Source organism: Lynx canadensis, chromosome D4 (genome assembly GCF_007474595.2).
Source record: "Lynx canadensis isolate LIC74 chromosome D4, mLynCan4.pri.v2, whole genome shotgun sequence".
Lineage (NCBI taxonomy): Eukaryota > Metazoa > Chordata > Mammalia > Carnivora > Felidae > Lynx > Lynx canadensis.
The window spans coordinates 12,430,701-12,719,058 of NC_044315.2; the positions used below are offsets into that span (position 1 = coordinate 12,430,701).

At 41.5% G+C, this 288,358-nt stretch overlaps 2 protein-coding genes and 4 pseudogenes across 2 annotated transcripts; all 6 read left to right on the top strand.

The window, feature by feature from the left end:
* Window positions 1-2,080: 2,080 nt before the first annotated feature.
* MAMDC2 (MAM domain containing 2) lies at window positions 2,081-152,917 on the top strand. Its single transcript, XM_030293837.2, has 14 exons — window positions 2,081-2,466; window positions 2,804-2,917; window positions 65,954-66,225; window positions 68,379-68,463; window positions 71,468-71,605; window positions 84,694-84,950; window positions 88,724-88,817; window positions 95,674-95,817; window positions 99,830-100,095; window positions 121,536-121,629; window positions 124,511-124,663; window positions 144,850-145,109; window positions 151,637-151,721; window positions 151,869-152,917. Exons 1-14 carry the CDS (start codon window positions 2,433-2,435, stop codon window positions 151,931-151,933), a joined length of 2,061 nt encoding a protein of 686 aa, XP_030149697.1. The 5' UTR covers window positions 2,081-2,432; the 3' UTR covers window positions 151,934-152,917.
* On the top strand, window positions 98,377-98,703 carry LOC115499327 (annotated as a pseudogene).
* Window positions 152,918-168,888: 15,971 nt separating the features above from the next.
* SMC5 (structural maintenance of chromosomes 5) lies at window positions 168,889-264,835 on the top strand. The gene is given in 29 exon segments (XM_030293004.1): window positions 168,889-169,142; window positions 171,493-171,634; window positions 185,875-185,927; window positions 193,156-193,318; window positions 194,308-194,349; window positions 194,351-194,443; window positions 196,167-196,305; window positions 196,536-196,537; window positions 197,698-197,806; window positions 197,809-197,858; window positions 198,860-198,869; window positions 198,872-198,930; window positions 218,762-219,017; window positions 221,402-221,556; window positions 225,100-225,213; window positions 227,685-227,779; window positions 228,408-228,540; window positions 230,934-231,107; window positions 231,202-231,371; window positions 242,884-243,007; window positions 243,371-243,493; window positions 255,887-256,012; window positions 258,734-258,778; window positions 259,197-259,292; window positions 259,733-259,837; window positions 260,040-260,159; window positions 260,986-261,165; window positions 261,245-261,340; window positions 262,489-264,835. Coding segments are annotated over 29 exon segments (3,309 nt in total). The 5' UTR covers window positions 168,889-168,948; the 3' UTR covers window positions 262,630-264,835.
* On the top strand, window positions 174,766-176,161 carry LOC115499236 (annotated as a pseudogene).
* LOC115499235 lies at window positions 234,881-236,301 on the top strand (annotated as a pseudogene).
* Window positions 236,865-238,214, top strand: LOC115499238 (annotated as a pseudogene).
* Window positions 264,836-288,358: the final 23,523 nt, after the last annotated feature.

The following is a 288,358-nucleotide window of genomic DNA, read 5'->3' on the forward strand; positions in this document are numbered from 1 at the left end:
TTTCTCATATCGAAGGTGACAGCAGAATAGAGACCTTTTTCAGGCAGTGTGGGTGTGAGTCATGTGGATTTCCAGGGAAAGGCATTTCAAGCTGAAGGAACAGCCAGTGCAAAGCTCTGGGAGGACAGCTAGCTTGGAGCTGAGGACCAGCTGAGAGGTCCATGTGGCTGCAGGGTAGATGAGGTCAGAGATGTGAGGGGAGGGGCAGGTCTTGTAGGACCTAGTAGGTCTTGGCGAAGACTGGGTTTTGATTTGCTGATTTGGGAAGCTGTCACAAGTCTGGAGCCAAGGAATGACACGGCAGATGGCCCGATTTCTGTGTTGAAAGGATGCCCCTGACCACTGGGTCAGGAATGGAGTGGAGGCCTGCAAGGCAGAGAGACAGGGACCCCACCGTTAGGAGGCTCCTGCAGTCTCCCTAGCCAACGATGGCCACTCAGATCAGGGTGGTCACTGTAGGCACGGAACATACTTAGCATCTGCTGTATCTTGAATCCTGAATGGGGCGTTTGATAATGTCCTGAGAGGAAGAGACGAGTCAAGGAAAACTCTATGTGTTTTGTCCTGAGCAACTGGAGGAAAAAGATTCTTTTTAAAGTTCAAGTTAGTTAACATACAGTGTAGTTAGTGTTGGTTTAATCGAGGAAAATGCAAGGGGAGGGGCACCTGGGTGGCTCAGTCGGTTAAGCCTCAGACTCTTGGTTTCAGCTCAGCTCATGATCTCACGGTTGGGGGGAGGGGTTCCAGCCCCTCACATGGAGCCTACTTGGGATTCTCTCTCTCCCTCTCTCTGCCCCTCCCCCACTCACTCATATGCTCCATCTCTCTCTCAAAAAAAAAAATAATAAGTAAATGAACTTAAAAAAAATGCAAGGGGAGGCAGACTGGGGAAGGACTATGAGGTATTCGTGTTGGGACCTGTTAAGTATGAGATAGCTGTTAAACATCCAAATGAAAATGTTGAGGTGGCCGTGAGATAGAAGCATCTGGAGTCAGTGAGCAGTCTGGGCTAGACATATAAATTTGGGAGTCATCAGGCTATACGGCTGGTGCTCCAAACTACGGGACTGGAGGAAATTACTGAGGGAGAGGGGAGCTAAGAGGACACAGCTTGAGGCACTCCAGTGTTCAGGGCTCAGACAGACCAAAAGCAGCAGCAGCACAGGATATAGGTCAGGAGCTGCCAGTGAAGGACAAGGAAAACCAGGAGAATTTGGAAACCAGGTGAAAAAGCACGTGAACAGGGCTTTGATGGTTGAACAGGAGTTCGTTAGGCCAGGGCTCCCCAAAGCGAGGTCCCAGACTAGCAGCATCACCATCGACATCTGGAAACCTGATAAGAATGTGCAGAATCTGAAGCCCCAACCCAGGTCTACCAGATCAGAAACTCTGACAGGTGGGGGCCCTCCAGGGGATTCTGAGGCACCCTCAAAAGTTTGAGAACCACCGACCTAGGCACAAAATTGCCTGCACAAAACCGTAAAGGCCACTAAGAAGAAAAAAAATGGTCCCCACCACGTTCTTTCCTGGAAGAGAATTTTTAAAAGACACGCTTGGTGCTCAAAGCGCTCACTGTAACCCCTCCCTGACATCACCAGCCCCAGCCCCCAGAGGCCAATTTAGAAACCTACTAATTTATCATGGCTCTTTGGAGAGGAGGAATGCCCCCATTTTACGGGACAGAGGGAATCCTGAGAACCAGGCATGCCAGACATTCCACTGCTTAAAAAAGGGGGGGGGGTGGTATTCCAGGCTTAGCATTTCTGGGCCCCGAACGCCCAGAGAATACTGAGAACGCGCTGAGATACAAAGCTTGTGTCACCAGTTTCCAAGCTTTCCTCTAGGTTTTCCTAGGAGAATTCCACCCTTTTCCATTCTGGGGAGAAGAAGTTAAAATTAGGGCCAGCCTGCAGCCCTGGTGTGCCAGATGCGGGGAAGCTGTCCCCAGAAATAAGCTGGTTCCCACCGCGGATGGGCGGGGCGGGGCCGGGCGCCTCCAGTCCCAGCCCAGCGGAGGGGCTGCTGGAAGGCCTGCCCCCCTCCAAGTGTCTGCAAGAGGTCTGGTCCCGAGCTTTAAAACCCTGAGCCAAAGCCCTGCATCCCGACCTCTCCTCTCCCGGCCAGTCCTAGCTGGCTTTTCAAAAGTGTGCAATTGTCTCCTTCCCGCCCAGCCCAATCCTCGCCCGGGACCAGCTGTGCGCCGCGCCGGCTTCACCCGGGACGCGATCGAGCGGCGCTCCCCAGTCAGGCACCCCCAGCTTTCCGCTCAGCAACCCGAGCCGCTCCGCAAACTTGGGCAGCTCCAAGTGCACGCTCTGCCTCTCGCCTGGTCCGTCCCCGGCGCGCCCGCTCCCCTCCACCGGGGCTGCCGGTCCCAGCGGGCCGGTAGCTTGCACCCCCTTCGGGTCGTCCTCCCTCCCCGAAGCGCGACCATGCTGCTAAGGGGCGTCCTCCTGGCAGTACAAGGTAAGTGCGAGGACCCAGGGGGACCCCCGGGGGGCGCCCTCGTGACCCGCTCCCGCAGCCCCGGTGGCCGGCTTGCCGTCCTGGGCTGGGCTAGCCGAGGGCGCCCCGGGATCCTCTCCGACGGCCGTACCCCTCTCCGAAGCCTGGAGTGGTGCTGCGGGTGCACGCAGGGCCCGCGGGACAAGCGCCGGGGGCGGGGAGGGTGTAGTGGTGCACCCCTCTCGCGCCCCTCCCGCGCGCATTCCCCTCACTTTCACCCCGTCCCCCCCGGGGCGCCCCGAGTTGGTGCAGACGCTCCCAGGCCGAGCCCCAACTGAAACTCGTTTTGTGCCCGCAGCCTTGCAGCTTGCGGGAGCCCTGGACCTGCCCGCGGGTTCCTGCGCCTTTGAAGAGAACACCTGCGGCTTTGACTCGGTGCTCCAGTTTCAGCCCTGGTTTTTAAACGAGGAAGGTAAGGGGGCTCCCGAGCCACCCGGGCCCCGAGGTGAACTTTCCTCCTTGCTGGTTGGCTCTTTCTCAAGGGCAATGCTATCTTGGAGTTAAATCCCCTCCGGAGGAAAAGTGTGAGTCATGGATCCTCCTTCCAACCTTCAGCTGTGCGAGGCCGAAGAAGACGTGGGGGCGGGGATGCCCTTTGTTTACCTGGCCCCTGGGTGGAAGCGCTGAGATTTTTCGCTCCCCCTCCCCCGCCCCCCAGCACTTCCTAATGGAAGGGAGAAAGGGACACAGCTACTGTCACCCTAGCTGTGTGCCCTCTGCAGGTTGTCAGCCTCTCTGGTCCTCAGTAGACACCTTTAGGAGCGGGGAGCGTTGGATGGGAGGTAGTTCTGTTCCCACACTGCAGAAATGGTTCCCCAATTCTGTGATGAGACCTCCGTGATAAGAGCTCGTGGTTACGCTGTGCCTCAGTGTGTTGCTGCTGACTTCATCCTCGTACTTCTGTTGTGTTTGCAACCCAGCACTTAGCAAAGGAGGAAACGAGTCCATGACTGTGTGCCTGAGGTCACTGGGCTGGAGGCGTTGGTCATCGCCTCACCACTACATACTGTTTGGGTTCTGGTGACAGTTTAAATGTGGGTCTTCGGATGTTTCTTCTTGCCCTTCATTATGTGGTAAAAACACAAGCAGCCCTCCAGCGCTCCACAGCAGGCCCTGGGCTCACCCTCTGCTTTTCTTTTCCCCCCCTCGGTGAGCCCATTTGTAGAAGCCTGGTGCCCCAGGACATTTGGACTGGGGATAGCCTCCTTTTAAAAACACAGCAGCTTAAAGGAGATCAGCTTCCCCTCTGAGCTGTCCTCTGTCCCCAAGGCGTCCCAGCTGGCTTCCCCGGAGCTGGGTGGAGGCCACACCCCTGCTTCGCACGCACAGCCTGTCACCACAGCTTGCCCTGGCCCACGCTTCTCTTGGGCTTCTGTTGGCCTCTCGGACCCTCACGGGTGGGCGATATTACCCCATTTTACAAAGGTGGCCATTTCAGTCTCAGAACGGTCAAACGGCTGGCCCACGACACATGGTGTCACTCCACAGCTGGCCCTGAGCTGTCTAGTTAAGGGGAAGAACCTGGAAGGAAGCAACTCAGTAGCAATCTTTATTTATTGCCAACAGTTGCCAGGTCTTGACCGCTACAGTTTACTTCGGGATGGCTGGGGAAAAAGCAACCCCTGACTTACTACCTGCGGGGTTCCGACCCTGCTGATGGCCTTGGGAAGGTCTCTGTCATCTCGCCACCCCACCCTTTCTTTCCCTGTTCCTGCTGTGGGCGACGCACCCTGAGAGACCACTGGATGTGGACCGTGGGACGGGCATTATTCCCTAGCACTACCAAGCTTCTCAGGCTTCAGCTGCACAGGAATTACCTGGTGTGCGTGTTACACAGATGCTGAGCCCCTCTCCCTCCGCCCGAGTACCAGATTCACTGGGCCTGAGAATTTGCATTTCGAACAAGTTCCCAGGTGTTGCAGCTGGTCTGAAGACGATGCTTTGAGAACCACTGACCACAGTGTGTTTTTACACAACACACACATGCGCCCACTCACACGCCTGTCCCCCGGTGCTGGTGGCCCTGGGCAGAGCGGGAATTGGTGAGAAAGGGCCACTGGCGTGACGCTGAGACTGAAAACCTGCTTAAATCTTGTGCCCTCAACACGCCTCCTGCCTCACCCTAGTCCTGGCCCCTGGTGAAGGACATCAACATCACCCCTTGATCCAGGAGGCCCAGTCTCGGAGCCCCCACCCCCAGCAGGGTGGCTCCTCACGGCCTGCTCGGGGGTCAGTGGATGCACCACAGCAGGCTGAGCTTAACCCGCCTTCCAGACCCACAGGAAATGCTGGCTTGGCCCGTTTGCACCCAAGTGGCAGTTAAACAGCGCCCCTTCGGGGAAAACAGGAAGATGCTTATAATAGAAGAAGGTGATTATGGTTTAATAGTATAATGGAAGCACTGTTGCTTTCCTTCTAGCTTTCTTTCTCGCTTCTAACGGCCACTGCTTTCTGGCTCAGGATCAGGACTACTGGCTTGGCTGGGGGGAAGTTAATTCATTCTCCTCTGAGCCTTCCCGGCAGAAGACGAGAGGCAGGGTAGGCCTCATTCGCTGGAGAGCAATGTTTTCCAAAGGCCAGAACTTGGACGCGACCAAGCGCCCTCCAGAGGGGCAGTGAGGTGTGCGCCTGCCGAGAGGCCATCACTAAGAATTTCCGTTGTAAACCCGTTCTTGGGTTGGTCAATTAAAGATGATAAAATCAGCAGAGGCGGCAGTTTGGCAAGCTGTGGCCAAGCCTCTCTGCAGATTTACTTCAACTTGCTGCAGGAATCCTTTGAGACTGGTTCCATCCACCGCCACGTGTTGAATACACCATAGAAAGTTGTAGGTTTCAGAGACCTTTGCCCACGAGTATTTGGCATACAAATGGCACTTTCTGTATGTCCTCGGTCAGTAGGTTAATTTGCGGGGAGGAGGCCCAGTGCAGGGAATTAAGTAGGGAAACAAATCTGCGAATTGGAATCTCATCACAGGAAAATCAAATCTGGGGGTAATTGTGGCAGGCCCTTGCTCAAAATATCCCTCCGCTGCCCCAAATTGTATGTAAGGTCCGCTTCTTTGGTGTATTTCCAGTATTAGGTCTCTAAGAGTCTGTCATTGCAATTCCAATGTCTCTAGTTCATAGCCATCTTGAAATATACTTGCTCTCCACTGGGCATGGGATGGCTGAGTTTTGACCAGTGTTGTTTGCTTGGATTGTGTACCACAATGGAGGGTGCCCCCAGAACAGGGCGGGGGCGCCAGTGCCGGTGATTAGATGCTGCAGTCCAGTCTTGTCTACTTTCTAGATTTGCTAACATTGCCCAATTTAGTTTAATTTCCCTCTACACTTTTTGGAGAATATTTTTATTTCCTCTAAGTTGTCAAGGGAAGTGAGATTATGTTAGACTCAAACTGGAATTCACGTCTAAATTTTAGGTTTGAATTAAATCCAGGAAAGAAGAGATCTATTTAATCCTATAAAAATCTTCTTTATTCCTTCATTCATCCTGTTTAAAAAAAAAAAAAAAACTTGTTTATTCACTCACAGTTCAGAGAATACTGGAAGCTCTTTGGACAGTGGTCCTCAGGTGAAATCGAGACTGTTGGTTCCATTTACCCAATGCCAGCTGTGGGGGCAGAAGCCCTTTGGCTGAGGATTCTTGGAACCCAGTAAGTTGGCCTCACACTGGAAGAGTCACAATCAAATGAATCATCGGGTGAATTTTGGCTCCACTCCAGGCTGTGGACACCTTGGCTTAGCACCTTTAACCTAACTCTATAAGGAAGCCATTGGAGGAACTAAGGAAGGGGGGGAGGTAAAAACCCAGTCCAGGTACTGCTCCTTAACTGGAAGCTGAGAACGCTAAGCCCCCCAGAGGAAGGCAAATAAAGAAATGTGTTAGGTGGACGGGAGATAAACAAGGAAATTCAAAGCACTTGTTTGTAGGGAATGCGTCTTTTGCACAACAGTGGGGGTCGGTGTTTGAGGAATGGCTTAATATGGAAGAGTGTGGATGGTATTTGTGCCTCGGAGCGAGTGATGCTATCTGAGGCAGGAAGACAGGCTACAAGGTTTGGCATTACCAGGGGGTAATGTGGGGGACGTGGTAGAGTGTGCTGAACTCACTTTGTAAGTACGCGCATATGTCTTTCTGACCCCCCCCACTCTTTATCCAAACCCATTTCTTCTCTCTTACAGACACTTTCAGCTACTTGGCCATCTGATTTTCGGTTCTGTGCTCTGTCATGTGCCAGTTATTATTTAAAATGATAAATCCCACCTGATATTCCACCTACAGCCAAAAGTCTGCCTGGGAGCCCAAGAGGCCTTCTTGGAAGAGGGAGACCAGTCCTCCCTTCCTGTGAATTACAGCTCTTTCCTGACTCTGGGAGAATCACCTTAGCATCCCCCCCCGACATCACCAGTTCATCAGGTAGTTCCCCCCCCCCGCCATGGGCCTGCTTAGACCCGCGTTGCCTCTGCCTGTTGGTCTCTCAGTACACTCTCAGTAGAAACACACTCCCATGTTGTGTGGAGACTGGAAAGCAGCACAAGTCTGGCGTATTCCTTTGATGTCCCTTGGAGAGACAGTCAATCCCAGGAAATGGCCAAGTTACTCCTGCAGTATCACATGCCTCTCCCTGGGGCTGCCCTGGCTAGTGCTGCTCTCAGGTTGACCATAGCTGCCATGTGCTGTGCCTGAGCCCAGCTTGACTCTGCCCTGGCCCTGCCTAGGATCCTAGATCTAGAACTGGGCTTTGGAATTCATCCAGTGCAACCTCCTCATTTTACAGGGGAGCATGCTGGGGCCCACACAGGCTGCCAGTCATGGTCATGGACCAAGCAGGGGACAAGGCCTCACTTCCTTGGCTCTCCACTTGTTCTATGCTCCAGCCTTAGTGCACTTCTCCTAGCATCCCTGTCACTATGGGTCCTGGGCCCTGGAGCTTTGGTGTATTAATTATAAAATGTTGGAAAGTCTTCATCAGGGAATTAATTGTATATTTCATACATATGGAAGAACATGGGTCCCAAAGGCACAGTGCTTTGGGCCTAGCAAACCCATAAAGCACTACATGTTATGCCATCTTGTGTATTGATTCACTCTTGCAGAGCTGTAGACATCCCACCTGCCTGTAATCTTCAGCATACAGAAAAAGACCTGGCATATTGGAGGTGCTCAATAAATATTTGTTGAATGGATAAATTTGCTCAATGAGTAATTCTAGTATTGGATGATTGAAAAGCCCTTATGCGTTTTCGTCTGTGCTCCCGGTTCATTCTGCTCCTTCAAAGGTAATTCTTCATCTGTCTGATTGATGGCATGGAGTCTTTTATGAGAGTCCTAGCCAAACTGATCTCTTATCCCCTAAGCTCTTGGGCAGGTCCCCACCCCTCGGCCTCCCTGTCCATCAGTCTGGGTTCTTGGTTTCTCTTACCTGGCCCCTCCACTTGGGATTTAACCTGCTTGGACTGGTTATATCTGCCTGCTCCTCCCTGTCTTGACTGACTTTTTTGGACATAGGCTCTGACAGGCCAACCCCCTTCCTATCAAGGCCAACACCTCATCTGGGTTTTTACCCTACTCAAATTAGAGTTGCCCAACAGGAAGTGGCTACCCAGCTCCTGTCCTCATCCCCCACGAAGCACCTTAGGAGTTTTAGGATGCTTCCCTTCTCATAACTGCACAAGTCAGCTGTGGTCACCATATGTTGGGAGGAAAAAAAGAATCCCTTGTCGTGGGACTTTCTGCTTTCATTAACACCTTCAAATCCCCTAGCATACGGTTAGCATGTTTTGTGACTTGCATCTTGGCATATAGTATTTATAAAAAATTCAGATTCTTAAAATAGCACAACCTCCTTGCTAGGTCACCCCAGCAGTGGACCTACTTCTATCTCTTGTTAAATAATATTTGATTTTTAAGAATTTAAGTGAAACCCCATTATGTCAATGTAAGTGATGGGTATCTTAATACATACGGCTGGTAGGTAGTTACACATGGTCTTGACATCTTGGTTGTTCTCTGTATATATCAAATGTGTTTATAAATATCATATCATGTATATGGGAACATATCAGTAATTACCAATGATATATATATGAAATACCTACAGGAAGAAGGTAGTGCTTAACACAGATGAACATATTGCTAATGATAAATGAGGAAGTTATTTAAAAGCAAGGAACTTTCACAGTATATCAGAAGTTTCTGTTGTATGTATTAGGCCATGCCTAGTTAAGCAAAGCAGAATGTCTTATGTAATTTTGGCAAAGCGTTCCCAACAAAAATTAAGAGTTTGTAGAGAATTCTCATACTATGCATTAAACCAGTGATTCTCAACACTGACTGGATGTTAAAATCACCTAAAAATTTCTTTAAAAATTGTCATGTCAAGGTCCCACCCCAAGAGATTCTGATTTATTTGGCCAGAAATAAGACCAGACTTGGCATAGTTAATCAATAAACAAACACTAACAAATGAACAAACTCCCTAGGTGATTTTCATATGTGCCCAGGGTTGAGGACAGTGCTTTGTAAGGACTGCCAACTGTCCACCCCCTCCAGATATAAGAAAGAAGAAATGCCCTCTTGTTAAGAATCCTTTGAATCTGGGGTGCTTGTGTGTCTCAGTTGAGTGTCTGACTCCTGATTTTGGCTCAGGTCATGATCTCACAGTTCATGGGTTCAAGCCCCATGTTGGGCTCTGCACTAACAGCTTGGAGCCTACTTGGGATTATCTCCTTTCTCTCTCTGCCCCTTTAGCTCATGCTTGCTCTCTCTCTGTCTCTCAAAATATACAAAGAAACCTAAAAAAAAAAAAAGTATCCTTTGATTCTCAGTTGCCAGGAGAACCTGCACAGTGCCTAGAGTAACACTCAAGGCCCCCCATGATTTGCCCAAAATCATAAATCTGCTCCCTTCCCTCCTGTTAATCTCTAATGTGCTGTTTGTCAACACACCCTTTAATTTCTTGCCTTTTTCTGTATTTGTATTGTTCTCCACATCTGTTTTCTGCTTTTTTATTCCCCTGATCCATCTTGGCCTATTGAAATCCTACTCTCCACCCCCACCCCGCCCCCCATGCCTTAAGGTTTGGCTCTTTTTTTTTTTAAGTGTATTTATTTATTTTGAGAGACAGTGGGGAGGGGAGGGGAGGGGAGGGGAGGGTGGGAGAGAGAAGGAGAGACAGAATCCCAAGTAGGCTCTGCATTGTCAGCACAGAGCCCAATATGGGGCTTGATCTCACAAACCGTGAGATCATGACCTGAGCTGAAATCAAGAGTTGGACGCTTAACTGGCTGAGCCACCGAGGTGCCCCAAGACCCAACTCTTTCTTGAAACATTCTCTGAGTTTCCCCGGTAGATGAACATCTCCCTCCCCTCCCTTCCCCTGGCCTTCTTCACTTCCCACTGTGTGTCTTCTCCTTAGCCCCTCCTTGTCAGGGTCCCCACCCCTTCACCTGGCCAGGACCTTACATCTTTGAGGACAGGGATCACATCCTCTCCACAATGACGGACAAACAGCATGTGGTATCAGCAAACACTTCAAATTTAATCAATCTCTAAAGCCCTTGTTGAGATTAATAGAAAAAAAAAAAAAAAAAACCAACCCTTGCCATGTTCCCCTGTGGTAAAAGAGGTTGTGTTTAATAATCCTTCCTACTGTAGGACTTCAAGGACTTTGGAGGCTAGTGTTTTAATTTCCAAGTATAACAGGGAAGCAGTGTTTCAGCTTGTCTCACCCGCAGGTGGTCTGTTCCATCTCTGACATACCAAGGGACAAATAGCCCTTGGATTATTGACTCATTACAGCTACCTAAGACCCTTGATCCTCTGTCATCACAAACAATCACAATGCAACCTTGAGAGTGACACTGCTTGGTCTGTAAAGTATTTTTAGCAAAAGATTATCAGACTTTAAGTTAGCTTTTGAGAGCTGTTTTTCCAAAGGAACTCAAGTGTAAGACACCAACAGTAGCGACCCTGATGGATAAAAGCGGGTAGAGATATTTACTCTTTGAAGAAGCCCTTGCATATGGATGTGGCAAATGAGAAAACCAAAGGATTGGGCTTGTGATTTAGTGAGATCTGTCAGAATATTTGCCTCCTCTAAGTTATAAGAAAGTGATTTGTGTTTTGGGTGATTCTGCGGCAAAGAATAAGATAATAAAACAGAACAAAATGTACCATAACTTCATAGTGTCATGAATGAATCATACATTTTACAGAAAAAACATCTAAGAATATCCATTCTACCGATGCACATTTGGAGTGCCTATAATCTATCAGGCATTATATTAGTAGTCGGAGTACACAGAGAACAGGAGTACGTACATGGCCACGGTCCCTGCCCTTGGGACCCATACACCAATAGGAGGAGACACGAATCCGTAATTATGGTAGAGAGCAAACAGAACTGTACATAGTCACGGATCTTCATTGTAAACAGCATAAGTTTGCTATTTAAATAAAGCAGAAAAGAAACTTATTGGAAAAGTAGCAGCTTTCAGAATCAACAGGAAGTCTAGAGAGCTATATTTGGGCAAGAATAAGGAGTGCAAAGTGTAGGCAAGACCCTTCTGGAGGAACCATTTGTGTGACTTTGTTATTGGTCTGCTGGACCTGCCTGTTCATTATTCCTGTGGACAGTGGGTAGTGATATGGCCTGCTAACCAGTCCAGTAGCTGTGAGGAAGGTTGATTTGAGGGAGATATGACTGGCAGTGGGGTGGCTCATCAGGGGGCAATCCAGTGGTCCAGCTGAGAGTGGATGAGGGCTTGAAATGGGACAGGGGTAGCAGGAATGAAAGGGAGAGAGTAAATAAAATACCAGAAAGGGGACTAAATTGGCAGGACTTGTTGATTGATGGGGTGGGATGAATCAGAGGGAGAGTGACTCCCTGGCTTCTAGGTGGGGCAGCTGTTTGGTGGTGACCATAGTTGGGGGATTTCAGGAGCGCCATCATGTTAGGGGAGAAGGTGTGTTCCATTCTGAGTTGCGTGGGAAACATCCAGGTGGAACCCTTTGATTCAAGAATCTGAAGGTCAGGTACAACCTGGGCAGGACAATGGCCTTGGGAATCTTCAGCATGAAGACAGCAGTTGAAATCTTTTTTTTTTTTTTTAATTTTTTTTTTCAACGTTTATTTATTTTTGGGACAGAGAGAGACAGAGCATGAACGGGGGAGGGGCAGAGAGAGAGGGAGACACAGAATCGGAAACAGGCTCCAGGCTCTGAGCCATCAGCCCAGAGCCTGACGCGGGGCTCGAACTCACGGACCGCGAGATCGTGACCTGGCTGAAGTCGGACGCTTAACCGACTGCGCCACCCAGGCAAGACAGCAGTTGAAATCTTGAGCAGGAACAAGATCATCCAAGGAGAACCATCTTGAGGTGGAGCCTTGACCTCACCGTGAAGATTAGGCATCCAAAAGGGGTGGTGGAATGAGAGATACAGGAGGAACCAGGTGTGTGTGAAGAGAATTAGGGAAGTAAAGGTCACCGGAAGCCAAAGCAATTCGAAGTTTCAAGAGGAGCATGTGACCGGCAGGGCCGAGGGCAGCACAGAGGTGTGCGTAGAGGACTTATCTGTTGGAACTGACATTGTGGTTTCCATGGAATGAGGAGGACAGACCAGGATACCCTGGTGGAAGCATGAGGGGCAAGTGCAGACAACAGAGAATTCTTGGCAAAGAAATTTGGGTGTTCTCCCTTTCTTAGAGATTCAACCAGACCTACCAAAAAACTTGAGATGACAGGTTTTTGTTTTTATTTTGTTTCACTTTTTTTTTCTTTCTTTTAGGGAGGGGAGACTTGAGTTTGTTTATGGACTAAGTGGAAAGGACCAACAAGAAAGTTTCTGGAGAGAGGGGGCCATCTTCATTAGCTCTGCATTAGACCCAATTTCCACTTGGATAATTCAGAAACGTCAAGAGTATATGAATCTCACAGACCCATGCAACCCAGGAGCCCTCCACCAAATGGCTCAGTAACACTTGAGTGTCAATTTTAAAATGCAGGAAATTTTATTTCTACTGTAAATGCAGAGGATGTAGGAGGTTAGGCTGAATCTGTGGTCCTTACGATGCATCCTGGAACCCACTTAATAAGAACCAAAAACAAACCTTTCATACGTGATAGGGGAATCTTTAGGTATAAGGAAACTTTAATGGCGATGTGGATTCTATTTCTTTAGAAGAATGGTTCCTAGTGAGAAGTGTGACGTGAAACCTGACGAAATAGTTATACGGTAGCTTCTTACATAGCCAGGTTCTGTGATCCACAGGTAGCATTTCATGGCATGTGCCAAGGACACTTGTTGTCCTTATCTCTGACCTGCATGACAGTTCTAGGGGTGGTTATTATCAGTTATTACCGTATTTTGCAGATGAGAAAGAATGAGATACGGATAGATTAAGATAACAGGCCCAGGGCAACACAGTTGGAGAGTCAGGATATGGACTGCAGCCCACCCGGCTACAAAGAGTTGAGCTTCTCTTGGCCCTGGGCTCCCTCCCATCAGTGAGTAGGATGATGCCTTTGTACTTACAGAGGTCAACCCCAAGGACGACTGACCTGCAAGATTTATGCTTCTCTAGAGATAGTGGAAAACCTCTGCAAAATATTGGCGATGTCCTGACGTTCCAGCTCTGGGGTTCTGGGCCCCAGCTACACCTGCCGTGCGGTGGTGAGCCTTTGGAATCAAGCAGGCATCGAGCAGAGATAGAAAAACATAATTTTACTTATTTTTGTCCACAACAGATGAAAGTTTACTTTTGGAACCATTTTAAGGATTCTCTTGTCAGTCCTCAGCGTAATCTTGGCAGAGAACTTGGGGAAAAATTTATAGCTTGACCTAAGACACTTTGGCAGTCCTAAGGAATACTCCTCAACTTGAATTCATCCATCCCTACAGTGAAAGAATCAGAAGAGTACACAGATAAGTGTATTTTTTGCAAGCCAGTGGCCCCCCTGGACGAGAAGTTTAGTATGTACTCATTCTTTTACTCTTAACAGGATGGCAGTGTTGCTCTACAGCAGTGTGACACAGAACTTAGGTCTATGCTTAGAAAAATTTCCATTCCTTATTTGACAAAATTTTGCTTCACTGCCAAGGAGAACTCAAGTGTTATTTGGGGCCATGCTTATAAAAATGAAGATGACTTTAATATGCTTTAACTTTACCGAGAAGCTACCTTCTCTGCTCACTAATATTGTATGCCTGAAACCATCTTGCCTGAAACTGTAACTTAACATTTCTTTTTTTAAGCTTCTGCAGATTTCTTCTGTGTTTGTGACTTTATTAAAAATGGATAATAGAGAATGTTTCTTTGAAGGGTGTTATGACCGTGCATTAGTGCATTTTAAAATATAAGCTTTATGGAAACGCTTTGGTTTTCCATTACAAATCCTGAATCTGAAATCACACCATTGTTCCTGAAGACTGTTTCCCTTTTCCACAAATTCTGATGAGGACAATGTGAGTGAAACATTAATATCTTTTTTTTTTTTTTTTAAGAATCAACACTGGAGAACAGACTGTTTTGAACTCACGTTTCATACTTAGGAGTAACTGGGGAAAGAAACCCAAATACATCCTAGGTTATATATTAGTTTTGCAGATTTTCATCTTTGTTGTCAACATAAAAGTCAACAAACTACCTACACATAGTTCTCTATTAAATACTGTATAATAAAAGAGAAACGATATTGAAGATTACATATTTAAAGATGTATAGTATAGGGACACCTGTGTGGCTCAGTTATGCGTCTGACTTCGGCTCAGGTCATGATCTCCATAGCTCGTGAGTTCGAGTCCCGCGTGGGCTTCTGTGCCGACAGCTCAGAGTCTGGAGGCCACTTTGGATTCCGTGTCTCCCTCTCTCTCTGCCCCTCCCGGCCATGCTCTGTCTCTCCCTCCTTCAAAAATAAATAAACATAAAAAATATTTAAAAAAATAAAATAAAGATGCATAGTATTGACATGAAGTTATGATTCATTTTTAGTCTCAGGCTTATGGAATAGAACCTCTTTGTTATCCATATACATATGCTTTAAAGGGTGCTAAATTTAAAAGGACACTGGCAGTTGTAGGGCGTAAACTCTGGGCTGGTAGACCACGCCCCCATTTAAAGAACGTATCAATAATTACCAACAATGTCATGTTCATGTTTGAGCCAAGTGGCCTCTTGTCTGTCAAGTATGCTATTAAGCATCTTTTGAGAGAGAATAAAGGTGACTTATTTGTCTAACAGCTCAAAGCGGACAGCTCAGTTGCTAAGAAAGTTTCTCTGTCCCTCCAAATATCTGTCAAGGCTCTGCCTCTCCACAAACTCAGCTACTTACAAATAAAAATTGCTGGAAGATGAACAGGGTGTAAAGTGGTTTATATTTTTAATTAGCTCCATTCATTTATCATTTTGGTTATAAGGAAGTCACTCATAATTGTGTGACTGTGTCCCTGTCATAAAATAAATTTGGACATATTTACGAGGGATCTCTTGCTGAGCATAATATTAGCCTAGTAGTCTAAGAATTCTTAGAAAATTAATACATCTTGGAAAAATAGAGACTGTTCACTATCATCCTGTTCAAATGTGCAATCAATCATGGTCACACACAAAAGACACTGCATTTTTTAGCCTCAAGTGATTGGAAAACTTTTTCTGGGACACATTTGACAAAGGTAGCAAAGAAGAGAGAACTGCAAGAATTCAGAGTTCCAATCTCCTTTAGTCTCCATCACCAACCCCTGGGTGCATTCCAGAATGATTTGCCATCACAGTGCTACCTTCAGCTGGGAGCTGAGGATGGGGTGTGGCACATTTTATTTAAATATTTTGAGAATGGACATATCAGTGATCATTTTTTATATTTATCCTTAAATCTCATTTCAGAGTTGCTAAAAAAAAAAAGACCCTCAAAGACCAAAGTTGTATTTGCAAGCATTTACTGAGCACTGGCTGATTGTGTCGGCACTGAGCCAGTAAACCTAGAAGAAAAATGAATAATAACAATTATTTTATATAACATTTATTGAGCAATTATTATGGATCTCTTGCATGTATAATCTCATTGACTGTTTACAAAGACCCCATGAGGAAGACACTCACTATAGATGAAGAAAGTGGGGTTTGTAGATTTTTTTTTTTTTTTTTAACATACCCAGAGTCATGGAACAAGCAATTGATGGGGCCTGGGTGTTAACCTGTGTTTGTCTCCACAGACTAAGAAAATAATCATTCTGCTATTTTCGTTTTCTTTTCCCACTCTCCCTTGTCACGATGTCTTAAAGGATCTTTGTAATAGAAATGATAATAGTAGTTACAATAATAGATAACTCTTATGGAGTAATTTCCCTCATTTATTGGCTGTTCCGTATGTTTGATGTTATTAACTGATTCAATTCTCCCAATATCTCACTAAGTTGAATCTTATTTTCATTTTCATTTGAGGGTTCCAGAAAGTGAGGCATACAGAAGTAATATAACTTGCAGGTCACAGACATCCTGGGTGGCAGGGCTGTATCTCATAAAAGATTTTCTTTTCTTTTATTAATTAATTTATTTATTTTAGCAGGGGGAGGAGCAGAGAGAGAGGGAGAGAAAATCCCAAGCATGCTTCTTGTTGACACAGTACAGAGCCTAAGGTGGGGCTTGAATTCACTAGCCCTGAGATCATGAACTGAGCCAAAATCAAGAGCTAGACACTTAACCGACTGAGCCACCCAGGTGCCCCTCTAAGAGATTTTCTGGTTCCAGCCTGTGTTCTGTGAAGGATATAGCAGTTATAATATTCATTTATTTTCACTACACTTTGAGGCGAGAAACATTTCTACTTGAGTTCTGATGTGAATAACTGAGAGAACCAAGTAAGGACATTACTTCTTCCAGATTCTTCCATACACAAGGGCCCTACCACCAAGTAAATTCTAATTCGAGGAAATGCAAAATTAATCTTTTCCTTTAGAAATGGCATGGGGCCCTGGGACAAGAGAAGAATTCCTGGCTGGTTCCAAGTTCTAAATGAATTACTTTGGGAGCTTCTATGAGAGTCTTTCAGGCACAGCATCCCCATGACTGCCCTTGCATTCTGTGGACAGATTCCAGCAGAACTTGTGTTTCTTGATAACCTTATTGGTCTTGTTTTGAAAATGAGTCAAGTATTCTCATGCAAAAAAAAAAAAAAGGATAGAGAAAAGGAAAATGTAATATTTGTCTGCTTGGGATACACAAAAAGACATTAGGGGCTCAAATTGGTAGAGATGTAAGCAGGAGTTACGATACAAGCTGAAGGACAATGAGACCCTTGGGATAAAGGCAGATGGTAAGCTCATCTCTTTCTCTCTCTCTCTCTCTCTCTCTCTCTCACTCACTCACTCTCTCTTTTCATTCTGTAGTGGGTGATGTCTGTTGACCCAAGGGATATGAACATGCATCTCTCATTTAATTCTAACAGTGACCCAATGAGGAAGGCACTCTTAACAGGCAAAGACCCTGTGGGGTAGAGAGTTTGTCTTGTAACTTTTCCCAAGTCTGTTCCATAGGATGTGAACATGTGTTTTAAAACACCACGAGATAATGAGTGTCTATGGCCTATTATTCAGAGTGAGTATTTGAGCTTAATTTTATTCATTTAACATCTGCCTACTGTGCTAGGCAAAGGACGAGTAAAGGTGCTTGCCCTCAGGACACTTGCTGATGTACTGGAAGAAATTAGATATATGAACAGTAACTATTTAATCTGTCATTGAGACTGGGGCCTAGCAAGGAAAATGTAAAGGGTCCTGGGAGTTCAGAGGTTAGCAAGAGCTGGCAAGAATGGGGCTGAGTGGGTAAGAGGAGGCTTCTTGATGGTCCTTGAAACACGGTGGGATGCGACCAAGGGGGCATGGCTCTTAGGTCACGTCAAGTGTCAGGAGCAGGAGAGGCCAAGGCAGGAAGTGGGCAAACAAGGGACCTGATATGGAAGAAGCATGCAGTCTCTTCCGACAGGTGTGTTGGATGCAGAAGGAAAAGGACATTAGTAAACCCGGTGTTTGTCACTTCTCAAGCCACACACATGCAAATAAAAACCAGAAAGCTCTACCTTGTTTGAATTTGTAGCCTTGGTTGCAAACGCTGAGGACAGTTGCCATCCAGAACCACTACACCACATAGTCCCTGCAGCACAGCTGCTCTTGCCCAGGCTCAGAGAGGGTGCAGAGATCACGGATGGTTTAACGTAGGCAGAGGACAGTGGTGGACAGTCCCTGTTACCACTCTTTGGACTCTGCATCCGGCCACTTTGGGCAATAACTGACCCCTTGATAAAATGTTCTGGCTCAACTAGAGAAAGGCATGCTTTTCAATCTTGAGTTTTGACTAAATAAAAAATAAAATCATGAGTATCCAGCAGTAAAAGCATAGCCCTAGACCAGTGGTTCTGTATCTGTCTACTAAAATGCCTAACAGACACTGCTGAGAGGGTCAGTATTCAACTCTTAGGTGACCAATCACTGACTTCTGCAGAGCCGTAATAATATAGTATGGAAAACTACTTATTCAGAACCTCAGCCGTGGTGTAGTAACAATGACCATTAATTACTGTGTTCTCGATACCGCCTCCATGTTATCTCTAAACATCATTACAGCTTTGTATGATTTCTATGGCTATCTCCATTTTAAAGATGCAGCACCTGATAACCAGCAAGGTTCCTCAGTGTGTCCCAGGTCACACAGCCATAAAAGGGATTGGTTGGATCCACATGTGTCTGCTCGCAAATCAGTGCCTGTTCCATTGGGTGCTCTCCAGGAGTGAATAGGATTCCAACGCCTCATATGTTGACCCTCTTGACAAACTTTTTGCCCAAACCAGCCTTTTTGCCTGTTTGTCTTTGCCATCATTCATCTGAACCATCTCTCCCAATCTCCCTTGAGGCTGGGGATTGCTTTGTGTCCCTAGCACCTGGCTTCATCATGGTAGGCATTTAATAAAGGTTTATTGAACTCTTCCTGTTTACCTCATCTTGCATGAGGCCACTTCCTCTTTCCTTCTGGTCCTCCATGACTTGTTCTCTGATGCCAAAAACTACTCCGTTCCTCATTCGTCCTGGGAACCAAGTGCCATTATCATAAACCGTTACCATGTCCTGCTTCCCAAACCAGCTTTGATAAAGTAGAAATTAAGAGAAAGCTTCTACCACTATATTCCGTTCCTTAGGTCTTCAAAACTTGAAGGATAGATTTCCTCATCCTTTTTCCAGGAACCTTGTGGTGGCTCACAGCTCTGTGAGCTCAAAGAGAGGCTAACGGGGCTAAGATCAAAGGCCATGTCCCCATGAAGCCTACACGGCAGTGCCTGGTACCCAGCTCACAAGTACATCTTGATTCACTGGTCAATGAAGTAGGTGAGGTGTGTGGTTCCTGTGCCTGGGACCCTCTTCCCTAGACCTTCACCTAGCTGTCTATCTCTCATCATCCCAGCCTCAGCTCAAATTTGCCTCCTTCCCTCAGCACCCTATCTCAAGTCTGACCCCCTCACGGTCACTACCACATCGCCTGATTTTAATTGTCTCTAGGGCACCGTGGCTCTCTGATAGTTTTCTTGTTTATTTAATTGTGTGTCTATTGTCTGTCAACTCTGTTAAACTGCAAGCTTTGTGGACAGCAAGGAACCTGTCTGTCATGTGTCACTTTGGACTCTCCTGTGCTCTGCACAATGTCTGCCACCTGAACGACACTCAGTAACTATTTGATGAATGGATGAACAAATCTTAGTCACTGTGAAGATGCTGTCTTCGAAACGTATGAAGGCCAAATGCATCAAGGATTGTTGAGTGAAAAGAAATACCAGATGAGCCCAAGCATCACAGAGACGTCCTCCAAAAGTGATGTGTTTTCCTCAAGGAGGTGTTTAGGCAAACACATCAGATAGAGAAGGTGAATTTTTCAGTTACCCTTTGGCTCTGCTGTGATGGTGTCACCAACTGTCACTTTGTCTGCTGGCTTGAGTGAGTGTCTACTGGGAGAGCAGGGATGTATTACCAGACACGGGATTTTCTTCTTTTGACAAATGTAGAAAGCAATTTCCTGCAACAAAGAGAAGACATATAACATTTAGAAACAAAATTCTAAGATGCTGCCCCAACACGAGTAAGAAGATGTGAGTGTGTGCATGTGAAGTGTAAATCCGCAGCTCGTCTGTGGTCTAGAGGGATTTTTCAGAAAATTGGCTAGTTCCTCCTCTTCCTGATTGTGTGTGAATTATTCAAACACTTGTCTCAATTTTCTTCTCTTCTCCTAAGATAAGCCAAGCTGGTAACTGACATCCATTATGGTAATCACCCCAGATCACGTGGAAAACATTCTCCCTTATCACAGATTTTTCTTTTACAATGCCAGTGACATCGTAGCCAGCATTGGGCTCTTGAAGCAGTTTGAAAAGAAATTGCCAAATTATGGGTGTGAGTATCTGGCCATAATTCTCACGCATTCTCATGAAAATGCACATAGCATGTTGCATTTCTGTACCCTTCTCTCTCTGGAGGTATGCGATGGCCAGTGTCATTACCAACACTTAACATCTGTGTTCCCCAAGTCCTGCTTAGACCCACAGCTGTCGTTTATTGTGAGTCCCTGTGGGCATTACACACGTTACTTAGTCTCATCACACAATCACCCTCTGAGGTGGGTGGCGATCTCTCCAGTTCCCAGATGAGACAGAAGTCTCCCATGGTTAAATGGCCTGCCTAATGAGAAAGAACGAAATATGGCCCTTCGTAGCAACGTGGATGGAACTGGAGAGTGTGATGCTAAGTGAAATAAGCCATACAGAGAAAGACAGATACCATATGTTTTCACTCTTAGGTGGATCCTGAGAAACTTAACAGAAACCCATGGGGGAGGGGAAGGAAAAAAAAAAAAAAGAGGTTAGAGTGGGAGAGAGCCAAAGCATAAGAGACTCTTAAAAACTGAGAACAAACTGAGGGTTGATAGGGGGTGGGAGGGAGGGGAGGGTGGGTGATGGGTATTGAGGAGGGCACCTTTTGGGATGAGCACTGGGTGTTGTATGGAAACCAATTTGACAATAAATTTCATATATTGAAAAATAAATAAATAAATAAATAAATAAATAAATAAATGGCCTGCCTGGTGTCACCCAGTTAGAAATGGCAGAGCTGGGGCAAGAAGGCTTATCATGGTGTCTGTCCTGCCTCTCAGCACTCTTGAAGCACTGTCATTAGGGGCACCGGGGTAGCTCAGTTGGTTGGGCATCCAACTTCAGCTCAGGTCACAATCTCACGGCTTGTGAGTTCGAGCCCTGCATCAGGCTGTGTGCTGACAGCTCGGAGCCTAGAGCCTGCTTTTCATTATGTCTCTCCCCCTCTCTACCCCTCCTCCCCTCACGCTCTGTCTCTCTCTCTCTCCTTCAAAAATTAATAAACATAAAAAAATAGAAGCACCGTCAGTAGTTTTTGAACCCCTCTTAAAGTGCTTACCACTCTTTCATTTTATTGGCCTTATTTAAGGACATACCTTTTCCCTCCTATCATGCTGTGGTTCTAGAAGGTAGCATGCAAGTCTGTTCCTTCTCTTAATCCCCTATATGCCTTTGCAAAGTGCTCTGCACATAATGAACCAGGGACTGGGACTAGGCTAAGGCAAGTGAGGCACTCACATTGTGTGCACATGTTAAGAAAACACCATAAAAAGCCACTCATCAATATATATAATATTTGTTGTTGGTGGTTTATTTATTATTTTATTAATTTTTTTTTTTTTTACCTTTTGATCTCCTTCCCCTCACCCTCTGCCTCTGGTAACCACTGATCTGTTCTCTGTATTTGTGAGCTTGTTTTTTTTTAAGATTTCACATATAAATGAGATCATATGGTATTTGTCTCTCTCTGTCTGACTTGTTTCACTTAATGCTCTCACATTTCATCCGTGTTGTTGCAAATGGCAAGATTTCATTCTCTTTTATGGATAAATAATATTCCATTGTATAAATACATACCATAATCTGAGTACCTATATATATTCACACATATAGACATATATAATGTTTCATTATGTATATACCTCATAATTTCTTTATCCATTCATCTATTGATGGACGCTTGGGTTGCTTCTGTAGTTTGGCTACTGTAAATAATGCTGCAATAAATGTCGGGGTGCATGTGTCTTTTTGAGTTAGTACTTTTCCTTGTTTTGGGTAAATGCCCAGAAGTGGAAATACTGGATCATATGGTATTTCTATTTTTATTTTATTTTTTTATTATTATTTGTTTTATTTGAAAAAGGTAGAGTGTGTGTGTGTGTGTGCCCATGAGTAGGGGAGGGACCAAAAGGTGGGGGGGGGGGGGAGAGAGAGAGAGAGAGAGAGAGAGAGAGAGAGAGAGAGAGAGAGAGAGAGAGAATCCCAAACAGGCTTCACAATCATCACAGAGCCCAACACGGCGCTTGATCCCACAACCCTGGGATCATGACCTGAGCCAAAATCAAGAGTCGGACACTCAACCGACTGAGCCATCCAGGCGCCCCTGGTATTTCAATTTTTAATTTTTTGAGGAACCTCCACACTGTTTTCCACAGCAGCTGCACCAATGTACATTCCCACCAGCAGTGCACAAGAGTTCCCTTTTCTCCACATCCTCACCAACACTTGGTTCTTTTCTCTTTAGAGAGTAGTCATTCTAATAGGTGTGAGGTGATACCTCATTGTGGTTTATGATTTGCATTTCCCTGATGATCACTGCCACTGAGCATCTTTTTAATGTAGCTATTGGCTATCTGCACATCGTCTTTAGGGAAATGTCTATTTTAAAAAATAGAAAAGTAATACATAAGTTCCATGGTGAACAAAATACCAAAATTTTCAATACAGATAGTCTCTGCCCCTGCACTTGGCCTTTCTTGCCTGATCCCAGCCCTTCAGGAGCCCTTAAAACACGCTGAACAAATGGATTGTAGAGCTGGTGTCTGGCTTTGTGAGCTAAATCTGCCACTGATGATCCCGTGAAATATTACCCCTCAGAGCTCATTGATGAATCAGATGGACTAAAGTTCTTGTCCTTTCTTGCTGTCAGTCTGTCCATGAAGATGTTGATTCAGCTGTGCTGCTCACGCCCTCCTAAGCCTGGAACAGCCCCTAGAGTCCAGCTTCCCTACCAGCCTTAGCAGTGGTCTGCCCAACAGGGAGAGTTTTCTTAGAAGCTCAGCTCTAAATTAAAAACTGCCCTTGGTTGTCTAAGAGTCTAAAGTTCCTGGAATTGCTGTTTCATTTTGTTATTTTCTCCCCTTCCTTATTCTTGTTATTTCAAGAAATCAGAATCGTTGTTTTGAAAGAGCAGATCATGAGATATATAAATATGTGCCTATGTGTATATATAGAGATGTCTTCCGCACTGTCCCCACCCCTCAACAGGGGCCAACCAGATACCAAGAAGCAAAGTAAATATTTGTGAGTTTATTAGTTGGATTACAGGTGATGGATTGTAGGGGAGAGTTTGATTTTGAGCATACTACATTTATATCTGAAGTCACCATTCTGTTTCACAGCCAATAAAAAGCTTTATGCCCACCAAAAAGATCAGCAGGTCTAACTTGCCTTCACCCAAGTTAAGCCTGTTTTTCCATGCTGTTTTCATTGTTTGTGGTTGGGACACTGAAGACTCAGCCAAATGAGGAATTCATAAGCCGAGTACAGTTGCACTGTTGTGCACAGCAATAATGAGACAGAAGTCCGGGGTCTAAGCGTCCATTGGGCAGCTTCTACCAGCAAATAGGCTCAATTATGGAACAGTCACCACTTCCAGGGAAACTTTAGTCTCTCTCCAAAGACATTTCTCTCGCAAATCAGCAGAATCAAAATGTTGAAAATGAGTTTCAGGTCCACAAGTGGTCAGACTAGAAACTGGACCTTCGGGGGACAGAGGTGCCCTTGGTGCCGTGCCAATGAGGGGCTTGGCAGAGGGGCCTCTTCTCTTTCCTACAGGTGTGGCTTTCTTTTTTTTTTTTTTTTAAGTTTTTGTTAAATGTTTATTTCTTATTAAGAGACAGAGAGAGACAGAGCATAAGCATGGGAGGGGCAGAGAGAGAGAGGGAGACACAGAATCCAAAGCAGGCTCCAGGCTCTGAGCCATCAGCACAGAGCCTGACGTGGGGCTTGAACTCACAAACCTTGAGATCATGACCTGAGCCAGAGTCGGACGCCTATCCTACTGAGCCACCCAGGCACCCCTCCAGGTGTGGCTTTCTTAACTGAAGTACAATTGTTGCTGCTCTGGACGTAGACTGTTGAAAAGGAGTAATTTCCATCAGAACAAACCTTCCCACTGCTTGGGTATAATCCACCCAGACAGGCATGACTCAGAAAGACTTAGGAGTTTTCAGCAAGCCCAGATCATTCCTTCATTCGGCAAGTATCTACTGAGAACCTATGCATGCCAGGTGCTAGGGATTCAGCAGTGGGCAGAATCATACTGTGCCTCACTCGGAGCCTGTGTTCTGGTGGGGAGAGCTGGAGACAGAGGGCGCAACACACACCGGATGATGTGGCAGATGATCTAGGTTCTAAGGCAAGAAATGGACAGGGGAAGGGTAGCTGCTTTGGCTCAGGTGGGCAGGAAGGGAATCTTTGGAAAGGAAACGTTGGACCTGATGCTGGAGTGAGAGGGAGTGACTGCTGCACATGGTGTGTTTGGGGAACAGCAGGGAGGTCCGTCTGGCTGCAGCCAAGTGAGGGGGAGGCTAGGGAGAGGCGGTGAGGTCTCATAGGAGCCTGGGGGCCAGACCACATCAGCCTCGTGCAGGCCGTGGGAAGGGCTTCGGACTTCACTCTGAGAGCGATGGGAAGCCTCTGGAGGCTTTGAGCAAGTAATGACCTGATAGGAGTTTTGTTATCCTGACTTCTGAGTGAAGAAGGACTAGTGCTTTGGCTTGGGGAGTCTAGAAGTGAGGCATAACCCTGCTCTTGTGGAGCTTATAATTTGGTGGGGAATTTTGGTGATGGGCACATAAACAAAGAAATGAAGTCGATTCAGGTACGTTATGAATAAAATGAAAGAGGGTGGTTGGAAAGCAGGAGGGATGGGACTGTGTGCTGCAGTGAATGGTCAGGAGAGATTCCCTGGTGACATGACATTGCACTGAGAATAGAGTGAGGAGGAAGAGTAGCCATGCACTAGCGAGGGAGGCCCTGAGAGTATACCAGGTGGATGGTCAGCAGTGCAAAGGCCCTGAGGTAGGGGGAAACTGCATGAGATGGGAGAACACCAAGAAGGCCAGTGTGGCCAGAGCACAGTGAGCTAAGGAGAGAGGTCAAGAGGTAGTCAGGGCCAGATCTTTGAGAGGTGTTCAGGCCATGGTGAAGAATTTGGATTTTAATCATGTTGAAATGGGCAGCCATTGAAGGGATTTCAGTATGAATTCTATTTCATAAGGATCACTCTACTGCTTTGTGGGGAATAAATAAGTAGTGAAAACAGATGTTAGGAAACCAGCCTTTGTAGTAATGTAGGTGAGAGATAACTGTGGTTTCAATTCTGTAGACATTGTGAAGAGAATGGATTTGAGCTGTATTTTGGAGGTAAGCCAACAGGATTCATTAACACAATGTATGTGGGAAGAAAGGGAATCAAGAATGATTTCTAGGTAATTGGCTTAAGCAATTGGATGGATGGCATGTCATTTATAGAAAGGAAGAAGAGTGGGAGAGGAACATAAGGGAGGATCATAGTGGGGGTAGGGGAAAATAAGATTTCTGATATGGACATGTTACATTTGAGGCCTTTTATAGAGTTTTAAATGCAAATGTCCAGTAGACTATTTGATGTGGGTGTCTGGAGTTCAGAGTAGAGGTCTGGGGGTGAGCTATAAATTTGAGAATTATCAGTATGGAACTAGTATTTAATGTCCCAGACTGGAGGATCAGCTAGGGGGATAATATAAAAAGAAGAAGGGGGAGGAGGAGGAAGAGAAGGAGAAGAAAAAGGAGAAGGAGGAGGAGGAAGAGGAGGAGGAGGAAGAGGAGGAGGAGGAGAAAGGAGGGTAGATGACCAAGCCCTAGGAGTATTCCAAGATTTAGAGTGGAGACATAGAGAAGATGCCAACCAGGGGGAGCTGAGAAGAGGTGGCCAGGTAGGTAGAAGGCAAGTCAAGACAAAGGGATGCTTAGAAGCCAAAGGAAGACAGTGTTTCCAGGCAGGAGTGTCCAACTGTGTTGAATGCGGCTGAGAAGAAAGATGAAGACAAAGAGAAACCACTGGATTTGCCAACCTGAAGGTGTTTGGTGACTTTAGCAAGGGCAGGTTGAGTAGAATAGAGAATAGCATTTTTGAACAGTTTCCCTTTGGCTGAGGGAGCAAAGTTCCATGACTTCTCAATTTGTGAATTTTTATCTCTGGGAGCACAGAGAAGTATACTGATCTCCTTCCACTGCTGAGCAGACTGACAATGGTTGCATTCTCTGGCATAGAATTAACCAAAGTCTTCCGTATCCTCTGTTTCACCGAAGAACATGCTGGAGTCCAATTTCTTCACTTGTATTTATTGCCTTTTTTTTTTTTTTTTTTTGGCCTGTTACTTTTGAGATGTTTGGAAACATAGAATGGCCTAGATGAAGGACGCTGGTAATCCCTTTATTTTATGGGTGAGGAAACAGAAGCCTGCAAAAGTAGAATAATAGAGGCAGGCTAGAATCCAGGAATCTTTTAACTGCATCATATTCAGGTTTTATGATCCACATATAATTCATCCACTCATCCCCAAATGCTCCCAACTGAAGATGATTAGAAGTATGGTCCCAAACAGCTTGAAATAAAGGAATTCTGCCTCCAAGACTGCTTCTGATCCTAGACTATACTTGTAAAGTAGAATTAGCTTCATCAGTTAGGTCATTTCTTAGGGTATTACAGAAGACGCTATTGATGAAGGTCTAGAAAATACTCCATGTCCTGTGTTTGTGGCATCCACACTGCTGTGGTTCTCTCCTATGTGCTCAGATACAGCCCCCAGCAGGTTTCCAGGCCACCACCAACACTCCCTGCCATGACTATGCAATGAAACCTACTTGCCTTACACTCGTTAGAAGTTGCCTATACCCCTAGCCTTAGCGCGCTTAGCGTGCACAAGGACAAAAACTGTACGCAGAGCAGAAAGACTAACGGATTCAGTTGTCTTTGATTTGACAAGGTGCTCAGGTGACCCTAAGGGCCAGTCATTGGCTCGTGTGGTCTTTGCATGAGTTTACTATCTAAAGATAGGATATCTTCACATCATTAGACAAATGGATATGGAAAATATCACACACACACACGAATATGACACAGCCACAAAAAAGGATGAGATCATGCCATTTGAGACAACATGGATGGATCTGTTCAGTGAAATAAGTCAGACCGAGAAAGACAAATACCATATGATTCCACTTATAAATGGAATCTGAAAAAAAAGGAATAAACAAAAAGCAGAATCAGAACCATAAATACAGAGAACAACCTGATGGCTGCCAGTATGGAGAGGGGTGGATGGTTGGGTAAAATGGGTGAAGGGGAGAAGGAGATACAAGGCCTCCAGTTAGGGGAATGAAAATAAAAAACAGAACATAAGAAATACGGTCAACGATATCGTAATGGTGGTGTAATGGGACAGATGGGTAGCTACACTTGGGGTGAACATAGCATAATGTATGAGCTTGTCAAATCACTAAGTTGTACACCTGGAAAAAAAAATGACTTACCATTAAAAAAAAGGATCTTTCAGTTTGTTAATAAAAGTGGGAAAGTCAAGTGGGAGATTTAGCTCTTTCGGAAACTTAAGAAAATCACTTTATGGGGAAGACTCCTCCTTAGACTCTATATGGCTATAAAACCTGCCTGGCTGTGTGGCTCACCAGTGTGGTGTCCATAGCAACAGCTCCTGGCCAAGAAGCTGGATCAGAGAACCAGATCTCAACTTATCACAGCCCCATCCAGGGTCTGAATGTGCTGAGCCGTGTGCTCTTATACAAGACCTTCATTCCTAAGTCTTATTTTAAACATCTTTAAAATGAGGAGAATTCCCATAAAGAACACTGTGAGGTTCACATGAGCTGGTGTGAGTGGATGTACCTTCTAAACTGTAAAGCACTGTACAATTGTGAGCTCCTGTAAGACTTACAAAGGGAATCAAGAGCCAAGTTCAGCCTGGCAGTTTGATATCTTAGAAGTATGAGAGACCATAAAAGTAAGGAAAATATTTATTTTAGTCAACTTGTGAATTAGGCAAAGGGCTATTTTATGAATAGTCAAGGCACACATCCTACTTCTTAAAAGGCACAATAGTGACTCTGCATCTAGGGCAGCCTGTATTCTAAGGCATTGCATTGAGGGTCAAGAAAAACAGGATTTATTGTGCGTCTCTGCTGTGGGGGTGTGGGACATGGGCCAGATAGGATTCAGCCATGATGAAGACAGGATCCCTTCTCTCCAAAGAAGGGGGGGGGAAACATCCGAATCCCAGGACGGAATGTGATGCTTGTAATAGGAGAGATACAAAGGTCTCACAAGGTCCAAAGAATAGGGGGTTTTGTTTGGGAACAGACAGTAGTAGAAGAGATTTCTTAAAGAAGCCAAATTTACAATTTGCTGCAATCAATGGGTAGGAATCTGAAAGTTGGGTAGGGCCAGCCAGATGCAAGGCAAAGGCACAAAAGTAGGTTTGTTCCAGTTTGTTCCTGTAAGAGTGGTCCTGTGTTATTGGAGCAAAGGTCAACGTGGCAGAATGATCATAACTAATACTTATTGAGTGCTTACTCCATGTCAAGCCCTGTCCTAAAGGCATGAAGGGTATTTTCTTCAGGTAATTATCGTAGTGACCATGTGGGAGAGATGTTACTGCTGTCATTGTATGAATGAGCAAAGCAGGACACAGACAGGTTGAGTCAACTGCCCAAAGTCACCCAGCTAGGAAGTGGCTGAGGCAAGAGTTGAACTCAAACCGTGTCATTCAAGAGTCCACACTTTAAACCATTGCGCTAGGCAGCATTCCCATGGATCTAAGATGTGAAAAGCTGAGGCTGAAAATCTCCTTTGGGGTTCCACAACCACAGAGGTGTTAAGGAGCAGACACGAGTGCTCTTGATTCAATAGGCCAGTGTTCCCCAGAACTGGTACACAGACTACTTGTGGGACGACAGATATTTTAGATAATACATTGATCACTAATTTTTTAAGTTATATATTTAATTTCATATGAGTTGGAAATTCTATATATAGCACATCAAAACCTTGATCATAGATGTTCTTACTTAGAATGCTGCTGTACTTTTAAAAGTGTGTCAAAGAAAAACTTTAAAAGTATGTCAAATTAAATACATTTATGGAAGAAAAAATGAGTAATAGTACTATTGTTATAAGGATTTGTCAAAAACCATGAAGGTAGCCCTGAATACCTAAAGTTTGAGAATGCCCTGACTGGGCAGTGGAAAGCAAGGAAGGTTGCTAGAAAAGAGGGGGCATGTTAGATACACTTTTTAGGAAAATTAATCCTTTCTCAACATTTAGGATCGATTCGAGGGGCCAGCAGTGATAACGTAGAGTCTAGTTTTAGTGGGCTTTATCTGTCAGTATTCAACCAAGAAAACAGAAATTCAAGTCTTTACACCTGGGGGATTTTGTGGAGAAAATGCATAGGTTACATAGATGATGGAAGAACTGAGGAACAAAAGTAGATACATCAAGGCAGCCCAGGAATCTGCTTCTACCCTAGGCTGGAGAGACAAAGAGAGAAGGTCATGTTGGAGCCTACCTGTTAAGCTAACTGGCAAAAGCTGAAATTGCACTGGAGCTGAGGAGCCATGCTGGAGCTTTATAGGTAACATCAGGTGAGGCAGTGAAGGACCCCTCTCCAGACTCCTCTTTCCAGCCCCTCCCACTGGCTCAGTCCCACTTAGGAAATGCAGCTGCCTGCAATACAGAATAGTGAAGCAGTCGGGCAAAGTTTGAGATCTTTACAGGGCGGGACAGGGCACCTGGGTGGCTCAGTCAGTTAAGCGTCCAACTTCGGCTCAGGTCATGATCTCACAACTCGTGAATTCGAGCCTCACATCAGGCTCTGTGCTGACAGCTCAGAGCCTGGAGCCTGCTTTGGGTTCTGTGTCTCCCTCCCTTTGCCTCTTCCCCAGTGTTCTCTCTCTTGAAAATAAATAAACATTAAAAAAATTAAGATCTGTGCCAAAGATGCCCAGGACCAGTGCTGGGGCTCTAGCCCTAATCTGCTTGCGAAGTAATTTTGGATAAGCCAGTAGAACCAGGATGCAGAGGGGGTCTTCTAGAGGCATCTAGAGACAGAATGGGTAGGATTTGGTAATTGCTTGGAAGAACAGGGCATGATGGAAAGATTGTGTGTGAGAGAGAAAGAGACATAAGCTGAAGTTAACCCTAGATTCAGCCTTTGGTTATGAGTCTCCTGGATATCGCTTTCTGTTGTTTTCATAGATGTTCCATCTCCTGCCTGGCATTTCATTTCCATACTGGAAGAGTCTTTATTCTTGGTGTTTCTCTGTGCATGTGTTTTTTTGCTCTTTCCTGTTACTGTAGTTGTTATTTTATTGGTCAAGTTAAAGACCTATATAATTACTGAAAGTAATTATATTTTACTACACCCACAGGCATTTGTAATCTGTTTTTACAACCGTAGCACAAATTTCTTGTGCAGCTTTTATCCTGGCCTGTCTTCTTGGCTATCGTATGCTAACATGAACCTCGGGGGCCTCAGTACTCTTGTGGGTCAGATAGCCAGGGCTGGCCTTTGTAAACATTTCATAGATGATGGGGTCAAGCAAATCATGAATTTACACAGTCTTGTGATCATTTGTTTAGAATAGGATGCCTGACAAGTTTTAAAATTGAAAGCTACTTTGTTCCTCAGTGGCTAGAAGAGGCTAAAAATACATCTCAGGGAGAAAATTGTGAAGGTTTCCAACTCCAGAGATGGGGAACTTTTGAAGATGATCGTGGGCATTTAGCATGAACTCTGATCCACAAGTGGCACCTGAAAGGGAACTGCTTTGCTTTCTGGAACTTCATGTTCCCGCAGGATTACAGGAAGGGTTGGAGGGGGATTTCAGCCAGAAACATTTGTTCTTTTGGTTGTTCTCCCCTTGTTTCCTAGGTCATCATTTTCATGTCAGCATGATCTTGGCTGAAGGAAAATGTATCCCTCTTAACGTTTTCTTCAACTAAGAACAACATTTTAATGTGCTTTTTGGAAGCCTTGTCCGATGGCTCTGGTACCCCTCCCAGGGAAAAGTGGATTCAAAGGGGGGAGCTGAACTTTGGAAAGAGTGTAGAGTGAGGGCTGCTGGCAGGTTGTGTTTTCATTAAGCATTGCTAAAGGCAGGCATTCTATTTGGGAGATCCACCAATACCCAAGTCCTTTCTTGACCAGTGGCCCCTCAATTTCTTGAGGTTCCCGAGAAACATACATATGCTCAAAATGGGCATGGGCCCAGCTGCCTCTTGGTACAAGAGAAAACAAAATCTAGTCTTATCTTATGGAAGAGTGGGCCTGGACTTTACCACCTTTACCACTACAGGCACATGGGAGAAAGAGAAGAAAGACTAAAGCCATTATGAGCTTATGGGCTGCTAAAAAAATGTGGCCCAGTCATTGTCATCAATTTGAGGAGCTGCCTGCTTTTTTGAAGAGTGGAGTTTGTCTCTCTTACTTTTAATCAACCCTTTGGAATAAGTAAGGTAAGAGTAGGGAGTCTGAGCCTTCAGCTCTAAAACTCCCCACACATTGTATAGTACGTACAATATATAGTATATAATGTGTGATAGTATAAATAGCTGTAAGTGTTGAGTAATATCCAGGACTTGAGTCACTGAAAGTACAGGGCTGATCATGTCATAGATGCTCAGTTACTTCCTACTGATTGAACATATGAGTGATTTGAGAAATAATAAGATCTCATAACAACATATTTCACATTCGATGTGGTCTTCTGTCTCAGAACTTGAGTAGTAAGTTATATTCAAACTCCAGACCATTGATTGACTCCCCGTTGTCCCCTCCCCCCTTTTTATGGTAAATATTTCGAGATTTAAGATATAATGTCAATGGAAAAAAAATTTCAGTAAACAGAGTTGCTATTTGCAAGGCGTTCAAAAACTCATGACTAATGAAATATGTGAATCTCAATGGCCGTTCCTATTAACCTTTTAATGCCAAATATCCAAAATCTAGACTCCATAAAAGCTGCAGGAAATGAAACAGAACCTACTGGAACTCCTCAATAAACAGTGATTTTCAGATGGTCAAAAGATGACTGATCGACCAGGGTAGTGCTAGTTTTGACAGTGTTAACTTGGATTACGTAGGGTTAAGAGCATGTGTTTTACCAAACACTTTGACCCATTTTTTCCTTGTAAAGGAGACCAACTGTGAGATGAAAGAAAACTTGAAAGCAGTGCTTGATTTACCCGAGATGTCATTGTTTCTCTTCACGAACCAGAAAATTCCCTGATGGGGAGCATGCCACATCCCAGGGGTTCCAGAATTAAGAGGCTACTCTAATTTTCTTCTCATTCAGGTAGAAACAATTAACTGAGGGGCACGAGTCACACGTCTGGAGTTTTTGATGAAAATGGTCTTTCTTTCATGTAATCAAAATGTCTGCTCTTTAATTTCTCTGAACTGCATTGTCATATACCCGAGGTCAGTAGAGACAGCAGGAGTATAAAATGTTTTGTGAACCTTAAAATTCTACATGCACTTAAGGTATTTTTATTTTTATTCTTATCGAATGAGATAAAGCCAAAGAAAGAATAGGCACCATGCGGTTGTTGGATAATTTTTTTTTTTTTTTTTTTTGCTTCGACGCTGGTTGAGAGCATTTCTATCTGGGGAGGTGCTGATGGGGGTAGAGAACCAAGAGTCAGAAGGAGGAGAGCTGGGAGAAGCTGGGTTTGGGGAAGTTTGGTTACGAATAGATGAAGGAAGAGACTGAATGGAGATCTCTGTTTTTCTTTAATTTACCGAAAAGTTCCCGGGAATGCATTCCAAAGAGAGCTTATGCAATATGCAAGAAATACACTGAGAGGCTGAGTGTAACAAAACAAATTTAAAAGAGCCCTCATTTCGACTATTTTCAGAACTGTTTAGGATTTAAACCTCATGGTGTTTATGAAAGACTCCTGCCTGTTAGGTAGATGCCACCAATGTTGTGACTGATCATATAATTTAATAATTATTTATTTTAAGGAAGTGTTTAGTGATGCTATGGCAGGTTGGGGAGGCTGGAAAATCCTGACCTCATCTAGCTGATTTTATTTTGTTCCAATTCTTTTTAAAGGGACGAGGTATCAGGTTTTTCTGCCCTGCAGCACCGTCCTCATATAAAACCAGTCTCAAAGAAAATTTGGGTTCACAATTATACTGGTTCCATCACCGTGTGGCTAGTCTGCCTGGAGCCCGAGTTCCCAAGGAGTCTGGTTCTAGCTGAGGCCCCCCCCGCTTTGCTCAGGATGAGTACTCAATCCCTGACCCTGAATTCCAGTCCCTTCCAGAGTAGACTACAAATTCTCCTGATTTTAGAATTATGATGCTGTGTATGCTAGAATAATGGTGGTGGGCCTCACACTTAATTGAACATTTTCTACATACCAGCCATAACCCATTTGCTTCTCACAACAAATCTGTAATCTGGATGCTGGTACCGTTATTATCCCCACTTTACAGGTGAGGAAATTGAGTGAAGTGAATTAACTTCCCCAGATTATACTGAACTGGATTTGAATCTAGGCAATCTGGGCTCTGAACCAATAGGCTGTAGTGTCTCCCTAAATGCTTGCATTCCCAAACTTTTGAAACATTGGGAGATCAATAGATATTTGTCTCTATACCTGCCATATTAAAAAAGAAAATGCTGGGGCCTCTGGGTGGCTCAGTCGGTTAAGTGTCCAGCTTTGGCTCAGGTTATGATCTCCCGGTTGGTGAGCATGAGCCCTGCGTTGGGCTCTCTGCTGTCAGCGATGAGCCTGCTTCAGATCCTCTGTCACCCTCTCTCTGCCCCTCCCTCATGCCCTCCCTCTCTCTCAAAAGAAATAAACATTTAAAAAGAAAAGAAAGGCTGAGATAAGAGAATCCACCAAAAATTCAAGGTGAGAGAGGTACATTTGAAGAGAAAAGAGAAAATACATTTGTATTTTTATTACTTCTATTAAAAAAAATTTTTTTAACGTTTATGCATTTTTGAGAGAGAGAGAGAGAGACGGAGCATGAGCAGGGGAGAGGCAGAGAGAGGGAGACCCAAAATCCACAGCAGGCTCCAGGCTCCAAGCCATCAGCACAGAGCCCAATGCAGGGCTCGAACTCACAAACCGTGAAATCACGATCTGAGCCGAAGTCGGATGCTTACCGACTGAACCACCCAGGCGCCCCATGTCTATTTAAGATGCAATAGAGGTTTGTGTAAGAAAATGAAACAAACGGGGTGCCTGGGTGGCTCAGTCCGTTAAGCGGCCGACTTCGGCTCAGGTCATGATGTCTCAGTGTGTGAGTTCGAGCTCTGCGTGGGGCTCTGTGCTGACAGCTCAGAGCCTGGAGCCTGTTTCAGATTCTGTGTCTCCCTCTCCCTGTCCCTCCCTGTTCATGCTCTGTCTCTCCCTGTCTCAAAAATAAATAAAACGTTAAAAAAAAATTAAAAAAAAAAAAGAAAATGAAACAATCATCTGCAAAAAAGTAAATAAAGTTCTCATTTCCAAGCTTAAGTAACTGCAAAAATGTGGTTCAGAAGGAGAAGGCTCTCACTTCTGACAAGCCAAGTTTGTTTCAGTTTATAGTACTTGTACATCCTGTACCTGAAGAGTGCTGCATATTTGTAAGCAAGTGTTCCAGTTGGTTTAAACCCAAAATAAAACCAAGAGCAGTGTAAGGGTGCTGATTCCTCTCAAAGGGAAGACTTCTATCCAGGCACCAGAATGTTCTTGTGGGCATGGCTGACTCTGTCTTGTCCAGATGCTGGATGTCCACTCCAAATGTCAGTATGCACAGGCCTCCCTTGAAGATACTGAAGATATTCTTTGACGCTGGCCTTTGGCCAAGGGCACTGAAAAGACTGGCTGGGAGGAACCACTACTCTAGTGATTTATAGACACTACGGAGCAGCTTCCAAATAATGAATTATATACAGGGTCCGAGCAGCTTTCAAATCGTGACCGACGTCCGACTTCAGCCAGGTCACGATCTTGCGGTCCGTGGGTTCGAGCCCCGCGTCAGGCTCTGGGCTGATGGCTCGGAGCCTGGAGCCTGTTTCCGATTCTGTGTCTCCCTCTCTCTCTGCCCCTCCCCCGTTCATGCTCTGTCTCTCTCTGTCCCAAAAATAAATAAACGTTGAAAAAAAAATTAAAAAAAAAAATCGTGACCGGGTTTAAGTCTTTTATATTTCTTATAAATATATTTCTTATATTTATATAAACCATGAATTTCATATCGTGGGTCAGTGCTGGAAGTGAAGGGGTTAGAATCTCTGTCCTGGCCTGGCCACAATCCCCTCCATTCATAGTTCCTGTTCTGTCAGCGTCTTACCCATGTTGCCTGCGCATGTAAACATGTAAACCGCTAAAGAGGACTCTGCTGTTGTTCAAAGCTCAGTCCTTAAACTTTTAGGGTGGCAGGCCCCTCTAAAAATCAGGGGAAGGCATGGATGCTCTCCCAGCAAGGTATTCAAACGTATCCTGGTTTGCCTGTAGTCATGAACTTCTGAAGCCTGCCTGTGCCCCAGGGCCAGAACCCTGGCCCCAACAGCTTTACAGGGAAGGCGGTTGTTTGGGCTCCAGTGTCCTTCCCTACATGTGTCCTTTATCCTCATGGTCTCAGGCAGTGGCACACGTTCCAGCCATTATAGATGCATCTGAAGCAGGACAGTGTAAGGAAAAGATCATTTTTAAGGGTGCTTCTGAGAAGTTGCACGAAAAACTTATGCTTATGTGCAGGACTGGCTCCTTGGGCATGCAGCCACTATAGACACACAGGACCTTTTGCGTTGGGTTTAGAGCTCTGTAGTCACCATCTTGAAATTATTTTTTGCTAAGTTTATTTATTTTGAGAGAGAGTGTGCATGTGAGCAGGGATGGGGTAGAGAGAGAGGGAGGGAGAGAATCCCACACAGGCTCTGCCCTCTCAGTGCAGAGCCCAATGTGGCGCTCGATTCCACAAACTGTGAGATCGTGACCTGAACCGAGATCAAGAGCCGACTCAACCAACTGAGCCACGCAGGCGTCCGCCATCTTGAAATTCTCAATGAGTTCCTGTTTGAATTTGTGCTTTTTGTGGAGTGCAGTTTAATGGAATGATGGAGAATGTGCTGGGGGCTTGAAGCCTCAGCTCCTGCAGGGTCCCCCCACCTGTGTCCTGTTACCTCCCCAGGACTAGGTCTCCACTGCTGGTCCCTCTCCCCAGGGAGAGTTGATGTCGGGGGAAGTGTCCCAAGGCAGCTTGGGACAGGGCCTGGCACCAGTGTCCTCGCCCTGAGCTGCCAGTGTCACAGTGCACAAAGCAGGCAACTCACTTGGGGCAAATAACTCACTTACCTTCAGTATAGACAACCTACACCCCCCCAACTTGTTGGGGCTGCTGTGCTGGTCCACCCGTCTGCAGTGGATGGGAACAGTGGGACTGTGGAAAGAGGGGATGCCTGAGCTTGACTTCCCAGCCCCCAGGAGAGCACTGCACACAGGCCTAAGGTTTGGCAGGAGGGGGGACTCAGCGGCCCCATGGGCCGCCCTCCTGGTGCCTGTGTTTCCACTTCTTCATGAGTGTCTACGTGCCCAAGGGAGCAAAGAAACATCAAACAGCAAATAAAAATCATTATGAAAGGTCAAGAGAGAAATCCTGGAAGAGATGAAAAGCTATATTTAATACCTTTAATAGTATCTTTTTCATGCTTTTCAACAAGAGGGCCCTGCATTTTCATTTTGCACCAAACCCTAGAACTTATGTGGTCAGTCCTGCCGTGTCTCCCTGGCCAGCCACAACAGCTGCAAAAGAGACAGACAAATACAGTCTTTGTTCTGGGTGACTGTGCCCAGCCCCACGTGGGGAGTTCTATTAGCACGGAAGATGGGGACAGTGGGTATTGGGGTAGGTAACTCGCAGTTTCTACCATAACACTTTAAAAATAACCAAATGTTATTGAAGGCATTCACAATGTTTAGCTCATTTGACCCTAAACCTGATACCACAATTAACCCCAGTTTACAGATTAGACAGCAGCACAACAATGCCCAGTCCCTTGGCCCGGAACACACAGCAGGCAAGTGAAGCCAGGCCTCAAACCCAGGCAGTCTGGACTCCTGCCCGGGGCTCAGCACCTTTGCAGCTCAGCCTGCAGAAACCTGCATCTGTGCCCCAGCAGGGGTGGGCTGGTTCTCCGAGGCAGTGTCTTCTAGAAAGTTCGGCCAGGGGTTCACGGGTTCACGGAGAGGAATTGTTTCAGGCTTTAAAACACCTGGGGGTGCCTGGGTGGCTCAGTCACTTAAGCTTCCAACTCTTAAGTTCGGCTCAGGTCATGATCTCAGCACAGAGCCTGCATGGGATTCTCTCTTCTCTGGCCCTAACCCATCTCAGGAGCTCTCTCTTTCAAGATAAGAGAAGAGAAGAGAAGACAAGATAAGATAAGGTAATAAATGAATGGTAGCTTCCTAAACTCTAAGCTAGCCAACTGAATCAGAATATCTGAGGGTGGGTCACAAGAATCTTCATTTTAAACAAATTCCTTCAGGTGATTCTTAGGAGCTTTAAGAAATGTTGCTCAGAAGTTTTAGGGTACAATTCACTTCCTGAGATGAGCACTGTGTGGGAATTAGAAGGAAATAGCTACTCATAATAACACAGTGGTGGCAGGAAGGCAAAAGGTTACAGCCCACTGAAAGGGAATGTGACAGTGTCCATCAGGATTACAGACACATTGGCCCTGTGATGCAGCGGTCCAGCTTCCGGAAGTGTATCCTACCTATAGACCTACACGTGCAAGGAATGGCACACCTTCCAGATTATTGGGGGTTGGGGGGCATTGCTGATAATAGCAGAACATTGGAAGCAGTCCAGGCGTCCAGCAGCAGAGGGCGGGCCAGGCCCCTCCACTCAGCGGCCCCCGTCATGCGCCCAGAACAAGGAAGATCACCAAGTACTGATGTGGAGAGGTCTCCAGGACATGTTGGAAGGTGAACAGGGCAGGATGCCAACAGTGTGCATGGGACAGGTGGGCGTGAGAACCGCCTCTCCCGGGAGCAGCGCGGTCCCCCTCGTGCCTCTGTTCACAGACTTGGAGTCTCAGCGGTGGCCTGGCAGTGGGGACAGCAGAGTCACTTCCGGTCCTTCCTGGTGCCCCCACCCCAGGCTGTTGCAAACTCCCTGCCAGCTCTCTTCAGAATTACTAGAAGGGACACCTGGGGGGGCTCAGTCGGTTAAGTGTGTGACTTCGGCTCAGGTCATGATCTCACGGTTTGTGAATTCGAGCCCTGTGTCAGGCTCTGTGCTGGGCTCTGTGCTGACAGCTCAGAGCCTGGAGCCTGATTTGGATTCTGTGTCTCCCGCTGTCTCTGCCCCTCCCCCACTCACACTCTCTCTCTCTCTCTCTCTCTCTCTCTCTCTCTCTCTCTCTCCCTCCCTCAAAAATAAAAATAAACATTATAAAAACTTAAAAAAAAAAAAAAAGAACGAGGTACTTAGGGCCCCCCTGCCCTAGGCTCTGCTTCCTGTTCACCAATTCTCTGGCAAACAAAAATCCTTATCACATCTCTTTGGAAACAGTAAACCTAGCTCTCGAATGTGGCATGACTGCAAGCTGCATTAACTTTCTCACCATTTCTGGGTGCAAAGCCTGCCACCTCAGTCGTGGGCTGGCTTTGGGGGGTGAGCTTCATGTATTTAGCTTTTAAATTTTTTAAAAATGTTTTATTATTTATCTTTGAGAGAGAGAGAGAGACAGAGCATGAGGAGAGGAGGGGTAGAGAGAGAGGGAGACACAGAGTCCGAAGCAGGCTCCAGGCTTGGAGCTGTCAGCAGAGAGCCTGACGCAGGGCTCGAACTCACAAACTGTGAGATCATGACCTGAGCCAAAGTTGGACGCTTAACCGACTGAGCCACCCAGGCGCCCCTCATATGTTTGGTTTTCAAAGTGCATTTGGATGATGGGCGCCCTTCTTCCAGCTCCGTACGATGCCTCTCTCCTCTTGAACTTGGATGGCCCCCTCCTGGTGGCATGCTTTCTTTCATACCTAAGGGAATGCTTACACTCTTGAGTGGAAACATACGGGAGTTTCAGAAACAGATTGTTCTCTAAAAATAGCCCCTTCTGCCTTTCCCATTAAACTAGGTGTCAAGGCTCAGAGTTAGCAGGGCAGTTTGTTAGAGCAAAAGCAGCACAGACTTTCCCTTGGAGATTGTCATATATGGCTGTGAAACCCTAGGAAAGCAGACCTTAGAATTCTTCGTGAGTTAGAAGAGAGAAGCCCAAATGCCAGGTCAGTTTTTTTTTTTCTTTACTTAAAAAATAAGGATTCAAAAATTCTGTAGCTTCAGGAAGAAGATTAAATAGTAGGTGATCCATTGGCACAATAAAAATTCTGTCGCTTCCTGTGGTTTGGGCCTCGATGAATTTATTCTGGGTCCTGTCTTGGTCAGTAGTGGTTCCAGAATGTGGGGTGAGGAGGGCTTGAAGCTGTGTTTCCATGGCCCTTTATCTAGAAATGGATCGTGCTGAGGATTGAAGAGGTAGCTGTAATAGAGGGAAAACCCTTCTTCTCCACTCCCTTGGGCCCCATCTTGGCACTTTAATTGCTCTCACTTGGTAGATGATTCTCATCACAAAGGCCCAAGGCTAGGTCCAAGGTTAATCTGGACCAGCGATGTCTAACAGAACTTTCCGTGATGATGGAAATGTGGGTACCTGTGCTGTCCAACAGCCTCTGATCAAATGTGTCTATTAAGTAGTTGAAATGTAGCTGGTGTGACCAAGGAACTAAATTCTTAATGTATTTTGTTTCAAGCAATTTAAATTTAAGTAGTCACATGTAAATGGCAGTCGGCTACCATTTGAACAGCACAGCTCCACACTTGGAATGGAAGTTAGGAATTATAATTTCTGAGCTCTGTCTTTACGTCACCTTGATATGATGGTCATGTCACGTTAGTACCGTAGGCATTAAATGCCCATCTTATACAATAGATATAATTGACCCCAGCCAATTGGATATTCTGAGTGATGTGGATGATCCAGACTTCCTTACCAGGTTGCATGAGCCAGAGATGTCAACGCCAAGGTGTTCTTTGACTCCATGGGTCCATTTGCAAGAACCAAAGCAGGGATTCAGTACCTGGAGAGGCAGGATAGTATGAAAATACTGCCCAAACAGCAAAACTTGTGGAATCACAACACTGCACCTGAGATTCACAGGTGAACGATTTTCATTTGCCTGTGTCTCTTTAAACTCAGAATCCATTCATTAATTTTGGGGACTTGACTTTGCTCACATTAGATGCAACACCACCACATTCCCGCTTATAATATTTGCCAGAAAATAGAAAAGAGTTAGTTGCTGTAGTGCATACTTTGTGGAATTTTGACAATTAGGGGATAATTTAATGTTACAAAACAGACTTGCATGCAGTAGAAATATCCAAGGTGGCTTTGTAAGAGCAAACGCCATTCAACCTGTGAATCTTGCTAACCCTAAATCAGTCGGATAACCCTCTACTAATACCTGTTTCTCCCTTCAGAGTGTTCATGTTTTAGTCCTTTTAGTGCTATTTTTCAAATCACCCGCTGCTTAATATTTTTCATGCTGTCGATTAAGAAACAACGTATGGTTGAACCTTCCCTCATGCAACCCACCAGGTCCCACCAACAAAAATCCTCATCTCCAAACATTACACAGTCATATCTCTAGCCTAGAATAGCTCCAGAGTTTGTAAGCAATGGTCTAGTCCTCCTTCCTTTAGGCATCCTGACTCCTTAGGAAGTGGGATTTGGGACGGCACAGAGCAAACCGAGCCTGGATCAGGTCCTCAGCTCCAGCTGATCTTTACCCCTAAGACTGTCCATCTTGGAATCCCAAGACCTCCAGGGTAGCACAGAGGGAGCCACCTTCCAGAACTAGTCTTCACTCCAGCCTCCACTTAGCTGATGTGCTTTGTGGTCAAGGCCAAAGGCTGGGTCACCATTCTTGGCTTCTGAGGCATGCCCATTGGTAAGAAACCATGCTTTCCCTGACCCCCCTAAGAAGAAACCCTGAAATGCTGTAGACTGGTGATTATTGGCCCACTCATCCCCCACTGTTAGCAGAACTCCTGAAAGAGTGAACCCCCTTGGCATGGACTGTGGTGTCCAATTCATGTTTCTAAGATGAGTTTGTGACATTGGGACACAGAAGCTCTCTGAAGGGCTTATTCAAGGAACGGGTTTATAACCTATCACAAGCTGCTGTGAGAATGACATTAACTACTCTCCTCTCATACTGAGCAAGCCACCCAGCAGAGTGCCATGAATATAAACAGCCCTAGACGTTCAAATCTTACTGTTTTGTTGATGAGCGCACATGGTCCTTAAGCATGCAGTGTGGGTGGTCTGCTGGGAGGTGGTGAATCAAAGCCAAGGGGTTTTGTTCTCTGGTCAGCCTCTGCACATGATTTGTGAGCACTTGACTGATTGCTCCTACACTGCACATTGAATGGCCACCTTTGCATTTTTGAAGGGAAGACGGCCACTTGTTTGCTCTCAGATGTCACAGTACATCTACCCTTTATCACCCAGGGCCCCAGCATGGTCATGTGAATGGGTTGTGGGGTGAGATTCAGAGGACCCCTCTCTGTTCCACAGCCTATTGCAAGACTTTGAGGAAGTCTTGGACAGGTGTACCTTCGGCCTTCCCCCAACACAAGCAAAACACACCTGCCCTTTATCTGGCTGAGTGGGAGCGTGTGCAGCTGCAGTAGATTAAAACAGTGAACACTTGTCTGCAAACAGAACTACTTGGTGGTTGGATGTTATGCAATTCCAAGTGTTATTGCTAAATATTATTCTTACTTTGTATATGTGGAAACATTTAAAATTTATTGTGCATTTTTTTAGGACAGAGAATATTTTCCTAGTCTTTTGTTTTGGCTTTAATACACTATTGATTATGTTAAATGATCAAAACATTCATGCTGTTATGGCATTTCATGTCATACAGAAATACGGAAATTACTGATTAAGTCTTCCTCATCTTCTCATCCCATCTCCTGGCAGGAACCAATATCAGTGCACCACATGTACTTTTCCACAGTTCCTTTACGTGTGTAGAAACATACATGTTTATGTTGGTAATTGATAATAGCACAGATATACTTTTCATATGCATATATATGCATACATAAGATATATTTCCAAGTCAATATAGAGATACATCATTCTTTTTTTTAAATTTTTTAAATTTATTTTTGAGAGAGACGGCACAAGTGAGAGAGAGGCAGAGAAAGAGAGAGAACGACAGAGGATCCGAAGCAGGCTGTGTTGAGAACTCAGAGCCCGATGCGGGACTCAGACTCATGAACTGTGAGATCATGACCTGAGCCGAAGTCAGATGTTTAACTGAGTCACCCAAGTGCCCCAAGATACATCATTCTTTTTATTTATTTTTAGTTTTTATTATTTAAAAAAAATTAATGTTTTATTTATTTTTGAGAGAGAGATGAGTGTGAGTGGGAGAGGAGCAGAGAGAGAGGGAGACACAGAATCTGAAGCAGGCTCAACTTGGGGGCTCAAATCAGCAGGCCGTGAGATCATGACCTGAGCCGAAGTTGGACGCTTAACCGACTGAGCCACCAAGGCACCCCACATCATTATTTTTAATCATTGCCTTACAGCACATAATGTGGACTATAATCTATTTAATCATTTTCTCATTTCTGGCCATTGTCAAGAGTGGCCTCTGTTCTTAAGAGATAAGGATAAAAACCAAGGTTGTGGCTTTGGCTTTTTTTACTCATATGCTTAATCTTGACCTTCACTTTAAGTTCCTCCTAATTGGGTTTTGTGTGTGTGTGTGTGTGCTTTACATAACAGATGATTTTTTAAAATATAAGCATTCTTTATTTTCAAGCCCTCTATTAAGAAAAAAAAGGAAGAGAAAAGTGCCTTGCTCTATAAGGGTAGATCTCGCAAGGGTGGTCAGTCTGGTTGCATGAGTATCTGGGAGTCTTGTTTGTTTACATGGTCAGTTCCCTAGGTTTCCCTGTGTCATTGCCAATCTGTGTGACTTGGCAGCCAACGGCTCTTCCTACACTGCGTCTTGTGGCCAAACACAAACTGAGCACGTCGAGGAATGGAAAATATTGCAGAGTTTCTAAGTGGTCAGGAAGGTTTTAATTCCAAGACAGGTCTAGTTCCTATTTTGTGATAGATAGTGTGGATACACCTAATTTTACCGAATTCTCTTGAGTACTTACACTGCCCACAAGAAACGAGAGTCTGTTTCACTCGACGTTGAAGGAGGAGAGATTGGCGATTACTGGGTTGATTAGGTCCCCTGGCCCTACGCCTTCCTTTGTCTTAGTACTTCAGCACCACACTGCTAGCTCACTGAGGGAGGCCTCTTTGTGTACTTTTGTATTGTGCCTAGCACAATTATTGTGTTTGGTAAATGTTGAGCCACACGGATTTACATAGGGCTGAAAAGTACCACTTTTTTACAAGAGTCTTGCTGAACAGGGGCTCTCATGTTTGTTTGATACAAAGCGGTGACACAGAGTAGGGGAAGCAGTGGCCAGGCCTAAGATTCGGTTCAGGAGTAGGAGGAGATCAGGAAAATGAGGTAATGCAGTTTGCTCTAGTGATAGATGCTAAATCAGATCTTGAGGGTGTTTATCTTGGGCTTGAAAGCAAGGGAAAACCACAAGATCCTTTCTGTGGGGGAGGGAGTGACCAAACTGGTGAATGGAGGCGGTGACTCTTGCTTTTTATGTGTCATTGTGATTGATGACCTGGGAGGAACTGTCCTTTCCTGCCCTGTGCATGGGATGAGCTTATAATACCTTATATTTTGTGGGCATCCTGCCATGTTTCTGTGTACAAAAGACTATGCAGAATAGAAATAAAACTCTAATTTTTCATCTTGTGAGTTAGTCTATAGTATGATTTTTTTTTAAGTTTTTGTTTAAATTCCTGCTAGTTAACGTACAGTGTAATAATAGTTTCAGGAGTAGAATGTAGTGGTTCATCACTTAACATATGCACCTAGCGCGCATCACAGCAAGTACCCTCCTTAACGCTTATCACATATTTACCCCATGCCTCCCCTCCAGGAACCCTCAGTTTGTTCTCTATAGTTAAGAGTCTGTTTCCTGGTTTGCCTCTCTCTTTTTTTCTCTCCCTAGGTTCATCTGTTTTTTCTTAAATTCCACATATGAGTAAAATCATATGGTATTTGTCTTTCTCTGAATGACTTATTTCACTTAACGTAATAGTCTCTAGTTCCATCCGTGTTGTGACAAATGGCAAGATTTCGTCCTTTTTGATGGCTGAGTAATATTCCATTGTGTATGTGTGTGTGTGTGTGTGTGTGTGTGTGTGTGTGTGTGTGTGTGTGTGTATATATATACACACACACACACACCATATCTTCTTTATGCATTCATCAGTTGATAGTGTAGTATGATTCTTGTGTATGTATCCACACAACCCATATTTCCACAGATAAATCAGTAGCAATACAGTTTGGAAACAATTTAAAAATCTTTAAGAACAACGCCACTTCCTTATCATTTCTCAGTCCTCCTGAGTCTCCTGGTGGCCATCAAGACTTCAGCTGGTCTCCTGAAGGCTGTAGAAGCTCCTGGAGAGATTTGGCAAATGTCATCACATGACCTGGCCCCAGGCCCAATCCACTGAGAGAAACAACCTTCAAACGGTCATCTTTTCCTGGAGGATCTTGGAAACTTGACACCTTCTCCCAGGAATACTTAAGTAGGCTGAGCCACTGAAATTGATTCACCTCATACTTGCCTATTGCCCTCTCTGCCTGTGCTCCCTGCTCTTACTTGTGATCTCATTTCCAGGCAAAATAAAAGGGATCCTGCCTGAACATACCAGACTGTCCCAGCTCCACAGAGGTCCATGAGCTGGGTGCGGCTTAGCCTAATGGGTGGGCCAAATGCAAAGATATGGATAAATGGTTATAGCACTTTCCATCTGGCTTCTTGATACAGAGTATGAAGTGGTAAGCTGTAGAGAACATGCAATGGTCATGGCCACCTCAAATAAGACAGTATTGGTAGCAGTCCCCTATAAACTATAGAAAGCGCTATGAATTAGAATGGTTGCTTATTCCGGGTTGCAAATTCATTCGGTAAAAAACTGGGGGGATAGCTTTCTTCAAAAGCCTGGCTTTAGTCTCCTGTAATCTTCTCATGGAAGTTAAGTCTAATTCACACAGTAGAGAAGTTGGTGAAAGTATGTTCTCTCATCTGATGTCACTGGGCTTCTTTTTATGCTTTTGCTTCAGTAGTTTCTGATTGGAGTAGTATTATCTTTTACCCTCAAAAAGCATTAGGGTATTTTTTTTTTTACATATATTTTTTGTCTTTTAATCCAAGAATTTGGATGGTGGCTGGGCTTCTCTTTATCTGAAAGGCAAGTCAAGAGCTCTTGCAGCCTTGTATCTAAAGAGACTGCTCTGTGACTTAGCACAGGTTTGGGGCTGTCTCTAGCATGATTACGCTTGGAGGGCTCATTGGAGAATAGTGCCAATCGTAGAAGATATTTTTCATGGAAGAGAAGCAGTTCCCTTTCTTTCAAACCTGGAAGCTTAAGAAGCAATTTCCTCTACCTGGTTCATTCTTGGCACTTAATACAACGCCACCAGCAAATCGGAACTTTTTAATGAATGCCAACCTCCCTCCACCAGATGAATGTTGGAAATGGCAAAGAATATATTTTTTAAAAGGCTACAATAGGAATATTCCAAGAGACACTAATTATTATCAGTAAAATTTCAAAGCGTGTTTATCTTAGTTCTTCGTATCCCCCACCAAGGAGTAAGTGAACAAAAAGGAAACTTTATTGGTAAAGTCAGAACCCAAAATAGCCAGTGTGACCAAGTTTTGAAAACCATGGAAGTGAGTAGTGGCTGTGATTGTCTTTCCCCAAGAATGAGAACAATTTTAAGATGTGAATGGTTGGTTTGCCCATTATTACCCTCCTCTGTCTCTATGTATTCATACCATACCATTGATGGTTTAGCAGTAAAGAATATAATTCAGGAGTGTCTGGGTGGCTCAGTTGGTTGACTGTCCCACTCTATTTTGGTTCAGGTCATGATCCCAGGGTCGTGGGATCAAGCTCCACATTGGGCTCTGTGCTGAGCATGGAGCCTGCTTAAGATTCTCTCTCTCTCTCTCTCTCTCTCTCTCTCTCTCTCTCTCTCTCTTTTTCTCTTTCTCTCTCTTCCTCTCCCCCCTGCCCCTCTCCCCTGCTTATGCTCTCTCTCTCTCTCTAAAAAAAAAAAAAGAATACAATTCAATATTTTCATTTTAAAGTATGTATCTAAGGGATTCTATAATTCTAGTTTTACAAAATTATACTTGTTTTGTGCTGAATTTTTGGAAATTGTGCACATTTGAAAGCTTTTAAAAAATATTGTTTGTTTTTGTTGTATAACCAAAACAATAAAGGGCTCCATCATTCAGTGAAATTTGTCCTGCATGGATATGTCTCCTGAACCAGAGCAAGTCCTGTCTGTCGTATTATGCCAGTCTTTCGTATTAAAGAGCAGTAACAATCAGCAGGCAGATGGGAGTTGCAGCTGAAGACAAGGATGGTATTTCTCAATGAAAGAGGCTGGCAAGATCCAGGTCAGGCCTTGCATTCCAGCCTCTTGGCTTCATTTCTCTTTCCTCCTTACCCACGATTTCCTTTGTCTTCTCCCCTCATCACCAGCCAAAGCCCAGCCTGTCGGGGACCTGAGGAAACCACTGGGACGACTGCCCTGTAGTCCCTCCAGTTTATATTTGCTGATGTGAAACCAGCTATGTGTTGTTATTAGGGAGATTCTTTAGCCAGACACAATTCAAACGTGGAAGTCACACAGAGGAACATCTTGCTTCCATTCCAGTACAGATGAGCGTGTTCTGGCTCTCCTGCTAGTTAGCTGAGAGACTTAGGAAGAGTTGAAGGAGGGGGTTGTGGGGTGCCTGGGTGGCTCAATTGGTTGAGCATCCAACTTTGGCTCAGGCCATGATCTCACAGTTGGTAAGTTCGAGCCCCGCATCGGGCTCTGCACTGACAGCTCAGAGCCTGGAGTCTGCTTCAGATTCAGTGTCTCCCGCCCTCTCTGCCCCTTCCTCGCTCATGTTTCTCTCTCTCTCTCTCTCTCTCTTTCTCAAAAATAAATAAATATTTTAAAAATATTTTTTAATAAAAGAAAAGAAAGAGGAGTTTGCATTTAGTGATTTCTCAGGTTTTTTCTAAAGCGAATATTTTGTGATATATATTAAAAAAAAACACATACAAAGAAACCAACCCATGTCTCCTCTAATATATTAAGTTCTCCCCTGACTTCAAAATACCCACTGGAACCCTGTTGTCTTCTCCTGGCACAATCTCAATATATATAATGAGAGGCTGGTTTTGTGAAGTGGGGGACTTACAACCCCTAATTCTCTTACCCAGGTCTTTCATGCTCCCTGCCCCACCGCCAGATCTGAGCTTCCCACCTCCTATTTGGCCACCACCTTGTGTTGTATCTTGGCCACAGTCTTTGAAGAGTTATCACGCAGACAGCTCTCAGACTGGCAGACCTGACTTAAGATCACCAGAAAGGAGTAAATAATGCCATGAACACCTTTTTTGCTTGTAGCTCTATCTCCAGGATATTTAGAACACTGCCTGGTATAGAGTAGATGCTCTATAAATATTGTAATAGTAAATATTGTGGATCTCAGACCTGGGACCACATCACCGTGTCTTGGGCTCCCCATGGTCACAATCACACATTGGATAGGTGACTAGTCTCCGTTACTACCCCTCTCCATGCCCAACCATTACTCACAACCTGTTTTTTTTTCTTCCTTATACCTGATTCTTTTCCTAGATTAATCTATAAAAATGTCCTATTCACTAGGTTAATAATCTTTCTTAATTTTTATTATTTATTTTTGAGAATAGAGAGAAGGGAAAAACAAGCAGGGGAGGGACAGAGAGACAGAGAGAGACACAGAATCTGAAGCAGGCTCCAGGCTCTGAGCTGTCAGCATGGAGCCTGACATGGGGCTCAAACTCACAAACCATGAGATCATGGCCTGAGCTGAAGTCAGATGCTTAACGGACTGAGCCACCCAGGTGCCCCACTAGATTACCAATCTTAATGTCATGTTTTCATTTAGTGAATAAGCCATTTGAAATTAGTTTGGTTTTCCAATTATTGTTATGATCTACTGATACCATAAGACAAATACAGCCAAAGAACTTTGAGATAAATGATAATGTTATCTTTAAATCCAAGAGACTTTGGATTTAAAGAGTCAACTGAAGAGTCAACTGAAGCAAACTTTCCTCTGCTATTAATAGTACTTGGTCAGAGGGGAATAAAGTCTGGCAACAGATGACTGCATGAAAGTCACACCCAGGGATTTTGTTACTGTCATGAACTCTGAAGTTGTAATAATTGGAAAATTAAAGTTGTTTTAATATAAGCCTTCATTATAGCTAACAAATACATAATTCCCTATATCTCACTTCCTCTAATCTTCAAGTATAGGCATTCAAAAGGGACAACATGAAATCAAAGGTGAACATTAACACATTAAAACTGTACCACAGGACCTTTATTGTTCATAGCACTGTTGGTCCCATGATGAACTTATGGTCCCAAATTAAGTGGGATAGGCTTTTGGAAAGCAAATGATCTGAAGATTGGGAGGATGATACTTTTCATACACCCTGCTCCATCACCAAGAAGCCTATTACTGAGGGCCATAGATATCATCCCTAGGGCTTTAAGTCAGACCTTCAAGTGGAATATTGCATCTGGCTCCCCAAGGCTCCAGGGATCAAGTTCATTCCATCAGGGGTGGTACCACCTGGGAATTCTGGGGTGTAGAAGATAAGATCCATCATTTGTTAGGGTCTTAGCTTTGTCAGAGCACCTCTTGTCCAGGGAGCTATCCAAGGTGCTGTCTGAAACTCCCCATCATCCGGTAGATGTATGACTATTTTGTCCCAAGTGTTGACATATATTTCTGGCTATCTTGAGCCTCAGCCTTTTGCATTTGTCTAATCCTAAAACCATCTGTCCTTCCCAATTTGGATTCTTCCTGACCGCTACTTGCTTCCAAATCCTGAGATGTGTTGTGACGCATTCATAGCTTGCCCTCAACTGACCTTTTGCCTGTATCTTATCTTGACTCTGCCTAGTCTTAGTTCTTATCTTTTCTCACCCTGTCCCCTTATGGGTTTTGTGTCTCTATAGTGTATGTCAGCAAAGTGATAGAAATCAGGGGTTAATCGGGGGCGCCTGGGTGGCGCAGTCGGTTGAGCGTCCGACTTCAGCCAGGTCACGATCTCGCGGTCCGTGAGTTTGAGCCCCGCGTCAGGCTCTGGGCTGATGGCTCAGAGCCTGGAGCCTGTTTCCGATTCTGTGTCTCCCTCTCTCTCTGCCCCTCCCCCGTTCATGCTCTGTCTCTCTCTGTCCCAAAAATAAATAAACGTTGGAAAAAAAATTAAAAAAAAAATAGAAATCAGGGGTTAATCAACAAGAGAAATTAAACCTCAAAATATGTATGATTTTATTTTTGTATTAATATAAATTGCCTGAGTAAAATACTATTGAAAAAAAAACAGTATTCTAATAAGAAAGACATTAGTTATACAGAGACTAGAAGGACAAATAGAGAAATAATTTTCACTTTTCACTTATTATCATTCAGCATATTTGTTAAAATAAATATTCAGCTTCTGTTGGCAAGATCAATATTATTCTTGAAACACATATTTGTTATACAGATTTTAGTCAGGTAACTTGCAATTGTTACCTGAAATGAAGAAAAGAAAATAATTTTGACTATAGCAGTGGATGACCCATTCTAGCAATTGGTGTTAAAATGTATTTTTAAAGATATATTCTTTTTTTTTTTTTAAATTTTTTTTTCAACGTTTTTTTTTTATTTCTTTTTGGGACAGAGAGAGACAGAGCATGAACGGGCGAGGGGCAGAGAGAGAGGGAGACACAGAATCGGAAACAGGCTCCAGGCTCTGAGCCATCAGCCCAGAGCCCGATGCGGGGCTCGAACTCACGGACCGAGAGATCGTGACCTGGCTGAAGTCGGACGCTTAACCGACTGCGCCACCCAGGCGCCCCAAGATATATTCTTTAAAGATTTGGAGCACTCCAAAATCTCATGATTGAGCCTCATTTACCTGAGTTGGTCCATGTGCTCATACAATGTCAAAAATTGCCTGCAAGCTAATATATTTTTAATGTAATCATCATAACTTAACGCTTCCATAGAAATGCTTTCATGGGCTTTTGTATGGATCTTTGTTTCATCCCATTTCCACTACAATGTGTATGTTGTCTCTATAAGAAAAAGCAAATCCACATGAACTTGAGCACTGTGGACACACATCAGGTGTTGTGCAAGTGACTGTATAACAAGTTCTCTGTTTTTTTCAGCTTCTTCTACAATGATCACACTGTCTTAAGAAAGAAACAAACCTCCAAGTGCACCACCCTCTGTTCTCTAGCAATGCAGAGATTGCCTGCCTTGCGTGTTACCAATGGTGTTTATGTTGGCATTAAAGCAGAGCTAATGACTATTTGGAACCATCCCTGTTCCTTTTCCCAGTACCTTGTATGACCACTGACCCCCATCTCAAAAACCGTTCTTAGGGTTAGGGATGCAGATCATTGCCATTAACAATGTTTTATGTCTGTGTAAAGCTAACAACCCCTCCTGGGATTGAACTCTTGACCATGGCTTCTGACCAACTCTTAGGATAGAGGCACCACATGTTTACTGGCCCCAGATGAGCTTTGACTCAATTTAGACCTTAGTATAAACAGAACCAGAACAGTCAACGAATCTGGTTTACCAGTAGAACCCATTCTTCTAATAAAATCTTGTAAGAGAGCCTGTCACATAATATAGATAAAAGGAAGTGAGTTTCACAGAATGAAAGTCTGGGAACCTGGTCCCCATTGCCTGAGGTACTTTGGGGCTCCACAGAGATCTGTTTGAGAACTACTGATTGTCTACTTTCTTTACTTCACAGATGAGGAAACTGAAGCTTGGGGAGGTTAACTCACTGTTCATGACCACACAACTATGTAGGGGCGATGTTGAGACAAGAAAATGTTCTCTGACTACCTTCTACTGTCCAATTCATGCCCTCTGCCTCCTCTCTTCCCCTTTCCCTGTTTCCTCATGATTGAAAGGAGCATATCATGTACTCACTCTGACTTCTGATTGACGGGGCTCTTTTGTCCCCAACTGAATAAAACATACTCTAATTCAAACTGGCTTCAACTAAAGGACCTTATCACCCAATGCAAATTAAAAGTTCAGGGATATCTGGCTTCGGGTGCCACTAGGGGCTTTAAAAAAAAATGCCATCCAGTTCAATCTCCTTCTCTTCATTTCTCTTGGTTCTGTCTTCTATTGTACTGGCTGCATTCTGGTGGGTCTTCCTCCTGGACCCTGACGGGTGAGGCATCCAACATTCTTACAGTTAATGGTTCCTAGAGAAAAAGAGCTTCGGGGCACCTGGGTGGCTCAGTCAGTTAAGCATCTGACTTAAGCTCGGGTCATGATCTCATGGTTTGTGGGTTCAAGCCCCGCATTGGGCTCTGCACTGACAGTGTGGAGCTTGCCTGGGATTCTCTCTCTCTCTTTCTCTCTGCCCCCCCCAATAAATAAATAAACTTAAAAAATTCTTCTAATTGAGCCTCATTTACCTGAGTTGGTCCAAGTGCTCACTCCTAAGCAACCTCTGTGGCCAAAGGACTGGAAGGACCTGATGGGTCAGGCCTGGGCCATGTGAGACTCCTGGAGGATGGGTTGGGGTCAGTCCTGCTCAAACCATTTGGGCTGAAACTAAGGAAGGGCAGATTCCCCAAGGAAAAAACAAAGGATACTCTTAACCAGAGCTGTGAGGGAATGGATGCTCGAAGGTAAAAGCCACATGCATCTACCTCAACATCTTCAACTCTTGGTTAGCCTTTGAGGCTGATTCTTAGAACCAGAGGCAAGACTACTCACCACAGAGCTGTCTGCCTTGCTGCTGCTTCTGTAGGACCCCGGACTCCCCTCTATTAGGGACTCTTTCACTTTGTCATTGCTCAATTAGATAAAGTATAGGTGTTTTTTAATTCTTTTTTAAAAAACTCAGAATTTAAACATATCCCATATTTTTGGAGGCAATTGGTAGAAATATCCAGACATCCCATTAGAGGGTTTGATTCAGCTTGATACACTTGAGAGTGTTTAGTTGGGGGTGGATGAAACAAGGTCAGAAAACTTCCAGAAAAGTCTCTAAACAGTACATAGTGTTGGCACCCCCAGATTGGCCTTCTCTCCTGCATTCCATTCCCCCTGGGGAAGCACGTCTATACATGCCAAGCAAGGAACGAACTGAGCAAGGTGCATAGCGAGGCTCGCTCAGGTTTACACTGTCAGGTATGTTCTGGGAGGGAAACACTGCACTTCGTTTCCTAGGTGAAGAAATAATATGAGTGGTGGTGGAAAAGCAAGACTGGTTTAGGGTATCACAGAGTTAATCCTATAGTTTTGCAGCAGGATTTAGTTTAGGCTTCAACTAGAGGTATTTTAGGCTAATGGAAATGTGGACCTGGAAGTCCAGAAACTTGTGTTCTTGTCTCACCTCTTCATTAGATTGTCTAGTTGACTTTGATCCAAATTGTCACCCTCTCTGGACCTTAGTTTCCAAGTCTTGAAAATAATTAGTTATGACAATCTAATAACTAATTCTCACATAAATCAACATTTCCCAAAGTGAACTATGCATACCGTGGTGGTTCCTAAGACTCTTTTTGGGGGCATATGCCATATTTTTAAAAATAATGATGTATATTCTCCCAGTTTTGATGAAGTATAATATATAACATGTTGTATGTATTTTTTAATGTACTAGATGAACCAGCACAGCAACTCCCAAATTTCATGGACAGTATTACTAAGGAATCCGATAAAATAAATATTATATTTTTAGACATGAGTATGGTTAAGAAAAACATTAAATAATTAGTACACAGAGAAAGCAAAACCCCAAGGTGGTACATAAATTATAGAATTTGAGAAAACTATGATATATGTGGCCTCAATATAAGAAAATGTTTTGATGGAGTTAGTAAAATGATTTGACAGGGAATCTGAGACCATGCTTCATTGAGAACTCATACTATGCCCATTGTTACATGCTTCCCATGTGTGAGATTATTCAGTTTTTAAAGTAAGAACTACCTGACTTTGAAACCATGTTCTTGGGACACCTGGGTGGCTCAGTCAGTTGAGCATCCAACTCTTGATTTTGGCTCAAGTCATGGTCCCAGGATTGTGGGACAGAGCCCCGTGTTGGACTCTGTAACTGAGCTTGGAGTCTGCTTGGGATTCTCTCTCTCTCCTTCTGCCCCTCTTCCCTGCTCATGTGCATGCTCTCTCTCTCTCTAAAATAAAACAAAACCCAAAAAACCCCATGTTCTTTCCACCAGCCACACTATCCCTCCAAGCCTCATGGCTAACAGAGAGGTAAAAACATAATGGTTCGATATTTGTATATAACGTGGAATGACCACCACAGTAAGTCTGGTTAACGTGGGTTACCATATATGGTTATACGATATTTTTTCCTGTGATGAGAACTTTTATGATCTACTCTCTTAGCAACTTTCAGATATGCAGCACAGTATTATTAACTATAGTTATCATTCTGTACGTTACACTCCTGTGACTTATTCACTTTATAACTGGAAATTTGTACCGTTTGGCCTCCTTCACCCATTTCGCGCTGCCCCCACCCCTGGCCTCTTCCACCTCTGTCAACCCCCAATCCGTTCTCTGTTGCTATGAGCTTGGGTGTTTTTTAGATTCCACATATAAGTGAGATCATATGGTTTTTGTCTTTCTCTGTCTGACTTGTTTCACTTGGTGCAATGCCCTGTTTTTCTATAGTGGCTGCACTAATTTACATTCCCGCATTCAGTGCACAAGGGCTCCCTTTTCTCCACATCCTTGCCAACACTTGTTATTTCTTGTCTTTTTGATATTTGCCATTCTAACAGGTATGAGGTGAGACCTCATTGTGGTTTTTGATTTGCATTTCCCTGATGATGAGTGATATTGAGCATTTTTTTTTTTATATGTCTGTTGGCCACCTTAATGTTTGGGAAAATGTCTATTCAGATCCTCTGCCCATTTTTAAATTGGATTATTTATTTGCTATTGGGTTGTAGGAGTTCTTCTGTGTTTTAGATATTAACCTCTATCCAATATATATGATTTGCAAATATTTTTTTCCCATTCGGTAGTTTGCCTTTTCATTTTGTTGATGGTTTCCTTTGCTGTGCAGAAATTTTACTATCTTATATCTTTCAATTATGTACCATTATGTATTCAAAAAATAGTAATAATAATTGTTTTTAATTGAGTCCACATGGATGTGGCCCCGGAACCCTGAGAGATATCACTCATGACAACCTTTGCCACCCCTTTCCTGACTCAGCTTGACCCACTGCTGTCCTGGAGAAAGGCACACATCCATAGGCTAGGATGTGTAGAACCTTCTGGAAGGCCTAATCACAAAGGGTTGGAAAGGAGGAAGAACCACGTCTCCGCCCTTTATCTGGGAGGGTCCAGAGTGATCCTCAAATCAAATAGTCTCTTTTCATAGAGAATTGGCCTGGAGCCTAGCATTGCCAGGTAAAATAGAGGAAGCCTCCTTCAGTTTGAATTTCAGATAAATGACAAATAATTTTTTTTTTTTTTTTTTTAGTATAAGTATGTCCCATGCAATATTTGGGACATACTTCAGTACTCTGAATTGCTTAATCTGGCAATCCAAGTGGGACTTGGAACCAGTTGCTCATCAGGCTGTGTGTTTTCTCTGAGCGTGGCTTTCCTGATCTGTGAAATAAAGGATAACAAGTTTCCAGCTATACCGTGGGGTTGCTGTGAGGCTTAAATAGGCCCCTGTGCTTTGTGAATAGTTACATGCTCTGAAGTTATAAGGAATAAATGCAGTTACTCTCCATGTTATTATTCTCAAAACCTTACTCTCCAAAGCAAACAACTCACTGAAAGCCACTGCCTTGTTTTTCTGTCAACTTTGCTGTGATTTCTTATATGCCTTGGGCACAGAGCCCTACATTTATTTTCATATTTAAGGAGGACTTCTAAAATATATTAACAGGGACTTCTTTGTCAGTGTTTATTGTTATTGGCTTTAAATTTGTTGCCTTTATTTTAAGCCATCTTTTTTGTAAGATCATCACATGCATGTTCTAAATATTTAATTTTTTTAATGTTTATTTATTTTTGAGAGAAAGAGTGAGAGTGGGGGAGAGGTCGGGAGAGAGGGAGACAGAGAATCTGAAGCAGGCTCCACACTGTCAGTGCAAAGCCCAACATGGGGCTCAAACCCTGAGCTGTGAGATCATGACCTCAGCTGAATTCTGATGCTCAGCCGACTGAGCCACCCAGAGGCCCCTAAGCCGTCTTAACCTTAGGTGAATGTATGGCAGGATGTACTGCTTAATTCATTTAGCTGATATTTCTTGAACATCTAATATGTAGTAGGCACTGGAGATAAGGGGGGGGGGGGTAAAATAGACACAGACCCTGCCATCATTGCCTGCATGGTCTGACTGAGGTTCAGCAGTGGTAGAACCAAAAGAAAAGAGCAAACATAACAAGAGTGCTTCTCAAGTCTTGTTTGACTTTGGAGCCACGTGGGGGGTGGCTACAATTTCTGCTTTTAGCAGAGTTAACTAACCGTCCCAGTTTGCCCAGGATGGAGGAGTTTCCTGGGACGTAGACCCATGTCTAAGCCTCCCCAGGAGATTCCAAGACGCATCAACGACTGAGAACTGCTGGTTTAGGAGTGGAGAGCATGTTGGCTCTTGAACTTGATGAAGATTATCTGACAAATGAGGATTTCTCAGCCGGTGTGGGTGTGGTTACTTACATAGACACAGAGAAGGCGCATTCATGTACGGGGCCAGGCACACTGCTAACCTGGGAAAATAAGCATGGAGGCAGCAGGAATCTGGAGTGGACAGGACAGGGTGTGGCTCTGGTTAATGTGTCAAGAAACCCAAGACTGCCTAAGTCCGGGGTCTCTAAACCAATTCCAGGCCCACGGAACAAGTTGTGGGCCCCTGTGAAAGAGATTAACTGGGAGGGAACAGACCTCAGAGGCAAAATGCCCTGGACAACACATGATAGTATAAAACTTTTTAGCCCACCTGGCAATAGTGGCCACTCCTCTTTGCTCTGTTAACAGATGAAGTTCTGTGTTCAATTATGTTTGAAAAACAAACATTTTAAAGCCACACATCTAGATGAGATCACTTGTTTATCTTTTTTTTTTTTTTAGGTTGCAACCCTTTTTTTTTTTTTTAAGTTTATTTTCATTTTGAGAGAAAGATAGAGAGCAAGCGGGCTGGGGGTGGGGGGAGGAGAGGGAGGGTGACAGAATCCTGAGCAGGCTCCATGCTGTCAGCACAGAGCCTGATGCAGGGATCATGCTCACGAACCATGAGATCATGACCTGAGCCGAAGTCAAGAGTTGGATGCTTAAATGACTGAGTCACCCAGGCACCCCGATGAGATCATTCATTTAAAACATATTCTGGGGTTTTCTTTCATTAAAATTTTTTTTAATGTTCATTTTTGAGAGAGAAAGAGGGAGAGAGAGACAGAAGCAAAGGGGAGGGGCAGAGAGAAAGAGGGAGATACAGAATCTGAAGCAGGCTCCAGGCTCTGAGCTGTCAGTAGAAAGCCTGATGTGGGGCTCGAACCCACAAACTGTGAGATCACCACCTGAGCAGAAGTTGGATGCTTACTGACTGAGTCACCCAGGCGCCCTGGGGATTTCTTTTCATGTAAACCCTTCTTCCTATTATTATGTATACCATTGTAACCATTGTAAGTTGCTTCTTCTCCATAATACAACAAAAAGAAATGTGTTCATCTGTATAGCTGTATTTCCTTTTACGTTGAATATTCTTGTTCCTACTTGCCTTTATACTTTATAATAGGCATAAAATGCCAAAACTGAAATGAGAAAGTGCAAATAAAAGTATGTTGTCTATTTTTATGTAAAAAATATATATTTAAAGTGTATTTAAATTCAGATGTATTTATTTACCTGTACTGAAGTGAAATTTTCACAGGCACTCCTATCTTGTTCGGGTTCCGAGGAAGCTGAAATGTGTATAACTCTTTTGTTTGCCAAAATTGCCTTGCATATGCATGAGCAAAAACATCCAGTTCTTTTCTCAGCAGCGTTAGCAGCAAAACTGGTAAGATAGAGGGTTGGAGTCTCTTCTAAGTCAAAATAAGACAATTTCCTTGTAAGTGAACACATATTCCATGGAAGAAGGAGCCTTTTCTCCTTCCAGGTGCACTCAGGAGACCTGCCGAGTGAATTCGGTTATCTGGGGTCTCCCTGACATATTTCCTTTATCTTAAATAGAAGGACCTTTCTTTTTTTTTTTTTTTAATTTTTATTTCTGAGACAGAGAGAGACAGAGCATGAGTGGGGGAGGGGCAGAGAGAGAGAGGGAGACACAGAATCTGAACTAGGCTCCAGGCACTGAGCTGTCAGCACAGAGCCCGAAGCGGGGCTTGAACCCACGGACCATGAGATCATGACCTGAGCCAAAGTCGGTCGCTCGATTGACTGAGCCACCCAGGCACCCCTAGAAGGACCTTTCTAACTTTCCAGGGAATATCTTCCCCGCCCGACCAAGTCATGTCGCGGAAAACATGCTCTGAGAAACTGATTTTTGGTAGAACACACTATCAGATAATGCAGCCTTTTCTTATATTTTCATAGTTATTTGTTAAATATTGTATCAAGTGGCGCTCCCTTTCCAGATATCCCATGACCTTTTACTTCATGGTTTGGTTTTCTGTTGACGGTTGCTAAGGTAAACTTCTCTTCTTAAACTGCCACTGGGGCCAGCGGGGTTTAAATCTGTGCCCTTCCCAGACCCTACGCAGGAGGGTGGAGCCAACATCTGTGGTAGTGGTTTCCAATGTTGGTAGATTGTTTACACTGGAGATTGCCTGCTGGCGTTTGTTTTTACTTTTGCCAGGGTTAATGCTTTGTAATCTTTTAAGGCTCCTTTTGCAGTGTTAGCCAGGATATGAGAATAATTTCCCCGTTGTCAGGGGGAACGAAAATGGCATTTAAGGCGTCTAAGCAATGCTGACCTCATCACTTCCCCATGTAGCGCTGATCTCTGCACTTTGGCACTCCTCAAAATTGGAAGCTGATAAAACTCCAGGTCTCTTGAATCTAGAAATGTCACATACTGAAACATTTTCTGAATGCCTCCCCTAAACCCTGCATTCCGGAAGGACAAAGAATTGTGTGTTTTAACAATTCTTTGTGTATCTTGACATAATGAGAATTTCTGTTTCAGGAAGTTAACGGTGGGAGCATACATGAAGACATTAAGTGTCGTGTGAGTTGCCATTGAACTTACAGCTCACATTAAATACCATATTTCCTAAAATAATGGTAAATTGAGTAATTGTTACGAAATTCATGCCTAATGAGACATCTCCATAATAAAAAAGACTTTCAATGTATCCTTTATATGTAAACATAACGAAAGAAATCTATCATCAGGAAGGAGTTTATTCATTTATTTAAAAATATAGAGAACACCTAGGCAGATAGGTAGGATATGCTTAAAACCTAGGGAGCAATACGGACAAGTATGCTGCCTGGAAAAAGCTGTATCTAAATAGGATCACCATGGACAGTTGTCCAGGTTGTGCATTGCACAACTGTACCGAGTGGCTCTCTGAAGCAGAGACCTTAATGAAGTGTAGGTGTAAGTTAGGAAAGGAGGCAAGGGGTAGTAGAGTGGAATGTATGAAGGAAGGGAGATGAAAGAGTATCGTAGGTGAAGAAAACACCACGTAAGAAGGCCTGGAAGAAAGAGAGAGTGTGGCACCTTAGCTTAGAGGAGCTAGAAGAAATCCTGTGCTGCTGTGTAGACTGTGATAGGGATGCGGTGGTTAACTATGACAGCCAGAACAGCAGGGCCTTATATCAAGGACAGTGTGGGGTTCCCTTGGGTATTTTAGGGCAGAAAGTGATACAATCAGTTCGGCATCGTAGAATAACACCTTGGCTACTGCTTGGAGATCAGATTTGCATGGGGCAAGACTGAAGCAGGGAGATGTACTGGGAGGCTATTCCAATAATCCAGACGGAAGAGGGTGTTCTAAACTTGTGCCAGAGAGGGGACCTGGAGGAATGGATGGCTTTGAGACACATTTAGGAAATTAAGTCCTCAAGACTGGTAGAATTTTGGAAAAGGGGGACGAAGGAATCAGTGAAGGTGCTGAGATTTCTTGGTTGGTCACTGGGTAGCTGGGGGCTCCAGTCACTGTGATTTGGAACTCAGAGGAAGAGCAGGATTGGGGGGTACAGAGAATGGGTTTGTGTCCAAGCAGAGATGCCCACCAGGAAGTTGGACACACGAGTCTGGAAGGTAATGTGGGATCCGGCTGGTGACATAGATTCGGGAGTCACCTGTAGAGAAATGAAGCTGGAAGTCACGGGTGTACATCCGACAGGTGCTTGAAAGGGCCTGTAGCAGAAACAGCTGAATAACAGGGGTTTAAACTTGCATTTGCTTCTCTCCTTCCTAATGAGAAGTACAGAGGCAGAAAGTCCAGACTGGTCCGCAGACTCCACAGTGTGGGCGGGAATCGAGGTCCTCCCGTGATTCTGCCAGGACCACAGCACCGACTCCCATCCTCAGGCCGCCTGCTAAAGGGACCGACTGTGTCAGCTTGCCTGGGACTCAGGGGGTTCCCAGGATACGAGACCTTCTGTTTCAAAACCAGGAAAGTCCCAAGCTAACTAGGATGAGTTGGTCACCCCAGTGATCTCCTGGGTTTATATGGCCACCGCATGGGCCACCTGGGTGGCAGTTAGGCGTCCGGCTCTTGATTTCAGCTCAGGTCATGATCTCACTGTTGGTGGGATCGAGCCCCACATCAGGCTCTGCCCTGACGGCATGGAGCCTGCTTGGGATTCTCTATCTCCTTTCTCTGCCTGCCCCTCCCCCCCCCTCAAAATTAAAAAAATATAAATAAACAAATGGGTCCTGCAGCTGCAGCCCATGGCACCCACACCTTAGATGGGAAGGAGGAGGAAAGGAGGGACGAAAGGAGAAGCCAACTGCGTCGGGCCTGTCTTCGGAGGAACGTTCCTGGAAACCCCATCCAGCGAAGTGCTCTTACATCTCCGTCTGGAACTTTGTCATGGGCCACCTCTACATGCAAGGGTGGCATGGCAGTGGCAACGTCCTGGTTGGGGACAGCACCAGCCCCGATCAAACCAGGGCTCTTCAGAGAGGAAGCAGGAGAGAACGGATGGGGGGTAGGCAGTTAGCAGCTCCTGCTACAGGGAAAAAGACTCATCAGAGTAGAGACACCAGACGCAGACCCAGGAGAATGCATGCACTTAAGAGACGAGGGTAGGCCGGTCCCAAGGAGATGCGTGGGAAGGGCAGGTGGGAGGTAGGAGCAAAAACCTACAGAGAGAGGGTATCGAGGAGTCCCGAGGAAGAAAGCATTTTGCGACCCAGGGGAGTCGGAGACGTTAATGCCGCTCCCGTCTGATTTATAAGCAAAGCCACCTCGAAAGTGAAAGGTGCCACAGCCTTCCTGTGGAAATTGCCCTCAGGCCAGACACCCCAGAAGCGGGAGAAGATGCTGAGTCAGTTAGAGGAAGAAGCGAGACCCCACCTGTCCCCATGGCCTTCTCCCAGGACCAGGACTCGTGTTGCCAGTTGATGGTCACACTCTACATTCCGTGAGTCCAACCTGGGCCTCACAGTTGTCTTCCATTTTAATGCTAAGTGGCAGTGGAGGGAATAAAACCTTCCCCGGGGCACTATTGCACAGCAAGCTCGCTTCCAACCCCACACATGAAGTTTCTAGTTTCCTGCACTCAGAGGCATAGCTGTGGCTCCCCTGGTACCAAGGGGAAATTCTTACTTATAAATGGATACCGGGAAAAGTCAACTTGCATGGCAGGAAAAAGGGTCCACCCTGCCCACAGCCCTGGGTGCTGGGATGGCCCTGAAGCGTCTATGTGACAATTTGCTGCTGCTGTTGAAATGCAGGCTTCCTTTCTTCGTAAGCAAAGCAGAATTTGAGACGTTCCCCAGCACGAGAGCCTCTGCTATACCAGAGGATTCATTCTGGGAGGGCTTTCTTACCAGTTGGGACCAAAATGGGACTGTGAATGCCAGTCACTTGTTCTCAATTATAGACCATTTTCTCCATTACATTTCAGAAGCAGGTCCTGCCTTTTAAGTCACACTAAAAATCAGTCCACCTCAGTGCTTTGCTGTCTGGGGGGATTTAGGCTTAAGTGCATACCTCTTAGAGCTCATTCATGTCTATGCATGGCAGATAACTAAAAGCCAGGGATTTGGAGCAGTTTTGCTGAATGGGAATGAGGAGTTTCCTGAAACTGTGTCATTATTAGAGACCTGGCAAAGAAAGGGAAGGAAAGAAGCCATTCCCATCTAAAACATTTCCTGGAGATCTGCTTCGCAAAACTCTGTAGAGAGACCCTTTCTAATGCAGCAGGGAGACTGGAAGTCTGGCAGACTTGCTTACATTGGGCAGTACAGAGCACCTGTTGTCTGACACGTAGGGGTCCAACCCAGCCCGCAAACGGATGCGCACATAGTGCCTTCTCCTCAATGCAAGCGAATAAATACTTACCAGGACGCTGAGCTGAAACTCTGGGCTGTGCCTTGTACTTATGAGCCGGTGCTGCCCTCATGCTGAGTGGCTCCTTGTTGCCCCAGACCCCACACCCCAGCAGTAACTGTAGGAGATATTGGCTGGGGTCCTCTGAGCCCAAGATTGTGGGGTCTCTGTCCTCTGTCACTAATCCAAGTGCAGGTGCAAATATCTTATTCTGCATGCATTGATTCTAACCTCTGGTTTGCTAACATCCTTTGCAAAGGTATACTACTATAGATCAACTATAAGGCATACCCTAATTTTATAAAACTATGCAAAAAGCCTTTTACAGTCGAGGCGATATGACAGAAAAGTTAATCTGGTTATTGTGTTATCAGTATGAAGAGTATTTGTAGAAAAGCCCATATGGGCTTGCACGTTAGAAACGTTGGTCCATCTAGGATTCCGCAATAAAGAAAAGGAAGAAAACTTTGCCCTCCTGCTATAAGAAGATGAATACAATTATGAAAAGATAAATTAATAAAGAGATAGACTAGGAAATGTTTGGAGGCAGCATGGAGCGGTGGGAGGCGGCAGTTGGGGGGGGGGGGCGGAAAGCAGGGACTTGGAGCCCAACCTTGGTTCACTCGCCGTGACCGTGGACTGCTGCACTGACCTTTGTGAATCTCTTTCCTCCCTTGTCAAGTGGCATTTCCTGCCTGATAGAGATCATCCGTCAGGATTAAGAGGGAAGAACACACATCAAGAATCTCATGCCTACAACACAACAAATGTCAGTTCCTTTTGAATCTTTGTTTCTTATCCATCTATATTCATATAGTGATTTACTAAACCACAGAGGATACTAGTAAAGCGAGACACAGAAGGTGAGCATACTTTAGGCAAAGCATAGAAATCTGTGATTTTTCTTAGATATTCTCAGAACAGAACTTTCTTCTGCTAGAGGTAATCAGTAGATTTATTAATAATTGTGAGTCTGATAGAAAAAAAAACAAATACTAACAATCCTGAATATTTAATACAGTTTTTACATTTGAGAAATGCTATACAATTTATTTTCTAGTAACACAGTCAACAGTTTTTGAGAACCCCTATGCCCATTGCGTTTTGTATACATTTGACTTTTTAATTTTTTGGAAGTCTTTGATGTGTGAAGAAAGCAAGACTCCTTCAAAATGTAAGCTGATGGCTTTATACATAATTGAAGATGTGCTACGTGAGGCATCCTCTCTCCTACATAGGCAAAAAAAAAAAAAAAAAAAAACAACCTTCTGAACATCTGCCGGGTGCTTTGCATGCTTTCTTATCTGGGCTGCTTTGGTCAGCTGGTAGATCCCAGAGATGGTTGTCATGGCAGAAAACACAGTCGGGCAATGGGATGGCTGTGGCTGAGACCTAGAAAGAGGTGTGCCCACAGCTTTGGAGCAGGAACCAAGGAGAACGGATACAGCTGCAGGTGGGTATTCCATGCAGTGGGCAGGAATTGGTGTCGGAAGGGCAGGATGATGGGTAGCAGGTAAGGCAAGTGGCAGCTGGCATCAGGGAGGTCCCACGTGAGATGACGAGGTGAGCGAGCCACCAGGAAGAGTAGACTGATCGGGCAGCTGGAAAGATAAGAGCTAACATCTATTAAGAGTTTGCCCCATGCAAACCCTTGGGCACAGTGCTGAGATCTTTACTTACGTTACCTTATTTAATCTTTAAAACTCTGCCAAGTCAGTGTTTTAGCATTCTCATTCCACCAATGAAGAAAGGGAGTCTCAGATAGTATAAGTGGCTCAAAATGACACGATTTGTAAGTGATGTGATTGGAATTTGAACCAACATCAGTCTGGAGTGATAACTGTGACCCTCCCCCTCTCTCCACCATGCGCTTCCACAGGCGGGACCCCATCCCAGGAGACAGGCAGCAAGGCCTTCAGGAAATCTGGTGAGAAGGTCATTGCCTGAGTTCAGGGGGCTGGACTTCAGCCCGGGGAAGGAAGCTGCCAGAAAGAAGGCCATGTCCTTGTGTTTGACGTGCGTGGTACTAAGGGCTAACAAAATAGAGACATAGGCGTCATTATCAGATTTAGGTCACGAGTTTTCACCCAGGATCATACATGTGCCAAGGCCCAGTTTGGATGGGATGGTGAGTAGTCCCGGATGACAGCCAGGGGAGCTTAGCTGTGAGGACAGACGGCCAGGAGGGGCCCGGCGCTAAAGAGTGTAGAGGCCTAGACGTCAGTGTGGAGGGGTCAACTGAGGTGAACTGGGTGAAGACTGTTGTCGTCTTAGCATTGAAAAGGTGCTACCGGTCTGCTACCTCAACAAATGTTGGTTGGCTCCGAACCGTAGTGGACAAAAAGGAGGCGACATCAATTTCTCACTATCTCTGGAACAACTAAAGGACCCCTCCCCCTGACGATAAGAGAAATAACTAACAATTGGCGTTACAGTTTACAAAGCATTTTTAGATACATCATTTTCATCAGGTCCTTACAATGACCCCGTAGATTGCAAGTCCTAGCTCGCTGGGGCCTTATGTTCTCAAGTCGGCACAAAAGGTGAAAATCTGACACCATCAAAATTGCCCTTGAAACTTCCTTAAGTTGCAGACTGCAGTGGACGTGGTTCCCTATATATTATACTATTTGCATGTGCAACACAGCCAGTTTTCCTTTTAGTGCTGAAATATAGAAGCAGATTTTATTTAGTGGCTATTTGTATGAAATCATTCCGTGTGGGTCTGTATATATTGCAGTGGTTGGGTCATTTTCAGTTGTTTTTTTTCTGAGTACGTTGAGTGCCTTCCCAAAGTATTCATGGATAGGTAACCGGACTCCACTGTTTTGTTATCCCCATTTTGCAGATACAGAAACTGATGACACAGCCTATGCATGGTAGAGTTTTAAGCCAACGGTTGTGCTTTACAGATCCTGGGTGGGGTCCGCTGCACCGCACGGTCACCCCAGCATAACCATTACACCTGAAAGACAGTACATTCATCAGCAAATAGAATGCAGGGCTACCAAGAAGGCCCCTGTGATTCATGTGCTGGCCAGATTGCCAGAGTGATGGTCCCAGCACACTGTGCCCTGGCTATCAGAAGTTGAAAGACTGCCCGCTGGAAGTAGATATTGATCTCAAAACGCTTCACAGGCCAGGGAAGCTCCCTGAAGATAGCACCCTAACTGCGAGGCTGGCCATCATCTGAGCGTCTGCTGGCCCATCAGTGCTCACCACGAAAGCCCAAGGGGCCCGGCTGGGGTGGGCATTTGGGGCAATGAGTGTGCGGGGTGGGGATGGGGGCCGAAGGATATCAAGCAAAGCAAAGAGGAATTTCAGGGCCTTTCTAGTAAGAGTTTGGTGTTGGGGAGCCTAAAATGCAAGGGGTGGGGGAGATGATTCCAGGATGGAAGGCCTCAGGTTAGATGCTGGCCACGAATATGGGAAACTCTGAGCAAGAATGAGAGTGCAGTGGGTCCCCGAGATGCACAGGCACATCAGGTCACTGCTGTAGGAAGCCGAACAGAGTCAGATTCAGAAGGCTCAGGTTACAGTTCTTACTTCCGATATGTTTTGTTTCGTTGTTTTTTGTTTTTTTCGTAGAAACTCTGCTCCACATCCTGGTATAGCCCGCAGATCTCCACCTATCAGTGTCAAGAATGGGGAAGGGAGGCAGGAGGAGGGGAGGGGACTATAAAGAGGGCAAGGAAAGGAGGAGGCTGAGGAGGAGGTTGGGGGGAAAGGGGAAGGAGAAGAGAGAAGAGGAGAGAAGGAAAAGCGGAGGAAGGAGGAGGGGGTGGAGGAGAAGGAAGTGATGAGTGGCCTGTTTTCCGTGATTGACGTTTGCGTTCCCATTTAGTTATCAGAACTGTGACGTTTAGCTGACACTGAACTTTTTGTGCCTAGGCCCCAGGATCTGTGGCAACCAAATACATTCAACGTGCAATAATGATGCCAGTTAAATGCAGGTCAAATCACTGGGTATGTGGGGAGTTGTTGAAGGAGAAGGAAGGTTGAGTCCACCAAGGTACTGTGACTCCAGCAGAGGCATGCCGCTTTTCTGGCTTCTGCAGCCCCTCCGCCTGACTTCTCCAACTCGCATTCATGTGGGGACAAGGAAGCTGAAAGCTGCATGCTGAGTGGGCCTGGTGTAAGATCATAAAAGGCCACGGACTCTTGGCTTCAGTGTCAGGAGGTAATAGGGAGTAGTGGGGATTATGGTAAAATGGAGCCCCCATGTCACCCTCTGAAGAGGCAGCACTCCTTAGCTCCAGCCTGTGGTGGTCACGTGTCACGTGATAGTGGTCTCTGTGTTGTGGGGCCTTCTGATTTGTCACAAGAAGGCAGAGATCCCATGTGCAAGCAACATTCAATGGGCCGTTGAAACGCATCTGCAGGCTCTCCCTTCACTGGACCCCAGCTGTGTATTTCCCTGAATTGCAAACAGCAGACTGATCCTTTCCGGGGCTCCCTTCTCTTTCCAGGCCATTACATTTACGTGGACACCTCCTTTGCCAAACAGGGCGAAAAGGCCGTGCTGCTAAGCTCTGACCTACAGGCTGAGGAATGGAGCTGCCTCCGCCTGGTCTACCAGATAACTGCGTCTTCAAGGTTTCTGTCAGATACCAGCCGGCTGAACCTCTATGTGAGATTTGAAGACGAAAGCTTTGATCGCTTGCTTTGGTCAGCTAAGGAGCCTTCTGACAGCTGGCTCATAGCCAGCTTGGACTTACAGAACAGTTCCAAGAAATTCAAGGTCGGTGGAATTTAGGCACATGGCTTATCACGTAGCATTGTGCTATTCTGAGATCGTACGCAACCTTCTGCCACTGAAGGTAGTTATCTCCTATGTTAGGATGCACTGCCTCATGAGACACGCATCCCAGGGACACCGGGGTGGCTCAGTTGGTTAAGCGTCCTACTCTTGGTTTCAGCTCAGGTCACGATCTCATGGTTTGTAAAATTGAGCCCCACATCGGGCTCTGCGCTGACAGCACAGAGCCTGCTTGGGGTTCTCTCTCTCTCTCCCCCTCCTCCACATGCGCGCGCACTCTCTCTCTCTCTCTCTCTCTCTCTCTCTCAAAAATAAATAAATAAATAAACATTTTAAAGATATGCATCCCAGAAGAAAAATAATAATTAATATATAGCAAATTGATACTTTGCTTATTCTTTAAAAGAACTTCTTCCCAGATGTTTTTCTTGTCTATTTAAGTGGTACTTCTGTGAGAATCCAAATGGACCTAAACCAACCTCTTCAATGGAAATTTGCTTTCTAATGGGCTTTCGGGAGCCTTCTCACTTCTTTTTTTTTTTTTTAATGTTTATTTATTTTTGAGAGAGAGAGAGAGAGAAAGAGAGAGAGGGGGACAGAGGATCCGAAGCAGGCTCTGTGCTGACAGTAGGGAACCTGATGTGGGCCTCGAACTCACAAACAGTGAGATCATGACCTGAGCCAAAGTCAGATGCTTAACCGACTGAGCCACCCAGGCACCCCTGCATTCTCATTTCTAATAATTTTGTTTCGTCCTTCTAAGCTGTGTGTATTATCTTCCTAATGGCTTGTTTGCTACAAATCTTGAAGAAAACATTCACTAAGATAAAAGGAAAAGTGAAGATACCTTGAAAGGGGAAAACCACTTAAAGGATATGTTCTAATTCCTTTCCCAAGATGGAGGCTGTTCCCTCAGAAGTGTTGGAAAAGGAAGGTAGATGATGTAACATGAAGCTGGGTGTTATGTGGGACAGGAAAGGAGGATGGGATCTGAACTCACTTGTCCAAACACAAAGTATGATATTTTGTGAGACAGGGCCTTCACGAAAACTCTCTCCATTCTTTAAATCCTTTTTTTTTTTTTAATATTTTTTTATTTTTGAGCTAGAGAGAGCACGCACTCACGTGCGTGCACGAGTGGGGGAGGGGCAGAGAGAGTAGGGGACAGGGGATCTGAAGTGGGCTGTCAACACAAGGCCGGATGAGGGACTCCAACTCACAAATAGTGAGATCATGACCTGAGCTGAAGCTGGACACTCAACCGACGGAGCCACCCGGGCTCCCTCTCTCCATTTCTATTTCCCTTTTCAATTCCCTTTCTCATCTCTCCCCTCAAAAAGGGTTGCAATGTTGTATTCTCTCCCCCCACCTCCCCTGCTACATGCAGCCTCCCCGCCAGGCAGGAGGGAGAGTTGAGGGAAGGTTGAGGTCTGAGTTCCCTAGTTCATACTGTCTTCCTGTCTATCGGCCAGCATAGATCCTAAATCTACCAGCATAGTTGACAGAGATTGGTCTAAAATCACATAAGGAAAAGCAAATACGTCCAGAAACTGGACCAAATGTGAGCCACAACAGTGCTTGAAATCAGCCACAGAAACTGTCGAGCTGCCTTCTGTTCTTTATGTAAAATTTTCAGGTTTTTTTCAGCAATACAGAAAGTACAAGTTGATTCATGAGGCTCCTCTGTCTCCCGTGGAGTCTCCCACGGCTGGTCAGATTGTGCCTCCCTCCTCCTCTTCCCCCTCCTCCGAAGGGTTTCCCCCTGAAGCCTCTGCCCTCAGTTCCTGACCGTTCGCAGAACGGATTTCTCCAGGGGTGTGGGCACTCCTCTCCATCCACGGCCACTCGGTGCCCCCAGAGGCTCTAGAGAAGGGGGTGGTTGGGATGACAATTAAAGACACTTGACTCCAAGCGTATACTGGACACCTTGCTCACCTGTACACACACACACCACACGCACACATATTCTTTTAACAAAGCCCACCATGAGATTGGTATACAATAGCGGTTAGCAGAGATAAGCAATCTCGCTTTGCCATGAATTGCTGAGCATTTCCTGACAAGTAACTGAAATACTGAACCAAGGAAACACAGTGTGGGTAGCCTAACTCCTTGCTTCCTCATGTGTCGTGCAGATTTTAATAGAAGGTGTGCTGGGCCAGGGAAACACAGCCAGCATTGCACTCTTTGAAATCAAGATGACAACCGGCTACTGTATCGGTAAGTGGGCTTCATTTTCAGTGCATCAGGGCGTGAATCTCTTTCTAAAATCTGTTGCCAGAGGGAACTGAATCAATCCTGAAGGCAAAGTATTTTATAGAAGTCAGCGCATCATGCATAGTAGTTCAGATGCTTTGCGAGGTTCACTTGAATGGTATACGTTGTGTCTGTCTATGGCGGAGGAAGGCTCCTTGGGGTTTGCCCGGATCGGGTGGATATATAAAGGAAAAGTAGATGCCACTACTCTAACTTGACTAACTTCCTGAACCTCAACATGTTCTATTAAAAATAATTTCCAGTTTGCTAGGAACTCAGGTTTTGCCAGAAAAGCGGGCATCCTATTCCCTTCTTTCCTCAGCTTACTCCTTTTCTCTCATGCACACCTCCGCCCCTGTCTTAATGTCACCACTGTTGCTTAGATGCCCCTGGAGCAGGGCTGGTTGGGTGCCTTTTATGTGCCGGCTTCTGAGAGGGTGCAAAGAGAAGACACAGTCTTTGCTCTGTGGCCGCTGGCTCACCTTCTGTCCGTCTGCCCCTGGCACTATTTCTGTCTATGATGGGCGCTCCTGGAGAAGGCCAGGCCAGGCTGTGGGGGTGCACGGAGGAGGAGGACAGGAATCTGACAGGACTGAACACCAGCGATGCATTTGAGCTGGGGTTTCATGAAGCTGGGGCGGCATTTGGTCAAGTGCAAGTGCAAAGCAGGAAGGGAATAGCTCTCTGTGGGTAGACCCCAGAAGGGAGGAAGCAGAGGGCATTCTCAGGCTCAGGTCAGAAGCTGAGTAGGGTGTCTGGAGTTAAATCAGGACTGTCAAGGGAGTCTTAAGGAAGAGTCTGGATCTCAGCCAGCCAGCCAGGGAGTATGGATGATTCCATGGTTGGCAGGGGCTCGAAGTGGGCAGAGGAGGGGCCTGAGGCTGCCTCTGGCTGTCCCGTGGAAAATGACGTGGAAACAAGGAGAATATATAGGAGAGGAAAACCCCCAGGAAGAGGTTGTAACATTACAAACGGGGCACCATGAAGGTCTAACACTGGGCTTGAATAGGGAAAAGGCGGTAGATTTGAGAGATTTTTTGGCACTGACAGTCTTTGGAGGTCGAATGGCTATGGAGAGGAAGAGGAAGGAGAGTCAGAGACAGTTCTGAATAAAAAGGAGGCTTTGTTGATTTCCTGAATCTCACCTGTCTGTTCTGACCTTCCAAGTGTAATACTAAGGCAAGTGAAAGAAAGCGGAGGGGGAATGTGACCATGTTCTGAAGTATGGGGGGGGGGGGGTTAGACCCATGCGCCTCCTAGTAGCTCCCACCTCCACTCCCTGTGCCCCACAGCCTCTGTTTCTCCACCTGTAAAATGGAGATAAAATGCTTCCCTCACAAGAATAAGGTGGAAACTGATGTGGTCAAAGGTATCAAGGTGACTGACACAGTGCTGGGCACTTTAAAAATGTTAATTTCCTCTCTTCAATTTCCTCTCTTTCCTTGCTCAAATGCTTCCTGTGTGTTAAAAAAACCAAAGGAGTCTCAATACCTTTACCCTGTTGAGATGCAGGAGCCCACCGTCCCCTCCCTCAGCTTTCTTTCTGTGCATTCCCTTTGCTGATTTCCTCTACAATAAGGTTAATAATAGTACCTACTGTTGAGGATTCAATCAGTTAATTCAGATAAAGTGCTCAGAACAGTACCTGGCACATGAAGGACTATTTTGCTTTTTATTTTATTGTTCAGCAGAGCCTTTGGTACTGAATGTGTGGCATCACTTGACAGAACTGCAGTGGTAAAGTTGCAGCTAAAAATCTTAAATTCTTTAAGGGATGGCTAATGTAAAAACACATCGATAACGGTATCAGTCAGGGTCCCAGCGGGAAAGTGGAATCAGAAGGTCCATTCAACCTGAGTAATTTGAAGAAGCCTCTTTAGGGGCTGCAAGGGTGTGGGTGGGTAAAGGAAACCGGCAAAAGCTTATGTGGTAATCCAGGACTAGTAAGAGCAACGATTTATCAGTCATTAGGGCAAGAGAGGAGGGGCCACCAGAGCCTGGAGCCAGTGGCTGTGTGGTGAGGGCTCTTGACAAGACCTATGCCCTCAGGAGAGGGACACAGCCAACCCACGGTGACCTGGCAGGGCTGGAGCTGGAGGAATGAACACCACCAACCTTGTTCTCCTCCAACTTTCCATCGGTCCAACCCAACTGGAAGCCAGAAGGCAGGGGAGGCCATTGATACAGTCCATACAAGTCCACCTCTGGAGGACAAAGCAGAGTGAGAAAAGGTAGGGGCGGGGTCTGCAAGGACAATGAGAGATGGCCAGGACAATCATACTTCATATTTTTAGTTGATGATTATGGGAGTCAGTGGAGGCACTGGTTTGTGAACTTCTTATTCCTTCTAAAGGAGTCTGTTGACTGGGAACAGTTTATCTGCACAAACATGTCAGTGCTACTAAATGTAGGGGGTGGGTGAAGTCTCTTCATTTTCCCTCTTGTCCTTTCAGTAGCTGCAGAAGGACCCCGAGCCTAGGATATGCCTTCCTTGTCTATTCTATTTTTTATTAATAAGAAAAGCAGAGGGTGTTAGCATCTAGGAAACATGTCCTTTAGCCCCGGGTATCTTGTCTACCCTCTGGAGCTAGGAGAGTAGTCCTAAATAGGGCTTTGGAGCCGAGGTGACTGACCCACCAAGCACTAACCATTGTGCTGGGAGCTGTCCACATTTACGACAGCCCTGTGTGGTGGGAGTGATCCTCTCGTTTCACAGATGAAGAAACAGAGGCTAAGAAAAGTCATGCTGTAAGCCACGTGGCTAGCAAGTGGACAGGCCATAATCCAAAGACGCAATGATGAATCACAACTTCCAGTATTGTCCAGGGATCCTGGTGCAGAACTTCCCACGGTCAAAGGGAAGGAGAAACCTTCCCTAAGAGCAAACCCTGCAGTGAGCATGGAGATACAAACCTCGCTGTGACTGTGCCTCCACAAAGTGTGTCTTTCTTTCTTTCTCTTCTGCCAGAATGTGACTTCGAAGAAAACCACCTGTGTGGCTTTGTGAACCGCTGGAACCCCAATGTGAACTGGTTTGTCGGAGGAGGAAACATTCGGAACTCCCCTTCCATTCTCCCGCAGGATCACACCTTCAAGAACGAACTAGGTGAGCTGGGGACAGATGGGGTCCTTTTCCCGGAATAAGTGTTTCTGCCTCTTCCCCCCTCCTGTCTACATTGACCCAACTGTGGCCTCGTCAACAGAGAAGGAAGGGGAAGGGAGGGTGAGTATGCGCCTGGAGGCCTCTTGAAAGAGAGGAAAGAAGGGGCCATGAGATCGAGACAGACAGCAGACAGAAGCTCTCTAGCCAAGGAGAAGGCCACCCAGTTCAAGGCTTTCCTGCACCTGGGATCTGGTCTTGCTATTTTCACATTTCCATTTAATGTTTTACTTTCTTATGTTTGTTGTTCGATATTTCTTATTTCTAAAGACCAGGCTGGAATGATCCTAGGTCACTTTTCACTAAAGATAGATGGAGTGGTGGGAACAAGTCCTTAAGAATTTCCCAAGTGGCCCTGAGGTGAGCCTAAATGACCAAGGAGGGATCCCGAAAGCGGGTTGCACCAGGGCCACCTAGTGGCCACGTGGACTGTGGCCTCTGCAGGAAGATGGAGAGCAGAGGCTATTGGTGACAGGTTGCCTTTGAGGAGAAAGCTTCCACAGAAAGGGAGACACGGGCCAAGGGCTTATCCCTAAGGATTACGACAGCCCTCACCTGGACCCTGGTAGGCTTCATGAAAGCCGCAGTCTCCCCACAGTTGTAAGCCATTCCAGCCCTCAACCCCAAGGTCTTGCCAACGAGCGAGATTCTGGTAACTGACTCTCCATCGACGGCAAGAATAGGAATTTTGGTTCTGTGGCAAACAGCGCTTTTGTCTACTTTGATCTGTTGCCGTGTGGATACTGAGGTCATCTGCTCAGTCCCGATAAATTGCTGACGATGACACTGTGTCCCCATACCTGAAGGCATGCCGACTTGTAAAGAACATGTTCTTCCCTTTGCTGCTCATCTGTGGTAATTTATTTTTATATGTATATTTGTAACTTTGTCTCTAACCGTTTTTCAAGCGGCCATGCTGCAGCTTATCTTGGCTCTAGACGGTCTCTATCCTGACCTTATTGCTCCCTTTGCTCCGGTTCTGTCTCCTTTATATTCAAACTCACACTCAGTTTCCTAAAGGAGCCAGGCGGATGTTATAAAGTGGGCGACATGTGGGCTGGGGGAGGACTGTGGCAAACTAGAGAGTGCATACCCTGTACGAAGGGTCCTCAGCTCCGATTAATTGCTGCCAATGTGAGAATGCAGGTCCGGGGGGGCACAGATCTTTTGATTTCTTAAGATAATCAGGAAGGCAAGGGTTTTATATAAAATTTCCCCAATTTTTTAAAGTTGGTAAATATTTTCTTTAAAAATACTGCATGAGCCATTAAAACACGTCCTCCGGCCAGGCCCAGTTAGCCAACTTCTATCTCGCAACCTTTATTTTATATATTCCTTTTCTTTTTCAACATGTCCAGTACAAAATGTTTAGAAGTAACTGCATATTAAGAGGTTGGAGCCTCCTGGGCTCACCTGTTTAAGACAAATCCAACTTTGGATCTAGCATTTTCATTCATTTGACCCTGTACGGGGGCTGACTGGAAAAATGGCAATAAAATGGCACTTCTCCTAAGGTCCCTGTCCAGTTTCAAAGAACATACATCCGAGAGAGGGAAAAGGATTTCTATCACACCTGGATGTAAGACAAGGTAGCCTGTGTCCAGTGCTCTAAGCGTGGTCCCCCACTTTGGTCAAAAAAAGAAAAGTCTGGGTATTCAGAAACAGGAGGGATCACTTGTTCCTTGGATGTCCTAGAAGACATGATAAAAGTCAACTGCTTTTGAGGGATGGGTATGATCTTGACAGGCAGAGACAAGGCCTCACATACCAGGAAAGAGATTTTAACTTTATTCTGTTGACAATGGGAGGCCATCGGAGAGGCCTCTGAGCTGGGAGAGAAGCGATCACAGCAAAAGGTATTAGGTTGGTTAACCAGACACTGATTACTCAGTAGATAGAAGGCCAAATGGTAGAACAAGAGAACAAAAAACACCCAGAAATGATTTCTTTAGATACATCTAAGGTCACTTACATAAATAATTGAGATTACAAAAGACAAAACATTTTCACTTCCTTCTTTTAAAAGGAAGGGTTAGCACTTTTGGAAATGACGAAAGATTGGGATATATATATATATATCCATATTATGGCCCTCCAGAAATATAGCCCGTTTCCACTTGTAGGAACGACACTGTAATTGAGTATCATGTGTTGAGTGGGTGATAACCTAGCATGTGACAGATTAATCCATGAATCTGCATGAGTATTTTATTTTTTTTAAGTTTATTTATTTATTTTGAGAAAGACAGAGACGGCATGAGTGGGGGAGGTGCAGAGAGAGGAGGAGGCAGAGAATCCCGAGCAGGCTCTGTGCTGTCAGTGCAGAGCCTGACATGTGGCTCGAACTCAGGAAACTGTGAGATCATGACCTGAGCTGAAACCAAGAATCAAACGCTTAACCAGCTGAGGCCCCCAGGATCTGCTCTGCATAAGTATTTTAAATAACAGCTGGGCTTCAGGGCACCTGGGTGGCTCAGTCGGTTAAGCGTCCAACTTCAGCTGTGGTCATGATCTCATGGTTCATGAGTTCAAGCCCCATGTCAGGCTCTATGCTGACAGCTGAGAACCTGGAGCCTGCTTCAAATTCTGTGTCTCCCTCTTTCTCTGTCCCTCCCCTGTTCACCCTTTCTCTCCCTCCCTCTCTCTCTCTCTCAAAAATAAATAAATATTTTTTAAATGTTTAAATAAATAAACAAATAAATAACAACTGGGTTCATTCGAAGAACAAAACGTTAAGACAACCAACATAACATTCCACCATATCTCAAGAATACAGTACAGGGAGTAGAGAGAATCTTGAAAGACTAATACATTAAAGTTGCTATAATCCCTGGTGTCATTATCATAGATGTCCAAACTTAAATATGGGGAAATATTGGAGAATCTTTCCCAAATCACTTAAAAATTAGTTCCCGAGGCAGATATTGAGTAATCAATATCACGATCTAATGATTACTTGTTCAGTACATCATCTGTCTTTTTTCTAAAAAGATTTTCTTTTTTTAAATAATCTCTACACCCAGTGTGGGACTCACAAGACCAGGATAAGAGTCACGTGCTTCACCAACTGAGCCAGCCAGGTGCCCCGCATTATTTTTCATCCTCAGCGATGGTGGGGACCAGTTGGCTCAGAACACATATATCTTGGGACAGGCAACAGATCTGTGCCCTATTGTTGGGTCATGCATTTGACTGTGTCACTTGAGTGTCATCCATCCTCTGAGGAGTACATCACCCTTAGAACTTCCTCACTCTCATCTGTGACCCTGAAACATGCTGACCATATCTGTGTCAACAAGGGCCAGAGAAAGAGGACCAGGCAAGGAGCGGAACACTTGTTCTCCAAACCTAGTTATCCGCTTTGGGTGATCCCTCAACTTCTCGGGCTTGGAGTTCTAGTGTTTTATTCCTAAATGCTATCCATCAAAATCTCCAAATTCACCACTCATTGTAACTGGAGGAAAATAAACAGGGGAAACCCTGAGCTAAAGAAAGCTCAACAGATTTCTTTCTTTCAGGACTTCTCAGTGCCTTTCTTTAATACAGTTCTTTGTTAATGTATACTATGGCATTTCTAAAATTATTCAAATGTAAATTTGCACAGTGATGCATGACTAGCAGAGATGTGAAACAAATGATACGGGACCACAGAAAAGTGAAAAATCACCTTGGTTTTGGGATTCAGGGAAAGCTTTCCAGAAGAAGAAATCTCAGAACTGTTATTTGGCTAGATCAATAAGAAGCATAGCATATGCAAAGGTGGAGAGGCATAAGAGTGGGTACTTATTCAGTAGTTGGAGAGTGTTTGAGAATGCTGGGACGTAAGATGATAGCAGAGTAGCTCCTAGACCTACGTTATGTTCCTGCTTGTGATGAACTGGAAGCCTGGGTGCCTAATCCTACTTGCTCCTCCTGGATCTCTGCTATTTCATTTCCATTTCTCTTGAGCTTTGACACTGATTATTTTATTGTATTGTATTGTATTGTATTGTATTGTATTGTGTTGTATTGTATTGTATTGTATTGTATTTGAGAGAGAGTGCGAGTCGGGGAGAGGGGCAGAGGGAGAGAGAGAATCCTGAGCAGGCTCTATGCTCAGTACAGAGCCCAACACAGGGCTCGATCCCACGACCCTGGAATCAAGACCTGAGCTGAAATCAAGAGTCAGACGCTTAACTGACTGAACCACCCAGGCACTCCCTACACTTATGTTTTTGACCAATAGTTGCCAGACAGCCGTCTCATCTTCACCCAATGCACATACACACATGCATGCACACGCGCGTGCACACACACACTCACACTCCCCACACCTGGACTCCTATATAAGGCTTCCTCCTACCTGGAACGGAGCTAAAACAGACGAGTTCTAAAGATTCTCAGATATTTTACTTGAAATATATAGACAGCTCTCTGCCCATAGGACTCAAAGTTTTGACCTGAATTGCTCTTGGGGTGGGAACAAAACCCCTCCGGTGCTCTAAATAAGAGAACGGTTGTCTTGCTTATTACATTTGCCTTCTACTGGGTATATTGATTTTTCCTGAGCTCTATCAATTTGGGCAGCAAAGTAAAGATTAAATGGTTCAGATGTCTACCCAGAGCAGCAGGTTTTGCTCAACAAACAAACAAACAAACAACTCATCTCATGTTCCTTCATCTACTAGAAGCAGCTTAGGCCTTTGCTTCTTGGGTGAAAACCACAGAACTGAACAGCAGGGGTGAAGGAAGCTGTGCACCTGCTCGGAAACTTCAAGAGGTTGAGGACATCTTCCCGGGAGGGCTCCAGCCTTTGTGTTGTAGAAAAGGGAAGCATGAGGGGCGCCTGGGTGACTCAGTGGGTTAAGTGTCTGACTCCAGCTCAGGTCACGATCTCACGGTTGGTGGGTTCGAGTCCCAAGTCGGGCTCTGTGCTGACAGCTCAGAGCCTGGAGCCTGTTTCAGGTTCTGTGTCTCCCTCTCTCTCTGCCCCTCCCCTGCTCATGCTCACACTGTCTCTGTCTCTCAAAAATAAATAAATGTTAAAAAAAATTGAAAGAAAAGAAAAGGGAAGAGTGAATATAATATCTGACAAATATGATGTGTCTATGAATTTTCCTTCGCTGGGCCATGGGTTTTAACAGTTATCCCCAAACCCTGAGTCAGATTTTTCAAATGAGCACTCTGTCTCATGGTGGTCAATGGCTAAAACAACGCAATAAGAACTCTAGTGGGACATCGTGGGAATATTGGAGAGGATGGGATATTATCCTGCTTTTTCTTACACCATTCTGATTCATCACGTATGGATTCTTTCCTTTGATAATATTTTGTGAAACAAAACAAAATCTTTCGGGAGGTAACCTACTGACAGCTCAGATCATTACTGTTTCCTATCTGCCTTGGCAAAAAAGAAGATAATTGCTTGGAAAATCATGAGGGAAATCTGTTTATTTGCTGAGTTGTTTTTTTTTTTTTTTTACATCCAAATTAGTTAGCATATAGTGCAACAATGATTTCAGGAGTAGATTCCTTATTGCCCCTTACCCATTTAGCCCATCCCCCCTCCCACAACCCCTCCAGTAACCCTCTGTTTGTTCTCCATATTTAAGAGTCTCTTATGCTTTGTCCCCGTCCCTGTTTTTATATTATTTCTGTTTCCCTTCCCTTATGTTCATCTGTTTTGTCTCTTAAAGTCCTCATATGAGTGAAGTCATATGATTTTTGTCTTTCTCTGACTAATTTCACTTAGCATAATACCCTCCAGTTCCATCCACATGGTTGCAAATGGCAAGATTTCATTCTTTTTGATTGCCAAATAATCCTCCACTGCATATATATACCATCTCTTCTTTCTCCATTCATCCATCGATGGACATTTGGGCTCTTTCCATACTTTGGCTATTGTTGATAGTGCTGCTATAAACATGGGGGTGCATGTGTCCCTTCGAAACAGCACACCTGTATCCCATGGGTAAATGCCTAGTAGTGCAATTGCTGGGTCGTAGGGTAGTTCTATTTTTAGTTTTTTTGAGGAAACTCCATGCTGTTTTCCATTTGCTGAGATTTAAAAAAAAAATTTTTAATGTTTATTTTTTGAGAGGGGGTGAGGGGCAGAGAGTGAGGGAGACACAGAATCTGAAGCAGGCTCTAGGCTCTGAGCTGTCAGCACAGAGCCTGATGTGGGGCTCAAACCCACGAACCATGAGATCATGACCTGATCGAAGTCAATCACTGACTGAGCCACCCAGGCGACCTTTGCTAACATTTTAAAAATCATATGCAGTGCTACTCTAGGAGCTGAGCAAGGTTTTAAAACCTAAATTAAGGTCAGAATGACCTTCAAGACCTTGAGATGGATGGATCATCTTTTTACAATTCATGGCCCCCTTTTCTCCTTTCAGTTCAGACTGAGCTGAAGCATCATCTTAATGGTGTGACCCATTTACTCTCTGCATTGATCCATTGGTTCCCTGCCTAATCTCTCAGTAGGGAAGCAGCTTTGTTAATTTTCTCACCCCTGCCTTTGTGTGAGCTCTGCTAATTCGCCTTTCCCTGCCCTTGGATGACTTCCCTTAGCTTCCTGGTCGCTTTCAAGTATTCACTAACAGCCTCCTCTTCAAGAGTTAAGTTCAGTCCAGTCAAAACTCCAGCATCTCACCCAACTCAAATCTCCCCCCAGACCAAAGCGCGGTAGCACCATAGAGAGAAGGGTTTGTGCTTCATTTCCTCATACTTCCGTTGCTCTTCCCTCCTCTTCTCCCTCTCACTGTGCTGCCTTGGCCCCTCCGGGTTTAGAGGAGGTGTGACAGGGCAACAGAAAAGGAAAGGCAGGGGACAGAGGATTTTCGGTGACCGATGCTGCCCATTCCTTTCACTGCCCGTGGGGAATCCCACTTCACTATTCCCAGACAGAGGTGATGCACTCGCTGGCTGCCATCTAGAAATCCCCTTTAGCACCTGTAGGCCATGGTACACACCCTCCTCCCCCCAACCCCCGTCTGTTGGAGTTACCACCCTGCGTACAATCCTTTTGAGACGAGTTCCTTTCAGGACATTCTAACCCAGCGCCTTCTGAGTCACCCAGTTAGGCTAAGGCAAGACTCACATCTTTGCCCCACCAAACTCCGGAAGTTAGAGCTCGCTGGCAACCAAGTCCTTTCTCTCCACTCTGTCCGCAGACATCTCGCCCTTAGGTGTATCTGTCAAGAGTCAGGTGCCAGCCTCTGTACCCCACAAACCCCAGTTATCACTGATCGAGTTCTCCCAAGAACTCTGAGCACCTTCTTGCTGAGGTGTGGGGCAATACAAGAACCAGGAGCAAGCACGGGTCAGGGGTGAGGCTGGACGGTAGTTCCCCTCCTCTGCTCTCTCTCCGAGATCTCCATCTCTTGGACCAAGACAAGAAAGGGGAAGCAATCCCTTGCCCTTCCCTTCAGAAGTCAAAATAAAACACATGACAGGCTAGCTCCGGGACACCTGTCTTCAAAGAGACTCTGTCTGTGACCCCTCCCATCCTCCTCTGGCCTCATATATTCAGGCTGCAGGGTAGAGACGGAATAAATCTGGTGGTGCCTCCTTAGATGCCAGGGATACCAAAAAGGAGCCTATTCTGACACCATAGAATCAAGGTACTTGTCACCCATTGTTCTTGGCACTGAGGTCTTAGCAGAGACTGGGCGACATCCCACTTCATACTCATTTATTACACTTGCGTCATCTCTGGAAGCTGTATCGAAAGACTAGCGTCTGACTCTAGTATAGTAAAACTTACCCAAACCTTTGCAACCAAGGACCCGTGAAGATCAATGTTGGATTTGTAGACGGGGAGAGCAGGCGTGATAACTTCCTGTCTCTGGGTGCTCTCTCCTCACAGTGGAAGCAGACCAGTGGGTGTTTCCAGCTGGCTTGGGTTTCTTCAGACCACGCTCTCCCCCTTACCCAGGAGACAGCCTGTCCAGACAACATGACATGGCTACAGACGCCGCGACTGGGGCACAAATGTGGCCAACAAGGCAGAATCACAGCTGAGTCAGAGGCCTTGGCATTGGAGCCAAGCCAAGGGCAATTTCTATGGCATGCTGGTTAGCCAGACTGTTTGAAAATAAAAGTTCAGGAACTGCCCTCAAGGTTTTTTTTTTTTTTTTTTCCCTAATTCAAGGGAAAATGGCTACCTCTCAGGGGCCACTGGTTCCACATGGGCTGCTGAGCTAATATACAGAGGGATACTGCATAAAAGGAAGAAAGTACACTTAAAGCAAGGATATGTGTGCCTTCACTAAGAGCGTGATCTCAGAAGGGGACTTGGGCTGGCATCACCAAGATTGTGATCTTTCGACAGAATTAGAAATTGTTTTTTTTCCCTAGAAGCTGCAGCCTCTTTGTGTATGAACGAGAATTAGGGAAGGATAGACTGGCTTGCAGTCTGAGTATGGCAAAGCAACAATGACTTTCGGGGGTAGCGGTGACCTTCTCAAGTTTCAATTGTATGGAGAACTCATGGCCCCTTTGTGGACTCTTTCATACCCAGTAAAAGTTTGAATACTTAATAATCTGCCTGGCCTGCAGGATCCCCAGTGATTTGGTTAGTTACAGGGTCTGTACATCTAGGGTCTCTCGGTACCTAGTTACAACCTACTCGCCCTTAAAGGATCTGATAAAATTGCCTCTCCTAGGTATTCTCTGGAGGCCCTAGAACCCTGGGCCAGATAGAAGGGCTGGCCTCATTGAACTGGGCAGGAAAATTCTCATAATACCAGCCACCAGAGACATAATTTTCCAAGAATACCTTCTTCATTCCATTCCTCAGAAGGGTACACAAAATGGTGCCTGCATTCACCCAAACATTTGCTCTTCCTCAGGGTAGGAAGGATGATACACCCTGAGCCTGGCCCCCTGGGGCAAACACCTGGTGACTTCTGGACTATCCCCACCCTGGGACTGAGATGATAAACTTATGATGAGCCAGGTACCTTTTGTTTCCCAGTGAGAAACAGTCTTTCTCAGATTGTCAGTAAATAGTACCCAACTTTGGCAACAACTGAATGACGGAGGGGAGGGCGGGGAGGGCAGCAGAATGTGGTCTAGTCTAGCGGCTCCGTAGGAGACTCCGTGTCAGCAGTCCTGGTCTTAGTACCAGCAGCCTCTCTGACTCACTGTGGGCACATCACATTGTGTTTACCGGATGGTATTTGGATCCGAAATGTGACTGTGGCTCACTCAGCTGAGTGTCTTGTACATGAGTTGTTAATGAAGCACTTTAACAGCAAACCCAGGGCTTAAAATATTGTGCACACAGCAGGTGAGTAACTAGCCTTTAAAAGAAGATTATCAGGGACGCCCTCAGTGGCTCAGTCGACTGAGCGTCAGACTTCGGCTCAGGTCATGAACTCACAGTCTGTGAGCCCCGCGTGCGTGTGTGTGCGCGCGCTCTCTCTCTCTCTCTCTCTCTCTCAAAAATAATAACTAAACATTAAAAAGAAGAAGAAGAAAGCTATCAGAGACCTGTCAACTGTGAGGAAAATGGATTCACAGTGGGACCCGTTGGGAGACATTCCTCTAAATCAGCTACCGTGAGCTCCACAAGTAGAAAAAACACTTGGAAGTGGATTGTGAGGTCTCCTGGATTCACTGAGAGTCTCCTGGAGGCCTTGGAGACGCTCCTCACCCTCGAGGGGAATGATTTCCCTCTTCAGGGCTGTGTCGGTTTGGGTCCTCCAAGAAGAAGACGCTAACCGTGGATTAGCTGGGGAGGAGTTGTGATGGCTGTGAAGGATAAGGGGGAGAGAGCTGGAGTAGCTGGGGCCCTGGTCACCATACCCGTTAGGCACAGTAGTCACTGTGCTTAGGAGCCGGGACATTTTTAGGGACCCATGAGAATGTTTTCACTCTATTTATTCTAAAATCAGAAGAGAAAAAATGAATGTGATAGCAACAAATATAATAATAAATCTGCCTAAATTATGTTCATCTTTATACCAGTGCAGTCATAAAATATAATGTGTAATATTTTTTAAGTTTATTTTTTTTATTTGGGGGGGAGGCAGAGAGAGAGAGAAAGAGAGGCCCCTACAATGAAGTCCCAGGGAAACAAAGTGTTAGGTCTCTCCTCCCGCCAGGCCCGCACCCCTACACTGGCCTATATCATGGAAGGGGATTCTGTTTCATTAGAAGACCTGTTTCAAAGAGCATGAAATATTTCCTCTCTGCCTTTGACACAAGAGTCATCAGTGAGCAAAGGTGTGTTACAGAGACTAGCTGGTCACATGTGCTCTCTATGAGTAAAGTATTCTAGCTGAGGCTGGCTGGCCCCCACAGCGCTGCAGGGGGCACTGGGGCTTAGGATGGGGGGCCATGGCCTTCCTTCCGGTTCAGACATTTCTCTGATTCTGTTTAGTCTGACATTCTGATTCTTCCTTTAAAATCCCTTCCCAGGGGTGCCTAGGTGGCTCAGTCAGTTAAGCGTCCGACTCTTGATTTCGGCTCAGGTGATGATCTTGGTTCATGGGTTCGAGCCCCAAGTTGGGCTCTGTGCTGACGACGCAGAGCCTGATTGGGATTCTCTCTCTCCCTCTCTCTGTGCCCCCCCAACTCGCACTAGCTCATTCACTCTCTCTCTCAAAATAAACTCTAAAATTAAATTAAATTAAATTAAATTAAATTAAATTAAATTAAAATAAAATACAATAAAATAAAATAAAATCACATCCCAGAGTCAGCAAAGTGGGAGCCCATCAGCTGTTTCCAGCCCGCAGATATGTTTATTTGGCATGTACAAAGTTTAAAAAATTGTGGCAGTGGATGTTATGGGTTGAATTGTATTTCCTCAAAACCATATGGTGAAGTCCTAACTCCCAGCACTTCAGAGTGTGACCTTATTTGGCAGCGGGGTTGCTGCAGATATAATTAGTTAAGATGAGGTCATACTGAAGTAGGTCCCTAATCCAGCATGACTGGTGTCTTCATAAAAGTGAGGGGGAGGCAGACAGAGAGAGAGACCTGGACAAAGGGAGAACACCACATGACTATGAAGGCAGAGATCTATCAGCCAAGGAAGGCCAAAGATTGCCAGTCAACCACCCAACGCTGGGGCAGAGGCGTGGAACAGATTCTCCACGGCCCTGGGAAGGAGCCAGTCCTGCCCACACCTCCGTCTGAGACTTCTCACCTCCAGAGCTGGGAAAAACATATATATTTCCATTGTTTAAGCCACCCGATTTGTGCCACTATATTATAGCAACACTAGCAAACTAATACTGGGGTATCATTTTCAGATGGATAGATTTTCTATGAACATTTAGACTTTGAGCTTCAGTGGGAAAAGCCTGAGGCCCCAGCCTGGATGTCGGGGCATCAGCTGGTAGCAAAGGGAAGGATGCAGTCAGTCTTGGGACCAGAGAACACAGGCCCTTGTGAGGGCCGCCACTCCTTACACCAGGGGCTCGCTTGCAGCGTGAGAATATGGGCTCAGCGCTATCAGATTTTCTGATGTATTTCTAGAGGAGCTTGATTTCTGTTTCTCATTGCTGATGAAACAGGATTTCAAATGTTGGCAACTAATTGATCACTCTGTTTTCTCCCTGACCCGCTCCACTTCAGTTTGCATACTTCATCTGGCTGGTCCCTCCGGTCATCTGAGTTTGTGATCACCATTTGTTCAGAGTTGCACGGCCTGGCAAGATGCTGAGAGAAATTCTAGTTCAACAAGGGAGATGATTCAGGGGGTTGAGCAATTTGCTGCCGGGAGAAAGCAAGCCCTGATGTATCCACCTGTCCCCTCTGCCCTGTTGAGTGAGAAGCTTTCTGAGGCTGGATCTGTGCTTTGAATAATCATTTGTTGGGGCCTGTTGCACACCGGGTGGTGGTCTAGAAGCAAAGCAAGTATCCGGTGTATGATGGCATATATTCTTCCTAATCCCCTTACTGCTGAGGATGAAAGGGAGTATTGTTAATAGTCACCATGTACTAAAAGAAAGATATTAAGCTGTAATTGTTCTGAACTCATAAATACAAAAGGTCATTCTGTTGAAGCTACGTTGCATTGCCCTCCTCCATCACTGCAGCTTAAATCGCTAATAATAACAACCACCCTTTACACAAAACAGACAATGGGGAAGGCATGGTACCAGAATCATTAATGACATTCCTTTCGTTATAATTGTGTTAGGCAATTACAACGTGCCAGCCCATGGTAAGCACTTCACGAACATAATCTCGTTTAATGCTCATATCAGCCCTGGGAGGGGAGTATGTGGTTCTCACTGTAGAGATCAGGACACTGAAGCCCAGAGATGTTTAGTAACTTGCATGAGGTCCCAGCAGGACTCAACCTCAGGTCTCTTCAGGGCCAGATCCAGGCCCCCCCCCCCCCCCGCCCCCCACCGCCTTCTGCTTCCCGGTTTCTCTGTTTCACAAAATGCCTCTGAGGGAGGTCACCCTCCGGGCCCAGAGTCCCCCAAGGCCTCGCCAAGAGTGGTGTCCCAAGCCCCACCACCCGAATCCCATCCCTGTCTACATGTTCTGTTAGGCACAATTTGTAATCTCGTCTGAAGTCAAAATCTTAGTTTCTCTCCAAAAAGACTCCATGACATTTTGTGTATATTGTAAAAATGTACAGGAGGGGCCCCCTGTGCCCCTGAAGGAACAGATGGTATGCCTGGCATGTTCTTAGAAATCTGGGAACTCAACAGAAAGCCTGGGAGAGGGGGTGGCCTCCCGGGGTAATGTTCTGTTTCCTTCCACAGCTGTGTTCAGCTCCTGAACATTCCAGCACTTTGCAGCTGACGCTTCTACCTTTTATGTGTGTATTTCACTTCAACCGAAAGTGAGGCAAAGAGACAGGGTGGGTGTTGTCCCGTCCTTGGCAGAGCACGTGGAGCTCCTCGCGCTCCCCCTGCCCCCACCCCCTCCCCAGCCGCCACACCCACCCGCTCGCGACCACACTTCTCCCGGCCAGAATCGTCTCGCGTCCTCTGAAACCCCCCCCCCCCCCGCTTCCCCCCACCCCCACCCGCCAGGCCTGTCTTAACGCAGTGTGTCGTCTGTGCGCTTTTCAGGCCACTACATGTACGTGGACTCGGTTTACGTCAAGCACTTCCAGGAGGTGGCGCAACTCATCTCCCCGATGACCACGGCCCCCATGTCCGGCTGCCTGTCGTTTTATTACCAACTCCAGCAGGGGAATGACAATATCTTCTCCCTCTACACTCGGGATGGGGCTGGCCTTTACGAGGAAATCTGGAAAATGGACAAGCCAGGGAATGGTGTGTGGAATCTTGCTGAGGTGGAGTTCAGCGCGCCGTACCCCATGGAGGTAGGTCCGCCAGGTGTGTCCACGTGGGCCCTGGCCGCACTGCTCTGCGCAGGCGCACAGGCCTGGCGATCGGGCGACACCAGCGGCCACGTTCGTCCGTTCTTCTCCGTGCATGTCCGTCTACCTTTTCTCTTCTTTGGCCCCCCTCTGCTTTCCCCTTACTTTTCCCTCTTCCTCTCTCTCCTCTCTTCCCTCTTCCTCCGTCTTCCTGCTTGGTCATCTTCACTTTCTACCAAGACTCTTCTTAAGGACAGATAGAGAAAAAGCCAGTCAATCAACTCCATTTCTTGAGCCCACTTCCCCTCGGAACCTCGCTCTGTGGTCTTGGTGAGTTCCAAAGAGATGAACGTCCTCTGAGTGAAACCCACTCTTGACTTTCCATTCCTGTGAGCAGGGAGGAAACTTCCCCTTACTTGAGTGAAGAGTCTTGAGAGAGAGGGAGAGAGAGAGAGAAGCCAACTTATTTTCTTCCTTCCTCCTTGACGGTATAAGTAATGTCATCAAAATTAGAAATAGATTTATGATCGTGGCCCCAATTTGAAACAAGCCTTGGTACTTAAGTTTTAAAACTTTTGTAGCTGCACGAGTGATAAATATCCAATGCAGAAGAATTAGAAACTTCAGGAAAGCAAAACCAAACCCCCCCAGGCTAACCCTACAAGGATGAGAACACTAACATTCTGGTGTTCGTCCTTGCAGACCTTCTTTTGAAGCACATACATTATTTATATTTATGTATGTGTTTCGGTACTTGAAACACTCCAGAGGAGATAGGATTATCCCCAAATTATAGATAAGGAAGGAGAAAAGAGAGAGTCCGAACAGTTTGATATTTTGTATCTGGGTCACACAGCTGGTGAGTGCCAGGCACTTAGGAAACTTCTGGACTGAAATCTGACCTAGAGCTGAAGGCAGAGGCCCAGCCCTGTCTGAGGACCACTACCACCCCCCCCACCCCCACCCCCGCTGCCCCAGGGCTTCTAGAATCAGTGGGTGCAACATTGTGGTTCCAGATTTGGAGCTGTACCTAGAGTCTTAGTTACCGCAGGTTTGTTAATATCCCCTTCCTAGCTTTGTGCTTTTTGTAGTATCTTCCCTAGTCCCCTTTAAAGTACAGAACAGTAGATTATTCCCTGCATGCTTTTTAGTGGTGCCATCTGCTCACCTGATGTGGAGCTTCAGAGACTGGAGCTTGGGACTGGACTGGTTTGTGACATGTTCTAGCTACCGAAGACATGCCTGCCACGCCCCTTACCCCCTTCAGATCCTCTCCTGTCCCCCCACACAGCTCCAGAGAGAACACACTGCCTTTTGCAGGACGTGTGCTATTTCCTCTCCCAAAGTCGGGTGAAGCCTTGATCCGCTCTTGCAGCCCAGTGGAAAATTTTCTGAGTTTGAGTTACAAAGAGGAAAAGAAATGCACATACTGTTTCAGAAATTTTTCCTTCTGTTGAAGTCAAATGAGTCACACGCGCAGTGACGACCGTTTCTTTGCAAACTCCTTCCATCCAACCATAAACTCCCTGGGCGGCATTTGTGTGAGTGAGACTGCTGGATTTTCTTTTCCGTCAGTGCTTGAAAAGTCACAATTCTGGACACTACTGCACTTTAGTTTGTACCCTTTTGGTTCACAGGTGCGTGATTTTGCTCCAGCAGGTCTGACTCATGCTGCTACTGTTTGCTCTTGGTAATTGCCAGCAAAAGAGACTCACTCTGCAGAAATCAGTGAATTTAATGTCGCTGTCTTCTCAAATGGATCTTAGAAAGGAAAACAAGCACCCGAGACCCCCTTTCTGAACAAGAGAGAATGCATCGGCACATGGGCTATGATTCGCAAATTCTGATCAGAAATATTCTCCCTCCACCAGTAAGATCAAGCTCTGTCGTTCACTTTATCAGCGAGCACCCTGAAAATGAAATGTCATGGACCTGGGCTGTGTGTGTGGACTCCATTGCCCCTTCCCACTGATCCACGTCTGTCCCCTTCATGTTCTCGGCCTTCCCTCGACCTTTGCCAACGACAGGCTTCCAAGGCCCCTCTTACATTGTGCAGAATCCAGGTGTCTGTAGGACCATTGTCGTTAAGCTGAACACGACCATCGTGTCCACATTCTTTCTTTCAAAACTGGAGAAACTCACACCTGGTGGAGGGAAGGAACCTGTTTGAGCTAATTAGTGGCTAATGAGGCTCAAACCTGAATATGAGTTCAAGAGGGGGTTGGTCAACCTGGAGAAATAGACATGAATTAAGTACAGAGCTCTATATGCACCTGACTGCATACGAGGGGCCTTATACACCTTATCTCATTTAATCTCAGTAGTGCTATAAGGTAGCAGGTATTATGTCTATTTTATAAATGACAGAAGAAAGCCCTTGAAAGAGTTAGCAACATATTCAAGGTCACCCAGCTAATAAGTGACAGAAATGGGATTTGAACTCTGGTCTGTCTGCCTCCGAGACACTCTTCTCTTTAGAACAGGTTGAGAACTAAGAAGCCTAGGGGTCAAATCTAGCCCACAACGATTTGCTTGGCCACTAGAGTGGTGTCTGTTTGCCTGTTTGAATTCATTGCCAACATTGAAAAAATCCAAAGATTTCAAATAAAAATCTGGAGATCCAGATCTCCTTGACAGTTTGGTAGGTCCGGACACTTCAGGCGGGACTCCCACACGTCAGCAGTGAGTAGCAGCTCCCCACCCCCGCTCAGACCCGGCTTGCATTCTCCCGGATGCGTTCTGCACCCTTTCCTCCTGCGTCTCACTAAGCTCACATCATGTATTTCTGTTACCTGCCTGGTCCTGAAGGCATTGGAATTTCAAGCCCTGCAAACCCTGCATCTTCTCATGTTAATTCACCGGAGTGGACCACACCCTGGGGCAGTTTCCCCCGCAGTGCTCGCCACACCTGATCCCCATGGTCACAGGCAGAAGGTAGTCGACTGACCTCAGAGTGGAAGTCAGCGGCAGAAAAGGGAGGAAAATGGAAGGGTTCGACCCATTAACAACCTCATGTTCTCTCTAACCACTTGGGGAACGTGCCTGGACATGCTGAAATGCTAACGTCCATACATAGAATTTGGGGCCTGGGCCACCTGGGTGGCTCAGTCGGTTGAGCATCTGACTCTTGGTCTCTGCTCAGGTTCATGATGCCAGGGTCATGGGACTGAGCCCCACATTGGGCTCTGCACTGAGCATGAAGCCTGCTTCAGATTCTGCCTCTCCCTCTGCCCCTCCCGCACTCATGTGCGTGCATGCGCGCACGCTCTCTCTCTCAAAATTTTAAAAAATAAAATAGAATTTGGGGCCTGATTTTGCCTTAGCTGACAGGTAATCATCTCTGATTCTGCATCTTTGTCCAGAACCCTCACACAGACTTGCATGTGTGAAAAGGGAAAGGGCCCTGGAGGGGCTTAGTTCTGTGGGAAGGGCATTGGGAGAACCGAGCCAGCCTTCTGCGAGTAGCCTGTTGTTTCTTTAACTGAAGGTCATAATACAAATCGTCAATTCAGTGGTTCTATCAGAGACTGATATACACTCAAGGGAGGGGGACAAGTCCACCAATAAAATACAACTTAGGGTTTAGGATTCCCTCTCCCTAAGAGAAACTAGAGATCAAGACAGCAGCTGCCTCAGATTTAGGAACATGATTCCTCAGTACTTATAACTTGCCATCACCTGGCTTGATTGACACATCATTTTAAATCACAGTTAAGAGCTCTGAAGCCTACCAGAAAATATGTAAACCTGTAATAATACATCCTTTTTCTCTGCAGGTTATTTTTGAAGTTGCTTTCAATGGTCCTAAAGGAGGGTATGTTGCCCTGGATGATATTTCTTTCTCTCCTGTTCACTGCCAAAATCAGACAGGTAAGCATTCTCTTTTTCTTCCTCTTTACATACGGAATTTTCCTGATAGACACCTGTGGTCAGGACTTGAATTAATTCTAATTTCCTCACCTCTCCTGTGATCGCCTCCTTTAAAAAATTACTTAACTGAATAGTCATTTTTCTGCTACATTACTCTTTTCTCCCCCACCTCGCAGTGTGAATTTAATTTTTCTGAACCCACAGGGCAGTTGTCAGGTGTTAAGGAACTTTCATCGTCCCTACTTACTAGGTAATTAAAATCAAAGAATACAAACACATTTCCTCCCCATCTTTCTCTTTAAAGGATAGCTTAGATCCATATACAGGTGGCCAAGTAGGTGGAAAAAACTCTCAAACTCTACGGAGTAGAATCATAAAAATCCTTCCCAATTTTATGTATCCAAAACCTATAAATGTCTTCACATTTAAAGATGTTGGTGTTGGATACAGTTAGCTTTGGGCTAAATGTTACCTACTTAATTTAACTTCTCTTTCTAAGTAAGTCTGCACATTCTTTTACAGTGGCCAGTTTTATAATTTCCATAAACTTGGTGTTTGGAAAAGAGAGGGAATTCTTACTTTCTGGGGAACGAGGTAAACAAATCGATTCAAAGTAAGTTAGAAAATGCCCTAGAGTGAGGACGACACTGTATTCATGCTGGCCCAGATAAATGCAGGGGACCTTACCTTTTAGGGAATTTTTTTTTTTTTTGAGAGACCCCAGGGAGATAGCGGTTGTCCCATGTTATTAATGAGCCTTCCTTCTGAGTTTAGAAGCATGAGAAGTACATTTTTGAACATGGCCTTTGTAGTCTGACTTTCACTAAAGATAAAAGTTGGTGTCTGATTGCATATGGTCTCAGATGTATTCTACCAGCAAGGCGACTGAGAAAGATAATATTTTCTACTTGAGCTGAAGTGTTATTCCAGAATTAGAGAGAAACACTCTAATGTGCTAAAACCAAATGCTATTTTTTTTTTTTACTAATTCTAATTTTTAAAAAGTGGGGGGAAGCTAGTGAAACAGATTGAACTAGACAGGGTTTACATATTTACATATTTTCATTAAAATGATTGAATACAAACTGTAATCAAAGATTTTTAAGAGTCTTTAAAATTGGACAGAACAGACACCAACATTATTTTACTTCTCCAAATCTGACTGTTCCCTAATCTCATCAGCTAATATTTCAGTGATGTTAATAGTAGTTTCATAACCTCTTGTCATTACTTTTAGAAAGTTTCCTTTTTGTCACCAGGCATTTACATTGAACTTTTATATTTCCAAGTTATACATATGGAAAAGAGGTTTTTATTCAATACCTGCATGGAGTAGAGGTTGGGATGAAGAGGCGGCAGTGGGGGGGGGGGACGTAACAGTATCTATTGAGCCATCTTAGAAGTAATATTTGGAAACACTCTCCCTTTTAAAAAAAATACAGAATTGGGGTGCCTGGGTGGCTCAGTTGGTTAAACATTCAACCTTGGCTCAGGTCACGGTCTCACTGTTGGTGAGTTCGAGCCCTGTGTCGGGCTCTGTGCTGACAGCTCGGAGCCTGGAGCCTGCTTGGGATTCTGGGTCTCCCTCTGTCTCTGCCCCTCCCCAGCTCACGCTCTGCCTCTCTCAAAAATAAACATTTAAAAAAAAATTTTTTTTAAACATACAGAATCTATGTGAACCCTTTCCCACTGACTGGTGAAAAGAAAGATTTCAGCAAAATAAGGACCATTTGTTAAAAGCACCCGTGGCCCCTCAGTCTCTAAGATTCAGCCCGCATAAAGACTCCTCCTCCATAGGGACCACAGGCGACTCACATTTTCATGTAATTAGGTTAGCCAAGGCTCCGTTAGGTCTTGAGAACTTCCCAACGTAGCGACTTTCTTTAAAATGGTTTAACTGCATGATTGCAGTGTTATGCTACAGAGCCAGGACTTTGGATTCGCGTCCCTACTCTGCCGCTTACAAACCGTGTGACCTTGGGCATGTTGATTCACCTCTCTGTCTGATTAACCTCCGTTTCCACATGTATAGGGCAAGGGTAGAAGAATCTGTTTCACACCATTGGGAAGATGAGAGGTTAATGTCCGTGAAGGCCTGAGCAGAGTATGGCATACAGAAAATGCTTGGCCTTGAGGCTTCATGTTATTTATTGAATTTTCAAAATACTCCCATCCACTCCCTGGGGAACAAAGGAGTCAGATTGAAACTAGAGAACCAGCAAAGGGCACCAGCTTGGTGAATGGGTGAGCTGGAGCCTGCTTTATGCCTTTCATTCAGCAGCTGTGGGCCAGATTCTGAGTCTTACAAGCTGAGCCCTCCAGTTTCCATACTTCATCTTACATTTCACAAATAGTTTATGCCCTTCTGTTTTATAACAGGTGCCAACATTTTTTTCCTTATCTCGGTTAGCTCCAGACTTGCTTTTCCCAGCTGGATCTAGCATTTTCTTCCCCCGTTCTCCCTGAGTAGGCTGAGACAGGAATTATTTCAACATATGAAGCATCTCATTCCCACCATCTGGTTGGGCTTAGAGTTAATCCAGTCTCCCAGACCCAGGACCCATCACAGTGTCCTAGGTGTTAAACACCAGAGTCATGTAGCTTCGCAAATATTCCCCCAGGATGCTGCCAGAGGGCAGTGACAACTCTCCATGCCCCCTAGTTGAGTTAGGGCACTTCCCTTCTAAGCCTTTTCCACCCACAACCTCCCCATCCACCACCATGTTTGGCCTAGCATCTAGAAGGTAGGAATCAGCTCTCCTTTTAGGCTGTAAATCCTTGAATGGCCAACAGGTGATTCCATCCACTCCTAGGGATCCCGGCTCAGTGCCCAACCCCAAACTAAGAGCTCCCTCTCCTCTGCCTTACACACGCCCAATCTCCTCCCTGGGCTAGGGTCCACCCATCTGGCTCCGGGACTGGAAAGGTCCTGACACTCATGGATGTACCCTTCAAAGGATTTCTGCTTGGCCCATTCTCCAACAGCACACTGCTCACTTGATGTCTGATTGGAAACCTGGCTCCGGTGGTTGCCTTGGTTACAGCTGCAGTTGCCTTAGCTCAGCCCTCAAGCATCTCCACAGCCTGGTCAGTGGCCCAGCCCCTACTCCCTCAAGACTCCTCAGCCTGGCGCCAGGTCTCGCTCACTCTGTCTCCAAGCCAGCTCTGAGCTGTCTCCGCCTACTTTCGGGCTGGCTCCTGCTAAAATAAAGCTGCTGTGCAAGTGTAGCAGCCTACAGACCACGCTGCACCCCAGATCTCTCTAGCACTGCAGGGGCTGATGATTAAAAGGCTGCTGATGAGCTTTTAGAGGTCTGGGGCTGATACTGAGTCTATCTCCATGAACTTCATGGGGCAGGGGAAAGGATGAGACATGCTACCAATGACTTCTCCTTCCACCTGATTAGAGCATCTTCAAAGCCTTTCATTTCTAAAAAGTGCAAATGTTATAAAGCAAGTAATAAACTAAATCTTACATCATGATGCTTTTTGGTACCTTGTTCAAGGGACTTCCTTCCTTCCTTCCCTTCTTCCTTCCTTCCCTTCCTCCTTCCTTCCTTCCTTCCTTCCTTCCTTCCTTCCTTCCTTCCTTCCTTCCCTTCTTCTTTCCTTCCCTTCCTCCTTCCTTCCTTCCTCCTTCCTTCCTTCCTTCCCTCCCTCCTTCCTTCTTCTTTCTTTCTTTCTTTCTCTCTCTCTCTCTCTCTCTCTCTCTCTCTCTGGTCAACTGATGTTCAAGGGCTTCCAACTGCCTGTGATTCCTCCCTATACTTCAAATAGGTCATTAATGTTCAACTGTGATGGCCACTCAGCCCATATGCTCTGAAACAAGCCTTAAGCAAAGGCTTTCCATCCACCCCAGATTCTGGTGAGCTCATTTGGGGTCACAAACAGGCCCTCTGGCCCTGTCTTCAGGAATTAGATACTGTCTCATAGCAGAAGCAACATTCTGGGTGAAAAAGATTTAGGCTTTCAGTTATGCTTTTGAGATTTTCTTTTTATCAGACCTTCTCAGGACCCCAAACAAATCCATTTCTAGGACTAGGTATTTAACAAGGGAATATAATCGCATTCTCAGAAAAATCTTTTCTGCGTGACTCAGTGTCACCATGGAGTGTACTGATCCGTGCTTACTTTTAAGTTTTAATACCACCTCTTGCCTCTCATGCCCACCTAATAAATGGGTTATGATTCTCTTGTGGTTGCCCAGGGGGATATTCCTTGGGATATATTCCTGATGAGTGATTTCACTGACCTGCTGTTCTCTTTGTGTGTGGCTTTTGGGAGCACTACACCATTTTCTGAACTAGACGGGCATCTGTAGATTGTGCCTTTTCATCTACTTTTTCATTACCAGGTGGTAGAGGGGTAACTAACCAATATGGGGTCTCCCCTTGTCTCAAATGTGCATGGGGGGGGGGGGCTGGTGTCAGAGGATCCTTGTCTGTGCGAACATCACACTCATTTTTCAAAGACTTTATTTTCATGGCTGAAAAATACTCCTGGATGCTCACAGAGCCAGGCCTAGCAATGTGTGGGCAGGCCCACCTGTCACAGAGCATTGAGAATGCCCTTTGTTTCCTGATCTCCTCTCTGGCTCATCGGGATGCCTTCCTTGCACACTTGGCAGGGTGTGTCTCCTGAGATACCATTGGGATCCAATTATACAGGAATGTTTTATTCCTAATCTTTTTTTCTTTGTTTGTTTGTAATGTGGTTTTGGTCACTTATTTTTTTAATTTAGAGTTTTTAGAACTTTGTTTTAGTATCATTTTAAACTCAGATAAAATTTGTAAGAATTGGGGTGCCTGGGTGGCTCAGTTACATGTCCGACTTTGGCTCAGGCCATGATCTCACGGTTTGTGCGTTCGAGCCCCACGTGGGGATCTGTGCTGACAGCTCGGAGCCTGGAGCCTGCTTCAGATTCTGTGTCTCCCTCTCTCTCTGCCCCTCCCCACTCACACTCTGTCTCTCTCAAAAATAAACATTAAAAAAATTTTTTTTTTAATTTTCAAGAATACTATAAAGAACTCTCATGTACTCTTCACCCAGATCTACAAATTAACATTTTGCCACATTTGCTTTATTGACCATGTAAAAGTGACTTGTAAACATTATGCCCCTGACCCTAAATACTTCAGTGTGTAGTTTCTAAAACCCAGCACATTTTCCAGCATGCTATCAGATAATTATAAAGTTGAGGACATTTGGGGTCACCTGGGTGGTTCAGTCAGTTAAGCCTCTGGCTCTTGACTTAAGCTCAGGTCATGGTCTCATGGTTCATGGGTTTAAGCCCCAAGTGTAAAGCCTGCTTGGAATTCTGTCTCCATCTCTCTCTGCCCCTCCCCTGCTTGTTCTCTCTCTCTCTCTCTCTCTCAAAAATAAATAAATATTAATAACAAGTTCAGGAAATTTGGCACTGATACAGTATTATCAACTAACCTATGATCCACATACTAATTTCACCACTTGTCCCAATGCTGTCTTTTTTTTTTTTCTTGATGTTTGTTTATTTTTGAGGGGAGGGAGGGAGGGAGAGACAGAGAGACAGAGAGAGAGAGAGAGAGAGAGAGAGAGAGAGAGAATGAGTGGGGGAGGGGCAGGGAGGGAGGGGGACAGAGGATCCAAAGCGGGCTCTGTGCTGACAGCAGCAAGCCCAATGCAAGGCTCAAACCCACGAACCACGAGATCATGACCTGAGCCGAAGTTGGACACTTAACCAACTGAGCCACCCAGGCACCTCCCATTTATATTTACATGCTATGTATTTTCCTGGACCAAGATTGAATCTCGGCACCCTTGTAGTATTTGGTTGTCATACGTCTTTCATCCCCTTTAATCTGGGCTAAACTCTCTTGCTTTGGGAATTCAGGAATTGAGAGTATAGTGAGTTTTTGTCCATAAACAGCTCCCTGTTTCATTAGGTCACTGCTCCCAGAATTCCAATATTTCTCTAGAGGTAATTTCCCACTTATTCAAAACAGTGCCCTCTTTCTCTGGCCCTAAAAGTTTAAACCAGTATTATGTCAGCCTGCAGAACAGGATCACAGTTGGCTCTGTTGAATGTGTCCCAAACTGTGGCAGTCACATCCCTTCTGGACTCGGATGATCCGAACAGTGAAATTTACAATCACTTGTTGCTGTACCAAGTTATTCACAAAAAAGCAGAAATCTTTTATGTTTCATTCCCTGCAGGCAATCTGAAATGAGGTGGTATTTATAGACCAGGGTAAATGATACCAGAATTCAGCAAAAGGCAAAATAATAGCAGTATGGGTGATGAAATTGGTGTGACTTTTTGAACCTCGTGATTTATACTGAGCGATGATTTTCTTCAAGCAGATCAGCTCCTGTGACTAATATCAATTATCAACAGACAGCAGCTGTGCTGGTGACACAGATTGATCAACAAAGGAAAATCATTTCTGGAAAATATAATTCCTAAAATACCTGTCTTAGAGAAAAATTAAGAATTCCTTAAAATCTTTATCTTTTTCTTTCTCTTTAATTTTCTATGAATGAATTTTGAATTGTGAAGAACTATGTGAATAATTGTTCCCAGTCTTTACATTATGGAAGGAAATGTCTTTTGAAGTGTGGTACTTCTTTATTTTTTATAGAGAGTGTGAACAGAGCTCCTTCTCTCCATCCCTTTAGGGAGGAAAAGAACAATTTTCTGCCATGCTGAGATGTTAGCTTGATGCTAACCTGCCAGCATGCCATTAGGGTAAAAATCTTTTGGCGTGTTTTATGTATTCCGTCTCCCCTGGCACGAATATGTATGTATTTGTCAACCCGTTGATGTAGTCCCTTGAGACCCTTGAGTCTGGCTCTTTAACTTTGGTTCTCCTTTGTTCAGAACTTCCTTTCAGTGCCATGGAAGCCAGCTGCGATTTCGAGGAAGATCTCTGCAACTTTTATCAAGACAAAGAAGGTCCAGGCTGGACCCGGGTGAAAGTAAAACCAAACATGTATCGGGCCGGAGACCACACATCAGGCATCGGTAAATTGGGGGTCTGTGCCCACCGGGCGCCGGGGGTGGGAGTGCTCCAGCTGCCAATCTTACTCCACACCCATCAAGATGGCAACTTAAACAAAAAAGGGCAGCTGTGAAAAAACAAATGCGATGGGCAATCTCGTGTTTGGCCTCTTTTTAAAACTTAGAATTCGATTTGCCAGTTGCTTAAATAGTCAAACCTTTGGACATTATCTTGCTCTTCCCCTCAGGTGGAGAAGTACTTTTGTCTTTTTTTTTAAGTGTATTTATTTATTTTGAGTAAAAGAAAGAGAGAGAGTGGGAGCAGGAGCAGGGTAAAGGCAGAGACAAGTAGAGACAGAGAATCTGAAGCAGACTCCTTGCTGTCGGCGCAGAGCCTGATGGAGGGCTCCGTCCCACAAACCGAGAAATCATGACCTGAGCTGAAATCAAAAGTTAGAGGCTTAACTGAACTGAGTCACTCAGGCGCCCCTATGGAGAAGTACCTTTAAAAAGCTATTTAAAAAAAAAAAAGCTATTAGATTACAACTGTATGAAACATCCAGAATAGGCAGATTCATAGAGACAGAAAGCAGATTAGTGGTGTCCAGGGGCTGGGGACGGGGGATGGGAAGTTCCTGTTTAATGGGTATAGAGTTTCCTTCTGGGTGATGAAAATGTACTGGAATGAAGCAGTGGTGGTGGTTGCCCAGCATTGGTGAATGTACTAAATGCCGCTGAACTGTAGGTTTTAAAATGGTTAAAATGGTAAATTTCCTGTTATGTGTAATTTACTCAACAAACAGATATTGTAGGGCAAGAGAAGCTAAAAAAGCTGTTGGGAAAATGTCAGGGGTGGGGCACTTGATGGCTCGGTCTACAAGGAACTATTGGAAACCAGTTTGAGCTCCCCTGTGTAAGGATTACCTACCTAATCACTTTGATGGCATCCCCTGTGAAGCCCACTCCCGTAGAGATGGGTGCAAAGAGCTTGTTTTCAAGGGTTGGTGTCTAATTCATTTATTCAATGCCTGTTTATATACTAGGCACTGGGGCATGTTAATACACTGATGAAACTTAACATTTCAGGGGCGCCTGGGTGGCTCAGTCGGTTAAGTGTCCGACTTCAGCTCAGGTCACGATCTCGCCGTCCATGAGTTCGAACCCCATGTCAGGCTCTGGGCTGATAGCTCAGAGCCTGGACCCTGCTTCAGATTCTGTGTCTCCCTCTCTCTCTGCCCCTCCCCCGCTCATGCTCTGTCTCTCTCTGTCTCAAAAATAAATAAACGTTAAAAAATAAAAATAAAAAAAAAAAAACATTTCAGAGCACCTTACTTGCACAGGGCCCGGGAAGGGCTTTGAAACGGGGACCTCACAATTTTATACTTGTCATCGTGTATTTTCTAACAGTCATTTCAACGGGCAAGAGAAATGTTAGACAAATATATACACAAATAAACGTATAAGGTACATGCTATGGAAGAAATGAAAAGTGGGCTCTGAGAGAGATTAGGGGAGAGAGAGCCTAATTTTGGTAGGAGATCCTGGGAAGGCTTTTCTGAGGAGAGAGGGTATTAGCCAGGAGAGGGGGAGGAATCCAGGCAGAGGGAACAGCATCTGTGAAGTCCTGATCATGGGAAGAACGGGACACCCCGAGTAGTTGGAAGGTTAGTGTGGCTGCACTGAGGGCAGGAGAGTGGAAGAAAATGAAGTTAGGAGGTAGACCATGGCATGGCAGGCCAGAGTAAGCATTTGGGGATTTTTTTTTATAAACTAAATGAGAAACCAGTCAAAGATTTTAGGGAAGAGAAGAGTAGAATTAAATTCATGTTTCAAGAATGTTGCTGTGGCTGTGCATGGCCACCCCTACTAATCTGCCCCGGTGGCCCAGTGAAGTACCACAGACTGTGTGACCTGAACAGCAGAACCGTGTTTCCTCACAGTTCTGGAGGTGGAAGGTCCTAGACACAGATGTTGTCAGGGTTGGTTTCTGGCGAGACCTTACTTCCTGCCTTGTAGATAGATGGCGCCTTCTCATTGTGTCCTCACATGGCCTTTGCTCCACATGTATACGTGAAGAGAGAAACAGAGGTCTCCGGGCACCTGGGTGGCTCAGTCGGTTAAGCCTCCAATTTCAGCTCAGGTCGTGATCTCGCAGTCTGGGGGTTCGAGCCCCACATCTGTGCTGACAGCTCAGAGCCTGGAGCCTACTTCCAATTCTGTGTCTCCCTCTCTCTCTGCCCCTCCCCCATTTGCACTTTGTCTCTCTCTGTTTCTCAAAAATAAATAAACATTAAAAAAAAAGAGAGAGACAGGTCTCTGGTGTCTCTTCCTCTCAGGAGGACACCATTTCTATATGATTAAGACTTCACCCTCATAACCTCATTTAATTACCTCCTTAAGGGCCCAATCTTCAAATAAAGTTGCATTGGGAATTAGGTTTTCAGTCAGTGGATTTTAGGGGGACACGACTCAGTCCATACCACCACGCACAGGAAATAACCCAAGAACCTTTTGCCACATGAATTAAATAATTGGGTGAAACTAAACTAAATGAACACTGAGGTGATCAAAAGAGCTGATGCGTTATTCCAGTGGCAGAGCTGTGGCTTACCCTGTGCCTGGCAAAATGGAGCTCGAGGCCATGAGCAGATACACCAGCCCAGTGAACCCGCCTGTCTTCCCGCATCTGATGTGGTGCCGTTGGCCATTGGCATGTTCTTCATGGCCTGGTTCTTTAGTAGGAGGTTACTCCTCCACGTACACTCAGGATACCTACAAAGAGCTCCTCATCTCCGTGGTGGCTTGGCCTTCATGGGCTTTGGAGTCCTCTTCCTGCTGCCCTGGGTTGGTGTCTGTGTGCGTTCCCAAGGGTTCCAACCAGGAGGCTTCACTGAATCCCTGGTTTTGTAAATTAATTTTTTTTTTTACTTTTTCTGGGGGTGTCCCACCTGCTGCTCCCAATAAAGGCAGATGTGTGACTATCAAAAAAAGGGGGGAAAATTGATGGGGGAGGAACAGAAGAAGGAAAGAAAGAAAAGTAGAGTATTATTTTTTTCATTTCTACCCAGGTTTTCTAGAATGCATGGATCTGTTTTAAGTTTACCCTGGGGGTCTGGAGCTAGGTGAGAGGGGAGGTTCTTGACCTTATGTTTCTTTTTGTTATTTAGAAGAAAGAATTATTCTTCTTTGGACCCTTTTATTGCACAGATTAGGTACTTGAGAGATATTTTCTGGTTGAATGGCAGGCTGCAACAACATAGATTTGGGGGACAACAGAATTCAGTCCATAACACTACTCATGTGAAAGCATCCAAATTCCAAGGACTGCCAGGCCAGCCTGTAATCTCTGTATCTCCACTGGTCGCTGCAGAGATAAGAAGGAAAAATCTGCTCTGGGCCTCACATTCACTAGGACCTGGTGCTAGGTATGCCCTCTGTATCACCTGGTTGCCCCAGGAAGCTGGAGTCCCAAGATGATTATATCCCTTTTGCTTCATGAAAAGCACAAATCCTCACCGATGCCTGGAACCTGAGCATATCCAGGTGGACATCTACACTGGTTTATGAAGTTTACTTAGAACCGGAGAAGCGTTATTTGTAATAGAGTCACGTGGATATATTCTGTCACTTTTAAGCCACAGATTTAACAAAACATATTCTATCATTTAAAGCCTATGGAGGGGCGCCTGGGAGGCTCAGTTGGTTAAGCAGCCGATTTTGGCTCCAGTCATGATCTCACGGCTTATGGGTTCGAGCCCTGCATCAGGCTCTGTGCTGACGGGTACTGGAGTCCGGAGCCTGGAGTCTGCTTCAGATTCCGTGTCTCCCTCTCTCTCTGCCCCTCGCCCACTCACACTCTCTGTTTCTCTCTCTCAAAAAAAAAATAAACATTGAAAAAAAAAATTTTTAAGCTTATGGAAATAGTCTCTGTTGGCAAATTCCACTACTTTCAGCCAGATTTTTCCATTTGATAATCTGGGCTAGATTATGTAAGTTTTTCATTGCTGATTTCCTGAATGTTCTGTCCGGTTCGCAGGGTATTACTTGCTGGCCAACACAAAGTTTACATCTCAGCCTGGCTACATTGGAAGGCTCTACGGTCCGTCCCTGCCGGGAAATTTGCAGTATTGTCTACGTTTTTATTATGCCATCTATGGGTTTTTAAAAATGAGTGACACCCTAGCAGTTTACATCTTTGAAGAGAACCACGTAGTTCAAGAGAAAATTTGGTCTGTGCTGGAGTCTCCAAGGGGTGTCTGGATGCAAGCTGAAATCACCTTCAAGAAGCCTATGCCAACCAAGGTACAGTAGAGCCAGCAAAACCCTTTGCTCCCCTTCCGTGTCTGGGCTGGGTTAGTGAATTTCTGTTCATTTTCACCTGGCCGACGTGTTATTTTTCTTCTGTTCAAAGTGAAAGCCCCACCACTACACTGTATCCGAGCCAAGCACGAATGATATTACATACAAGTTCTTTTCGTTTTCTGTCTCAGAATCATGGCCACCTAGAGGATTCACTTGTTTATTTCTTAGATTCCCTGAGACTAGACCGAAGGCGGGGAATATATAAACAGTCCAGGTTCAACAGCTAAACTTTAATTTGAAACCAGAATTCTCTCTCTTTCTCTTTTACACACACACACACAGACACACACACACACACACACACAATACACATGTGTGCCTGTGGGAATACTAATTGCTTTATTTTTTTTTAACTTTTTGTTAATGTTTATTCATTTTTTGAGAGACAGAGTGTGAGTTGGGGAGGGGCAGAGAGAGAGGGAGACACAGAATCTGAAGCAGGCTTCAGACTCTGAGCCATCAGCACAGAGCCAAACGCAGGGCTCAAACTCACAAACCATGAGATCATGACCTGAGCCGAAGTCAGACTTTCAATCGACTGAGGCACCCAGGTGCCCCTCTAAAGCTTTATCTTAACACAGAGTAGGGAAGCTCAGTAAAAAAATGAGAGCCAACCCAGACAGAGAGGATTCACTTGTAAGGGTATCATCAGCGGCTGATTTTGATAGTGATGAGAATACAAAGAGAGCTTTACTGCAAGAGGAATATAAAAGAAAACTATAGTCTCCCAAGCTGAACAACTCCTAAACTTAAGGAAGCTTTACAGAAGCAATAAATTCTGTCAGCTACAACCCAGACATGAAAGCGGTATGGGCAAATCCGGTTTTTTTTTCAGCCCCTCATTCAACCAGAAAATATCTCACGAATCCACACTCTGAGAAAGATGGGCTAAAGATGGGTCAGAAAGGTCCCTTCCTTCAAACAAATGACTCACACAAGGGGAGCTCAGAAAAAATTGTTCAGTGAACGGATCAACCAGTTGATCACATTTACTAACTAGGAATTAATCCAAAGTCCAGCTTCCCTCAGGAAAGATCCAAACCTGGAAGAACAGTGAAACCTTCTTCACAAACATTAATGGCTCAAGATCGTCTTAGTTGTAACCATCCAGACGGAATCATGACTTGATCCATCCGTAACTTTCTGCTACGGAAATTTGGTATGCCATCCCCATTATAATGATTCCTGATTACTTTTAGTCCATTGGAATACCCACCAGGGCATGATTAAATTTTCCCAATGATTAATCCAAGATCTTTGAAAATCTTTACAAAGTTCTTTTCCATTGCTAGGCAAGACGAAATTGTGCTTATAATGACAGGGCCGCCTCCATGACTTACTTCTAGAAGGGGTTGAGCCAATTTATGATACCTCTAGAAGAATGTAAGCATAAAGGTTTACCACAGCCTCCTGAGTGCAGCTTCTCGTATTTTTATGCTGATTAAATAGGTAGTGTCGTTATAGGTATCCCCTTCTTAACTCCATCAGACTTTGTTCCCCTGACAAAACAGATATTTGGTTCACCTCCTGGGTAATAGGGAAAGCTAGTTGATGATTCTGGTGCCACATTCCTACTCTGTCCTAGTCTAGACTCATACTCTAAGCTGACTGGCTAGCCAATTCCTAACATTTCCTGAGGGAGCCTATCTTTCCATACATGTCATCTGACATTTCCAATGGCATTGACTTTGCTCTTTGATCTGTTTCTCCAGGAGGTATCCAAGCCTGTCTGCCTCTTAGGGATCCCAAAGGCTTAAACTGTTTCCCATGATCAATTATGTAACTCTGGCAAGTAGTTTTGGTAACATACACACATGAGCAGACATGTACCAGATTCACATAATCAAGGATGCGCCAGAAAGTAACGAAATTTTTGTTATACTCCATACTCTGTTTTGCTAATGTTTTTTAAAAAGGGGGGGGGATATAATAAGCGTTTTATTCATTAGTTCGGCTTTCATTCATTTATTCATTTATTTGTTCCTTTATTCAACCAACATTTATTAGGTATGTGCTCAGTGCAGGGGATATAAAGATGAACGAGGCTTACATCCTGCCTTTGAGGAGGTGGTGACAAATGAAAAAAGATTAAGATACAGATATGTAACCAACTAATAACAGTACAATCTCACTGTCTCATGCAAGGGAGAAAAATAGTCATTTTACCGATTGGACATAGAAAAGATAATGACAGGAGAGGCCCAGCTGAGCTGGTGTGTGGGGGGGGGGGGGGGCTAGGTTCAGGCCATCTGGACGCTAATTCCTACTCATGCCCCCACCCACCCCACTTCACCCTGTCCCCCTGTATCCTCTACTCACACACACATGGGGTGTTTAGGAACCTGCCTGCTCCTTCAGGGTGAGTCCCTGCTGGTCCCTGACACCCATGGAACAGGAGCAGGCCCCCCAGCCAATAAGGATGCGCTGGGCAACTCGCCCTTTTCCTCTTTGGCTGACTTCCAGCCCCTCCCAGCAGCCTCCCTGTCCCTTCCTGACCACAGAAGGAAAACTGAATGTGGATCCGGTGGGGGCAGGGAAGTTCTTACCGTCGTAGAAGACGAGTCATGGATCTGGCCTCAAAACCCATGAGGAGATGATACAACTCAACACTAGAAAACTCTGGACACGTGTCTGAAGGTGGCCGCAAGTTTTTAGCAGGTCGCAGCTCCTCAGAGAGTGAGAGAGAGCCATCTGACGGCCACCACAGGGGCATGCATTAAGTAAGGCAGGAAACTACAGTTGACTTATGTAACATCCACAGGTGGAAGTAAGATACAGACTGTTTCAGAGAAGGGATCACATGAAAAGTCAGTTGCCCTCACTCCTCCCTCCCCCTGAATTCAAACTCCAATTCAGCATCTTTTTTCTGGTGGTTTTCTTCCTGATTCGGGGACATTTTCCTCTTTAGTTTTAAATATTGTATTTCCACCTCTGTTTCTCGATTCACGAACTTGAATAGCATTCCCTGCTACGAAAGATAAGGACTTTAGTTCTTCTTTTCTCTCTCTTACGGTTTTTAGTTCTATTTTTTTAAATGTTTATCTTTGAGAGAGACAGAGACAGAGAGAACGAGTGGGGGAGGGGTAGAGAGACAGGGAGACAGAGGGTCTGAAGCAGGCCCCACACTGCCAGCAGAGCCCGATGCAGGGCTCAAACTCGAGAACCTCGAGATCATGACCTGCGCCGAAGTCAGATGCTCAACTGGAACACAGCACTGCCTCCCGCCCTGGGCGGCTGCACACCTGGTGTCCTCTGCCTAGACTCTTCTTAAGTCGCTCATGGCTTGAAACCTCACTTCCACAGAGAACGCTTCTCTGGCCCCACTCCCCAGAATCGGCATCTTAAGCCTCTTGTTCATCCTCTTGGAGACAGTGTAACACAGCGATGAGGAGCACAGACACGGGAGTCTCTCTGGTTTCGGATCCTCATGCTACCCTTTATGGGCTTTGCGATCTTAGGACTTTTTAAAATAGAGATGTAATTGACATGTGGCTTTATATTAGTTTCAGGTGTACAGGCTAATGATTCAATATTGGCTTATATTGTGAAATGATCACCACAATGAGTCTAACCTGTGGCAACCACACAGGTACAGATTTGTTCTTGTGATGAGAGCTTTTAAGATCTAGTCGCGGGGCGCCTGGGTGGCGCAGTCGGTTAAGCGTCCGACTTCAGCCAGGTCACGATCTCACGGTCTGTGAGTTCGAGCCCCGCGTCGGGCTCTGGGCTGATGGCTCGGAACCTGGAGCCTGTTTCCGATTCTGTGTCTCCCTCTCTCTCTGCCCCTCCCCCGTTCATGCTCTGTCTCTGTCTGTCCCAAAAGTAAATAAAAACGTTGAAAAAAAAAATTAAGAAAAAAAAAGATCTAGTCGCTCAGCAACTTTTAAATATGCAACACAGTATTGTTGACTGTAGTCACCATGCTGCACATTACATCCCCGTGACTTGTTTTTCTTACAACTAGAAGTTTGTACCTTTTGACCCCCTTCATTATTTCACCCACCCTCTATCCCTGACCTCTGGCAACCACTGATTTGTTCTTCATGTCTATAAGCTTGGATTTCTTTTCTTTTCTTATTTAGATTCCGCATATAGGTGAGATCACATAACATTTGCTTGTCTCTTATTTCTCTGAGCATAATGCCCTCAAGGTCTGTGTTGTTACCTATGGCAAGGTTTCGTTCTTTTTCATGGATGAATGGCAGTCTCTGACTCTTTCTTTTTTTAATTAAAAAAATTTTTTTAATGTTTATTCATTTTTAAGAAACAGAGAGACAGAGTGTGAGCAGGGACAGAGAGAGACAGAGAGAGAGGGAGATACAGAATCCAAAGAAGGCTCCAGGCTCTGAGCTGTCAGCACAGAGCCAGACATGGGGCCCAAACTCACAAACCACGAGATCGTGACCGAAACCGAAGCCGGACGCTTAACCAACTGAGCCACTCAGGCGACCCTTTTTTAAATTTTTTAAATGTTTATTTATTTTTGAGAGAGAGTGTGAGTGAGTTGGGGAGGGGCAGAGAGAGAGGAAGACAGAGGATCTGAAGTAGGCTTTGTGCTGAGAGCTGAGAGCCCAATGGGGGGCTCGAACTCAGAAACCGTGAGATCATGACCTGAGCAGAAATCAAGAGTCGGATGCTTAACCAACAGACCCACCAGGGTCCCCGACATTCTCTTACTTTTTTCAGTCTGTTTCTTCCTTACTTTTGTCAGGTTGAACCCAAAACCTAGCAGCTATTTGGATCACAATTGTTCTCTAATTGTCTGTGGGATGACTTCTGGGTTCTGACTTTTGAACAGTGCTTGTTGACCCTCTGGGAAGCTTTTAAAATGCCCACTGTCCATCTCCCCATAAAAACATAACCTTCCCGAGGGCAGGGACTTTCTCAGTCTTGTTCATTTCTGTATCTGCACCCTCTAACACTGTGCCAGATGCAAAGTAGGTCATCGGGAGCATTTCGTTCAATGGATTTAGTTTGCTATCTATGTGGTCAGTGGCTACATGGGTAAATAATGAAAATAACAATGAAAAATGAAAAATAAAAGAATGAATGAGTGGACTCTCCAAGGCCGGTAAGTGGCAGAGCAGGGTTTCACGCGTGTCTGTCTAGCTCTGAAGCCTGAGCTTTGGCACAGGTAGATGGCTCGGCGTTTCTATCCAGTGTCGGGGAAGGCTTGTTCTCGGGCAGCTGCAGAAAGTGAGGCTCCCCAATGTGCCTTGGGGCATAGGTACCTCCTGTTACTTTATTTCGTTCTTACCACACTCCTGCAAGGGAAGTCAGCTGTTTGCTTTCAGTGTCCTTGCCGTCCTAGAGTGCAGAGTGCACCCGACCCAAGGTCACGTTCTGCTAGAAGTGAATGCCTAAGCTCAGGGCTTATTGTACCATTGTTGGCAAGAACTTTCTCTGCCTCTGCTTCATGTCCTCATGGAGTGTGAGGTCAAGTGTGAGAAGTCGGGCCCAACTCAAAGAGAGTGAATGGCTGTGATTTCCTACTTGTTCCCGAGCTTGAAGCCTTATATTTGCGTTTTGACTACACCTGGCTTCCTCCTGGTCCCAGTTCTCCTGGGTGGAAATGTTTGGTAGGTATGTTTGAGTATCTATGCTGCATATTCAAAATAATAACAACAATAACCCCTTACATTTGCACCGATAGTATAACCTGCTTTCATGAATGAGTCGTGGGAGCCCAGAGCTGAGCTGAATGAGAGGCAGCGTGGGCTCAGAGAAGTCAACACTTTTAGCCTCTCCCTGCATGTTTCTTTTCTTACTCCTAATACCTATACGTTACCTCATCTGCGCCTTCCCGGATGCTTTCCGCTCTGGATGCTTCCATACCTTTCTTTCCCCTAGTAGTTCTTACCCAGCCTATTTTAAGGACAGTGAGCTTGTTTGGTTAATAACCCCCTGCTCCTTCTGTAGATAGCCTAATGTGTGAGGGAAACTGTAACGTAGAGCTCTGTTGAAGGAATGGTAGCTATGGCAACAATTTCCCTGAGGCCATTCTAGCAAAGTAGCTGTATGGACAGGTTCTGAGCAATGTTGTCACGGCTGCCCGCAGGAACAGGAACTTTCGTAGAACACTTTCCTTGCGCCGGACACCATGCGAAGCACGCGATGTGCATTGATACTATGGCGCCCTAGGAAGAAAGGAATGTAGCCCCACTTAACAGATGAGGAAAACTCAGGCAGAAAACTAAGGACGTTGTTCAGTAGCACACAGGGCTGGCAGAGCTGAGAGGTAAATCCAGGTCTTTCTGAATTCAGAATCCATGATTTTTACACCAGGCCTTTATGCCCCCCAGCCCTTTCCTGGCTGAATGTCTAGGATCGGGTAAGAAAGAGAGCTCAGCTCTAACTCAAGATTTCTAAAAATTTCTAGAGTTTTATTATTAATGCTCAGTGGTTCGATTATAGAAATAACTTTGGCTCCTACAAGGGATGAGAGTTCACGGTGGATCACTGGAGACAAAGGAGAGAGGTGTAGGGTAGAGGGAGATACAGTGCAATGCTTAAGAGTTCTCGTGAGTGGGTTCTCTACCATTTACACCTTCGTAATTTGGGCTTGTCATGTGATCTTGCTGAGCCTCACTTTTCTCCATCTGTAACATGGGTGTATTATTAGTATCTGTCTCAAGGGATTATGGTGGAGAACAAATGAAATGCCTCAAGTAAAGCCCTTAGCATAGCACCTGGCATATAGTTGGCATTTATTAAATTAACTGAATCCAGACAGAGGGAGAGCAAGAGAATGAGACTAAAGAATATTTTTTTCTACGGGCACGTGGGTGGCTCAGTCGGTTGGGCATCCAACTTCTGCTCAGGTCATGATCTCAGGGTTCGTGAGTTTGAGCTCTGCATCCGGCTCTGTGCTGACATCTCAGGGCCTGGAGCCTGCTTCAGATTCTGTGTCTCCCTCTCTGCTCCTCCCCTGCTCACACTCTCTCTCTCTCAAAAATAAATAAAGGTTAAAAAAAAATTTTTTTTTAAAGAATATTTTTTCTAGGTCCTGAATTTCATAAGATTTTGTGGGTGACGTCTCTTTAGTATGTGGATAATTTTGCACTTTGATTTTTGCTGCAAAATATTCTTTAAAAATCGGGTCAGAGTTAAGTATTTTAATAGTAGTAGGCTTTCTTAATGAAATGGCTGCTTTTACAATCATGAGCGCCTGCAATAAGTTTCTTAGCATTTTAGAAACATTTTGAAAGGGCATGAATCGTGAAATGGTTTTCTTGATCTGTTTTTCCCCAGCACATTACTAAATGGAGGGCAGGTAATCAAGAGTTATCTTGAGACTTTTGTCCACTAGGGACGATAATGAGGAGAGGGAGCAATTCACTCCAAAATGCTTTTCCTAAAAACCAAATGTCAGGAGAGACCAGAAAGTCGTTGTCAGGAATCCCATAAAGACAGAGTGCAAACATTAGCCTTTATGTATTTAAATCCTTAGTTTAAAATTATGCTTGGCCGCTGTAGAATGTATACTAGGTCCTACAGTATCTCCTGGCCTGAAGCGACTTTTCTCTTTAACAAAGATCTTCAAGTGGTCTGTTAATTAGAAGCTCGGGGAGCAACTCAATATTGTGTTCATTAAATATTTCTTTTGGGAAAGAACGTTAAATGGTCCGTTAATGAGAGAAGGACCAGACCTTCTGTTCCATCCAGGCCTGGCTTAATGATCAGCTCATTAATGGTAAAGCCTTCTAAGTCCATATCTTTGCTCTGTTACAGGATTAAAAAGCAAATAAACTTTAAAAGTCATTTATGGATTTGGAGAAAACCCTCAGCTGGCCAGTCTGAGAAAATATAAATCTTTTTTTTTTTTTTTTACTAGTGCAAGAACCTTATATCAGCACTTCTTAAGATATGTCCCCTGGAGTACAAATCTTTTGCATTCCATTGAAAAAATTTTTCTGTGGTCAGATGAGTTTGGGGGAATTTTTGCACACTAGATCTCTTCCATACACACATGGAAGATTCACAACGCACGGTAACATGTTAGAAACTCCGGTAAGTTCTACACTGTAGAATCCTGCTGAACCTCGTGTAAGGTGGTGTTTTAACATAGAACCCTTGTCTCATGCAGCCCCTGTTAGCATCAGATGACTATCGTGATGTTTAACGCATTATATTGAAGTTGTCCACTTACCTGCCTATCTGCATTAATCAGACCATAAGCTTCTGGAGAACAGAGAGCCTTGTCTTATTTAGTTTTAAATTTCTAATGTGAACACAAATTCTGTAAGACCGTGAGCACTCAACAAATAGTTGGAAAGGGGAACTGAGCTGTCAGTGAATGCGGGTTGACAGCAAGGAAGAACACAGGAGCCCAAGGAAGAAGAAAGATGAAGTGCTTCTGCCTTTGGATCACAGAAACCATAATCACTAGTAGCCGGGCACCTGAACAAGTTGTCCTGTGAGGAATAGGAGTTGGAGCACTTACAGGCAAGAGTATGCTCCTGGAGCAGATATAAGGCCACACGGAGGCACGTATACGCAACGTCTGCCTTGGGGCTTTTTGTGATGATATTTGTTAAAACCAAAAGCTGTAACTCTCCTCTTGGAAACAACTTCCCACCCTTACATCGGATCATTTCCCTATTCCCAATGACTGATAGGAGGTTTTAACCAGGCGTCTCGATTTTCTAGATGCCTTCCCTGCCCCCCCGGTGCAGCTTCTCCAGTTTCCGTTCTGTGTTCCTGGTCAGTGATGCTCACTTCCACCCCCAGTCCTGGCTTCTCCCACCTCTGTCCTCTCAATTTCTGGGAATGCTCGGCATCTACTTTCATCTTCTGCTCCCTATATAATCTTCCCCCTATATATTCCCCCTTCCCCCTATGTGCTGGGGTTCTCAGCACAGCTGGAGAAAATAAGACTCATCTCCAATGTCCCCTCCATGCTTCTGGGAAAGCCTTCCATTCCTCTCCTCTCTCATTGACTTCCTTGCTCTTTCCTCGCCCCCAGATGTTTGGATTTGTCTTCACTTGCAGCTTCCCAACTGGATTCTTCCCACCTCAGTCTTAGATCATGACCTCACAGATTCATGTCCCAAAAGGACGAAGGCTTTCAACACCAACCCCTTCAATTCTGTTTCTCTCTGAATCCTCACCTGCTTCTCTTGGTCACCTGGTGCATATGACAGAGGAAGTGTTGTCCTTGCTCTTAGTCAAAACCAGCCCGTCCATCTATCCATCCTGCCTCCTCTGGGACTTTATTTCCTAAATTATTCCTCTCTCAAAAATCTTCAATATCCACGAGTCCTTTATACACTGCCAACGTATGTCGGCCACACAGACGAACAACAAACCTTCCTTTTACCTTTTACCCATTAAAAAATTCTTCTAATGTTTATTTATTATTGAGAGACAGAGAGAGACAGAGCATGAGCATGAGAAGGGCAGAGAGGGCGAGACACAAAATCTGAAGCAGGCTCCAGGCTCTGAGCCATCAGCACAGAGCGCGACGTGGGGCTGGAACTCACAAACCACAAGATCGTGACCTGAGCCAAAGTTGGACGCTCAACCGACTGAGCCACCCAGCCACCCCTTACCTTTTACCCATTTAGATTGCCACCCAATCCCATGTTTTGTCTTCAGACTTCTTGGAAAATGCATCTTCGATTACTATCTATGCTCTGGTGCAGTTTCTTGTTCCTTAAATGCTCACCTCCTGACCCCTGCCTCCCTCCCACAAAGGGTTCATCAACAACAAGTGTCTCCCACTGATCATGCTGCAAGAATCATCATTGCTGAGATCACTCTTTTCTCAAAGTCCATCTCAAGTACTCCTTCCTCTCTGAATCTTTAATAAATCATAACTGTGTCTTACTTGTTACAATGAGATTTGTGGCCTAGGAAGACTTGGCTTCAAGTTTTGACTCTGGAGTTAATGATGTAAATCAGAATAGCATATCACTCTGTAAGTAATAAGGGCATGTTTTAGGGTGACCACTATGTGTCTTCTACCACATGCTATATATCTTTTGCCATCTTAGTGTCAGCAACTGTCTTTTCATGTTGTGTAGCACAGTTCTTGTGGATAGCTCTCTCTAGCTCCTTATTTCCTCTTACAATAATCTTCTTTTAGCAAAAAAAGAAAAAAAATTGAAATTTAAGTCTGTGATTTGGATTCCTGCTCTTAAAGTCTTTCTTTTAACTTTGCCTTTTAATGATGAAAATGCCATTAGATGTAGAATATCTAGGATTCTGGGGTACCTGGGTGGCTAAGTCAGTTAAGTATCTGACTCTTGATTTCAGCTCAGGTCATGATCTCATGGTTCGTGGGTTCAGACCCCGCATCAGGCTCTGCATCAACAGCGCAGAGCCTGCTTGGGATACTCAGTCTCTCTCCTTCTCTCTGCCCATCCCCTACTCTCTCTCTTTCTCAAAATAAATAAGCTTTAAAAATATATATCTAGGGCTCTGAAAGGTTTTGTTGTTGTTGTTGTTCTTTTGGGTTTTTTTACTGTTTATTTTTTATTTTTGAGACAGAGACAGAGCATGAACAGGGGAGGGGCAGAGAGAGAGGGAGACACAGAATCTGAAACAGGCTCTAGCATGGAGCTGTCAGAATGGAGCCCGATGTGGGGCTCGAACCCATGAACTGTGAGATCATGACCTGAGCTGAAGTTGGACACTTAACCAATTGAGCCACCCAGGCTCCCCAAAGGGTTCTGAAAGTTTTAAGGTCACTACTTAGAAGTTCATCCAAATAGAAAAGCAAGTCTAGTAAGTAAGTTTCTGATTTACTAGAGAGATTTATAAATCGGTGGCCATTAAATAACAAGACACCCTGCTATAAAGGGATTCAGGAACCAGAAAACGAATGTGTAGACAAGATGCATGAGAGGAGATAGATTTCCTATCACATTTCATGATGTCCAGAAACATTGAGAAATGGCTGCACCAGAATGTTAATATCTTGGCATAATTAAAGCAGGGCTGCTGAGTGCAAAGTAGAAATAGCAAGATCGTTAACTCCTGACAAGATAATCAACACATTATAGAACAGATTAGGGTCGTTCTGTACACAGAGCAAGGAAATTTATACTGTCAAGTGGAACAAGTTTTAATGTGGAATTGAATAGGGGGGCTAAGTATGGAACAGGAGCCTCCTCTTGAGTCTTTCAAGCTAAGCTCAGTGTCAAGTGTCAGTCCAGGAATTCTAAATTACTTGAAATATGACCAACACAAGGTTGAGCTACTCTGGCTTTCCCTCTCTTTCCTTGTAGGTGTTTGTTGAAGGCTTCTGCATTTCATGTCAACTTATGGGGGAATGACTAGACAGACTGGCTTGCACAACTTCTGGTTGCTAACACCAGCTTGCAGGAGGGTATTTTTTGTGTCCGTGCATTCTTCTAGAACTTTCCCCAGGAATTAATCTTATGGCATATTGCTGGATTACCATATTTATCCTCCTGGCATTGTGGATAAATCCAAAAAGACATCACAGGCATCTTCCCCTGGGGTTTTATTGATAAGTTTATGAAGGAAACATTTATTCCAGGGATTGTTTATGAACCTGAAAACACTATCTCCCTCCACACTTTCAAACTCTGAATCTTGTGAATATTTCACAGCCTTGGCTACATTTTTAAGGAAACTTTTCCCAAGATTTTATGAGGCAACACTTTTTTTTTATATGTTTATTTATTTTGAGAGAGAGATGGGGAGGAAGAGAGGGAGAACCAGTGGGCGAGGGGCAGATAGAGAGGGAGAACCAGTGGGCGAGGGGCAGATAGAGAGGGAGACACAGAATCCCAAGCAGGCACCATGCTGTCAGTGCAGACCTGGACGCAGGGCCGGATCTCACGAACTGTGAGATCACGACCTGAGCCAAAACCAAGTGTTGGATGCCTAACCAATGAGCCACCCAGGTGTCCTGAGCCAACATTATTTTTTGATGTTCACGTTGAGATTCTCTGGGGACCCTCTGGTTTTCTGAGCTCTTAGACCAGGTAAATATTTTCTGGCCTCTGGAGCTATGAGCTCTATTCTCTTAATTGGAAATTGACAATTCACACATTAATAAAGACTCCCTACCCAGGGAAGAATACCTTCTTTTCTTTTGCATAGATACCCCCAGCTTTTTCTGCCTTTCTTGTGTGACTTTCTCTGGCTATTTTCTGCCGCATGTTTTCAGCACCCACCTCTAGGAGAAGTCTCTCCAGACAGTCCCCCAGCTGCTTCTCCATGGCATTCCCTACCACTCTGCTAATGACGGTGACTTCTATTTTATGTTTGATGTCAGGTTAGAGGTGTAACTATACAATGTTCAAGGACACACTTCCATTTGTGGCCTATTTCATCTTAGTCTTTAAGCCAAGATATTTAGTTCTCCCTTAGTTTCATTCCCCAAATAAGGATGGCCTTATTAACATATCTGAAAGGCAAATGTCAGGCCAGAAAAAAAAATTTACAACATATATGGCAAACTCTTAGCGCATTTGATATATGAATTTACTCTAATAAACCAATAAGCAGAGATGAGCTAAGCAGTAGCAAAGTGGGCAACAGGTATGTACAGGCAAATCAGAAAAAGTGGAATGCTACTGGGGTGCCTGGCTGGCTCAGTTGGTGGAACATGCAACTCTTGATCTTGGGGTTATAGGTTCGAGCCCCACGTTGAGTATAGAGTTAACTTAAAAATAACATCTTAAAGAAAGAAAGAATACTACTGGAAAACAAATATATCCAATCTCATTTGTCATCAAAGAAATTTTAAAAATAATAAAAGCACATTTGTCAAATAGATGAAAATATTTTAAAACTATAAAACTGTGGAGTATGCTATTTATATTAATAGTTATATTCATACTGTATACTGTTTGTGTTGTTCGGTTTATAAATTAAAAAATAAGTCCTTTGGGGGACACCTGAGTGGCTCTGTCAGTTAAGCATCCGACTTTGGCTCGGGTCATGATCTTACAGTTCTTGAGTTTGAGCCCTGCATCGGGCTCTGTGCTGACAGCTCAGAGCCTGGAGCCTACTTCAGATTCTGTTTCTACCTCTCTCTCTCTGCCACTCCCCTGCTCACGCGCTGTCTCTCTCTCTCTCTCTCTTTCAAAAATAAACATTAAAAATTTATAAACAAATAAGTCTTTCAATTAAAACTAAATATACATACATATATGCATATATGAGTTAGATCTATGAATGGTAAGGATGTAAGGAAATAAGGATTTTCATAAGCTCTAGTATGAGGATAAGTTGCTATAATATTTCTAGATGACAATTCAATTACATGTCTCAAAAAGAAAGCCCCCAAACATGAATACCTTTTTAAAAAAAATTTTTTTTAATGCTTATTTATTTTTTAGAGAGATAAAGTGTGAGTGGGGGAGGGGCAAAGAGAGAGGGAGACACAGAATCTGAAGCAGGCTCCAGGCTCTGAGCTGTCAGCACAGAGCCCGACGCGGGGCTCGAACCCACGAACTGCGAGGTTGTGACCAGAGCTGAAGTCAGACTTTCAACCGACTGAGCCACCCAGGTGCCCCTACCCATGAATACCTTTTAACATAACAATTCTACTTCTAGGGAGTTATCATTAGGGAATAGTCATGGTTATGCACAAAGATTTAGATATTGATCACAGCATTGTTTGTCATGTTGAGAAATTAGAAACTGCCCAGTTATCCATCAGTAGGGGTTGGTCAAATAAGTGTGGCCAGGCTACAAAGGGCTTAGTAAGTTTTTTTGTTTTTGTTTTTTTTTTTACATTTTATTTATTTTTGAGAGAGAGAGAGAGACTGACAGACAGACAGAGCACAAGTGGGGGAAAGGCAGAGAGAGAGGGAGACACAGAATCCGAAGCAGGCTCCAGGCTCTGAGCTGTCAGCACAGAGCCTGACGTGGGGCTCGAACTCACAAACCGTGAGATCATGACTTGAGCCAAAGTCAGACACTTAACTGACTGAGCCACCAAGGCACCCCAGGGCTTAGTAAGATTTAAGCCACAGCCCTTCACCAGGTCAAGGATCTACACTTTCCCTTGGGAACCCGTGAAAATAAGGCCAACAACTGTCTCTCTGTCTCAGACACAAATGAAGCAAAGTCAGTATTCCTATTCAGGTGTTAGCAGGGCACCGCTAAGGTATCTGCTGTCCTCTCCTGACCCCAGGAGAAGTTTATGAAGGTCAAGACAAAGACCTAGATTCTTCCTTGTTTGCTGTTTGTTGATTGCACTCTGCTTGTCTTCCGGTATAATTGGCATTTTTACATCTCCATCCAAGTGAGCTACGATAGCTCCATAGTGTAATGTCCATCCTTGAACATGACGATTAAATTGGCCATTACATTTCATTACATGGGTTAGGGAAGTGCCTAGCTGAGGGTCCTCTCTAAGGGAGGTGGGCCAGAGATAAACCAGAATTGCTTTTTTTCAGCCCACCTGCCTGCTGACAAGAGCATGCAAACAGCAGGAAGGCATTCACACTTATTTTCCTTCAGTGACAATGAGTGACTTAGGGGATAAGTGTATATAATAACACTGTCCTTTTTATTAGGCTGTAAATTAGACTCTGAAGCACTAAAACTCATTTTTGGGTGGGAGGTGTGGTTGTGGGGAGTTGAGAACATTCTTCCCTATGGGCCTAAGTAGACACAGGGTCATCAGCTAAGGGCAAGAAGAGTGTCACTGCAGTGAAAGTAGACAGGAGAGGTTACTGGCTGGTTCCACGTTCACTAGGGTTTTTTTGTTTTGTTTTGTTTTGTTTTGTTTTTTTAAGAGAGAGAGAGGAAACAAGGGAGGGACAGAGAGAGAGGGAGAGAGAGAATCCCAAGCAGGCTCCGCACTGTTCATGCAGAGCCTGATACGATGTGGGGCTTGAACCCACAGACCATGAGATCATGACCCCAGTGGAAATCAAGAGTTGGATGCTTAACCGATTGAGCCACCCATGCACCCCTACATTCACCAGTTTTTAAATGTAGCCAATGATCCCTGTAAGATTCAGGTTCTGGTGCCAGCTCACCAAAAACTCCTTATAAACAGACATAAGGCAACATGACAGGAAGCTGGTTGTAAACAGGGGTTCAAGATATGTTTGGTCCACTGCTATTAACTGAGGAGTTTAAAAATCATGCCTTTCATAATCCTGTTGTTTTTAATTGAGGTATAATAGACATAATAACTTTATATTCGTTTTAGGTATACAACATAATGATTCTAGAATCATACTTTTAAATACCTAAAGCAAAAAAAAAGGAGAAAATAGGCTGGTTGGTACAATGAAATATGCTCTGTTGGAGATTTGGCGTAAGATATTTCATGTCTGGGTCTGTAACTGGCTGTCGTGCGATCCTTAGTTTTTATCACAGGGTCTCTGGGCCTTCCCTGGTTCTAACACATGACTGATTCTGAGGTCTCTCCTGGAGTGTCTCTTCTCTTTACAGTGACCAAAAGATCCAAAACTAATGCAGATTTCTGAAATCAATGAGCTGAGAGGTCTGAATATTTACCACCAACATAGCAGTGAGAAAATTCCACAGTTTATCCGCAGGTCTAACACAGCGTGCCCTCCACCCCAGCATGGGAGCCTCCTAGGAGGAGAGGGACTCACGCAGGGAGAAGCTGGAAGCTGCTTAATCTTTGTTGCTTGTCGAAGCCAAAAGTTGAATTAAAACAGATGGGTCTTTTAAGAAAAAGAAGTGTTGGTCAGCTAAAGACTTATTTAAAAACACATGGTCATTCTGCCTTTTGTGGGATCTGAAGACCAAATATAGTATCTGCAGGAAGCATGCTGTTACAATTTAGCAACTATTTCCCAAAACATGGCTGGGATTCTAAAAACGCTAGTCCCAAACTCGTTCTTCTAGAGGAAGCTCCATTCAGCCTGTCTTTAGGGATTCGTGAAAATTCCACCCCTTTAGCCAAGTGTCTTAATACTAGAGTTTTTGTTTTCTTTTGCTTTATGTTTTTTTTTTAATTTTTATTTTTAGAATTCTATGGCAGCTTATTGTCAAACAGTTGAACGAATACAATTGCGTTATATAGAACATCCTGCAGTTGCGTCAATAGCATCTTAATGAAGGGCTCTGGAACTTCGTGGACTGGATTATAGTAATTTTATGAATAATTATTCTACCAACTCTGTAGTCACCATACCCAAATTTATCTGCACAAAGGATTTCAAAGGATTTTAACCTCATCAGAAGAAAAGTTAAATTTAACTCAGAGTCAAACCCTCTGGTAAATTGTCGAGGTCCACCACTTGGAACAGGAACCCAGCTAGGTTCATTTTGTGAACATGGGTAATTTATGGTATTGTTGGCATAGGATTGAAATATTTCTATGCGAAGATAGAAGGCTTTTTCTGGAAACTGTCATTCACATACTTATTATAGGCCCAACTGGGGCTCTTCAATGAGTAAAGTAGGTGGTGGGTTAAGCCAGAAACGTGGCCAACTATGCCTATTGAGCAGGCCATGGAGACAGGCTACTTTAAAAGACAGTGAAAAACCAGTTAATTCAGCCATTGTTTACCTGTTTCATACAAATGATCCTTCTTAACTGCACAAGAAAAGTGTGTTGTTATATATTCCCCAGCTCTCAGGGAAGCTTGGTTCCCCCCCCCCCCTGCAAGATCCTCTTTATTGTGTTGGGTAGCCTTTAAATTATGACACCTCATAAAGTGGAAAATCAGTAACCCTAATTCTTTTAAAAATTTAACCTGATTTGGTTTGAGAAAGTAAGTTCCCGACATACTAACTTATCTACTTTTTCTTTCCTGCGTGTTTTAACTAGGGACTTTTATGGACTTTTATAGGCCTGGGGATCGTCTAGCTCCAGCCTTGTGGCTGGATTCCCATACAGACCCTCTCTCCACCCTCCTCCCCCCAAAAATAACTTTAGAAGACAATTATAGTTCCATACTATGAGGAAAGTTTTCTCACTTACTTTTTATGATCTGCTGCCTGCCATTATGTTGTTATGAGGGAATAGACCATTCCTTTTGGAAAGGGAGAAAAATGTAAACAAAGAGAAGAATCAATGGCCCTTTGACAATTTCAAGTTTTCTGAAACAGGAAATTGGAACAGTAGAGCCCTGATCATCTCAGGGATGATTATTCAGCTTGAGTGTTTGTCCATGTCTCTTGTTTTTAGGCTCCTTTGCCTTTTGTTTTTCGGATTTGAGGATATTTCATTGCGTATTAGAACCACCACCTGGTGACATACAGAGGAAGAGAAAACTAACTCCATCTAGTCTGCTTTTAAAACGTCAACAACTGTCCTATTTTGATTGGGTAGAATAAAGTGAGGTTCTGTCATCCACACAGTAGTTTTCCATCACCCCCCAGTGGTTTGCAGCCAGAAGTAATTTTGCCCCCCAAGGGACATTTGTCAATGTCTCTATATATTTTTGATTGTCACGACTAGAGGGTGATATTGGAATCTAATGGATAGACATCAGGTTTGCTGCTTAACGTCCCCTGCAACAAACCATGATCCATAATAATATCAAAATATCAGGAGTGCCAAGACAGGAACACCTGCTATAGATAATTGACCACGTGCACTGTCCCTTTTTAGTATGATAAAAACTAAGTTAAGTAATACTGTTGATCATTACTTGACTATATTTAAAATTATCTGTTTGCAGTTACATTTATATAGCTCACCGGTCACTTCCTATTTGTGTTTCCAAAGTTCGTCTAGGTAGGGTTTCTCAATAATGAATATTCTCTATCAAAATAAAAACTGTGAAGTATCACCAGTACCTAAGGACACAACCTTTAACACAGTGAAAAATGGAATTTACACAAATCTCATTTGCCCCTGACTTTCAAGAGATTTGCATAAAATCAGGAGTACCTGCCTAAGGGATATGTTATTTTACTTTGTCCATCTCAAATAGATATTAGTATGTTCAAATTGCCTAGGAACTTGAACTTTTTTCTAGTCTATAGGAGTATTCCACTGGCTTTGAAATACTGCCTAAAATGAAATAAACACTCTTTTTAAAAAGATCTAAAAATAAATAAGAGATTAATCCCCTCAAGAATTTAGAGCAAGACCAGTTCCCTTCTTGTCACATTTTTAGCTGGACCTCGGGACAGAGTTCTGAAGAAAGATGTTTGGCTTTCCCTTTTCCCTGAGTCAACCACAGACCCCGTCACTAGGTTGCCTGGTCGACCAGCTACCCTAAAGTAACCTTTCCACTTCAAGTAGCCCTCAAAATGTAAGATGGTGGGACAAGAATAGGAGCTGACATTATCAGCATTATTCATAGCACAGTGGAAAAATCTTGTGTGTTCCACCAAACAAGCCGATCTTGTCAGGTTTCTTTTGTGTGTTGGAATGCTGATAGGCAAGTGCCAAACAGATCTGAGGTTGGAGGCCATAGTTTGAACCTAGTTCATAGCGGAGTGACCATGGATCTTTTATAAGACAGAACAACATGTGGTCTGGCTAGTATTCTAAGTGTGGAAAGAGTTCTTAGATAGGAACAACCTAGTGGCCTCCTCATGCCTGGAACATCTTTAGCATTTCACTCAACCCACTGTTGGCAGTTCACATATTTTTTGCAATCCTCAAAAAGAGCCAGGAAGTTCTACCCATTGGAATTTATGCAATGAGGAAATGTTATGTATCTGCTGCGTCCAATTCACTTGACCGCTAGCCATACGTAACTATTGAGCCCTTGAAATGTGGCCAGTGTGCCTGAAGAAATGAACTTTTGATTTTTACTTAATTTTAATTTAGATAGCCACATGTCCTCGTGACTGCTGTAATAAACATTGCCAATGTAGGAAATAATAACTCATTCCACATCTCAATTATAGATGCCCTGATTCCTTTTCTCTTTTTTTTGTCTCAATTATAAATATAACAAAATTAAAGAATGCTTAGAAAATAAGGGAAAATTTGGTTCAATACTCATAATTTTATGAGCCTAACATAAAAGTAAATTTTCAAGGTTTTTTTTTTCCGTGTACTTCCAGCTGTAATTTTTCTTATTTTAATTTTAATTTTATCTACAATAACCAGCTTTTTTTCACTTAACACTATGAGAGAAATAGACTTTCACACTACTAATATCCACAAGCTATCAGAGTTAATGTTTGCCTATTTCTTAGATTACAGTACCATAGTTTATTCATTTCCTGTATAATATTTTTAGAATTTGGGTTGTTTCATTGCTTTTGCTTGCTGGCTTACTTGCCTGCTGGTTTGGTTTTATGGTCATTATCAAATTTCGCTATAGCGAACACTTGAAAGCATGTTACTATTTCTCCTTTTTAGAATACAATTACCTGCTAAATGCTTGAGTCTTACTTAGGTAATGGTTCACAGGGCTAATCATTCCACCACCCCAGATTCATTGTGGAAAAAGTACTTTTCCGCTATTCTGGTGGAAAATAGACTTTAAAACTGCCAAAAAGAAGGAAAGCCAGGACTTTTCTCTCTGCAGCACAATTTATTCAGTAAATTAGGAGACAGATTACTATTCTTTCCCCCTATAACAATAAACATCACTGATAAAATGTAACTACATTCAGGGCAGATGACATAGACCTTTGCTTTGCAAATGAGGACTATGTTCCCCGGCAAAAATCCTGCAGGTAGAAAACCCTGCCAATAATCTCTAGAATCTATAAAGGTGAAAAAATGAACAGAGATAAAACAAAAACAAAAACACCGCCCTTCATCTTGTCCCTTGTAAACATATATATATATGTATATATATATATTTATATATATACACAAAATATATATATTATATGTATATAGCATATATATTGTGTATATATATTTTATATATAGTATATATATATTTTATATATAGTATATATCTTATACATATAATATATACAGTATATGTTTTATATATAATATATAGTATATATACTATGTATATACTATGTATATTACTATACATAAAATATATATGTGTGTGTACATATATATATATATATATACACATATATAGAGAGAGAGAGTTACACATTGTTGTAGCTCTAAACTATCCTTTTTATAATTTAAAGCTGTCTGAATACAGTCCGAGTAAACTTTTATACATATTATAATTAGTAATTATTCTGAAGATACTGGCTTTAAGACGTTTTGTATTTTGCATAGTTGTAAACTGTTACATCATTTTAAAATGTCTTTCTGGGGCACGTGGGTGGCTCAGTCTGTTAAGCATCTGACTTTGGCTCAGGTCATGATCTCACGGTCCGTGAGTTCGAGCCCCATGTCAGACTCTGTGCTGGCAGCTCAGAGCCTGGAGCCTGCTTCAAATTCTGTGTCTCCCTCTCTCTCTGACCCTCCCCCGTTCATGCTCTGTCTCTCTCTGTCTCAAAAATAAATAAACATTTAAAAAAATTTTTTTAAATGTCTTTCTGAATAGATTTTGTATTCTAATGGCTCTGATCACCAAAGAGCACAGAGAGCCTACTGATAGCACAGATAAGTTGAAGACATAACATAATATCAGGATCTAAAAAAAACATCAAGTGCTCTCATTATTCCTAATTTGAGATTTGGTTTCTGTTACATCTCTTTTTGTCTTTGTTTGAGTTAATATTTGTATTTGAGGGATTGCACATGCACTGAATGACTTTATGCTCAGTGTACATTAGGTTAGGCATGTGAAGCAGCTTTGTAAACCACAAAGTACAGTGAGAATCTAATATAAGTGAGAAGTACTCTTTGCTCATCCTGTGTATGAAAAGATTTTAAAATTGGTCTAATGAAAAAGAAATGCAAAACTTCTCTCCCGCTCTCTCTTTCTCTGACACAATGAATTCAATAATTGATGGTATGGACCTGTTTTTCTTTTACATAGAAGACTAAAAATGTTTGGCCTGATAAAATAACTGCATTTAGGGCTTTTATTAGTGATACCATCTAGGGACATTTATCTTTTCTTTGGAAATGGAACATAAGTCTCCAGATGGCAAATCACTGGGACTTTGTTCACAATATGAATGAAGCGCATTGCCGGAAATTCATTTCCAAAAAATCAATACTGTTTGCCCTGGAAATGTGTGTAAAAATGCTTGGAATACCATCAGCTCTGTATGCACTTTGTGGATTATCTGGGGGAAATATTTAAAACCTGACAGGTTTTCCTCTGCCATCAGTTAACCTCTTGCTTTCTTCTTTCAATTCTCTAAAGAATGTGAACTCATTTCGGCATTAATAGACACAACATATCATTATGAGCTTGACTCTACTTAAAAAAAGAATAGAAGTAATTTCAGGGTCACGTATAAATGCTTAGCTGTTACTCATGCCCCCGTGACCCGTAGTTCACGTGGACAATGAAGAGGGGTCTGTAGTTTGCTTGTGCATGCTTTGGGCTAAGTAAGTCCTAGGTTGTAAGAATTTCCAATGCAGTTAATGGAATTCATAGTTTTATTTTTCTGAATTGCAGGTGGTTTTCATGAGCCTATGCAAAAGTTTTTGGGACTGTGGACTGGTAGCCCTGGATGACGTTATGGTACAGTTGGGAAGCTGCTCGTCTCCAGGTAAGATGGTCACAATTGCAAGCTCCCTTTGTCTCCCAGGCCTATGCGTGGCACATCCCGTTTCTCTAAGTATATGCCAAATACATTTAATCTGTGCTAGAGATGCCTGGGTGGCTCAGTTGGTTAAGCGTCCAATTTCTGCTCAGGTCATGATCTCATGGTTCATGGGTTCAAGCCCCACATCGGGTTCTGTGCTGACAGCTTAGAGCCTGGAGCCTGCTTTAGATTCTGTCTCCCTTGCTCTTTGCCCCTCCCCCACTCACGCTCTGTCTCTCTCACTGTCTCTCAAAAATAAATAAACATTTAAAAAAATATTTTTTAATATGTGCTAGCCTATTTTTTTGCTTTTCTTGCCAGAAGTGTGCCCCTCTCCAGATGTGTGTGGTAAGTTTGGAACTTAAAAATGATGATTTGTTTGCAGTGTGTGACTTTGTACATGTGACTTGACGTCTGTATCCTCATCTATGAGAGAGGTGGTAATAGTAATACCTACCTGAATAGTGGGAATGATATACGTAGATTCCCTAGCAGAGGACCTGGCACAAAACAATGCATTAAAAATAATTGCCTTCTAGTCTAGTTATTATTATTATTTTTTTTAATTATGTCTTACACGAATGCAGATTTTCAAACAATATTGATGAAATTGTTATTATACAGATACTATACTAAACATGTAATTTTTAAATGATAATAAAATAAGTATTTTCTAAGTGAATTAGCTGACAGTGGAACAGTGGACCAGGCATTGAGGATAGGGACAAAATAAAGATGGCAGCTATGTGTTGGACTCGATGTCTAACAAGAAAATGGCGCATACCTCAACCCAGATCATTGGTCTGTATCTCCTAATTACCACTGCATCCTAAACCTTAGGGTATCTATTTCTTTAACAAAGAGGCAAACTGTGGTATCATTCTGGCCCTGAAGGATAATCTCCTCATTTATTTACTTTTTTATTCTGTCTTTTTTTTTTTTATGAAATTTATGGTCAAATTGGTTTCCATACAACACCCAGTGCTCATCCCAACAGGTGCCCTCCTCAATACCCATCACCCACCCACCCCTTCCTCCCACCCCCCATCAACCCTCAGTTTGTTCTCAGTTTTTAGGAGTCTCTTGTGTTTTGGCTCCCTCCCTCTCTAACCATTTTTTTTTTCCTTCCCCTCCCCCATGGTCTTCTGTTAAGTTTCTCAGGATCCGCATAGAAGTGAAAACATATGGAATCTGTCCTCTGCATGACTTATTTCACTTAGCATCACACTCTCCAGTTCCATCCACGTGGCTACAAAAGACCATATTTCATTCTTTCTCATTGCCACGTAGTATTCCATTGTGTATATAAACCACAATTTCTTTATCCATTCGTCTCTAAAGAAGACATCCAGATGGCCAACAGGCACGTGAAAAGATGCTCAACGTCGCTCCTCATCAGGGAAATACAAATCAAAACCACACTCAGATATCACCTCACGCCAGTCAGAGTGGCTAAAATGAACAAAACAGGAGACTATAGATGCTGGAGAGGATGTGGAGAAACGGGAACCCTCTTGCACTGTTGCTGGGAATGCAAACTGGTGCAGCCACTCTGGAAAACAGTGTGGAGGTTCCTCAAAAAATGAAAAATAGACTTTTTTAGTCTCTTGATTTGCAAGGCGCTGCAAGGACAACACAAAGAAAAACAAGATAAAAATCTCTACACTTGAGGCATAGAAAAGGGACTGAGGCTTCATCAGCTTGTACTGTATGTCAAGTAAAATGAAGTAAAATAATTATTATGCAAGAGATGTAAAAAACGGGCTGTTTATTAGAGAAATCTGCTAAGAATCTGGATGCGGGAAGGTACAGCCGAGTTCAGACAAAGAAGTCCCCAGTTAAGTGGGAGGTGACACCATTCTAATAATAAGAATAATCATGACACTTATTGAAGACAGTGTCCAAAGACATAAATATTTGTTTTTGGAAATGGAAAATAAGGCTCCAGGTGACAAAACACCAAGCCCTAATATTCATTTAGCTAACATTTCCTGAGAACTTCATGTTCTAAACACTTCACATACATCATCTCCTTTAAAACTCACAATCCCAGAAGGTAGACAAGAATATTGAAGACAGAAGAATTAAGTCACGTGCTCCACACAAGTTAAACTGTGCCTCCAGAAGCACACTTAGCTTTCGCACATTCTCCTCCTCGTCCAAAGCAACTACTGAGTTCTAAGGATTCCCTTCACTCAGCCAGGATTTCTGAAGAAAGCTCCAACACGAGACAATTTATTGTTTTCCATATTTCCATAAAGGCAGTTTGCCTCCAATTTTCAGTGCTTTGTAAGCTCATTCTGACAAGTAAATTCATCAGTCAGAGGAAGTTTCTATCTCAAAGTATCCCAATACTTTTGAATCTAGATTTTTAAAAAAAAAAATTGTTTTTATGCTTATTTAGTTTTGAGAGAGAGAGAGGGACAGAGCTCGAACGGAGGAGAGGGAGAGAGAGGAGACACAGAATCCAAAGCAGGCTCCAGGCTCTGAGCTGTCAGCACGGAGCCCGATGCAGGGCTCGAACCAATGAACCATGAGATCATGACCTGAGTTGAAGCTGGACACCCAACCGACAGCCACCCGGGCGCCCCTAAATCTAGATTCCTGATTGTTCTCTGTCCCTGTGGCAGGACCCATGGTAGAGTCCAGGCTCTAGCTAGAGGCAAGAGCTTGGCATAGGAGGGTTGCCAGTTAGAGGCCGGCGGCGGGGGTGGGGGGGGGTGCTGCCTCTCCATAAGCACAGGCATATGGCCAGGTGACATTCACACATGCAGAATGGGGAGCCGTGGAATGCATATTCATTGAAAGTGCCTCAGTAATAATAACACCTGCTGTTTCCTCACAGAGGGGCTTCCACCTCCACCTGGAGAGTGTACTTTCGAACAAGATGAATGTGCCTTTACCCAGGAGAGAAGAAACCGGAGCAGCTGGCACAGGAGGAGGGGAGAAACCCCCACCTCCTACACAGGACCAAAGGGAGATCACACTACTGGGGTAGGTGAGTTACGCCACATGGTGCTGTTTCCTAAGGAAACCTGAAATAGCATTGTGGGGGTCATTCACTGCATTTTGAAAGGTGCAAATTTATGTCTCGTGTCTAGAATGAACTACACACGTGATTCTCTGCCCATGGGATAGATCATTAAATATGTGCATTTAAAAATGTTCTTTCCGTGTATGCCTTGCTTATGTATCTTGCTGCAAAGAGGATGGAAATGGGCTTATTACAAAGATTTGCACATAAAAATAATTTAATGAGAAGTAGGTTTAAAAATAAAGGAGAGAGGGACAGTGTGAAGGAAGAAAAAATAGTGATCTAAACTGGAGCCAGGACTAAGGCCCTGTATGAGAAAGGTGCTGGCAGACGAGACTCTAGGAATCGGCCTCTATACTTTGCAGTGACTGAAACACAGATGGAAAACATGATTCACCGTGTCCTTGGGATAAAAAGAGGTGAAGCGATCCACCGGGGGGTGTGGGTGTTTTCTGTAGCAAATATATGAAGTCCGATAAAACAGACTGACGTTGACCTACTTGTCATCACCATGTGCAGCGATTGTAAACAATGTCAGTGATGAAATAGACCGTGCAGAATAGACCTTTCTCACTGACACTCTTGATGTCACTTGGTGTGTCCATTGGATGCAAGCACTCTCTCTGGTACAGAGAAGCAGAACTAGCCCAGACAGGAAGCTCGCGGAGATGTTTCCTCAAGGGTCCTAACAGAGAAGCCATTATGATAGTACATACAAGGGTGAGTGGCATAGTGCTATTTCTTACAGCCTACCTCAAGAGAAGTCTACGGATAACACCACAGAGCAACCTACACCATAACCTGTTTGTTGACTTGGCTAAACTTGGTAGGGTGCAATCAGGAACAGTTTTATTTTCTCTTTGGAGCGCTCTCTTCAAACAAATCCTAAAGCATTCTCCGTTCCCCATCCGTTGGCAGAGCCCATAGCTGCCCAGTCCTGTTAAGGTGTTAGACTGGTCACCTAGTTATGTATGTTTAAAAGTCAGTTGAATCATCTCTCTTTCCCTCAGCTTGGGCCTCACTAACTCATAGTTTGGAGATCAGAAAAGGGAAGAAGGTTCTTTTGTTTTCTCTGTTCTACTTCCTCATCCGCCCCTCACTTCATGATCCTTAATCAGGGTAAGTGGAAGAGAGATTGAAAGAAGAGCACTTGTTCAAATAGTTGGTGCTATTTCAGACTCTTTCTTGGCTATTGAATGTCCTCTGTTATGACACATATCAAATTACTGGCTTTGGGGGGAACTGCATCTTACCATTTCTGACAGTGTGCTCTCTGGCTTATCTCCTGTGGCCACCTCTTCTTCCCATAGCGCTTGCTCTCCACGGTGTAACCCACAGAGATTTTCTGCTTGGGTTCCACCTGGCAGTTGGGGCTTGGGTCTTTCCAGGAGCCCTCGGTTCCAGCCACCTTCCCAGTCAGTGTCCATGTAGCCTTAGGTACTGATGCACTCTTGCCTGACTAAGAAGATGTGCAGCTTGGGGCGCCTGGGTGGCGCAGTCGGTTAAGCGTCCGACTTCAGCCAGGTCACGATCTCGCGGTCCGTGAGTTCGAGCCCCGCGTCGGGCTCTGGGCTGATGGCTCAGAGCCTGGAGCCTGTTTCCGATTCTGTGTCTCCCTCTCTCTCTGCCCCTCCCCCGTTCATGCTCTGTCTCTCTCTGTCCCAAAAATAAATAAATGTTGAAAAAAAAAAAAAATTAAAAAAAAAAAAAAAGAAGATGTGCAGCTTGATCCTACCACTGACTTTTCTTTTGTTCCTACTGCGTTACCCTGTTCTGGGACAGCGTTGCTTCCAGAAGGCATAGCGTTGAAGAGATTCAGCATTGGTCCAAAGGTAGGACAGAATCCCACTTCCAGCACTGAGTAGAAGACTCTAAGGGGGCTCTAAGAGTACACACAGCTGTGTCTGGAAGACAGGAAAGTTAAGAAGATAATTGAGAGACTTGTATATGTGAATACTGTCTTGGTTGGGCATAATTTATTGCCCTTTGTAATAGACAAAATCCATTTAGGGCTAGCTTTAGGAACAACTTGATGCAGACTGTGTGATCAGGAGCCAGTTTCTCTCTCCAGCCACCTCCCTGATCTGGTTTTCCTCAATTGGCTGCAATCTTCGACTCTCATCTCATGGTAGCAGGACAGTGGTAGCAACTGCAGGTCTTTCAACACTAAATCGAATGGAAAGAGATAACTCAAACAAAAATACAAAAAGTCAGTCTCATTGGCTCTGATCAACAATGTCTTGAGGGCAAGTTACTGCCAGCCTTGTTTTTGAATCCCCAGAGGGCTTAATCTTGTACCTTGTATACTGTAGATGCTCAAAAAATGTTGTTGGAATGAATTAATCAATCTATAAGCCCTCACTGATGCATATAAACAACTAGCCATTTATTTAGTAAAATCCCTAGAAAACAGGATAGTGGGGATATATCTTTTTATTACAAGAGGAGTAGAGAAAGGTCAAGAACGAATCAGCTTGAGTTCAAGTCCATTGTAATCACAATGTATTTATGTGCATTTTTCTTGGGTGGGAGGAAGGTTGATAGCTTTTCTTCCATTTCTCGGAAACATCAAAAGGGTAGTGGTAACAGATCTGAGAAGAGATACTCTCAAAGAGACCTATGCTGTGGTGGACTGCCATAGGGGAATTTTCTGGGTAACAGGCCATGGCATGGAAGAGAGGACAAAGCAAAAATAGTAAGCAGTGGAGGGACAGCGTCTCTGAAAAGCAAGAGGAGGATCACCAGGCCCCAGGACGTACAACAGACCCATGAACAGAGTCAACCCACTCACTAGGTATGAAACTGTGAGAAAGTTATGGAAAATCTCTAAGTTTCATTTGTGTCATCTTAAAAATGAGAATAATTATAGCTACTTACCTATTTACCTGCTTCATTGGCTGGTTGAGTTTAAACCATTGAGAGTTTTGGGACCAGACTGCTGCTAGGGTTCAAATCTCAGTTCTACCCTTGAACTTCTCTAAATCTCAATTCCTTACCTGTATGTGGAATAATTAATACCTACCTCATAGGATTATGTATGTATCATTTATGTATGAGACAACATTTAAAATGTGCTTAGGATATGACCTGGTATATAATAAATGCTTAATTAATGCTGTTAATTCATTTGTTCCTTCACTCAACAAGTACTCATTGAGTGTCTGTTATGTGCCAAGTTCAGCTTAGGTACTTGGAAACACAGATGAACAAAACAGGTAAAGCAATCATTTGCCCTCATGGGCCTTCTTTTCTAGTAGGCAGGGGACAGACAACAAAGACTATACTTAGCCATAAATGATATAGTATGTTAAAAGGCAATAAATTGCTTGAGAAGGTAATCTGGAAAGAGTTGAGGTCGCTATCCTCATAGGTACTGGGAAGAAGTGTTCCAAGTAGAGGGAGCAACCAGTGCAAAGCCCCTTGAATGGAAGCAGGTTCAGTGTGTCCCAGGAATAGCAAGGAGACTGGTTTTGCTAACCAGGGTGAGCAGGGGAATGAGTACTAGGAAACGAGATCAGAAAAATAATGGTAGGCCAGGCCCTAGAGGACCTTGTCATTAATCAGAAGGACTTTGGGGGTGCCTGGCTGACTCATTCAGTAGAACATGCAACTGTTTTGTTGTTGTTGTTTTGTTTTGTTTGTTGTTTGTTTTTGTTTTTGTTTTGAGCCTGCAACTCTTGAACTCAGGGTCATGAGTTTCACCCCTGTGTTGGGCATAGAGATTTCTTTAAAAAAAAAATATATATATATATTGTTCCTATATATATATATGTATATATATAGTTGTTGTTGTTGTTGTTGTTGTTTTAAAGAATGACTTTGGATTTTACTTTACCTGAAGTGGGAGGACCCTGGAAGATGTTGAGCTTAGGAAGGAGATGATCTGACCTGGCTTTGTTAGGGCCACTGTGGCTGCTCTGTTGAGAAAAGACTACAAAGAGAAATGGGGCAAGAGTGAAATCAGAGAGCCCCATCAGGATAAGGCGAGGCATCCAGAAGACAGTATATGGTAAAGTGAGGGTGGATTTACCAATGACAGTGGATTGGACTAGGGTAGTAGCATGGAGGTGGTAAGAAGTGGCGAAATTCTGGATATATTTTGAAAGTAGAGCCAACAGAATCTCTTGATAGGTTAAATACGGGTGTCAGAGAAAGAGAGAAATCAAGAATGATTTCAACGATTTGACCTGAGCAGCTGGACAATGGACTTGTCAACAACTAAATAGAAAAGATAGAGTGGATAGGTTTGTCGGGAAGATAAGGGAGATCGGGAGCCCAGTTTTAAATATGTCAGAATTGAGATTCTTGATAGATATTCAAGGGGAGGTGTCGAGTGGGCAGTCGGAAGTTCAGGAAAGATGACTGCTCTGGAAGCTGTTGGTATGGACGATATTTAAAACCATGTGACTGGGAGAGAGCGCTAAGGGAGTAGGAGCAGAACCAAAAGTGGACCAAGGGATAAGCTTTTGGAGCATTCCAAAGTTCAATGGTCAGAGGAGGAAGAACCAGCAAAGGAGACTGAGAATAGCCAGTAACCCTGATGTCATTGTATGGAAGCCACTCTCACGGGGCTATGAGAAATAGGGGCTCAGCAAAGATGTCCCTGCCTTGCTTTCCTCTTCTCCATGAACTCTCCTTCCTTGGCTTTTTTATCACTCGTGGCAGTGGCTCTTAATGCTACCTCCATCACTCCCATGCCAGCCTAGTCATAGGCACCTAATCCTTTTATGTGTGTATCAATTTTATCTTCCCAACTGGACTATAAATAACTCGAGGGACGGGTATTTGGACTCAGTATGAGCTTGCTAGTGCTGCCTTCCTAAAAATACCACAAATACTGCCGGGCAGCTTCAACAACAGAAATTGATTTTCTCATAGTTCTGAGGGGCTAGACGTCCAAGCCAAGGTGCTAACAGGGTTGGTTTCACTCTGAGGCTCTCCTGCTTAGCTGGCAGAGGCCCTCCTTACCGCTATGTGCTCAAGTTGTCTGCCCTTGGCCTGTGGTGTCTTCTCCTTATCTCTTCTTATCAGGACACCAGTTATAGGATTAGGACACACCCTAACAGCCCCATTTAATTTAATTACTTCTTTAAAAGTATCTGCAAATACAGTCACATTCCAAGATACTGGGACACATACAATTCAGCCCATAACAGAGTCCCTCCCCAGCGTTAGTGCTAAACAGGGAAGGAGCTGGGTGAGCCCTTCCTACATAAAGTGGCCCTTGTCCTGCCCTTCACATCTTTCTGCTAAAATAACCTAAACTTGTTTGTACCACATTCTACCCCTTCCCCCTATACACAAAATCTGTGAAAACCTAGCAAAAGCACATTCAGTAGATACTCAATTACTCATAATTTGGCTCCTTTATCTACATTTTTCCTGGCTTATAGGGGCACATGTTAGTTAACTTGGTGTGGCTTTGTATAATGAAAATGTTATGGCGGTGTTTGCTTTGTCTCTCTGAAACTTTGACGGATGTTTCAGCTGGTTGGATGTTTCTGCAAAGACTGTAATGCAAAAACCTCTTAATGTGTTCAATATTCACTCCCAGCAAATGCTTTATGCATTAAATGAAATTCTCTGGTGCACAATCAAGAGAGTTCTGATTTTTTTCAGCAAATTGCTTCTAGGGTCTGCCTTCTTCTCCATTCTTTTTCTTGCTTGTTTCAAAACAAATTTTTAAAAGGGTCTCAAGGCATCTTTCCATTTTCTAACTAAAAGTCTTTTACAGGTTATATCTCTTTATGCCTCTCTACAATAATGCAGATGAGGCAGCAAATTTTGCTGTGGTCACCTACATATATAGCATCGGGTGGAAGGTATTTTGGTTCTGTTCTTAAAATTACTGTAACAATTGTCTCACTCAGGAAATAATGTTAGCTAGTGATCATTTATGGAACATTTGCCATGCGCAGGCACTTTACTGGGAGCTTTACATCTTGCCTTAGTCAGTATGAGCTGGTCTAACAAAAATACCACAGACTGGATGGCTTACACAACAAACATTTATTTCTCTCGGTCTGGAGTCTGGAAAGTCCAACATCAAGGTGCCAACAGATTCCGTGTCTGGTAAGAGACTGCTTCCTGGTTCATAGACAGCCATCTTCTTATTGTGTCCCCACATGGCTGACGGGGTAAAGGAGCTCTCTGGGTTTTTCATTTAAAAGGGTACTAATCCCATTGTTGAGGGTTCACCCGTCGTGATCTAATCAGCTCCTAAGGGCCCTACCTCCTAATACCATTCACATTGGGGGTTAGGATTTCAACACGTAAGTTTCGGGGGGACATGAACATTCATTCCATAAACACATCCTTACCACAACTGTAAAGTTAGAGGAAGTGCCTGTTTTTCACATGAGAAAACCAAGGCTCAGAAAAGTTAAGTGTTTTTCCAGAGTCACACAGCACTAACAAGTAGAGTGGGGACAGAGTCTCAGGAATGGCAGGCTCTAATGGCCATATTCTGTCTACTCTGTCTCACCAGAGTTTCCCCGCCTACATGATACTAAGAGACCACAAATGGCCAGGAACAGCTGTGACAGCTTATATGTGAAAGGCACAATACTTCATGTAGCAGCATAATCTCACCCCCAAAACCCTTCACCCAAAGAGGGGTATCTTCTTTTGGAAAGGGTATATTCAAGCTGATGGTATTTTTAGACATCTATAGAAATGCATCTAGCAGAAAGTAAATTCTTTTCTGAGCTATTTTAATGTCAGTGAACCAGTGTTGTAAATTTAACTCCCTGGCTGCAGCCTGCACACCTATTGTGTATCCTAAGCCCTGAAAGAGTGGCTTCTTTCTCTAGCCTCCAATGGCTTGAGCCATATGTGGGAGGATATGTTGGCTCTCAGATCACATTATGACAAGCATCACCCCTTCAAAAATGAAAGCATGAGCCAATAAAGGCCCCCTTAAAACATTTGTTTATTTGTTAAAGCCACCAGTATCACAGGCGACATGTATATAAGATGAAACATCTTAGAACTGGGAGTGGTCATAAATTTATACAGTGCGGCATCCAGATGATCTTCATTTATTCCACTTTTTCTGAGCATCTGCTGTGCCTTGTGCACCAAATAATTGCCCCCAGAATTGTAATAAGTAAAGTAATGAGAGTTAAGTTCTAGAGATGATGGAACCACATAGAGAGAAGCAGCTAGCTCTCCTTGGGAGCATCTTGATGGATGAGTGAGAGTTCACCAAGAAGAGTGGCAGGGTGAGGTAGCATCCACGTGCAAGGTATGGAACCACTAAGCAGTATGGCAGCTTCAGGGAATTCCTAAATGGTTCTACTTGGCGGGTCTAGAGGATACTGCCAGACAGGATTCCCAAGAAAGTGAAGTCCAAGATACAGGTTTGCATGCAGGTAGTATTTTTTGAGATGTGATCCCAAGAAGCAGAGATGTGGGGCAAAGGCAGCAAAGCAAGGAACCAGGGAAAGCTGATACAAGGATGCATCATGAACTTGGCCACTATTGTGTCCAACTGTTGCTTGATCCTATGGGAACTTCTGAGAAGCCATGGAGATTGCCAGAAATATTTTGGAGATTTTGGAGTTTTGCAAAGCAACCCCCTCTCCCACCAGATATCCCAGGACCTACTTTTTTATTCTTAACAATTTTGGGTCAGTCTTTTGTTAGCTTCAATTGTTAATATCACCTAAGGCAGTTGTAATGTTAAACAATCATTTAACTGATTGCTTTTGACAAAAGCCCCTGGAGATAAGGCTGTTCATACAAAGTAAGCTCTACCTCAGTCAAATTAAATCGAGAGAAGCCCTGAGAATGGAACTTTTCAGTGAGTTGCCAAATAGGTCAAATAATGATAATTTTCTGGGGACAGGGCTTTAGGGAGCTCCAAACCAGTTCTGCCCCTTGCAGAATGACTGTAGGCTGATGTTTTTTATGGATACTTTAGTTGTAAAGCTCTTGGTTTTCAAGTATGTCTCGGAGTAGGAGTAGGAATAGGAGAGATTAAGACGGGATTAGGGCAGGTTAAAAGCTCATCTTTCTTTGCAAGATTGTCATTTTTCTTGAACACTCTTAGATTGCTATATGCCTTTAGTTAATTTCCAGAGTTCTGAAGAAGTTGGTTTGACAGTTTTTTTCCAGTGTTCTCATTGCTTTTATAGGGAAACACATTTTCAAGAGGTCCTTACTCTGTATTGTATCCCACATGTATGTAGTCCACATCCCTCCTCCAGCCTGTTTCTCTTTAAGAGACTCAAGTTCTTTCATGAACTTCTTCATCTTAATCTATTTCCTGGACATAATATAAATGCTCAAATTATTAAGTTACTAAGCATAGTTATTTTACACCTCTTAAAAGTGATCGTGCTATAGCTGGGTCACCTGTGGCCCTGTTTCTCTTGTCTGTTTTTCCCCCCACTTTGGCCCAGTTTCTTGAAATCTCTGGTGTTTTCACTGAATACTGGACATTGGGAATGAAGAATGATAGAATCCTTGGTGATGAAGTTTTTTTCCTCCAGAGAAGATTCAGCCTGTTCTCAAATAGACAACTTGAGACGAGCGGGTCACCTCAGTCCCATCGGAACTGGGCTGACTTGAGCAGGTATTGCTTTGCGAGACCACCCTCTCCATTCTCCCCTCCCCCTATGGTATATTCTCTGAGAGCATGCCCTGGGGGTTTATTAAGGGCCCTCGTCTTCAGTGCGTCCTAAACTTTAATTTTTTATCTCTTCAGCTGGTGAGATTGCTGAAAACTTTGTTCTGCATTTGGCTTCTTGGCCAGAGGCCCTTCTTGCCCTCTACTGCTTAAGCGTTCAGCACAAGCCTCAAGGGAAGATTGCCAAGTGGTGGGCTCACTGTTCTGTGCCTCTCTCTTTGCACACAACTTGGCTCTGAAGGAAGCTCTTACTGCCTCGGCAACCCTGAACTCCAGTTAGTATCTTCCCAGTGCAGGGGGTTCCATTGGTTTCTCTGCCTCATTTTCGCTGCTCCCTGCTTGGATTCTAAACTGAACAGGCAAATGCCCCAATAGGAACAGCAGCGGGAAGAATGTTGAACTCGCTTCACTGACCTTCTCCTTTTCCTGGGACCTTGGCACCCTCAAGTGCTTGCTGTCTGGGAAACTCTCTCGTGGTTTCAAAACAGGGGTTTTCTAAAACAGATAGTTTTTATCCATTGTTTTTCCGCTTCTTCTCAGCAGGAGTGTAGGTCTGCTACAAATTGCTCAACCTATCCACAAGAGGATGTCTCTGGCATTTTATGTTTTGGCATCATTTATTTATGAATTATTATTATACTCGAAATTTGAAGGCATTTGCTCTTCTCTTGCACACCAACCAAGCATAGTGTTTTTGAATGAGATCTTTGTGTCTCTGGCCTGTTCTACCCAAGGTCTTGCTGTATCTGAGATTATGTTATCATACGGTGTTCTGTTCTTTGATGAGGGGTAGTAGGAGGAGAATATTAAAATTTACATTTATATTGCCTTTGGCTATAAACTGCTTGAGAGACTGTAATTTTCTACTTCTTTCCCTTTATAACTCTCAATCTCGTGTAGTAAATATTGGAGACAACCGACACAGTACTAAAGTAGTCCGAAAATCTTTTATTTAATTATCATGGAAGCCACTTAACAATCACCTCATATTTTTTATTAAAAAGTTATTTTTATAGTAAATGTAATATTGCTTAGATGAATGTCTCTGGAATTTCTCTCCAGAAGAGAATATGGTCTGAAAGAATAAGAAAATTTTAGTTGACTCAACAAATTAATAACAGTTCACAGATTTATAGGATGCTGAAGGTAGATAGGATCCTCTAGATCCTAAGGCAACATAGTCATTTTAAATATTAAAACACTGAAACCCACTCAAGGGAGTTTTAGTTATTATCTGCTTGGATCCTAGGATAGCAACAGCAAACCTGTGTGTGAGTAGATGTATGATTTAAACAATAATGGAATTACATCCAGAAAGATCTCTTATTGCCTGCTTTGTTGATTTACTGCTATTTTTGCATTTAGTCCTAACGATATTTGCCATGTGTCTTTTGATAATACAGGCAGTAAAATAATGGAAGTATGTAAAAATGGCAGAGCTTTCTGTCCTAGACATTAGTGAAATAATATGTTGAGACTCTGGACCAGCAGCACAGTGTCTTTCTCCTTGATGACTGGAGGGTATTGGTTTGGTGTAGGTGATAACAGAATCCTTTTTGAATGCAGTGCATTCTGGGACTTTCAGAGGATATACCTGTACTTGTAGACTGCCTTCTACCTTTTCGCTTCCCATCCTTCCTTAAAGGCTATCAATTTACAGTTGGAAGAACACACACAAGAAGAAAATGGGAAGAGGAAAGGCATACAAAACTGTTTATAGACAAATGGATTAGACGGACAGAAAATATGGGTCCGTTAAGTGAGAAGAGAAGCTGACAAAAGGCACAATGTGGACATGCCAGTTTATTGTGTTTATTAGACTTAACACTTCATCGTACATAGCAAGGGAGCTGTAGTTCCTGACTCACTAACTTGCCATGCAAGTTTTCCACAATCCAGGGTGTAGCGTGGTGTAGTCTAGTGGAAAGTGTTATGCCCAGAATTCGTGATCCCCAAAGACCACCAGGGAGCCGAGTCCGATGCAAAAGCAAAAGAGCCTTTATTCGAGCTAGCTCGAGCTCAATCCCCTACCCGACCGACGCAGCGGTGAGGTACCGGGGAGAGAGAGCCAGTTTCAAGAGGACAAAGGTTTTATTGGGGCCTAGGGGCAGTTGGTGAGGTAATGGCTGTGGCCTCAGCCGATTGGCTGGGGAAGGGTCCGAGTCCTGTTAGGCAGGAGGGCGGGAGGTTACTCAAGGGGAGGAGGCGTGGTCAAGGTGAAGGACACAGAACAAGACGGAGTTGGCCGGCGTAGGCCCGCCCTTTCAGAAAGACCAATGGATGCACAATGAGCTAGCTCTGCCACTTGCTCCCTGCATAGCCTGGGGCGTGATCACAGGCGTTCTCTGAGCCTCATTTTACCCATATGTGAAATAAAGATAACAAAGGATGTCCCGCTACTCTCTTAGGGTTGCTGTGATGATTAATTGAGATTATATTTGTGAAAAGCCTTGATACTGTATCAGCTCCACTGACGTGAATGGTGTTGTTATTTCTTACAATTAGTGAAACTTTTATAAAATGTGCTGTTCTTCTCTGGGAATACTTTCTTGGATTCATTGTTCTGCCTCATCTGTGCTTTTATGAATAGAAAATCATGGCCTGTGGTTACAGATAAAATGACTTAGTAGAAACCGGAACGTTTGGTAGACCTTGAACCAATGTTTTCCAAACTACCACTGGGTAACTTAAGTGGTATGTGGATGAATAGTTTTTAATTTGATACTAATATCCATGTATAACAAAAATATATAACCAGTCCATCAAAACCATTATTTCACAGATTGATAGTATTTTTTGTTTGTTTGTTTTCATCCTAATGTGGCTTCCTATTTGAATAAGTCGATTTATGTAGTAAAAGTGGCATTTGAAGAAGAACGTTAAGTGCTGTAGGTATGTGGGCAGACAAAATAAAATCATGAAGTTGGTATTTGTATGACTAAAGTTTGGGGAAATGCCCAGTGTTTAAGTCAGTCACATAGTAGAACAAGTCATTATAGCAGAACAACAACAAAGACAAAAAAACAAAAAACAAAAATAAAAAAATCCACCAGCCCCACAACTTGACTCCTTAATTAATAAAATAACACAGGCATTTGTGAAAGATGAACCTAGACGTGCATGGAGAAGGGACAGACTCCTGGATTTGTCTTTTCGGACGGAAATGCTTCTTTTTTGCAAGACAATAAAGATAAGTTTTAAAGATCACAGGGTTTTATTGTTTATTGCAGTTTTATTAACATTTATATGATGCCATGCTGTCACAATGCTTCTAAACAATTGCTTTAGTTGCCCTAGGTTTAGAGGGATTTTGTGGCCCAAAGACAGAGGGATAAGTAAATCAGTAGATAACTATCTAGTTTAGTGAGAAAATGCCTTCACCTGTAACTCCTAGCTTCTGGAGTCTACCAGTGAGTAGATTAAAAGTCCTTCAGGCCCTCCTCCCCACACCTACATTGTAGAAAAGCAACTATTCATCATTTTCTTAACAAATTTCCAGAGGGAGAGACACCATCCATTTCTTTTGTGACATTGTTGAATGTTTCAGTAAGTCTTCCATGTTTCTGGTAATTAAGGCAGAAGTCTTCTTCATTTCTAAGAATACTCCCTCTTGTGTGATAGAAATATCAAGAGTGGGGGTGCCTAGGTGGCTCAGTCAGGTAAGCATCTGACTCTTGATTTCAGCTCAGGTCTTGATCTCAGGGTTATGAGTTTAACATATGCAGGGTATCAAGCCTATTAAAAAAAAAAAACTATCTATCTATATATATATCTTCACACACACAATAATACACACACACACACACACACACACACACACACACACATATCTCAAGAGTGCATTAAAATACCAAATGGTCTGTATTTATAAAGTTATGCTGTCAGACAAAAGAAAATCACAACTATATATTTAATGTGTTATTTATAGAGCTAAAATTTACTAGCAGTCGTATTCAAGTCCTTGTCTTTTAAGAATTATAGTAGCTGAGGGGCAGTCGGTTAAGCATCTAATTTCGCTCAGGTCATGATCTCGCAGTTCAAGACTTTGAGCCCTGTGTCGGGCTCTGTGCTGACAGCTCAGAGTCTGGAGCCTGCTTCCGATTCTGTGTCTCCCTCTCTCTGCCCCTCCCCTGCTCACACTCTGTCTCTCTCCCTCTCTCTCTTAAAAAAAAAAAAAAAAAAAAAGAATTGTAGTAGCTGATATCCAGACACGTGAGAATGATACCCAGCTAGTCTGTAACTATCTGAGAAATTAGCTCCAAAATATCAAAATCTCCAATGTCCTTCAATCTTTTTATAATTGATCTTATCACTCTAGTTTCTGATGTTGTCAGGTCCTACTTACACACAGAAAGCTTCTTGGCAAGCTTTTGTTAAAAATTGATAATATTTACATCACACAGAATTTACCACTTTAATCATTTGTAAGTTTATAGTTAAGTGGCAGTAAGTACATTCACACAGCTGTGCTGCCGTCTCCGCCCTCCGTCTCCAGAACTCCTTTCCCCAAACTGAAACTCTATACCCATTAAACAATAACTATCCATTTATGGCAAGCTTTAAAAATCATTTGGAAGGTATCGTAAAACAACAATTTTAGGGAGACACATTTAACTGTTGTTCTGCCCAAAGTACTGATGTCTTTTTTTTCCCCGATTGTTAAAAATCCTCGTCAGCTTAATGAATGCAGCTTAGCTGTTCATTCTACGTGGCTCGTACAGGCCACTCGAGCTCCTTCCCAGCCCTGGTGAAAGGGGGCAGACACCAGGAACGAAGGAACAGCTGCCTCACCGTTCCAGATTATGAATCCGGGGTGTATCTCAACACATCACAGTTGCCGCACAAAGAACAGATGGGACCCCGATCTCCCAGTAGACCCACTGGAACCCCGTCTTGAATGTTAAACAAGGACCCACGGAGAGAAAGTGATTTCACTTAATACTCCCTTCCACAGATTGAAATCCTTCATGTGTAGGAACACGTGAGCGGGTCTGAGGTTTCAGCACTGGGGCTTCCTGGCTCCCATCCAGAGCTTTTGTTCCCTGAAACAGACAGCATTTGGAGTTATAATGTGGCAAAGCTTGTCAACACGTGGGGCTTTTCTCTGCTTTCCAAACACATGTGAGACAGACTGGCTCTCAATGAAGCTCTGATCTTTTCTGGGGAAAGGAAATGTCTCATGCAAGTCAAAAAAGAAAAAACATATTTGGAATCAAGAGGAATAATTGTGCATCAGAGAGACAGATTCTGATCAGTTGGCAAATATGGTGACATTGTAGTATAGATGTTGATCTAGATTGGTTTACATGGGTATTACATTATGGAATATACGTATATGGGATATATGTACTTACAACAGAAACCGTATCAAGGATTTTTGGAAAGACCGACGTTGCTCAAGAAAAATAGACTGGCGGGGGCGCCTGGGTGGCTCAGTCGGTTAAGAGTCCGACTTCGGCTCAGGTCACGATCTCACGGTCCGTGAGTTCGAGCCCCGCGTCGGGCTCTGGGCTGATGGCTCAGAGCCTGGAGCCTGCTTCCGATTCTGTGTCTCCCTCTCTCTCTGCCCCTCCCCCGTTCATGCTCTGTCTCTCTCTGTCTCAAAAATAAATAAAAAACATTAAAAAGAAAAAAGAAAAAAGAAAAATAGACTGGTGTCAGCGTCCCAGAAAGACACAGGGCATTGTACCTACGTTCCCCTGGATGTTACGTCTCTCTTCCAAAAGTGAGATGATTACACAGCTCAAAAGCCTGGGAGATTTCCTTTCATACTTTATGGCCCGAAACACAAAGATCTCCGGAACCGGAGACCTGGGGTAATGGTTTCAGCCTAATATCTGAGACCCACCCAGAGGTGCATGAGCTGAAGGCATTTCCAGAGTAATGCTTCACCCACTGGAGGCTAAATGGCTAGTGCTTTGTATCCCAAGAAGAAAGAATTTAATTTAATCCTGGAGATGATTAGAGGTTTCCCTCCCTCCAGGACCTCAGACTAATTCTGCTCGGGACTCCTACTGCTATCAGTAGGACAGACACTGTCATCACTAGAGGGAAGGTGCTTCTTAGGTCATTTCACACTCATGACGGACCCGTCGCTTCCTTTCCATCCTGCAAAGATGTCATGTCTCAGAGCCCAGTCTCCACTTTCCATTTTCCCAGAGACAGTGTCCTTCAGAGTAGCCTCCCTCCCCTCCCTCACTGGGTGGCTCATCTTTCACCAAGGTCCTTCACTTCAGATTCAAATGGGCCTTCTGAGAGCCCAAAGCCAGATACAAAAGTTCTTTTTCTTTGATTTTCTTTTTTTTTTTTTTTTTGGAGGAAATGTTGTTTAGGTTAAACATGTATTAAGGTAGGATTTCAGGGCACTATGCCATTAATTTATGTATAGGATAGCATGGGATGCCTTTGTGCATAGCTAGGTGACAGACCATGGTCATTTTCATGTTTTGGCCTCATTCTTTTTTTTTTTTTTTTTTTTTTTTAATTTTTTTTTCAACGTTTATTTATTTTTGGGACAGAGAGAGACAGAGCATGAACGCGGGAGGGGCAGAGAGAGAGGGAGACACAGAATCGGAAGCAGGCTCCAGGCTCTGAGCCATCAGCCCAGAGCCTGACGCGGGGCTCGAACTCCCGGACTGCGAGATCGTGACCTGGCTGAAGTCGGACGCTTAACCGACTGCGCCACCCAGGCGCCCCTTGGCCTCATTCTTAATGGAATTCAATGAAATACATCTTTCTATTAGGGTGATGTAGATCTGTATTTTGGTTCATCCAGCCTCGCTTAAGTTAGAAATGCGAAAGAAAAGAATTATAGAAGTTCCTTTCGTTGCTGAAAATGCAAAAACCCCAGTATTCTTACATAGCAATTTTCTTGCCAGTGAAAAAAATGAAGGTAACAATGTACAAAAATGATCTGTGTGTGTGTGTGTGTGTGTGTGTGTGTGTGTGTGTTTGGTTTAAAAAAATACATTGGATGACATGGAACTAGTTTGAGAATATTCGCTTTGATATCACTTTAATTTTATCAAAACTTGTATTTGTTTTACTTTTGCCTTGGAGCGTCCTGGTCAAGTGCATGTCTCATTGCCAAGCCCCTCACAAAACTGGACATATAGTTTGGCCTTGGCCCAACTGGTTTGTGGGTTAGAGCTGCTGAAGAAAATGCATTCATTTGTTCATTCATCAAATACTTACTGAGTATATACTACGTTCCATGCACTGCTCTAGGAGCTGGAGGCATAGCAGTGAAGTAAACAGGAAAATGTCTCTGCCTTTGTATGTTCTAGGGAAGGGAAAGGGAAAAAAAAAAAAAAAAAAAAAAGTACAGTATGTTAAGAGGCAATTAAATGCTATGGAAATAATAGAGTGTAGGAAATGAGTACCAGAGGCAGGTTGAAGTTTGAAATAGTGTAGTCAGAATGGGACCAGTGGAAAAGGAAATATCTGAGCAAAGACTTAGAAATGATAAAGTGAGACCTGAGATTAAATGGAGGGAAAGCCATTCCAGGCAGAGGCATTAGCACATGCAAAGGCCCTGAGGCAGTAGCATACCGACTATATTCCAGGAACGGTAAACAGACCAGTGTGGCCACACAACACAGAATGAGTAAGGAGAGAGGCAGTAGGAGAGGAAGGTGGTAGAAATAAGAGGTAAGAGAATGGATAGGAGATTATAGGGCCCTAAAAGCCATTCCCAGGCCCTCGGCATCTACTCTGAGGGAAATGGTGAACCAATGGAACGTTTTGAGCAAAGGAGTGGTAAGATTTAGCTTTGTTCATTATGGGTACTATGTTGAGATTAGATTGTAGAGAACAAGGGTAGACACAGGCGGACTCACAGGTAAAGTGTTGGATTAATCCAAGTGAGAACTAACAGCAGCTCGGACCAGGAGGTAGCAACGGAGGTCATGAGAAGAGAAATGACTAGAGTCCGTCCTATTTTGAAGGTAGAGCTGACAGGAGCTCCTGATAGCCTGGATGTGAGATGTGAGGAGAATAGGGGTGGGTGCAGGACTTCCAGGTTTGGAACCTGGCCAACCAGAAAGGATGCAGTAGGTTTTAGGGTAAAGCTGTTAGGAGCTGAGTTCTGAAGGTGTTCCGCTGGAGACGTCCACTTGACAATAAAGGGAGGTGTCCGTTAGGCAGTTTGAATAAACACATCTGGGTTTCAGCAAAGGGGTTGGAAATTTAAATTTGTGATACAACGTATGTAGCATTAAAAGCCACAAGACGAGGGGCGCCTGGGCGGCTCAGTCGGTTGAGCCTCCAACTTCGGCTCAGGTCATGATCTCACAGCTTGTGGGTTCGAGCCCCACATCCAGCTCTGGGCTGGCAGCTCAGAGCCTGGAGCCTGCTTCGGATTCTGTGTCTCCCTCTCTCCCTGCCCCTCCCCCGCTCATGCTCTGTCTCTCTCTGTCTCAAAAATAAATAAACATTAAAAAAATTTTTTAAAGCCATGAGACAAGCTGAGATCACCCAACGAGTCAGTAACCGGTAAGAATAGTGCAGTTCCAGACCTGGGGCTTGGAGCACTCCCAGGGCAAGAGGTCAGAGTAGAAACGGTGGACCAGCAACAGGGTGGCCAGTGAAGTGGGAGAAAAACCAGAAGAGCCCAGTGTCCTGGAAACCAAGTTCAGAAAGTACTTCTGGGAGGCAGCAGTGATGTATTATGTTCAGTGCCGTGGAGGAGACAAGAATGACAAGGACTGAATACTGATGGTCGGTTTCGGGATGAGGACGTCATTGGTCGACACTCCAGAAACACTGGATGTATCATTTCTAATACTTAAAAATATTTTTAAGTCTTTATTTATTTTTGAGAGAGAGACAGAGTGTGAGCAAGGGAGGAGCAGAGAGAGAGGGAGGCACAGAATCCAAAGCAGGCTCCAGGCCCTGAGCTGTCAGCACAGAGCCCGAACCCACTAACCATGAGATCATGACCTGAGCCGAAGTCAGACGCTCAACCGACTGAGCCTCCCAGGTGCCCCTCTAATATTTTAAAGGAGATCATGGGGATGACCGGTTGATGAAGGCCGCATCCTGTGACTCTGATGGCACAGTTTTGCAGGGCGACACCTTTAGTGAGTGGAACCCTGGGGAAAAGGGTTGCACGGGGCATACAATCTGATCGGACGCACCTAAGCGGAACTCTTTCTACCCACCGGTTTCCTAGCCTGTGGGACTTCTTGGCTCTGTGTCTGTGGAAGTGGCAGAGAGGGAAAGGAGGAATGCCCTGAAGACGCACAGATGGAGATATTTCTGATCAATTCTGGCTGGAATATTTCAAGCCCTTCATTTTGGGAAGTGACTAGAGCTAATTGATTGAATGTCAAATTGTAAAGAAAGATGCCTAGAAACCATTTCGTTTGCATGTGTTATTTGCATTCTCTTTCTTTTTACCCTCAATGTGGCCATTAATTTCTGCATGAAATAATAACAGACATAACACCATGTAAAGATTATGTTTTACATCACGTACATAAGAAAATCGATATTGGCCAAGAAGACAATAAAAATGCATGCCAGGGTGCCTGGGTGCCTCAGTCGGTTGAGTGTCCGACTCTTCATTTTGGCTCAGGTTATGATCTCATGGTTCGTGAGTTCGAGCCCCGCACCTGGCTCTGTGCTGACAGTGCAGAGCCTGCTTGGGATTCTCTCCCTCTTTCTCTGTCTCTCCCCTGCTTGCTGTCTCTCTCTCTTTCTCTCTCTCTGTCAAAATAAATAAATAAACTTAAAAAAAAATAAAATGAGTCTCAGGGATACAGAATTATATCACTAGTGCATTTATCTACGAGTTACTCTTCATATATTGCTTTATTTCAGTAGCTGGATGGTAATTATCTGACATTAACTAGCTCTGTTGGGGGCTGTGGCTGATTTGTAGCTATGTCCAGTTTCTGTGGGATAAGTGGGACATCCATCATCCCATTTCAGACCACCAACATGAAGTCATTTGGACCCACCCGCAAAAGTCACACAGTGGACTTGGGAGCCAGTGGAAGCTGGTTCGAGCACACCCTTGTTTTATTAATGTGCAGACAAATCTTGTTTCTGTCTGAAACCAGCAAATTAAAAAGAAATTAAAATTAAGAAAGGAAAAATGGAAATGTTATATAATTAACATTATAGTTATATTATATATATATAATTATAATATATGTAAATATTTATAAAGGTAGTTTTAATCCTTATTTCAAAATGATGAATGTAGGTTCAGAGACGATAATCCCTTGGTCCAGGATCAAATCTTAGAATCAAGACTTGAACCCAGACCTACCGGACTACAAAATCCATGCTCTCTCCCCTAAACCAATGTCTGGAAGCTCCAGAACGTTATCCATGAATCAGTAGGATAAATTCTCTATGGTAATCACCATTTCAGTGGCATAATACTAGTATTATAGTAATAACATTAACTATATCCTCTATACAAAACTGAATTTTAAATTACTAAATGAAAAAAAAATATTTTGACGGGTCACATTTTGTAGCATAGGTATTCCTCTTGGATTACACATACTCCCCCAAATTATAAAACCCTTCATCAGTATGGTGGTCAGGCCATGCGTTTATTCCATTTTGTTTCCAGGAACGCTACTCAAAAGAGAAAGCAGGAAAGATACCTTGTGGTGGTGGTTGTTCTTTCTTAAAAAACAACATCTTTTTAATGTTTATTTATTTTTGAGAGAGGGAGAGAGACAAAGAGTGAGCAGGGAGGGGCAGAGAGAGAAGGAGACACAGGATCTGAAGCAGGCTCCGGGACTCTGAGCTGTCAGCACAGAGCCCGATGCAGGGCTCTAACTTGTGAACTGCGAGGTCTTGATCTGAGCTGAAGTCTGACGCTTAACCGACTGAGCCACCCAGGCACCCCATGGTTTTTATAACAATACCTGGTTTTACAGTGTGGAGGTTCCTCAAAAAATTAAAAATAGACCTACCCTATGACCCAGGAGTAGCACTGCTAGGAATTTACCCAAGGGATACAGGAGTGCTGATGCATAGGGGCACTTGTACCCTAATGTTTACAGCAGCACTTTCAACAATAGCCAAATTATGGAAAGAGCCTAAATGTCCATCAACTGATGAATGGAAAAAGAAATTGTGGTTTATATACACAATGGAATACTACGTGGCAACGAGAAAGAATGAAATAACGGCCTTTTGTAGCAACGTGGATGCAACTGGAGAGTGTTATGCTAAGTGAAATAAGTCATACAGAGAAGGACAGATACCATATGTTTTCACTCCTATGCAGATCCTGAGAAACTTAACAGAAGATTGTGGGGGAGGGGAAGGAAGAAAAAAAAGTGGTTAGAGAGGGAGGGAGCCAAACCATAAGACTCTTAAAAACTGAGAACAAACTGAGGGTTTATGGGGGGTGGGAGGGAGGGGTGGGTGGGTGATGGGTATTGAGGAGGGCACCTGTTGGGATGAGCACTGGGTGTTGTATGGAAACCAATCTGACAATAAATTTCATATTAAAATAATAATAATACCTGGTTTTATATTTGCTCTCCAGGGTACTACATGTACATCGAGGCCTCCCACATGGTGTATGGACAAAAAGCACATCTCTTGTCCTGGCCTCTGAGAGGAGTCACCGGAAAACACTGCTTGACCTTTTTCTACCACATGTATGGAGCAGGGACTGGCCTGCTGAGTGTTTATTTGAAAAGGGCAGGCGATAGTGAAGAGTCCCTCTTATGGCGAAGAAGAGGCGAACAGAGCATTTCCTGGCTACGGGCGCTGATCGAATACAGTTGTGAGTCCCAGCACCAGGTAAGCCAAAGGGGAGAAGAACGAAGTGAGAGCAAATGTTCCTGTGAGCTTCTGATGTTCTGTCTTTTTCTTGCTACCAAAGAGAATGTTCTGTTCTGTTTTCAGGGTCATAGATAAAGACAGTACATGTTTAAAAGTAAACATAATTAGTCTCTATTGATTAAATCTAAGCAGTGAATGGGAGATTAGGCGGCGAGAAAAAGCTTTGGGTATTTACGCATAAAGTGATTTTTGCAACTCAATGATGAAAGGGTAGCTATTTTTGTCTTGGCACATTCTGAATGTCAAGTGTATTCTCTGCGTCCCGCACGTCTCCCAAACAGTCTCCTTTTCTTCTAAACATGGTATTACCTAATTAGTATTTTCCAGCTGCGTCTTTCCCTCGTCATTACCCACACACGAGGGCTTTGGTTGCAAGCCTCTATTTAAGAGTGCATGGTCCGCAGTCAATTATTAAGCCTCTGTCTGCATGGGTTTAGAAGAAACTGAGTCCCGGTCCCAATTCCTGAGTCTTGCCCTGGGTTTTCTCGTGTGCTGTAGGAGACCTCCATCCCACAGCATCTAGACTATGAGAGACTGTAGGCAGTGACAGGAAAGAGCCTTTCAAATGCCAGTGGGTGAGGCTGAGCAGCCCATCTGGTCTAGAGGTGAGCAGGCCCTCCTGACAGCTACTGACTTCCCCTGCCTACCAAGAGCCAAAGCTCCAGAAGGCTCTGGGAAGATAACCTTCGGACCCTGACATTCCTGAAATTGCTCTGTAGAATTCTCACCTGTGACCTTCTACTAAAAGCCCTGCTTCCTCTTCATCCTTGCTTCTGACTGATCAACCTCTTGGACCAGCACCCCTCCGCTTTAACCACTGGCTTGTTTGGTCTAAGCCCAAATCTTCCTGGAAGAGGTGTTCAGAATAAGGGCTTTATTTTATACCATCGCACAAACACCCTGAATTTCCTGTGGATCTAAACGGGAAGGAATTGCAGAAGTTCAGGGGGCCATGTTGCAGGGCCATCGAGGGTGCTGTGTTGCTAAAGAACAAGTGACTGAGGGCAAATGAGCCATTATCTGGGGGTGGCCCATTATCCTGGCATGGATAAACCTGTCTAGAGATTTAGGAAAGAATAACAGATAGCTCCAGAAATGATTTGGATGGTGCTTTAATGTCCGCTACGGAAGAAAAGCAGATCATTCAGGAGCTTAATAATATAACTGATCATCATTCTGAGATGGTGGATTAATTTCGTTCAGCTATCCGGGCACCCCTACTTCTACCCTGTTCGGATGTTCTCCAAGTGTGGTCCTGAGACCAGCAGCAATGCTTGAAGTGCAAACCCACCTCAAATGACATTGACCGAAAATGCACACTCTGGGGCCACACTTCAGAACTACTGAACCAGATACTCTGGGGGAGGGGTCCAGAAATCTGTGTTTTAACAAGCCCTCCTGATGATTCAGATGCACACTAAAGACAAAGCATCTCTATCCCAGAGCAAGTGGTTCTGAGTCAAGTGCAGCCCGAGCGTTGATGTTTTTGTGATTCCCGAAGGGTGCTAATGCACTAGACCTCTGGGGAACAGGTGACTTCTCAGCGTCTAATCCCAGGGAGTGGAGTACAAGGCCTTGAATATGCTAGACTTGCTGGGTAGCTGGTTGTTTGAAATGGTTTTTGATCCCAGAAGTAATTAGGCATCTATTGGTATCTACCCTCTACCCTCGTGGGGTATTCAAATTAAAAGGGTGCAGAATGGCCTGAGAGGTTTTTTAAAGTTTATTTTCATTTATTTTGTGAGGAGGGAGGGGCAGAGAGAGGGGGAGGCAGACTGTCCCAAGCAGGCTCCACATTATCAACACAGAGCCCAACTCAGGGTTCAGACTCACAAACTGTGAGATCATGACCTGAGCTGAAGTCAAGAGTCCAACGCTTAACCAATTGAGCCACCCAGGCACTCCTGGCCTGGGAGAGTTTTAGCTCACAACTTTGTAAGAACCAAGACTCCAGACCATTCCCTTTGTCTTAGAATGGAACAGATATGAATCTGCCCTGAGGAATTTCCTTCTGGATTTAGTGATTCCCTCAGGAATCCCAAATGACTATCTGGAGACCAGGCTGAAGCTAGTTTCTCCAAAACATCTTAGTGTCTAATAAAACACAGACACATCCACATGAATAAATTGGCCATCTTTTACGTGCCAGGCACTTACAGCACTAGGAGCTATACGTAAGTTCTTCCTGTTGATCTTGTAGCTCCTCTTGACAGAAGGAGAAACTCAATGTCCAGCTGGTAACTGACAGTGTGAGAATTCAGGCCCAGATCTGACTGGTCCCCAAGTGTGTATCCCTAAGCCACGGTTCCACACTCTCTCTCTTCATCAGTATGTTGATCAAGTCATGAATTTATTACAATTTGTTTCCAGGAACACCACTCAAAAGAGAAAGAAGAAAATCAGTTCCAAAATAAACTCATTCCCCTGGGTGTCATAAGCCCTGGGTGATCTTGGGGAAATCTCATCCTCCCTGAGAGTGTTCGTACATTTTCAAAATGGGGTAATAATTCCCGCCATGCTGACATCACCAGAGTTAGAGGGTCAGTGAGGTTATGTATGTGAAAGGGTTTTATAAATTTTAAAATCCCAAAGTATAAAAATATATTATTGTTTCTAAAAATATATTCCCTCCCAAATATCTCTGGTCTCTAATTTATATCACCATGGCAACCCTGGTATTCTCAATAGTTACATTGGCATCCAGACTGAGTTCCTAGAGTATGAGGCCAAAATATCTCATTTTAGTAAATATTTGTTGACTGCTGGCTATTCTCAGTGCTGAGGATGCAGCAATGAACATAACACATAAAGCTCCTCTTCTTTTAGAGTTGACATTCTAGTCGGGGAGAGGTAGAAAAAGTAAATCAGGGGCGCCTGGGTGGCTCAGTCGGTTGAGCGTCCGGCTTCGGCTCAGGTCATGATCTCACAGTTTGTGGGTTCAGGCCCCACGTCGGGCTCTGTGCTGACAGCTCGGAGCCTGGAACCTGCTTCGAATTCTGTGTCTCCCTCTCTCTCTGCTCCTCCCCTGCTCATGCTCTGTCTCTCTCTCCTTCAAAAATAAATAAAAATATTCAAAAAAATTTTTTTAAAAAAAGGAAAAGTAAACCAAAGATATATAATGTACTATTAAGTACATTATAATAAATGCTATGGTGGGGGGCACCTGGGAGGTTCAGTCGGTTAAGTGTCCGACTTCAGCTCAGGTCATGATCTCTCAGTTCACAAGTTTGAGCCCTGCATCTGGCTCTGTGCTGACAGCTTAGAGCCTGGAACCTGTTTCAGATTCTGTGTCTCCCTCTCCTTCTGCTCCTCCCCTGCTCGTGCTCTGTCTCTCAAAAAAAAAAATTTTTTTTTAAATTAATAATAGTAAGTGCTATGGAAAAGAATAGGTCAAGCCAAACAGGTACTGAGATCAAAGAAGTATCAGGGCATAATTGTGAAAGGCTTTGGACATCATGGTTGAGTTTGAAATTTATTCCAGAAGCAATGAGGAACCATCAGATGGCTTTAAGGTAATGTGATCTGGGTTTATGTTTTTAAATGATCACTCCAGCCACTATGTGGAGAATAGACTGTAGGGGACAAGGAGACTTTGGGGGCTACTGCAGTGGTGCTGGCAGAAAGAGTGAGTGGAAGGGGTGAGATGCATCAGAAGCCCACGGGACTTCTTACATGTGGAATGTGGGGCTTGAGAGAAAGAGGCATCAAGATGCCGCCTTGAGTTTTGGCCTGAGTAACCAGTAGAATGGAGTTACCATTTCCTGAGTTGAGGAAGGCTTTCGGTGGAGCACATCTGGAGGTGCGAAGGCAGTGCGCATGGGAGGGAAATCAACAAGTGAGTTTTTCAGACACGCTTAGTTTTCTGTGTCAGACATCCACGTGGGCATGTCAGGTGAGCATAGGTGATGAGACTGAAGTTCAGAAAAAAGAACAAGGCTGGAGGAGTAGATGTGTGCATCACTGGTGGCGGTGAGCAGGTGTGGATGGCTTTCAGAGTGGTGTCGTACTGCCACTGTTTGTTTCAGACTCATCCTCTAGGGGAGGTGAGTGGGTGGCCTCCAGATGACATTCCAATCATCCTACCATCCTTGTAGGCGAAATGCACCAAGTGGCAACCTTTTAATCATGCTCCTTCCTAAGTGCTAAGCTGTACCTGACTTGCTATTGATCGAAAACACAACGTGATTTTATTTCCTTTGGATTCCTTGCTTAACATTTCCTCCTGTGCTCTCTCTTCTTTCCTCCCTGGGTTCTTTTATTTTGATGCCATTGAAAGAAAGAATGTGTTAGACAAATTCTTAGCTCATCGAAATATTTATATCATTCATATTGTTCGTTATATGCCTAACATTTAGTAAGGATTATTATGTGCTAGGTACTCATTTAGGACCACGTTTCCAAATTTTCTTGTTCATGGTATGCTTAGTCTCATTAATGTTTTTCCTGGTGTTCCTAGACCAAAAGTAATACCTAAGAGTTTCATTTATTAAGTAGTTGCAGCCAAACAACTTAGTATTTATGTCCTAACGACTTAGTATACATTTGGAAAAATAGTACACTTAAATTGAAGGAAAAAAATAAATTTTTATCTAATTCTTTTTTTTTTTAAATTTTTTTTTCCAACGTTTATTTATTTTTGGGACAGAGAGAGACACAGCATGAATGGGGGAGGGGCAGAGAGAGAGGGAGACACAGAATTGGAAACAGGCTCCAGGCTCTGAGCCATCAGCCCAGAGCCCGACGCGGGGCTCGAACCCACGGACCGCGAGATCGTGACCTGGCTGAAGTCGGACGCTTAACCGACTGCGCCACCCAGGCGCCCCAATTTTTATCTAATTCTTAAATAACCACAATTATTTACTAATAGAATGTGTATATATAGGACAAGGGAAAAATCATAATGGTATAAAATAGTTACCACTCAGGTAGTAAGGAAATTCAGAGGAAAAGGTTGTATGAAATCAAGTATTTGGCCCAACCACAGACTCTTCAGGATATAATTCCATCAGGTAATTTGTTTATTATACTTTCGTTGTAGACTTGGTGGTCAAAAACCAGATTTTATTGATGTCCAGAAAACCAAAATGGTTATTAACTGCACTCATATATCCTCCTATCTACATGTATTAGAGGACATTTTTTCCTCTTCTAACCATTTATTTGTATTCTTGTTTGGGATTGTGTCCTTAGAATTTTTATTTATTTATTTTTTATTTTTTTTATTTTTTTTTCGTTTCAACGTTTATTTATTTTTGGGACAGAGAGAGACAGAGCATGAACGGGGGAGGGGCAGAGAGAGAGGGAGACACAGAATCGGAAACAGGCTCCAGGCTCTGAGCCATCAGCCCAGAGCCTGACGCGGGGCTCGAACTCACGGGCCGCGAGATCGTGACCTGGCTGAAGTCGGACGTTTAACCGACTGCGCCACCCAGGCGCCCCTAGAATTTTTAATAATATTATTTTGCCCATATCTGTCATTAAAGCTTCTTTGAGTCATTAATTTTAAGATAGTTTCATATGCTTATTAATTATCCACTTTATATTCTTTGATTTAATTTAAATCATAAACTAGTCCAAGGGGGAGTCATTTGCTCATAAAGTGAGTAGACCAAATGTGTCTTCTGGATAATTTTCATTACCCACAAGCCTCCCTGGAGTATTCAGTGGTTTATTAACCATTGTTGGGGCAGCGTTCGAGCTGGTAATGTAAGCTATTTTCCCTAGAACCTGAATATTTGATCAGTTATTTCCTTCTCAGGATCTGAAGTTATGAAACTGGTTCTCTCCTCCTGGGCTATTCTTGGATGTTATGGTATTTAACACAATAAGCGAACCGTTGCCTTTTTGGTAAACTTAGTGATTATATATCACCATAGATTTATAGAGAGCCTAAGAAAACTTAAACCTCTGGGCCTATGACTTTCATAGGCCCTGTGAGTGCTGGGTCTAGAATATTCGAGGTGGGAAAGAGAAACTAGGTCACCACCAGGAAGCATTTCTAGGTAAGCATTTCTGGTTAATGGCCTAAAGAGATCTCAGAAGCAACCTAAATCTCCAAGACTCTAGTAATTTATTGTGCATTTCTTTAAAATTCCAAATGAGTACTCTCTTTTGTACCTAAATTTGAATTTGTGATTTTGTAGTCTTTTCCTTAAAGGAAAAGACCCACCCAACATGGATCTTCCCCTGACGAGTATTGTTTTATCAAGATGACTTCATTTCTAAAATGTTTTTTAATGTTTATTTATTTTTGAGAGAGAGACAGAGTATGAGTGGGAGAGAGGCAGGGGGGCGGGGGTGGTGGGGAGACACAGAATCTGAAACAGGCTCCAGGCTCTGAGCTGTCAGCACAGAGCCTGACGCGGGGCTCAAACTCACGAACCGCAAGAACATGACCTGAACCGAAGTAGGACGCTTAACCGACCGAGCCACCCAGGTACCCCAAGATGACTCCATTTCTAAATTCAGACCTCATTACTTTTCAGGTAATTTTTGAAGCCATTCGGGGAGTGTCAATAAGAAGTGATATTGCCATTGATGATGTTAAATTTCAAGCAGGACCCTGTTCAGGTAACAATATTTTCCCCAATTATATCCTCTTGATTGAAAAGGGATTTTGCAATCGTCTCAAATCATAAGAATGCAAATTAAGAATTTTCCTATAACAAAAACAGAGAAAACTATTTTTGTCTATTTTCTATTTGTCTTTCCTGACAGAAATGGAAGATATGACCCAGCAGTCATCAGGATATTCTGAGGATTTAAATGAAATTGAGTTTTAAGAAATGATCTGAATTGGATGAGCTAAACAAGAGCCATACCTCTCTTCAATCAAAATGAACACAAAACAAATAAATACCGGACAGTCTTAACCATTTTGTGAATTATAAAACAACTTCACAGCACAGTATTCTTTTTCATTACTTTTGCAAAAAATACTGACTCAGGGCTTTTTGGTGTTTTTGTTTTTGGTTTTTGGGTTTTTTTTTTTCCTTTTTGCGTATGACAACTGTTACGGAAATACAGGCTATTGATTTTGCGTAGATCATTCATCTTAATTTTGGTTCCAGTTAGAAATACAAATATACTATATTGCAGTCACTTTAAAGTATGCAAATGGAAGGGCACAATCAAAATGAGATGTGTCATTTAAATCTGCATTCAGTGAATGTATTGGGAGGAGAAGATGTCTCGTGGGTTTCTTTTTGAATTTCAAGTATCGCAGCTGTTTTTAAAGTAATAATGTGAGGTGTCAGTATCTGCAGAATGAATGCAGTTTTTCATGGTAACAAGTTAGTCTAAGAAAATAAAATCTTATTTTCTACGTTTTATTCATAGAAGTGGAGTGTTAATTGTTAAATATTTTTACCATATGTGATAACTAAGGATCTTTCCTGAATGTCCCAGGGTAAGTCAGTATTAATTAATGCTGTATTACAAGGCAATGCTACTTTCTTTCTTCCCCCCTTTGAACTACTTTGGAAAGTCACTATGAACACATGGATTAGAAATTGCACTCTTTTTTTGTAAAGCAAGCTTGAAAATGTTTATGTACACACACCTGAAAATTTTTAGGACGTGTTAAGCAATCTTACTGATTTTTATAATAAATGTTTTGGTAAGGTTTTGAGGAGTATGAATTCAAGCAGACATACTAAACTGCTGCTTTTTATTTACGTGCTTAGAAAATTGTACATACGTATTTTATACCCAAACAGCTGTTTTAAGATTACCTAATAAAAGGTAATTTGAAAATCTTTTCCCTAGCAATGAACTCATTTCTATGTTATTTTCCTTGTTCAGAATATCTTCGGTACATAACTGCAGATTCTAGTTTGAATTTCTGCTCTGCCACTGTTGAATTCTTCTTATGCCTTCTATTAGTGACATGAGCATTGCTTACATTGATACAAGAATTGATTTTTATTTATTTATTTTTAAAAATTTTTGTTTATTTTTGAGAGAGAGTGGGGGAGGAGCAGGGAGTGAGGGAGACACAGAATCTGAAACAGGCTCCAGACTCTGAGCTGTCAGCACAGAGCCCAACGCGGGGCTCGAACTCACGGACCGTGAGATCATGACCTGAGCCGAAGTCGGCCGCTTAACCGACTGAGCCACCCAGGCGCCCCTGATTTTTATTTATTTATTTTTAAAAATTTTTGTTTATTTTTGAGAGAGAGTGGGGGAGGAGCAGGGAGCGAGGGAGACAGAGAGAATCCCAAGCAGGCTCCCCACTGTCAGTGCAGAGCCCTGACGTGGGGCTCAAACTCATGGAGAGATCATGACCTGAGCCATAATCAAGTAGGACATTTAACTGACTGAGCCACCCAGGTGCTCCAAGAATTAATTTTTGAAGTGTTTTATTTTATATAAGCTAACTTACTTTTTCACCACATTTTATCCTATTACAACGTAAACACTATGAGGATGAGGATTCTTGCATGTTTTGTGTTACTTTTGTAGTCTCTGTACCCAGAAGAATGTCTGGTGTGTAGTACGTGTTCAATAAAGAAATAGTTGTTGAATGAATGAATGAATTTTAAGCCTTCCAACATCCTCCAAAATGGAGATATTATTAGTTTTTTTTACAGAGAAGGAAACCGAGGTTCAGAAGAGTGAACACATTATTTAAGTGGAAGAGTAGAGTCAGGTGTCTCTGACCCCAAAGTCCATACCTCTTCCTGCTTTGTACGGCCAAAAATCCATGGTCCTCACAGACTTGGGTGGTATTCTCACTCAAGAATGTCAAAACTCTTCAGGTGCCTGGCTGTGTGGCTCAGTCGGCAGAGCATGTGACCCTTGACCTCGAGGTTATGAGTTTGAGCCCCACATTGGACATAGGGATTACTTTTTAAAAAAATGTCAAAACTCTTAAGTTAATCCATAAAGAGTAGTATACTTCCCTGAAGACCACAGTGCTTGGAAAACAAAAATTCTCAACTGTACAAAATTAACATCCTGAGGTTTATGGAGAAAATAAACTTCTGTAGTAAAGCAAAATTTTGCAAATCACATCCTTTCTATTCATGATGATTTTAATTAAGTAAGTAATTAATTATCTATTAATCCCTAAATAAAGCTGAAACATTGAGGAAGGAAGATTTCAAGGTGTGAAGCAACTCAACAGTATGCTAGATGGTATAGTCTCCTCAACCTATTATTCCTGTCCAGAGCTTAGTTATATTTGCTGAATAAAGAAATGAAAATTGTGTCTCTGGGACTTAACACAGTACCTTCACACATAGCAAGTCACTTATAGATAGTGACTGAAGTCATTCACCAACCTCCTTGCTTATAGATTACGTAAATCCATAGTAATAATCAGAGCTAACATTTATTGGATTTTTCTTTCTTCAGACATTTTTCAAAGGGCTTTATGTGAATTCACTCATTTAATCCTGATAACGACTCATGAAGTCGATCTAGTGATATTTCCATTTTATAAATAGGGAAACTGAATCTGTCCAAGTTCAGCAGCTAGTGTAGGGCTTGGGTTTGAACCTGGGCGTGTTTCACTGCCAAACCTATGTTCTGATCTTTGACTGCCTCCTGAACCTGCCAGCCCTCCGGTTGACTTCACCCCCAATACCAATTTAAACCTCAGGCAAAAGTTCCAGGTTTCTCTCACTCCAGAGGATTTATTGGCTACCAAAATTGCCCCAAAGGTTGCCAAACTAGAAATACTACTTGGGCCTCCGGCTTTGGTAATTGGGGAGAAAAAAAATGAGGGTTGGCAAGTAGTTATTAGGGAAGAAAGGAAAGGAGTAATTGTTACCAGTTGTTGCTAAGAAACAACCTGAAGTTCATACAGAAGAGAGGAGGTAGAAGGTGAGTGGATTAATTTACCTTCCTCACTTCTGTTCCTTTTGGAGGATTCAGATTTTGGATGCTTCTCTTCCTGTCCAGGTTACCCATGGCATTCATTTTAACTATACTTCGCCTGGATGAAAATACGAAAGGCTACTTAGCACAGTATAGTTTCCTCAGGTTTAGAAATGCCTTGTGGGAAAGCGTACTAATAGGTACCACGCGGTATTTGCGTTGATTTTAAATCTTCTCTAAACACACAAGTGCTTCGAAAACAAGCTACTTTCTCCACACAGATTGCCTTCTCCCCTACAATTTGCTGTGTGGGTTGGAGATTATTTGTGTGTAGAAGGGAGTGGAGGAGAAAACAGTAGCTCTGATAGAGGGTCTGGTTTAATGTGGAAGAAGAAAGGGTTCAGCAAAGATTCAGTGAGAAATCTACACTCCAGGCATTTTGCCAAGCATGGAGGTTATGAAGATACTCACAGATTAGTGAGGAAGACACGGGTCCAAACCGATCAGCACAACTTGGAGTGCTAAATCCAATGAGGTCATATGCCCAGGTGCTATGGAAGGGTCTCGGAGGGGCATCTGACCAGGAAGGGCAGGGCCAGCCTCCCGCTGCAGCCCAGGCTGAGGTGAGAACCAAAGGAGACCTCCTAAGGCAGCGTTCCAGGTGCCCGGATGTCTTCTGTGACTCTCGGGGTGGAGACTGGCCTCTCTTCCTTCTTATTCCCCTATAGGAGACGTGTTTTCCAGGGTGATTTAACCAGAACTTGGGGCAGTAGGTGGGGAGAGTTTTCATAAGTAATCAATCATTCTAATGTCACATTCTCTATGTGCTGATTGCTTTACAGATTGATACGGCATAGTGATTAAACACAGGGTTTCTGGATTCAGGGTGTCTCTGTTAAAATCCCGGCCTTGCCTTTTTCTGACTTCGGGACTGGGGGCAAGTCACTGACACCCTCTCTGATTCCTATTCTTAGAAGAGAGAGAAGTAGAGACTCCTTGTCTACTTCTTAGTAGGTTGCTGTAAAGATGAAATGAAAATATTACCTATCAACGCTTAGTGTCTAACACATGCCATTCTAGTTTATACTGAAAGGTCTGAGTGGGTGTTTGGTTTTGGGTTTGGGTTTTTTTTTTTTTTTTTTTTTTATAAATTGCAGTTATTTTTAATGTATTCTTTCTCTACAAAGAACTGTGAGTTTATAGTGCCATCTTAAGGATAAAACAACCATATAATCTTGTTATTTTATCACGTTTTTCTTTTTTACTAGCGATCCTAGGCTCATTTTAACCAGCAGCTGGGTAAATGCCTTCTCCTTTGCTCTCCCTGTTCCACCCACTGTTCCTGGTTCTGGGCTGCCCACTCTGTATATATACCCTAGGAAGATTTATTATGCTAAACCTAAAGTCGTGTTTTCATGCCTATCTCCTCAAGAATGGTTGCTTTTCCAATTTTGTATCCCCACTGCCTACCATGCTCAACAAATATATCTGCATTAAATAAGAAAATGCTCAATAAAAGTAGTTTTATACAAATCTGTATGTGTGTTCCAAGCATCATAAGGGATATAAATATTCTCTTTCTGTCCATGAACATTTCATAGCCTGGAAATCCACACTCTAAAAAAAATTTTTAATGTTTATTTATTTTGAGAGAGAGAGAGAGAGAGAGAGAGAGAGCGAGAGCATGCGCACACAAGCAGGGAAGGGAAAGTAGAGACAGAGGATCTGCAGCAGTCTCCATGCTGACAGCAGCAAGCCCGATGTGGGGCTCCAACTCACGATCAGCAAGATCATGACCCGAACCGAAGTCAGACACTTAACTGACTGAGTCACCCAGGCGCCCCTCCACGCTCTAAATATTTAACATGAAATTGTGTCCCTGGCCAGTGAGGATAGTTGGGGCGACTGGTGAAAACAAATTTAAGCCTTCTTTAGGGGGTCATGTGCTCTCCAACCAGGCAGCACACGTTTCCCATATATAAAACTGCACAGGAGGACTCACAATCCAACATTGCAACACATTTGGTCGGTGGTCAACACACAGCAGAATTAGATACCCAAGACTTCATAGGATAAGAGTTTTTGATAGACACTTTAAAATAACTATTTTGAAAATGGAGACCACCCCTGCCCCCAAAAAAGTATTGAGCACTTAACAAAAGGCAATAAATACTCTATGAAAAAACAAGCAGGCAGATTAAAGGGAACCAAATGGAAATTCTGCACATGAAAAATATAGTCACTAAAATTAAAAATTCAACAGAAAGGCATAACTAGACATATTAACTAGACATATTTAATGGAAGAGAACCCGGTGAACTAGAATATAAGGTAATACCGTGAATGCAATACAGAGAGATAAAGAAATGAAAAATATGAAGGTGGCAGAGATTGACAGTATCCAGTGTATACAATGAGGTTTCCAAGAGAGAGAGAATGGGGGAAAAGAATATTCAAAGGGAATATTAGACGGTTTCAGAATTGGTGATAGATAAAAATGTTCAAAATCAGGAAGTCTAACAAATCTGAGCAATTAGTGAAACTAAATCCACACCTCGATCCATCATTATGTAATTATGAAACAGATTCAAATGAAAAAGACAGATGAATTACAAAGGAATAAAAATGAAACAAAATCAAACTTCTCAACAACGAGGAAAGTTGGAATAATACTTTTAACATGTTGAGAGAAAATCATGTCACCTGGGAATTTTAGCATTCAGAAGGACAAAAGCATTACATTTTCAGATAAACAAGGAAGAAATCTTGTATTTTTCATATGCCTGTACATATATGTGTATATATATTATATATATATATAACATATATATATAATTATATATATATAATATATATTTTAGCATTCAGAAGGACAAAATATATATTATATATATATATATAATATAATTTTAGCATTCAGAAGGACAAAAGCATTACATTTTCAGATAAACAAGGAAGAAATCTTGTATTTTTCATATGCCTGTACATATATGTGTATATATATTATATATATATAACATATATATATAATTATATACATATAATATAATATATATATGCAGGAATATATACAAATACAGGTATTCCTCAACTTACAATGGGGTTATGTCTGACAAACCCATTGTAAGTTGAAAATATCAGGGGCGCCTGGGTGGCTCAGTCGGTTGAGCGTCTGACTTCAGCTCAGGTCACGATCTCGCGGTCTGTGAGTTCAAGCCCCATGTCGGGCTCTGAGCTGATGGGTCAGAGCCTGGAGCCTGCTTCCGATTCTGTGTGTCTCTCTCTCTCTGCCCCTCCCCCGTTCATGCTTTGTCTCTCTCTGTCTCGAAAATAAATAAACGTTAAAAAAAAATTAAAAAAAAAAAAGAAAATATCATAAGTCAAAAATGCATTTAATACACCTAAACTACTGATCATCAGAGCTTAGCCTAGCCTACCTTAAGCATGCTCAGAACACGGGGCACCTGGGTGGCTTAGTAGGTTAAACATCCAACTCTTGACTTCAGCTCAGGTCATGATCTCACAGTTCATGCGTTCGAGCCCCGCATCAGGCTCTGCTCTGGCAGTGCTGAGCCTGCTTAGGATTCTCTCTCCCTCTCTCTCTCTCTCTTTCTTTTGCTCCATCCCTCCCCCTCCCCAGATAAATAAACTTAAAAAAAAATAACATGCTCTGAAGACTTACATTAGCCTACAGTGGGACAAAGCCATTTAACACAAAGCCTATTTTATAACAAAGTGTTGAATGTTGTATGTCGTTTCTTGAAACTGTGAAAAGGAGAATGCTTGCCTGGGTACAGAATGGTGGCCAGTTCTTTACCCTTGTGACGCTGGGACTGACTGGGAGCTATAGGCACTGCCCCCCGCGCAGCACCGGAAAGGAATTTTGTATGTCGCCAACCCAGGAAAAGATCCACGGTCCAAATCTGAAGTACTCTTTCTGCTATGTGTTGCTTTCTCACCATTGTCAAGCAGAAAAATTGTAAATCAAACCATATCTATATCAGTGATAGTAAAAGTACCACATATCGACATTGATGGGATGTAGCTAAATCGATACATGAAAAGAATCCTGTCACCTTAAACAGTTCGTTTAAAAGCTGAAAAAAGAGAAAATTATTGAGCCAAGCAACACACTCAAGAAGTTGGAAAAGGAACAGAAGATCTAAAGAACGTAAGAAGGAAAACAGAAAGAGCATACATTAATCCAATAGAAACAAACAACAAGTAGGAAAGAATTAATAATCTGTGCAAGTATCTCAAGAATTAGACTAGCAAATTAAACCTAAAAGTACTGCCCTAGACCCAGGCAACCCACCCTGGGGCCTGTTGTAGGCTTTAAACATTCCATGAATGTTCTCAGATTGTGGTGTGAGTTGAGAATACTGGGCTATCAATGTGTCTCATTGTTTACATTTGATACCGCCAATGGAAGCAGCCAACAGGTGGGCCTGAAGGACCAAAGGGACTGTTAGCAAGCCCAGGAAGAGCTATGGTCTTGGGGAAAGGTTGTATGAGAGGGACTGTGGCCAGAGGTGGAAGAACACAGCTATTCTCCAATCCCCCCGGTAAACCCAATCAAAAGTCAGAGGGCAAATGAGCCTAGATGATGCAGGTCATAGAAATGAATCTCTCAAGCCACAGAGCAGGTGGAGGAGTGGATGAAGGATATAGTGAAACAAGCAGAAAAAAACACAGCCCCGAATCTTTAAATCTCTTAAAGTGTTTTCTCATCTTAGGGCATTATCTAGAATCTTTAATAGTGGGTATTATGGCATCTTTCTTTTGATCTTAATGAGAACAAACAGACAGTTTCTCCATTAATTATCATGTGTGCTTTAGGTTTTTGATCAGCGGCACTTATCAAGTTAAGAAACTTCAGTGCCATGCATAAGAATGTAATAAGTTCCTAAGAACTTATTACAAATAGACATTGGGCTTTATCAGATGCTTCTTTGCATATGATGAGATAGTATGATTTTTCCCCTTTAATCTTTTAGCATGTAAATTACATGGATACAGTGTAGATTCTTTTTTTCTCAGTTAGAAATGTCTTGAGGCCCCTGGGTGGCCCAGTGGGTTAAGCGTCCAACGTCAGCTCAGGTCATGATCTCACGGTTCGTGAGTTTGAGTCCCGTATCAGGCTCTGTGCTGACAGCTCAGAGCCTGGAGCCTACTTTGTATTCTGTGTCTCCCTCTCTCTCTCTCTGTCTCTCCCTGCCTCAGGCTGTCTCTCTCTGTCTCTCAAAAAGGAATAAATATTAAAAAAATTTTTTTAAGGAAAAAAGAAGGAAATGACTTGATTTTTACGTGAAACATAATTTCACTGTAAAACAGCATACAGCATGTTTGTAAATGTTAAAGGATAATAATAAAATGACCACTCATTAGCACTGATACAGCATGAGAAATGGAACACTGTCAATAACCTGGAGGCACTGTGTGGACTGCGGCCCAGTCACATATCCTTCCACTGCCCAGAAAGATAGCCATTATCCTCAAATTCATGTTAATCATTCCTTTCCTTTGTATTCTGTAGTCCTCATTCATGTGTATGCATCCTAATATATATGGCTTAGTTTTACTGCCATTTAAAAATTATGCAGAGGAAATCAGTGCATATTAATTTGTCGTCATTTGTCTTTTTTGTTCAAAATTATGTTTCTGAGAGTCAGCAATGCTGAATTTCTAGCTGTAGTTCATTCATTTTCATTACGGTATGGTATTCCATTAAGTGACTATACTGCAATTTATTAATTAGTTCTGCCATTGATGAATATTTGAGTTGGTGATGACAATGCTGCTAAAATATTTTTTGTATAAGGGCCCAGGGACCCATGGGAAAGAATATCTTTGGGCTGCATGTCTAACATGTGAATTGCTGTTTTGTACGATAGGTACACTCTACTAAATCAGGAGAAACTGCTTCCCAGCTGGCTGCACTAATCTACATAACTCCTACCAGTGTAGACTGCACGACTCCTACCGGTGTAGATGAGTGCCCCCAACATGCTAATGTCAGATTTTAATTGTTGCCAATCTGATAATTCTGAAATGGCATTTAATTGAGGTTTTAATTTGCATTTCTCTAGTGACAAGTTAAATTGAGCCTCTTATCACATGTTCTATGACCACTTGCATTTCACCTTATGCAAAATGCCTGTTTATTTTGCCCATTTTTCTAGTGAGCTGTGTATCATTTTCTTACAGATTTGTAGGAATTCTCTTAATATTCCAGATAGTAAGCTTCTGTTTATTTTTTTTTTAAGTTTATTTATTTACTTTGAAAGAGAGAGAGAGCTGGGGAGGGGCAGAGGGAGAGAGAGAATCCCAAGCAGGCTCCACACTGCTAGCATGGAGCCTGATGTGGGGCTTGAACTCACAAACCGTGAGATCATGACCTGAGATCATGACCAAAATCTAGAGTTGGGTGCTTAACTGATGGAACCACCCAGGCACCCCTAAGCTTCTGTTTATTGCAAGTGTTGCAAATACCATTTTTTTCTTTTTCTTTTTCTTTTTCTTTTTCTTTTCTTTTCTTTTCTTTTCTTTCTTTCTTTTTTTTTTTTTTTAACCTTGTGGTTTCTCTCCCCACCCTATTGTGGTGAATTTGTTTAATGAAAGGTCTTAGTTTTTAATATGTATGAATTCATAATCTTTTTACATTCTTTATGATTTATGTATTTTTTTGTCTTAAGAAACTCTTCCCTACCCTGTGTTTTTAAAGATATTCCCATATGGTTTCTTCTAAAAAAGTAAACTTTGGCCTATTCCCTTTAAGTGTGTGATTTATCTGGAATTATATCCAGCCAACCTGCTAAGCTATCTATTATCTCTCAGAACAGACTCTATATTTACATTCATTTCCTACTGCTGCTATAACACATTACCACGCTCTCTGAGGCACAAAACAACACATTCATTATCGCACAGTTCTGGAAGTCAGAGTCCCTAAAATGAATCTCATGGAGCTAAAATTAAGCTTTCGGCAGGGCTTTGTTTCTAATGGAGACTCTAGCAGAAAATCCATTTCTTGTCTTTCCCAGCTTTTAGAGGCTTCCCGCATTCCTTGGCTCATGGCCCATCTCCAGCTATGCCCTCGCTCTGACATCTGCTTTCATTGTCTGACTCTGACCCCCTGCCTCTCTCTTCGAAGGACACTTCTGATTATACATGTCCACTGGATGATCTGGGATAATCACCCCATCTCAACACTCTTCACTTACTCAAATCTACAAATTCCCTTTTGCCCTGTAAGCTGCCCTATTCACAAGTCTCAGGGATTACAATGTGGGCATTTTCGAGGAGCCATTATGCTGCCTACAGCAATTTTGTTTCGCTGTAGATTTCTTAATAAGGCCCGTTTTGGTTTTCCTTTTTTAACTCCTCCAGCTGCTCTATTTTCTTAAGTGATTTGGCAGGCTAAGATCTCCATAAAGTGCTCAATAGATGGAGTAATAGAATTGTCCTGAACTTGTTCCAGAACTTAAGACAATATTGCTAAACATTCCATCATTGAACATGAGTTTGCTGAAGGGTTCTGAAGTTGCCTTTTCCTGGTCAAAGGGAGTTTTCTTCTACTTGTATTTTCCTAGAAATTTTGACCATGAATGTGTGTTGAAAACAATTGAATGCTTTTCTTTTTCTGCCTTTATCTTTCTCCTATAAGTTTCTAATCTGGAGAATCATAGTGATTTATTTGATTTGCTAGTATTTAATCAACCTTGAATTCCTATCACAAACCCAATTAGGTCATGATATATTTACTTTTACGAGCATTGCTATATATTTGCACATATGTCCATGAGTAAGATAGATAGATAGGAAATTTTCATTTCCATTAATTTACCAAGAAATTAGGAGATTTAGACATGGTAAGATTCATAAGAGGAGTTGGAAAGGCTTCCTTCTTCTTCTGTACTCAGAAAGTATGGGTAGGATTAGAGTGCTGCTTCTCAGCCTGGGGGACGGGGGCAATTTTACCTCTTCAGCGACATTTACCAGTGTCTGGTGACATTTTTTTTGTTATCAAATCTGTGGAGACACTGCTGGCTTCTAGTGCACAGAGGCCAAGGATGCTGCTATCTTACAATGCACAGGACAGCTGCCTCCTCTTTCCCCCAGAAAAGAATTTTATCTTACCCCAAATGTCAACAGTGCTGAGGCTGGGGGTTTCTTCTCACTCTGAAATAAATCATCACCATCCTAATTTGTAATTTTGTATTTTTTGAGAGGGGCTTCAAAACTTTTATAAGCTTCTAGGACCTAGATCTTGTGGGAAAAAGAGAGAGCACTGTGTAGAGGACAGGTGTGTGTGTGTGTGTGTGTGTGCGCGCGCGCGTGTGTGTAAGCAAGAGAGACAGACAGGGAACAGCCAGCTATTGGGCCAAAGCCAATATGAGAAACAGCTGGAAAAAGAGAGAGATTTTTGTCTTCATATAATTCTCAATCACAGTTAGTAAGAAATTGGCCACATGCAACAATGTCAAGAAACTGAAGGAAAGTCATCAGTATGGTATATAGTCTAGCAATTTTAATTCTTGGTATCTATCCTAGAGAAATGCTAGCACATATACATAAAGTTGTGTCTGAGGATATTCCCTGAAGCAATGTTTGTAAAAATGAAAAATTGGAAGCAATCTGTATGTCAAATCAGAGCAATAAAGTGAGATACAGTCATACAAAAACCCTACAGCAGTTATAAAGGAACTAGTTTTATATGTGTCAACATGGATATATCTCAAAAATACATTTTTGCATGAAAAACAAAATTGCATAACTATTCTTACCATATTTTGAATGTTAATACATTTATATATGTATGCATGTAATATCTTATATCTTCATACATTTATGTAATGCATTCACACTCAAAATAATACTACATATTTTCAGTAGGTAAAATGCATGTAAATATAAAAATGGCCTTAAAGGACCTCATGTTACACCCTGAACAAGTGTATAGAGGTATCTAACTCTGGAGAATAAGGAGTACAGCAACAAGATTGAGAAAAAAAATGTCAAGTGCACACTAATTTGATCTGTGTTGTTCTAATTTTTAAGAAGAGAATGTATACATGTGTTTCGTGGGTTATTGTTTAAAAAGTAGACAATGGAAAGACAATGAAATCATGCCCCATTGTTAACAGTGTTCATTCTCAATTGCAGGAATAATGCATGGTTGTTGGTTTCTGGTTTGAGTTCTTTTGGGTTTTCCAACTTCCTAAAATCATAACAAAAACACAAGTACAATTTTAATTGTGAAAGGAACATGATGGCTATTAGTCAAAGCGTTGGAGGTGAGAACTTAAAACCAACAAGTTCCTGGGAGAGTTTATTTTATCATTTGTGTGGCTGATTTCAACAGATTTAGCATGGTTCTGACAGTCACCAACTTTCTTTCCTTTGGGAAGTAACACGGTGCGGGGGGAGACACTCGCCCTTCCCCTGGAGACCCCTGACCTAGTCTGAACGAGGACCATCAAATCATTTTGCAAGGACTGGTGGAGGGGATTGCTCCTAGCACCTTGTTCCTCATCTTTCCGAAATTGAAGGCAAATTCCTCTCAGAGCAAGTTAATACCGTTCTTCCCATTTCATATCCTTAAAAGAAATGAAGGCCCATTTATCTGTATAGACTCTCTGTCATGCCACATTACAAAGCACATGTGAAACCTGATATTAATCCCTAATGATCTTTCGATCTTTCAATTGGTTTCTGTATCCAAGAGATGGAAAATTGAGAAAGACGCAAATCTGTTGAGATACTGATCCAGAATAGAAAAATGAGTTATGAAAAGGTACTTAGAACAGTAGCTGGTAAATATGGTATATGCTGTTAGTATTAGCTATTACTACTAATGGCATAGCTATTACCACAACCAATTCCAAAGCTAATAACACCACGGGAAGAAGAAGCAGATATTTTGATTGTTTAGAGCTTTTCTATGACGTTAGAAACAAATTTTTTAGAAGTTAAAATCTAGAGAGAAAGTGTCCTTATCTCTAGCAGAAGCTTGCTGTATGTGGTGTAAGTTCCCCCCCAGGAAGGGCGTTCACTCTCCTCAGGACCCCTCATCCCTGCCTACATCCTCCCCAGCTGTACTTTAACAGGGTTAATCAGAAAGTGTGGATGAGGGGGAGCTGGGGAAGAGGGGTTGTTTCTGGGTCCCAAGGACTTCCATTTCAGCACCCTTTTCCCTCCTTTTCAAGCCTTGAGGGCTCACTTTCCACTATACGAATTTGCCGGAAGCAAAGGTAGCATTTCCTTTCACTTGGTATATAAACCAGGAGATCATCTCTGTCATTCTGTGAAGGTTCTTATCAGAACTGGAAGAGTAAACCATCTTAGTCCGTGTAGCCTCTGCAGAGTCTCAGTTTGTGTATCTTGCCCCACCTTCTTGCTATTCTAGCACCATTATCAAGGGCTTGGAGTAAAGCCAAGAAAGACAACACAGAAGGTGGCATTTTGAGGGGGAGGTGAAATATATTCATGGTCCTTGACCCTGCCCCTTTCTTAGCTTTTTAAAGTTTGTTTATTTATTTATTTAGAGAGAGGGACAGAGAGAGCTCATGAGCAGGGGAGGGACAGAGGGCGGGGGGGGGGGTGGTGGTGGGTAGAGAGAGAATATCACAAGCAGGCTCTGCACTGTCAGCACAGAGCCCCATGCAGGACTCAAACTCATGAACAGTGAGATCATGACCTGAGCCAAAACCAAGAGTGGGACAGTTAACCTACTGATCTATCCAGGCATTCTGAGCCTGCCCCTTTCTGCCAGCTTTTTGCCAGTAAATAGTTTATTTATTTTGAGAGGGAGAGAACGTTTGAGCAGGAAAAGGACAGAGAGAGAGAGAGAGAGGGAGAGATAGAAAATCCCAAGAAGGATCCCTACTATCAGTGCAGAGCCCGACATGGGGCTTGAACCCATAGACCATGAGATCATGACCTGAGCCATGATCTATTTAGTAGATCTATTAGTAAATAGCTATTTACTATTTATTTATTTTCAGAGGGAGAGAGAGCAAGTGGGGGAGGGGCAGAGAAAGGGAGAGAGAGAATTCCAGGCAGACTCTGCACTGTCAGTGAGGAGCCCGATGTGGGGCTCGAACCCATGAACCATGAGATCATGACCTGAGCCAAAGTCAGACGCTTAACTGAATGAGCCACCCAGGTGCCCCTATAAATAAATAGACTTAAAAAAAAAACCTATATCACAGAAAAATATTTAATTTCATGGAAATACAATCATAATATATTATGTGACAAGGCGCCTGGGTGGCTCAGTTGGTTAAGCATAATATATTATGTGAGAAAAAGAGGGTGTAATAAGAGTATTATAAAATAATTCATGCAGCATCATCCTGAGGTTTTTTTGGCAGAGGGGAACAAAAGGAGTATATATATCATACATACACAAGGAAAAAGATAAAAAAAAATGCACTAAAACCTTAGCAGTGATTAGTCTGGGTAGAGTAATTAGGAGAAAATTTTCCTTTTGTGTATGTTTTCCTGCGTGCTCCCAAAGTTCCTACAGGAACTTAACCAGTTCCTATACTGGTTTTGTAATCAGAAGCAAAAGCAATAATATTTTCCTTTTTAAAAGGTGGTCGTAGAGCATGACTGGCTGGCTCTTTAGATAAGAACTCATAGCCTGTGTGCATTTGTGGGTCATCATACGCTCAGGGACCCCTTCTCAACTTTCAAGGTCATAAGCACAATTTGATTCCTCCACTAAAGAATAATGGCACAGAGATGAGTTCCTGCCCTCAACCACCATTACTCTGCCTATGTTATATTTCCATTAGGATAGAGTCCCCCAAATGTAGTAATTTCTTCAAAGAATTTGACTCTTCGAAGGCTCTTGAAGTGCGGTAACAAATTACTTTTTAAAAACTTCGTAGTAGCGTGGTTAGGAAGCCACAGTCTAGCGCTCTCCTACACTGAGCATTTGGGCAGTTTTAAAATTCTTTTCTGTATTATAATTTGTATTTATTTCTAGTAACCCTGACAAGTTCATATGCTTTCTTTCTCATTATATGTTCTTTGGTAAAAACTTTTAGAGAGCACTGATTCCACTCGTGTGAGAGGAAGAAGCAGGCGCCTAGGAAAGGAACACTGTTCCTCGGAGTCAGGAATCAGGGTTCCTGATTTCTTTTCTTTTTTTTTTTTTTTTTAATGTTTATTTTTGAGAGAGTGAGCCAGAGCACAAGCCGGGGAGGGCAGAGAGAGAGGGAGACCAGAGGATCCCAAGCTGGTTCCATGACAACAGAGACCCGCATGTGGGCCCGAAACACACAAACCCTAGATCATGACTTGAGCCCAAGTCAGCAGCTCAACCGGATGAGTCACCCAGGCGCCTCTACCGCAATAGTTTTCTACATGGCCTCCCCACCTCCATGCTCAAGCCCCTCCAAACACCAACCAGAGGGATTCTTTAAAATTTTTAATCAGGGCCTCCTGGGTGGCTGAGTTAGTTAAGGGTCCAACTTCAGCTCAAGTCATGACCTCCCAATACCTGAAACCCGTCATGCCCTGCCACTGGGCTCTGTGCTGACAGCTCGCAGCTTGGAGCCTGGAGCCTGCTTCAGATTCTGGGTCTACCTCTCTCTCTGCCCCTCCCCTGCGCCTGCTCTATCTCCCTCTCTCAAAAATAAATAAACATTAAGAAAAAAACCCACAAAATCTTTAATCAGATCATGTCCTTCTCCTGCTTAAAACCATCCAATGGCTTCCCAGTGCTTCAAAAATAAAATTCAGCTCTTTCCTGGTGGGCAAGGCTCTGCTTTGCGACGCTGTTCACTTCACTGCAGCCACACCAGCCTTTCCTTTGTTCCTCAAACATCCCACTTATTCCCATTCCAGAGCTTTTGTCCTTGCCCGGAATACCCTTTTGTCATTTACCTTGGTTCCCCCTCATTCTGGGTTTAACTCAAGCATCACCTCTGCGCCTCCCCCCATCACATTTGTTCTGGTTATTATTTTTCATAGCACCTAGCATAGCCTGGAAATGTCCTAATCCTTTCTTGCTTCACTGGTTCTTTTTCTGCCTCCCGCATCAGAAAGCGCTCAGACACCCAAGCTTGACTGGCTCCTTCAGTACCGCGGCCCCAGCCTCTTGTAGGTTGCCCATTAATAGCCGAGTAAATGAGGAGCTGCGTAAGCCTCCGTGCACCTCTTCTTCAGTGAGGTTAACCACCTGTGTGCGAGTAGGTTTCAGTGAAAGCACGCGCTCATTGAAGCCAGTGAAGCCTAGCTCGTGGATTTCTAGAAACTTCGGGAGAGGAAGCCTTAAAAGGCAAGGAGGGAGCCAGGGGGGCAGAGAGTCTCTGCCGAGTCTGTTCACAAGTGGGAGCGCGCAGGGGACCTAGCCCGACGCTTTTAGGGGAGACACGGGCATAGGGTCATTGCAAGAGTTTTCTTTTTGGGACGCGGGGACCTGATTGAAGGCAAACAGGGAGCCAAGTGAGAAGACGGACAGCCAAGGACCGGCGAGTCCGGGTGCGCTCGGTCGGTGTCCCGACACAGCTGGTCGGAGGTCGCCCGCCCTCGCTCTCAGGTGTCGCCGCGAACGCCTCCCTCTGTCCCCTCGCGGATCGGCTTCCTCAGAGGGCTGAAAGGACTTTCAAAGTACTAAATGCCATTGACATCTCTGAGTTAAAAAACAAACAAACACCCAACTCTGAAAAATGCACAAACGCTCGTAGAGAAAGATGGGGTAGCCGTCTCCCGGGAGGACGCCGCCCCCACCCGCTCGCGACCCTCATCCTCGCCCGCGTTCTCTTTGCCTCCCGCCTCCTAGGCCGCGCGCCGAGGGGCGGGGCGGCCCGCAGAAGCCGCCGGGCCGGGACTGCGCAGGCGCGGGGGCGGGCTCGCGGGCGGTGTCGCGCGCCGGGCAGTTCGCGCGGGAGCCGGGCGCAGGGGCGCCGGGGCTGCAGGTCAGTGGGAACGGAAGCGCCTGCGGGGCGGAGGGGAAGCTAGGATGGCGACTCCGAGTAGGAAGACGTCGACCCCAAGCTCCCTGGCCTCCAAGAGAGCTCTCCCGAGAGACCCCTCGTCGGAGGTCCCGAGCAAAAGAAAGAGCTCGGCCCCGCCGGCGCCGCCGCCACTGCCGCTGCAGTCGTCCAGGCCTTTCGTGGAAGGCTCGATCGTCCGTATCGTGATGGAGAACTTCTTGTGAGTGGCCGGAGGCCGCGCCGCGGCGGAGGGGGCAAGCTGCGTGGGTGGGTGAGGGTGGGTGGATGTGTGGCCGGCTGTGGGTCTGGTCGTGAATTCAAGCCGGCGTTACCGTGAGGATTTTTACTGAGAGGCCGTGGGGATTGACGTAGGTGTTGGTGTGGTAGGTGTGCGTCTGATGTGATGCGGATATTTTATTCATTCAGCCAGCGTTTTCTGAAGGCGTCATATGGCTGGCAGTGGACGTGGTAGGGAATAGATTTCTGGCGGCAGGGAGTCACGGCCTACAGACGGAGGACATAATCTGTAATTGACCAAAGTATGGGCGCTGGGAACTCACAGGAAGCAACAGTTAAATCAGAGGGGCAGTGACGCTGTGGCAGAATCGTGAAGAGTAAGCAGTTGCCAGGGGGACAAAATGGTGAAGGTTGTCGCGGATGGAGGTTGAAATGTACCAGAAAATTAAGCCTTACTCTCAATTGTTGGACCTCCCAGCAGTCCCTCGACCCCTCCAAATCCAGCTATCTTTTCTGGTTCCTTTTCTTTCTCTCCAGACAACTAATAATCATAATAATCGTCTTAGAATTTAGTATGTTTTAGCACAAATACTGTGTATCTCTCTAGCATCTTACATTTCTTTTGGTCGAAGTCTTTTTTTTTTCTTTAAAGCTTGCACATAGTGGCTTAGGGTAACAGAATTGTGGTAGCAATACCAGTGTGTTTTTCTTACCCCCAAGTATCTATCCTGTGCCAAGTATAGAAGTAGATGCTTTATTTACACAGTGCTCTCATTCTTGTAACATCTCTTCATCTCCATTGATGAGATGAGCTTGGAAAGGTTAATTTACCCATGTTTACACTGCTAGTAAGTAGCTGAATTGCTGTTTGAGTGCAGGTCAGGAAAGATAAATATAATCAAATGAGTTATCTACCATAATAATATAGATGAGTGTGTGTGTGTGTGTGTGTATGTATTTGTGCCATGGGGCACAAAGGATGAAGTGGTTAATTTCATCCACAACTGTGAGAAAGAGCTTTGTACGGGAGGTTATAAAAGTCTTGAAGGAAGAGTGTTGTAGACAGAAGGAACCACCTGCAACAGTTTGTATATTTAGGAAGTGTCTAGTATTTTAGTATGGCTGGAACGTAGGATGTGAGCGAATATGTGAACAGAGCTGATACTGAAGAGGGAGGCAGCTATTGAGAATCTGCGTTTTCTATACTAAGGAATTCCAATTTCATCCTGTTGGCAACCAGGATGCATTTTAAGCAGGAAATGACATGTGATTTATATTACTCTGGAAGCAGTGTGAAGGATGATTTAGAAAGGGTGCAAGATTGGAGGCAAGAAGACTTACAACAGTAAGGGATGATCAGAGTTTGAACCTTGGAGTAGCAGTGGGAAGTAGGAGCAGAAAGAAGAGATTTGTCAGGATTTGGCTTTAGACTGGGAGGCTGAGGGTAAGAGAGTTATGCAGTATTTTTCTCAAGTCTCTGCCTTGGTTCTTGGTCAGATGTGATGCTATTCAGCAGAAGGAACAATTTGGGGGGAAGAATGGTAAATGCTTTTTGGATCCTGTGATTTGAAGTTTCCTGTGGGACATCTGAAAAAGATCTCACATAGGCAGTGTTTTTAAGGGTCAGGAAAAGTGAACAGGTGAGAGATTTGAAAATCATGCATGTAAGTTGCAGAAATGCTTGAGATTGCCCAAGGGGAAATATTAGTAGGAGGAATAGAAGGCCAAGTATAGAGCCCTGGAGGAATGCCAACATTTAAGGATGAGCAGAAGAGGACCTCGGACTGAGAAGGAAGTGTTCAGAGAGGCAAGAGGAGAACCATGGGAGAGTATTCTCTCAGAAGCCTAGTGGAAAAAGTGTTTCAAAAATATCTGCTGCACCGGAGTTGGATAATAAGACTGAAAAGAGCCCATTGCGTTTAGCAAGTAGAAAATCTTTTACCCTTTGAAGCCATGGAAGCAGAAAATTTTGCAAGTCCTAGAAGAATGAATGAATGTGAGGAAATAAAGCTTGGGTGTGAAGAGAAAGAAAAAGGTGGCCGCAAAGTGTAGAGCTAGCCTGTTTTATTTTCAGGATGAGTGGACTTTGAGTTTTAGGAATGAGGTAGGAGATAGGAGAGGTAGGTTTAGAGAACCGAAGTGGCCTGGAAGACAGTGGTTACTGGAAGAATTCCTATGAGTGAACCAAGTCCAGTTGGATTAGACTGTAAGGTCAGCTGGCCTTTAAAGGAATTCAAGAAAAGCCTGTAGGTAATGTAAAGCAAGAATAAATGTTTTGGCAAAGAAAATATTCACTTCTTATGTCTTAGTAATTTCGCCTTTTTATAATTCAGGACGTATGATGTCTGTGAAGTATCTCCCGGACCTCACTTGAATATGATTATTGGAGCTAATGGGACAGGAAAGTCGAGCATCGTGTGTGCCATTTGTCTTGGGTTGGCAGGCAAACCCGCTTTCATGGGACGGGCAGACAAGGTGAGTTAACAGCAGTATTTTTAAAAAATTTGGAGTTGTGACTTGCTTTTAGTATCGAATCACTTCCTGTATCTCAATTCCTCGGGTGTAACAAACATATAGAGCTTGAATATAAAGAATGAAGTTGGCAGGTAGCGATGGCTGGAGGAGATTGCCACTGTAAAGGTATTTTGGACTATATATGAATCTAGAGAATTCTCCAAGTATGTGACACTTAAAATTCTTAGGAGTAGGGTAAAATGTCTTCTTAAATGTGTATTGTTGGGCTTGTGGAAAGGTGAAGTAAATTTACCAAGGGTGGAAACAAAATTGTGTGGATCTGAAGACTTAAGCTCTGGAGTTGTTTCCCCAGGGGCATTTGCTTACTTTGCACCCTAAAGCCTAGTTTTTGATTGGTTGCTCTGGATTGGGGGTCCTGAAGGTAGAGGAGGGCTAGAAGATGAAACTTGAAGTCAAGCACTGTATTTAGTAGGAAAAATAAACACTGCAGAATGAGATACAGAGTTACTTACTTACTTACCCTGATTGTTAGCTCTGAATTTGGTGGAGAAAAAAAAATCTTCAAAGAATTACTATTATTTTCTATTGAAAAATAATTGACGTACGATATTGTATTAGTTTCAGGTATACAATATAGTCAATATTTATATATGTATGAAATGGTCACAATAAGTCTAGTTGCTGTCTATCACTATACAAAGTTGTTAGAATATTATTGACAATATTCCTTATGCTGTAATTACGTCCCTATGTCTTACTTATTTTATAACTGGAAGATTGTACCTCTGAATCCACTTCATCTGTTTTGTCCACTCCCCTGTCTCCCCTCTGGCAATCATCAGTTCTCTGTGTTTATGAGTTTGTTTCTGTTTTGTCTTCCAAAGAATTCTTAACCACAAGCCTTAACACATGTTTAGAGCCACGATTCATCTTACCTCTGTGGCCTGATATCATAAATGATAATTTTAAAGTGGTCCCAGTTAGAAATACCTCCAGGCACCTGGCAGAAGCAGGTGCAAATCCTATGAAGAAAAATAGATGAAATTCAGTCCTAAAAATTCTAACATAAAAGTCCCGAGGAGTTCATGAATCCATACTTAACAATCAAAACATAGGAGGAAATGCCAACACAAACAGATTGCATCATCAGACATGCAAAGCTTGTAGATGGAGAAAATAAACTAGGGATATTTAATTTGTTTAAGGAAATAAAAGAAGTTTGGAAGAATAACAGGAGTAAGTAACAGATGAAGTAAATTCGACACAGAATCAAATAGAACTTAATAAAAATATGTTCCTTGAAGATAGAAATTTGGTGGACAGGTGAAACAAAGCAGACATATTTGAGAAAAGAATTTGTAACTAAAATACTTGAACATATTTGTTAAAATATTATAGAAGTAAAAAGAGAAAAGTCAAGGTTAAGACATGATAGGTAAAGGAAGATGATCCACTGTATGTCTGAGTATTTCCAAAGAGAGACAATAGACGAGGAAAAAACAATATTTCAAGAAACCATGACTGAGAATTTTCTAGAAACCTTAAAGTTTAAATCCTCAGATTCAAGAAGCCTGATCTAGGCAGGATAAATAAAAGAAATACACAAGCAGACATGTTGTAGTGAATTACAGAAGAGCAGGCACAAAAGTATTGTTCTCAGAATGAAAGAAGTGGAAAAAAAAAAAGCCTGAAATTCTCTCACTGAAATATTTTTGAAAGTATATAATTTAGGAAGAAGGAAAAATAATCCTGGAAGAAAACTCTTAAGAAGTGAGAAGAAATGTTGAGCAAAAAAAAGGCAAATGTATAGGGAAATTATATGGAAACTGCATAAAATAATGTCTAATTTGTGAAGTTTAGATCAAACCAGATAGAACTGTTGTCTTTTCTGGTAGTAACCAGAGTTAAAACACTCCATGGATTTGTATTGTCAGGGAGAAATTAAGATAATTGGTTAACTTCCAGTTTATTAAATTAAATATGCATGTTAAAGTTACATAGGTAAACCACTAAAACAATTGAAATTTATAAATCCTCCAAACAAAGATAAAAACATAGAGAGAGGGGAAGGAAGAAACAATGACTGCCCAAACAAGACAGAAGAAGCCTTTAGAGAGGAGGAGAAAAGAAACAAATATAGAAAAGGAGATTATTACAAAACATAAAATGGTTGAATAGTTGCAATAATTATTAGTGGTCTAAGTTCATGTTTAATTTGGAAGTCTGCTGGAGTAGATAAAGAAGAAAGCTCAGTTCTCCTGTTTACAACAAGCCTATTAAAGTAAAAAGCAACAGAAAAGTTAAAATGAAAAGATGAAGAAATACATAGGCAAATATATGAAAGAAAGGGATAACTGACTTGATGCCAGGCAAAATAGACCTTAAGCAAAAAGTACTTATGGAAGTAGATACGGTCATTAAATATTGATGAAAGGTCCAGTTCAGCAAGAAGGTAATTCATTTCTCAACTTGAATTCACTTAATGTAGGTCTAAAACATATAAACAAAATCAGAATTCCTATTGACAAGTTAACAAATTCATAATTGTGGTTGGAGAGCTATCGGTAATCAGATCGGTCAGATAAAAATTAGAATACGGAAGATTTGAACAACAGTTAAGCTTGAGCTGGTGGTCAGGTTATAAACACTGCGCTAACACTCGGAGAGCTCACATTCTTTTTAGGCACAAACGGAACATTACTAAATCCACATACTGAGCCATATGCAAATATAAAAAAAGTCAAAAGAATTGCTACCACACATACCATATTCTCTGATCATAATGCTATTAAGAGAGAAACAAGATAAGTAAAGTTTTCCCATTTGTTTGGAATGAAAAATATGCTTCTATATTATATATAGGTCAAAGAAGAAATCTTAATGGAAAATGAAAATAAGAGCAGAAATTAATTAAAAAAAAACAAACCCAAATCAGTAACTTTTGAGAAGAAAGGTGTTGGGGGTAGATAAAGTAGAAAAAAGGGATGGGGGCGCCTGGGTGGCTCACTCAGTTAAGTGTCCAGCTCTTGATTCGGCTCTGGTCATGATCTCGTGGTTAGAGGGATCAAGCCCCACTTTGGGCTGTGCTCACAGCGTGGATCTTCCCCCTTCCCCCTCTCTCTGCTCACACTCTGTCTCTCTTAAAATAAATAAACATTTAAAAAGGAAAAGAAAAAAGGAATGTAAAAATGCAATAAAGATATGTTGTGTGGTGATTGAAACAACTCCAAAATTTAAGTGGTTTAAAAATAGAGAAGGTTAATTCTTGTTCTTGCTGCTTACCCAGTGTAGGCCCTTTTGTGGTCACTTGGGTACCTAGGCTCATGAGGTCTTCATTTCAATATATACTTCCATGATGGCCACCTTGGGAAAGGGAACTGGCTGTTCATATTTCCTCCAAAACTCATGTATATTCTACTCACATTTTCACTGGACAGAGCCAGGTAAAACACCACACCTTGCATCAGAGGGAACGAGCAAATGCAGTCCTCCTGTGGGCTTGGAGCAGAGCTGGAGTTTTCATGAACTGTTGTAATGCCTACCACCAGGGCATTATCAGAATGCAGTCAAGATTTAAATGATTATAAGAGAATATCATGGTGCCTGCATGTGTCTGCCACTGTGGTGCTGCTTCTGTTGGGCCGTGTGCCTTGTGCACTGGGCTTGGCGGCTGCTGCCCACCGGGCCTGCCCTGCTGGGGACAAAGCTTTTGTTGAATTCGTGAGTGATGAAATTGAGGAGGAAAAGAAGATCTGGAAGCATAAATTCCTCCCCAAGATGTCTCGTGGTTGAGAGCTGGAAATGTATGGGACAGAAGCCAAATTATTGCAGAAAGGTACTGGAGAGAAGGTCACTATCACTTCAACATTAACAATAGCATGCTGCTAACATTTGATGGGGGGGAGGAGCCCTCCAAAGGGCAGAAGGTTGAAGAACAGTCTGAACTGATGGCCACTCTCAATTTCTTGGAAGTTACAAAGAATGGCTTAGTGCTGGACTGTCACTATCCAGAAGATGAGATTGGGCACGAAGAGGAGGTTGGGAGTGATGTTTTCTCATCAGGGAAGCGAGCTGTGATCCATGGCAAGTCTGCGTGGAAGGATATGAATTACACACTCAACACTGGTCCCCTGGGCTGAACTTTATATGACCACCTGATGGATTTCCAGTGGACTGAGGATAACACTTGGCAGATGAGTTGGTAGACTCAGCACAGCCCCTGGAGCACCAGGAATACCTGGACTTTTTTTGAAGATCTCAAGGTTGTCAAGAGCCAGTAAAGCAGGCAAGAGTTGAACACCTTAATTTTATGGCCGGCTTTGGCCAGGGAACAAAGCTACTCCGAAGCCAGACACACACGTACTTTGAGATAATTTTCATGCTAATATCATGGAAAATCATTCAAATTTAAATTATTTCCCTTGCCCTCTTACTTACTCATTTATGTCCTCTCTAATAAATCTGTTGTTCCTGGGTTTTTGGATAATATAATGATGGACAATAAAATTGATTATCTCCTCCAAAAAACAAAAAAGACTATTATGAACAACTTCATGCTAGTAAAGCTTAAATTCTTAAGTTGTAAATGTATAGTAGGTTTCTACCACTGTATAAATGATTCGAACTGATTCTTAGTAGAAAAAAATCAGCTGTTAAATTTTTTCCTAGGACATCAAAGACCATTAGTTTTTAACAACGGTCATTTTGTATTTTACACAAAGAACATGACTTAGGTACCAGAATCCATCAAGGAAAGAATGGGAAAACTATAAGCTAGTCTTACTCATGAGTATAGGAGCAAAAATCTCAAGAAAAGAAACTATAGTCTGATGAATCTAATACAAAAAATGCATCATACATTGTGACCAAATAGAATTATTCAAGGAATGAGAGATTGAACATTAGAAAAAATGAACACATCACGTTTTATTTTTATTTTTTACATGTCACATTTTAAATGACAACTGCATGAGCATCTCAGTAGAGAAAAAAGCATTAGTTCCACAGTAATTTATGATTTAAAAAACTCTTAGCAAATTAGGAGTAGAGGATACCTTTCTTTCTTTTTTCTTTTTTATGAATATAATTCGTCAAATTGGCTTACATACAACACCCAGAGCTCATCCCAAAAGTGCTCTCCTCAATGCCTATCACCCATTTTCCCTCTCCCTCACCACCACCCCCCCCATCCACCCTTAGTTTGTTCTCTATATTTGAGTGTTCTTGTGGTTTGCCTCCCTCCCTCTCTGTTGTATCTATTTTTTCCCCCCTTCCCTTCCCCTGTGGTCTGTCTGTTCACTTTCTCAAGATCTACATATGAGTGAAAAATATGATACTGTCCCTTCTCTGACTGACTATTTCACTCCATGATACCTTCCAGTTCCATCCACATTGCTGCAAATGGCATGATTCATTCTTTCTCATTGCCAAGCAGTATTCCATTGAATATAAACTTCATCTTTATCCATCATCAATTGATGGACATTAGGCTCTTTCTATAATTTGTTGAAGCACTGCTTAAACATTGAGGTACATATGCCCCTGTGCATCACCACTCCTGTATCCCTTGGGTAAATACCTAGCATGCTATTGCTGGGTCATAGGGTAGCTTGATTTTTAATTATTTGAGGAACCTCCACACTGTTTCCTTCAGAACAGCTGCACCAGTTGCATTCCCACCAGCAGTGCAAGAGGTTTCCTGTTTCTCCGCATCCTTGCCAGCATCTGTGGTTTCCTGATTTGTTCATTTTAGCCACTCTGACCAGTGTGAGGTGGTATCTCAGTGTGGCTTTGATTTGTATTTACCCTGGCGATGAGTGACGTTGAGCATCTTTCATGTGTCTGTTGGCCATCTGGCTGTTTTCTTTGGATAAGTGCCTGTTCATGTCTTCTGCCATTTCTTTACTGGATTATTTGTTTTTCAGGGTTGAGTTTGGAAAGTTCACTATAGATTTTGGATACTAACCCTTTATCTGATATGTCATTTGCAAATATTGTTTCCCATTCTGTCAGTCACCTTTCAGTTTTGTTGATTGTTTCCTTTGCACTGCAGAAGCTTTTTATCTTGATGAGGTCCCAGTAGTTCATTTTTTGCTTTTAATCCCTTGCCTTTGGAGATGTGTCGAGTAAGAAATTGCTGCAGGCTGAGGTCAAGAGGTTGTTCCCTGCTTTTTCTCTAGGGTTTTGATGGTTTCCTGTCTCACATTTAGGCCTTTCATCCATTTTGAGTTTATTTTTTGTGTATGGTGTAAGAAGGTGGTGTAGTTTCATTCTTCTGCATGTTGCTGTCCAGTTCTCCAGCACCATTTGCTAAAAGACTGTCTTTTTTCCATTGGATGTTCTTTCCTGCTTTGTGAAAGATTAGTGGCCCTACATTTGTGGGTCAGTTCCTGGGTTCTCTATTCTATTCCATTGGTCTATGTGTCTGTTTTGCAGCAATACCATGCTGCCTTGATGATTACGCTTTGTAGTAGAAGCTCAAGTCTGGGATGTGATGCCTCCCACTTTGGTTTTCTTCTTCAATATTACTTGGCTATTCGGGGTCTTTTGTGGTTCCATACAAGTTTTAGGATTGTTTGTTCTAGCTTTGAGAAGGATGCCAGTGCAAGTTTGATTGGGATTGCATTGAATTGGTAGATTGCTTTGGGTAGTATGACATTTTAAACAAGATTTATTCTTCCAATCCATGGGCACGGAATGTTTCCCATTACTTTGTATCTTCAATATTTTCTTCATAAGCTTCTGTAGTTTTCAGCCATATAGGTCTTTTAATCATTGGTTAAGTTTATTCCTAGGTATTTTATGGCTTCTTTGGTACAATTGCTAACTGGGATCGATTGCTTTCTTTCTTCCTGTTCTGTTGATTCATTATTGTGTATAAAATGCAGCTGATTTCTGTGCATTGATTTTGTACCCTGCAACTTTAACTGAATTCATGTATCAAGTTCTGGAGGTCTTTTGGTGGAGTATTCGTGGCGGTTTTCCATGTAGAGTATCATGTGTTCTGTGAAAAGTGAAGTTGGACATTCTTGCCAATTTTGCTGACTTTATTTCATTTTGTTGTATGATTGCTGAGGCTGGGACTTCCAACACTATGTTAAACAACAGTGGAGAGAGTGGACATCCCTGTCGTGTTCCTGATCTCAGGGGGAAAGCTCTCAGTTTTTCCCCTTTGAGGATAATATTAGCTGCGGGCTTTTCATATATGGCTTTTATGATGTTTAAATATGTTCCTTCTATCCCTACTTTCTTGAGGGTTTTTATTAAGAAAGGATGATGTATTTTGTCAAATGCTTTTTCTGCATTTATTGACAGGATTATATGGTTCTTATCTTTTGTTTTGTTAATGTGATGTATCACACTGATTGATTTGCAAATATTGAACCAGCCCTGCAGCCCAGGTATGAATCCCACTTGATCATGGTGAATAATTCCTATGTGATGTTGAATTCGATTTGCTAGTATCTTGTTAAGAATTTTTACATCTATGTTCATCAGGGATATTGGCTTGTAGTTCTCCTTTTTTGTGGGGTCTCTGTCTGGTTTAAGAATCAAGATAATGCTGGCTTCATAGAATGAGTCTGGAAGTTTTCCTTCCATATCTGATTTTTGGGAATGGCTTGAGAAGGATAGGTATTAATTCTGCTTTAAATGTCTGGTAGAATTCCCCACGGAACCCATCTGTTCCAGGACTGTCAATTTGCTGGGAGATTTTTGATAACTGATTCAGTTTCTTCACTTGTTACAGACGGGTCTGTTGAAATTTTCTATTTCTTCCTGTTTGAGTTTGGGTAGTGTGTGGGTGTCTAGGAATTTCTGAGGGATTGGTTCTGATAAATCCATTTTCATTCATGATTTTATCTATTTTGGTCTTCCTTTTGAGAAGTCTGGCTAGGGGTTCATCACTTTTGTTTGTTTTTTTCAAACAACCAACTTTTGGTTTCATTGGTCTGTTCTTTTGTTTTTTGTTTCTATATTGTTTATTTCTGCTCAGATCTTATTATTTCTCTTCCTCTGCTGGGTTTAGGGTTTCTTTGCTGTTCTGCTTCTAGTTCCTTTAGGTGTGCTGTTAGATTTTGTATTTGGGATTTTTCTTGTTTCTTGAGATAGGCCTGGATTGCAATGAATTTTCCTCTTAGGTTTGCCTTTGCTGCATCCCAAAGGGTTTGGATTGTAGTGTTTTCATTTTCATTTGTTTCCATATATTTTTAATCCTTCTTTAATTGCCTGGTTGATCCACTCATTCTTTAGTAGGATGTTTTTTTTTTTTTTTTTTTTTTTTTTAATGTTTTTTTTTTTTGGGACAGAGAGAGACAGAGCATGAACGGGGGAGGGGCAGAGTGAGAGGGAGACACAGAATCGGAAGCAGGCTCCAGGCTCCGAGCCATCAGCCCGGAGCCTGACGCGGGGCTCGAACTCACGGACCGCGAGATCGTGACCTGGCTGAAGTCGGACGCTTAACCGACTGCGCCACCCAGGCGCCCCTAGTAGGATGTTTTTTAACCTCCATGAATTTGGAGGTTTTCCAAACTTTTTCCTGTGGTTGATTTCAAGTTTCATAGCATTATGATCTGAATGTGTGCATGGTATGATCTCAGTTCTTTTGTATTTATTGAGGGCTATTTTGTGAGCCAGTATGTGATCTATCTTAGAGAATGTTCCACGTGCACTTGAGAAGAATGTGTATTCTGTTGCTTTGGGGTGAAAAGTTCTAAATATATCTGTCAAGTCCATCTGGTCCAGTGTATCATTCTTTATGGGTTTTCTGTCTAGATGATCTGTCCATTGTTGTAAGTGGAGTATTAAAGTTCCCTGCAATGACCACATTCTTACCAATGAAAGTGCTTAGGTTTGTGATTAATTCCTTTATATATTTGGATTCTTCCAAATTTGGTGCATAAACATTTGTAATCGTTATCTCTTCTTGATGAATAGACACTGTAATTATTATAGAATGCCCTTCCTCATCTCTTGTTACAGTCTTTAGTTTAAAATCTAGTTTGTCTGATATAAGTATAGCTACTCCAGCTTTCTTATGACTTCCACTAGCATGATAGATGGTTCTCTATCCCCTCACTTTCAATCTGAAGGTGTTCTCAGGTCTAAAATGTGTCTCTTGTAGACAGCAAATAGATGGGTCTTATTTTTTTTATCCATTCTGATACCCTGTGTCTTTGATTGGAGCATTTAGTCCATTTACATTCAGTGTTGTTATTGAAAGATATGGGTTTAGAGTCATTGTGTTATCTGTAGGTTTCATGCTTGTAGTGGTGTCTCTGGTCCTTTGTGGTCTTTGCAATACTCACACAGTCCCCCTTAGGATCTCTTGTAGGGCTGGTTTAGTGGTGATGAATTCCTTCAGTTTTTGTTTGTTTGGGAAAACCTTTATCTCTCCTCCTATTCTGAATGACAGACTTGCTGGATAAAGGATTCTTGGATGCATATTTTTCCTATTCATCACGATGAAAATTTCCTGCCACTCCTTTTGGGCCTGCCAAGTTTCAGTAGACAAGTCTGCCACTACCCTTTTGTGTCTGCCTTATATGTTCACCCTGTAGGTGAGGGCTGTTTATTCCTGGCCGCTTTCAGAATTCTCTCTTTATCTTTATATTTTGCCAGTTTCACTATGATATGTCATATAGAAGATTGATTCAAGTTACATCTGAAAGGAGTTCTCTGTACCTCCTGGATTTCCATGTCTGGTTCCTTCCCCAGATTGGGGAAGTTCTCAGCTATGATTTGTTAAGCACACCTTTGGCCCCTTTCTCTCTCTCTTCTTCTGGAACTCCTGTGATACGGAATTTGCTGCATTTCATTGAGTCACTTAGCTCTCTAATTCTCTCCTTGTGATCCAGAATGTTTTTATTTCTCTTTTTCTCAGCTTCATCTTTTTCCATAATTTTATCTTCTATATCAACTATTCTCCCCTCTGCCTCTTCAATTCTGGCTGTCCCCACCTCTAGTTTATTTTGCACCTTGTTTACAACATTTTTTAATTCATCATGACTATTTTTTGGTTCCTTGATCTCTGCAGTGGTAGATTCTCTGGTGTCTTCTGTGCTTTTTTCAAGTCCAGCAATTAATCTTATGACTATTCTAAATTCTTGTTCAGTTATATTGTTTATATCTGTTTTGAGCAATTCGTTAGCTGTCATTTCTTCCTGGACTTTCTTTTGAGGGGCATTCTTCCATTTCATCATTTTGGGTAGTTTTTTGTCCCTTATGTGTTTTAAAAGCTTGTTATGTGCCCTACACCTGCGAGCACTACTATATTAAAGTGGGGTCATACACTGTCTAGGGCCTGGCCCTTCAGGAGGTGTTTTTTGGAGAGTGTCACTTGCCCTCTGTTGTTGTAGTGTAGTTACTTTATCTCCCTACTTGTAGTGATGTTTTGAACCCTCCACTAGGTGTGCTTTGATTTGTTCCTTGAAGTGTCCTAGAAAGGAAAACAAAGAAACAAAAAACAAAAACAAAAACACCCAAACACACAAACAAACCCCAAAACAAAAATCCAGAAACATCAGCCACAAGTAAACAATAGGGTGGAGGAGGTGTTGGTAGAAGAGGCCTTGTCCCGAACAAAGAGAGAAATGACAGGAGCGGGGAAAAAGAACGAATAAAAATTGACCAGAAAAACTATAGGGCTTAATCCAGAGAGTGAGAAGGGGGAATAAAGAAGGAGGTGTGGAACATGTATCAAGAGAATGGATTAAATATGTCTGCTTAAACGAACTGACAACCAGAGTAACCAGACTAGAGGAGGGAAGAGATAAGAAGGAGAAAAGGAAGGAAGAATATGTCTATACAGTAAGAACTGTCTGAGAATTAAATCAGGCAATTAAATCAGTGCAACAGCACTGGTCTGGAGGAAGGGCCGTCTGGTTCATCAGCTTCAATCCCACTCCAGTAGATACGCAGTTACCAGTCACGGAGGGGCGTGGTTTGGTGTAAGCAGGTCCTGCCTCCACTGTGGGCCCCGCTGTCCCTTTGCTGAAGTCTCCCCTTGTTGGTGATGGGAAGAAAAATGACGACACCGAAGTCTCTCCTCCATGGACCAGGTGTCCCAAACCACTCTTCTGGAGCAGTCTCACTGTGCCATGGGCACAAGTGAGGCGGTTTGTCCTGCTCCGCCAGCTCCTGTGCCTTGGCGTTTGGCAAACTCCTGCTCCGTTCACCCAGGTACTGGGGAAGTTCCTCTCAGCGCCGCCGCATGAGTCGTCTGGCTGGCAGATGCAGGCAGGCTTTGGCCTGTCCCACTGCACTCCAGGGTGGGGATTGCTTTCTCCTACTGTGGACAGTGCCCTTGGCCTAGGCAGCTAGCCTGGGGCTGGGTCCCCTCTTACCCAGGTGTGCGGTCCGGGCAGCCCGCCCCAGTCTGGAGAAAGCCCTTCAGAGATTGGCTCCTTCTATGTCCTGGTCCCTGTTTTTTTTCTTGTCCACATATAGTCCTGTGCTTCCCCAGCTGCTCTTTCTCTCCCCTTTGTCTCTCCACAGAAGGGGAACCCTCCCCTCTGTTCATTTTCTCTCTCCCAGTTCGCAATCACCCACCTATGGCTGGTCAGGTTGTCCCTGTGGGTCCCTGTAAGCAACTGTCTCTTTTCCTCCCGGACTTTGGAGTTCAGCATCCTTTAGCTTCAACACTGCTTTGTTTGTGAGATGAGGGAACTTAGGATCCCCCTACTTGTCCTCTATGTTGGCCCGTCCTTCAAGGATACCTTTCTTAATTGCATAAAAGACAGCTAAAATATACAGCAAGTTAAAGAACAAGTCAAGGTTGCCTACTCTCTATCACTCCTATTCAGCATTGTACTCGAAGTTCTAGACAGAACAGGAAGGGTAAAACAAAAGATACAAGTTGGAAAGAAAGAAAAGTCATTTATAGGTTATATGAATGTTTGCAACGAAAAGCACAAAAGAGTCCTCAGATAAGCCTTCTGATGAATTAATATGAAAATTTATTAAGATTGCTAAATACAAGATTATATAACAAATCTGTTGCATTTCTATACACTAACAATGAACAGAAAAATACAATTAAAACTTGATATCATTTACAGTAGCAACAAAAATGCAGCTTACATAGCAATAAGTTAACAAAGGATATGTAAGACTTACACACAATGTAGAAATTATACAACTTTTTTGAAAATATTAGGAGTTTATAATAGATGGAGAGATGTACAGTATGAACAGGCTGGAAGACCTAATATAAAAATTTCATTCTTCACATTTATGTACATATCAGCATCGTTCCAGTCATAGTTACAAGCAGGTTCTGAAATTCAGATGGAAGAGCAAAGGGCCAAGAATAGCTAAGATACTCATAAAGAAATTCAGCACAATGGGAAAACTTGCCCTCTCAGGTATCAAGACTTAACATGAAGTTAAGACATCGTGTAGAATGTTATTCAGCCATGAAAAAGAATGAAATCTTGACATTTGCAACAGCCTGAATGGACCTAGAGGGTGTTATACTAAGTGAAATACGTTAGGGAAAGACAAATACCATATGATTTCACTTGTATGTGGAATCTAAAACAAAATAAAACAAAAAACCCACAAACAGACTAACAGACTCCAATATAGAACCAAGTGGTGGTTGCCAGAAGGGAAGAAGACAGATCTTACCCTGAGTGGTAGGGTTTTTGGTTTTTTTTTAAATTTTTTTTAATGTTTTTATTTATTTTTGAGACAGAGAGAGACAGAGCATGAGCAGGGGAGGGGCAGAGAGAGAGGGAGACACAGAATCTGAAGCAGGGTCCAGGCTCTGAGCTGTCAGCACAGAGCCCGACGCAGGGCTCGAACTCACAGACTGTGAGATCATGACCTGAGCTGAAGTCGGATGCTCAACCAACTGAGCCACCCAGATGCCCCTTGAGTGGTAGGGTTTTTGAAGAAGACTGTGGAGTGCAGGGTTTCTTAGGTGGCACATTGCAGACCTTTGTGTATCCCTAGATATATTTAGGGGCTGCACAAGTTCTCACTAAAAACATGTTTAATGTTGTATTTACAGTTAAATCCTGGTATGAAAATTTAACACTAGCATCTTCTATATCATCCATATGTACACTTGATAATAAGAACTGCCTCATGATTTTTTTCCTTCTTAGTGGTACCAAGTATTTTAACTGATGCAAGGCAGTGAGCAGATAGCACTCTTACAAAGATGCCATTGTTTTTTCATGTTTATGAAGAAACTAAAACAGTTTAAGTAGCCTCATCAGAATCAAACAACTTATATGTTTGTGGAAGAGTTGAGATTGGAACCTGAGTGGTGTATATTAATGCCTGTACTCTTAATCATTAAGCTGTACTTACTAGTTACAAGGCAAGTCCTCCTTTTTCATCCTTCTGGGCATCAGTTTCATCATCCGTAAAAGGGGTGTAATATATACCTCATGAAATTGGTTATGAGTATTAAAAAAGGAAATTATAAATTGCTTAGCAGAGTAGCATATGGTAATGCATATTAATAAATGCTCACTGTTGTGGTTTCAGTTGACATCATTGCCGTTACCACCATTAAAAAGATAATTATTTGCAAGGTATATTTTCACTTTTTTTTTTTTTTAAGAATTATTTATAGCCTGATTCAAGATCCAGTCTGATTTATTGTTTTAGGCCCAGGGTCCGTCTCAGGTTTTTGGTCATACATGTATACAAACTAGCTTAAATATGAAATATGTCTGTTTTATCCCATAGATTGTACTTAAATTGTATTTCCTATGTGTATTGCTCTTTTTAAGAGAATGACAATTGTATCTTCATTAATGACAGGATGGGTAATATTAGAGTGATTGTTGATATTTTATCGGTGCCACTCCAAAGAAGCCTCCAATGGTAATAAGGAGATTTGGTATGGCTCTATAGTTAAACTGTAGAACCTATTTTCCCACTGGCTTTTTTGCCTATAAGGAGAGTTTTAGTAGAGAGGCTAAGCACACAGACTCTGGAGCCAGATTATGGGGGTTCAGTTCTTTGCTCTGTATCACTTACTGGCTTTGTCACGAGTTTTTTAAGAGGCTGTCTGGCACATAGACTGTTCGGTAAATGGTAACTAATTTTTGTCACTGGTGGGTGGAAACAATGGAGGGACTCAAATCTGGGAAAGTGATAGGAGTGGACAGAGAAAATACTTAATGAAAGAATTTTAATTTGATAAATAATAATGACTTCACTAAATCTGGGATAACCTGGGAATGTCATCGCTCAGTGCATATTGTTTTTTTTTTTTACTCTAGGTTGGCTTTTTTGTGAAGAGAGGATGTTCCAAAGGAATGGTTGAAATTGAATTGTAAGTGTTAAAAGTACTGAAACCACCGTTTTCTGTACAATTTCTTGATGTTCATGCATTCCTCATGACTTGAGAAAACAGTAATAACATAACGTTATGATGTAAATGTTGGAACTACTATTTCAAGGATGTTTTATCCAGAGAAGTTATTTTTTTAAGGTGTCTTTTAAAAACTAAATTGTAAGAATTTTTTTCAATAGAATTCTTAAAGAAATTACCTCTTGGCAGCCATTTCTGATGGATCAGAGTTAGTATTCAAGATGACACCAGTTAACCCTCCTTCGTGTATATACTTTCAGTCTTTTTTACACAGGTTTGTTTACTGCTTAGTTGATTTTTAGTGTTGTTTTTTGGAGTGTTCTACAAAGTCCTGGAATTTCTAGCTTTAGGTTTTAAAAATTATCTGATAGCCTTATCGTTTTATAGGATATGGGGATATGATCTTTTTACTCAAAAACTGTGGGGGAGATGTTATATTTATATAGCAATGAGAAATAGGCATACACAAAAGATTATACCCAGTTCATTAAAATGTAATGATAGTGTTTTACTGAAAGATATAAAACCAAGACTTGAATAAATGGAGAAGCTTACTATGTTCCTAGAAGCATATAGTTAATATCATTATTAACATATCAGTCCTTTCCAAATTAATATATAAATTTGACACAATTCCAATCAGAGTATCAACAGGTAAGTTTGATTCTAAAGTTTATCTGGGAGAATAAATGTGCTGGAAAACCCAAGAAGATTTTGGAAAAGTAGAGTCATGAATAAGGTATTTGTGTACTAGATGTTAGAGTGGACTATAATGCTGTTGATAGTGTGGTGTATTAGTACAGAAAATTGGAGGAGCAGAATGGAAAAAGTAGGGACAGACCTGAATATATAACAGGATTTATTGTAAAGATGGCAGTTTAAGCTTAGGCTATAAATTACTCAAATTGAAGTAAGTTAATTGGCTATTAATTTTGTTAACATAAATTTCGAGGTTTATCAAATATTCATGAATAAAACCTAGATGTGTTAAAGGCTGAGTGAAAAAATATGTAACTTTGAAAATAATAGGGAAAAAAATGTAGATTTTTTTAAGTCTTAGGAGAAGGAGGCTCTTCCAAGCACAATAGGACCCAGTAACCATAAAAAGGAAGATAGGAAATTTAGATTGCATCCACATGCAGCTGAAAATAATGATACTCTAATTAAAAATGAGTGATAGACGGGAGAAAACATTTTCAGCACAAATAACCTATACATGTCTTAAATTTACTAAAATACCAAGTCTCATGCAAGTCAGTAAAATTACTAACTGGTAAAAGAAACAAACAAAAAAATTTAACACCAAGTAAAATAAGTGGCCAAAATTATAAAAAGGATATAACTCATTAGTTATCAAGGAAATCAAAATGAGGACTTTTTTCCTTTTAGCTTAGAAAAATTTTTAAATAAAATTTAGTAATATGAAGGTATAGAGAAGTGAATCCTGTCATGTACTGTGGGAATGTAAGCACTTTATCTTACTTGGGAGTATATTATCAGGTTTTAAATAAATCTTTGATCCGGTTACTGTCGTAGACATTGTTTACTCATTTGCACAAAATTAGCCTTTTCCTAATTTTAATAGTGAAAAATTGTAAACACCCCAAATGTCTATCGTCTGGTAAATGACTAAACAAAATGTGGTACATTCACACAATATCTTATTCAGCTACAGAAAGGCAGGAAGTGCTGATGGATCCTGCGACATGGGTGAACCCGGAGAACGTGCTTGGTGGAAGAAGCCAGACACAAATGCTACAGACTGTATCACTGCATTTATATGAAATGTCCAGAATAGGCAAATCTGCAGAGACAGAAAATAGATTTGTGGCTGCTTAGGAAGGAGGAGTGGAGAGAATAGGGAGTGACGACTTAACAGGTTTGGGCTCCTTTTTGGGGGTGGTGAAGAGATTTCGGAAATAGATGGTGGTGATGGTGACACAACCTTGTGAATATGTTAAAGACCATTGTTGAAGCACATATTCCTTCACCTCTACACCTAAAAATGGTTAAAGTGGTAAATTTTATGTTATGCACATTTTACCACAATGAAAAAAGCATTGATTCGTATATTTAAAATGGTATGTGAATTACATCTCCATTAGCCAAAGATAACTCCTGTGTTAACCTTGGTACCATTGATGGGTCACAGTGGTTTCTTCGATATTGCAACTGACATAAATATATGAAGCCAGGTATATTTCTGACATACAGAGGAAGTGTTAATACTTAAGTTTCAGTGTCTTTTACGGATGGCAGCAGGTGTTAAGCACTCCTGATTTTCTACTCCATCACCATGGCCCAATTGTTTTCTTCTCTGAAGAGGCACACATGCTGGCATGCAATAGCCACTAGCTGTAATAATCTAACCAAGTGACCATGAACCAGAGTTCTGTTACCACATCTGACATGGGGGAGGTTTCCGTTTCCCCAAAGTCATTATAGTTACATTGTGGTCACTTGTTGGGAATACCAAACACAAAATGGCTCATCATTAGTTGAAATTACTGCTGTTGAACAAATCTCTTAACTGGTCACATACTCGTCGAGTGGAACAGTGGATAGAATAATCTCTGGCACACACTGATGCAGTCATTTTCAAGTAATTCTGGAGTACCTATACATTGAGGGGGAGGGGCGTACAGCATTCTGGAATTTATGGTTAGGGGCATGAGGAGAGGGACGGATACATAAATAGGTAAAATATTATTTTAGGTGATGATAGGTGCTAACGTAGAAAATCGAGCAGGAAAGGACAGGGAAGGAGTGCCAGAGTAGAGTTTATGGTATTAAATAGGGTGATCAGGAAAGTTCTCACTCAGAAGATGGTACTTGAGCAAAGACTTAAAGGAGATAAGGTGATGAGCATGGAAATGCTTGGGGAAATAGCATTTTGGTGTCTGCAAATGCTAAGACTCAAGTGGTATCTTGTGTGACCGCATTGCATTGAACAAGAGAATAGTAAGAGGTAAGGTCTGAAAAGATCAAGGAGCCGGCTCCTAGGGACTTGTAGGCTGCTGTGAGGACTTTGCATTTATTTATTTTCAGTAAGCTGTGAACCCACCAGGATTTGGGCAGAGACGTGGCATGATCTAAATGTCTTCTGTAGTAGTATTAACCTCCTTTGTTTTTTTACCCCTTAATTTGAAGGATTTGGTTTGTCAGTTTTGTTAGTCTTTTCAGTGAATTGACTTCTGCATTGTTGTTTCTCTGTTATATCATTGTTTTCTACTTCATTAATTTCTACACATATCTTTACTAATTTTTCTTTAAACTTTTGGGTTTTTTTTTTTTTGCTTTTTCTAATTTCTTGAAGTTGATATTTATTGTACAAATGTGTAGTCTTTTATTTTCCTTAATATAAACAGGTTAAAAATTTCCCTGTCAATACTGCTTAGCTCTTTCTCCTAAGTTTTGGTATATAAAGCATTTTCCTATTTTTCAGTTCTGAATATTTCTTCTTTTTTCTTTATGAGTTCATAATTAGAAGTTCTTTAAAATTCTCATGTAGTGGTTTTGTTATATTTTAGTATTGATTTCCGCTTTGATGATAGTACTGTAGTAGAAAAATATATATTATAAATATATGTTAAATTATATATGTGCTATTGTAATATATAACATTACTATATTATATAGAGTTACATATATATGGTCATGTTACCAACCCTTTGACATTTGTCAAGGTATACTTATCATAGTGAGCTTTCATAAATGTTACCCGCTGGATTGAAAGAATGAGTATTCTGCTCTTGTTATGTGCAGTATTGTCTATTTGTCCATTAGTTCAACTGATTAATTATATTTTTAAATCTTGTATATTTATGATTTTAGTCATCAGATCGATTCTTTACTGAGAAAGGTGTTTTACATTATCTTCTGTGTAGATTTGTCAGTTAGCCTCATCCTGTCAGTTTTTGCTTTATGTATTTTCAGGACGTTATTAGTTGCAGCTAAGATTCACATTGCTTGATCTTCCGAGTGAATTGAACTTTCTGTTGTTACATACTGACTTCTTTGTCTTTTGATGCATCACCCTTAGAATGTGTTTAACTTGCCACTAATGTAGTTGGCAGCTTTCTTTTTTAAGTATTTTTCAGGTTTTATTCATTTATTTCAAGTTTTTTTAGACCTTTAATATCTCATTTGAACAAGGATAGCTGGTGTTGTTTATATTGCTTTTTACATAATGCATATGATCCATTACATGTATTGAATGACTTACATTTTTGGATTTACTTTTACTGCCTTATTCCATGCTTTTTATTTGTTCTACTTTTCAGTATATCTTTTCTCTCATGCCTTTGTTTGGATTTTTGTTTGCCTTAATATTTTCTTTACTGTTTTGAAAATTAAGTCATTCTTGTTTTAGTGGTTAGAATTTTTAACATATATATTTGAATTTGAGTCTAGACTTAGATGTCTTTATTTTCCTATTGAATAAAGACCTTAGATTACTTTTATTTGAATAATTTCCCTGAACTATTTTATCTTATCAAGTCTTTAAGACATAATAACTATAAATAACTCTCATTGTTTGTTTAGAATTATTCTATGTATTTTTGGTTTGCCTTGCTTTTTATTCTTTCTTGCATTTTTGTGATTTCCTCTGGGATTACTTTCTTTCTGCCAGAGGACATTTTTTAAAGTTTTCTTTAATGAGGATCTTCTAGTGGAACACTAAGTTTTTGTCTGAAAATGATGATCTTTTGCTATCAATCTGAAAGGTGTATATGCTGGATATAAAAGTCTACATCGATAGGTCTTTTTTCTTTTTCTTTTCTTTCTTTCTTCTTTTTAAGGTTTATTTATTTTGGGAGAGTGCATTCAGGGGAGGGGCAGAGAGAAGGGGACAGAGGATCTGAAGCGGACTCTGCACTGACAGCAGCGAGCCCAACGTGGGGCTTGAACTAACAAACTTCAAGATCACGACCTGAGCCAAAGTTGGGCTCTCAACAGACTGAGCCCTCCAGGTGCCCCAATAGGTCTTTTCTCAACATATGTGAAGTATTATTCCATTGTCTTCAGATGTGAATCTGATCTTAGTTTCTTTCATAGTAATTCTCCTTTTCTGAAGTGATTTTTTAAAATCCTATCTCAGTTTTTGGTGTTTTATAGTTTTACACCATGTATTTAGATGTGGATTTATTGTTTGTTTATTTTGCTTGGGATTTAGTGAGCTTCTTAAATTTATGGTTTGGAAAATTCTTATGTATTATCTTCATCTATTGCCTCTGATCCATTCTTTGTCTCTCTTCCTTCTGGAACTGTATTTTTTTTTTTAACGCTTATTTTGAGAAAGAGATAGAGGGAGGATGAGTGGGGGAGGGGCAGAGAGAAGTGGAAACACAGAATCCGAAGTAGGCTCTAGGCTCTGAGCTGTCAGCACAGAGCCCAGTGTGGGGCTCGAACTCAGAAACTGTGAGATCATGACCTGAACCAAAGTCAGACACTTAACAGACTGAGCCACCCAGGCTCCCCTGGCACTCTTATTAGATATTGGGCTCTAAGTCATCTGTGTCTCTTTACATCCTTCATATTTTTCATTTTTTTATGTCTTTGTGCTCCATTCTAGTCCATTTCCCTGTGGTTCTTTTTCAGATCCTAGATATAAGTCAATATTTTCCATCTTCTATTTCTTGAAATACAGTGAATATACTTATTCTGTACTTGCCCATTGTTTCCAGTATGATTCTTTGTTGTTTCTGCTAGTTCGTACTCTTGATGCTTTGTTTTTGTGTGTGTTTCCAGTAAGCCGCTCCTTTCTCTTTGAACTTCGTGTTAATTCTTTGAGGGTAAAGGTAGATTCCTGCTGAGGACATTTTCACTGACTTCTGCAGCAGATCATTGGATACTTTCAAACCAGGATCAAAATACACACAATTCTCAGTTGGTGCATTTTGAATCTTAGGTATGTCATGTAACTAAATTCAAGATACTAATCTGTTTGAGACTGACTTGTGGTTAATAAGCGTGTCAGGAGAGACTTTTTCCGTCCAAGCCATAGTTTGCGACAGGCACTTCGCTGGGTCTGGTGATGGTGGTGGTGTACTTCTAGTTTACCCTTCCATGAGGGTGTAGTCTTCTGGGGCTGGTCTTTATTAGACCCTCTACTTTGGGTAGCTGTAGGCCTCCTCTGCAGCCCCTCTGCTGGGTGATTATGAAAATGTGTAAGGCTGTTTGGTGGAATACATGCTCCCAGGGTAAAAGCCATTTTCATTTTTCCACTTCTGGATCTCCACCTGCACTGGGATTTTGGCCAGAATTACTTACTTTCAAGCTAACTCATAAATGCATTTGTGAACATATTCTAATATTTCATTATTTGTAGTTTACAGCAAGAAGCTCAGGAAGGGTACTTCATTAGTCATTCTGCTGGAAATGAAAATTTAAAACGACTTTTTTTAAGTTGTGAAATCTTAATGTTTGGAGTGTTCTGATTACAATATAGTCTATATACACAACATTTACAAATTATCATTGTCATTTATTTAGCCATTGAATACCAATAATTTATCTTTCTACCACATGCTGCTGATTCCCAGTGAAGAAGATGGATGGGAGGTGTGGAGCAGTAGTACTTCTAAAAGCAAGAAATAAGTAAATACCCTTCTTTCAGATTCTGTATTGCTTAATGTTCCTTTATAAGGCTGTATGTTGTGGTCTCCTCTGAATTCAGAGTAGAGTACGTGATGAGGAAGGCATGGGCTACCTGTATGACTGGGCTAGTTCTGATGTCTGGAAGTGCTTATGCAAGAATTGGTTTCTATTCATATATTTTCCAAGTAGTGGAAGTTTCAGCGTTTAGTTTTTATATGCTTTAATATGCCAACCTGTTTTGAATTGCACTCAACGCATGTGATTGGAGAATAACATAATTTAAAGGATAAATAACTTCAGATATATAAATTCTCTGTCAGTGTTTGGAAATTAGTATTGGCATTTGCTGTAACAGTTTAAATAATTGTGATGTTGAATCTGTGGTAACTTACGTGTGGTCAATTAAGTATCATTACCAATAAAATATCAAGATTTCCTTCTTTGGAGGGGCCAAAATATCAGAAGGAATAAAAATTGTAGTAACAATCCTGTCTGGCAACCTTTGTTGCAAGAGAATTTTGGAAATTTTATTTCTAAAGTGATACATATAATTTTGGATGTAAGGATTTTTAAATTATTTTTTAAATAGGTTCAGAAATTCTGGAAATCTTACCATCACCCGTGAAATTGACGTGGCAAAAAATCAGTCATCTTGGTTCATCAACAAAAAATCTACAACCCAGAAAGTGGTGGAAGAGCAAGTTGCAGCCTTAAATATTCAAGTGGGCAATCTTTGCCAATTTCTACCTCAGGTATGAGAGAAATCAATGTACAGATGGGAAAATTGCATGTTTCTTCTTCTTCATGCCATATGAGAATAGAAATACTTTTCACGAGATGTTGTCATGGGTGCTATTTAAACTAACAGCCTGGTAATGTTAATACTCACTGTTCTTTGTAAAAGATAGCATCTCATCTCCTATTATGATCTTAATTGTAGTGATTTGAAGTGATAAGTTGAAAGTCTCAATTGCAGAATATTGTAAAGGGTATCAAGTTGTATTGTTTTGAAGTAGAGTAACTTGGATGGCCATGTGCTTACACTTTGTAGTCTCTTAAAATTTTGTTAATAAATAACTTCTTAATCGTGTTTTTGTATAAATACATCAAGTATACTTGATACACTAAAACTCTTAAATCGGTACGTGTGCCTTCTAAAACTTTGTCATATTTTAAATTTTAGTAAATATCCTGAAATGCACATTAGATGTTAAATGTGAAGTGAATGTTATTACACTATTGAGTGCTGGTCTAGTGTCCTGATCATAGTTCATTATTTTCCATTCGGAAACAATGATTGATTACATATGTCCAAATTAAATACAGATTTAAAATTTGAAAAAAAGCATTGTTAGCTGGTGTCTGATATGAAGTAAGATGTTGAAATGTCTTTTTCTTAACTTCTAAATTCCCAACTGATGAGTGGTAGATCATGATCATTTCAATCCAGGGGACTGTTTTTTCTTTATTCTCAGCTATTTATTATGTGTATATAAACGCTTTGCCTTAGAAATATTGGCATAGAAATTTTAAAGGTTCTCCGACGAACGATGAGACGTTCATACCCTAAGTTTATATTTATCATTTTAAAGATAGTGTATGAGGGACATTTATATTGGCACATCTTATAAATTTTTCTTTCAAAGTTTCATCTTGAACAGGCGCGATCATTGAATGATAACATTTTTTGAAGATATTTATAAGTGATAATAGTTGTTGATATTTAAATTTTGTGCTCTAGGATAAAGTTGGAGAATTTGCTAAACTGAGTAAAATTGAACTACCTTGAAGCTACTGAGAAGTCCATTGGACCTCCAGAAATGCACAGATACCACTGTGAACTCAAAAACTTCAGGGAGAAAGAAAAACAACTAGAGGTATTTATAATAGAAAAACTCAGTTCTATTGTTCCTCACTGATTTTGGTCTTTCTAATGTGGGAGAGTGAATAGGAGCCTCTGATTCATTGAGTGACTTCGTTTATTTGTTGATTTTTTTCTCACGTAGGATTTTATTGCTAACATGAACTAGGTGACAAACGTGAGAAATGGATTTGATCATGGAAAGTTTGAAAAATCTGACTTACCATTTCATCAACACATGTTACGAATTAAATTTCTAAAGAACCAATCATATTATTTTAAAGTATGTTTTTACCTCTCAGGAAGTTTCAATATTATTCTTTTACTCTTTAGCATTTCTTAAACACCTGCCATGAGTCAGGACCCAAAAGGCTTTGGGGGAGTACAGCAGATACCCCACTGTAGCTTTTGACACAGTGTCTCTTTTGAACCATTCTATATTTTCAGTTGCAGGAGGTAGGTTAGACTTTATGAGTCCTTTTATAGAATATCCATTTTAAAAGGTGTTTGTGTAATGAAATATTCTCCATGTCCCAGCCACTAAAATAAATCCAGTATATTTTGTAATCAGACGCCTTATAAAACAAATGCTTTCTCTTCACCGTAACTGCCCATACTTAATAATATGCATATTGTTGTAATTTAATAGTTATTATACTTAATCAGCTGAATGACCCAAGGAGTAGTAATTATTTTTATATTGCTCTAGATAACTATTAGTCTTTTTACCTTTGCCCCCATGGACCAGTCTCATACATTAGTTTCCCCACCCGCCCCCCTTCATGCTTTTAGTTACTGCCATTTCATTTACCTGCGGTCACTCGCAGTCTAGAAGCAGATGATCCTCCTGACATATTGTCACAAGTACAGCAATAATTGACATTACATCACAGTGCCTCTGTCGTCACCTCACTTCACGTGCCATTTATCACTCATGTCAGTCAATCACAAGCAAAGGGTGACACAGTACAGTATTTTGAGAGGAGACCACATCCACATGCTTTATTACAGCTATTGTTACAATTATTCTGTCATGTTATTGTCAGTCTCTGTTGTCTCATTTATAAATTAAGCTTTATCATAGGTATGCATGTATAGGGAAAACAGGTATGTAGGGTTTGGTAATATTGTGGTTTCGGGCATCATCTAGTGGTTTGGAGCTGGATTCCCCACAGATAGGGGAGGGACTACTGTACTCCATCTGAAACACTCACCGAGACTGCTGCCATCCTCTGAAGAACGCAAGCATGGTATTGTACTAGGTTCTGAGTACATCTTCGCGCTGTGAACTCGCAGGTCTGAAAGCCAGATCTTACCTTCCTTCGTCTCATTTCTTAGTCCTTAACTCATGAGTTACAAATCTTAATACTCATAACATACAATCTTAATAACTCATAACATACAAATCTTAATAACACTACTTTTCACGTTCCAGCTTTTGTTGAACTTGCACTTATAGTAAGTACATCACTTGTGCCCTTGAGGCGAGTGGGGCAGATACCTGTCTTCTCTTTAGGCAGAAGACTCTAGGCTCAGGTGTGGCAGGGCTTCCTCACAGTTGCCGCGACTAATAAATTGTAGAGCCTAGACCAGAACTCAGGCATGCATGTTAGTTTTACACAGTTCTTAAGAACTCCTGTGAATTCTTTATTGTGAAATTTGCTAGCATTGTCTTTCATTATTAAAGATTTGACCTGTTTGTCTTCTCAGTTAAGCGACTTGTTACATATTTGTTTTAGACCTCGTGCAAAGAGAAAAACTGAATATCTAGAGAAATGATTCAGAGGAATGAAAGATATAAACAAGATGTGGAGAGATTCTATGAACGTAGCGACATTTAGATTTTGATCGAGATGCTTGAAGCGAAAAGACCATTGGGTGGTAAGTCTTAATTATCAGAGGCAAAAATAGTGATTCTTTTTACTGGCAGAAAAGCTATGAAGAAGGCACTAATTGCTCTGTATTCAGATTAGGTGTTTTTGTTCATTTTTTGCCTTAAAAATCATCATAAAGTTTGTCTCTGTGGTATGATGTAGCTGTATACTGGTATAGCGGGTAACAGTTGATTGTGCTCTTTATTTTTCTGGATATGAGTCCTCAACAGGTAGTTGTTGTTTTATAAAATGTAATGATCTAAAAATGTTTACACATATAAAAAGAAACTCTTGGAGTGTCCTTAGGTCGCTGAGAATTCACTTGGCGTGTACTACTGATACTGATTTTTGGTCTGGAAGGAGCTGCACACTATGTGCTGTAATCTCTACTCCTGCTTCATAAGTTTAATTGATGACTGCGGTTTTCTTCCTAATCACCCTATGATGAATAGTGTCCCAGACCATAGTTTGGACTCAAGAGTCAGTTCCCTCAGTGCATTTCTTTTTGATGGGCGGAACAGATTGAGGAAGTTTCATAATGTTTGTTTCAGGCTTAGGATGGAAATAGTTGTTAATAGAATGGAAAAATGAGTGGCTGTATTTGTGGCCTTTCTCCCCCACCTCATCACCCTCTCCTGTCCCACGATCCCATTATTCTTAAACTTTTTCCTTTCTTTAGCTTGTTTTGATTACATTTTCCTATGTCCATTATTAGTCTTAAACCTACTTTATGTTTCTCCTTTAAAGTCTTTTGGTTAATCCTTTTCTTTCTAAGATTGATTTCAATCTTTTTTCGTTTTTTAAAAATTTACTCACATGTTTATAATCTTTGCTTCCTCCCGTTCATTCTTACTGTATGCTCTCTTAGTACTCCACTTACTTTTGTTATTTTTTAGCAAATATTTATTAATTCCTGTGACATGACAAGCCTCATTTTTACCTGCATGCTGCTTTTTGTTCTCCTTTTGACCCATTTTCCTCGTTTTTTTTTCATTTTTACTTTTACATTTTACTGTTTTCATTTTACTTTTACCATAATTGAATTTCTTTTGTTTATTTGTAAGTTCTGATATCCTTCCTCTATTGAGAGACTAGAGGAAACCCTTATTTTAGTAGCAATTAGTGTGTAAGTTTCAGACCCGGAGGGATGGAAGTCGGAGTCTGACCTCGTAATAGAGACAAGTACTAAGAGAGTGTCAAGCTTCTTTATACGTCATTGTTGGAATTCACTATATCTGACGTTGTTTCTTATGGCAAACTTTATACTCGTGGACCTGCCGAAAGGATATCAAAAGGGTTTTTTCATAGATTGGTTTTTCCTGCACCTTGATTTTAGTATATGACTTAGTTTAAGCTAGTAGTGCATTAACTTCTGTTTTTTTGAATTAATTGCAAGGAATATGAAAATGTCCGTCAGGAGTATGAAGAAGTTAAGCTAGCTCGAGACCGAGTGAAGGAAGAGGTCAGAAAACTTAAAGAAGGGCAGATCCCTATGACACGTCGAATTGAGAAATTGAGAGGCAGCGTTACAGTTTGGAGGCTCGAATCAAAGAGAAGGTACTCTCTGGCTCATTTTGAATTTCTGTGTTTATTTTAGCAAATACAAGAGCTCTTTTGCCATCTTTTAAGATATTTTGTAGATGGACTTGTAGCTTTCATCGTTTACATTCTCTGACTGAATTTGGCCACCACAGGGTTCTTAGGGTCTAATCGTCACATTTGGACAGTTGCTACTTTATAGAAATTCCAAGATACAAAAGGGAAAACTGAAATGTGATTGTTTTAATTTTAAGAGGATTCAGAGTAGTGTTCCTAGAAACATTGAACTCCTTTTGTGAGCGTATTGTAGAAAACCTTGTGTGTCTTAGAATACATAGTATTCTATGTATTCTATGCCATATTCTGTGGCATATGGAATATACTATTTTTTTAAAAATGTATTTAAAACATTTAAACCTAAGGGTGCTTGAGTGGCTCAGTGGTTAAGCAACTGACTCTGGTTTGCCTGAGGTCATGATCTTGGGGTTTCTAAGCTGGTGCAGACCTGCTTGGATTCTCTCTTCCTTTCTTTCTGCCCCTCCCACGCACACACACGCATTCTCTCTCTTTCGCACGCTGTCTCTCTCTCCTCTCTCTCTCTCTCTCTCTCTCTCTCTCAAAACAAATAAACTAAACATTTTAAACCTAAATTAAAAATTTTATGGTCATGGCTGTTAACTTTAGGGAGATTTTGGAATCAGATGTTAAGAATGGTTTAAACTATGGGGTTCCTGCTATCCTAATAGGATATTTTTAGGATCAGATGAATAACATGAGATAATAATGTGAAGAAATAAAACATATGTATGCATATTGCTACAGCTGTTGTTAATATCAATAGGAATAACCTTTTATAGATTTGTAGGTAACTTAGTATTTTTGGTGATGATTATGAATTTGGTTTGAAAGAAATCATGAAAAAGCGTTGTGGGTTAATTTAATATTTTGATGGCTGGGGCCACATAATTGCTTGCTTGAGATTTTAACTAAATTCCCCTCCTTCTGGTTCAATCTTACAGGCAACAGATATTAAGAGACATCTCAAAAATGCAAACAAAAGCAAGATATTATAGAAAGGAAAGATAAACAGGTAAGATTTTGTATTGACATTTTTATTATGCTAATTTACCCTAACTTTTTTGTGTTCGGGTCTGGATTATGGGACGACTTTTTGTTTGGGAGTTGTTTTAAAGTTTTCTTCATTCTCTGCCTCTTAATCTGTGAGGGATACTAAGATCTGGAAGTAGAGAAGTTGCACAGAGGGTAATTAGGAAAAAATTCTCAAAACTACTTATCAATGAGCATTATGATCTTTGTAACTGGGTGGCTATAGTTTTTTAATGGTAAAATTGGATTTAGTTATCTCAGTAGCAGAAATTAAATTTTAAGAGATTCTGTTTATGTTAAGATAGGACATTACAAAGCTAATGCAGATTCTTTGTGCACAGGTGTGGGGCTTGATGGCAAAATTATTTTAGGATGACTATGCAAGAAGACGGGCTTTTTAGCTAAGAGATCCCAGCTATATGTGGGGTTTTGTTCTTTAGAACCATTCAGAAACTAAAATTTGAATTACCTCTCTTAGGGAAAGGTGTATAACCTGAAGCATTCCTGGCAGTTGAAGCATTATGTTAATCTTCCAGTTTTCAGCCTCACCCTTTTTTCTGTGCCTTCATTTTCAAAGCCCAGGCAGGCACCTCTCTAATTTCTCCCGAGAATAAACCTCACATTTCCATGGCAGAAGCTAGGCTGTCCGTGTCAGGTGCTCAGGTTGTCTGTACGGATGGGGTGCAGGAGGTAGGGCAGGGCAGTCCTTTTGTACTTGCCATCTCTAGTTGTTGAGAGTCTCTGGGATTTGTATTTTGGTTTTTGTTTGGAAGAGTCTTTTCCGTGTCCTTTCATGCCTTTTACCCTGTAGCTCTTAGACTAACTAGGCTGCTAAATTAGTTGTCCCTGTGCTGTCTCTCCTTTTATGAATGTTATTGAAATCTCCCAATTGCTGGTGTCTCCTCCCTTGTTCCCTCTATCCTTGTGGGAGTGAACCCTTTTTTTAGAGTTTAGAAGGGAAAAGGCATAAAGATTCATCTTTAAAACCCTGAACAGGAATACAGGTTGATAAGTTGTGTAATCAAACCATCCTTATGTTTCTGTCACACATCTTACTTGGTATTTTAATATATTGCTGGATTCAACTAGAAAATCTTGTATTTAGGATTTTTCGCACCATGTGAGATTGGCCTAAAATTTTCTTTTGTTTCATCCTTAACTGGTTTTTCAGTGTTCTGCTGACTTCTTAAATAGTTTAATGCTCCTTGAACCAATATTGTCTTTTTTTTTTCCCTAATGTATTTGTTAGGGCTTGTCATTTTTATAAGTTATTTCATTTTTAACTTTTAATAAATAACATTTTAGGGTATAAATACTTTTCTCGTTATCACTTGGTTGTATCTCCTATGTGTTGATAAGTGCATTTCTTTTTTTTCCCTTTAAGATTTTATATTTTCAGTTTAATATTTTTATTCATTAAGATTATATAGGAATTCATACTGTTTTAGTGTCTATGAATATGTAATTTCAAAACCTTAATGTAGAGTTCTAATCTGTTCCTTGATGGTTAATAAATGTCGACTTTATTGTAGATATTTTGAGATCTCTTTGGACTTTTATATTTGGTTTTATACATGTTCTTTATATATATTCAAAAAGAATGTGTATTCAGTCTTTAGGTGTGGAGTTTTATATGTGTGTGTGTATATATATTTGTATGTATGTATGAATATACTTACATATGTGTTAGAACAGGTTTACCATGCTTATATTATGCAGATGTTCTACATACTTTCTTACCTACCTGATTTATCCATTTTTAAAGTGAAATACTTTCTGTGAGTGTAGATATGTCTATTTTGCCTCAAAATTATATTAGTTTTGCTTCCTAGATTTTTAAAACTATGGTGTTTTGTTACTTCTGCATCATGTTTTGATTTATTTGATCTGGTATGAGTAGTATATACTGGGTTTTGTTTTGTAGTTTTTGTTAATTTCGTGTGTTGACACTTTTTCATACAGTAAGGGAGTTGAACCAGTTCCATTACTGTTGTTTTCTACTTACTATGCTTTTGTTTGATTTCTCCTGCTTCCCTTCCTACTTTCTGTTGCTGTTGATAAAGGTTTTCTTACTCCATTTTCCCCCTAAAATTATATATTCTAAGCCTATTCTACTGATTACTCTTAAAGTTTAAATAACATGTTTTCATAGTTATCAGCATTTGTATTCTTCCATTTAATTAAGATACTTTCTCTTCCTCCGCTCCATGTCTGTACTCAGAAATTTTACTTGTCAGTTATTTAAAATGTTATTTTTTACCATCTGTGGTTATTTAGACTTAATATGTTTTATTGGCTTTTTCGATCTTAGTACTTCTTATATCATCCTTCTGCCTCTTAGGAGGTGGGTTTTTGTTGTTTTTTTTTCTTGCTGGGTATTTTCTGTGGGTGTTTTAAGAGATACGCTTTGGGTGATGAACTTTCTGAGGCCTTATATGTTGGAAAATACATCTTTTGCACTCATTCTAGAATATTAATATTGATGAATCAAATTCTAAATTCTAAATTGTTTTTTCTTAACACTTTGACAATCTTTCCTGTGTGTCCCATGAGGTCCAGTATTGTTCCTGAGAAATAGCAGATATGAGAGATAGGCCCTTGAAGAAAAAAGAAGGGAAATTAAATTGATTCTAAATGCTGTGAGAAACTCAGAGGGTGTTGGAGGTTTTTAAGCCAGAGAGAAACAGTATTTCATATATTTTTAATAACACCCAGGATTGCCTTATGGAGAATGGACCATGTGGGACGAAAAAGTAGAGGGTTCAGTTATGAGGCTGCCGAGGTCGGCTAGGCACATGAGAGAACGGTGGCTTCCCCTCACGTGGTAGCAGTTGACAAGCTAATTTAGAAACTGAACCACAAAATTGCTGAGGGAGTAGATAGAAGGATTGAAGTGTGGAGGAATCAAGGATCACATCTAACATTTTCACTTCACAACTGGATGGATAATTGTTCCTTGTACTGAAATGAGGATTGCGAAGAGGGGGGAAATGAAGAGTTCTGTTTGACTATAGAAAGTTTCATCCTTTTACTTTAAACCTATTTGTGTCTTCAAATCTAAAATGTGTTTCCTAGGGCACCCGGGTGGCTTAGTCGGTTAAGCATCCAACTTCGGCTCAGGTCATGATATTACTGTTCGTGGGTTTGAGCCCCACGTTGGGCTCTGTGCTAAACAGCTGGGAGCCTGGAGCCTGCTTTGGATTCTGTGTCTCCCTTTCTCTCTGCCCCCTCCCCTGCTCACACTCTGTCTCTCTCTCTCTGTCTCTCTTTCTCTCTCCCTCAAAAATAAATGTTGAAAAAAAAATTAAAATGTTTTTCTGGTGGATCACGGCTTTTCCTTTGTCTAATTGAAATAAATATTAACGTACAGTGTTAACGCTGGTTTCAGGTGTACCACATACTGATCAACAGTTCTGTATATTACTCCTTGCTTATCATAAGTGTAGTCATCACCTATCATCATACGATGTTATTCCAATATTATTGACTGTTTCCTTATGTTCTTTTCATCTCTGTGGTTTATTTTATAACTGGAGGTTTTTATCTCCTTAATCCCCTTTACTTCACCCATCACCCCACTCACTCCCTTCTGGCAACCACCAGTTTGTTTTTTGTACTTAAGAGTCTTTGTTCATTTGTGTGTTTTTTAGATTCCATATATAAGTGAAATCATATGGCATTTGTCTTTGACTTATTTCACTTAGCATAATTCCTCTAAGTCCATTTATGTTGTTGCAAATGGAAAGATCTCATTCTTTTTTATGGCTAAGTAATATTCTGGTTGTGTGTGTGTGTGTGTGTGTGTGTGTGTGTGTGTGTGTGTTCTTATCCATTCATTTACGGATGGACACTTAGGTTGCTTCCATATTTTGCCTGTTGTAAATAATGCTACGGTAAACGTAGGGGTGCATATATATTTTCAAACTGGTGTTTTTGTTTTCTTTGGGTAGTGGAATTACTGGATCTTACAGCATTTCTGTTTTTATTTTTAAGTTTTCAGGGAACCTGTATACTGTTGTCCACAGTGACAAATGGTCAGTACCATTTTATATTCCTTCCAGCAGAACACAATGGTTACATCCTTGCCAACGCTTGTTAATTGCCTTTTTGATACTAACCTTTCTGACTGGTGTTAAGTGTTCACTCAATTGTGGTTTTGATTTGCATTTCCCCAATGATGAGAGATGTTGGGCACCTTTTTATTTATCTTTTGGCCATCTGTATGTCTGCTTTGAGAGAATGTCTGTTCAGGTTCTCTGCCCATGTGTTAATCAGGTTGGTTGTTTTTTGTAGTTTTTTTTGGTATTGAGTTGCATAAGATCTTTATATATTGGATATTAACTTCTTACCAGATTGGATATTAACCTTGTATTGCATGCAAACATCTTTTGTTCACTGGATTGCCTTTTTGTTTTGTTGATAGTTTCCTTCACTGTGCAAAAAGCTTTTCATTTTGGTATACTAGTAGTTGTATTTGGTATACCAGTAGGCCCAATATTTATTTTGCTTTTGTTTTCCCTTGCCTGAGGAGACATAGCCATAAATACCTTGCTGAGGACAGTGTCAAAAAAATTACTGCCTATGCTGTCTTCTAGGAGTTTTATGGTTTCAGGTCTTACATTTAGGGAATTTAATCCATTTTAGTTAATTTTTGTGTATGGTGTTAAGGAAGCAGCCCAGTTTCATTCTTTGACACGTAGCTATTGAGTTTTATCAACAGCATTTATTGAAAAGACTGTCTTGTCTTTATTGTGTATTCTTTCCTCCTTTGTTGTAGATTGACTATATGGGTGTGGGTTTATTTCCAGGCTCTGTGTTCTGTTCCACTGATCAGTGTGCCTGTTTTTTTGGACTGGTACCATACCGTTTTGATCACTGTAGCTTTGTAGTATATCCTAAAATTTGGTATTGAGATACTTCCAGCTTTGCTTTCTTTCAAATTTTCTTTGGCTATTCAAGATCTTTTCTGTTTCCATCCAAAGTTTAGGATTATTCTAATTCTGTGAAAAAATGCTCTTGGTATTTTCATAGGGATTGCATTGAATCTGTAGATTGTTTTGGACAACAGAACAATTTAATGATACTAATTCTTCCATTCCATGAGCATGGTCTGTCTTTCATTTGTGTCACCTTTGGTTTCTTTTATCAGTGTGTTATAGTTTTCAGAGTGTATGTCTTTCACCTCCTTGGTTAAATTTATTCCTCGGTATTTTATATTTTGGGGGTGCAGTTATAAATAGGATCATTTTCTTAATTTCTCTTTTTGCCCTTATATTAATAGTGTATGGAAATGCAACAGATTTCTTTATATTAATTTTGTATTCTGCGTCTTTACTGAATTCACTTATCAGTTCTAACAGTTTTTTGGTGGAGGCGTTAGAGTTTTCTGTATGTTAGTGTCACGCCATCTGCAGATAGTGACAATTTTTACTTCTTTTACCAGTTTGGATGTCTTTTATTTTTCTTGTTTGGTTGTTGCAGCTACAGCTTCCAGTATTATGTTGAATAAAAGTGGTGATAGTGGATGTTCTTTTCTTGTTCTTGATCTTAAAGGAAAAGCTTTCAGTTCTTCATCGCGTGTGATGTTAGATATGGGTTTTTCATAGATAGTCTTTATTATGTTATGTTTATCTCTAAACATGAATGGATGTTGTATTTTGTCACATGTGTTTTTTCTGCATATATTGAGATGGTGATAGGATTTTTATACCAGAGTATCACATTGATTGATTTGTGAATATTGAACCACCTTGCGTCCATGGAATAACTTCTACTTGGTCATGGTGAATGATCCTTTTAATGTGCTGTCGAATTTGGATTGCTAATACTGTACTTTGTTGAGGATTTTGCATCTGTATTCATCAGATACTGACTGGCCTGTAGTTTTTTGGTTGGTTGGTTGGTTGGTTGGTAGTATCTTTGGTTTTGGTATTAGCGAAATGCTGGCCTCATAGAATGAATTTGGAAGTTTTATTTCCTGTTCCAATTTTTGGAATAGTTTGAGAATAGGTATTAACTCTTTAAATGTGTAGTAGATTTCACCTGTAAAGCCCTCTGGTCCTGGCCTTGTTTGCTGAGAGATTTTTGAGTAGTGATTCAATTTCATTACTAGTATTTGGTCTGTTTGAATTTTCTGTTCTTCCTGATTTGGGGAAGTTGTAGGTTTCTAGGGATTTATCCATTCCTCCTAGGTTGTCCTATTTGTTGGCCTATAATTTTTCATGATATTTTCTTATTTATATTTCTGTGGTGTCCGTTATTTCTTTTCCTTCACTTGAGATTTTATTTGAGTCCTCCCTTTTTTTTTTCTTGATGCGTCCAGCTAAAGGTTTATCGATTTTGTTTAATCTTTTCAAAGAACCAGGTCTTGGTTTCTTTTATCTTTTTTTATCTTTCTATATTTCATTTGTTTCTACTTTCATCTTTATTATTTTCTTCCTTTTACTAGCTTTGGGTTTGCTTTGTTCTTTTTCTAGCTTCTTGCAGTGTAAGGTTAGGTTGTTTGAGATTTCCTTGTGGAGATAGGCCCTGTATCACTACGAAATTCCCTCTTAGAACTGCTTTTACTGCGTCCCAAAGATTTTGGCCCATTGTGTTTCATTTTCTTTTGCCTCTGTATTTTTTATTTCCTCATTAATTTCTTGGTTGACCCGTTCATTGTTAAGTAACATTTGTTTAGCTTCCATGTGCTTATGTTCTTTCCAGATTTTTCTTGTAATTGATTTCTAACTTTATACCATTGTAATCAGAAAAGGTGCTTGATATGATATGATTTCAGTCTTCTTAATTATTGAGACTTTGTGGCCCAATGTGATCTATTCTGGAGAATGTTCTGTGTGCACTTGAAAAGAATGTGTATTCTGTTTTTGGATGGAATGTATTGTATATATCTGTTAGATCCATCTAATCTAAGTGTTGATCAAAGCTACGGTTTCTTTGTTGATTTTTTTTTTTTTTTGGTCTGGATGATCTTATCCATTGATGAGGTGTTAAAGTCCTCTACTATTAATTCTCACTTTGTTAATATTTACTTTATGTATTTAGTTGCTCCTTTGTTGGTTACATAGTTATTTACAGTTGTTATATCTTCTTGCTGGACCGATCTCTTTATCAGTGTGTAGTGCTGTAGTTCTTTGTCTCTTGCTTTAGTATTTTGTTTTAATGTCTGTTTTGTCTGATATACACACTGCGACCCTTGCTTTTTGTTGTTCTGCTTTATTGCATGGAATATCTTTTTCCATCCCTTCACTTTGGTCTGTAGGTGTCTTGATGTCTGAGGTGAGTCTCTTAAAGGCAGCATATACATGGGTTTTTTTTTTTTAATCCATTTAGTCATCCTATGTCTTTTGACCGGAGTGCTTAATCCATTTACATTTGAAGTAATTATTGACAGGTATGTACTTATTGTTGTTCTGTTTATATTGTTTTCTGGTTCTTTTTGTAGTTCTGTTCATTTCTTCTCTTGCTCTTATATTATGGTTGAAATTTTTCTTTAGTGTTATGCTTGTATTCCTTTCTGTGTTTTTTTTGTGTATCTCTTTTAGGTTTTTGATTTGTGGATACCACTGAGTTCATATATAGCATCATATGTGTGTAGCAGTCTATTTTAAGTTAGTGGTTCCTTAAATTCAGACACATTCTAAAATCACTACATTTTTGCTCCCCCTTTCACATTTTATGTATATGATACTGTACTTTACATCTTTTTATTTGGGTATCCCTTGACTAATTTTTGTAGGTGTAATTGATTTTACTACTTTTGTATTTTAACTTCCATACTGACTTTATAAGTGATTAATCTACCTTTTATTTTTTTATTATTTTTTTTTTTAATTTTTTTTTTTTTTTCAACGTTTATTTATTTTTGGGACAGAGAGAGACAGAGCATGAACGGGGGAGGAGCAGAGAGAGAGGGAGACACAGAATCGGAAACAGGCTCCAGGCTCTGAGCCATCAGCCCAGAGCCCGATGCGGGGCTCGAACTCACGGACCGCGAGATCGTGACCTGGCTGAAGTCGGACGCTTAACCGACTGCGCCACCCAGGCGCCCCTAATCTACCTTTTAGTAGATGTTTGCTTTTACCTATGAGACTTTTTCGTTTCATCATTTTCTTCTAGTTGTGGCCTTTTCTTACAACTTAAAGAGCTCCTGTTAAGTTTAGTGAGAACTCTATTAACTTTTGTTTGTGTGAAAAACTCTTTCATCTCTCCTCCTATTCTAAATGATAACTTTGCTGGGTAGAGTATTCTTGGTTGTGAGTTTTTTTCTTATCGGCACTTTGAATATATCACTGACCCTCCCTTTTGGCAGGCAGAGTTTCTGCTGAAAAATCACCTGATAGCCTTAGGAGGTTTCTCTTGTGTTTAACTTTTCTCTTGCTTCTCTAAAAATTTTCTCTTTATCATTACTTTTTGGCATTTTAATTATTATGTATCTTGGTGTGGTCCTCCTGGGATTTATCTTGTTAGGGGCTGTCACTGGTTCCTAGACTTGGATGTTTTTCCTTCCCCAGATAAGGAAATTTTTAGCTAGTATTTTTTAAAATAAGTTTTCTGCCCCCTTTTTTCTCTCTTCTCTCTCTCTCTCTCTCTCTCTTTTAATGTTTACTTATTTTTGAGAGAGAGACAGAGACTGAGCATAAGTGAGGGAGGGGCAGAGAGAGAGGGAGACACAGAATCTGAAGCAGGCTTCAGGCTCCGAGCTGTCAGCACAGAGCCCACGTGGGTCTCAAACCCACAGAACACAAGATGATGACCTGAGCCAAAGTCAGACACCCAACTGACTGAGCCACCCAGCCGCCCCACCCTCTCTTCTCTTTGTGGGATCCCTATAATGTGAATGTTATTATGCCTAATGATGTTGCTGAATTCCCTTAACCTAGCCTCATTTATGTATTATTTTTTCTTTTTGATATTCAGCTTGATTGCTTTCATTACCCCACCAGATCATTGATACATCCTATAATCTGTTGATTCCTTTAGTATATTTTTTCAGTTATTAAATTCTTCTACTCTGTCATATTTCTTTGTTGAAGTTCTCATTGAGATCATCTGTTTTCTGAAGTCCCAATTTTGTTACCTTTGTTTTGAGGTTTTTTTTTTTTTTTTTTAAGTTATTTATTTTGAGAGAGAGAAAGACATGAGCAGGGGAGGGGCAGAGAGAGAGGGAGAGAGAGAATCCTAAGGAGACTCCATGCTGTTGGTGCAGAGCCCAGTGCCGGGCTCGATCTCATGAACCGTGAGACCTGAGCCAAAAAAACCTAAAATCTGACATTTAACCAGCTGAGTCACCCAGGTGCCCCTAAATTCTTTATTAGGCATGTTGTTTATCTCCTCTGCATTTAGCTTTGTGAATTTTGTCTTGTTCTTTCATTTGGGACATATCACTATCTCATTTTGTCTTTTGTTTCCATGTATTAAGTAGGTCAGCTACATCTCCTAGTCTTGAAAGTCATGGCCTTGTGTAGAAGGTGGTCCTGTGGTACCCTATAGCGTAGTCACCCACTGGTCTCCAGAATTTGGTGTTCCAGGAGTGCCCTCTGTGTGGGCTGTGTATGCCCTGCTCTTGCGACTGAGCCTCTCTCACCTCTGGCCTTGCTGGCTGCAGTGACCCCAGATATTTGGTGTGGGTGCACTAGGCGGGGTTTGGTCCCTGCGCTGAGGCCTGAGGTTGCCTCAGGCTTGCTGGTGGGCATGACTTGCCGGCAGCCTAGGTGTCTGCAGTTAGCCTCGATGCCATACTTGCAGGAGCGTCAAAGGCCATAACTGGCTCCCTGCACAGCCAGCTAAGAGTCTGGGCTACTGGAGCTTCGGATGTGCGGGTGTGTGGGGTTATGTCCCCCCAGGGCGGGAGTCACTTTGGAGTGCCGCCACTAACTGCTGGGGCTGTCTGCAGCATATGGTGGGTTAGGGGCAGTTGTTTGGGTGGGCTGGCCCCCAGGAGACTGCTTGGGCGGAGCATGTGATGCTAGCAAGGTAGATGGAGTGTTAATGCCGGCAGACAAGCTACCTAAACGGAGGGAATGGAAGGGCAGCGTCATCTGCCACATCGCCAGCACTTTTGTTCCTGGAGAGATCTCCTGAAGATCCCTGCCCCTTTGGTACACATCCTAAGATTGGTCAGTAAATTCACTTGTCTTACATCCCAGGTACTTCTCAAACTGCTGCTTCTGTACTGTCTTGAGCAGAGTTTTTTTGTTATGTTGGCTCTTTAAGGGCACAGGCTGAATTTCCTCTTGCCCTCTGGCTCTTTCAGAGTTAAATTCTGCTGTTTTTTTTTTTTTTTTTTTTTTAACACACACGCAAATTGGAGAGGGGCAGAAAGAGAGGGAGACAGAATCAGACGCAGGCTCCAGGCTCTGAGCTGTCAGCGCAGAGTCCAACATGGGGCTCGAACCCACAAACTGTTTGATCATGAGCCAAAGTCGGACGCTTAACCGACTGGGCCACCAGGTGCCCCAAAATCTTCCGATTTTTTTTTTTTTTTTTTTTTTTAGTTTTTTTTTTTTTTTTTTCAACTTTTTAATTTATTTTTGGGACAGAGAGAGACAGAGCACGAACGGGGGAGGGGCAGAGAGAGAGGGAGACACAGAATCGGAAACAGGCTCCAGGCTCTGAGCCATCAGCCCAGAGCCCGACGCGGGGCTCGAACCCACGGACCGCGAGATCGCGACCTGGCTGAAGTCGGACGCTCAACCGACTGCGCCACCCAGGCGCCCCAAAAATCTGCCGATTTTTAAAGCCACATGTTACGGTCTTCCCAGTGCCAGGATTGGCTGGTGTGGAGTCTGATCCTCTCACTTCTCTGTGCTTGTAGGGTCTTTGCCATTTGTGGTTACTCCCTCCAGGGCTTTACTTCCCAGAAGTGTCTCTGCCCTTCCTCTCTTTTTTTTTTTTTTTCCTTTAATGTTTGTTGATTTTTGAGAGAGAGAGTACTTGCAAATGCACACGAGTGGGGCAGGGGCAGAGAGCCAGGGAGACAGAGGATCTGAAGCGGGCTCCATGCTGACAGCAGAGAGCCCAACGAGGGAGCCCGAACTCCATGAACTGTGAGATCATGACCTGAGCCAAAGTTGGACACTTAGCCAACTAAGCCACCCACGTGTCCCCTTCCCATTATTTTCTCTGTGGCCTCCTCTTTTCAGTTGACTGTGGAAGATGTGTTTTGCTAGTCTTTCGGATTGCTTTCAGGGTTAGTTTCATAGATGTTACTGTTACCTTGATGTGTCTTTGGGACAAAATGAGCTCAAGATCCTCCTACCTAGACATCTTCTGTATCCATTTTGCCTCTTCCTGCCTTTAATTGGGAGTATTTAATCCATTTGATGTAATTACTGGCAAGGCAGCATTTTTGCTAATTTGTTTCCAGTGTATCTTAGGACTTTTTTGTTCCTCTAGTTCTCCATTACTAGTTTATGTTAATAAGCATTTTCTGTTGTACCATTTAAATTCCCTTCTTTACTATGTATTTTTTGAGCTATTTTCTTTGTGGCTGCCTTTAGGATAACAGTATCTTAAATTATAGTAATCTAATTTATATTAATACCAACTTAATTTCAGTAGTATGCAAAACTTTGCCCCTATATATAGCTCCATTCCATTCTCCCTCCTTTGTGCTGTTACTGTCCTACAAATTGTACTTTAATTAGTATAAGCCTGTTAGCACAGTTTATAATTCTTTCTTCATGCAGTTTTGTTTTTGTAATGATGTTTGATTCTCTGACACCAGCCGTGTCCTACATTCAATTCAGTTTGGATACTAACTACCTGGAATTAGAGCAGACTATAAGCTAAGGGCTTGGTCCCATAGGACAGCCTTTGCTTCATATATTAGTCTCAAGGACCCAGGACCCAGGGCAAGATAAAAGATAAATCAGTCCTGGTACTGATAAAAAAGATACAGTTGGTCTTACTCCCTAGTTCCTGGTTTGGAGTTCTTAACATCCTTGAAATTGCCTGAGTGACAGGAGTATCTTTTGTTATTGATACCTGCACTTTTGCCGGACTTGACTACAAGTGCAGGGATTCCCACGGTCCCCCTTTAGGTTCTACATTCATTACAGTGACTCACAGAGCCCAGGAAAATGTTACACCTAACAATTCCCATTTTTTTGTTTTTTGGGGTTTTTTTAAAAATTTTTATTTACTGATGAGAGAGGAAGAGAGACTGAGCAAGTGAGCCAGGGAGGGGCTGAGAGGGAGACAGAATCCGAAGCAGGTTCCAGGCTCCGAGCTGTCAGTACAGAGCCTGATGTGGGCTCAAACTCTTGAACCGTGAGATCGTGACCTGAGCTGAAGTCAGACACTTAACCGTTTGAGCCACCCTGGTGCCCCAAGAATTTTAAATTTTTAATTAATCTCTACACCCAGTGTGGGACTTGAACTCAAAACCCTGAGATCAGGAGTCTCATGCTCTATCAGTTGAACCAACCAAGGTGCCCTAACAACTGCTGGTTGATTATAAAGGATACAACTCAGTAACAGCCAGATGGAAGAGATGCGTAGGACAAGATATGGGGGTGGGGTGTTCAGAGCTTTCGTTCACCTCTACTAGGTGCTTTGTCTTCCCGGCATATTGACCTCTTCACCAACCCGGAAGCTCCAGAACTTTGTCGTTTTTATTGACATTTTATTATGAGTTTTTATTGACGTTTTATTATGTAGGCATAATTGAATAAATTATTGGCCATTGGTAAATGAACTCCATCTCCAGTTCTTTTCTCCTCCAGGAGGTCAGGGCATGGGGCTGAAAGTTCCAGCCCTCTGATCTTGTGGTTGTTTCTTCGGACAACCAGTCCCCATTCTGAAGCGATCTCGGGGCCCTTCCAAGAATCATCTTATTGGCATAAAATCAGGCATGTTCAAACGTGCTCAGTATCAATAACAAAAGATACTCCTGTCACTCAGGCAATTTCAAGGATGTTAAGAACTCCAAACCAGGAACTAGGGAGTAAGACCAACTGTATCTTTTTTATCAGTACCAGGACTGATTTATCTTTTAAATCAGAAAAGAGAAAAAAGTTACAAACAACAGATACATTTTAACTATTTTTATATTAATTATGTAGTTACCTTTACTGGTGCTCTTTGTTTCTTTGTATAGATTCAAGTTACTGTCTAGTGTCCTTTCATCTTGGCATGAAAGACTGACTTGAGGATTTCTTGTAGGGCAGGTGTGCTAGTGATGAATTATCCCGGTTCACATTTATCTAGCAATGTCTTAAATTCTCCTTTGTTTCTGAAGGATAGTTTTACTGGATACAGAATTCTTGTTCCCACCCCCCCCCCCCCCCCCAGCGCTTTGAATATGACATCCTGCTGCCCTCTAGCCTCCTTGGTTTCTGATGAGGAAGGAGTCAGCTGTTAATCTTCTTGGGGATCCCTTGTACTTGATGAGTTACTTTTATCTTGCTTTCAACGTTTTGTCTTTTAGCAGTTAACAATGATGTTTTTCACTTTATCCTACTGGGAAGTTATTTAGCTTTTTGGATATGCAGATTAATATTTTAGATCGAAGTTGGGAAGTTTGGGGTTTTTAATTTCCGCAGGTAGTCATTCTGCCTGTTTTTGTTCTCTCCTGAGATTCCTATTCTGCATATTTCGATCTACATGATGGTACACTTTGATACACATTTTATTCATTTGTTTTCTTTTCATCAAACTGGATAATCTCAAGTGACTGATGTTCAGTTTCCCTTTGTTTTGCTTATTCAGATCTGCTTTTAGCTCCACTAGTGATTTTTTTTTTAATTTCAGTTATTGTACTTTTCAACTCCACAGTTTCTAGTTGGCTCTTTTTTATACTTGATTCCTCTATTAATCCTCTATTCATTGAGACATTATTTCCTTGTCTTTAGTAATCTAGACATGGTTTTCTTTAGTTCATTGAAAACATTTTTAAAATAGTTGTTGTAAAGTCTTTACTTTGTAAGTCTATTTCTGGACTTCCTCGGGGATATTTTCTATTGACTGCTAATTTTCTGGTGTATGACCTATATTTTGTTTTTGTTGAAACTGGCAGTTTAAAAAGCATGATGTGGCAACTGAAATCATTTGTCCTTCCCTCCCCAGGCTTTTGTTGCTGTTTGTTGATGATGTTTTTGTTGCTGTTGGTTTAGTTACTTTCCTAACTGATGCTTTGAAATTTGTAGTTTTTGTTGTGCGGGACAACGGAAGTCTGTGCTGAGTTAGCATACTGGGCAGATATTTCCTTAAATGATTGCAACCACTCTGTCTCCCAGTCTTTGTTGAGTGTCTCTTCATGCATGTTGGGTCACACCTTCAACACATAGCAGGGCAGTGTTTTTACTTTCCACCAAGATTCAGTAAATGCTCCCTGGGTTGTTGCAAACTTGGGTTAATATCCAGTGCTAGTTTACAGCTCTGTTTTGGGTTTCACTTCCTACTTGCACATAGCCTCAAGGTGAAACATTCTTTGCACAGAGCCTCTGTGAGAGCTTAGGATCTCCTCCAGTCTTTCTGGAGAATGTGTACCATCCTAGGCCTGCGCACTGTCCTACTCATATAGCCTTCTAGATTCTCAGGAGCTTCCAGAGTCTCCTATGGGTGTCCTCTCCAGCTTTTTAAGTTTTTTTTGGTTAGCTTTGCCGCAACTGTTATTCAAAACAGCTGTGGTGTTAAAACACTGGCCACTGATTGTCTTTGACAAATGCCTTCAGGGGACAGACTTCCAGCTGTGGTGGAGTCACATCAAAAAAAGACAACCTTTGCAAGTAAGGTTTTCGAGTAAGTGCAGATGGATCAGATAATGGCACTTATCTGAGAATGAGAGCTTGAAAACTTTCTAACCTTGTTCTGACCTCTACAGTGGCCGTTAAGTAGCTGATTTGATTTCACTGTGATTGTGGGCAGTTGATTTTCAGGGCTGCCAGCGAACTGGAAGGGAATAGGACATGTTTAAAATCCCACACATCTTGGGGCACCTGGGTGGCTCAGTCGGGTAAGCGTCCTACTTCGGCTCAGGTCATGATCTCAGGGTTTGTGAGTTGGAGCCCCACATCGGGCTCTGCGCTGACAACTCGAGGCCTGGGGCCTGCTTCGGATTCTGTGTCTCTCTCTCTCTTTCTCTTTCTCGCTCTCTCAAAATAAACATTAAAAAAAAATTTTTTTTAATCCCATACATCTTGCTGTTTTTACCAAGATTCAGGCATTTTTCTTGAATAAACAGTCTCCAGGTTATTATAAGCCTTTGATTAAATTCCAGAATTTCAAAAAAGTTAATTTTGACAACTTTTGTCAGTGCTTTCATTGCTTTTTTGGAGGAGAGGATTTTCAGTTTGATTTTGCCATTCCTGATGATTTCGAAATCTTTTCTGTATCTATAAAAAATGTTGCTGGGATTTTAATAGGAATTGCATTAAACGTGTATATCAGTTTGGGGAGAATTGAAACCTTTACTTTATTGGGTCTTCCAGTCTTTCAACATGGTATGTCTCCATCTCTTTAGATCTTTTATTTCTTCAGTGACCACTGTGTAGTTTTCAGCATGCAAGTTCTCTGTGTTTTGTGAGATTACACCTAAGTATTTTTTTCTCTCCCTTTCTCTTTTTAAAAAATAGAGTCCCTGGGATTTTCTGCATAGGCAATCGTGTCATCTACACATGGAGACAGTTTTTTTTTTTTCTGATTTGTATGCCTTTTAATTCCTTTCTTGCCTTACTGCACTGGCTAGAACTTCCCGCACTGTGTTGAGTAAGAACGGCAAGAGTGGACATCCTTACCTCATTCGTGATCTTAAGAGGAAAGCAGTTTGTTTTTTATCATTAAGTGTATTGTTACTGTAGGTTTTTTTTATAGATTTTTTAATCAAGTTTGGTAATTTTCACTCTATTCCTATGTTTCTGGGAGTGTTTATCATTGTGTTGGATTTTGTTAAGTGCTTTTTTTTTTTGGCATTTGTTGATAGGATAGTGTTCATGTTCACCTTTAGCATTGCATTACCTTGACCTTGATTTTTTTTTTTTATCATCGAATCAACCTTACATCCATGAAAATCCTTCTTGGTTGTGGTATATAATTTTATAATTGTTGAATTCTGTTGACTAACAGTTAAAGGATTTTTGTGTCTGTGAGGGATATTGCTCTGTAGTTTTCTTTTTGTACCATCTATTTTTGGTGTCAGAATACTAACTAGCTTTATAAGATAAATTCGGAAGTGTTTCACCTCTTCTGTTTTGTTTTTTATAGAAGAGACTGTGAAGAATTGGTGTTAATTCTTTAAACATTCTGAATAATTCTCAAATGACACTATCTGGGTCTTAAGATTTTGGCGGAGGGAGGGGAGTTAAAATTATGAATTAAATTTAATTAAGAGCTACTCAAATAATCTATTTCATATTTAATGAGTTGTGGTAGTTAGTGTTTTTTGAGGGATTGATCTGTTGTGTCTAAGTTGTCAAATTTGTGCAGAGTTTTTTACTATCCTTTTGATGCCTGTAGTGATACAGTCATACTCCTATTTCATTTCTGATATTGGTAATTTGTGTCTTCTTTTTGGGGAGGAAAGGCAATCTTGCTAGAATATTAATTTTATTGGTTTTTGCAAAGAACCAGCTCTTTGCTTCATAGATTTTGTTGTTCTCTTTTTTATATTGACGTCTGTTCATATCCTAATTATTTCCTCTTTTCTGCTTGATGTGAGTTTATTTTGCTCTTTTTCCGGGTTCTTGAGGTGAAATCTCAAGATTACTGATTTGAGACTTTTGTGTATGGACTTAATGCTATAAACTTGCCTCTCGTCACTGCTTTAGATGTGTCCACAAATTTTGATACTTTGTATTATTATTTTTGTTTAGTTTGATGTACTTTTTCACTTTTCTTGAGACCACAATTTATTCATCTATTGATGGACATTAAGATTGTTTCTGGTTTGGGGCTATTACCAGTAAAGCTGCCATGAGTATTCTTGTGCAAGTTTTTGTATAAAATATATGCTTTAATTTTCTTTGGTAGTTTCCTAAGAGTAGAATATCATAGGTATATATTTTACTTTTGAAGGAATTAACAACCTGTTTTCCAAAGTGATTGTAATTTATTGTAGTTGTCATTGATAAAAGTTGACTTTTGATGGCTTGGAATTTTTAAAACATGGTCCTTCACCATAAGTAATTAGAGAGACACTGCTTGAAATGGCCTCCTTTAGATGTAGGTAGCTACAAGGACTGTCCTTGTACAAGATAAAATGGAGTGAGTATAGATGGAGATACGGTGATGGTGATGGGTTTTAAAGCAGGAATTTTAACTATGCTGTTAATGAAGTGTGAGACAAGGTCATCAGCTGAGTGAGCAGAGGGCCTGCAGCAATAAAGGATTGAGGAAGGTGGAAGACAAGATGTGAAGTCACTTGAGAATGAGCACACCTTGATTAGAGATATGTGATAGGTGTGTCTGGTAGTTTTGAGTTTGTATTTAAGTTTTGTGGCCGTCAATTCAAAGTGAGACGCCTTTTTGGAGAGTTTCTTCAATTAGTTCAGCCTCTTGGATAGAGATAGACGGAAGGTATGTAGTTAGGTTTGATAGAGACTATGCTTTTTTTTCCTGGCTGATGTGACATAGGAATGGTGGAGGAACAAGAGGTCTTTGCAGTGGGTCCTGTACTGGGTTGTGGAACCTCAGGAGGTTAAAAAAAGAAATGAAGGGGATGATGGATTGTGAAAAGATAGTAGGGTCACTGCATTACAGGACTCTGCGGGGTCAAAGAATAGTGTGAATAATCCCACAGTAAATAAAATGCAAGTAAAGGGGACTGGAAGAACAGGATTGTAGAAATGGTTTTCAGGTGGATGATTTTGGGTGATTTACATGATTTGAAGTATAACCATAGGAGAAGGTAGCTGCAGAGGGGTTTAGGAAAAGATGGTTGAAGTCCAGGAACACAAGAACCAAAAAGATTGATTTTCTATATATGTGATGGGCATAATGATAGGAAAGCAGTGAGTGGGGAGCTACAATCATCAACGAATGGAGTGATGAAGGTTTTTTGAGGGAGGTAGTTAACACAGCAACAGAGATAAGGGTGGTAAAGCCTGATACCATGGTCTTCAAGGGAATTCCAGTGGGGCTCAGTTAATGGAAGAAATAGTACAATGGGGATTCATGAGGATTAACACCCTCTCCCCACCTCTGAGTCCTGAAGCAGTCTGAAGGATTATGGCAGGAGAAGGTTTAGAGAGGGCTCTAGAAGTGTCTTTCAGGAATAGCCAAGTGTCAGTTGGAACAATAGAGAACATTCATGGAAATTGAAGATGATGAGTATGGGATTAGCATGGAAGTTTCTTGGATGAGAGTGACACATGAATTAGAGTTCAGAAAACTTAGCTGGAAGGGCAGGGATATTGGGCTGCTTCCCAGTTTTTCAAGTCAGACAAAGATCTCTCGGTACAGATTTCTTTAGTAGTCCAGTGATTTTTGGTAGCTTGGTGGGTCTGTTTTGCTGGGAGTGCAAAGGTTTTGTTAAATTTCTTGTCCCTTTTTCATGGAGCTGGACTGCCTCATGTATTTGGTGATTCTTAATTCTGTACCTGTTAATTCTCATTGCCTTGGACTTCATGGATTTCCAGCCCAACGGTGTGGCTTCTTGTCTCCTTCCTTCTTTTAATCCTATTGAACATTGTGAACTTTCAGGCACAGATCTGTCTCTTAATTTTTTCATATATTTCCATCTTCTCCATGTTTGGTATGGAGAGGTGATTTTGGCATATTTCAGTTTGTTATCGTGACACTGTCAAAGTTAAATTTTTAGAAAGGAAAAAGTTGATACCAACCCAGATGTCCAACAATAGGGAATAGGACAAAATATCCATAGATATTATATCCAATGAACATTACACAGAAACCAAAATTTTGTTTTGCCAAGGACATGGGAGAAATGAGAAACTGTTCTCAATACATATTTAGTGGTGTCATTTAATAAAACATATGTTCTATAGAAAGATGTAAATAAGTAGGTATTAAAATGGAAGTGTTTAAGGACATTGAGATTATAGATGATTTTTATTAAGTTTCTGTTTTCCATATTTTCTATAATGAATATGTTCCTACTTTTATAATGGGGAGGAGGGAAGGGAGTAAATATGACTTGGAAGGAAAGCAAGCTAACAAATTATGTGATATGTTAACCTTAATTACTATAATATGAAATTCTATTTCTGTAAAAAAACAATAGGTTGTATACATGTACACGTGTGTGTGTCTTAAAAATCTTAGCTCTAGGTAGGCTTTATATGGTTTTGATAAAAATCTACTAGCAGATATGATTTTTTGTTTTTGTTTTTTAATAATTTACCCTGAATATAAGTCAGCAAATCTAAACATGTAGATTGACAATTAAAATCTCAAAATATTAATTTCAAGTAATAGTAGTAAACAATTTTGTTAAAAGACAATAGTTAATTTCAGTTTAAAATTAAGGGTTACATAATCATAATCATCATTTGTATTCCTGCTTAATTGAAAGTCTGTCATATACCATACAAATGCTGTTTTAATTTCAGTCTTCTGGTGTGTAGTATGCATTGACTTTCTGTCTGTATTTAGAAATCTCTCATTGGCTTTATAAATATTTTGTTCATTGAGCACATATTTAATGAGTGCTGACTGTAAGCTAAGCTTTGCTCTAGGCAGGTAGGATGTATTAGTGAACAAATAAAGATAACCCAGGTGGTCTGGTAGGAATAACAGCCCACAACACAATACCTTTTAGTGAAGAAAACACCTATGTACTTAGTTTGCATTTTAAAGACTGTATTACTATAAAAGTCTTGTAAAGCAGTACTAACCTACTTTTGTTTTATTAGATTGAGGAACTGCAGCAGGCTTTAACAGTAAAACAGAATGAAGAACACGATCGCCAGAGGAGGATAAGTAACACTCGGAAGATGATCGAAGATTTGCAAAATGAACTGAAGACCGCAGAAAACTGTGAGAATCTTCAGCCCCAAATTGATGCCATCACAAATGATTTGAGACGAATTCAAGATGAAAAGGCATCATGTGAAGGCGAGGTGATCGATAAGCGAGGAGAGAAGGAAACCCTAGAGAAGGAGAAAAAGAGTAAGTTTTTTTTTTTTTAATTTTTTTTTTTTTTCAACGTTTATTTATTTTGGGACAGAGAGAGACAGAGCATGAACGGGGGAGGGGCAGAGAGAGAGGGAGACACAGAATCGGAAACAGGCTCCAGGCTCTGAGCCATCAGCCCAGAGCCTGACGCGGGGCTCGAACTCACGGACCGCGAGATCGTGACCTGGCTGAAGTCGGACGCTTAACCGACTGCGCCACCCAGGCTCCCCGAAAAAGAGTAAGTTTTATTAAACTTAGTGTGAAGAGATGTTTATAAAATGGAGATCTGTTTCTGTTGATGGACTTTCTTCTTCCCCTGGAACCAGGTCTTTACCTGCTCAAATCCCCTTGTTGAGGAATCTCCCCTTGGGTTTTCCAAATTGATGCCTTAATTACCTAGATGTATTATATACCGTGCTTTGCCACTGGCTAACCACTGTCTTATGTCAGATAATGGTGGTTGATTTAATTCTCCAAAAATGCTTTCCTTTATTTTCTTCACAAAGTCCTCCACCATTGTTTATCAGATCAGATTTAAGCTCTTCATTCTAGTCTTCATTACCTTCCATTAACTTTGCCCCTTCAAACCTGTCCCAAATCATCTTTGCTTTTCTTTCCTGTAGACCATGAAAATAGATTTATAACATGAGTCACATAAAACAGGTCTTAAATTCTATCTGCTCAGTGTATACAACTAAGATCAGTAAAAAAGAACAAAAACCCCTAACTTGGTCTGTTTATCAAAGTACGAGATGTGTGTGGTTAAAAAAAAAAAAAAAAAAAAAAAGAAAGAAAGAAAAACTAGAACAAAAGTGTGGCCCAACCTCTGTCAAACCTCCAGACCTGCTCTCAGGACAAAGCATGTTTAACTCCCTCGGCAGTGTTTTCTAATAGACCTTCATTTATATTTTTATCATGTTCTTGTTTTGCCCTGGCTAGATGAATCAACTTTAGACATTATCTTTTGATGTTTTGTACTTTGGATGTAGATTCCTGCTCATAACATCTCCTGTCCCTATTGTAATTCCTCAAGTGGCATTATTGTATTAATACTAATTACTAATCTTTAACATTTATTATCGGTTAACTGTAGTATCTTTAAATCTTTTGTCATTTAACAATTGTCAGTATTGCTTGAGCACGCACTTTGTCAGCTAAAAATACCGATACTTTCATCCTGTTTACTTTTCACCCTTCTGACACTCTAAGTTCTCTAATTTGGTCTCTTGAAATTTCTTTCAAGGCTGAAAACATTTTATTGAACACCATATCAAGTTTTATGGGCTCTGTTTATGGGTTAATTCTAAAAGCTAGAAATATCAAGTATTACTTGTTACTACAACAGTGAAACTTATTCACAGAAGAGCCAGGTAGTACATTTTGATCTGATTTCCTTTTATTGATATTTATTTTATTATTTTTTTAAATGTTTATTTTTGAGAGGGAGTGCAAGCAGGGGAGGATCAGAGAGAGAGGGAGACAGAGGATCTGAAGCAGGCTATGTGTGCACAGTTATGCGCTAACAGCAGAGAGACCAATATGGGGCTTGAATTCGTGATCCACAAGACCATGACCTGAGCTAAAGTCATATGTTTAACTGACTGAGGCACCCAGGCACCCTGATAGCTTTTTTAAAGGTTTTAGTTTTCCTTCAAAAAGAAAAACAGAAAAACATTTGCTGTAGCGTTTCCTTAAAAAACAATTGAGGTGCCTGGCTAGCTTAGTCAGTAGAGCATGTGACTCTTGATCTCAGGGTTGTGAGTTCAAGCTCCATGTTGGGTGTGCCGCCTACTTAAAAAACAAAAACAATTAGGCATTCTTGTGAGCTCTGGAGCCCCCCTATCCCCCTCCTTCCACCTAAATGGATTGTTTTCAAAGCCTCCCATGTGTCTGCCATCTGGGATTTGTCACAGATCCTTGTCTGTATTGGATAAAACTATTCCGTGTCTTTTTCTTGCATTGCTCCATTATACATCTTTGGGTAACCTTGTAAGAAGAGATATTTGGAATTTAATTACAGATATCTGGGATTTAATGACAACACCTTCATTTCATGGTCCCCTTTTAACCTGTTTTTGTTGTATATATGACTCTAGGTTGAAAATAATTTTTCTCTCCGAAGTTTGAAGGCCTATTGCAATCACCTTGTGTTAGGAAATATAGCGATTTCTTAATCTTCTTTATGTGGCCTATTTGTTTTTGATAGCTTAAAGGTCATTTTTTTATCCCAAGTGTTTGGAAATTTGATAATTTCTCCAGGGTTTTGCTTTATCACTGTGTTGGGTACTTGCTGAGTGGTGCTAACTTTGAGATCTAAGATACCCTTTTGTATTATTTAATGCAGGTTTTCAAAGATACACTTTGTTTTCCTTTTTTAGGCGTGGGTGATAATATTGTACGATTTGACAATCTTATGAATCAAAAGGAAGATAAGCTGAGACAGAGATACCGTGACACATATGATGCTGTTTTATGGCTAAGAAATAACCGGGACAAATTTAAGCAAAGGGTCTGTGAACCTATAATGCTCACGGTAAGAAATTTTGTTTGTCTTGGTAGCATCTGTTAGTTTTATTATTGCAATCGTTATAGATTTTTGTTGTTTTAAGAATTCTTAGTTTTATTAACAACATGCTTTTCCATTATCAGACTTGTGGCAGTTGGTAGGCTGCTGAATCCATACCTGAGTTTTCTAAAGGGCCCTTGACCAACAATAGGAAAAGTAGGAAACTTAGCTTATTGACCAGGAATCATGTATAAAATTAGTTTGGTTAGCTAGTTCCTTCTGGCTGTTGTTGTTCTTAGGTTAGATAGCAGGCAATAGATTAAATGCTGCCAAAGGGCTGGAAACTATTGTAAATAACTATGTTGATATGGGGGAACTGATAGACAGAAGAGAGAGAGAATTACCTACAAATATTAGCATTCTGAGAATGAAACCAGCATAAACCTTTGATAGCTCTTTTTGATGATCATGGGTCATTAAGAAGAAGGTAAGCTATATTTAGCAAATCATTTAATGAAGTGTGGCTTCATTGGAATTTAGATGGAATGGCTAGGACAATTTCCATCTAAAATATTTAAAATAATAATTTTGGCCGTGGAAAGGGAAAAGAAAGTAAACACCACAGTCTTTGGTAGCGATATATTAGGTATAATATGAATGTAAAACTTACACCAAAATGACTTAAAGAATGCACTATAGATCCTTGCAGGATTCATGAAAACTTCTATTTTCTGTAATTCGTGTTTGTGTTATCCTTTATTTAAAATCATTTCATGTAGTTTTCTTTTTTATATCTTAGATTATGTTAGCAAAATTAATATGCATAATACTGTATTCTCTTCTTGCTCAGGTATGTATTATTAGAGTATTTTTGCCAGATCAAGAAGGGAATATCTATTTTGGATGCAGACATTATTGTTTTGATTAATCTGGTAAGGACTGAAAGAAAATATAAGAAAATATTTTGATCCTTAATAAATTATAATGCAAATAATTGTCAACAGATTTTTGTTAAAATGTCAACCTCAAAATTATAATTCACAACGTTAGTAAATTTGCCATCCTTCTATCATTTCATCTCCTATCAGTAGCCTGTCACCAAGAGGGATTACTAGCAGGCATATATTTACATTACAAATTACATTCGAATCTTTGAGATGAAAAGATATACCCTTCTTTTTTTTTATCCTTTCTGAAATAACCCTTCACCTTTCCTACCACCTTCTTCCAACTGTGTTGCTCCCCTAGCCCCATCCCGATACACACACTTACCTAACCCTCCAATATCTAGTTGAAATGTCATCAGGTAGGCAAATTAACAATATATCAACTTAAAATTTTAGTCATAGAAGTTGTCAACTAGCAGTCCATTTCCAGGAGTTATTTCTGACCATTCCAATCTACAATGGGAGAAGTGTGCAAAGATTTGTTTATAGTTCTGTTCCTCACAGCAGTGTTTATAATACTGTAATGGTGGTGGGACAGAGAATGAAATTCCCAAAGCTGTTGCTTGGTCATGCAAATTACTGTACATCCATTGAATGGAATACTATGCAGCCATTAAAAATGTTCTAGGTCTCTTGATATAAGAGGACATTTATGACTTATTAATGAATTATAAAGCAGGTTATAAGATAGGATGTATAGAAAGATTTTATTTTTTTAACGTTTACTTGTTTTTGAGAGAGAGAGAAAGAGCTTGAACTGTGGAGGGGCAGAGAGAGAGGGAGGGAGACATAGAATCTGAAGCAAGCTCCAGCTTCTGAGCTGTCAGTATAGAGCCCAACGAGGGGCTCAAGCCCACCAGCCCCGAGATCATGACCTGAGCTTAAGTCAGATACTTAACTGACTGAGCCACGCAGGCACCCTGAAAAAGAGTGCATTTTAAAGAGCTGAAACACAAGTCTGACATCAGCCACCACATCACCTTGGAGTGCTGTGCCTTCTCTGTCTACCTCTCTGTGTCTTTACTACGTCGCAAAGACGTGGCCTTGAAGAACTTAGCCAGGTATCTTCTTTACCAAAGAAGCTAGTGACAACATGAAATCTTCCTTCAGGATGTCACGAGGCCAGAATGAGTGCAATGCAGTTTGCATTCTACCTGGGGAGAAACGTGTGACTTAGTCACTCCTGGAAGTGCACCAACTGGGTGGGGATAGAAATGACCCCCCACCTGTGTGACTTAATTTTGAGACTCACTGTCTAAATGAACAAGTGAAATTCTTCAAAGAAATGAATGACCACGTAACCAACTCACACAAGACGGAGGCCCAAAGATGTGACATCTGTTACAGGAGAGAGTGATAAGGAGAGCTGAGTCTTAGGCTGGCTTATCCACAACTATTTTAAAAAGGTGACTTCCAGCAGTCACATTGGGGTTACTTTAACCCTTTCTAAAAGTTATAGCTAACGCCCACTTAAATTTTCTTTCATTTATACCATTCCTTCTAATGAAGTAATTTGGTACCAAAAAATATTGTGAAACAGTAAACACTAACATGGTATAGTGTCTATGTCCTGGTGATGGTATTAATTTTTTTGTTCGTCTATCAGTTTTCCCATTCTTACGCTAATTGGTATTATAATTTAAAATACTAATATTTGCCAACATTTACATGATAAGCATTGCACTAAATTTTTTATTCTGTCTTAATCCTTTTATTCCTGAGATAGACTATTTTACTATACCCATTTTGGTAAAAAACTAAAATTTTAAGAAATTTAAGTTGTACTTGATTTGAAGCAACATCTGTCTGACCCCAGAGACTTAGCTCTTAACTAGTATGCTATATTTTATATATAGTACATATACTTTTTCTTTCATAAATATTTTTTCAAGAACACTGATTTCCATCTGCTGAAGGTAATCTATCCCAGCTCCCAAAATTCCATAGATAGCACTTTTTATGCACCTCTGTTATAGAGCTTTATCTTGTGTTCTGCTTTTCAACATACTTACCATCTGCAAAAAATAATAGCGTAGTCTTTTTGAAACAATTTGTTTTCTTGACCAATCTTAGTATTTTCCGTAGCATTGAGTGTCACATGCAGAAGTGCCTTATTTGTTAATATTTTAAAAATAAATCTTACAAGCCTAGGATTTCTCTTGCAAACACTGTTAAAATTCATTCAGAGCAAGTTTTTTTTTTTTCATTGTTTTTGAACTGATTGGTTATTGCCGTGTATAGTATGAATTCCTCTTGAAGATTAAGAAGAAAAATACTAAAAGTGTGGGGATAGAGGAGAAATGTTTATACTCTTAGATTACAATCTAAGCCTATTTCAGAGGTTTTTAATGAGTGGACTAGAAAGGAACTTCATTATTTCTTGAATAGTATCAAATTGATAAGCTTCAGGTACTCATTCGTGTGTTGGCTTTTGTTTTACTATGTATTGAATGTTTCCCGGTACTAACTTATAGAGGTGTTGAAATGTCTCAGTACAAAGTGTTTTTCATTTTTTTCCCTTAAGTATTTAATCTGATTAAATACATCTAAGTAAAACTAATGTTCTTGCAATCAGTTTGGATTTCATGAAAATCAGCTTATATTTTCTTTTCATTTTGTTTAGATCAATATGAAAGATAATAAAAATGCCAAATATATTGAAAATCATATTTCATCAAATGACTTAAGAGCTTTTGTATTTGAAAGTCAAGAAGATATGGAGGTTTTCCTCAAAGAGGCAAGTAACCATCATGATACTTTGATTCATCTGGTGCTTACCCTCTAGTGCTTAAGTTTTTAAATTCAAACTACAACAAAAATAGTGACTAATACCAGCAGTGACTCTTGTGTAAAATCATTCAATTTTGTTAATTTCTTTTTTAATCTGTGTCATTACTGGGGAATGAATTTGTTTTGCAAGAGAAAAAACAGCCCATAATTCCACCTGAAACGTGTTTTGAAGTTATTTGGAATTTGTAAAAATAATTCTGTCACACTCTTTTAAGAGAAAAAAATGTAATGAAGGGCCTTTGGTCTTAGAAATCCTTTTTGGAAATGTATTGGAATGAACTCGGTTTTTCTTTGGCTGGGAGCGTGGGAATCAATATGTTGTTGCTTTCAATAAAACCTCTTCAAAAAGGATGAGAATTCTGTATCTGGCTACAGAAACACCACTGAGAATCTAAGGCACTAAAAGGCAATGTGGATGGCTTAGTAGTTAGAAGCATAGACCTACATACAGGTAGACTGCCAAGATTTGAATTCTGGCTTTGCTACTAAATTGGTCAAGTTTCCTGTATGTTTTATGCCATAATTTCCTCATCTGTAAAATGCAGATCCATTATCTACAAGATGGTTGTGAGGATTAATTCTATTAATAAATGGAAAAGTATTTAGAACAGTGCTTGCAAATATTATATATGGGTATCTATAAGTAATTTTTTTAATGTTTATTTTTGAAAGAGAGAGAGACAGAGTGCAAGCAGGGGAGGGGTAGAAAGACGGGGAGACAGAGAATCTGAAGCAGGCTCCAGGCTCCCAACTGTCAGCACAGAGCCTGACATGGGGCTCGAACTCGCAAGATGTGAAATGACCTGAGCCGAAGTCAGATGCTTAACTGCCTGAGCCACCCGGGTTATGGTTATCTATAAAACATACATTGTTAGCTGTTATTTGCTATGGTAAGATTTCTTTCCTTTTACATACACCTTCTGCTTCTTTTAAAAGCCCTAAAGATTATGTTTAGATTTTGTTTTGGTTAAACTTTCGCTACAAGTGTGAGCGAGGACAGGATCCTGAATCAGCTGCAGTGGTCCTCTTTGTGTGGTACACTAGTGATTGGAAAGAATCCCTTACTTTCTTTGGCTTTTATCGAAGTGCCCACCTGGTTTGGGAGTTGGCAGGGAATGTGAATATATGGTAACTGGATGAGAAGTCGCATGTATCAAATTATAGAATGGACTCCCAGAAGTTAGACATTTGTATAGTTTAGAATTCTTTAAGCTTAACCAGTGAGTTTTTGGTCCAGTGTGCGAAGTAGGGCATTTGGATTACAAGTGGAGGACACACTGCAAAGTGCATTCAGTCGGGTGTAATTAGATGCTTTCTGTTGGAAATGACCAGCTTAGCCTACACTGAATACCTTTTTTGAGTCAAAAACTCAATGCTTCGTCTGTGCTAAGGATTTGAATCTCATATCGATAATGTGACGTGGGTTCCTAAAACCTTGACCTGTATTTTTGTGTGTGTGCTGTGATAATTAACTTTCCATAACTTCTCCTTAACAGGACCAGAACTCCCTCATACATGTATGACTTTGTATTTTAAATTGTGAAATGTATTTAACCGCCTCCTGTACTCATATCTACTAGAGTACCATTTCCAATATTGTTTATAAGTATTATGTCTGCTATACATTTATCATAGACACCCTTTATCAGGTTAAGGAAGTTTCCTTCTATTTCTAGTTTGCTGAGAATTTTTTATCATATTTTTCTGTATCTGCTGGGATGGTCATATGGCTTTTGTACTTTAGTCCATTGATATAATTAGATCGAGTTTTGAATGTTACATCTAGAATTTCTGGGATAAACTCTACTTGGTCATGTGTACTATTCTTACATTAATGGATTCGGTGTTCTAATATTTTGTAGAGGCTTTTTGCATATGTATTCATGAGGGATATTGTTTTTGTCAGGTGTTGGTGTCAGGATTATGCTGGAATCATAAAAAAGGATTTGGGAAATGCCTGTTCCATTCTTCCTGTGTCTGAACGAGTTTTGGTATTACTGCTTATCTGTTAGAGCATATCTCTTTCACTATTTTCACTGATAAAGTCTTTAAAAACATGGAAGTGTAATAATCATTTTCACACTAAAAAAATTCCTTGTAAGTACCATTAAAGGGGTGCCTGAGTGGCTCAGTCAGTTAAGCCTCTGATTCTTGGTTTCTGCTCAGGTCATGATCTTGCAGTTCATGAGTTCAAGCCCTGTATCAGGCTCTGCACTGACAGTGCGGAGCCTGCTTAGGATTCTCTCTGCCCCTCCCATGCTCACTGTCTTAATATAAATAAACTTTAAAAAAAAAAAAAAGTACCGTTAAATATCCAGCTTCTGATCATCCCATGGATGCCAGGAGGAATGTAACTTAAAAAATCATTTTGATTGATAGTATATGGTAATTAAAATATTTTCTTTTCCTTATATTCAGATTCGTGACAATAAAAAATTAAGAGTAAATGCTGTTATTGCTCCCAAGAGTTCATATGCAGACAAAGCCCCTTCAAGATCTCTGAATGACCTCAAGTAAGTCTTAAAAATACTATTAGAACTAACCTGTTACTTTGAATATTGAATAACCATGTTTAGCTCTTATATATATTTTAATTATCTCTCACATAAATATGGATGTTATAGGCTGTATTATTCCTTTTTAGGATCTCTACTTAAGTCTAAAATAAGGAAATATCTAAGAACAGACAAACCATGGAATACTTACTATATGATGGTGATGTTTCAAATCAGTGCAATAATATTGGACTGTTTACTAAAAGATCCTAAAATAGTTGGTTAGGTATTGGGAAAACAAAACAAATCATCACTTCATAACGCAGAAATAATTCCAGAAGGACTAAATGGAAAATTTGCAATTATAGAACAGCTATAAGTAATTAACTCTGGATGTAAGTAGACATTCTAAATGTAAACACAATGGAAGAAACAAAAAAGATTAAAATAGTTTGTAATCATGAATATATTAATAAACTTTTCTGACAAAGAAGTCTTAATCACTTAAGTGATTTTAAAAGACACCAAGAAAAACTTTTTCTGTACTATCATTAAATTACATTTTGTTTATTTGCCACTTGTCGACTGTCAGATTTCTGTAAATGATTTTTAAGAAGAAAAATCTAAGAAGTGCTTTTCATTTCAGACAGTATGGGTTTTTCTCTTACTTGCGAGAGTTATTTGATGCACCTGATCCCGTCATGAGCTTTCTTTGCTGCCATTATCATATTCATGAAGTTCCTGTAGGAACTGAAAGGACCAGAGAAAAAATTGAACGGGTAAGGAAGTACTGAATCAGTACCCAAACCTTGTTTTGTTCAAACTTCTTGGGGCACCTGGGTGGCTCGGTCGGTTAAGCGTCCGACTTGGGCTCAGGTCACGATCTTTCTGTTCGTGAGTTCGAGCCCCGTGTTGGGCTCTGTGCTGACAGCTCGGAGCCTGGAGCCTGCTTCCGATTCTCTGTCTCCCTTGCTCTCTGCCCCTCCCCCATGTGTGCATGCTCTCACGTGCTCTCTCTCTCAAATATTAAAAAAAAATTAAAAAAAAAACTTCTTAGCATATTCAAGAAGTAGGTCATTCTGTTGTTTTTAACCACACAGATTCTTTGTATTTTACATTTTTAATACAACACAAAACATTTTTAATACAACAGAAAACTGTTGACTAATACTTTATGACAGGTGTGATGTGGAGGCCCCTAGAGTAAATACCCTAGATCTGTATTTATTGAAGAAAGCTGAGGCCTGTAAAGAGACACCTGTCACTCTTACCTCATTTTTTTCCTGCTTGACAAACCTATGTTGAGACATTATATTAATGGTTTTGTCATTTAAGTTCTCGTATTCTAGGTTATTTTTCAGATAAATTACACTTTAGGATGATAGGCTGGGATAGAGAACTGTTTCGGTAAGCCCTTTCTTTCTTTAAGCTGCTGCTTAAGATTATTTCATATATGAGGGTCGCCTGGGTGGCTCAGTCAGTTAAGCATCTGACTCCTGATTTTGGCTCAGGTCATGAGCTCACGGTTTGTGAGTTCAGGTTCCACATTGCCCTCTGCTCTGTCAGTACACAGAACCTGCTTGGGCATCTCTGTCTACTCTCTCTGTGTCCCCCACTCGTTCTGTCTCTCTCTCACAAAACTAAATAAACTTAAAAAAAATATTATCTTCTATATGAATGACCTCCATTTTAGGATCTCATTTTCCTGGATAGCATAGCACACAAACTCATAGCTCCCATATTCTGCTAATGCTGCTGGGAGTTCTCTACTCCTCATATAAATCTCCAAGACTCCAAAATACATTCATTGCTTCTGTTACAGACAGAAACAGGAAAGAAATCTCTTCATCCAAAACAGGTTTTTTTCATAACACCAGGTTGCATATTTTTGCTTGTAAGTATCTAGGACCCAGCTAGAGACCTAACTACTATTTATTACATTGGATTTATTTAAAAATATGTTTTAAAATTTTAACACCTCATGTACCAGTATCCCTAGGACAATTTATTTGTAATATAGGGACTCTTTGTACTTTACTGACAGCAGATAAGAAATGAGGGCTCATTACCAATGCATTTTGCCAGGGGGCGTGGACACCTCACCAAGCTAATTATAGTAAGTTGCCCGTGTCTTTGACTAAAAATTACATTCTGGGAAGTATTTGGGGAAATGAATACTAGAACTCTGCATGTGGGTACACCTCTTTTCTATCTTATGAAAACAGGATAAGACCATACATGGAATTGTTCTCATTAATTTCCAGGACTCTCCCCTTTGGTTAAAGGATCTCCTGCCAGCCTTAACTCAGGATGTCCTTTCTGCTGGGAGTGCCCTTCCCTCACCATCTCTATCAATTTAAATTCATTAGAACTAGAGTAGGCTAACTTCTTCTAGGCTTTCCTTTCATTCCAGAGTATTCAGCAGTTTATAGATGCCACGTTATACCTTGTTGAACTGAGTATGCTTAAGTATGTCTAATTTCTTTACTTAGATTATAAACTTCTGGTTAGAAGCAAGCCACAAGAGTATTGGTGGTGAGGCTGCAGAGATCAGAAAAAACTGTACTACAAAAAGCTATTCTTAACTAATATACAGAAATATAGTAACATTTTTGTGTTTAGAACGTGCTTTAGTTTACGGAACTTTTTGTATAAGTTCTTGAGAGACAAGATCTCCAAAAAATGCAAAGAAAAAGTTTGAAGTAAAGTGTTTCCATTTAAGTATTCTTCCAAATATACAGGAATTGAATATGATCATGTGTCTCTGAACAGTAGAACTGAGGGAAGGTGAGAGTAAATGATTTACTTGAGCTCCCCACAGTTCTGTCTCTCGGGCAGCTGGTTCCTCGTATCTCCTCCATAGACCTAGCAAAACTCCAAAAGGACACTTACATAGGAGAGATTGTAAAGTCAGGTGGAAACGTAGCCACCTTCACTACAGATGTTTTGGTTTTCTCCCTTCTCTCTTCTTCAGTGTTTTCCGTAATAATAATCTGAAGTGTATCAGCCACCTTTTTAGAGATGTACCTGGATAAGTTTTTAAAAAAAAAGAAAAGCAAATATATTTTGATCTTCTAAAATGGACTTGGTCTGTTTTCAATGGTTTAATCCTTTTAAAAATATTTAATTACTATTACATGTGCACTAATACTTGTTTGACATTGTTTGACAGGTAATACAAGAAACCCGGTTAAAACAAATGTACACAGCAGAAGAAAAGTACGTGGTGAAAACTTCCTTTTATTCAAACAAAGTTATTTCTAGCAACACATCCCTGAAAGTAGCCCAGTTTCTCACAGTCACTGTGGACCTAGAGCAAAGAAGACACTTAGAAGAACAGCTAAAGGTTGGTTATTTTGAGTACTGTATTAGAAAATATTAACTGGATTTGTAATACTTTAAGTAGATCTGTTTTTAAAATAATTTTGAATATCTCATAGGAAATTAATAGAAAACTGCAAGCCGTGGAAGCAGGGCTGATTGCCCTGTATGAGAGAAACAAGCATCTAGAACACAAAGACAATGAACTTAGACAGAAGAAGAAGGAGCTTCTTGAAAGGAAAACCAAGAAAAGACAACTGGAGCAAAAAATTAGTTCCAAACTAGGAAGGTACCATTCAGCCCCTTTGGGTAGAGGGGGCGGGCACAAAGCACTGCGAGGCTATTATGAGTTACATAGGCATACCTCGTTTATATTGCGCTTTGCAGATACTGCGTTGTTTTCTTTCGTTTTGTTTACAAATTGAAGGTCTGGCAACCCTGTGTCAAGCAAGTCTGTTGGCACCATTTTTCCAGTAGCTTTTGTTTATGTTGTGCCTCTGTGTCACATTTTGGCGATTCTCACATTATTTCAAACTATTTGATTATGTGTTGTGATCTGTGATCAGTGATTAGGACTCTGAAATCTCAGATAACTTAGCATTCTTAAGCAAAGTATTCTTTAATTAAGGTACGTACATTGTTTTTAGATACAACGCTGTGGCCCACTAAATAGACTATAGCATAGTGTAAGCATGACTCTTACACGCATTGGGAAACCACAAAATTCTTTTGACCTGCTTTATTGCAGTGGTCTGGAACCAAATCTGCAATATTTCTGAGGTATGCCTGTACCCTGTAAGGCTGATGCAATTCCCAAAAACACGTTTTGTAATAATTTCCCTCAAACTTTAATCCTACTGCCCAAAATAAAATTGTAGGGCAAAGGTTGGTGAATTTTAAGTGCTGTTCTTCTGTCCTTTGATCAACTGTTTTGACCGCTGGACCTCTTCCCATGCTTAAAAGTTAATTGAGGACGTTGAGGAAGTTTCACTTATATATCTAGTGATATTTATACCACATTAGTAATTAAAACAGAATGTTTAAAATACTTATGAAAACCACTGTTTTCCAAACAAAATACATCTAGCAAGAAGAGTGGCATTGTTTTGCATTTTTATCAACCTCTTTTGATAAAGTTACTTGTTTATTTCATATCTGCTTTTACTTTCAGTCTATTGTGAGAGGTTGCTTTGAAGTAGATTGATAGAATTTTCAGATAGTTACCTATATCGTCTTGTTTAATATTGCATCAAAACCTGCCAAGATTGTGGTTTGTTAAAGTTCATTTGCACTGTGGAGTCTGCAATTAGTGAGGTAGATTATTCTTATGTTAAAACTCATTGTATTGTAATTGGATCTTTTACCCAGTGATCTTGTTCCATCATGCATTGGTCATTTATAGGTCTTTCAAATATTGACATTTTATTGTGTAAAGAAAATAATTATGTTGATTTCCAATCCCATCAGAAGGATCTTTAAGAATTGGGAAGCTATCAAGCTTACAGTGGTAGATAAAGATTTTCCAAATTCTACTTTTCACTTGAAAGTTGAATTTTATCATTGGGGGCAAATATTATCAGTTATTTTTCTTGAAGTGATAGGCTCACTTCATTCACTTTGGGTTGGGAGGAACAGTCTGCCAAATACCTGAGTCTAACTGTAGTTTGTCTGTTATTGTTTCAAGAAAAACTGGTATTTCATGAAAAAAGTAGTCCAGCTCCCAACTCAGTCACACAAATGCTTTTCCTTGAGGCCGCCATCATACTTTGGTATACATTAGAAGTACTGTATACTTCATCACGCTATTATAAAGATGTATGTAGTCAGTTACCATGGGGAGGTGGTTCAAGATGGCAGCATAGGGAGATACTGAATTCCCCCCCTGCCACAGACACAGCACATCAACTGCTACATATGAAACAGTTTGCTCTGAAAAAGATCAGAAAACTAGCTGAACTGCTCTTCTGTAACAAGGGATGTAAGGTCCACATCAAGGGGGGTAGGAACTACAGAGATAGGGTCTCACTCAAAACCCCGCCCCTAGTGTGGTGACCAATACTCGGGTAGTGTTGTGATCCATATCACAAATATGGAGCTCTTCCCTGAGGAGTTTGTGCCTACAGCAGGCACCCCAACCCTTGGGACCTGCACCAGAGAGATGAGTCCCCAAAACATCTGGCTTTGGAAACCAAGGGGGCTTATATCTAGGAGAAAGGTACAGCAGTAGAGAATACAGGTTCTGTCTTAAAGGGCTCATTCAAAGACTACAGGACCCTGGGCAAAGTAACCGTTTGAAAAGTAGTTAGACCATATGTGAAGGAGATTCATTTGCTAATCTTAAAGTATCCACCCAAGAGGCAGGAGCCTAATGGAAATTCCTCCTGGGACAGAGGCACTGGTGGGCACCATTTTTGCACTCTGCCTGTAATCTGCTGGCACTGGTGGGTGTATGCCATGCCCACATCCCCGCCAGAGCTGGGTGGCCAAGGTTCTGAAATGATCAGAGACAGTTCTTGGCAAGCTACTATCCCATGCCCCTGCATAGACAGCAGTCAGAAACACTCTCCAGTCTTCCTGTGGAAAAGACCCCTTCGTCCTAGAACCACAGCTTCAGGGGCTCTAGGACTACCACACATCTAGAGGCTATAGAATTGTCCTCAAGCAACATGGTCTAGGAGATGTCATCTCTGTCATACTGTGTGTTGGCCTTGCCACAGCCCACCAGTACCTCCGAGAAAGGGCTCCTCTGGAGCCCTCATTTTTGCAGCAGTTTCCAAGGAGACCCCTCCAGATTGTGTGGTGTGTAAGCCAACAGGGTTTATGGTTGTGATCCCGTAGGACTCTCTCTCTATATTTGCATAGCTTAAAAGCTGCTGCCTGAAGTTCTGGCTTCTATTCTAGCTTCTGTTCAGCGTGAAACTAGGGGCAGACTGAGATCCCATCCTCTGGAACACTCACAGCGCTTGGCAGTCCCTCAGCAACTGGGCTATATCAAGGATAAATCAGGCTGCTTAGACCACAAAGGTGCATGTGACAACCAAGAGCTAAGCACAGTTGAATGACAGGGTTCATCTCCATAAGGCCAGTTCAAGACTTGTTGAAGCTTGAGAGGGTTGAAGGTTGTTTCATCTGCTGCTTAGAAATCAACACAGGACCAAAAAAGAAAAAAAAAAAAGAAAGAAAGAAAGAAATCAACACAGAATCAAGCAAAATGAAGAGACAAAGAGTGCGTTCCAAATGAAAGAACAAGATAAAACACCAGAACAAGAACCATTATGAAATGGTGATAGTTTACCTAAAAAAGAACTCAAAGTAATGGTCCTAAAACAAGAGGAATGAATACAGCAAGAACTTCGCTAAGGAGAAATACAAATAAAGTCCCACACAGACTTCACAATGCTGACGAACACAGTAACTGAAACGAAAAATACACTGGAGGGATTCCAGCAACAGACTAGATGAAGCAGAAGAAAAATCAGTAATGTGGGAGACAGGGTAGTAGAATTCATCCAAAAACAATAACAAAAAAGAAATAATTTTAAAAAGTAAAAATAGCTTAAGGGACAACATCAAGCAGAGTAACTTTTGCATTATATGAGTCACAGAAGCATAAAGAGAGAAAGGAGCAGAAAAACATATTTGAAGAAATAAATAACTGAGAAGTTCCCTAACCTCAGGAAGGAATAGACATCCAGATCCAGGAAGCCCAGAGAGTTCCACATGAGCACAAGAGGAAATCTCTTCTGCAGAAGAGCACTGATTTTTTTTTTTTTTTTTTTTTTTTTTTACTGAAAACAAATCACTTTACAGTCGGATGCCAGTGACATTTGCAGTACTGGAAACCGGCATTCCTCAGTAGTGAAGAATTTACACAGTCAATGTTCAAGGCTCTTGGTGTTTCATTTTTAAGCATCCCTGATAGATGGGAGCATATTATTTGTGTCTGAGAGTATGTAACTTCATCACTTTAATGTGTACCATCTGATGTTATGAATCAAAGTATTTTATCTCAGAGAGGGAACATTCACTGGTTTATAAAATGCTCTCTACCCATCTGCTTGAAAGTGATTCATTAATGCCTGAATATTTAAAATCAGTTAGAATTCTCTTTTCGTATGCTTCGAGGAACAGTAGACCCAAAGGAGTAATACACTTATGAATATGTGGAATTTATAGGAAATTTCAAATCATTAAACACTTCACCACGGAAGGGTTTTGAAGGAACTATACAAGCTGTCATAGGCCTTATGATGATTGAGATTGTATTGTAGCTACTGTCAGATGAGCTACACCTCAGTTCATCAAGGATGTGTACTGTTGAAGAGCCTAATGAAGAGTTTTAGACATCTAGACGTAGTTTAGAATTCTATTTCTAGGTTACAAGGAATTACCTGTGATAGGGCATTTGCCATTTGAAGTTCTCTGGACATCAGGGTAGGATTACATCATGTGGATGGTCTAGAACATTTGGCAAAAATGTCATGAGCACCTAATGCAGTCTGGGAAAGGCAAGTCATGTGGCTATAGCTCACTGATCAAAGGTCCACAGTGGATTTGGCTTCACAGTCATCATATCGTTTATCATCAGTGGGATTCAAGGCCAGAGTTTGTTGTTGGTAGTCACACCATAGTAAATTAACTCAGTAGGTGGGACTGGAAGATGAGTACTTGGCATTGAAGAGTCTCTTTCTGAGACAACTGCTGACAAAGGCCAAGATTCTGGGTCTGATAATCCTATAGACCCAGTCTCAACGAAGTATTGGAAAGGTGTGATCATAGCCCAGCCCCTTCTGCTTCCTTCCAGAGTTCAAGAAAATTATCTCACGCAGCAGTCTCAGACCATTCCTCAACACCAACCAAGACCCAGCAGATAGTTGCACTCCTCCCAGACAGTATGTACTAGCTCCTAAAAAGATGACACAAAGGAGGTCATTGTTTAGTCCATAAATTCCCCATCTGTTGTTCAGTCATTAATATAGCTTGATGTCTCAAGCTGCATCTGTACCAGTTCCTTAAAACATGTCTCTGTGTTAGTTTTTAGCTCAGTTATGAGCCGTGCAGCATCTTGAGAGACCAATCAGCAACAGACTTGGATGATAGAGGCAAATATTCATCAGCCAGAAGATATAAGAAAAGAAAAATTCAAGAACAGCTTCAAATGGTCCATGGTTAAGGGCTGCAGTTTTTTTGTTTTTTTTTTTAATTTTTAATTTTAGGGAGTGAGCAGGGGAGAGGTATAAGGGAGAGAGAGAATCTTAAGCCGGCTTCACACTAAGTGCAGAGCCCGAGGCAGGGGTCAATCCCACAACACTGGGACCATGACCTGAGCCAAAATCAAGAGCAGAACACTCGACCAAATGAGCCACCCAGGCGCCCCAAGGGCTGCAGTTTTTTTTTTGTTTTTTTTTTAAAGTGATCAGCCCCTGGGTTGAATATTGATTCTGTTCAGCTTTCTTCTGAATTCATCTAACATCTTGCAACTTGTATCTATAAATATTAATGACCAGGTTGTTTAACCAAAATCAAAGTGGAATGAATACTGGACACATTGGCTCCACTCTGCATAGGACACGACAGCAGCCTTTAAAAAGTACATCAAGGGGCACCTGGGTGGCTCAGTCGGTTAAGCGTCCGACTTCGGCTCAGGTCACGATCTCGCGGTCTGTGAGTTCGAGCCCCGCGTCGGGCTCTGTGCTAACAGCTCAGAGCCTGGAGCCTGTTTCAGAGTCTGTGTCTCCCTTTCTCTCTGACCCTCCCCCGTTCATGCTCTGTCTCTCTCTGTCTCAAAAATAAGTAAACGTTAAAAAAAAAATTTTTTTTTAAATAAAAAAAATAAAAAGTACATCAAGTCAGAGTCAACAGAATATACTGAGCTGGCACAGACCGTAAACACCTCTTTCCAGTCACAGCACTCTTACAGCCCCACTGTATGGACACTATTATGATTTCATAGCTAGAAGCATGGTCCCCATTCCACCTAGTATGCCACAAAACCGTACCCAGAGTGCTGCAGTAACTGCATTCACTCAGGACAGACAAGATTTTCTCAAGGTCAGCAGTTTGTGATTAGAGATTAAATTACTAACTGCTCCTGTAGCTTATGGGGCCATCTTGGTACCTAGCACTATGCTTACGGGTCAGGTGGTGACTGCCTGCCCTACTTTGGCTACACAGCAGCAGCAGCCACAGCCACAGACTTTGTCAGTCACAGTTGTGTGTCAGGGCACAGTTCCCAGGAATCTCCGGCTCAGCTCACCCAACTACTGCAGCAGTTTTTACAGACTTGAAGGATCCTCAGGGAGCATCCTTGAAATCAGCATATCCTCTCTGCTGCTTTTCCACTACAACAGAGCACTTTCCCCACGATCACATTACCAGCAATACCGGTCTCAGCAACAGCAATATCTGAGTCGGCACAGGACTGACAGTTTGACCTGTTCTTCTAAGGTTCACCCACGGTAGCACATATGCCTCTTCTGACCTCCAGGAAGGAGGGGATTGGCCATCAAGAGTTGCTCAGATGGTCTGAAGCTAGGAGAAGTCCTGGCAGCTTCGCAAGAAGCAGTGTTGAATGTTCTAGTTCCTGGAATTAGTTAGCAGGGAAAGTGCTGCCTATTGCTCCAAATACACATTAAATACCAGCCAACAGGAGATGATCTTGGTGCCATAGCCAATTCTGACAGTGTTCTACTTGCCCATCTATTTTTTGATGGAGAAAAGTGTATTGCCAAATGTCAAGCTCAGCTGTGAAACGTGATCTTCAGTCATCAGAAAGGCACCAACATTATTAGTAATTTAGTGGTTCTGTGCCTGTTTTCAGGTGTTAGAGGACACATCACTGTCATGTTTGGTTTGCTTACAATAATGCCATGAAGGTAGTCTAGAAGACTCAGTAGGCCTTTTCTCTCTTCCTCTCCTTTTCCAGATAAGGATAGAACAGTAATTAGTGTCAGAAATTATAGTAAGGACTGTATATGACAAGTGTATAGCTAACCTCATATTCAACAGTGAGAAGCTAAAGTCTTTTCCTTTAATATCAGGATCAAGGCCAGGAGGCCCACTCTGTGCACTTTTATTCAGCATAGTATTAGAAGTGCTAGGGGCACCTGGGTAACTCAGTCAGTTAAGCATCAGACTCTTGATTTTAGCTCAGGTCATGATCTCACGGTTGTGAGATTGAGCCCCACGTTGGGCACTGCGCTGAATGTGGAGCCTGCTTGAGATTCTCTGCCTCTCTCCCCCTCCTGTGCTCTCTTAAAAAAAAAAAAAAAATCTGTCCCTCTGCTTGAAAAAAAGCAAGCAAGCCTAGCTAGAGCAATTAGGCAAGAGAGAAAAAGCAAAAGAAGTAAAACTGTCACTATTTGTGAGTGACAGGATTTTACATAGAAAACCCTAAACCTTTCTCTACCAAAATAAACTGGTAGAACTAATCAACAGCTTCGATAAAGTTGCAGGGTACAAAATCACCATACAAAAATCTGTTGTATTTTTATATACTAACAAGGTACTCTGAAAGGTGAATTAAGAAAACAGTCCCAGGGCACCTGGGTGGCTCAGTCGGTTAAGCGTCTTGACTTCAGCTCAGGTCATGATCTCATGGTTGGTGGGTTCGAGCCCTGTATACTGACAGCTATGAGCCTGGAGCCTGCTTCAGATTCTGTGTCTCCCTCTCTGCCCCTTCCCCACTCACAGTGTGTCTCTCTTTCAAAAATAGGTAACAAAAAACATTAATAATTAAAAAAAAAAAGAAAAAAACAGCTCCATTTACAAAAGAAAATGAAAAAGCAAATGCAAAGGAGTAACTTTGATCAATGAGGTAGAAGACCTGTATAGTGAACACTGTAACACATTGAGGAAATAAACTGAATAGGACATAAATAATTAGTAATTATTATTAGTATTATTAGTAATTCTGTGCTCATGGATCAGAAGATTGTTTAAATGTCCATATTTCCCATAGCCATCTGTAGATTCAGTGCAAGTCCCATTCATTTCCAAATTCCAGTGGCATTTTTCAGAATTAGAACAACTCCTAAAAATTTTGGGGACCATAAAAGATACCAAATAACTAAAGCAATCTTAAGAAAAAATAAACCTGAAGGCATGACATTCCCTGATTTCAAATTATATCACAAAGCTATATTAAAACAGTTAGGGTATTGACATAAATACACATAGATCATTACAACAGAACAGAGAGCCCACAAATAAACCCCTGTATCTATGGTCAATTGATTTGTGACAAAAGAGGTAAGAATATACAATGAGGAAAGGGTAGTCTCTTCAATATATGGTGCTGGGAAAACTGGAGCACTCTCTTACACCATGCAGAAAAATCAACTTAAAATGAGTTAGAGACTTGAATGTAAGACCAGAAATCATAAAGCTCCTGGAAAACGACAGGCGGTAAGTTTCCTGACATGGATGGATGTTGGCAGTAATTATTTTGGAATCAACTTCAAAGGCCTCAGTAACAAAGCGAAAATAAACAAATGGGACTGTATCAAACTAAAAAGCTTCTGCACGGTATAGGAAACCATCGACACACCAAGAAAGCAACCTATGGAATGGGAGAAGATACTTGCAAATCATATATTGGATAAGGGCTTAATATCTAAAATCTGTAAAGAACTCATTCAAGTCAATAGCAAAAAAAACAATCTATAACAGATGGGCAGAGGATCTGAATAGACACTTTTTCAAAGACCTACAGATGACCAAGAGGCACATGAGTTAAACATAGAACTACCATACGATCCAGTAATTCCACTTCGGGCTCTTCATTCAAGGAAATGAAAGCACGGATTTGAAAAGATACCTTTTGTGTTCATTGCAGCATTATTTACAAAAGCCAAGACATGGAAGCAACGTAAGGTCCACTGATGGATGAATGAGTAAAGAAGATGTGAGAGACGTGCACACGCTGCAATATTACTAAGCCATTAAAAGAATGAAATCTTGGGGCACCTGGGTAGCTCAGTCGTTTCAGCGTCTGACTTCAGCTCAGGCCATGATCTCACAGTCCATGAGTTTAAGCCCGACGTCAGGCTCTGTGCTGACAGCTCAGAGCCTGGAACCTGCTTCGGATTCTTTGTCTCTCTCTTTCTCTGCCCCTCTCCCACTCTTTCTCTGTCTCTCAAAAATAAATAAATAAATGTTAAAAAAAAAAGGGGGGGGGGCGTTTAAAAAAAATAAGAGAATGAAATCTTTTGTGACAACAGAAGTGGAACTTGAGGGTATTATGCTAAGTGAAATAAGTCAGAAAGACAAATACCATTTGATTGCCCTGTAGTTGAAAAAACAAATGAACAAAACAATGCATAGATAACAGAAAGGGGATTGGTGGTTGCCAGAGGGGAGGAGTGTTGGGGGGCTGATTACTTGGGTAAAGGTCATCAAGAGGTACACACCTGCAGTTATAAAAACTCATGGGAATGTAATGTATGGCATGTGACTACGGGTAATAATACTGTATTGCATATTTGAAAGTGGCTGAGAGAGTAGATCTTAAAAGTGTTCATTACTAGAAAGAAAACTTACAACTATGGTGACAAACGTTGACAAGATTTTTGTGGTGATCGTTTTGCAGTGTATACAAATATCAAATCATTACATTGTACACCGGAAACTAATACAACGTTAGGTCAATTATACTTGAAGTAAAAAAATAACATACTCAAAATACACGATTTAATAAAATTAATTTTTACTGTCATTAAGAATATGAATTTGGCATTTTAAAATATCTATTAACTGTAAGTACACTGTGGGGCTACTACCCAGATTCATTCTAGAGTGCTTGCATTTTTATTCACCACTGCTGTTGTACCATCAGTACAAATATCACTACAGTGAAAAGGGCAACTGAGATCATCATCTTACAACAGTGAAAATGGTTCATGATTCGCCTGAAATGGTTTCAGGGATCCCCAGAGGTCTCTGAACCACGCTTTGAGAACCACTGACCTAGACTTGTATCCATTGAATTTGGATTGGTGGGAGAGGAGAGAGGAAGGTACAGGCAGGGAGATTATCAATCCAAGCTATTAGGCTATGCGCTTTCTCACCGATTCTGAAAGTAGTAATAGGCAAGGAGGAGAATGTGCTGATTTTCACAGAAGAGAATGGGCAACTGGGGCGTGTATCTCCTTCAATTGTAATCTCCCTTATTACAAGTAGAATTACGTTTGCTTGGCCTTAATGGACACAGATTCCACAGAATCCTATAAAAAGATGTGAATAGTCTTCACAAGTCTTTTCCTAAAAGATAACTGCCAGCTTACTGTGAATGTCCCTGCAACCGTTCTCAGAACTGACTATATATTTTGTTTTGTATTTGGATATTTTATAGAAAGTGGAATATAGAAGGGGGTATGAAAGCTATTGGGGGGTTCTTTCTAGGGGAAAGGAACATGGCTTCCAGTTTAAAGGTGTTCCCCATGTCCTGCCTCAGACCTTTTTGTGATTATTCTTTTATGACTTTCTCTGTAAAGATTTAGATATGACTGACATAGTCAATCTTTGATAGTAAGTGACCATTCGTTGCCTTTAGTTATCTGTTTACCTTGACCTAATATAGTATGTGGTTTTAAATACATTTGTAAATTGAATCATATATGAAATGCATTAAGAGAATTTTTTTTTTAAGTAAACAATTGTCCATTAACTATTACTGGACAAATAATGTACCTTGGTTGCTTAAAGCAAGATATTATTTAGTCTGGCTGCCCAGGTTTTTCATCTCTACGCCTCTTTTCAGCCTTCACCTTTGGCATCATTTCTATCTTTAATCATCTGTAAGACACTTAACCTTTTCTGTTTGACCGTTCTGTTGGACCCATGGTCTAAAACTCAACTTTCTCTGTATAATGCTGTTTTTCGTAGTGAAATGGCCTTTCATACCCATCACCCCGCCACCTATAGTTACAACACTCCTTTCCTTTAGATTGACTTTCAAATTTTCCCAGTCTCCTTTCACTTGACCTGTTTCACCTCAGCTCCCTAGCCTCCTCCACACTCTCTTCCATGTTCTGTTGAGGCCCCTCTCTGCCACATCTGCTGAACTTGTTCATCCTTGTTTATTATTGCTTCCAAAGTGTGTTCTTGCCTTTACCTTACTTTTGCCCTGGAGGCAACGCAGCGGAGTAGAAAGTACTTGGACTTTGGTGTCAGACACCTCTTACCACGTACTATACATGATCTTATGTAACTTAATTAATTTCTGATCCTTAGTTTCATCTCAGATAACAAAGTACTAATTTTTAGGATTGTTGTATTACCCTTTTACTATATATTTTTAATCTGTTAATCAAATCTCCCAGTTAAGCTCCTTAAGGTGAGTGATTGTGTGTAAACAACATTAATAACAACAGTAGTAAATAATATTTATCAATCAGTTCAGGGCCAGGCAGTATGCTAAGTGTGTTGCATATTTTACCTTTTTTAAAGCTTCACCATTGCCCTATAGGAGAAGTATTATTTTTTGCAGTTTATAGATAAGGAAACTAAAGTTCAGAAGAGTAACTTGTCTAGTTACACTGCTCATTATTGGCAAAAGGAGATTCAAATCCATCTTTTTGACTCTAGATCCTACACCATTATGGCATCATTACTTAAACTGTGCTGGGCACATAATATCTCAACAAATACATTTTGATCCTGCATGGTCACATGATTGTTTAGTCCAGAAGCCAGTAGTTTATGTCTGAGTAGCTTTGCTAAAAAGCCCATGAAACGGCAGGAGACCTGGGCGCAGTCCTTATGTTAACTCCGATTTCTTCACGATTATGTGTTTCATATAGTTTAAAGCTGATGGAACAGGATACTTGCAACCTTGAGGAGGAAGAGCGAAAAGCAAGTACCAAAATCAAGGAAATCAATGTTCAAAAAGCAAAACTTGTTACTGAATTAACAAACTTTGTAAAGGTAAGGCATTTTCTTAATTTTGGTCACTTTATTATGGCAGGTAGATAAGTACATAGATTAAAAAAACTCTTGCTAAGATTTTACCATCGACAGTTTTAACTTTGCTTGATATTTCTCATTATAGGTCAATAATTTGGTTAAAAGCACTCATTAAGCTAAATTATTTTATTCCAGATGATTCAATTAAATCCAGAGAAAGACATTTTAAAAGTCTCTTGTAAGAAATAGTTGTAAAAAGAACTCTTTGAGGTATCAGATTAGAAAAATGTTATTTTACTCCTGGTTTGTAATTTTTTAAAAAAACTATATATTTTTTTCCTTAGTTGTAAAACAAATTAAACTTTCAGGGGTTTTTGTTCCTAGATTTGTACTTCTTTGCATATACAAAAAGTTGATTTAATTCTTCAAAATACTACAGTGATCTCCGAGAAGAACAAATTAGAATCAGATTACATGGCTGCTTCGTCACAGCTCCGTCTCACAGAGGTACAATTTTTGCTTTTAGCTTTTGATTATGGGGTGCCAGCCTCAGACCAGTTTGAAAACCTGTATCATCATTTGAAATATGCATTTTGTTATATGCTCTCTAATTTACAAATTTAATGCATTCTGCTGATGAGGAAGCCCTGTGTGAAACACTGTACAATGCATCTTACGTTATTGATTGGAGGAGGTGTGGTAATGTGAGAAATGAGAGCATCTTAAGTCACTTGACAGGCAAAGTCTCCTATCTATTCCCTTAACCCATAAAAACTTCAGTCATTCTGTCACCACGTAGCCACTAGTAGCTTTTATTATGGTTTGTACATCTCATAAAGTCAACTGCAGGTGAGTTATAATCAACACTGAGAGTGGCCTTTGTGTACAGTTTTGGTGATTTAATCTTCTGTTAATATCATTCTGTGAAATGATAAATATTAAAATAGCGTGCAGAGGGTGAAATGTGATGCACTAAGGTCATGAAAATCCCCAAGAAGAACTGGCAACAAAATGATGGTGACAGTGGCATCGTCTTTTGAGTCTTCCGAATCCTTTTCCAAAAAATAGAAGAGCAACTAGGATAGCAGCCACAAGCCCATGGACAGTGTATAGAGCAAAACTAAGTTTCAGAGTATCCCTGTTGCTGGTCCACAGTACACTCTCCCACCACCCGCCCAGAGTTAGCGTCCGACTGGACAAGGTAAGGGCATGGTCTCCAGCAAGACTCAACTTCATTTTCTAGCCCCTTTCCCCGGAAGGCTCAAGAATAAGTCCGGGGGTGCCTGGGTGGCTTCGCTGGTTGAGCTTCTGACCTTAGCTCAGGGCATGATCTCACACTTCGTGGGTTTGAGCCCCATATCAGGCTCTGCTGTCAGCATGGAACCCACTTTGGGTCTTCTGTCCCCCTCTGTGTGCCCGTCCCCCACTTGCACTCTCTCTCTCAAAATAAATAAATAAACTTAAAAAAAAAAAAGGTAAGACGGTCATAGGACTCAGAACCCCAACCCTCTAACCACAGGATTTGTCCTTCTGGCATTGGCTGTCCCCATCTTGAGTCATCTCCTAAGCCTGAGTGTAGGTGTGATTGAAGGAGAAGTGTAGCTCCTCGTGAATAACAAAGACATTCCTATCACTCAGAAAATTCCTAGGGCTTTACAGTCTCCTTCCCAAGAACCAGGGAGTAAGGCCTGATTCTTTCTTACACAACACCTGCGAACTCCAGAATATCAGCAGGTAAGATTAAGTCAGCAGCAAGCTAGCGTGGTATCAGGAAGTACATGCTAAGCAGAGGGAAAGCTCAGAGAAGCCAAAAATGAGGTCACCAGCAGGTTCTCCTTTCTAAAGGAAAGAGGCCCCACTAGGTGTGGAAAGCTCTGCAGATCAGTTTGAAAACCGCTGAAGGCGACTGTCGACTCTAGGAAGGTCGATGGTGCTGTGGAGGTCCAGGCTTGGCGAACTCTCAAATTAGCCTAGACTGCTGTGCAGAAGCACGCTGCTTACTGAGAAGTAGACCTATACTTCTACTGAGTACTCAGTACTTCTACTGAGAAGTGATAGACTAGGAAGACCGCAGAATTGGTATTTATATGGTTATAAGGCAGACAGGGTAGCTAACACACAACACTAAAAGAGGGGAAGGGAGGCAATAGAAGTAAAATAGAATATACTTCCTGATTGTCCTATAGGAATCGTAAGGAAATAAAAGGATATTACTTCCAAGTGGGTACTTTGGGAGACGGAAGTAAGGGAGAATTTCAGTATTACTTACAGTGGGAACCAACAGACAGTATTCTAAAAAAGATATAAAGGACATAAGGGTATTATATAAGGTATTTGTGTAAACTTTCCTAAATACCAAAAGATAGAAAAGGGGAAGGAGATAATAAAACAGATCATGTCACTAAAGATATTTTATATATATACATATATGACATGAAAATAAATATGACATAAAAAAGAAAGGGATTCAGAAAGGTTTAAAAAGGAAGACGAAGAGCCCAAGGGATTTTTTTTAAATCACAAAGGCTCAAAAATATCTAAATTTATGAAATCATAATGATACTTAATATTGGTCACCTTTGGAGGATACTGGAGAACTAGCTCATTATTTTGAAAAATGGCAAAGAAAAAATCAAGCATTTATCCAGAACTTCCTAGGTGATTTTTTTTTTTTTTTTTTTTTGAGAGAGGGAGAGAGAGCATAAGTCAGGGAGAGAGAATCCCAAGCAGACTCCACGCACAGTTTGGAGTCCGACTCTGAGCTCAGTCCCATGACCTAAGCCAAAATCAAGAATTGGACACTCAACCTACCAAGCCACCCAGGTGCCCCTGTGTGAACTACTATCTTGGTTAAACAAGTAGAAGTGCCTCTTTACAGAAGCATTTCAGATAATAAATGCAGAAGGAATGATAGTATTAGAATATCCCCCTTGCAGCTGCTTATGAATCGGTGGCTCACATTAGCTGCTGACATCACAGAAAAATACTCAGATATTTATGTATGTGCCGACGAAAAGACATAATATGAAATTATTTTATGAAAAAATTCCACTCTGATTAGGCCTCTGGAACAGGGTGTGTTCACATCATCACGGTCAACATTTTATACTGGAAAATTCTTACTGTGGGAGCTGTGCTGTGCATTGTAGGATGTTGAAATTTAAACCCAGTATCCCTGGCCTTTACTTTCTAGATGCCAGTAGTGTACCCCTCCCCACTCCATTGTGACAACCAAATGTGTCTCCAGACATTGCCCAGATGTACCCTGGGGAACAAAATGGCTCCCATTTCAGAACCACCGCCCTAAAACTACCAGTTTAGTCTTCAGAATAATCCATTTAATACTCACATCTCAATTTAGATGATAAATTGTCATCAGAAATATTTGATCGTATTTTGATTTTATAAAAGTTACAGTTGAAGGGCACTTGGGTTACTCAGTCGGTTGAGCATCTGACTCTTGATTTCGGCTCAGGTCATGATCCCAGGGTAGTGGGGTCCAGCCCTGCTTTGGGCTCCGTGCAGAGTGTGGAGCCTGCTGGATTCTCTCTTTGTCTGTCTCGCTCTCTCCTTCTGCCTCTCCCCCTCAAAAAGTAAAAAAGTAAATGTGTATACTCAAGTTGTTCTAACTAAACATTTTCTAATAGCTGGAGTATTTGTTTTTAAGTTAAACTAAAAATTTAGTTTCTCAGTCACACGAGTCACATTTTAAATGCTTAATGGCTGCATTGGACTTGTTCCTTCTTTACTGGATAGTGCAGTATCTAAGAAAAAAAGGAAAAAGGAGATAGAGGACCTAGAAGTTAAAAAGTATTTTAAAACATTAACCAAATACAATGTGTGGACATAATTTAGATCTTGATTTGAACAAAGCAATTGCAAAATTTTTTTTTCTAGGAAAGGCATATGAAGGAAATAGAATGTTGGAATTCCTTCAAAATCTTCCAGAAAGGGGGCTGTTTAGGAAGGGAGCATGGATGACACAGTCTTGGTCACGGGTTGATAATTGTTGAAGCCGGACGATAGGTACATGAAGGTTCATTATACTGTTCTCTCTGCTTTCGTACATTGTTGAAATTTTCCACAATAAAAACCAAAAAGCCTCCATTCTTGGCCATGATGAAATAGCAGGGGCCAAATGTACCCAGTCACTTTAAACCACTAAAAGATAGGACCAAATATATGAAACAGTGATGTGCAGACACTGGATAACAGGCAGCACAGGACAGTGATTTTGGGGAGAAGGAACAGTGCGAGGTGAGCCCTGTGGCTCCCTCAGCTTACTTCAGGGAGAGCTTCCAGGCCCCAATGTAGGCAAAAGGAACCCGGCGGGAGATCTAACATAGCACTGCAGTTCTTAGATGTGGTAAGCGGGTGTCAGGAGAATATGGTGAACAACTTTCTGGCAGTAAATTTGACAATTCAGAAGAAATGGGCAAACTTTAGAAGCCATGAACTATCAAAAGTTTCTGAAGAGCAATTAGAATAGCCCTCTTTTTACTAAAGAAATTAAATTTGTACTTAAAAACCTTACCACAAAGAAAGCTCCAGGCCCAAGCACGTAACCGAAGAATTAATAGCAATTCTACCTGAAGAGGAGGGGAATACTTCTCAACACATTGTATGAGGCTAGCATTCCCCAGTATCAAAACCACACAATGGAAACTACAGACCAGTATCGCTCATGAACCTTAGATGCAAAAATTCTTTTAAAAAGGTGAGCAGATTTAGAAAGTTAGCAAATGAAATCCAACAGCATGTAAAAGAGTATTACATCCTAACCAAATGAGTTTATCCCAGAAGTATACAAAGTTGATCTCACGTTTGGAAAGTCATCAGTGTAGTTCATTATGTGGACAATACACAAAAACCAGATGATCATCTCAGTGTATACAGAGTAAATATTTGCCAACATCTAGCATCTTTTTTATGATAGAAACTTTCTGCATCTAAGAATAGACGGACATTTTATCCAGCTTATGAAGGGCATTCACCCAAAACCGTTAGCTGATACCATACCCCTTGGCGAAGGAATGGAAGGAAGCTTTCTCCTACTGATTGCGAACAAGGAAATGCTCACTACTCACCTCAGTTCCACACTGTTCTAGCCAATGCAATAAGGAAAAAACAAAAACCTATTTCAGACAGACATCATTTCTGTGGAAAATGTTAAAGAATTTACAAAAATGCTGTAAGTTCTGTTAGTGCATTTAGCAAGGTTGCGGAATACAAGTTCAATACAGAAGTTCAAAATCAGTTGTGGCTCCGTCTACTAGCAATGAACAGTTAGAAATCGAAGTTTAAAAACAACACTGTGTTTAATAGCTTCAAAAATATGAAATGCTTAGGGATACATTTATAAGACCTGTCTGTATACTGAAAAGTACAAAATTCTGCTGAAGTTAAAATAAGATGTAAGTAAGTGGAGAGAATCATTGTGTTCATGGATAATAGAATCAGGATTTGTTAAAATGTCAGTTCTCTCCCAAATCTATAGATTTAATGAAATTCCCAGCAGGGTTTTTTTTAGAAATTGACAAGCTTATTAGAACTTTGAAAAAGAACAAGTTCCATGACTCACCCTTCCTAATTTTAAGACTTCTTATAAAGAAAGCTGCAGTAATGAAGACATCATTGTATTGGGGTAAAAATAGACCCATATGGCTCAGTGGGACAGAATAGGGAATCCAGAAATAGATTCACACATATATAGTCAGTTGTTTTTTGGCAAGGCAATATCAAGGCAATTCAATGGAGAAAGAATAGTCTAACAAATAGAGCTAGAACAATAGAATAGTCATATACAAAAAATGAGCTACAACCCTTATCTCATACCACATGTAAATGGGTCATAGACTTAAGTAAGAACTAAAGCTAAAAGCTTTTTGAAGGCAAGAAAAGAAATCTTAGTGATCTTAGTTTTAGCAAAATAGAATGGAACACAAGAAGCATGAACTACATTAAGGAAAAGGAATCAGAAGTTTTACTTCAAAATGAACTTGCTTTTCAATAGATGGCTGTTAAAGGGCAGGCTACAAATGGGGAGAATATATTTGTAACACATACAACTAATTTATGACAGGATGAAGGGCTGTCACAGGGGCCATATCTAGCCTAACATCTGCTTATACACAATCCTTACAAGCTAATAGTTTTTCCATTTTTTTTAAAAGATTATATATAAGCCCTCAACACCTAAAATACTTACCTGCTGGCCCTGTGTAGAAAAAGATTGCTGACCCCTGAACTTTTATACAACTATCAATACTAAGAAGACTAACAACCTACTCAGAAAATGGGCAAAAGGTTTTAGCATGATCTCCACTAAAGAAAATAGACAGCAAATAAGCACAGGGAAAGATGCTCAGCTTTGTCAGTCACTAGAGAGTGTGAATTAAACTTATAATGAGCTACTACCACAGATGCACTAGAATGACAGACTTTAAGACGGACCATACCAAAGTGCTGGTGAGGAAGTAAAGCACCTGGAACTCACATACATACTGGTAGAGACTTAAAGAGTGTAACGACTTTGGAAAATCATTGGAGAGACTCATAAGTGCTAAACGTCTGTATGCCATATGATGCAGCCATTCCTTTCCTAGTATTTACCCAAAAGAAATGAAAGCTTGCATCCATGAAAGATGGGTACAGGAATGTGTGGCAGTATGGTAACAGCTAAAAGCTGAAAACAAATGTCCAGCAGCAGTAAGTGGTTGCAAATTATGGTCTATCCACATAAGGGGATATTACTCAGCCATTAAAAGGGATGAATTACTGAGACCCAGCATGATGGTTCTCAGTTAATGCTGAGTGTAAGAAGCCAGACCAAAAAAACTGACTCCATTTGTACGAATTCTATGGAACGTAGAATGCGCAGTAACAAATCAGTCAGCAGTTGCCTGGGCAGGGTCAGAGGGGATGGCTTACAAAGCAGGACAAGGTGTTGACTGTGATAGATGTATTTGTCATCTTGGGGGTAACAGGTTCACTGTTGTGTATGTTCATCAGAACTCATCAGGTTGTACACTTGACGTGTAGTTTGTTCACCAATTACACTTCAACTCTGAAAACACATTTAAATAAAGTATTTTTCGAATATTTTTAAGTCTGAAATTGTAAAGCTACACCAGGGTAGGAGGAGTAACATAACTTCCATATGTCCCTTATCGCTGACAGATGTAACACTGCCATATTTGTTGCGGCTTTTGAAAGCTTGTCATGTATTTGAAGTCCCCTTGTGCCCTTTGTCATCCACGCTCCTTCCTACCTTCCCAGGGTCTGCTACGCTGTGGCGGGGCCTGTAGATGATTCACTTTACGCCTGTCTCTTGGAGAACACTCGTGTTGTGCAGTAGTGAAGTGTTGTAGTGTCGTTCAGCAGCAACAGCCTGAGATGATAGGTTTTAAGAAATATAGGACCGCACAGAGAAGTGGAAACATTAAATCAGAGCAGACTTGCAGCTTCATTATTTGGAAGGCAGCTTCTTCAGACTCCACTTCCTGAAAAAGCTTATGGCTCAAAGAAATCAGAAGAAACAAGATTTTGCTAGCAGATAAGCATCTGAGAGTAGTAAGCAAGCATAAACACACCTAGCCAGAAGGAGCTAAAGGTCAGGTTTGATATGGTAGGATTGATTAGTTCACTTAGAGCCAAAGCCAGAGGCTTAAAAGATGGGAAAGTCCTTCCCTCCCTTCTTCCCCTCCCAAGCAAAACAGGGGGAGGAAGAAAGCAGGAGTAGCCATAGTCATTCTGAACATGTGGAAGGGATCCAGGAGAAAAAAGACAAAAACAAAGATAGTACCCAAATGGGGTGGGGGACGGGAGGCCATGGGTGCTGTGGGGGACTGGATATGGAACTCGCCTCATCTGTATTTATTTCATGGAGTGTGAGGGAAGTCATCTGCCCTCATGTGTTCTGTCGATAAATAATTATAGAGCCCGTGCTACGCTGAGTGAGCCTGTGAACCTGGTTGTTCAGGATGGGAAGTGGTATCATAGATGGTATCATGAAGAAGTTGACCCATCATCATGCCAGTGCTGTGTGGACAGAGTCCAGTCACACAATACAGTCTTGGATCCTTGTGCCTCAAGTTTTAATTTCGAATTAAGCATTAATGAGCTGAAGAAACCTATGGGTTTGTGTCCTGTTTACAGAAGCATCAGGAAATCACCATGGCTTGGGGGAAGCGTTCTCCCAGACTTCACCCTACTCTTGACATAGAGCTGCTCTTCCAGCCTTCGTTCTGTGTCAGGGTTTTCTGTGTTCGTAGCAGCAGCAGTGTTAATACTTTGAGCAGAGTGGACTACTCTAGGGAATAGGAAAGTCTCTTGGGAGGAGGTTTTGTTTTCAGTCCTTGAGTCAGTAATTTTTTACAAAGATGGCCCCATTATACCGTCCAGACAGATAATCTCTGGTTTGTTGCTTATCCCTTTAGATTTTGTTACCTGGAACTAGCCACTCAGTCGTCAGCGTCCTAACCCCTCGCAGACATGCCTGCACGCACACAGGTTTTTCCACACCGATCTTACTCAATGCTAGCCAACTTGAGTTTGCATTTCCTCAGCAGTATCTTGCACCATTCTGTTTCTCTTTGTAACGAGTTGATCTGAAAATTGCTTTCTCCATCTCCTTCGTAAGGTTGTTTGATTTTTTACGCTGGGTCCTCAGTAGTTGTTTGTTGCTGACTGACCGTGCTCCCTGAGCCCACATCTTGAATCATCCAAATGAGTGAGAGAATATGTGGTACGATGTGTGGCAGTGCACCTTCTCTTTCCCTTGTTCTCTTTCTTCTGCTGGCTGTCATTGACCCACAGATGCTCTTACTATTCTGTCTTGCTTTCCTCCTTCATTTGAAACAAGGAGAACTAGTGGGGTGTTTTTTCTGCTTGTCCCCTTGAACACATGGCAGGTTACACCAAGGACCCGTTAGTACCACTTCCCATTTTAGCCTCCTCATGAAAACATGTTCACAAAAGAATATTGACACAGAGTTTCAGTAGAGATTGTGTCCATGAGGGTGACTTAACCATCATGTAGTTTGAGAAGTCCTCAAACTGTTGGAAGGCAAATAGGGCAGCATGGTTCTGGACCTGTCAGACATCCCAAGGGGGGGTGAATGGTGGTGAGCCTGTTTGGTAATGACGTCTGGAGTATCGTCAGGACAAGTTTGTAAGCTGTACGTCTAAATGTGGAGGTGGACACAATGGATATACCTATTACTTGGTTGGGTTTTTAGTTGCTTTTAAACCACGCACTGGTTTTCTAACTCTACTCCATGTCTCTTGTTTGTTTACAGCCATAGGTATTAAAATACCTGTCTGACTTGTGGGAATATTGTGCTCGTTCACTTTTTAAAAATTTTTTTTAATGTTTATTTATTTTTAAGAGAGAGAGAGAGAGAGAGAGACGAAGTGTGAATAGGGGAGGGGCAGAGAGAGAGGGAGACACAGAATCTGAAGCAGGCTCCAGGCTCTGAGCTGTCAGCACAGAGCCTGACACGGGGCTTGAACTCACAAACTGTGAGATCATGACCTGAGCCGAAGTTGGACGCTCAACCGACTGAGCCACCCAGGTGTCCTCATTCACTTGAATATAGATCAAGATGCTTAAATACACTGTCTAGCACAAAGACAGTTTCCTTAAAAAATATAGATTTACATCAGAATTAGTGATAAGAATTAGAAATTGTTAAATGTATTTAGCCTCCTACTAAATTTAGAAATTCTGTTCTTTCATCTAGTATTGCCCTCTGTGGCTACCTGCTTACCTCTCCTGCAGAACGATTTCAGACTTTTTTTTTTATTTAAGGGAGATCTCTTTTGGGGCGAGGGGGGATCATTTAACAAGTCAATAGTATTATTGCCATTACTTCATTTGTTTTTACTATTTGATTGAAATAGAACTTGTATTCTTGTATATTAAGTAGTCAAGATCACTATCTTTTCTTTCCATATTTCTAAGATATGTATTCTATGTGATATGCACTAAAACTTAGTTAATGTTTAAATTTGAATCTGTTAAATTGCTATGAAATGTGATGCTTATATTTACAGTAGAGGAAAATTGAGGTAGAAATGTTTTTATTTACTAATATTCTAGTAGCAATCCATAAGACCTAGAACTCCAGTTTTTTTTCATACAGGAAATTGTTCGTTTTGACTCTTCTTTTAATAAATTGTCAAGTAGAATACTTAACTGTGTTGATTTTGTGTGCAACATCCTATTTATAGTTTACAAGAAATGCTGTGAACAATTCTGATTTGTTCCACTAGAGGGCCCTCTTAGAGAAGTTTTTCCTTGTAATATGTCCTTGGACGTGGTTCATGACCATTGAACTTTCTCAAAAAGAATTTCAGAGAAAAGCTAATGCTTATTCTTTCAGAATATATACCCACAGAGTAGTTCTTTCTGAGATGTTGGTGAGCCATAGTTGGTAAATTTGCCTTTTTCTCTCCCTAGGTCTTACACAGATGAAGTTTGTTGCCTATTAACTGTTAAAGGGTAGACTCTAAGCAAAATTATTAATAAAGCCTTTTTCACTAGTCTGACTTGATAACATTATCTTACATAATTGTATGCTCTCTTTCTTGCTGCCCCTTACTCCCCACAAAAAAAGCTCACCATGAATTCTGGTTTGGAGTGGGGGGAAAACAGGTGCTATATGTAGAGGTATGTCAAAAGCATGTATGTCCAGAAAGAACATTATTCTTTGGGAAAGATTTAATTAGGCAACTGTTGAGTGAGGTTTTGTCTTCTGAAGCCCAGAGGCCTCGATGTTCGACTCCTGTATTTCTTTGCTGTACTGTTGCGATCCTTTGTCAAGGCCCAGAGGAATACAAAGGAGTGGAAGACTCGAGGAGTGTTTGGTTTCCATCTGGCCCTTGTTTATACTGCTTCAGTGTGATCTGCCCTGAGAGCAAAGCAAGGGTGATGGGGAGTCTTTAACATTCTCTTTCTTTTCTCTCAGATATAGAGACCATAGTACCATTGATTCGTGTCAGGCTGGCTTTGTATTTTGAGTTCTGTTCAGTATGTACTCCTGAATTTATCTGCTATCCAACTTATATGCACAAAAATCACCTGAGTACCTTGTTAATAATACAAATGTCCAGGCCTCTGCCCTAGAGATCTTAATCAGGAGATCTGCCTCGTGGCTGGGCATCAATACTGTTTTAACAGTCTTCACCATCCCCCTCCCTCACCCCTCTAGTTTTTTTGTGTGGGCAGACCAAAGTTTGAGGTTTAATGGAAAGAGCAAACTAGACCGGTTTTCTTAGGAACCTGTTTGCTTGCTATAACCTTGAGCAAGTTTCTTAGTATCTCTGAGCCACATGTAAAAAAGACAATGCATTTCTCTAAGACTGTAATGATGATTGGATCAATTAACACACAGGATAGTGGTTATAACCAACTTGGCCCACAGAAGGCATTCCACTCCGCCCGCCTCGTTACCCAGAAACTTAACATTTGGCTCTTACCTACCTTACCACTCTGATATTTACAACCTTACCTCCTCTCCAGCTATGGTAGTTTTGTCATTCCCTAAGTAAGCCTCTAAGGAGGCTTTCCTTCCATCACATTTGTAATCAGCTGTCCTAGGAATGCTTTCTGCTGCTTCCTCCTTAGTCATTTCTTACTTGTCCTTGAAGACCATTCACCTGTCATAACTTCTGTGACCACTCTGCCCTTCCTGCATTCTCCCCCCCCTTCCCCCCCCCCCCCCATGCTGGCTTTGCTTTCCCCTGAGAGGCATGGTGCCATAATGAAAGGAGCAGGAGTTCTAGAAGCAGGCAAGGATGTGAATCCTGACAGCCTGCAACTAAATGTGTGCGGTTGGCCAAGATGCTTTAATTCTCTTTTTAATATGCAAAATGGGAAATAATATCATTGTACAGTATTGTGAGGAGGGAATCCTATGTGAAGCGCACAGCACATAAGCTTTCAATAAATAGTAGCTGTTTCTTTTATGATAATAATTTTGTGTAGCTTTCTCCTTATTCACCTCTCTCTGTTCAGTGCATAATAAAATACTGACATTTATATAATGGATTCCCCGTAATTATCTGGTGAAGGAATGAATGGGTCCATGAATAAATGATAAGTACATGAAAGGCACTTGGAAAACTACCAAACACTATTGAAAGGTTCTCTTTACATTTGAGTACTGAGTTTTCAGATAGGAAACCTACTGACTGTGTATTTCAAATTTTATTCGAGCATGATTATATATAGCTAAGTTAAACTGTTTCAGGAGAAAGCGAATTTAAATTTCAGAGGTCTTAAGGACTAGAGAAATGTCACATTATGTGCTGATAAATTTTAAAGTTTAAGTTCAAATTTACTCTCTAACAAAAGCTGTCAGGATTTTTGAGGTATGGTTTTTAGATGATTTATCAGTTGAAATTCCCTAATTTATTTCATATCAGGCATACCTCATTTTATTTCTTTACGTGCTACAATTCTTCAGATATTGCATAATACTTCATTATTATATTTGTTATGGTGACCTGTGGTAAGCAAGAGGCTTTGCTACTAGCTCACGTGGTGGTTACCATTTTTTTGGCAATAAAATTATTTTTTAAATAAGGTATGTACATTGTTTTTTTAGATAATGCTGTTGAACACTTACTAGACTATAGTATAGTAAATAACTTTTATATATATGACATGTTTATATGTGTATATATTATATATATATATATATATATATATATATGTTTGGTTATATAGGAAACCAAAAAATTCATTTGCCTTGCTTTATTGTGATAGTCACTTGATTGAGGTGGTCTGGAACTGAATCCACAGTGCCTCCAAGATACATGTATAATGTGGTCATTTCATAAAGTCATCCTCTAACGGTAACCTACAAATTGTCAAAAATGCTTCCTTACATTTAGCAACATTTCATTGAGCTGGATGAAAGCAGACAGAGATTACTGCAGAAATGCAAGGAGCTGATGAAGAGAGCTAGGCAAGTATGTAACCTGGGCGCAGAGCAGACGGTTCCTCAAGAATACCAGACAGTAAGTATAAAAAGTATATACGGCTACAAGTTGTATACTCAGCACGTTATTTTTAAGCTCAAAGTGTGTAGTCATTGTAATGTGCCATAAGAAACATAATGTGCTGAAAGAAATAATGGGATCTTCCCCTTTTTAAGCTGAATGTGTATGTCATCAAGCTTAATGGATTTTCTTTACTGTCTTCACACTTGGGCACCAGTTGTCGGTTGTTGCTGTCCCCTTGCCCAATTACCACTACCAGAACATTCATTCTTGCGACAAAAGGCTTTTTTCCCCCAACCTACCTGTAAGAGGTGGGGGCAGGAGGTGGGGTGCAATTTTTTATGGACACATAGCATTGGTAATTAGTTTATAAGAAACAGTAAATAGAGGATGTTTAGAAAAAGGCAAAGTGAACATATTTTTCTGGAAATGAGGGTGCTTATTTATGGTTTGATCTTTAGGGCTAACATCTGTTGGTAAGAAAAGGAGAAAAGAGCCTTTCCTCCTTGTATTTTATGTGCTAACATACTGTTCAGTTCAGTTAATAAATGAGACGCTGCCCGTAGTTCACGTTCTACCATGACTTGGGGCCCCGTGACCCTAAGCTTTATCTGGCAAGTAGGGATCACACCTTGTCCAACATACCTACTTCTTGCAGAGTAATGTCTAAATAAAATAGAAAACTACTTTTAAAATATTTAGATAAAATACTTTATCTTAATTTCAGTAGGTAGTGAAATATGTATTTCCCTATTTCAATAATTAATGTCTAATCTCTATTTTAATAACTAATGAATGTCTACTAAAGATATAAATAGAACTGGAAAAAAACTCATTTAGATTGGAATTTTCAAATCCTCAAAGATTTTACTCTACTGTATCAGACCCAGACACCACAGAGAACGGATCTATTAGGGTACATAATGGGGATTTAGTAGCTATGAGACAAATTGTGTGGTTGTTGTTTCTATAAAAATATACTAGAACTTTTCCTAAGTACGTTTAGTTACAGAAGAACTAAATATTAGTCCAATGTCTGTAGTTTCTTTCAGAGTAGCAGTACAGTTCTACCCTTGATAAGTTGTACTGTTTTCGAAAGAAACAAAATTAGAAGATAATTCGTATATTAAAAATGTTACTGATCTATCAGGCCTTGAACAAGACAGATACTTCTCTACTGAAATTTACATCCGAGTGTGGAGGGTGGGGCAGACAAACGAATTAAAAAAGCAAATAGATAATGTCGGCTATCGAGAGGTGCTGAGAAGAAAAATAAAACAAGGTAAGAGGATAGAGTGTCAGAGAAGGTTCCTTTGAGAAGATAACTATTTTAGATGATTCCTGAATGCAGAGAAGAAATTAGTCAAGTGAGTGTTTGGGGAGAAAAGTGTTCCAGGCAGAGGAAATTGCTCCTCATGAGGCCCCTAGGCAGAAGTGTATGCGTCATGTGTCAGTATGGAAGGAATCTCAGTCGGTTGAAACTTGGTAATCCAGGCATAAACGAAGGCACAAGTCACATCATGTAGGGTCTTACCGCCCACAGAAGGAGTTTGGGTTATATTTTGAGATGGCACCCACTGGAAGATTATGAAGAGGGATGTGGCTGACGGGCATGTAGGAAAGCACTCTAACTGCCAGCCAGGTGAAGAATCAAGTAGGGACACAGAACTAGTGCAGTGAGACCATTCAGAAGATTATTGCTTTGGACCAGGCCAGAAATAATAGCAGCAGGGATCGGGGTGGGAGGCTGGAGAAGAGGGAAGCGTGCCAATCTGCGGATCTGTTACTGACAGTAGCAGGACTTGCTGATGGATTGGAGGTGGAGGGTGAGAGAGAAGACCAACCCCTACATTCTGCCATTGACTGAGATGACGGAGATTGAAGGAGAAATAGGTTTGTTCACATTGGTAGGGAGGGTGTGTGAAGTGAAGATTTCTGCGTGACCATCTAAGATTTAGGATGCCCGTTAGGGAGTCAGGTGAAGACACCCAGCACATTTAAGTCAAGCACAGGGTGAAAGCCCAGCGGACAAGTCACGTCGACAGCGGATACTTCCTATCTGAAGGGCTGTAGATGTTGAACTGCTTTCGAAACAGTTAAAAGACATAAGATATTAATGTATTATTTCAAGGTCTTTTTCAGAGTTTTAAGATTCATTTTGTACTTCATACCACGCGATCATTGCAGGTTGTGCTAGCAACACAGTGTACCGTTTTCCTCCCAGATAGGAAGGGGTCTGCCCTGACTTGTCTCTACCGCCTGGACTCCAAAGGTCGTACAGGTGACCCTCGAACAACAGGGGTTTGAACTGTGAGGGTCCACTTATGTGTAAATTTTTTTTCCATAAATAACAGTGCTATATTTTCCTCATGTTTTTCTTAACATTTCCTTTTCTCCAGCCTCCTTTATTGTAAGAGTACAGTATATAAAACATGTATTATCCACAATATGTGTTGATCCACTGTTGATGTTATCAGTAAGGATTCCAGTCAGCAGTAGGCTGTGGGTAGTTACATTTAGGAGAGTCAAAAGTTATACGTATATTTTTGACTCACAGTGGGGGTCGGCCTCCCCAACCTTGTGTTGGTCGAGGGTCAGCTGTACTACGGTGAGATTCTGCCGTCAAAGTAACCGGATTCTTAAGATGCTTTTGTCGTTCTTCATAAGTACAGTATAAAGTTCTAACTTCTTGCTCTCTTTCAATGCCCCACATATTCTGGACCCATTCTACCAATTCAGCAAGTACCCACCATTCCAAATGGACACAACTCCTCACCCCCCATGGTATGCAGCACTCATTCTTTTTTCCAAGCTTCCTGTCTCCCCTCTGCCTTGCCTTTCCCTAGCTACTTGCTCTAAGGCCCAGAGATGAAGTTGAGGCCTCTTACCTTCTCTTAACTCTCTTGTAGCTCTTCTAGCATGAACTGATACTTCCCTTAGTCTGTATGATATGTACTGCTTACTGTAATACTCAACATTGATACTCTGCCTTAAGGTGTTACCCAGTGTTATTCAGTCAATATGTTTCGCATTTTTTAAAGTGTAAGCTATTTGAAGGCCCAAAACCCTGTTTAGTTCTTTTGATTTCTTATATGCTAGCATGCTGTTGAACACATAGTAGATACTCAGCAGAATATTTATTCAAATTGAACTGCCTTTGCTGTACTGTCTGCTAATAATAGACCGTTCTTTTCTTCTTTAGGCTTTCCAGGATCTTCCAAACACGTTGGATGAAATTGATGCTTTATTAACTGAAGAAAGATCAAGAGCTTCTTGCTTCACAGGACTGAATCCCACAGTATGCTTCTTCCCCTTTGGCCTCCCTCAGGCACCGCCACTCTCCCCACACACCCCACACGCACGCGCGTGCACACACTTCGCTCCAGTGCCGGCCTCCCACTCTGTACTAGAGCTCTTGGTAATAATAAGCTAGACAGCAGGAACAATGTGCTTTAAATGCCAGATTCTGAATCTATTAGAATTTTAAATAGACTCTTCCTAAGGAACACACTGTTCTGTGCCTTTCCTTTATAAAAAGAATAGTGGGGCTAACCTGGAATACTGCAGCGTCTGTTTTTTTTTGAGGATGAAAAACACTTTCAGTACAAGAACATAAATGAGTTGCATACAAACAGTGTGACACAATGGGCATTTTCACTTCACGTTTTAATTGATGCACAATTCCCTGTAATTTTATCCTTTGGTAGATTTGTCTTCAGTATTCTTTTTCCCTGGCAGGTCGTTGAGGAATACACAAAAAGAGAAGAAGAAATAGAGCAATTAACTGAGGAACTAAAGATAAAGAAAGTTGAACTGGATAAATACAGGGAAAACATTTCACAGGTAGTTATTTAACCTTTATCTTTTCTTCTGTTGCGTGCTCACCATTTATCCCACGGGAACATAGAACGGCGCAAAGTGAAATTACATGGAACGAATAGTTACACATGTCCTTGTGGCTAGATTGATACTACATTTCTTAGGGACAGTTTTCTATCAATATAGTCATACTTCTTTTGTGTTTTTATATTGAATTTATTTGCAGGTAAAAGAAAGGTGGCTTAATCCTTTAAAAGAGCTCGTAGAAAAAATTAATGAAAAATTCAGCAATTTTTTTAGTTCCATGCAGTGTGCTGGTGAAGTTGATCTGCATACAGAAAATGAGGTAAAACTGCATTTCACGTGTTTCCTGGCGAGTAGTTTTAATTATGTGCTGAGAGTACTTGTGAATTGTTAATTGTAGAATGAGGCCTGTGACAGTTTTGCTTACTAAAAAATCGTTCAAAGGAAGGAAAATACCACTGCGGGAGTCCATCGCAGTCACTTTTGTTTGTGTGTGTGTGTGTGTGACATTTGAGATCAGTCGCTAGCATCTTACTGACTTTTTGTATCCGGGGAGGTAATGGTTATTTGGCTCTGCGTGAATTGATTTATAAATCCACCACTGTCCACATTACAACATTCCTAAGCAGATTGGCCAACTTGACTGAAGTACAGTCTATTAGTGGTTTCCGTTTTTAGCAAGAGAGAGTACACAGGAATGAAAATATTTGCAAATTTGTTACTAGTTTCTTGAGCTGTAAGTTAAGGCATTGCAAGTATAGGTAAAATAATTTCCTTTCAGAAATACATCAAGTGATCAACTGGGATTTGCTTTAAAATAATTGAAAAAAGGAGTTGGGGGAATTATAGATGAAACAGGATGATTGTTTAATCCTCACAGTTATTTTGTAAAGCAGGTACTATACCTCAGTTTTCTTTCTTTCTTTTTTTTTTTTATTTACAAATAAACTGCAACAACAAAGTATCAAAGAACTAGTTGCCGTCTACAGGCCTTTAGGCACCTTCACAGATCTGTTGAAATAAAACTACAGTCACTAAATTTTACGGCTTTTCCTCTTCTAATGGATTTATTCAGTCTCTTTTCGAATAGTAGTATGTAAGTGCCCGAGAAACCCGGAACCTTCAACAAGTATGTGAACATTTCACAGGAGGACTATGATAAGTACGGCATCCGGATTCGAGTCAAGTTCCGCAGCAGCACGCAGCTGCATGAGTTAACTCCACACCACCAGAGCGGGGGTGAAAGAAGCGTGTCCACGATGTTGTACTTGATGGCCCTTCAGGAACTCAATCGATGTCCGTTCAGAGTAGTTGATGAGATCAATCAGGTGTGGAGCTTACTCCTTTACCTGGGTTTTATTGCATCTTGTGGTGGATGTAAATGTAATCAGTATCATTGTTGTTTAGGGAATGGACCCGATCAATGAACGCAGAGTGTTTGAAATGGTTGTAAATACTGCTTGTAAAGAAAATACATCTCAGTACTTCTTTATTACACCAAAGGTGGGTAATCAGTAATCTTAAAGAGCTCATGTAACTCCGAAGTCCCCTGTGGCTTCATCATGTAGCAGATTTTATGGCCCAATACATAAAGGTGAGCAGAAATACTCCCACAAAAGGAACTCCAAGGATTACAGTAGTATTTATATTACTAAAGGGGACAAGTTCCAGTGACATACTTAATCAGAGACCTTATTATTGCAAGAAGAAACGTAGGAGGCATAGAATTATGTTCTAGAACCAAGATTTCCTCCCTGGTTTTGGCACTTACTCCTTCTCTAGATAAGTTCTCTGTTAGCACTTTTTACAAGCGGCAGGGGATTCCACACTCAGACCTGAGATGCTCATGTCCCCAGAAGGGCCCGTCCAGGGATGCACTGCCCTTCACCGTTCACCAGCACCACTGCCCTGACCCAGAGGAAATCGCAAGTTAAGCCAACGTCTTCTTTTCTCACATTAACTTTGATAAAAGCAGAATCATCCTTACAGAGAATTTTCCGTAAGCTAGAACCATTACAACAGGAAATTGTCTTTTGTTACATCTTGTGCTGTAGGTGAATTGTAAGACCAGTAAACTCAAAGCTGTGTTTATTAACGTTACTGGGTTTTCTTTTTAAAACTAAGTATGCATGAAAAATTTTATTGACAAGTCCATCTTAAATGCACATTTTTATTGAAGAGTATAATCTGTCTTCTGGGTCTGGCATATACTCTCTGGAATAGCCAGACCTGTTAATGCTCCGTTGTCTACCAAACACCCTGCCCTTAAAAACCCACCCCTCTGTCACACACTTTTCAGGCTACCAATCTTTCACGACCGTACAAGTTGCTTGTGAAGTGTTTGTGGATAAATGAGTGAAAGAATGGATCCCAGGGATGTTCTGAAGGACTTACTTCCAGGGTCAACCTAGGAAGCTGTAGGATCTTATTTGGCCTGGGAAATACTGACAAGGCATGTTGATCATTAGGCCGGGCTTCAGGCGCGCTCACTCAAGGAAGGATCACAGTCTGGCAGGGTTTATGTTGAACTGAGAACTTCAGAAGTATTTCATTTATGTTAGAAATAAAGTAACATTTGACTTGACCCACCACGTGAGGCCGGTAAATCGTGCTTAATATACGGCATTATGTGCCCCTTTGTTTTAACACAGCTCCTGCAGAATCTTCCTTATTCTGAAAAGATGACTGTGTTGTTTGTCTACAACGGTCCTCATATGTTGGAACCTAACAGGTGGAACCTAAAGGCTTTCCAGAGGCGGCGGCGGCGCATCACGTTCACTCAACCACAGTGAAAGTAGAGGGCGACAGCTGTGACGTTTCTCTGGTTAAATCCTGTTTCTAAGTGTGGCTCGCTTGAATAAAAGGAGATTCACTAAAGACTAAGAGATCAGTCATTTTTGGAAACCTGTTAAACACAAACGGGTTGATGATTGGAGACCGTAGTAACTTCTGTCTGTGGAACATTATCCGGTAGTAGAAATTAGTCTTCAGCTTTTGTTGAACTTGAGTCCTTGGCCCTCTGGCTGTATGTCACGGGGTTCCCATGATAAAAGGTGTTGACTGTGTTACATCACAGGTGCAGGGGAAGTGTGGTGGGCCTGCTAACCTCCAGCTAGAATTCCAGAGTAACTTTAATTACTGTCAGAGTCTAAAGAGGACTCTGCAGCTCAAGTTATAGTTTCCTCCCAGTGTTCTATTTAATTTTTTAAAAATTGATACGGAAATGTCTAGACTAATGTATAATAATTTATGACAAGTCTATTCATTTCTTCCTATTAAAAAGGATTACCTTATCTCCACTAGGAAATGTGATTTTATAGGCCTTTAAAAAAACTTTATGAAACTTGACACTCTAATTGTATTGGTATCTCAAGGGAAAAACATGCTGGGCTTCAAAAACGGTAGGACTTGTTTGAAATGCCACAAGGTGGCCACTAGATGATGCAACATGCAGCAAAAGATTGACAGAAGAAAATCAAGTTTTTAAAGAATAACCCTGTAAAGTGTGTGTGGGGTGGGTTTGGTTTGTTTTTTTTTTAATTTAAAGTCAATTGTATTTTACATCTTCAATTTCTAAAAGCATTTTTATAATTATTTTTAGAAGGGTTTTTTCTTAAGATTTCATATACTGGTTTCTACAGTTTATATTTGAAATTTCTCAGTGTTATGTCAAGAGTGAGGGAAAGCATTGATTTGTTTCAAAACGTACTGTTTCTAGAACTTAAGCTTTGAGGTCCTTCCTTACCATGTTGATCCTACCCCACTGTCCTAGAAAATCTAGTTTGAACTGTTTTCTTTGAGCAGGGAAGAATTAGAGAATCATTTGTTTATCTCTGAGTTACACTAATTAACAGTGCCAAAACAGTTCTGTTCTTTTAAAAGATAAATTTTGTGAGATAATGGACGAATCCAAGAACACGTCTCTCTGAACAACGGATTGGATCCATTCCAGTCATGACAGAATTATTTTTTTGACTTGGTAGCTTGAATAAATTGCAGAATCGCATTCAGTTTGGGCTTTGTATATTCATAAATAGCCATGGAAATTTATATTCTTATTAGGTCCAAAAATAATGAACTGCAAGTCTATATCCTTTCACTTGGACATTTTCTCTTTAAAAAGGTATTTTTTTCTTGAAAAAATTTTAAAAGAGCCTTCTCAGTCTAATGCATGTATTATGAAAATATTTTAAAAAACATTTTTACTGGTGTAACAACTCACGTAAACATTGAAAAACTTGGTAACCTATTAAAGGGACAGTGCTCCCAAATGTTTCTGTTGTTTAATACTTTGCTTTCCACCAAAATATCTTTACTGATACACGCTTATTGTCCTGTGTTTTGTGTCTGAGTGCCAACCATCTTCCTTCTGCAGGCAGGTGACCCGTGGGCAGGCAGAGCTTGAAGATGAGTTGTGTTTGCAAATCAAATGGTCAAGTTTATTGCAATTTACATATGCCAGTAATTATTCCATACTTTCTTTGTAAGCATTTTATATTTCTCTACTGGACAAATATTTAGTTTTACATTGGATTTTGAACTGTAAATGAAAAATTATGTATCATTTTAACATATTAATAAGAGAATAAGTCTAACACATTATATTCTCAGCCACTTAAAACTTCATATATTTTCTGCAAAGGTTGATTTCTAATTACATACAAATTGTACAAACACCAAGTGAAAGTCTGATTTGACGAATAAAATATTCAAAACCTGAAGGTGACAAGTATTTTTAATGAGAAAATCCTCATTAATTTGCCTAAGGAGAGAGTCTCTATTCAAAGATTTTTAGTGTTCAAAGTAAAGATTTTTTGCTTTCTGATTGTCTTTTGGACACGTGCTTGTTTTCTTTGGAGTATGAATCTTTAGTCTGTGAAAAATGTAATTCTGTCCTGCCATAGTGTGTGTCTGCGTGCGTGCGTGTGTGTGTATCACTGGGGAAAAAGACCTCTGTGGGAAACGCTTTGTTGGTAATAAATGCATATTTTCATATTCTTTTGGAGTATGGTGTTTTTTATTTGAGAGAGAGAGAAAGTAAATACGCGGGCAAATGAGTGGGGAAACGGGAGAGGGAGAGCAAGAATCCCAAGCAGGCCCTGTGCTAGGCATGGAGCCTGACAGAAGGCTGGATCTTACAAATTGTGAGATCACGACCTGCGCCAAAATCAAGAGTTGGACGCTCAACTGACCCAGGCCACCCAGGCACAGCTAGCGTAGGTTATTTTAATTGAAAACTGTTTTCACACTTTCAACCTTATTAAGAGTCATTTTGTTTTTCGCATTTAGTGAAAAACCAGTCTGTCTGTGTGCTTTTGCCTGTCCATGTTCAAAAGCCATCAAATATTTAGTTCTTTGCCTGCCTGCAAGGAGATTACAGTCTAATGGAAGCAATGAACATCATGAAAAAAGGTTTCAACCATCTGAGGAAGCCACCTTACAACACGAGTGGCAACAGTTTTTAGCCTGAAGCCCTAGGTTTGCTAAAAACGTTCACAAGAATCATTTTGTCTTCATACATTAAGCTCCTGTCTCGACTCAGTTCCCTTGTTGTGAAATGAGAGTACTTCATGCACAGAGTTGTGGAAGGGAGCAGATGAGCTGAGGGGCATCAACGGCACCTGGCATCCTAGTGGCACTTCATCAATGTCTCATTTTTTTCTCCAGCTTCATTGCAGTTTTGTAATTTAAATCTTAAAAAGCATAATATACGGTGTATTTTATACATCGAGGTCTGAGAATTCCCTTTCAAGTGAAGTTAACGTAGAGTTCTATTTTATTGATTGTGTCAGTTTTTCAAAGGACACAGGCACCTGTACGCTTTGAGGGAGACTTTTGATGTAGAGGTAAAATTATTTTCTTACACCTTCAGGAAATTTGAATCCGGTCGATGCACTACCCTCAAGATACTCCACTCTGTCTCATTACTGTATACTCACACCATCTATTTTGGAAAGCTTCTAATTAATAATACGCTTTGCACATTGGGGAGATTTGACTCTATTGACCATTCGGGCTTATTTTTTATTCCCGGGGGAAAATTTGGATTTTGGGGGGGTTGTTGTTGAGATAGGACTATGCCCTCATTGCTCTGAAATTAGTTAATTGGCGATTGGTTGGAAGATTTTGTTTTTTTAGGTTTTTGTTTTTGTTTGTAGCCAGCTTTGTTTAACCCCAAAGAGAAAGAGCATGACTGCTCTGCCTAGATTCATTCTAGAGGATTTGGAGAAGCTGAGAGGGGCCTATGGGCAGCTTTTGGACTCTGGGCCCCAGCTTCATCTGAGACACTGAGACGCAGGCTGGCTGTTCGGGGGCAGACTGCCATAAATTGTGCCTAACCTTTCTGGCCACCCATTAAGAAATTCGTTATTTCCTTTATTCTCTTGGGAGCAAGCTTCCACACTCGGGTGGCGTCCAGGCCCACATGTGAAGAGGGGTGGGGGAAGGCACAGTGCCAGGGGGTCCCTTCATTCTTGCCAAATACCCACTGGGGAGTAGGTTGAGACACATCATTTCAGTGTAGAAGTTTGGGGACAAACTGTCCAGTGTTATGATAGAATAATAAATTTTAAGTTCTCTTCATATTATTTACAGTCTTCACGTAGTGCCAGTGTTGTCTGACCTGTCATTCTTCACCTTCAAATACTAGCTGCTAGGCTGGAAACAATCTTCCAAGTGGCTTAGATCATTCTCTTCACAGTCTTAAATCATGAAGGGGAATCGTTGGAGTGATTAGGCTAGCCCTGGTAAGCCTCAAGTTACTTTGTAAACTAGATGGAGTAATAATCTGTTTATAAGCTGTTTTGTACTCTCCAAGTATTTCCACCCAACAACCCTTTAACTGTAGATCAACAGAAACTTAGCAATAGTAAGACTTCTGCAAACTTTTACTATTGGTAAATGGGAGAGGTGAGGCTGAAGAAACAGGCTTACTTTTTTTTCCAGGATACCGTGCTGCCTTTTTATCAAGATACTTTGCCTTCTGGATTGTTGGGAGCTACCCCGTAAACAGTTGTTCCGGTTACGTAATGCACGTTGTTAGGGCTAAGACACTGCCGTTCCCATCAATACTTATACCTTAGTTCAGGTGCAAGTTCTGCTGTAACAAAAACCCAGATAGAGCTTAGATAAGATAGAAGTTTATTCTTTTCTTAACAGAGCATAAGCAGTCTGGGATTCCTCAACCAGTTCCCATTTTGCTGCTCTGCCATCCTCAAAACCGGGTTCTTTCTCATGGTCCAAGGTGGAGCTGCTTCAACTCTTGCCACCATTTGTATCCAAATGATCAAGTAGGGAGAAAGGGGTAAGAGGAAGACACAGTCACCCCTTTTAAGAGAACCACATGCAAGCAGCCCATGTTACTTTTGTTCTTCTCCTGAACGGAGTCACATGGCCTGTGCGACACTGGACTAGGTCATCTTTAGCTATGTGTCTCTTTTCCTAGTTAAACTCCAGCCACTCTGTTAAAAAGGGGAGAAGGACTACGGCTCAGTAACAGTATCATGAGCCAATCAATGCCCTCTCTCCCAGCACTGATGGGTTTGCACATATTCCATTATTTATATATTCAATCTTCATTTACATGTACTACAAGCAAAACACTTGCGTATGTATTTTAAGGGAAAAAAAATCAGACCTGCATACAATTCCTCTCTCAAGAAACAGCCTAGGGTAGGGATTTGATTCGAGATGGGGACGTAGGAAGATCTCAAACTCCCTTCTTCCCACAGACACTGAGCCTACAGCTACATAAGGAACAATGTCCTCAGAATAACCTAAAAGTTGACTGAGCAACACCTACACATTGGACAAAAGAGAAAACAAGTCAAGAGTAGGAGAGGCTGGGACACAAACTTGCCACAACCCCCCACCCCAGGTGCAGTGACCTACAATTAGGACGGAACTGCAAGCCCAGAGCTTCTCCCTGAGTAGTGAAGGGCTCAGCTCAAACCCATCAGGCACCCCAAATTTTAAAATGTGCACCTGAGAGACGAGCCCCCAAGACATCTAACTTTGTAAACCAATGGGGCTCGCAATCCCCCAAACACACAAGACTAGCAATCTGAGAAACAGCTGTGCAAGGGCTTGTGTGCTTGCACTCACCTGCCCCAGGGCCCAGCTCAGACACAGCTGTTTGTGCCTACACAATACACAGAGCCTCATCTCCTTATGTTAAAGCACCAGCTTGAGAACCTGGCATCACATTTAACACACACATCTAGGAGCCTGTGGCTTATCTTGTACATGAATTCACTTCTTCAAGGCTAGGAGAGATGGCTGCTTCATCTAACACATAGAAACCAACAGAGAGTTAAACAAAATGAAACAACAAAAAAGTAGGTTACAAATTGAAGAACAAGATAAAAACTCAGGGAAAAAACTTAATGAAATGGCAGTAAGTAATTTACCCATTAAAGACTTCGAAGTAATGGTCATAAAGAAGCTCACTAAACTGGGGAGAAAAATGGATGAATACGGTGAGAAATATAACAGAGATGTACAGTATGAGAAAGTATCAAATGGAAGTCGTAGAGCTGAAAAATACAATCACTGAACTAAAACACACACTAGAGGCATTTAACAACAGGTTACATGAAGCAGAAGAAAGGATCAGTGAACTCAAAGACAAAGCAGTAGAACTCACCCAATCTGAGCAGCAAAAAGAAAAATTAAAAAAAGTAAAGATAGCTTAAGAGCCTTATAGGGCAACAACAAATGAGTTAATGTTCACATTATGGGAATTCCAGAAGAAGCAGAGAGAGGGGCAGAAGGCTTCTTTTTTAAAAATAATGCCTGAAAATTTTCCTAACCTGGGGAAGGAAACAAACATCCAAATCCAGGAAACCCACTAAGTTCCAAATAAGATGAACCCAAGGAGACCCACACTAAGACACATTATAATTAAGATGTCAAAAGTTAAAGATAAGGACAAAATCTTCAAAGCCAGAAGAAGAAACAAGTTGTTACGTACAAGGAAGCTTTCAGAAGACTATCAGATTTTTTTCAGCAGCAACTTTGCAGGCCAGAATAGGGTGGCATGATATATCCAAAGAACTAAAAGCAAAAAAAAAAAAAAAAGCAAAAAAAAAAAAAACCTTCCAAGAATACACTACTCAGCAAAGTTATCATTCACAACTGAAAGTAAGATAAGGAATTTTCCAGACAAGAAAAGCTAAAGGCATTCATCATCATTAAACCAGCCTTACAAAAAAATGCTAAGGGACCTCTTTAAAAGCTGAAAGAAAAGGTTCTAATTAGTAACATATAAAAGAATAAATCTCACTAGAAAACTAAATACAGAGTAAGGGAGATTAATCACTTTTAAAGTTAGTATGAAGGTTAAGACAAAAGTAGTAAAAATAACTATGATAACAATAATTAGTTAAGGAATACACAAGATAAAAAGACCTGAAATGTGACATTAAAAACCTAAAATGTGGGGGAGAGAGTACTTTAGAATACATTCAAAGTTAAGTGTTACCAACATAAAATAGAGGAATAGATTTAAGTCGTTATGTGTAAGCCTGATGGTAACCACAAGCAAAAAACACAGAGAAAAGAATCTAAGCATCCTACTACAGAAAATTATCAAGTAACACAAGAAAGGAACAAAAGAAGAAAGGAACAGAAGAACTACAACAGAGCCAGAAAGCAAAAGCAAAATGGAAACAAACACATACCTATCATTAATCACTTTAAATGTAAATGGACTAAATTCTACTTTCAGTAGACAGAATGATGGAATGGATTAAACAACAGGACCCATCTCTATTTTGCCTACAAGATACTCTAGGTGTAGGGATACACACAGACTGGAAGTTAAGAGATGACTAAATCTATTCTATTCAAACAGAAACCAAGAGAGAGCTGGGGTAGCTATATTTACCTTTGACAAAACAGACTTTAAAACAAAAAAGACTATTGTAAGAGAAAAACAAGGGCATTACATAATGATAAAGTAATCAATTCAATAAAAGGATGTAACATTTGTCAATATTTGTGTACCCAACAAAGGAGCATGTATACATCAATTTTTAGATGGATAAATAGATAGCAATAAAGTGGGGAACTTTAATACCCAACTTACATCAATGTATAGATCATCCAGATAGTAAATCGATAAGGAAACATTGGCCTTAAACAACACATTAGGTCAGATAGACTTAACAGATATATCTGGAATATTCCAACCAAAATCAACAAAATATACAATATTCTCAAGTGCACAGGATAGATTATATGTTAGGCCACAAAACAAGACAATAAGGATTAATATATCAAGCATCTTTTCTGGCCACAATGGTATGAAACTACCCATTAATTATATGAAGAAAACCAGAAAATCAATAAATATGTAAAGAATAATATGATGCTGAACAACAAATGGATCAAAGAAGAAATCAAAAGAGAAATTTAAAAAATACCCTTAGACAAATGAAAATGGAAACATAGCATATGGGATGCTGCAAATACAGTACTAATAGAGAAACTCACAGCAATAAATGCCTACCTGAAGAAACAAGGACATCTGATAAACAACCAAACTTTTTATGCCTCAAGGAACTAGAAGAAAAAGATGAAGTCTACAGTTAATAGAAGGGAAGACTTAAAGATGACAGCAGAAAAAAAATAACAAAATGGCAATAAGTACCTGCCTGTCAATTGCTTTATTCAATTTGCTAACGTAAATGGACTAAATGCTCTAATCAACAGATATAAGGTGGCAGAATTGTTTGGAAAGCAACAACAATGACCTATCTATATCCTGCCTTCAGGAGATTCACCTCAGACCTAAAAAGACGTTCAGACTGAAAGTGAAGGGATGGAAAAAAATTTCCCATGCAAATGGAGATGGGGGGGGGAAGCCACGGTAACAACACTTTTATTGGACAAAATAAAGACTATAGCAGGAGAAAAAGAAGGGCGTTACATAATGATAAAGGAATCAACCCAACGAGAGGATAGAACAATTGGAAATATCTACACACCCAACCTTGGAGTACCTCAATACATAAAGCAAATATTAGTGGACATAAAGAGAGAAATTGATGGTAATACAATAATAATGGATTTCAACACCCATTTACAGTAATGGATAGATGGATCATCCAAGAAGAAAATCAATAAGGAAATAGTGGATACATTGGACCACATATATGTAACCGATATGCACAGAACATTCCATCCCCAAACAACAAAAAATACATTCACAATCTAACCCTACACCTAAATAATCTAGAAAAAGACCAAGCAAAACCCAGAATGAGTATAAGAAAGAAAATAACATGGGGCACCTGGGTGGCTCAGATTAAGCGTCCAGCTTCAGCTCAGGTCATGATCTCACCAATTGTGAGTTTGAGCCCCACATCAGGCTGAGCCTGGAGCCTGCTTCAGATTCTGCGTCTCCCTCTCTCCCCTCCCCTCCCCTCCCCTGCTCACGCTCTGTCTCTCAAAAATAAACATTAAATTTTTTTTTTAAAAAAGGAAAGAAAATAACCAAGATCAAGGAAGAAATAGAGGACACAGAGACAAAAAAAAAAAAAAAAAAAAAAAGAAAGAAAAGAAAAGAAAAGAAATCAGTTAAACCACGAGCTGGTTGTTTGAAAGATAAATAAAATTGATAAACATTTAGCCAAACTCACCAAAACAAAACAAAACAAAACAAAACGACCCCAAGAAATAAAATCTGAAACTGACATCACAGAAACATGTAGGATCATCAAAGACTACAATAAAATATCATATGCCTACAAACTGGACAATAGAAAAAAATGGATAAAGTCCTAGGAAAATAATTTTCCAAAACTGAATCAGGAATATAAAATCTGAATCAACCAATTACTAGTAATGGAATTGAATTAGTAATTAAAAAGGACCAGATGGATTCACAGGTGAATTCTACCAAACATGCTACAAAACTATAATAATCAGAACAGTATGGTCCTGACACAAAAACAGATACAATGATTAATAGAACAGAATAGACAACCTGGAAATAAACCCATAATTAAATGGTCAATTAATCTACAACAAAGGAGGCTAGAATATGCAATGGGGGAAAAGAAAGTCTTTTCAATAAATAGTGTTGGGATCACTGGACAGCAGTATGCAAAAGAATGAAACTGGACAGCTTTCTAACACCATACACAAAAATAAACTAAAGATGGTTTGAAGACCTATATGTGAGGCCTGCAACCATAAAACTCCTGCCAGATAACACAGGCAGTAATTTTTCTGACATCGACTATAGCAACATTTTTGTAGAGATGTCTCCTAAGGCAAGAGAAACACATGTACAAATAAACTATTGGGACCCTATCAGAATAAAAAGCTTTTTCACTGTGAAGGAAACCATTAACAAAACAAAAAGGCAACCTACTGAACTGGAAAAAGTATTTGCAAATGATATATCTGGCAAAAGGTTAATAACCAAAATGTAGAACAGTCTTATATAACTCAACACCAAAACAACAAACAATCCAATTTAAAAATGGGCAGAGGGGGGCGCCTGGGTGGCGCAGTCGGTTAAGCGTCCGACTTCAGCCAGGTCACGATCTCGCGGTCCGTGAGTTCGAGCCCCGCGTCGGGCTCTGGGCTGATGGTTCAGAGCCTGGAGCCTGTTTCCAATGCTGTGTCTCCCTCTCTCTCTGCCCCTCCCCCGTTCATGCTCTGTATCTCTCTGTCCCAAAAATAAATAAACGTTGAAAAAAAAAATTAAAAAAAAAAAATGGGCAGAGGACCTCAGTAGACATTTTTTCTCAAAGAGTACATCCAGGTGGCCAACACATGAAAAGATGCTCAACCTCACTAATCATCAGGGAAATGCATATCAAAACCACAATGAGAGATCGCTGCACACCCGTCAGCATGGTTAAAATAAAAAGCACAAGAAACAACAAGTGCTGGTGAGGAGAGAAAAAGGAACCTTCATGCACTGTTGGTGGGGATGAAAAGTGGTACAGCTGCTATGGACAAACTGTATGAAAGTTGCTCAACAAATTAAAAACAGAAATAGTATATGACCCTATATTTCCTCCATTGGGTATTTACCCAAAGAAAATGAAAACACTAATTTGAAAAGACCTATGAACCCCTGTATTTATTGCAGAATTATTTATAACAGCTGAGATACAGAAGCAAAACCTAAGTGTCCGTTGACAGACAAATGGATAAAAAAAAGATGGGCGATCTATATATTATACACAAACATACATACACAATGGAATATTGCACAGCCATCAAAAGGAGGAGATCGTGCTATTGTTGGCAACACAGACAGACCTAGCAGAGAAATATGTCAGACAGAGGAAGATGGATACCATACGATTTCACTCATATGTGGAATCTGAAAGACAAACAAACAAAACAAATAAACACACAAGAAAAAGCAGAATCAGATCTGTAAATACAGAAAACTATGGTTGCCAGAGGGAAGGGGTTGGGGGAAAGGGCAAAATCAGTAAAGGTGAGTGGGAGATACAGGTTCGTCTTATGGAATAAGTCACGGGAATAAAAGGCACAGCATAAGGAACATAGCCAATGATATTATAATAGCACTGTATGGTGACAGATGGTAGTAGCTACACTTGTGGTGAGCAGAGCAGAATGTCGAAACTTCTCAAATCGCTATGTTGTACACCTGGAACTAACATTATATTGTATGTCAACTATCCTTAAATTAAAAAAAAGAGGAAATTAAATAAAATCAGAAAGATGTTACAACTGATACCACAGAAGCACAAAGGATCATTAGGGACTATTATGAACAAGTATATCCCAAAATATTAGACAACCCAGAAGAAATGCCTAAATTCCTAGCAACATCTCACCTACTAAGACCAAATCATGAAGAAATAAAAAATCTCAACAGGCCAGTACTAGTAATGAGATTTAATCAAAAACCTAACACACAGAAGTCCAAGATGAGACATCTTCCCCAGGGAACTCTATCAAACATTCAACGAAGAATTAATACCAATCTTTTTCAAACTCTCCCAAAAACTGCAAAGGAGGCAATGCTTCCAAATTCATCTTAGGAGGCCAGCATTCCATGGATACTGATACCAAACAAGGACACCACAAGTAAAGAAAATTATAGGCCAATATCCCTGATGAACATAACACACTAAATTCATCAATACTTTTTTTCTTTAATTTAAAAAAATTTTTAAACTTACTTTTGAGAGAGACAGAGTGTGAGTGGGGGAGGGGCAGAGAGAGAGAGAGAGAGAGAGAGAGAGAGAGAGGAAGGGAGACACAGAATCAGAAGCAGGCCCCAGGCTCTGAGCTGTCAGTACAGAGCCCGATGTGGGGGTCAAACTCATGAATGGTGAGATCACAACCTGAGTTGATGTTGGACACTTAACTGACTGAGCCACCCAGGGGCCCCCATCAATACTTTAAAGTATCATATACCATGATCAAGTGGAGGTTAATCCAGGGATGAAAAGATGGTTCAACATCTGCAAATCACTCAATGTGATATACTAGATTAACAAAATGAAAGATAAAAATCTTATGATCATCTCAACAGATGCAGAGAAAGCCTTTAACAAAATTCAACATCCATTTATATTAAAAACTCTCAAATGGGTATAAATAGGGAATTCCCTTCAATCTAACACAAGCCATATATGACCAGGTGAAAATCTAAAAGTTTTTCCTGTAAAATCAGGAGCAAGACTAGTATGATTGCTTTAGCTAATTTTATTCAATATGGTACTGGAAATGCCATATTACTAGATCAATTAGGCAAGAAAAATGAACAAAGGCATACAAATTGGAAAGGAAGAAGTTAAGCTCTTTGCATATGATATGATATTATATATGGAAAACCATAAAGACTGCATCAGAAACTGCTAGAATGAATTCGGTAAAGTTGCAGGATGTAAAATCAATATACAGAAATCTGGTGCATGTTTATACATTAATAATGAACCATCGGAAAGAGAAATTAAGACAACAATCCATTCATATTTGCTCCAAAAAGAATGAAATACCTAGGAATAAATTTAACCCAGAAGGTAAAAGACCAAAAACTATCAGACATTAATGAAAGAAATTGAAGACACAGGAAAAAAAGGGAAAGATATCCAATGTTCATACAATGGAAGAATTAACAATAAAAAAATCCATATTACCCCAAACAATCTTTTAAAAAACAGTTTGTTCATTTATTTTGAGATATAGTGGATGCACAAGTAGGAGAGGGGCAGAGGGAGAGAGAGAGAGAGAGAGAGAGAGCGAGAGAGCGAGAGAGGGCGCTCACACATCCCAAGTAGGCTCCATGCCCAGTGGGGAGCCTGAGGTGGGGCTTGAAACCACAACCCTGGGGTCATGACCTGAGCCAAAGTCAAGAGTCAGATGCTTAACCAACTGAGACACCTAGGCACCCCAATATCATCTTCATTCAATGCAATACCTATCAAGATTCCAATGGCATTTTCTACAAAATTAGAAGAAACACTCCTAAAATTTTATAAAACCACAAAAGATGCTCGCTCAGTAGCCAAAGCACTCTTATGAACAAAGCTGACGGCATCATGCTCCCTTATTTCAAACTGTATCACAAAGCTATAGCAACAAAACAGTATAACATTGACATAAAAACACCTAAGTTAATGGAACAGAAATAAACCCACTCATATATGATCAATTAATTTATGACGGAGGTAAGAATATATGATTGGGAAAACCAGACAGCCCCGTGCAAAACAATGAAACTGGGCCACTATCTTATACCATACACAAAAATTAACTCAAGATGGATTAAAGACTGGAATGTAAGAGCTGAAACCGTAAACACACTCCCAAATAACAAAGGCATAGGTGTTTGTGGTGATACTTTGAATGTGACACCAAAAGCAAAAGCAACAAAAGCAAAAATAAACAGGTAGGACTACCTCAAACTAAAAGTCTTCTACATAGCAGCCCATCCACATAATGAAGAGGCAATGGCAGAAGGTGTTTACACATCATATACCCAATTAGCGTTTAATATCCAAAATATATATGGAATGCATACAACTCAACACCAAACAACAATGAAAACAATCAGTTTAAAAAAATGGGCCGAAGTTGTGACTCGACGTTTTTTCCAAAGACAACGTACAGATGGCTAAGAGACACATGAAAAGATGCTCTACATGATAAATCATCAGGGAGATACAAATCAAAACACCAGTGAGAGACCACCTCAAGTCTATTAAAATGGCTAGTATCCAAAAAGAGAAGGAATCAAGTGTTGGTGAAGATGTGGAGGAAAGGGAACCGTCATGCATTGTTGGCAGGAATGTAAAATGGCACAGTCACTATGGCAAAGAATATGGAGACTCCTCAAAAAATTAAAAATAGAACTACCATATTATCCAGCAATTCCACTTTGGGGTATTTGTCCAAAGAAAATGAAGAAAATTGAAACATTTCTTGAAAAGATATCCGCACTCCTGTGTTCATTGCAGCATTCCTTACAATAGCTAAGATACTGAAATGACCTGTGTCCATCAACAGATGAATGGATAAAAGAATTGTATATATACCTAATGGAATATTATTCAACCTTTAAAAAGAATGAAATCTTGCCACTGATAACAACATGCATGGAACTTGATGGCATTATGCTAAGTGAAGTAAGACCGAGAAAGACAAATACTGTGTGATTTCTCTTATATGTGGAATTTAAACAAACAAAAAACAGCCTCATGGATATACAGAAAGGACTGGCGATAGCTACAGATGGGGGGTAGGGGATGGGAGAAATGGGAGAGTGAGAACAAAAGGTAAAAAATATATATATATATTATACATATATATGTAATTACATAAATACATATACTATATATATAATTACATATATAATATACAATGTATTATATATTATATATGTAACATATATTATCTATATAATATACATGTACATATATACATGTAATATTACATATATCTATAATATATATCTATATATAACTATACCTATATCTATATCTATATCTATCTATATCTATCTATATCTATCTATATCTATCTATATCTATCTATATCTATCTATCTATATCTATCTATATCTATCTATCTATATATATATATATGAAACTTGGTCTATGAAGATGCTTTAAAGTGTACCACAAAGAGGTATTTTGGAGCTAAGTGGCATGCAGATTGAACACTACTGAAATTAAGAGGGTATGGAATCTGAGAAATGGGATATCATGAAGATACAGAATTTGGTTTTCACAGTGGGCCTTCCAGAAAGGTGAAAAGAACAGGCTTTTGTAGGCTGTTGATAGAAATGGAAAGATACTCCTGTCATTAAAAGTATATGTCCAGTTATTTTCAGCCGATCCAAGATAATTCTGTCACACACAACTCCCAGGGATTTGTTCGTAAAAAAACTAAGGTTAACATGGATGAGAGTTAGCTATTCCCCCATGACCTTGACTACAGGATACAATCAAAGTCTTAGATAATTCTGCCAATCATAGACATTAGTTATGCATCTGTTATAGGTAAGCATAAAACTGTTCATTTACCTTGTTTTCTAAACATAGTGAAGTTCTAGGTCTATCGTTTTGGGTGATTTGATCATACATTGCATGAAAGGTTCACTTGTACCAGATGTGATAATATTTCTTCAAATGGACCACCAAGAAATTCTTTTTTTTTTAAATATATGAAATTTATTGTCAAATTGGTTTCCATACAACACCCAGTGCTCATCCCAACAGGTGCCCTCCTCAATACCCATCACCCACCCTCCCCTCCCTCCCACCCCCCATCAGCCCTCAGTTTGTTCTCAGTTTTTAAGAGTCTCTTATGCTTTGGCTCTCTCCCACTCTAACCTCTTTTTTTTTTCCTTCCCCTCCCCCATGGGTTTCTGTTAAGTTTCTCAGGATCCACGTAAGAGTGAAACCATATGGTATCTGTCTTTCTCTGTATGGCTTATTTCACTTAACCTAACACTCTCCAGTTCCATCCATGTTGCTACAAGGGGCCATATTTCATTCTTTCTCATTGCCACGTAGTACTCCATTGTGTATATAAACCACAATTTCTTTATCCACTTATCAGTTGATGTACATTTAGGCTCTTTCCATAATTTGGCTATTGTTGAGAGTGCTGCTATAAACATTGGGGTACAAGTGTCCCTATGCATCAGTACTCCTGTATCCCTTGGGTAAATTCCTAGCAGTGCTATTGCTGGGTCATAGGGTAGGTCTATTTTTAATTTTCTGAGGAACCTCCACACTGTTTTCCAGAGCGGCTACACCAGTTTGCATTCCCACCAACAGTGCAAGAGGGTTCCTGTTTCTCCACATCCTCTCCAGCATCTATAGTCTCCTGGTTTGTTCATTTTGGCCACTCTGACTGGCGTGAGGTGATATCTGAGTGTGGTTTTGATTTGTATTTCCCTGATGAGGAGCGACATTGAGCATCTTTTCATGTGCCTGTTGGCCATCTGGATGTCTTCTTTAGAGAAGTGTCTATTCATGTTTTCTGCCCATTTCTTCACTGGATTATTTGTTTTTCAGGTGTGGAGTTTGGTGAGCTCTTTATCGATTTTGGATACTAGCCCTTTGTCCGATATGTCATTTGCAAATATCTTTTCCCATTCCGTTGGTTGCCCTTTAGTTTTGTTGATTGTTTCCTTTGCTGTGCAGAAGCTTTTTATCTTCATGAGGTCCCAATAGTTCATTTTTGCTTTTAGTTCCCTTGCCTTTGGGGATGTGTCAAGTAAGAAATTGCTACGGCTGAGATCAGAGAGGTCTTTTCCTGCTTTCTCCTCTAGGGTTTTGATGGTTTCCTGTCTCACATTCAGGTCCTTCATCCATTTTGAGTTTATTTTTGTGAATGGTGTGAGAAAGTGGTCTAGTTTCATCCTTCTGCATGTTGCTGTCCAGTTCTCCCAGCACCATTTGTTAAAGAGACTTTTTTCCATTGGATGTTCTTTCCTGCTTTGTCAAAGATGAGTTGGCCATACGTTTGTGGGTCTAGTTCTGGGGTTTCTATTCTATTCCATTGGTCTGTGTGTCTGTTTTTGTGCCAGTACCATGCTGTCTTGATGATTACAGCTTTGTAGTAGAGGCTAAAGTCTGGGGTTGTCATGCCTCCTGCTTTGGTCTTCTTCAAAATTACTTTGGCTATTCGGGGCCTTTTGTGGTTCCATATGAATTTTAGGATTGCTTGTTCTAGCCTCGAGAAGAATGCTGGTGCAATTTTGATTGGGATTGCATTGAATCTGTAGATAGCTTTGGGTAGTATTGACATTTTGACAAGATTTATTCTTCCAATCCATGAGCACGGAATGTTTTTCCATTTCTTTATATCTTCTTCAATTTCCTTCATAAGCTTCCTATAGTTTTCAGCATACAGATCTTTTACATCTTTGGTTAGGTTTATTCCTAGGTATTTTATGATTCTTGGTGCAGTTGTGAAGGGGATCAGTTTCTTTATTTGTCTTTCTGTTGCTTCATTATTAGTGTATAAGAATGCAACTGATCTCTGTAGATTAATTTTGTATCCTGCGACTTTGCTGAATTCATGTATCCATTCTAGCAGACTTTTGGTGGCATCTATTGGGTTTTCCATGTGTAGTATCATGTCATCTGCAAAAAGTGAAAGCTTGACTTCATCTTTGCCAATTTTGATGCCTTTGATTTCCTTTTGTTGTCTGATTGCTGATGCTAGAACTTCCAACGCTATATTAAATAACAGCAGTGAGAGTGGACATCCCCTGCAGTGTTCCTGATCTCAGGGGGAAAGCTCTCAGTTTTTCCCCATTGAGGAGGATATTAGCTGTGGGCTTTTATGATGTTTAAGTATGTTTCTTCTATCCCGACTGTCTCAAGCGTTTTTATTACGAAAGGATGCTGAATTTTGTCAAATGCTTTTTCTGCATCCATTGACAGGATCATATGGTTCTTATCTTTTCTTTTATTAATGTGATGTATCACATTGATTTGTGAATATTGAATCAGCCCTGCAGCCCAGGAATGAATCCCACTGGATCATAGTGAATAATTCTTTTTATATGCTGTTGAATTCGATTTGCTAGTATCTTACTGAGAATTTTTGCATCCATATTCATCAGGAATATTGGCCTGTAGTTGACTTTTTTTGCTGGCTCTCTGTCTGGTTTGGGAATCAAAGTAATGCTGGCTTCATAGAATGAGTCTGGAAGTTTTCCTTCCCTTTCTATTTTTTGGAATAGCTTGAGAAAGATAGGTATTATCTCTGCTTTAAATGTCTCGTAGAATTCCCCTGGGAAGCCATCTGGTCCTGGACTCTTATTTGTTGTGAGATTTTTGATAACTGATTCAATTTCCTCGCTGGTTATGGGTCTGTTCAAGTTTTCTATTTCTTCCTGTTGGAGTTTTGTAAGTGGGTGGGTGTTTAGGAATTTGTCCATTTCTTGGAGGTTGTCCAGTTTGTTGGCGTACAGTTTTTCATAGTATTCCCTGATAATTGCTTGTATTTCTGAGGGATTGGCTGTAATAATTCCATTTTCATTCATGATTTTATCTATTTGGTTCCTCTCCCTTTTCTTTTTGAGAGGCCTAGCAAGAGGTTTACCAATTTTGTTTAGTTTTTCAAAAAATAAACTCTTGGTTTCATTGATCTCCTCTACTGTTTGTTTGGGTTTTTTGTTTTTTTTTTTTTTTTTTTTTTTTTAGATTCTATATTGTTTATTTCTGCTCTGATCTTTATTATGTCTCTTCTTCTGCTGGGTTTGGGGTATCTTTGCTGTTCTGCTTCTATTTCCTTTAGGTGTGCTGTTAGATTTTGTATTGGGGATTTTTCTTGTTTCTTGAGATAGGCCTGGATTGTAATGTATTTTCCTCTCAGGACTGCCTTCACTGCATCCCAAAGCATTTGGATTGTTGTCTTTTCATTTTCATTTGTTTCCATATATTTTTAAATTTCCTCTCTAATTGCCTGGTCGACCCATTCATTCTTTAGGAGGGTGTTCTTTAACCTCCATGCTTTTGGAGGTTTTCCAGACTTTTCCCTGTGGTTGATTTCAAGCTTCATAGCATTGTGGTTTGAAAGCGTGCATGGTATGATCTCAATTCTTGTATACTTATTAAGGGCTGTTTGGTGACCCAGTATGTGATCTATCTAGGAGAATGTTCCATGTGCACTCGAGGAGAAAGTATATTCTGTTGCTTTGGGATGCAGAGTTCTAAATATATCTGTCAAGTCCATCTGATCCAATGTCTCATTCAGGGCCCTTGTTTCTTTATTGACCGTGTGTCTAGATGATCTATCCATTGTTGTAAGTGGGGTGTTGAAGTCCCCTGCAATTACCACATTCTTATCAATAAGGTTGCTTATGTTTGTGAATAATTGTTTTATATATTTGGGAGCTCCCATATTCGGTGCATAGACAGTTATAATTGTTATCTCTTCCTGATGGATAGACCCTGTAATTATTACATAATGCCCTTCTTCATCTCTTGTGACAGCCTTTAATTTAAAGTCTGGTTTGTCTGATAGAAGTATGGCTACTCCAGCTGTCTTTTGACTTCCAGTAGCATGATAGATATTCTCCATCCCCTCACTTTCAATCTGAAGGTGTCCTCAGGTCTAAAATGAGTCTCTTCTAGACAGCAAATAGATGGGTCTTGTTTTTTTTTTTAATCCATTCTGATACCCTATGTCTTTTGGTTGGAGCATTTAGTCCATTTACATTCAGTGTTATTATAGAAAGATAGGAGTTTAGAGTCATTGTGATGTCTGTAGGTTTCATGCTTGGAACGACGTCTCTGGCACTTTATCTCACAGGATCCCCTTAGGATCTCTTGTAGGGCTGGTTTAGTGGTGACGAATTCCTTCAGTTTTTGTTTGTTTGGGAAGACCTTTATCTCTCCTTCTATTCTAAATGACAGACTTGCTGGATAAAGGATTCTCGGCTGCATATTTTTGCTGTCTAGCACCCTGAAAATCTCGTGCCAATTCTTTCTGGCCTGCCAAGTTTCAAAAGAGAGATCAGTCACGAGTCTTATAGGTCTCCCTTTATATGTGAGGGCATGTTTACCCCTTGCTGCTTTCAGAATTTTCTCTTTATCCTTGTATTTTGCCAGTTTCATTATGATATGTCGTGCAGAAGATTGATTCAAGTTACATCTGAAGGGAGTCCTCTGTGCCTCTTGGATTTCAATGCCTTTTTCCTTCCCCAGATCAGGGAAGTTCTCAGCTATTATTTCTTCAAGTACACCTTCAGCACCTTTCCCTCTCTCTTCCTCCTCTGGAATACCAATTATGCATAGATTATTTCTCTTTAGTCCATCACTTAGTTCTCTAATTTTCCCCTCATACTCCTGGATTTTTTTATCTCTCTTTTTCTCAGCTTCCTCTTTTTCCATAATTTTATCTTCTAGTTCTCCTATTCTCTCCTCTGCCTCTTCAACCCGAGCTGTGGTTGTCTCCATTTTATTTTGCAGCTCATTAATAGCATTTTTTAGCTCCTCCTGGCTGTTCCTTAGTCCCTTGGTCTCTGTAGCAATAGATTCTCTGCTGTCCTGTAAATCGTTTTCAAGCCCAGTGATTAATTTTGACTATTATTCTAAATTCACTTTCTGTTGTATTATTTAAATCTTTTTTGATCAGTTCGTTAGCTGTCATTATTTCCTGGAGATTCTTTTCACAGGGGAATTCTTCCGTTTTGTCATTTTGGATAGTCCCTGGAGTGGTGTGGGACTGCGGGACACTTCCCCTGTGCTGTCTTGAATAACTTGGGTTGGTGGGTGGGGCCACAGTCAGACCTGACGTCTGCCCCCAGCCTACCGCTGGGGCCACAGTCAGACTGGTGTGTACCTTCTCTTCCCCTCTCCTAGGGGCAGGATTCACTGTGGGGTGGTGTGGCCCATCTGGGCTACTTGCACACTTCCAGGCTTGTGGTGCTGGGGATCTGGCGTATTAGCTGGGGTGGGTAGGCAAGGTGCACGGGGGCAGGAGGGGCAGGCTTAGCTTGCTTCTCCTTAGGTGATCCACTTCAGGAGGGGCCCTGTGGCAGCAGGAGGGAGTCAGACCCGCTGCCGGAGGGGTGGCTCCGCAGAAGCACAGCGTTGGGTGTTTGCGCAGAGCGAGCAAGTTCCCTGGCAGGAACTGGTTCCCTTTGGGATTTTGGCTGGGGGATGGGCGAGGGAGATGGCGCTGGCGAGCACCTTTGTTCCCGCCAAACTGAGCTCCGTCCTCCCGGGGCTCAGCAACTCTCCCTCCCTTTGTCCTCCAGCCTTCCCGCTCTCTGAGCAGAGCTGTTAACTTATGACCTCCCAGATGCTAAGAACTGCTTGCTGTCGGAACACACTCCGTCCGGCCCCTCCGCTTTTGCAAGCCAGACTCGGGAGCTCTGCTTGGCCGGCGGGCCGCCCCTCCGCCCCGACTCCCTCCCGCCAGTCCGTGTAGTGTGCACCGCCTCTCCGCCCTTCCTACCCTCTTCCGTGGGCCACTCGTCTACACTTGGCTCCGGAGAATCCGTTCTGCTAGTCTTCTAGCGGTTTTCTGGGTTATTTAGGCAGTTGTGGGTGGAATCTAAGTGATCAGCAGGATGCTGTGAGCCCAGCGTCCTCCTACGCCGCCATCTTCCCGCCGATCGAAACCAACAAGAAATTCTTAGACCAATTTCTGGTCCAAAGACTGCTGGGGATTTAAGCTTCGGGAACCATCTCTGAGAGTAAAACATCTAGAACCTGCTGAATTCTTACACCCAGTCCATAAAAATAATACCGAGTATCTGAGCATTTTAGCTAAGCTATTAACACATATCCCGAATGCCTTTAATTTCTCACTGAGAGCCCATTTCTAACACTCATCATGTTTATTACAAGCTATCAATTTAATAAAAAACCAATTCTGACACTCTGTGCTGATTAACAAAGCATCTGTCTGGGTTTAATCGATATACGGATAGTAGATGCACTTTTCATAGCTGCCGCTCTGGTGTGGGCTTTCTGTTCAGAATGTTCAGGTACACACTGATTAGGCCAATTGGCTGCACGGATCATTTAACCTGGCACAGGAGATCACTGTGCCGGGGTGGGAACATTTCAAAGGACTTCTATATTTAACAGTGGCCAAAGGCAGCGGTGGAAATTGCTTGGAAGGGTCGGGTGGAGCTAGATCACAGAATAAGGCACAGGATTTTCTTATATTGTCTTTTTCTGTCTTTCTGTCTGTCTGCCCATCCATCCTTCTGTTGGTCTTTCTTTCTTTTTATTTTGTTAACTCAGGAGAGTAACACAACTAGAACTAAAATCCAAGATGATTCATTTGGCCATCAGACTCGGTGGAAGGAAACAAGGACATGTGATAAAGATACAGGAAGCAGGTAGATGCATAATAAAGCCTGAACAGTTGCTCTGCTAAGAATAGAGGAAGTGGAGGGAAAGCATAAGAGTTATTTCCACAGAGAATACATAAAAATATTGATTCTGCTTCCCATTCGGGTAATGTTTGGTCTTTCACATATCTCCTTTAATTTTGATACAAACTCCAGAAGACGAATGTCCTCTACATTGAAGATGGCCATTCACAGAGATTACACATGCTCATCTACACTCACAAGCCTAGTGTGATGCCGGAGTCGGGACTCGGAGGCCACAGCAGGTACACTGACAAGTACAGAGAAAGGCACAACTCAAGACACAGGCCAGCCTGTGGTGCAAAACTGGTACCTCAGTAGTGAGCAACCTAGCGATCTCTTCTAAGTAAGCCTCCCTTCCGACCCAGGGAGTCCACCTACAACAGTGTGTCTTACCTCCTCTCCCCATGTAGTTTTTTAAAAATATTTTTAAGACATGTTTATTTCTGAGAGAGAGAGTGAGCAGGGGAGGGGCAGAGAGAAAGGGAGACAGAGAATCCCAAGCAGGCTCTGCCGTGTCAGCACAGAGCCCCACGCGGGGCTCGATCTCAAGAACCGTGAGATCATGACCTGAGGCCAAACTCAAGAGTGGGATGTTTAACCAATGGAGCCACCCAGGTGCCCTTCTGTATTTTTAAGCATTTGTGTGAGAGTATTAAGTTCAATATTGTTTGAAGTAGCAAGAGATTGACAGCTGGTTAACAAATTAAGAGGCAAACATCCATTCAATAGAATATTGTACAATTGTTAAAAAGAAAGCAGTCGTTTCTTTATGTACTGATAATACAGCCTGGACATCTGATGTTAACAGAAAAGAGCAAAGTACTGGGGAGAGCGAAGGGGTGGGAACTTACAGTGTGTTTAAAAATGAAAAAATACACACACAAGCACAGAGCTACATTGTCCATCTCTAGAAGGACATGAAGAAATGAACAGGGGTCACCTCTGGGAAAATCAAGTAGGTAGTAACTAAAGAACTGGGCTGTAAAGAAGATTTTTCACCATATGCCTGTTTGTATATTTTGAATTACATAACTTATACTACTTATTTTTTAAAGCGTTTTTCCTCAAAAAAAATGAAAAAAAAATAATAAAAGACAAAATATGGGCTTTGGACTCAAAAAGAATTTGTTTCTACTACTTAGCCAGCTACGCGAACATGGCCAACGTATTTTATTTTTAATTTACTGTGACATCAGGGGCGCCTGGGTGGCCCAGTCGGTTAAGTGTCCGACTTGGGTTCAGGTCATGATCTCGTGTTTTCTGAGTTCGATTCCCGCATCAGGCTCCGTGCTGCCAGCTCAGAACCTGGAGCCTGCTTAGGATTCTGGGTCTTCCTCTTTCTCTGCCCCTCCCCCCACGCATGTGCGCGTGCTTGCTCTCTCTCTCTCAAAAATAAATAGAAAACATTTAAAAATTTGTTTAAATTTACTGTGACATCACAGTACATATGACAAACAAAAGAAAGTCTCTTATGAAACCAGCACTGTAAAACTGATGTAATTCTTCTTAGTCTTTAAACACACGTGCGCACGCACACACACACTTTACATCTGATTAAAAACAATTTTAAAATGCGTATTATAAGATTCATCAGCCCATGTAAGGTATAGTGACTTATGATGATGACTTAGAATAGTGAGAAGTATTTAAATGTTTATTTTTCAATAAGTGCACTATGTTTTCCTGTTTCAGTCCCGAAATCATCTTTATTGCCAAGTGAACCCTTCCTGGCTAATAGCGTATCCTACCCAGAGAAAAAGTAGCAACAATGTTATTACTTTATTTTTTTAAATATGAAATTTATTGTCAAATTGGTTTCCATACAACACCCAGTGCTCATCCCAACAGGTGCCCTCCTCAATTCCCATCACCCACCCGCCTCTCCTTCCCATTCCCCATCAACCCTCAGTTTATTCTCAGTTTTTAAGAGTCTCTTGTGGTTTGGCTCCCTTCCTCTCTAACTTTTTTTTTCCTTCCCCTCCCCCATGGTCTTCTGTTAAGTTTCTCAGGATCCATATAGGAGTGAAAACATATGGAATCTGTCCTTCTCTGTATGACTTATTTCACTTAGCATCACACTCTCCAGTTCCATCCACGTGGCTACAAAAGGCCCTATTTCATTCTTTCTCATTGCCACGTAGTATTCCATTGTGTATATAAACCACAATTTCTTTGTCCATTCATCAGTTGATGGACATTTAGGCTCTTTCCATAATTCATTTATTAAATGCTGGCACATTATTACTCCTGAGAGTGCATCATCCAGTAACTTCCAGAGATGTTAGCATTATTTCTGTGCTTCACTGATGATGACACATGGCAGTCTTAGCCCGAGCATGCAAGAAAATAGGAACCACAGTTCATTTTCCAGGCATGTTAAATCTACCAGTCAGAATTTTATAGCATAAATGTACAATAACGTTTTCAGCAGTGCCTTTGACCTCTTTAGGCCATCATCACTGCAATTGCAGACCATGCTTTTTCTCTGTTGGCCACAACCTGCCTTCCACATACTGTCTGGAGAGAGGAGAAGGGCCCATGTGCCAAGTGAGAAGAACAGCCCCATCCGCACAAGAAATGTCTGTCCTTATTAGGTAGGGCTTAAGGCCAGGCTGGGAGAGCACGAGGTGCCCCACTGATCAGAGGCAAGACAGGACATACATTGAAAGGGTCTGTGCCAACGTGGAACAAGTCTCAAAAGCCCTCAGAGGAAGTAAGCCGCCCCCAGACTGCTGGATACAGATCAGAGCCCATGAAGGCGGCTGAGTCCCGGGGTCCAGGGCAAGGTCCCCCCACCTGCAAAGCTGTCCACATTGATCTGGACCCTTCACAGAAGGAGCATTCAGTAGAGAAATGAGCATCTTGCTTAAGCCATTCTATTGTTTGCTCTCTGGTGCAGTAGTATAGACTTATCATCATTAATGTACTCCCATATAATAGATACTACAAATCTGTCACTTCCATAAATCTGAGAGGCAAGAAAAAATATATTTTATTTTTGCTTTAATTTGAACTTACATTGGTTAGGTTGAGCCTTTGCTTCTCAATTATTTGTACTTCTTCTTTGAACGGTCTCTTACCCTCCTGTGCCCATTAATAATTTTTTGAAATTTAAATCCAAGTTAGTTAACATGTAGTGTAATAATGATTTCAGGAATAGAATCTGGTGATTCATCACTTACATAGAACACCCAGTGCTCACCCCAACAAGTGTCCTCCTTAATTCCCATCACCCATTTAGCCCATCCCCCCCAACACTCTGCCAGCATCCCTCAGTTTGTTCTCTGTATTTAACAGTCTCTTATGGTTTGTCTCCCTCTCTATTTTTATCTTATTTTTGCTTCCCTTTCCCTATGTTCATCTGTTGAGTTTCTCAAATTCCACATATGGGTGAAATCATATATTTGCCTTTCTCTGACTTATTTCACTTAGCATAATACACTCTAGTTCCATCCACATTGTTGCAAATGGCAAGATTTCATTCTTTTTGATCACTGAGTAATACTCCATTGTTTATGTGCACGTGTGTGTGTGTGTGTGTGTGTGTGTGTGTGTGTGTGTATCACATCTTCTTTATCCATTCATCAGTTGATGGACATTTGGGTTCTTTCTATACTTTGACTATTGTCAATAGCACTGCTGTAACATTGGGGTGCATGTGCCCCTTTGAAACAGCCCTCCCGTACCCTTTGGAAAAATACTAGTAGTGCAATTGCTGGGTCAGAGGGTAGTTCTATTTTTAATATTTTGAGGAACCTCCATACTGTTTTCCAGAGTGGCTGCACCAGTTTGCATTCCCACCAACAGTGCAAGAGGGTTCCCATTTCTCCACATCCTCTCCAGCATCTATAGTCTCCTGGTTTGTTATTTTAGCCACTCTGACTGGCATGAGGTGGTATCTCAGTGTGGTTTTGATTTGTATTTCCCTGATGAGGAGTGATGTTGAGCATCTCACTCTTCATAGATTTTGGATACTAACCCTTTATCTGATAGAATGGGAGAAGATATTTGCAAATGACTTATCGGTTGCCTTTTAGTTTTGTTGATTGTTTCCTTTGCAGTGCAGAAGCTTTTTATCTTGATGAGGTCCTAATAGTTCATTTTTGCTTTTGTTTCCCTTGCCTCTGGACATGTGTCAGATAAGAAGGTATGCATGTACC

Coding starts and splice junctions, on each gene's coding strand:
- MAMDC2 (XM_030293837.2), top strand. CDS start 2,433: ATGCTGCTAAGGGGCGTCCTCCTGGCAGTACAAG. Junction 84,951..88,723: donor GCGCGCCGTACCCCATGGAG/GTAGGTCCGCCA, acceptor TTTTCTCTGCAG/GTTATTTTTGAAGTTGCTTT. Junction 88,818..95,673: donor TCACTGCCAAAATCAGACAG/GTAAGCATTCTC, acceptor TCCTTTGTTCAG/AACTTCCTTTCAGTGCCATG.